The following is a 259915-nucleotide window of genomic DNA, read 5'->3' as shown; positions in this document are numbered from 1 at the left end:
AAGAAGTGGGCAGCAGAGTTGGGAAGAAGTCTCGCTGTATTCAACCCCAGCTCAGCGCTAAGAAAAAGGAGCTTGAAATGATGCAATATGGGAAGATAACCATGTGGGAAGATTCAACTGCTCACATCCTGTCAGGCCTGGCCCATGAGCAGCAGTCAGGGGACTGAGGAGTGACAGTGCAATTCTAGCCATGTCTACTCAGAAGTAATTCCGTTTGAGTTCAGTGGGGTTTCTCCCTAGCTAAGTGGGTTTAGATTTTCAGCCTGCCTCAGAATAAGTGGACAAGCCAGACATCAGCATGGAAGAATAACATACCCTCCAACATTTCTCCAATGAAAATAGGGACATCCTATTTAATAATATTAATAATATTAATTATAATAATATTTATACCCCGTCCATCTGACTGGATTGCCCCAGCTATGAGTGGTTTCAAACATATATAAAAACATAATAAAACATTAACCATTTAAGAACTTCTCTATACAGTGGTACCTCGGGTTACAGATGCTTCAGGTTACATACACTTCAGGTTACAGACTCCGCTAACCCAAAAATAGTACCTCGAGTTAAGAACTTTGCTTCAGGATGAGAACAGAAATCGTGCAGCAGTGGCGCGGCAGCAGCAGCGGGAGGCCCCTTTAGCTAAAGTGGTGCTTCAGGTTAAGAACAGTTTTAGGTTAAGAACGGACCTCCGGAACGAATTAAGTACATAACCAGAGGTAGCACTGTACAGGGCTGCCTTCAGATGTCTTCTAAAGGTTGTACTGTTACTTATCTCCTTGGTTCGAGGGTCACAGAACTCCGTACCCTCCGACATTTCTCTGATGAAAATAGGGACGTCCTAAAGTGGGACATTCCAGGATCAAATCTGAAACTGGGACAGCTTCTGTAAATCCTGGAAAATAAGGACACCTGGAGGGTCTGGAAGAATCACACAAACATGACACAGCTCAGGAGCCCCAAGTCACTCAAGTTCATAGCTCAGCCTTCTTCTACCTCTTCCTGCAGTTTCCAAGGGCCAGCCTAGTTGGGCAGAGTCAGTCCGTAGTCTGAAGGTCCTTCACTTCAGACCTGTCATTCAATGGCTTGCCGTATGCAGAAGCTTCACATAAATACAGCAGCTCTTGGCATTCCGCCTACCCTGCTTTTATGAAAGAATGTGATGGACACATGAGGAATAAATACAGCTGCTCCCATCAAGTCCAGTTTGGCTCTGTGTCTGGTAAATTAGCTGTTCCACCTCCAGGGCAATGACAGTTTGACTCATCTTGAGTTAAACATGGATCTTTCTGTCCAGTTGTATTTCACTCCAGGCTGCGTGAAGTTTAAGCAAATCCTGTTCGGTGTCTTTCTCCTTTTCAGTTAGACCTGAAATTTGGAATTGGGTTAGCTGACATAACAGTCACACCTGTTCCTGGACTGAAATAGTCTGACCTTGGCTATCCATAGAGCATGGATTCCCTGCTGTCTAGACTACTGCAAGGCACTATTGGTGGAGCTACCCTTGAGAATGGCCTAGGTGCTGCAGCTGGTGCAGCTAGCTGTTGTGTGGAGCAATGAGAGAGGATCGTATAACCCTGATCCTTAAAGAACTGCACTGGCTGTCAGTGAGCTGCCTGGCCCAATTCAAGGTGTAAGTACTAGTACACACTCCTGCCAACCTAGCAGTTTGAAAGCATGTCAAAGTGCAAGTAGATAAATAGGTACCACTCCAGCAGGAAGGTAAACGGCGTTTCCATGTGCTGCTCTGGTTCGCCAGAAGCGGCTTAGTCATGCTGGCCACATGACCCGGAAGCTCCCTCGGCCAGTAAAGCAAGATGAACGCTGCAACCCCAGAATCGGTCATGACTGGACCTAATGGTCAGGGGTCCCTTTACCTTTACCTTTACTATTACACAAAGCCTGACATGCCTTGGGACTTTAAGGTGGCCAATGCGATGTTATCCAGAGTTGGGGACTACAGCTCCCATCATCCCTATGGGCTGGGGCTGATGGGAATTGTAGTCCACAACACCTGGAGGCCATCAGTAGGCTACCCCTGGCTTCTTAGCACTTTTTGAAGATTGCAATGTTGATATAAGCATTAGCCTCTACTTGCAACTGCAGATCAAGTGGCTGTTATAACAGGGATAGGAACATGGAGAGAAATGATTTTCTAATGCAGGAGCAAAACCTTGAACCTTGAATCTCCTGCAGGTGGGGACTGATGTAGTTTTCTGAGGGTTCTGCTGGTGGTAATCTTGTCCTGAAACACGTTTTCACCACCAACCGACAAAAAAAGAGGGGGGGGGGACCCTCTGTAACTATAACCATTGTAGGCTTTCTTGTCCTCCTATAATTGCGCAGTATTCCTTACAATCTCAGGATTTCCTCTTTCTGCATTAATTTGCACTTTGTTAGAAGGCGCGAAGGAAAGTGTTACGAGAGAAAAGGCATTTTTTTTCCACCCACTGCAGTGCCTGCTTGTCACTTTGCTGCATGACTGCTGTTCTGAATTTTTTTAAAAAAAAGAAAGTTAAGGAAGCACAGCACACAGAATGTTCTACACCCCCTTGTTTGTAATAATACAGACCTGCTTCTTCTTTTGATGCAAGTCACAATGCTAATGCAGATTTGGTGGAACTGGAACCTCGCAGGACCATCCTAAACATGTTTACTCAGAAGCAGGGATTGGCTAATATGTCCATTTTGGTTTCTTGTTTTCCAGTCCAGTTTTCCAGTCCAGCGTAGCTGTCAACCTTCTCTTTTTTTGCGGGAAATTTCCTTATCCCATCCCACTGCTTCCTGCTGGTATCCCGGATTGTTAGATATCCCGTAGACTGTCCCCGGGACAGGTGAGGCTGCTGATCCCTTATTTCCGAGGCTGCTGATCCCTTATTTTCAAAACTGAAAGTTGACAGCTATGCAGTTCAGCTCTTCACATTTCAACATCAGCTTGTGATTTTTTTAAATTAAAAAAAAACAAAACCTCATGCAAATTAATCAGACCTTAGCATCAAATTCTCCTAATACAGACATCCTTGTCTGCAATTTCCCCTATTATAAAGCATAGATGTATGCTATTTTTTCCTAATAGAAGTATTGATGTGCATGCTTTACCCTAGGATAAAGGGTTTTTTGCAGGATAGCAATGCTTTAGCTCATGTATTGTTTCATCAAGAAAGGAGAGAGAGAGAGAGAGAGAGAGAGAGAGAGAGAGAGAGAGAGAGAAAGAAAGAAAGAAAGAAAGAAAGAAAGAAAGAAAGAAAGACACACAGAGATTCTCTATCATTTCCATTTCAGTGGAAACCATGTTTGCTAAGAAAACACTTTTGGAAATCGTTGAACATTTACAAAGTGGAATTTAGTGTTAAGGAACTGTGTCTTGCTCATTGCTTCATTGCTTCATTGCTTAAGTAATTTTTATGACGATCCCTAAGTCCAGAAAAGACTCACAGGCTGAAGTGGAGTGGGGGGGGGGGAGACTTCTTTTTGCATGCTTGAATGTCATAAACGCACAGTTGTGCCCTAGTAATTGTAGCTCTGTTGGTGGACTCTGCAGCTGCCATATGACCAGTATATGACCTCATACTTCTGTTTTCTCTCTCCAAGTCCCGTGCAGGAAGGAGTGCCGGGAAGAGAGGATTTAAGTGAGCAGAAAGAGGAATGATACAAGTTTGGAAGTTGCTTCAAGTGGAAATGCAAGCTTGGAAGGGGCCATACTCTCCAACATTTCTCTGCTGAAAATAAGGACGTCCCATTCCATAACGATAATATTACTATTTATACCCCACACATCTTATTGGGTTGCCCAAGAACTTTGGGCAGCTTCCAACATATATAGAAACATAATAAAACATCAAACATGAAAAAAACCTTTCCTATACAGGAATGCCTTCAGACAACTCGGGGTTGGATAACTCCATACCCTCCAACATTTCTCCAATGAAAATAGGGGTGTCCTAAGGAAAAGCGGGACATTCCGGGATCAAATCAGAAACCCAGAAGGCTTCTCTAAATCAGGGACGTCCCCGGAAAATAGGGACACTTGGAGGGTCTGAGATGCAAGCCTAGTTCTTAGGGTCAAACTAAACACAATTAGGGGGCAGCTATGTTTGTTCATATATGGGATGCGGGTGGCACTGTTGCGGCACTCATCTCGCTTTACTGGCCAAGGGAGCCAGCGTACAGCTTCCAGGTCATGTGGCCAGCATGACTAAGCCGCTTCTGCCGAACCAGAGCAGCGCACGGAAACGCTGTTTACCTTCCCGCTGGAGCGGTACCTATTTATCTACTTGCACTTTGACGTGTTTTCGAACTGCTAGGTTGGCAGGAGCAGGGACCGAGCAACGGGAGCTCACCCCGTCATGGGGATTCGAACCACCGACCTTCTGATCGGCAAGACCTAGGCTCTGTGGTTTAACCCACAGCACCACCCGCGTCCCTCAGAAACCACAGGCGCTACCAACAAAAGAAGAGTGGCAGATGAAACTGATGGACTTTGCAGAACTGGCGAAACTGACGGGAAGAAACCGGAACCAGCAAGACCAAGCATTCCAAAAGACTGGAACAAATTTATATTATATTTGAAAGACAACTGTAAGCAATTAACATCATTGGCAGGGTTATCTGAAGATTTGTAACATGAAATTGCTACCTATCCAGGTTGAGCAATATAATATTTTAGGTAATGATATAACAAGGATAGGAAATGAAGCGAACTGTAAAGATGTAAAGTTTAATTTTGTAAACCATCAGACGGGAGGGAGGGTTGGTCGAGCCAAAGAGATAAAATAAGAGGGTATGGTGTTATGTAATATGATTATATGTAAAACCAATAAAAATCATTTACCGGTATATATAAAAAATATAAAGCACCACAAAATAATAATAATAATAATAATAATAATAATAATAATAATTTTAAAACCATGTGCGTTGCCAGGAGGCAATGGTCCTTTTAGGATGTGGAGAACTTAGCTAGGAGGAAACGCCACTGATTTCCAATGAGGCTTACTTCTCAGCAGAGATGGTTAGGAGCATGCTGTTAAGGCTTGGAAGGCTAAGATGCCTGCTTGAAGATAAGTTCATCATTTAAAAGAGGGCCATATGCTGCTCCTCCCTTATCCCTCCCGGCTCAGATAATTTCGTGCCACTCGCCAAGAAATGTTAGACAGGTGTGCCAAAACCCGAAGTGTGCTGTTATCTCATAGAAAACAAAACTGAATACCTCAGTCCTAATTATAATTGTCCCTGACCTGCTTAACTTGTGCTCAAGAGCTGCCAAGATAAATGCGTCTTGCAGTGCAGCTGGAAAATGCCCCGACTTGGACTTTGGCAAGTCTCCAGGGTAAGGGTGTTCCACATCAGCGGGGGGCAGCCTTATGCTATTACAATGTGGTGGCTGCATGGATTGTATGGTTAAGAGGATGCCGTAGGCTGATATTAAATATCGCAATCCAGGGGAAGTGGGGAGGCTGCAGTCCTCCTGAAGGAGGCCCAGTATACCTGAAGGAGCGTCTCTACCCCCATCGTTCAGCCCGGACACTGAAGTCCAGCTCCGAGGGCCTTCTGGCGGTTCCCTCACTGCGAGAACTGAGGTTACAGGGAACCTATAGTGGCACCTGCCCTGTGGAACGCCCTCCCTTCAGGTGTCAAGGAAATAAACAACTATCTGACTTTTAGAAGACATCTGAAGGCAGCCCTGTTTAGGGAAGTTTTTAATGTTTGATGTTTTATTGTGTTTTTAATATTCTGTTGGGAGCTGCCCAAAGTGGCTGGGAAAACCCAGCCAGATGGGTGGGGTATAAATATATTATTATTATTATTATTATTATTATTATTATTATTATTTCACACATTTCACAGCTACAAAGGGCTTTTCTATTTCCGGTGCAGGGTGAGGCTCCAGCATTCTAATAGCATTGTCATTTCTGGAAACATAGGCTTATTTCAAAGATCAGTTTCTTAGCTAGGCTTATGTGGGTAGAAAAATATCCTATATGGGTAGAAAAGTGGTGTTTTTGCAGTAACATGTGAAGTGGATCTAAGCAAACAGTGGATCTGTCCTTTTCCTGCGCTCCTTCCACAGCCAAGTGTTCCCATTTGGACTTCAGAGTCTAAGCGAGGTCCCAGAGCAATCACTGTCCCCTAAGATCGCCTTGCGAATCTGAGATGCACAATTGAGGATTATAGGAAAGCGATACTTTGGGGGATGTAGCATCGAGAACTGAATGCATAATCCTAATGGAGAGGCTTAATTTAAGATACAAGGATTTGTTTTTAACGAGTCAGGAGATTAGGAGCAAGATTTGCAAACCACCAAATGGAGAATATTAAAATCATTTGGAGGCGCACCCTGTTACAAAATGCAGCCCATGGCAAGATGGCTCGGAAAAGATTAACGTAAAATGAACACATAAAAGCCAAGGATTTTCCAAGGAGAATGCTCTCACTGAAGCAGGAAACTGGTTCTTTAGAAAGCCGCTTCTTTGTGTACTTTTAGTAAAAAATAAATATTTTGCATCGCATTCTGTAATTCTAAAAGGAGTATAGTATACATCTGTTTGAAACACATCTATTGAGTTATGTGTAAGGACTTCATTCCAGCAGGCATTTAAAATACAGTAGTACCTCAGGTTACAGACGCTTCAGGTTACAGACTCCGCTAACCCAGAAATAGCAACTTTGCTTCAGGATGAGAACAGAAATCACGTGGCGGCGGCAGCGGGAGGCCCCATTAGCTAAAGTGGTACCTCAGGTTAAGAACAGTTTCAGGTTAAGAACGGACCTCCAGAACGAATTAAGTTCTTAAACCGAGGTACCACTGTATAAGCTTCTACCTCAAATCTGGTCGCTACTTTTTGTGTGTGGAGGGATGAAGAAGAATCCTATGCCATTATTATTATTATTATTATTATTATTATTATTATTATTATTATTCCTATGCCATTATTATTATTATTATTAGCATTATCATCATCATTTAGATTTTTTAGCTACCCTTCACCCAGGGCCATCTTAAGCATATCTGGCGCTGTGGTGAAAAGCTCCCTCAGGCACTCCCCCCCCCCTTCCCAGAGTTTTTTTAGGGAGGACGGCGCTGCCAGCGGGTCTGGAGGAGGCGGGCAGCGGCTGGAGGGCGATTCCTCCGGTGGGGAAGAGGCGGAGGCTGGACGCAGCACCTCTCGGCTCAGCTGGCCTCTTCGTGCCGCGGTGGCCATGGAGGTTCCGAACACGGCGCTGCTTCGGTGCGGCATGGTGGAGGCGGGTGAGGACAGCGAGCTGATGCCGGGAGGTACCACGTCCAGCCTCCACCTCTTCCCTGGCACCCCCCAGAACCTGGCGCCCTGGCGCCCCTAGCCTCTATGGGTAAGACGCCCTGACTTCACCCCAGGGCAAGTTAGAGAACACAAGTGGTAAATTGTATCTCTAGGTTAGATTTGTTGTTGTTGTTTAGTCATTTCGTCGTGTCCAACTCTTCGTGACCCCATGGACCAGAGCACACCAGGCACTCCTGTCTTCCATTGCCACCCACAGTTTGGTCAGACTCATCCTGGTAGCTTCGAGAACACTGTCCACCCATCTCGTCCTCTGTCATCCCCTTCTCCTTGCGCCCTCCATCTTTCCCAACATCAGGGTCTTTTCCATCCAGCCAGATGGGCGGGGTATAAATAATAAAATTATTATTATTATTATTATTAAATTTCAGCTAGTGCAGAATTCAGCAGCCAGGTTGCTCACTGGGACAAGATGGTTTGAACATACAACGCCAATCCTCGCTTGACAGATAGCTATTGGTGACCCCCCTCCATCCCTTCCCACAAGGGGGAAGCTGTATCTGTTGAAGCTGCACTTACAGAATTTCATCTAGATGTTAAAGGCACCAGAGCCCTGCCAGGGAAAATGGTGGCAGACTTATTCCTGGCTTTAAATTCTTGTGGCTACGATGGCATACAGACAAGTTTTCTTTTCTACTGCTAATTGTTTAGAACAGTGTCAACAGCTGCAAGAGAAAAGAGACTTTCCTTTACATTTATCACTGCTTAGTTCTTTCACTCCTGTGGAAGGCAAAGCTAAAGCAGAGCCAGAAATCATTAGCCTCAGCTACGGTTTACAACATCACCACCACCTTGACAGCAATTGTTCCTTTTTTCTCCAGAGAGCTTTGGGAATTGTAGTTCTTGTGAGAATCACAACATTTGTCTACTGGGGACCCCTAGTGTCTTCCTTAGAGAAAAGCAGTTTTTACAAAGTTCCTGAATTTAAGCTCATCTAAGTTTGTGGTGTTGTTAAGACTGGAGGTTTGGATAGATTATGCTTATTACAGGATATATTATTGTATATTTGCGCCTATGTTTCTGTTGCACCTATGTATTGTTTACTGTTCTTGTGAGCTGCTTTGTGCATTATCTGGAAAAGCACACATACATATAAGCTTAATGATACTGAGATAGTCAGGATAAATCACTTGGATAGAGTCTTAATCTCAGGGTTGCGGCTTCAAGCCCCACATTCGGCAAAGGATTCCTGCATTTTAGGGGGTTAGACTAGGTGACTCTTGTGGTCCCTTCCAACTCTACAATTCTATAATGTTACATGTATACACGAGAACATTGTCCACTGCACGTGAGCCATAATACACCTTTCTATGAAAGCAATGAAATCTTGTGCATGGAGCATAGCAGCCTTAGTTTTTGTTTTCAAAGCATCTGCCACATACAGCAACGTGGCATTTTTTTAAAAAAATAATTCTCAGGTACCCAAGTGCTCAAATCTACATCAGCATCACGAAGGGTTGCCAACTGGCTAGGACAAACCGCACACCTCAAAGCCATTCCTGTTCCCAATTTGATCCGCAGACCTCAGCAAGCGATGCTTAGCATGGGGGAAAACTGCCAAGTGGGACCCGCTGCCAATTGCTAGAGTAAACCATTATTGAAGGGACATCGACAAGGACATATTCATAATCTGGCAATCCTAGTCATCATTTGCATCGGGGGGGCGGAGCTAAGAGGTGCTGTTGTGCATCGTGGCTTCCACGGCTCAGGAACAAACACCCCAAAAGGCATCTTCACAAATGCACTTATCAAGGAGTCGTCAATGACCCAGAAGCTCAGGAAACCATGTGCTAAGCTATATCACCTCTTACTGCAATAGGGACCCTTTTCCCCCAGACTGAAACTAGACATTATTTGGCCTGATTTCCGTATATATGAGAGCCTTATATAACTGGGCAGCCAATCGCCCATCAGTGTCTCTCACCCATTAATCTGTTTTATGGAGACACAGCCAAGAACCTGCTGGGTCATCTCCCACCGCTGTTTCAGCATCCTGAGCTCTGCAGCATCTCCCTGAGCACATCTCCTTGTTCCACCCGTGAAAACACAGAGGTTTTGCCAACAACAGCAGCACAGTACTTCCTGAATGCTAAGCTGGGTTGCCCAGCATAAATCTCACATGGCAGAGAATCCTGGTATCCCTGCAACCCAAAGCAGCATTATTAAACGAGGGAGACCTGCAACAAAATGTTGCAGCGTGCAGAGTGCTTCCTTCCTTGGGTTTCCACTCCCCGACCCCAACAGACACGCAGCAGTCTATGGCAACTAGCATGTTTAGTCCTTGCTCAGCTGTTTTTATATTGCCATTTTACCTTCTTAGGTTTCCCCCCTAAAGTGCTTTTGTACTGCTGCAAAAGCTAGGTTTCCCACCCCAAGGCTGCTAATAACTCCCTCTTTTTTCCTGTTGTTTTGGCTATATAAGTCCTGGCAGATGGTGGCACTCATCAGCCGAGTCTTTAGTTTGAAGGAGTAAGCCAGTTCCCAGTATTCTGTCACGCTATAGCGTGATCCAGGGGTCAGCAAGGTTTATCTTGCCTCAGCCGGATTGGTTCCGCGGAGATTCCTCCGTGGGCTGGACTGTGTGCACATATAAGCGTACGCCCCCACAATTTTCAGCGTCTGTGTAGATGTGATTTTCTGTGTCTGCCCAGATGCACTTTTCAGCGCCACGGAAGCGAGTCCCCGCACCGCGCCAGTTTAGCACAGTGTGAGAGCGGTCGGCTTGGTTCGGGGGCAGCTCGGGGGCCGGTCAAACGACCTCCACAGGCAGCTTCCAGCCCATGGGCCTTAGGTTGCTGACCCCGGCGTGATCCAAAGACAGAACCTAGGATAGGGAAATGCAGATTGGAGTAGCTTGATTCTCAATAAGACAGCCATCTATTTGGGATGGGGTAGGCCTGGATTTTCTGCAACTCCGATTCTGCAAGTCAGAATGTAGAGATGAGGTCAGCGATTCAGATCTGCTCAATGGGGTGAGCTCCCGTTGCCCTGTCCCAGCTCCTGCCAACCTAGCAGTTTGAAAGCAATCCAGTGTGAGTAGATAAATAGGTACAGCTGCGGTGGGAAGGTAAACGGAGTTTCTGTGCGCTCTGGTTTCCATCACAGAAGCGGTTTAGTCCTGCTGGCCACATGACCCGGAAAGCTGTCTGTGGACAAATGCCGGCTCCCACGGCCTGAAAGCTAGATGAGCACCACAATCCCAGTCACCTTTGACTGGACTTAACCGTCCAGGAGTCCTTTACTTTTAACCTCATAGGCAGAGGAGCAGCAGGTCAGGGGCTTTTGCCTGATCAGTTGGCAACTCTGGAGCACGCACACACAGAGAGCCTGGTAGGCAAGTTTTTCATTTCTCCAGCAGCAGCAGCAGGCACGATTTATGCAGTGTGTGTGTGTGTGTATGAGAGAGAGAGAGAGAGAGCGCAGCAGCAGCAACAGGAGTGGCTGTGCAGAGCCATCTTATTCAGAAGTGGAGTTGAGGGTGGGGTGTATGTGGTCTGACTATACTTCTGTTGATGCTACCTAGAATAGCAGCTTTTTTCCCTTTTTTGCTGCATCACACTGTTGACTCCTCTTAATCTCCTGGTCCACCAAGACCCTTAGATCCTTTTCACATGCACTGCTCTCCAATCTGCATCTTGAATCCCGACTCTTGTCTTCTGCACCCCAGTTTGGTGTCATCTGCAGATCTGATGAGCATTCCTTCATCAATTAACATCTTTATAAATGACTTGAATGAAGGAATTGAGGGGACGCTCATCAAACTGTGGGGCGGGGGCGGCGGTAGCAGTACATGTGAATCACTAGCAGTACATGTGGAAAGTCTCCGCGCCTCGTGTCCGGGGACGCACGGAGCCCGTCCATAATTCATGCGCCTGAGCGGCTGCCTCGCATCACGTACGAGCCGCAGGAGCGACCGAGGCCTCAGGAAGCGGAAGGCCCAGTCTGCACGTACCAAAGGAAGCTCCGCGGCGGCAGCAGCAGCCCGGGCGCCTCACGTGGCACGTCTCGCGTCTCTCGCCTCCCTCTCTCCCGGAGGCGAGGCTTGCGCTGGGAACCCTCAACTTCACAAAAGCGTGTCTCTGCGCCTGCTGGCTGCTATTTTTGTTTTCGGAAGCTTTGTCAAAGGCGGGGGGGGGGGGGGGGCAGATTTTTGCACATTTGCAAAGAGGCTCTTTTCAGCCCAAGACGTGTCTTCTGGCTGAGGTGGAGCAGCAAACAGCAACTTTCCCCCTCAGCCCCAAGTCAAAGCGCGTAATACCGAAAAGTTTCATTCAGCCCTCAATTCTAATGCTATGAGAAAGAGGGAGAAACGCTTCTCTCCCCCCCCCCCCGCCCCTTTCTCCATGCATTATCTTACATACGTACTTCTAAAGCAGGGGTCAGCAAACTTTTTCAGCAGGGGGCCAGTCCACTGTCCCTCAGACCTTGTGGGGGCCCGGACTATATTTTGAAGAAAAAACACATGAACGAATTCCTATGCCCCACAAACAACCCAAAGATGCATTTTAAATAAAAGGGCACATTCTACTCATGTAAAAACACGCTGATTCCCGGACCGTCCGCCAACCCATGCTCTATCACCTCTTGATCTCTCTGCATATTTTTAAGTCCTTGTATTTTTTTTAAAAAATACAATATTTTATATTATGGGATATTTCAGCATCTGAATTGAACTATTGAAGTAGCTGATCAAAATGTTTTCAATGCATAGAATCGGGACCCCAAGGATCATCTAGTCCAACCCCCTGCGATGCAGGAATCTCAGCTAAAGCACCCATGACAGATGACCATCCAACCTCTGCTTAAAAACCTCCAAGGAAGGAGAGTCCATCACCTCTCATGGGAGTCTGTTCCACTGCTGAACAGCTTTTACTGTCAGAAAGTTTTTCCAAATGTTTAGTCGGAATCTCCTTTCTTGCAACTTGAAGGCGTTGGTTTGAGTCCTACCCTCCAGAGCAGGAGAAAACAAGCTTTCTCCGTCTTCCATGTGACAGCCCTTGAGATATTTCAAGATGGCTATCATATCTCCTCTCATTCTCCTCTTTCCCAGGTTAAACATACCCAGCTCCTTCAATCATTCCTCATAAGGCTTGGCCTCTAGACTCTTGATCGTCTTAGTTGCCCTCCTCTGCACACATTCCAGCTTGTCAGCATCCTTCCTAAATTGTGGTACCCAGAATTGGACACAGCATTCCAAGTGTGGTCTGACTATACAGTGGTACCTCAGGTTAAGTACTTAATTTGTTCCGGAGGTCCGTTCTTAAACTGAAACTGTTCTTAACCTGAAGCACCACTTTAGCTAATGGGGCCTCCTGCTGCCGCCGCGCCGCCGGAGCACGATTTCTGTTCTCATCCTGAAGCAAAGTTCTTAACTCGAGGTAATATTTCTGGGTTAGCGGAGTCTGTAACCTGAAGCGTATGGTAACCTGAAGCGTATGTAACCCGAGGTACCACTGTACTTCTGTTGATGCTACCTAGAATAGCATTAGTCTTTCCCCCCCTGCTGCATCACACTGTTGACTCCTGTTAAGCTTGTGGTCCACTAAGACCCCCAGATCATTTCCACATGTACTGCTAGTAATTCACATGTACTGCTACCTGCCCCCGCCCCCTGGCAAGTTTGATGAGCATCCCCTCAATTCCTTCATTCAAGTCATTTATGAAGATGTTAATTGATGGGATGAAGGAATGCTCATCAAATCTGCAGATGACACCAAACTGGGATGGCTAGCAAATGCTGCAGAAGACAGATTCGGGATTCAAGATGCAGATCAGAGAGCTGGGCCCTAACAAAATGAGTTTCAATAGGGGACAAATCTCAGGTTTTACACTTAGGCAGGAGGAACCAGCTGAACAAATATAAAACGGGGAACACCTGGATTGCTAGTAATGTGTGTGAAAAGGATCTAGGGGTCTCGGTAGACCACAAGCTTAACATGAGCCCAGAGTGTGATACAGCGGCAAAAAAGCTAAGGCTATTCTAGGCTGCATCAACAGAAGTCTAGTGTGCAGATCAGGGGTCAGCAAACTTTTTCAGCAGGGGGCCAGTCCACTGTCCCTCAGACCTTGTGGGGGGCCGGACTATATTTTGGGGAAAAAAACAAATTAATATGCCCCACAAATAACCCAGAGATGCATTTTAAATAAAAGCACACATTCTACTCATGTAGAGTAGAATACACTGATTCCCGGATCGTCCGCGGGCCGGATTGAGAAGGCAATTGGGCCAGATCTGGCCTCTGGGCCTTAGTTTGCCTACCCATGGTCCAGATCAAGGGAAATCATAGTACCACCCTATTCTACCTTGGTCAGACCACACCTGGAATACTGTGTTCAGTTCTGGGCACTACAGTTTAAGACGGGTATTGACAAGCTGGACCATGTGCAAAGGAGCACTGCAAACCAACTTAGCACCTGCAGCTTTGTCCAGTCTCTTTGTCTCCCTGTCAGGAATCTGTTTACTTCCTCCATTTACAGACTTTTAGGCTTCAAATGATATAAAAATGGGGTCATTTAAAAAAAAATGAAAACCATATTTGTGGACCCTTTAGGAAGTTAGTGAACTTCTTGGGGAAGAAGAAGGTAGAGGTAAGGATCCCCACTCCATGCGATGCTAAGCAAATTCAGCAACGAGAATTTTTTTTAACTCTGTTATTAAAATAATTTATTAAAACTCAATTAAAAGTACATCAGGGTGCTTAGTCTGCATGCTTTATTGTGTCGCACATGTGTGTAAAGTGGGGGCAGAGAAAAATTGACAGAAGTGGTTTTTTGGGGCGTTTTTTTGCGGTGCATGGGGTAGGCTTACATTTTGTGCATGTGTTGTGGGTATTGGCGACCGGGCTGCAAAGAGGAAGATTGCATTAAATAAAGTCTGTGAAAATGCTGGTTCTGGGTGCATTGCCGGGGCCCTGTATGCCAAAGACTCTTACTTCCAGAATATTTTAATGGCACATATGAGGATGACACCGATGGCGAACATCTCGTGCTTCTTAATGAAGAAGAACACCAGTTCCTTCGCTATGTAGATGACGTGTATGAAGATGAAGCAATACAGGAACAAGGTGAACTGGTCCTGAGGTAAAAGGAAATGATGGCTTCCCCCAGAAGGCTGTGGAGAGAGCAAAGGGAAAAGGTGTGAAGTTCCAATCATGTTGCTGCAGGTCACCAAAAGGCTCGCTGAACAAAGATGCACTCTCTTTTTCCTTTGCAAGCGCCAGTAATTCCCACATTACGCTTCCATAGTGAAACCCTCCTGCGCTGTTTATTGGAGGATGGATGGTGGCTAACAGATTGAGGTTGAATCCTGACGACAGAAGTACTGGTTTGGGGGGACAGGAGGCGGGTGGGTATGGAGGACTCCCTGGTCCTGAATGGGGTAACTATGCCCCTGAAGGACCAGGTGCGCAGCCTGGGAGTCATTTTGGACTCATGGACTCCATGAGTTTTTGGACTCCATGGAGGCGCAGGTCAATTCTGAGTCCAGGGCAGCTGTTTACCAGCTCCATCTGGTACGCAGGCTGAGACCCTACCTGCCTGCGGACTGTCTTGCCAGAGTGGCACATGCTCTGGTTATCTCCTGCTTGGACTACTGCAGTGCACTCTATGTGGGGCTGCCTTTGAAGGTGACCCGGAAACTACAACTAATCCAGAATGCGTCAGCTAGACTGGTGACTGGGAGCGGCTGCCGAGACCACATAACACCGGTCTTGAAAGACCTACATTGGCTTCCAGTACGTTTCCGAGCACAATTCAAAGTTTTGGTGCTGACCTTTAAAGCCCTAAACGGCCTCAGTCCAGTATATCTGAAGGAGCGTCTCCACCCCCATCATTCTACCCAGACACTGAGAGGGCCTTGTGGCGGTTCCCTCACTGCGAGAAGCCAAGTTACGGGGAACCAGGCAGAGGGCCTTCTCGGTAGTGGCGCCCGCCCTGTGGAACGCCCTCCCACCAGATGTCAAAGAGAACAACTACCAGACTTTTAGACAACATCTGAAGGCAGCCCTGTTTAGGGAAGCTTTTAATGTTTGATCCATTACTGTATTTTAATATTGTGTTGGAAGCCGCCCAGAGTGCCTGGGGAAACCCAGCCAGATGGGCAGGGTATAAATAATAAATAAATTATTATTATTATTATTATTATTATTATTATTATGCCTCAGCCAGCCGTCTGACTTGCAGAAATTATCCCAGTAGCAGAACGTGCTCTCTATGGCTGCAGATTTTGGGTTTATGTTCAATGTAGTTTGCATTATATTCTGATTCATAGTTTCCGAGCTGAATCCACTTGCCAAGTCTCCACTGCAACAGATCCTTCTCTTTGCCCTGCATCTAGTTCTTCCCCGATAGCACAATCCTCGTTCTGAATCCTTCACGCTATGCATTAAAGCCTATTCAGTGCACATTGGAAGCACAAGGCTTCCTGCAATGAATCCTGGGGACTGCAGTCCCCTCTCAAAGAACCATCATTTCCAGTGCCCTTATCAAACTACAGTTCCCATGATCCTTTGGGGGAAGTCGTGGTCTTTGAATGGCTGGTGTGGATCTGAGTTCTCCTGTCTTCACATACGGACCTCAAGTCAACACCCAGTCCATGCTGTTGGAAGTGGGTGGGACAAATTGCCTTCACCAGGTGACGCAACTGTTTCCTACTCATTCTGAACCATTTGCCTGTAATTGTCTTAACAAAAGATGAAACTCGCATGCCTGGGTCCTGACCATGAGGAAACCTTTTCCAGTCATTCTGGTTTCCAGCCTCTTTCACAGGAATGGGACACCTATGTCCTCCAGGAACATTGCATAATGATCAATGTCTTCTGCTCTCAGGAAGAAATTAACCATTATCTGCCTTCAGTCCCTGAGCAGTATTACAAATTACTCTTCCTGAGAGCTTACCAAGCCAACGATGCCTTTCCATCTGTTCAAGTTCAGAGCACTTCTCTACTTGATTATTTCAAGGGTGGCCCCTTTCACCAGCTGAGTCATTTGATATTACAGTGGTACCTCGGGTTAAGTACTTAATTCGTTCTGGAGGTCCGTTCTTAACCTGAAACTGTTCTTAACCTGGAGCACCACTTTAGCTAATGGGCCTCCTGCTGCCGCCGCGCCACCGGAACACAATTTCTGTTCTCATCCTGAAGCAAAGTTCTTAACCTGAAGCACTATTTCTGGGTTAGCAGAGTCTGTAACCTGTATGTAACCTGAAGCGTATGTAACCTGAAGTGTATGTAACCTGAAGCATATGTAACCTGAGGTACCACTGTAGTCAGGTTGGCAAAGTTTTAATTATATTAAGCCACTGGCAGTGGCCTTGTGAGCTGACAAAAAGGAAATGCACCAGCCTCTGTGGGGGGTTTTTGGGGTGTGGGGGTGGGCAGTGACTTTATTCTTATTTGCTTGTTTTTGGATTGTGGAGGGCAGTAGCCAAAATCATTCCTGCTCTATCTGCTGGCCAACCAAGTGGCTCCGTTTTCCTGTAGCTTCTCAGTTCTCAAACTGAATTGGGAACTTGTGGTGAGTAACTGGAGTCTTTGAGGAATTCAAACTCTGGAAGCAGCAGCGGGAGAAAGAAGCTACTAAGGGTCAAATTTACATGTTGCATGAGATCCGTCACTGGAATTATCTCTCAAAAACCGAAACTAGCGAGTTGCTAGCAGCAGAGAAGGATGCTGAACACTCTCCCTTTGCTGTTTTCTTGATCAAACTAACCCCCCCCCCCGTTGTTTCCCCGGGAAGGAAAAATGCTACAAATACAGCAAAGAGCAGCCTTGGGAGGGAATTTTGATCAGGAAAAGACCTCAGGGGAGGAGAAAGAAATCCTTCCATGCTGCTGTGAGCAATTTTGCATCCTACCCCTTCTCCCTGGCTGCCTTTCAGGTTTTTGGGGTTGTTGTTTCTTAAAGTGTCGAGAGATTATGGTCCCTTTGCGAAATGCAACTTCTTCAGAACAGCCAGGTGGGCCCTGTTCCTGGCTGTGGAAGTAGGGTAGAGGCTCAAAAGAGGATAGGGCTGTGGCACCTTTGTATAGAAAAGGAAACCCCAACAGGGGCTAGTAAAGGTAAAGGGACCCCTGACCATTAGGTCCAGTTGCGGACGACTCTGGGGTTGCAGCGCTCATCTCCCTTTATTGGCTGAAGCAGCCGGCGTACAGCTTCCGGGTCATGTGGCCAGCATGACTAAGCCGTTTCTGGAGAACCAGAGCAGCACACGGAAACGCCGTTTACCTTCCCACCGGAGTGGTACCTATTTATCTACTTGCACTTTGGTGTGCTTTCGAACTGCTAGGTCGGCAGGAGCAGGGACCGAGCAATGGGAGCTCACCCCATTGCGGGGATTCGAACTGCCAACCTTCTGATCAGCAAGCCCTAGGCTCTGTGTTTTAACCCACAGCGCCACCCTATGCCCTTCATGGAGGACATAGCTATTAAATGCACCGAAAGCTCTGCACTGCTTTGTACCTGCCACAAAAAATACAACACAGAAATGGTAAAAAAAAAAGGATATTTTTTATAAAAAAAGCTACAGTGGTACCTCGGGTTAAGTACTTAATTTGTTCCGGAGGTCCGTACTTAACCTGAAACTGTTCTTAACCTGAAGCACCACTTTAGCTAATGGGGCCTCCTGCTGATCCGCGCCGCCGGAGCACGATTTCTGTTCTTATCCTGCAGCAAAGTTCTTAACCTGAAGCACTATTTCTGGGTTAGCGGACTCTGTAACCTGAAGCGTATGTAACCCGAGGTACCACTGTACAGAAAATGCAAGTTGGATTGTGGCCTATATCTTTTCTTCTGTCTTCTTCCTCTGCTTTTCTCACCTCCACCTGCCAGCCCTTACCTGTGCCGTTGACAGTGCCTGCTGGCGCATGGCTTCCATCTTCTCCTCATGCTGCCGCTGCTTCTCCTTGTCTTCGTAGCGGTACCTGGTCATGGTGAGCTCCATGTCTAGGCGCATCTTCTCCAGCTGAGTCGCCAGGGCGCGGGCCTGCTTGTTGCTTGGCTGCTCCATCTGGACCCAGGTGTCCATCTCCCCCTCCGTGTTGGCCAGGCCGCGGTGCAGGTTCTCCAGCTCCACCTGCGGCTTCATCCTCAGCTGTGCCTCTTCGTCTCGGATGTCCAGAGGGTCCGTCACATCGTTAGGGGTGCAGGGCGGCTCGGTCAGGTCGTCGGGGGCCGACGTTGGCTCAGTCACATTGTCGGCAGCAGACGAGACATTTTCAGGGTTGTCCTCCTGGCACGGAAAGGGTATCTAACCTGCTTTTGATGTCACAAGCCCATCACCTTCCTCCCCCATTTTCCAAGAACAAAATTGCAATTTGTCCTTCGTTTTTGCTTTGAAATAAAAATAAGTGGGTATATAAAATATAAATGAATAAACACACAATATAGCGCTTTAAATGTTTTTTTTAAAAGCAAGCAGCTCTCATGAAGCATCGCGGGAAAGGCAAGACTAATGACTTAACCAGAGTTTGATTTTCTGGTACCTACACCTTTCATGCTAATCTCTAAGCTGGCAGGTAGCCAGGCTCACTGCACGGGTAAAGAACTAACTGTGACTTCTTTTTAAATGCTGCATCTTCACCCTTTGTCAATTTTGTCAATTTTGAAATTGGGGTTTGACCTCACAACTTGCTCAGCTTGGAAATTGTACCTAAGTTGGCTAACAGGCTGCTTACTGAAAAGCAATTTAGGCAGCTGATGCAGAACAACCTATATCCCTGCCCTGCAAGAGAAAATGGGGGAGTATACAACTTCTTGTTGCAAATTCATCATGATGCTCTCGGAATCATGGTTCTAGGCAAGCCCACTTTCAATACCAATTGGGCCTGCAAAAGTTTTGGGGTGGCTGTGACGGACAGGCCCTGGGTCTGCCTCCTGGCATCCCAAGAACCAGTAAGAGCTGGTGGGACCAATAGGCAATCAGCAGGGAGTCAAATCCTAGAAGGGCCTGAGGGGGGTGTTGCTGGTTACAACAATGACAGCCATTCTAGAGTTACCTGAGACTTGGTTTGATAAAGAGTTCTGTTTAAAATTTTATTTATAAATAGTGTGTGTCTTTAAGTTTTGTGCCTCACATGGGAAACCATCAAGCATTAAACAGGCAGACAGTTTTGTTCCCTCCTCATACTTTGAAACTCCAGGTGGGACTTGAGTGGACACTGGGAAGCTTCACAGAACTATAACGCTGTTGGTAAACACAGGCGGTACCATAAAATAGTTAATTATAGACTTCTGTTGTGTGAATATGGGCTGCTGGTGGAGGCTTTATCTATTAACACTCCTATAATATTGGTCACACCACCCAGCACTCATCTTCAGTGAGGGTGTCTGTCACAATGGTGACACAACTTATTTTCCAATCAGTTCATATCCCACAATTTCCTGCTGAAATCCCATAGTTGGTTGTTGTTTTTTTTAACACCCAAAAGAGTTCTGGTTTATTTTTGTCCCATTTTTATTGCATTGTAGAACCTGCAGACAGCAATATTGTGGTAGCACTGGGGAAGCATTGCAGAACAAACTAAAGCAGGATAAATCCATCACTAGTCCACTACTGTTGTGCCCAGAACATGTTGCAGAATCCACCCACAATAAAACACCAGTGTGGGTGGGCTTCTTATTAAAGGTGAGTAGCTCTCATTGTGGTCAGCGCTTGGATAGAAGGCTCCTTCAGAGCCCTGTCCAAACAGCTGTGAGCTTCCTGAAGGAAGAGCAAGACAGGGGATAGTGGAGGAACAACCATTCTTACCATAAGCGACTGAAGCTCAAGGCAGTAGGCGTGTGAATAACAGGGCTGCACACCACACTAGGCAGCCTTTCGTTTCACTAGGCTCTCACTGTCCCATGATGCACTTCTGTAAACCGCCACCCCAGACAATACAAAAAGCAAAGCCAGACTTAACAGAGCCAACTGCCAAACTGATGTCATAGATGCCTCACTGTGACATCACAGCCCACCTGTTGCTGTGACTGGCTCATAGTAGAGAACCTAATTTCCATACTCTGAATGCTGAGCAAATGGCAAAAGGAAGCGGGTTTTAACTTAAAAGCCTCATTTATAGTGCCTATTGTAATGCTGGGCTGCATCTACACAGCTATAAAAAAACGTTCTGAAATTGCTTTTAAAAAACTCTTTTTAAAGCTCACAATGTAAAATTTCATAAAGTTCCAATTTCAGCTCTACAGCGCCATCTGGTGTCACAGTGTTCTAACACATTTATAACTTTGGTTTTCTTTTTCCACTAATGTAGCTGAGACCCAGATTGGTATATAAACATGGCGGCTGTGTCTGTGAAATACCCTAATATTTATATGGTGGAGGTTTTGTGTTCCGTCTTATCCTTCTTTTCTATCATCCCAACCTATCATCCCAGTGATAAAAATGAGCAGGCCTATTGGATTGCCACCATAAACTATAACTTTTCACCATTTCAGAAAAAAAATAGATCTGTTACCTGATTAAAGGAATCTTATTCGATTAACTGCATGAGTTTTAATTGTATATGAATAAAAACAATAGTTCTAGCACAACATGCACATCTCTCCCTGTCTTAGCCCACAAGATGATGCATGGGTTCAGTTGTTTTATATTTATTTAAAGCATTTTAATCTTGCTTGTCGGAAAATAAAAGCTCCCAGAATAGCTATGAGATGTCCACGATAAGGTGGTCCCTGCCCTCAGACTTGCAATCTTTCGTGAGCCCCTCAATCTTATGCTCAGGTAATATATACTGTATGTATAAATAACTCCATATATCCTAAAGACATGTAACCATGGGAAGCTGCCTTTTACTCATACTACTACTGCTGCTAATAATTTATTATTTATACCCCGCCCATCTGGCTGGGTTTCCCTAGCCACTCTGGGTGGCTTCCAGCAAAATATTAAAATACAATAATTAATATTAAAAGCTTCCCTAAACAGGGCTGCCTTCAGGTGTCTTCTAAAAGTCAGATAGTTATTTATCTCTTTGACATCTGGTGGGAGGGCGTTCCACAGGGCAGGCGCCACTACCGAGAAGGCCCTCTTCCTGGTTCCTTGTAACTTCACTTCTCCCAGTGAGAGAACTGCCAGAAGGCCCTTGGAGCTGCACCTCTGTGTCAGGGCTGAACAAAGGGAGTGGAGATGCTCCTTCTGGTATTCTGGGCCGAGGCCGTTTAGGGCTTTAAAGGTCAGCACAATTGGTCCATCCAATTCTGTATAGTCTTCCCAGGCTGCCCGTTGAGGCACTCCAGGCTTCTAGGCAAAGTTCTCTCCCAGTCCTATGTGGAGATGTCAGGGATTGAATGTGGGATCTTTCCCATGGGAAACAGATGCATCACCACTGAGCCCCAGCCCTTCCCCTAGTTTTGCCACACCACTATCTTTAACTCAGGGACACAGGTGGCGCTGTGGGTTAAACCACAGAGCCTAGGACTTGCCGATCAGAAGGTCGGCAGTTCGAATCCCTGCGACGGGGTGAGCTCCCTGTTGCTCGGTCCCTGCTCCTGCCAACCTAGCAGTTCGAAAGCACGTCAAAGTGCAAGTAGATAAATAGGTACCACTCCGGTGGGAAGGTAAACGGCGTTTCGGTGTGCTGCTCTGGTTCGCCAAAAGCGGCTTAGTCATGCTGGCCACATGACCCGGAAGCTGTACGCCGGCTCCCTCGGCCAGTAAAGCGAGATGAGCGCCGCAACCCCAGAGTCGGTCATGACTGGACCTAATGGGCAGGGGTACCTTTACCTTTTCATCTTTAACTCACACATGAGTATGCTTGATAGCACAGGAAGGTGCCTCTGAAAAAAAGAATATCTGATGGTGGTTCCTCAGATTGGGTACGGTTGTGTTCCTGTGGTCTGAAAGCTGAGCGCAACTGGCTGTTGGGTTATGTGTTTCCTCCTCCTCATTGAAAAAGTTTGCCACCAACCCACATATCTTTTGGAACAATGGCCACCGCTTCCTATTTCTGATCCAATTCTCCTCCCCTCGTTGCCTTTGTGATCTGCGGGCACAAAGCAGCCAGCTGTATGTGTAACGGACAGTCTGTGTCTTGAATGGAGTTGTTGCCTTATTCATTCACAACAGACCAGGCGGCCAGGAGGACAACAAGCCCCTTTGTCAGGAGATCTAGCCAAAGGCATGCTGACCGTCTCCACTGACTTCATATTTATCTGGTCTCCTCTCCTCCTCTTCTGCGAGTTAAACAATGTGATGCTTTGTCTCCGAGTTGTGAGCGAGCAACTTTTCCTTCCCTCGCTGGAACTTCGGCGAACTACTTATTTATTTATCCGCCCCAATTAAGCCGTGCACGTCTCGCCAAAGAATGAATGAGAAAATGTTATTGAACGGTGAATGCTGGAAGGGAGAGTCTCTGTCTCTCTGTGTGGCCTGTTTTAAAGGACTGTGAGCGCAGACAGGTGGGGTTCCTCTTCTCCTTTTTAAGTCATTTTTTAAAAAGCCTTGAAAAATACATTTGTAGAATTGCTAGAGACAGTTGTGGAGAGGGAGAAGAGTGTTTACTGAGGAGCTTAGGAATTTGCCTTATACTGAATAAGACCATTGGTCCATCAAGGCCAGTATTTTCAACACTGGCTAGCAGCAGCTCTCCATGGTTTCTAGCCCCACAATCTCTCTCTCTCTCTCTCTCTCTCTCTCTCTCTCTCTCTCTCTCTCCCCCCCCTCTCTCCCCCCCCCTCTCTCTCTCACACACAGAGAGAACGATTTCCCTATGGAAACAGATGCACATATTTAATTCTTACTAACTCCACCCAAGTTTCATCTCCCATTTTCTTAAACCTTTTTATATATACAGTATATAAATGAAGTTTTCTAAATGCAACGACAAACCCCTCTCCAACAGCCTTTATGTGACCCGACTGCGTAAAAGGCAAAAAGAACTCTGTAATCTCAGCAGAAGAACGCAATTAGTCGATCCACAGTTGAACCACAAGCTCTGCCTTGCAGCTTTTTGAAGCCTGAAACTTCAACATCCAGCTGCATCTGGAAATTGCATGCATGCGCTTGCAAAAAAACATGGGCTACTTTTTGCATACAGTATTTACAAGGGACCCAGACTTCGGAGACATCTCCTGCATTTTATTTTCTTGCTCAAGGAGGAGCTGGGCGTCATCTGGAAGTGGTGTATATGACCTTTGGGTTGAGTTCGCCTGAAATCTACTGGGAAAAATTGGAATGGAGGCAGGCACCTTTTTACTTGATCAATATGTTGGGAACAGATTAATCTAACAGAGTGATTAACTAAACTGGAGCCCAAAGTACATATTGTTAACAAAAGAGAAGTGGTAGGATATGAACAGGCTGTGACTGCAATCCCCTATATACTTACCTGGGATGGGAGTAAGCCCTATTGAATATGGTGGGATTTCATTTCCATGAAAGCATGTACTGTTAAATAAACAGCAACCTGATTCTCCATTATGGCAGAGATAGAGAGCCTCAATTCAAAGTGCAGGTTTTGACTGATACAGCCATATGTGGCTCAGGATTGCAGTACTTCAAGGACCACGTCTCCTGACATGAACTGACCCAGCGCCTGTGATAATAATATGATGCCCTTCTTTGTGGGCTCACTCGATGGGAGGTTCAGAAGGTGGCAGCACAGGAACAGGCCTTTTCTGTGGTGGCCCCCCATTTGTGGAATGCAAGGAGGTACACCTGGCACCATATTTATCTAGTTAGGCAAACACCTCTCTCTGTACCCAAGCTTCTGGCCCTTACTTTATAGCTCTATTGCTGTATTCTTAGACTTCTATTTTTGCTCGTGATTGTTTTTTAATGCAAGTTGTTTTGGTTGCTGTGTGAGAAAAACAACTAACAAATAAAATTAAAATAACCATCCTTCAGATGTTGTTGGACCACAGCTCCCATCATCCCATCATCATAAATGGCCTCGGCCCAGTATACCTGAAGGAGCGTCTGCACCCCCATTTTTCTGCCCGGACGCTGAGGTCCAGCGGCGAGGGCCTTCTGGCGGTTCCCTCACTGCGAGAAGCAAAGCTACAGGGAACCAGGCAGAGGGCCTTCTTGGTAGTGGCGCCTGCCCTGTGGAACGCCCTCCCACCACATGTCAAAGAGAAAAACAACTACCTGACATTTAGAAGACATCTGAAGTTAGCCCTGTTTAGGGAAGTTTTTAATGTGTGACATTTTAATGTATTTTTAATCTTTGTTGGAAGCCGCCCAGAGCGGCTGGGGGAACCCAGCCAGATGGGCAAGGTACAATTAATTAATAAATAATAATAATACAGTGGTGCCTCGCAAGACGAAAAGAATCCGTTCCGCGAGTCTCTTCGTCTTGCGGTTTTTTCGTCTTGCAAAGCAAGCCCATTAGCGGATTAGCGGGCTTAGCGGATCAGCTGATAAGCGGTTTAGCGGCTTAGCGGATTAGCTGATAAGCGGCTTAGCGGATCAGCTGTTAAGCGGCTTAGTGGATTAGCTGATAAGCGCCTTAGCGGATCAGCTGTTAAGCGGCTTAGCGGCTTAGGATTAGCTGATAAGCGGCTTAGCGGCTTGGGAAAAAGGGGGGGGGGAGGAAAAAAAACCCGCAGGAACTCGCAAGACATTTTCGTCTTGCGAAGCAAGCCCATAGGAAATTCGTTTTGCGAAGCACCTCCAAAACGGAAAACCCTTTCGTCTAGCGGGTTTTCCGTCTTGCGAGGCATTCGTCTTGCGGGGCACCACTGTAATAATAATAATATCCCTGAACAAGGGTAATGCTGGCTGGGGCTGATGGGAGTTGGAGCCAAACAACATCTGGAGGGCCAAAGGCTCCCCATCACTGGATTATGACACCTCCTGACCCTGACGAGCTCAAATAATATTCATACAGTCCGGCAGAGCCTGTATCACTTCTGCAGCACAGTTGTGGTACTGTGTACATGCCAAAAGCACCTGTAGACTCTCTGTTAAACACCCAGAGCTCAAGCTTGAGCTGGGAGATGAACCAGGACTTGAGACTAATGGTCTAACACATCTCTCTTCTCAGGGCTGGCCCTAGGAGAAATACCACCCTTGGAAGGAAATGCTTTCAGCACCTGTTCCCTGCCTCCCATGGTCAGTTTTACAGTGTTGCCAAGTGGCATGGCTTGCTCAGGACAGCAAAACCTAGTGTCCTGCTGTTCCCAGGTTTCCCTAGAAATGTTCACGAAAAGGACCCCAAACAGGCATGCTGAGTTGGGCCCAACATTGGAGGGTCTGTCGCGCATGTATGATGTCACACGTGCGACACCCTGTGCGGGTGCCTGTGATGGCGATCGCGGTGGGCGGCACAGAGGGCATGACAGCACAAGCCTAGGGGCAGTGGGAGATGGCAGCACTCTCAATATTGGGGGGGGGGGGTGTCAGCCCCCTGCCATGAAATATTGAGGGGGCATAAGCCCTTCCTGGCCCCTATAGCCAGCGCCCCTGACTCAAAGTTAGCTCTTAGTAATTTTGCTCTAGCTCACAGCAGGCAATACACTCAGCAAACATCAAGTCACCAAGCTCAGTCTGGTTCTCTCTTCCGTGTGGCCTTTGGCACAAGCTCCCAACTCGCCTACCCATAAAACGAGACCTGTATTTGCTGAATTGACTCTTTGCGAGTATTGTCAACCCCCGATTTGCACAGGGATTGCGTTCCAGGTCATTGTGCACATCGCTGGAGCAGACATAAGTCTACCTACCCCACTCTGTTCTGCCCCTGCCCCCATTCCGCCCTCTTCTGGGTCCAAAAATGGCAAGCACATGTACGGCTCATGCTTTGAGCCCGTGCAAAATAGTCGTTCCCCGTACGCATCTCATGGTGGAAAACACAAGGCAGAGAGTCTAGCGTGTTTTATCAAAGTATAATATACTACAGGCAATGCAGAGCAGAGGTTCAAAGTTATAAGGGAGAGACATTCTGTGTGTATTCGCTGATAGCCCAGCCTATGGAAGGAAGGAAGCCAATAGACAGGGCACAGGTTCCTCATTCAGACTGTGGAAGAAAGAAAAAGAGTTGCATGAACAGGATTCGGAAGACAGAGAGTCAAACCTAGTCCCTTTCAAATTTCCATTCAAGGGTTAAACCCACCAATGCCCAAGGCCAGTGACCAGCAGTGAAATAGCAATAAGCCTAGAAACATTCAGGAGCCCCAGTGGAATGTCACCCATAAAATGATGACTCCTGTGCTGATAAGATCACAGGTATCTGATGGTGTATTTGATGTTTTGACATAGGCCCTACAGCAGGGGTAGGAACCCCAAGTTCCTCCAAATGTTGCCCAACTACCCCGGAACAGAAAAATGTAAACTTGGAAGGCAGTACCATCAAACTACCTCCAACACTCATTATCTCATCTTCCCATTTTCTCTCATTTCTGTGGTGTGTGTGGGATTATAGTTAATTTTTAAAATCAGTACTATATACTACCATTTGCCAATAAGGTCTGAGGGCAGCGTACATCTATAAAAATATAAAAGCAATGCCATAAAATACAGGTCAAATTATAGTAAAAACCAGAGGAAAAGGCTGCGTTAACCGGAGACCCATCCAGATGTCTTTTTTTTATTGGAAATTCGTGATGATTTGTGCTCATGATGCTACTGGGATGGTCACACAGACCCTGCTTTCAATACTGTTTGTGTCTACAAAAATTTCCAAGCAGTCGCATTGGTTCATTTCAAATTAGTGCCGAACCCTCAGCTTCCTGCTCACGTCCCGTAACTTTTTTATATAGCGCAAGCGTTCTGCTTTATTTCTGTCTGGCTTTTGTCATGCTATAGTCCCTCCAGACTGAAATAAAGTGGCAGCACTGTGGGAACATCAGAAAACAAACTAGAGCAGGATAAAACCCATCACTTGGGAGCTGCCACTGTGTCAATAACTTGTTGTGGAATCCGCCTGCAATAAAGCACCCATCTGGAGGAGCCTGTATTTGTCAAAGGACATTATTTGGATTTTACAGTCCTCCCCACAAGAGCAGGTAAGAGGCAAAAGGGTCTCTGTGTACAAGAGGGCTAGAAAAAGGCTTGCCACCCGGTATGACCACAACCTCCCTTCTTCCCTCCCGGTATCCCCTTTACCTCCTTGGGTGGCGCCTGCTGCTGACGCAGCTGCTCCATCTTCTCCTCATGCTGCCGCTGCCTCTCGTTCTCTTCGTGCTCGTATTTGAGCCTCGTCAGCTCAAACTCCATCCTCCTCTTTTCCAGCTCGGTCTCGATGGCTAAGTCCAATCTGCTGCTTGACCACTCCGACTCTGCTCCACTCACCACAATGCGGGGCACCTGCAGACCCAGGCGCTCAGTCACCTCTTCAGTCTTCTGTTCCGGTGGCACTGACGGCCTTCCTGCCTCCAGGATCTTCTCCAGCGGCTGTTCAGGCTTCGGGCCTTCCTGTTGCCCACTAGGCTCAGAGTGGGGCTTCTTTTCAGTCACATCTGGCAAGTAGACTTCCATGGCCAGCTGCAGCTCTATCCTCATCTTCCCCACCTCACCAAAGGTCTCAGAAAACGACTCGGCTGCGGCTTCTGCCTTGCTCCCCGTCGCCTTCGGGCCCAGCACTCGGATATTTCCTTGCCGCAGGCGCAGCTTCTCCATGGTTTCCTCGTGCTGCCGCTGCTTCTCCTTGTCCTCGTACATTTTCCGCTCGTGCTGCCGCTGCCGCTCGTTCTCCTCGGAGATTTGCTTCAGCTTGGCCAGCTCAAATTCCATGCGCATCTTCTCCAGCTCAATTTCCGTGATGGGGTCCAACTTGCTCCCCAGCTGCTCCTCGTCCCCTTGGCCAGGCGTTCTGCACGGCAAGTGCTGGCGTATGTTCTCCATCTTCTCCTCGTGTTGCCGCTGCTTGTCGTTCTCCTCGTGCTGGCGCTTCAGAAGGGTCAGCTCAAAGTCTAAGCGCATCTTCTCCATTTCGCTATCGGCTCCCTGGGTCTGCTTGGCGTTCTTCTGCTCCTGCTCCTTGGCTCCTTGGCCATCCTTCTCCTCTCTGTGCTCATCCTTCTCCTCTTTGGCAACTGCGTCTAATGGCAGAGGGCTGCTGGCGGCTTCTAGCTGCCTTCTGGTCTCTAACGGTGTTCGTTGGTCTCCATTAGCGAGCGCGTCAGTCACAATAGCAGGGATGGCTGAGGACCCTGAGCTGTTGGCATCCTGAAACAGATTGCAGGTAGGGAAGTCACACATGCATTTCTGAGAAGACGTCATCAACAAATATCACATCAGGGGGCAGGAAAGTTAAGGAAAAAATTCAACTGGTTTTAATGCACGAGTGTCAGGCTTTGGGGAATCAGCATCCTCCCCTGTGGCCATAAATGAGCAGATCAAACAAAAAGGAATTTTTACCAGTTTCTTTAATAAACACAGCAAAGGACAAAAGAAAGTGTCTAACCAGAATGGTGGTGCTCACAATTAAGGCTTACACTCCCGCCATCCCTATTAATCTACGTAACTCCTATGTTTTGTAATCTGAGTTTGTACCCTCTGCATTTTCTGTTCTGAGGCTTTCTGAGCTCTTCTTGACCTTGAGAAGAGTGGATAAATTCTGTCCAATGACTGTGAATCTGTTAACCCTCTCTCTTCCAGTGTTTCTTCTCCTAGCTGTTCCCCATCCAGTATTTCCCAGCTTCTGCCTTCTGAACTGTGCCCCTCTGCAAACCACTGTTCCAAATCTATACTGTCTTCCTGCTCCTGGGAAGATTCAGGAGCAGGAGCAGGAGCAGGTGGAGGGTATGACTTCCACCATTTCTCCTCAGTGCAGCGCTCCTTAGCACGGTCCGTGACAGTGTGGCCAAAATGGCTGTGTTGCACAAAAGGGCCCTACTCCACAGCAACTTGGAGCAGGGCTCTTAGTTTGGGTTGCCCCTGTTCTGTGGAACAGCATCCCCATCCAAATATGAAGGCACCCACTATCTTCACTTTCCCAAATGCTCCAACTTTTTCTGAACAAAATCCGGGACACCCACACCCACCATGCTGCCCCCCCCGCCACCTCTCACAGTTCACACTACTTGTCCTCATCCTCCTGACACATCACTTGCTTGCACCACTCCTATTTTAGTATATGTGCTGCTGATGAATTTATTTGACCCTATCTACATCGAGTCTGACACGACTAAACGACTATACAACAACAACAACATCTACATCAGGCTATGTTCTATCTTTGTTACCAAGTATTAATAGTATTAATTGACATTGTTTTTTGATATATTAGTGGCCATGTGATGATTTTAGCTTATGAATTTTGTTTAATGTCTTGATTTTTATATTGGGGTACTTTTATAGCTCTGTTTAGAGTACGTAATGTTTTGATAATATAAATGTTTTAACTCTTTTGTATGAATCCAGTATATTTTCTTTTAATTGTTGAATGATTCTTGTGTGCATTGTGGCAGCCTTTGGCTATGTGCAATAAAACTGACTGACTGACTGACTGACTGACTGCTTGCGCCACTCACCCTCGCTCTTGATGCTCTTGCCCAGCGCTCTGGCATTCAGCAGAGTCGCGCCAGATCACTGGACAGGAAGGCGCTTTGGCGCGACTCTGCTGACAATCGCAAGAGTGAGTGTCTCTTTGACTGAAAAACAGGACATTCTGAGATTGAAACAGAAGTCAGGATTGGCTTTTGGATACAGGTTGTCCCACTAAAAATGGGACAGTTGGCTTTCCAGAAACAATGGAAGATATTTTTCTCCTAACAAGCTTTCACAGCTGAATAGATGGGACTCTGCCATGAGTGTCTACTTCATACTGAAAGACGTATATTGGCTCCCAGTACGTTTCCAAGCATAAGTCAAAGTGTTGGTGCTGACCTTTAAAGCCCCAAATGGCCTCAGTCCTGTATATCTGAAGGAGCGTCTCCACCCCCATCATTCTGCCCAGACACTGAGGTCCAGTGCCAAGGGCCTTCTGACGGTTCCCTCACTGCAAGAAGTGAGGTAACAGGGAACCAGGCAGAGGGCCTTTTCGGTAGTGGCACCCTCCCATCAGATCTCAAGGAAATAAACTACTATCTGACTTTTAGAAGATATCTGAAGACAGCCCTGTATAGGGAAGTTTTTAAATGTTTCATTATGTTTCTCTATATGTTGGAAGCCACCCAGAGTGGCTGGGGTAGAAATATTTTATTATTATTAATTTTTATCTGCTGTTATTTTTATGTTGTTTTCAGCTGTCCCCCCACCCCAGCCCGGCTGTATTGTATTTTGCACATTACCTTGAGACATGTGCCAAAATTTTGTTGTCTCGAGAGGGATGTGAAAGTGTGTCAGAATAGTGAAATGGCATGGGAAGTTTAGATGGCATGGGAAGATAAGGCAAATTCATGGAGAATAAGCTATTGATGGCTAGATGGCTATGAGTCACGACAGTCTTCCAGGGACAGCTATTGACCTCATATCCTGCTTGAAGCCTTCCAGAGGTTGACCACTGTAGGAAACAGGATGGTAGATTAGCTAGGCCTCTGGTCTGATCCAGCAGAGATTTTATCTTCTTAGCTTAGGTGGGTATATTTTTGGTCCAATGAAGGACAAGATAGGAAGAGGAAGAGGAGGCGGCGCAGAAGAAGATAAGGGGATTGCATATCAACAGAGTAAAAAAATCACCAAATGTCAAGAAGATCAAGGAACAAGAGGAGGCCAATTGACTTCTAATCCAATCCTGCTACAATGCAGGAATCTCGAGCATCCATGACAGATGGCTATCCAACCTCTGCCTAAAAACCTGCAAGGAAGGAGAGTCCACAACCTCCTGAGGGAGTCTGTCCCATATATGCTCTTAACTGTCATAAAGTTCTTTCTGATGTTTAGTCGAATTCTCCTTTCTTGTAAGTTGAAGCCACTAATTTGGATCCTACCCTCTGGAGCAGGAGAAAACAAGCTTGCTCCATCTTCCACGTGACAGTTCTTTCAATATTTGAAGATGGCTGTATAAATTGTTCAAACTAACAAACAAACTGCATCAGCTTTATTGAGTGTGTTTCTAGGGTGCATGGAGATAAAATACTCTGTTTTTCATTTCACATTTATTTCTTTATAATGCTAATATCCCACCTTTCCTCCACAAAGCTTAAGGTGGTATTCATTGTTCCCCATCATATATATATATATATATATATATATATATATATATATATATATATATCTCCTCTCAGCAACTCTGTGGCATAGGTTAAGCTGACAGAAAGTGACTGGCCTGTTAGGCTCACTTTGCGAGCGAGAGACCCAGGTTCAAATCGCCCCTAGTTCTCAGCCTAGCCTACTATACAGGATTGTTGTGAGAATAAAATGCAGGAGGGAGACAAAAATAATTGTATGATGCTTGGGAAGGAAGGTGAGATATAAATGAAAGAAAAAGAAAAGAAAAAGGAATGAGAGTGACGGCTCTTACCATGGCGAAACTGGGTCCAGGGAGACAAGAATCTTAACCACGGCACATGCAGAGATATAATTTCCCCCTCAATCGGACACCAGCTGCCCCACTTTGCAAAACCAGGCCATGCAAATCCACATTCCAGGCCAACTGCCGTGATGATGTCACGAGATTCCGCACTCGGCTTCCTCCTCACCCTCCCAAGCGACTCCGGCAAGAAACACATTCAGCTGCTAACAATTTGGCCCAGGGTTCCTTGAGCTGCTCATTAGTAGAGCATGTGAGCGAATCTGGTCAATTTCAGTTTCAGTTTCTCACTTTTTCCCCAGTCTCAGGGCCTGTTCTCCACATTTCCTTTTTTTTAATTATTACATATTTTTAAATTAATTTTCAATTACAAAAATCCAATATGCACCATATTATATTACCACCAAATAGCAATACCAACTCAAATACAAATCAATTACATAGCCAATTATAAATTTTGGGTGGCTTCCCACGTGCTGTACTTCAAAGACTTATTCCCTTTAATTCTGCCTCCAGACTGTTGTGCAAACCAAATACAACCCATTCTTGATAAATTCCCTTATACCACAGCTACAATAATTAACTTCAATTCGCATTAACACATATAATAATTTGTAAATTCCACATTTCCATGTCAGTTTGCAAATTCTTTAAATAAAAAAAAAGCTCTTGTGAAAATTTGCTGGCATCTGAGGGTGAAATGCACACAATATGCAATTTTGTGTGCATTATAATTATTATGTTTACCTCTCAAAAGTGAAACGGAAAGCAACTTACACACACACACACACACACACACATCCAAGCCTGCTAAAAAATAACCAGAAAATTAAGATCTAAAGATATGGGTCTATATGAGTCTATTTTTGCTCAGCACTTGAAAAGAAATAGTGATGATACCAAGCAGGCTTCCCTGTACACATTTTTTGAAAGCAATTTCCCTTAATATAATATTTTGTTGTATATTTTCCCTAATATGTGCATTTTGATGTACACTTTGTCCTAGCACATATGGTTTTGCGCACATTATTTGACTGTAGAACCAAACTGCAAAACTCAGAGACATGAGCATTTGGAAGGGTTTGTTTTGGTTCAGGTTTTGTTTCAAGAAGTGTGAATTGGGTTGATTCGTCTTTGAATGAGAACTCAATTGATTTTCTCTCCCAGACCCATAAAAGCCCCCAGGCTGAATCCCTAGTGCATCTCTTGCTTAAAAGGCCATGGAGGAAATCCCTTCGTGAGACCCCGGGGAGCTGCTGTCCGTCTCAAGTCTGCTGGGCTAGAGGAGACCAATGGTCTCATTCCACATGAAGCAGCAAACCTAAGTTCTTTAGCGGATCTTGAGACCCTCTGTTGGAAACCTGATGCAAAGCGAGGTGACCTTTTCAACATCTTTGAGAAGATGTAAGCAGCCATGCAAGCTCAGAACACTTTGCCAAGTTAGTCTAGGGTTGCCCTCTTGTCTTCTAGCACTTCAACCTGTACCTTTTTAAGAGCAGTGTGATCAGCAAACGCTCACAAGTTACCATTCTTCTCTGCTTGAGAAGCTTCACTTGCAGCATTTGTAGGTCAGACTTCTCATATTCATACACACACACACACACACACACACACACACACACTGGTACCTTGGGTTACAGATGCTTCATGTTACAGATGCTTCAGGTTACAGACTCCGCTAACCCAGAAATAGTACCTCAAGTTAAGAACTTTGCTTCAGGATGAGAACAAAAATCACACAGCAGCAGCGCGGCGGCAGCAGCAGGACGCCCCATTAACCATGTGCTTCAGGTTAAGAACCACGTCTGAAGATTTTATAGTCTTTATCACTTAATCTGCATTTCATTAGTTTCACTATTACTTTTAATAGTCCAACACTAATAATTCTCTTCAAACTTTTCTCTGCAATATTTCACATAATCCTCCTTACAAAACTTCTTGCAATCCTACTAGCGTAATCTGTTGATTACAATTGCTTTTCAAATAATTCACATATTTACTCCAGTCCTCTGCGAATCTCTGATCCCGCAGGTTTCGAATCCTTCCTGTCATTTTATCTAATTCTGCATAGTCCATTAATTTCGTCTGCCATTCCTCTTTTGTCGGTAGTTCTTCTTGTTTCCATTTCTGTGCCAATAATACTCTTGTTGCCGTTGTTGCATATAAAAGCAGTTTATTATTGTTAATATCCTCCCCTACAATGCCAAGTAGAAATGCTTCTGGTTTTTGTTATAAATGTATATTTCAACATCTTTTTCATCTCATATATCATTTCCCAGGAGCTTTTCCCTTTCATACATTCCCACCACATGTGATAAAAAGATCCTTCTTTTTCTTTACAAGGTCAGCCTTCTCTTTGTCTCTGCACGGGAGAGCCAGTGTGGTGTAGTGGTTAAGAGCGGCAGACTCGTAATCTGGTGAACCGGGTTCGCGTCCCTGCTCCTCCACATGCAGCTGCTGGGTGACCTTGGGCTAGTCACACTTCTCTGAAGTCTCTCAACCTCACACACCTCACAGACTGTTTGTTGTGGGGGAGGAAGGGAAAGGAGAATGTTAGCCACTTTGAGACTCCTTAAAGGGAGTGAAAGGCGGGATATCAAATCCAAACTCTCTGAGTGTATCCCCTGCCCTGCTACTTTTATTTCTGGTCAGCTGGAAAATCTATCTATCTGCAGTGGGCAGCCACCAGATCATGATGCTGGAAAGATCCTCGTTGAAGGAAGCTACTCCTTTTTTTGCTTGCGTCCAGCATCTGTTAATCAGAAGTATAAACTGCCTCTGAACATGGGTGTTCCATTCCTAGCTACTGCAGCAAAGTTTCATTCATAACTGCCATGGTACATCTCTCATGTGGAATAGGCTGAATAGTGACCACAAAGTCAGTGTGGTCAGTCACACACCAGAGAGAGAGAGAGAGGACAAAGGGGTCACATATTTGCATAAAATTTGCATTTTATAGATCTACTGAGGAACTTCCTCTTTCATCAAGTCTCTTGAAGTTGGTATCTTTTCTAGTCTTCAACTGCATTGGAATTGTTTTTATGATTTTTAAAAAATTGTTCTTCTCACTCAATTGTTGCCATCCTGGGGTCCTTTGGAAGGAAGAGTGCGATATACTAAATAAACAAGCAGATACCGATTCAGAAACAATCACTTTAATTTAAATCGAAATACAACCCACTTCAGTATAGTGGTAAAGACCTGTATTCCTGCTCAGTCTGTGTCCAGTGTTGATGGTCAACTCCAAGGTCCTCACTCCCACTTCTCGTAGCTGTTTTCAAACCAGATTAGTGTTGAATTTTGGCAACAGAGGTAATGTAATATGTTACAATTAACGCAGTATATAAATTCAGTGGAATATTTATGGTTGCAGAGCGATATTTAAAAATGTGTTTTCAATTAGGCGTGTATCCACAGAAGCACGAAACCTTTCCATAACTAGGCACCCTGAGTATTATTTTGTGAAGAAGTGCAGTTTTCTACCCGGGGGGAAGGGAAAGGAAGGGAAATAAAACGTCAGCAAATAAGGAAATGAAAGACAGTGTTCTCCTCTCTGTCAGATTCCACGATAGTGGCTTTGGAAGGTGTGCTGCTGCAGCAGCCTGACAGATACTTGCAGATACTGAGAAGATATGTTGGAAAGAAAAACAGTGAGCAAATTGAAGGGGAGGAGTGGCGGAATAAGCAATGCCAACCTTCCCACCCCACCTGCACTCAGGTGATCATCAGAATAAGGTCTAACCCAGGACATTTACCTGGCTGAGGTGGCCTAGAAGATGACGCTGCCAATTCCATGTTCAGAAGCCAACAAGACTGGCAACTGAATCAACACCAGAGCAGTGGCCTTCGCTGCACCTGAGGGTAGCAGGCTCACTTAGGGGGCACAGGGCACTCCAGGTGGCATCTATAACGGGGGCCACTGACCCCTTGCTGACTCTCCCTGCCCCCCAGCAACTTTCACCTATGGCAGCTGCCTCACTCCTCTCCAAGGATGCCAACTTGAATAAAACATTGGGGCTTTCACCCTGTTTTAGTTTTGTGTTAGTTTTAATGTATGTAGGGTTTTTCCTGTAAGTCGCTTTGAGTTACTTTTCATTTTTTAAAAGTGTCCAATAAGATCAATAAACAAATGTTGTGATTACAGTGTGTGCTGTGGGAGGAGGAGCAGAATACACTCTTCTTGGGTCATCTATTGATATGGCCACATATGATGTTACCAGTACTGTTTCCAAATAAAATATATAGCAGGCCTACAGACAATCCACAAAGGCCTCTTAGCAACACTTGTCTTAACTGTTGTGGTAACTGGAAAATTATGACATCATCCCAGTGCGGAAGTTTCTGACATCACTGTGGCAGTTCAGGAAAGAGCTTGTGGCTGGTGTTTGAGCAGTGTGTGTCTGCTTCAAGCTGGGGCAGCCGGTTTCGGTTCTTCTACATGGGGCAGGTGGGGAAATAGAGGCTTCTGCCTTGGCATCCAATGTTGATGTATGTTCCCTGCCCAGTACAAAATCTGCTATGGTAAGAAATCCCAGTAAGTTCTTTCTGTTTCAGGATGGGGAAAGATCGTGTGAGGAACCTTTGGCCCTCCAGATGCTGTTGAACTACAACTCCCATCATCCCTTGGTCATGCTTGGTCGGGGCTGATGGGAGCTGTAGTTCAACAACATCTGGAGGGCCAAAGGTCCCCCACATCTGCCCTAGTGTTTCTAAGGCCATAAGGTCCCCATCACAAAGAATCTTGGGAACTGTAGTTTCCCCCCTCACAGAGCTACATCTCCCAGCACCGTTAAGGAATTACAGTTCTCGGGATTCTTTGGGGGGAAGCATGTATTTAAACATTGTATTTGTGGAGCCTAAATCTTGGAGGTAATGCTAAGGAGGAGGGCTTATTTTCAGTCAGAACTCAGGTGGGTGCCATAGCAAGGGAGGTGTTCACGGTAGGTTCTGGCAACTCTTTTTCTAGAAAAATAGCACTGTTGTATGGAAGTGAGAGCTGGACCATAAAGAAGGCTGATCGCCGAAGAATTGATGCTTTTGAATTATAGTGCTGGAGGAGACTCTTGAGAGTCCCATGGACTGCAAGAAGATCAAACCTCTCCATTCTCAAGGAAATCAGCCCTGAGTGCTCACTGGAAGGACAGATCGCGAAGCTGAGGCTCCAATACTTTGGCCACCTCATGAGAAGAGAAGACTCCCTGGAAAAAACCCTGATGTTGGGAAAGATGGAGGGCACAAGGAGAAGGGAACGACAGAGGACGAGATGGTTGGACAGTGTTCTCGAAGCTACCAGCATGAGTTTGACCAAACTGCAGGAGGCAGTGGAAGACAGGAGTGCCTGGCGTGCTCTGGTCCATGGGGTCATGAAGAGTTGGACACGACTAAACGACTAAATAACAACAACAACAAAGGGGGCGGGGGCAAGATGCAGGCCTCTCCCTGCTTTGCAAGGGATCCATTCACACCTCTGAAAGGAGCAATCTGCTCATCTCCCATCAGCCCTCTGGGCAGAGAGGACAAGACAAGGCTGCATCCATTCTCCTCATATGACTCCTGACAGATTTATCCTTAGGGGATGTGGCCCTTAATGGGGAAAATGCAGCCCACTCCTAATATCATGTTTATCTGCAAACCTGAGATGGGCAAAAGGCAGGTGAGAAGGAACTTAGGGCATGATCTAGTAATACTACTACTACTACTACTACTAAATTTTATTATTTATACCCTGCCCATCTGACTGGGTTGTCCCAGCCACTCTGGGCAGCTTCCAGCATAATAAAAACATAGCAAACCTCAAACATAAAAAAGCTTTCGGTTACAGGGCTGCCTCAAAATGTCTTCTAAAAGTTGTGTATTTCTTTATTTCCTTGACATCTGATGAAAGGGCGTTCCACAGAGAAGGCGCCACTACCGAGAAGGCCCTCTGCCTGGTTCCATGTAACTTCACTTCTCGCAGTTAGAAGGCCCTCAGAGCTGGACCTCAGTGTCTGGGCTGAACGATGGGGGTGGAGACGTTCCCAAGTCAATACCTTTTAAGTGATAGAGAGAGAGAGCTATAGCTATGTCAGTCAATGAGTGAGAGAATTAGGTGCCTCCTTAACTCTCTCACTGAAATCAGGGCCGGATTTAGTTTGATGAGGCCCTCAGGTACAGAAGGTAATGGGGGCCCTTTACATGTCCAGCTGTCCTTTGTCAACAACAAATTGTCACTGGTTTTTTTTGGGCTGGGTTCAAAGCATATTCAGGGGGCTCGCTCCCCGAGTCCCCGCCATCAACAGTAGCAGTCAGGGAGGTTTGGAGGAGGCTGACTGTGAAACACCCATTTGATCCTGACTCACCTGAGAAACTCACTTTATAGTGTAACCCCTGTATCAATCTTGGGGAAAAGATGGTGTTGTGGAAGAGCTGAGTGGCAAGCTCTGAATCAGGCAGGTAGCAATGGGGTGACCTTATGCCTTTTCTCCTCCTGAAATATCAGTTTAACTTGCTGGAACATATCCCCTGTTCTTCCTTCTCCCTTTCTCCCCTTTTTATTTTTGTTGCTGGTTTTGATTGCATCTGCTTGACTTTGTGTGGTTTTGTATTAGAAATGGACATTCATCATCGTTGTTGTTGTTGTTGTTGTTGTTGTTGTTGTTGTTTTGTGCATTGTAATGGGCAAAACAAATAAAAATCAGTTGTCTTTGCGTGCGGGGACACACACACACCTGCTTTAAAAGGTTATTTATGTATGCCACTACTGCAGCTCGTGTTTTGTAAGCCCAAAAATGGGAAACGAGTGATGTCCTAACTAAAGAAGAATGGCCACTTAAACTGATGGAACATGCTCACCTTGCAGGCCTAACATAGAATAAGAGAACAAGAAGAACATATGTTTAAAGAAGATTGGAAAATGTTTATTTAATATATGGAAGGAACTTGTGTTTATTTGAAAATGTGGGCAGCATTAAGATAAATTCAACAGTGTAAATAAGTTTTGATGGATGTAATAATGGAATACTGAATGGTTTGGTTTATATAAAATATGCGTGGATTTATGTTATGCAAAATGAACCATGGAAAGAGAAGAAGGGAAGTCATTGATATTTTAAGGTTGTTTAAATGAATTTTCCAAAATGTAAAACAGAAAATTTAATCAAAATTATGGGGAAAAACAAGCAAACGTAAACTGCCCTAAATCCCCATCTGTTTTATAACAGGAAGTATCCAGAGAACCCCATTCCTCATCAGATTTCTCCAACTTTGAGACGGAGTCTGTGCACCAAACAGACAAGGAGATTCAAGCAGATCTGGATCACACCAGCAATGTGGAAGGGTCTGAATATTCTTACCAAGGAGGCAGTGTAGGGTTCAAGGAGATGCAAACCGAGATTGAATTTGCTGTGCAGATAACCCCAATTAAAGATTTGAAAAAGCATCAGGAGAGGATGGTAAGTGGCAGCGGATGTGGGGCAGGGATTCCTTGGCTCTGGGAATCCAGTTGAACTGGATTACACAGTTGACGATTACACAGATCCAGTGGTCACCTTTTCTCATGACGCTACATCTGCAACCAATGAGGGCAGGAGGTCTGTGAGGCATGTGGGGGGAAACAGCCTTGACCCAGCTACACATTCAGCAAGTGTGAGAAGAGAGCCGTACATGGCTAATGTTTCTCCTTGCAGATGGGATTCCTGGGCCATTCAGGGTCCTTTTCTTTACATAGAGAAGTATCTGTTCATCAGGACTCACGTAAGGTCCCTTCTTATAACATTTGATTACTGGAACACACTCTGTGTGGAGCTGCCCTTATATTTCATTTGGAAGCTGCAACTAGTACAGAATGCAGTGGTCACGATCCTCATGGGAGCAGATTATTGGCAATGTGATATCTGCTGCAGAGAGAGAGCTGCGCTGGTTGCCAATTTGCCGCCAGGAAAGCTTCAAGGTTCCTGTGTTAATTTGCAAAGCCCTAGAGCACCATCAGATGTCAAGGAAATAAACAGCTGTCTGACTTTTGGAAGACATCTGAAGGCAGCCCTGTATAGGGAAGTTTTTAATGTTTGATGTCTCGCTGTGTTTTAATTTGTTGGAAACTGCCTAGAGTGGATAGGGTAACCCAGTCAGATGGGAGGCATCATCATCATCAGATGGGAGGCATCATAATAATAATAATAATAATAATAATAATAATAATAATAGGACCAAGGTACCATCAGATGGGAGGCATAATAATAATAATAATAATAATAATAATAATAATAATAATAGGACCAAGGTACCTTAAGGGCCATCTGATCCCTTATACTCAAGCAGAGATCTGTTTCAAACCACTCGCGAAATCACAACATAAACAGCAGAAGCAGCTGGAAATTGATTTAACCCGGTCCAACCTCACAAACTTCCAAATGGCTGCTGGAATAAGAAAAGCTTCATAAATAACCTTAAAATGCTGATAGAACTAGCCATCCCTGGACAACTCCTTATTCCAGCTTCTAGAAAGGGCTGCTGCTTATAGATTTCATGGAGGCATTTGACTGGCCGCTAAGGGAAATGCCGGTGCTGGAGTAGACAGACCCTCAGCAGGGCTCTTCTTGGGTTCTTTTGCATCCACACATCACATTCAGCCCCACAGCATGTGTCTACCATGGATGTTTCCAAGACAGATATTGATAGAGTACAGTAGATGCCAATGCGAAGGCTGATACCTCTGAAGTGTTTTAAGAAGAGCCCAGCTAAAGAACCAACCACTCTAGCACCAGCTTTTCCCATAACAGCCAATCAAATGCCTCCATCAAATTCTGGAACAAGCCCATGGCCCATCTAGTCCACCATCCTGCTCTCACGATGGCCAAATTGCTTCTCCATTCAACCCTTTCACACGGTCTTGTGGTATTTTATGCACTGCGACTTGCTGTTATATTTGTGGATTGTAGTTTAGTACTGTATTTTTCCGTGTATAATACGCCCCCTATTTTTTGGGACTCCAAATTGAGGAAATGGAGGGAGATTGCCCAGAGCTGTTCAGCTTTTTTCGGGGGGATTGCCCAGACTTGTTGAGCTTTTTTGTTGAGTGCCTGACCGCCGCATCAATGAAGCCAAAAGAGTCTGCCCACACGCCCCCAACAGCCCCCAATCGCCCGCCCAATTGCTGCAGCAGCCAAATGCCCCAGACAATCTCCTGTTCACAGCAGCCACCAATCACCCATCCCAACTCTGCACTATCCGTGTATAAGACGACCCCCATTTTTTTGCATTTTTTAAAAATAAAAAATCCCTTGTCTAATACACGGAAAAATATGGTAATTCTTTATTCTAATAAATAAGTGTAAAGTGTTTAATTATTCTTTGCTGATACTTAATTTTACTGTTTACTATTAGATTCTAATGAATGTTGCTTTATTTGTTATCAGTGGCTTATTTTAAAATTATTGTGCCTTTTTTTGCATTGCATCAGATTCTTATTAGGTGTCAAAATAACATTGTCAAAAGATCAATCCCTTGGCAGGTTTTGATTGAGCTTTGGTGTGTAAATAGGATAATTTTACAAAATAAAATTTATAGTAAGTTAAATAACATGGATAAAGTAAAGTTTAAGCGTGTATTTAAGGAATTTAATTTGGGAATGCAAGGGAAGATCGGAGGGCTTGTCAAATTTAATCACAAACGGATGTACAAAGCAAGTTAAAGAATGAATAATTGTGTATTTTTTATTTCTCATTATGCCTATAACATCTATTGTACATTTTTGTTCTAAAGTTTTCAATCAATAAAGCATTTAAAAATGGGGGCGGGGGCGGGCGGAATGGAGCATAGCTGGCCTGGCTAGTAGCCACTGATACTTCCCCCCGTCCCTCCTTTCCTATTACAGGACGCTGCAAGGGACACGCCAGCCTCTTCGTACGTCCCTGATGACATGACGGAGACCTTAGACAATAAGAGTCAGGGAGACCGGCTGGCCATCAGCACCCAGCGAGGGACCAGTGCTCTGCAGCCAGAAGCCTACTCCAGGATAGGCGAAGCCAGCAGCATGGAGCGGATGGGTCAGCTGCACAGCAGGCAGATCACAGCAGCTGATCTCGACCTGGAGAAGATGAGACTTGATGGTGCAATGACCAGACTGAGGTACCGGCATGAAGACAATGAGAAGAGGCGGCAGCACGAGGAGAAAATGCAACAGCTACATCATCAGACAACCCCTCGATCAGTAAGTGAGGGGGGAAGAAGGGGTAGATGTGAGCTTTCCGTTAAAAATGGAAACCAAATTCTGCATTCGTTAGCCTACAGCATCTTTGGGCATTGTTCTAGGTCAGGGGTCAGCAAGGTTTATCTTGCCTGGGCCGGATTGGTCCCGCAGAGATCCCTCAGTGAGCCGGATCTCGCATGCATGAGCGCACGTGTGATTTTCTTTTCTTTCTTTTTTATTAGTTTTTTAACATATCATTTCCAACAATCACATTATATACCTTCTTATCTTATACATTGTTTTAGACTTCCGTCAACAACTCTGATGATTTTCCGTCTTTTATCACTTATTCTGCATTTCTTAATATATCTATTATTCTTAATTGTCATCAACTAATAACTCTTCTCATAGTCTTTCTTGTATTACTTCATATAATTCTCCTTACAAAACTTCTTGCAATCCTACTAGCGTAATCTGTTCATTACTATTACTTTTCAAATAGTACATATATTTACATATATTTACTCCAGTCTTCTAAGAATCTCTGATCCCGCAGGTTTTGAATCCTTCCAGTTAATTTATCCAATTCTGCATAGTCCATCAGTTTCATCTGCCATGCTTCTATCGCTGGTAATTCCTCTTGCTTCCATTTTTTTGCGTGTGATTTTCGGTGTCTACATCTGCACAGATGCGACTTTCAGCGTCTGCGCATGCGCAGATGTGATTTCCGGCACTGTGGAAGCGCGTCCCTGTGCCGCGCTGCACAGGTTTAGCGCAGCGCATGAGCGGGCAGCTCAGTTTGGGGGTGGCTCGGGGGCCAGTCAAATGACCTCCGCGGGCTGCTTCCAGCCCATGGGCCTTAGGTTGCTGACCCCTGTTCTAGGTGCTGGAATCGATCTGTAAAAACTCTCAGCTGCTTAGTTCCTGCTAGGGATGGAAGGATCTGTTAATTTCTATTCCCACAGTCTCATTTTTCCAACCTTAAAGCCAGTTCTCCACATGCCTGTGGCAATTTGCAATTTTTCATTTTTTTTTTTAAACCCTCATGAAAATTCTCCAGCATTTGAGTGCCCTTTTCTCCCAGTAAACACATTTTTGTATGCAGTTTGGACCACGGCCAACATTTCTGCAAGCAATACAATCCTAATGTAATGCATTTTTGTATGTTATTTTCACAAATAACGTTTGTGGGGTTTTTTTGCACACTTTCCACTAATGTATGCATTTTTTGCAAATGTGGTTTGGTTGGAAAACTGCATTGCAAATTTCGGATAAGAGCGACTTTGGAAGGCTGGCTGTGTTTCAGCTCTCATCTTGCTCCAGAAAGCGAAATTCTCATGGATTCAACCTTAAATACAAGCTAAATTGAATTCTCCCCTGACCCTTTGGCTTTGTCTCCCATTAGCTATCTTCTGCCCCACCAGATCCAGTGGATACCAGTCTCCACTATCAGGTCCTTGAGGATTTCTCCCAGCCATGCCCTCTCCCTGGCTACACCTCTCACTGCCCCTGCTTCATAGCTGAGGCTGATGGGAGATCTGGAGGGCACCAGGTTGGCAAGGACTGAAAGCAACATGCTTCCAAAACACACATTTGGCTTCTGCTGCTGTGTCTAAAGAAGACATTTTTGCTGTCCTCACCCAGAACAGTTGATGCAATAAGAATATAGGAAACCCCAAGGCAAGCACTGCCCATTGTATGCTTCATTCAAATGACATTGGGGCAAAGGGGGCATGGTCCTTTTGCTCCAGGAGGGAAAAATCTCCAGGAAGAAAAAGAAAGAAAACACATTAGATGCCATGTTGTGGGCTTGCCTGACTTCTGCAGTTTGACATTTCTCCGAATCGGTATTTTGAATGCACAATCTAAATATTTCAAACATGCTTAAGTCTATATAAATCAAGGGTGGAGAACCCGTAGCTCTCCAGCAGTTGTGGGACTCCAGGCCCCATCAATCCAATAACATCTGGAGGGCCTTGTTTCCCCCACTCCCAATATAAATCAATGGAATTTAAGTTGAGCACATTTACAATGTCTATGAAGATGTGAAGCCCTCTGGGTTCAATGGGAAGGTGTTTATAGTATGGTAGGCTCTTTGGATAGCTGATCACAGGGAGTGTTTTGTTAACAGACACCTCTTTTTCCTCCCCCCACCCCTGTTTCTCTCCCCCCCCCACAGATTGGGCAAGAGCTCCACGAACTCCTTCAGCCCCAGAACCAGTATGCCCTATTTTTTTTCTGCTTCATCTTTATCCACATTATTTACACAGCCAGGGAGCTGGCTTTCTATTTTATTATGAAACACGACGTATTCTGCTTTGCCATTTTGCTGTATTTCATTTTCAAGAAGATTTTACTGGATTACAGAAGTAGGAGAAACTAATCACGAAACAGCAGCAGACTCTAGGCAGCAGAGAAAGAGTGCAAGCAGCTCCCTGATGTTTATGTATCTCCGTTCTATCGCCTCTCCCTTCCCTCCTCTTTAGAATTTCCCCCTTTTTCAGTCGCATGCGACGAATGCAAGATTTGGCTTGGCTGTCTAAGTGCACTGGCAGTTCTCTCTATCAAATGCTGCTGATGCTGAGTGTTGTTTTTCCCTTTGCTATTCAGTTATAGGCTCATCCATTGCAGCCATCCCACCTGAGCCTGTCACAGTCATCGATGTTAATAAATTGGCCTAGAATTAAACAAAAGAACTGATTCTATTTGCACAGTTTTTTCTTTGAAAAGGGGGGGGTATAGGAAGCAGGGCCCCTGGAAGTGTTTGTAAAGGGCTGGACAGGGGGAGATTCAAGACAGTCCAGTAATATGTCCGGCAGGCAGAATATCAAAAAATTCCTGCATTGCAGGGGGATGGACCCTAGATGACCCTAGATGACTCTACGATTCTATGATAGGTAAAGCATTCCCAAAATTGAATTTTCATACTAGAAAATACTTACTTTGTGCCAGCCACATAGCTGCTAAAGGCATGAGACATCTCTTGCTTTTTCTTGTACATATAGTTCTCATGGCAAGCTGCTCCTGTTGAAAGACAGTTAATCCCTTCAGCAGGGAAAATACAGGAAATGCCTCACATTCCTTCCTTCTAATCGTTTAGCAAAAGCGATTAAGTGACCTTAGCAATGGCGGTGCCTCCATAAGTGCCTAATAAGCCTTAGAATGTTGCCTCCACATTTTGCTTTCTAACTTGATTGATAGATGTCCAATTCACTTCCTTCTTTTAATTGAAGGCTAAGAGTTCAGGCCTCCTGCTGGCTGGCTGGTTGTGTGAGAATGGACATGAAGATGAACTAGCAATTGTTCAAGCTTCTTCCTCAAAGTGAACTTCATTCGCCTTTAGTGTATTCAGCTATTATAGGAACAACTTTCTGGTGTCGTTCAGAGGTTTTTGAACTAGTTCAGCAAATTTTGTTCAACTGAACTAGTTCATTCAAAGCACTGATAAAATGAGGCGCGGTGTAGAGAAGCAGGATAGGGAGAAGGTTTTCTTCCCCATTCAGAATACAAAAACTCAGGGCTATCCAATGAAGCTGAATTTTGGAAGCTTCAGAATGAACAAAATAAAGTACTTATTCACACAGGGCTTCATTAAACTGTGGAATTCACTCCCACGAGGGATAGTGATGGCCATCCATATCAACAGCTTTAAAAGATGATTAAATACATGGATGATTTGGCCAGTATGGCTCCTAGCCAGTATGGTTATGTTCTACCTCCACTCTTGGAAGCAGTGTGAGAATAACAACTGAGGCCTAATATATTCATGTCTTGCTTGTAGGCTTCCCACAGGCATCATCTTGGGCACTGTAAGAACCAGATAATGGGCTTTTGGCTTGTTGATCTTATGTAGCAATTGCCTCACAATGGAGCTGAGCCAATATTTCTCCAAAGGCATTGGAGGGGGGGGAAGAGAAAATTTCTGAGAGATTTCCTTTTCTCAGCAATCCCCCCACTGTCTGCTAAAAGAAGGCTACTTCACAGAATTCCATCTGAATATTCTCCACAATTTATTTGTGGCGGCCATAAACCTCCTTACCTCTCAGCATGTCCTAAAATAACACCAGGTCTCCGGCATTGTAAAGGACTCCAAATTGTGGTGAGTCTGTAAACTCAGTTTTGCTGCTGCTTGGTGTGGGGTAGCCTGGGGGGGGGGGTGTTGAAGGAAGCTGTGCCATTGCCGCTGCTAATTGTGAGACCCATCCTTAAGAAACTGTTGACAATTTTCTCCTCCCCCTGGAGAAATTGGGTAGAATGGTTCCCACAATTTCTCTGTATACAGAAATGGTAAGGACACAGGCAACAATAGGAACATGGGAAGCTGTCTCACACCTTTGTCAGAGCATTGGTTCATCTATCTCAGAATTGTCTACATTGTCCGGTTTCAGACAGACAGACGGAAGGCTGGAGGGATTCAATTCCGATCACAATTTAAAGGCTGTGGGTTAAACCACAGAGCCTAGGACTTGCCGATCAGAAGGTCGGCGGTTCAAATCCTTGCGATGGGGTGAGCTCCTGTTGCTCAGTCCCTGCTCCTGCCAACCTAGCAGTTCAAAAGCACGTCAAAGTGCAAGTAGATAAATAGGTACCATTCCGGCGGGAAGGTAAATGGTGTTTCCGTGCGCTGCTCTGGTTTGCCAGAAGCGGCTTAGTCATGCTGGCCACATGACCCGGAAGCTGTACGCCGGCTCCCTCGGCCAGTAAAGTGAGATGAGCACCACAACCCCAGAGTCGGCCATGACTGGACCTAATGGTCAGGGGTCCCTTTACCTTTATACCTACTTCACACTTTGCGAAACAGTTTGTGACTTGAAACTCGGGAGACATTTGCACTAAAATGCTGATAAATTTTCATAAGGATGCTTTAAGAAAACACACACACAATCACAAATGGATGTGGAAAGATGTAGAACTGAACCTAAGGTCGGGGAAATGAGAAAGTGAGCTGAAATTGACTGCCCAAACCTAGACAGGGGTCTCTCTTAGCCATTTGTGGAGATGTTGGAGATTGTACCAGGGACCTTCTGCATGCAAAGGAAGGGGTATTCCTCTGAGCTACGGCTCTCTGCTAGTAACAAGCACGTACAGACCTTAATATACTGTATTACAGTATTCAGGATATTGAGGTCTAGAGATGTGGTGACAGTGGTTTCAGGCCATGAATAAGACTGTCTTGTAAGGCTAGGGTTTCTCATACACAGATGGGAAAGTATTACAGAAACACATCATTTTAAGACTACTCTTTAAACAGATTCACTTTCTTCTGGGTAATTATAATTACCCTGTTAAACGAAATGGGGGTGAGTGGGTGAGCAGGAAAACCCCACATAGCTGCTCTGTGACCTACATAGCTCCAGTAAAGCAAGATCAGGTTGATAAATAAATTAATCCCCCACTGACTTGAAGGTGATCATCACAGGAAGAAGGCTGCTTGCAAATGCATCTCTGAGCGTCGCATATCTGTCAAGAAACTCCACCCCTTACAAGCCAGAGGCAGCAGCAACTCTTTTAAGAGCAAGGGAAGGGCGGGGGGAGCAGTTGGATGATTTGTGGCGCTGAGGAGCTGAGTTAACGCTCCACTTCCAAGACTGCGGAGGGAAAAGGGAACTGCTGGATTTTAAACGCTGCCTCCAGGGTTAAGTGGACAGGACCAGGATGCAAAGGTAAGTTGCATGGCATTTATTTGCAGGGAAATGCACAGAGGGGAAGAAAGAGCAGCATCCTTGAGTTGGTTCATTGGTTACCTGCTTGTCAGCCTAAGATCTTTAAGAGCCAATATTGTGCATTGGGCTAAGAGCAGAGGAACTGGCATGAAAGGACATGAAAGGCAGACGTCTGGAGTCCCACTCAGCAGGCGGAGTGTCAGGGCTTCCAGTTGCAGCAGATATTTATTTTGTTTTGTTTTGTTTTATTATTATTTTATTTTATTTTATTTTATTTTATTTTATTTTATTTTATTTTATTATTCTATTCTATTTTTTTGTATACTACCCCCCATACACAGATCTCAAGGCAGCTCCCAATATAAAAATTTGGCTTACCACATTTTGCAGAAAGTAATGTAATATACATTACCATTTAAATAGCCCCCCGTGCCCTGCCCCCCCGGTCAGGCCATTAATTCTAGAGTCTAAAATTGCCCAACTGGCTAAGAGAATGAGCTGGAGGGTCTTTTGTTCAAATCTCACCAGCTGGCCCTAGGTGAGACATTGTTCCCTGAGCCTCAGTCTCCCCATCTGTAATATGGGGATAATATAAGAGTGACTTACCGAACAGCGTCAACGTGAGGATTATAAGGCGATGTATAGCAACGATGCAAAGGTGCCAAGTTTTTAAGTTATTGATGACTTGCTTAATGAACTGAGTTGTTATATTGCATCTGTTGTGGACCTGTCATGGTTGGAATACTTGCAGTAAAGGTCCATATGTAAATAAATGTGACTTGAACCATGATTGTTGTCATTGATAGGACTTGTTATTGTTATTCTTAGGAATGCAGGTAAATCCAGATTGTCTGCTCAGGATTTAGCTGATTCCTGACACTTTGTTATTCTATCATCCAGTTGTGGGAAACAGCATTTCTGCCTTTCCCATAAACTCTGTGCCTTTACAGCTGCACAAGAGACAGTGGATTTCCCCTGCCTGCCCGCACCTCCCAACAAGGAGAGGCAATACTGGGGAAAGCTTTACCTGTTGATTTTCTGCCTCTGCAAGGCACAGAACATCTCTCCGTGAAATGTGAGGATCCTGCAGAGGGCATTGCTAGCACCAAAACTGTCAAAGTATGCCCTCTTGTGCCCCTGATGGGGTACTGCATTTGCCCTGTGCTGGGGACCGAACCCACCAATGAGCATGTGAGAGGGCAGCTGAGAAAGTTGGGAGGATCCATGCTGGCCTTGCTTCTGACCTCCATGCTTTGAAGGTCCCCTATGCACACAGCGCCTGAGTATGTAAATGGAAGCATGGATAAGCATCATGTGCATGCCTCATACCTTCCGTATTTGCAGCGTACCAATTGTGTGCATGCATAAGACCGTTTGCAAACTGCAGTAATAATTTTATTTATTTATTTATACATACATACATACATACCCCGCCCCTCTGGCTGGGTTTTCCCAGGCACTCTGGGTGGCTTCCAGCAAAATATTAAAATACAATAATTCACCAAATATTAAAAGCTTCCCTAAACAGGGTTGCCTTCAGATGTCTTCTAAAAGTCAGATACAGTGGTACCTCAGGTTGAGAACTTAATTCGTTCTGGAGGTCCGTTCTTAACCTGAAACTGTTCTTAACCTGAAGCACCACTTTAGCTAATGGGGCTGCTGCGCCGCCGCTGTGCGATTTCTGTTCTCATCCTGAAGCAAAGTTCTTAACCCAAGGTACTATATTCTGGGTTAGCAGAGTCTGTAACCTGAAGTGTCTGTAACCTGAAGTGTCTGTAACCCAAGGTACCACTGTAGTTGCTTATTTCCTTGACATCCGATGGGAAGGTGTTCCACAGGGCGGGCGCCACTACCAAGAAGGCCCTCTGCCTGGTTCCCTGTAACTTGGCTTCTCGCAGTGAGGGAACCGCCAGAAGGCCCTCGGCGCTGGACCTCAATGTCCGGGCTGAACGATGGGGATGGAGACGCTCCTTCAGGTATACTGGGTTGAGAATGTTTAGGGCTTTAAAGGTCACTTTGAATTGTGCTTGGAAACGTACTGGGAGCCAATGTAGGTCTTTCAGGATCGGTGTTATGTGGTCTCGGCGGCCGCTCCCAGTCACCAGTCAATGGGAAGCAGGTCCAATCCCCACATCCCCAGCTCACACTTTCATTTCCTTGCTTGACCATCCTCCTGGGGCTACTGTATGATGCATGGATTGTATCGGGAAGGACCATAGCGGAGCAGTAGAGCACCTGCTTTTCATGCAGAAGTCCTCAGGTTCAATTCTGAGCATCTCCAGGTAGGGCTGCGTGACAGACTGCTGCCTGAAACCCTAAACAGCTTCTGCCGGTCAGTGTAGGCAATACTAAGCTACATGGGACGATGTGTCTGACTCGGTACAAAGTGCATTTATGTTCCTATGTTTATCATCTGTGTCAGAACATTTCTGCCTCTGGGCTGGGGTTCATCTTGTAAAAAGTGGTTCGTTACTTTATTTATTTTAAATAGGGATATTAGGGATGTTAGCTAGTGGGAAAGATTTGAGTGAAATCGCCCACCCTGCTTTTTTTGTAGAATCACAGAATTGTAGAGTTGGAAGGGACCCTGAGAGTCATCTAGTCCAACCCCCTGCAATGCAGGAATCTCAGCTAAAGCTGTTGGAGATTCCATTCCACCTTTTGTTGCAGACATGGGATTGTTGCGTGTGGCATGTCTGTTTACATTCCAGCACAGACTGCTGGGTCCCGTGAGCGGAACTTCCGCTTGGTGTGTGTTGCTTTTGTTTTTGAGTCTACACCAGTGTGGTGTAATAATAATAATAATAATAATAATAATAATAATAATAATAATAAATTTTATTTATATCCCGCCCTCCCCAGCCGAAGCCGGGCTCAGGGCAGCTAACAACAATAAAACAGTACAAAAGTACAGCACAAACAACACTCTAAAATCATTCATTATAAAATTAATTAATTCAAGCCACTGGCAACCATTGGGCCAGAGCTCCGTGAAGATTGCCGAGGGAGGGAGTCAGGCTGTGCCCTGGCCAAAGGCCTGGTGGAACAGCTCTGTCTTGCAGGCCCTGCGGAAAGATGTCAAGTCCCGCAGGGCCCTGGTCTCTTGTGACAGAGTGTTCCACCAGATCGGAGCCACGGCCGAAAAAGCCCTGGCTCTAGTTGAGGCCAGCCTAACTTCTCTGTGGCCTGGGACCTTCAAGATGTTTTTATTTGAAGACTGTAAGTTTCTCTGTGGGGCATGTAGTGGTTAAGAGCAGTAGTCTCCTAATCTGGGGAACCGGGTTCACGTCTCCGCTCCTCCACATGCAGCTGCTGGGTGACCTTGGGCCAGTCACTCTTCTCTGAAGTCTCTCAGCCCCACTCACCTCACAGAGTGCTTGTTGTGGGGGAGGAAGGGAAAGGAGAATGTTAGCCACTTTGAGACTCCTTCGGGTAGTGATAAAGCGGGATATCAAATCCAAACTCCTCCTCTCTCCGAGAAGACGGCAAGGAGAGACGATATGTTTCTTTGTTCTGATTTATGTAAAATAAATCCGTAGTTTTTGTATGTATCCACAGCCTCAAGCCTCTTCTGTTGTGCAGTTTACTCTGCTATGTATAGTGTGCTCAAGTCAGCTAGCTGATTTACGTTGGAGCCAGAGGTCGATGAAGGCTGAGAGGGAGACGATCCAGCATGGCCTTTCGACCCCCGGATGCCGACAAAAGCATCCACGACAGATGGCCATCCAACCTCTGCTTAAAAACCTCCAAGGAAGGAGAGTCCACAACCTCCCAAAAGAGACCAATCCACTGTCAAACAGCTCTTAATGTCTTAACTTAACTTAGCTCTTAACTTCAGGAAGGCACCAGGTTGGCTACGCTTGTGTTAGAAAAGGATTTCCCAAACTTGGGTCTCCAGCTGTGTTTGGGCTACAGTTCCCATCACTCGTGACTACTTGTCCTGCTAGCTAGGGATGAAGGGAATTGTAGTCCAACAATAGCTGGAGACCCAAGTTTGGGAAACCCTGGTGTAGATAATACACAGCTAGAGTGGGTGATGCTCTGGCTCAGTATAAAAGTTTCCTATGTTCCCAGGGGGGAATGAAATCTTACATTCAGTTACCCTACAGCAAATTGCATAAAAATAAATGAATCACCATGAAAATTCACCTGCCTTTCAATATGAATTTCTTCTAATAAAGACATTTCGTATTCAGTTTTGCTAATGCAGTATACACATGTTTACAAGCAATCTCCCCAGATATAATGGATTGGAGGGGGCGTTATTCTCACTAACCTGTTAACTTTCATGCACACCTTCCCCAAATATATGCATTATTTTTTTTGTAAACATGGTTTGTTCGGAGAAGTGCATTGCAAAATTCAGATATGTGCGAATTTCAAAGAAGGGTTGGGTTTCTGTTCTCCTATTGTTGCAGAAAGCGCAGAATTTGAACTGAATTTATCCCCCATCAAGTCAGATATGGCAGCATGGGAAAATAAGGATGCCTGGTCCTTTAAAGTCACTTTTGTGCTAGATCAGTAATGTTTATTTTGACTGGCAGAGGTTATCCAGGTTTCTCTCTCTCCCAGCCCAACCTGGAGTTGCCAGAGATTGAACATGAGATTTTGTTGAATATGGGGCAGATGCTCTGCTAGTGAGCTACAGCTCTTTCCCAATCCTTGCTCAGAATAATATTGCAACATCATTTGATGCACACAAGTAATTTTAACCCTCTACCTTACATGGTGGGAAGCAGGTGGCACTGTGGGTTAAACCACAGAGTGTAGGACTTGCTGGTCAGCGGTTTGAATCCCCGTGACAGGGTGAGCTCCCATTGCTCGGTCCCAGCTCCTGCCAACCTAGCAGTTCGAAAGCACGTCAAAGTGCAAGTAGATAAATAGGTACCGCTCTGGCGGGAAAGTAAACGGCGTTTCCGTGCGCTGCTCTGGTTCACCAGAAGCGGCTTAGCCATGCTGGCCACATGACCCGGAAGCTGTACGCCGGCTCCCTCGGCCAATAAAGCGAGATGAGCGCCGCAACCGCAGAGTCGGCCACGACTGGACCTAATGGTCAGGGGTCCCTTTACCTTTACCTTTTACCTTACATGGTGCCTTCCAGCTGTTTTGACCTGCAACTCCATCAGCACTAGCGATCGTGGCCAATGGTCAGGGATAATGGGAGTTGTAGTTATGCAGCATCTGAAGGGTACCATATTGACTACCTGTGCCTTAGCAACCTGGATAGCTTAGCTGGTTAGAGCATGGTGCTGATAATGCCAAGGTTGCAGGTTCGATCCCCGGAAGGGATAGTTGCATATTCCTGCATTGCAGGGGTTTGGACTGGACAATCCTCAAAGTCCCTTCCAACTCTTTTATTCTATGAGTTGTATGAGAAGCAGACAGGACTTGGGATGACCAGAGACCGATAAGCACCCAGCTCACCACAAGGTGGCAATCTTCCCCAGCAAAAGTTAACCCGCAGTCCCTTCAGTTGCCTGATCCATGTTCATCATAACCTTTATCTTTAATTTAGAACAAGGCCTACCGCCTGTTGGCTTGACAAATATTTACATTAGCACACTTGCAAAAGCAAATCTTCTTTTTCAAAAAAAGGTTATGTAGATGCCCGAAACATCTAGGGAGTCGTGTTATTGATAAATAATACAGAGTCGCCAGTCAGTGTGGCCGGGACTGTCAGGAATTGGCTGAAGGGGGGCTGGAGACTGACTTGGGAGAATGGATCAGCGATCGGAAGGGGGGGCCTGTAAGAACCAGGAGGCAAGAGGAAGAGTCAGGAGAAGCTGCAGGACTGGAAAGTGAAGAAGAGGTGCAGGAGGTGTAGAGTCAAGGGCTTTGACACCTTCTGCTGCCCTCACCTCTCCTGCTCCACTGTCTCCCTGGACCAGGAGAGGGCTGAAGTGGGAGGAGCAGAAACAGGTTCCATGCAGGCATAGTCTTCGTCTGATTGTGCGCAGTTCAGAAGGGGGAGATACATAAGCTGAAGCCTCTGTTGCAGCAACTCCCTTATCAGGTGCACACCTAGGAGTAGGTAAGAGATGTAGGACTGGTGGACATGCCTTCTCCTAACTTGAAAGGGTGCTTCTGGCAATAAAGAGTTAATTCCCCACTCTGGACATTCCTTGCCTGACAGCGCCATGACAGATACTGACCTGGATGAATAAATGGATTGACTTTGTATATGTAATCTGAGAAGTACATTTTGGTTATTTTCTCTCTCTTTTGGATCAATTTTGGATATTTTCTCTTTTGGATATTGGTCACCTCCAGGCTTGATTATTGTAACCCACTCTACGTGGGGCTGCCCTTGAGACTGACCCAGAAACTCCAGCAGGTGCAGAAAGCCGTGGCGAGACTCCTTGCGGGGTCCTTGCCGCGGGATCACATTCACCCAGTGCTATACCAGCTGCACTGGCTCCCGGTGGAGGACAGGATCAGGTTTAAGGTGCTGGTTTTGACCTTAAAAGCCCTATACGGCCTAGGACCCTTGTACCTACGGGACCGCCTCTCCTGGTATGTCCCACGGAGGACTTTACAGTCTTCAAATAAAAACATCTTGGAGCTCCCGGGCCTCAGGGAGGTTAGGCTGGCCTCAACCAGAGCCAGGGCTTTTTCAGCTGTGGCTCCAGTCTGGTGGAACGCTCTGTCACAAGAGACTAGGGCCCTGAGGAACTTGACATCTTTCTGCAGGGCCTGCAAGACAGAGCTGTTCCACCAGGCCTTTGGCCAAGGCACAGTCTGACCCCCTCCTTCTGTAATCCTCATAGAACTCTAGCCCAATGGTTGCCATTAATTTGATTCTGAATTGATTTTAGAATGTATTTCAATTAATTGACGGTGATTTTATGTAAACTGTGCTATTTTTACTGTTGTTAGCCGCTCTGAGCCTGGCTTTGGCTGCAGAAGGCGGGATATAAATAAAATATTATTATTATTATTATTATTATTATTATTATTATTATGGATTAGCACTTTTGCTCACTCCCTCTTGCAGGTACACGCACATTATTATTATTATTATTATTATTATTATTAATACTCTGCTCATCTGGCTGGGTTTCCACAGCCACTCTGGGTGGCTCCCAACAGAATATTAATAATAATAAAAAGCGATAAAACATCAAAAATTAAAAACTTCCCTAAACAGGGCTGCCTTCAGATGTCTTCTGAAAGTCAGATAGTTGTTTATTGCCTTGACATCTGCTGGGAGGGCGTTCCACAGGGCGGGCGCTGCTACTGAGAAGGCCCTCTGTTTGGTTCCCTGTAACCTCACCTCTCACAGTGAGGGATCCACCAGAAGGCCCTTGGAGGTGGACCTCAGTGTCTAAGCTGAACGATGGGGGTGGAGATGCTCCTTCAGGTACACACACACACACACTCCAAAACTAGAGTTCTCTAAGGAGAACTGTGTGGTGTCGATCTAGGTATGCAGCCTAGTTCTAGCTGGGAGCAACCTCTCAATAGTTCAATCTTAATAATATCAAATGCCAGAGTGCATTTCAGGCCAAGATTTTAAACGGAAATACAAATGCCAACAAAGGCATATTTAACAAGCCTGCAAGGCATTCCAGGGCCGACTCACTCCTGAGTTACATTTCAAGCATTAGATGGGTGAAAATGATGAATTGCATTTGAAGCTGAGCATAGACCCTTTCAGAAAATGGGCAAGACGAAAGGTAATTAGGTTGGCTGGCAGGGAGACGATGCTGTTCAGCTCCAAGGCTGCTTTTGGAATGCTTTTCAGTTTCCTCTGTCAAAGATGCTCACTTACTCTGAGTAGGACCATGGGACCAACCAGCTCAGTATTCTGAAGAGCAATGATTCCTTAAAGGGCCTTGTCCATCAGCTGCTTCTTGATCCTTCTTAAAGATACCAGGGGCCTTCTCCATGTGAATATGGGCTCTGCCACTGCGTTATGATATGAACCAACTAACCTGTTAGGTATACATAGGAAGTTGCCTTATACTTAGTCCGATCTGTGATCCATCTAGCTTGGTATTTACTGTCTACACTGGCTGACAGTGGCTCTACAAGGTTCCAGATAGCTAGAGATGCCATGGATTAATTCTGTGAGCTTCTGCAAGCCAGGCAGATGTCCTACCACAGATCTAAGGCCCATTAAAAGATCAGGACATTTTGAAGTCCTTACATCAGTAGGCTGAATACTTTGCAGATTTACTTGAGAGCAGGGGTGTAAGAAGGCATTGTTTTCTGTTTTGCCCCATATCTGTTGCATTGTTTCTGTTCTGCTGCAGTTCTTCTTCCACCAAGAACTACCTGTCTCACCGTCTGCTATGGTGAAATTACAGAAGTTGTGTTGTCACTACCGTATTTTTTGTGTATAAGATGCCCCCATGTATAAGACGACCTCTATTTTTTTAAACCCAAAATCAAGAAATTAAGTTGTTTAGCTTTTTTGGTGGGTGGAGGAGGTCACTTCTGCTAGTCACTCACCCACCTGTCCGCCACTGCCAATCGCTTGCCACAGCCACTGCCGATCACACACCTCGCCGCAGCTGCCAATCGCCTGCCTGCTCACCACCACCACCACCAACAGCCCACTTGCCGCAGCCCACTTGCCGCAGCCACCAGTCACCTTCCCAATTGCCACAGCCACAGCCAATCGCCACAGGCCTCGCCACAGCCACCAATCACCCGCCCAATCGCCATTGCCAATCTTCTGCTTGCTGCTGCCATTAATCACACTATCTGTGTATAAGACAACACCCAATTTTTGCCTAATTTTTTTTAAGCAAAAAGCATCTTATACAGTCATACCTCGGGTTAAAGTTGCTTCAGGTTTTGCCGCTCACGATGCACAGACACTCAAAATGACGTCACACGCATGCACAGAAGCGGCAAATCGTGACCTGCGCACACGCAGATGCGGGTTGTGTTCTCTTCAGGATGCGAACGGGGCTCCGGAACAGATCCCGTTCGCATCCAGAGGTACCATTGTACACAGAAAAATATGGTACATTATTCCATCCCATTCGTTTGCACGGAAAGGAAACACAAGGCAAGTCGGGGTGGGAGGTAGCAAACACCATCAGTTGCAGACTGAAAGCAACACCTGCAAATACCAATCAAATTCACTGGATTGATTTCTGTTCTTGCTTGCATGTAAGCATGCCTGGGAATGGGCTGCACAAGAGCAAGGCTGCGTTTTTGCTTACTCCCACAAGTTCCATGTATATACCGGTAGAGAATAAAAGAAAATGACAAAGATCTGCCTCCTCCTTTTGCAATTTTCCATCAATTGTCTGAATAACTAGCTTTTGTCACAGGTTTCCAGACTTGTTTTGTTGCCTGAGCAGATGAATGAAAAGGGCAGCTTTCTTTCCAGCCCCCACAAAAAATTGCATTCTCAGAAAGAAATCAAAATCCATCTTAAAATGATACCTCTGGGAGAAATGCGTGTGACTTTCTTTCTTTCTTTCTTTCTTTCTTTCTTTCTTTCTTTCTTTCTATTTAATAAGGTTCTTATAACTACAATTTCATAGAATCGCTGAATCATAGAATTGTAGAGCTGGAAGGGACCACTAGGGTCATCTAGTCCAACCCCCTGCAATGCAGGAATCTTTTACCCAAAGTAGGGCTCAAACCCACAACCCTGGGAGTAATAATCAAGAAGGTTGTTATAATTGTTGGCTTGATCTGCAATGTAGATTAGAGCTGCCTCCAAATCAGATTATCATATTGATGTAGTAAGGAAAGGGGTAGGGTTTCAGTTGTTGAGAAATAATGTACGATCTACTGTATTTCAGCTTGTTGTGACATTTTTTTGTATGTGAAATTTATATTTTTCTTCTTTGCACTTGTTGTAAGTCACCTTGAGACCCTTGTGGTACAAGGTGATGTGTAAACACCGACTGAGATCAAGCAGGCATCTTCATTTTACACTTTTTGGCCCTTGCTAAAATCATTCCTGTGTAGACAAGTTAAGGTAACCAGATGCCAAGTTGAAGTAATTTTAATCTGCTTCAGTATTTTAGCTTTTGTTTGCTTCAAAGTAGGGTTGCATTTATTTACTTATTTATTCTGTTATCTTTTGTAAACTGAGGTCTTCTTTTACAATCAAGCAGCGTGCAATTTTTTGAAATAAGAATTCTTAAGAAGTTTGAAGGGAGCTGCTTGCAGACTTTTAATTTTATTTCATTACTTTTGCTTTTTGTAAAAAAAAAAATCGCCTATCGCTATTCATTAACAAAAAAGTATCAAAGCAGTTTACAATTAACATACCCACATGCAATTAAAAACCATGTGTAACGTTTTAAAATCTGAGAACACCTGAAGTTCACAAATTTCATCAGGACCATAAAAAATGAAACATGAAGCCGCCATTGTTTTTCCCATGAGAATCTTTTGTTTTGTGGTTGCTTGGGGAAGTTGCTTCAGCAACTTAAGACGAAGTGGTGGGTTTTCTTTCTTTTTTTATTATTATTATTTGGAAAGAAGACTCAACCACCAGTGACACCGACATCTAGCTTAAGCGAGCTAGAGAGTGTCAACTTCATCTGGTCTTGTGATGACCAACAGGAAACCTACATGAACCATATTATTCAGGTGAAAGATGGGTCACACTGATACCACAACCTTTTGTGGTTTTGCATTCTCATATATGTCTGGCAGCATCTTATACTGGGGTTGGTGGGTGGAGTCTGGTTAAACAACTTCACACTGAACTTTTGAGTTTCAGATCTTCGAAGTTGACATGACAATTGTTTTCCATCTTGCATAACATTTGGGCTAACCTTTGATGTGGGATAATGGGCAAGCTTATATTAAAAAACACATTTTAAGCACCTTGGTCGATTGTGAGTGCCACAGCTCTGAAACCCTCTTTTACTGCAGCTCAGAGGTGGGGCAGGAAATCAGATTCTGTTTGCATTTAAAGGACGAACCTACCAAATTCACACTTTCTGAAGCAAAATGTGTGCCTGGAAGCCAGCTCTCCTTCAGAGTTCAAACTTCATTAAATCTGTGGTGTAGTTGTCCAATCAAGCAACGTTTAGAAAAATGCACTTATTGGGGCAAATTGGCTTGCAAGCACGTGTGCATTAGTCCAAACTGCATAGACAAATGTGTTGGGAGAAATTCACCCTAAAACGCTGATGAATATTCATGAGGGTTTTAAAAACTGAAACCCTCAAATTGCTGCTAAAATGTGGAGAGCCGAATTTGAGATGAGAAAAATAAGAATCTGAGAGAAGTGGAATTGACTGATCCTTTCGTTGCTACTCAGAACACAAGAAAGAAATTCGTTAAGTCTGCATTTCTAAAAGAACTGATACACCAGGCCAACATGAATCAAAATGAAACTGTCCAATGGATTTTGTACTTCTTCAATTTTTGTGATATGGTTCTCATCTATCTATCTATCTATCTATCTATCTATCTATCTATCTATCTATCATCTATCTATCTATCTATCTATCTATCATCTATCTATCTATCTATCTCTAATCTGTCTGTCTGTCTCTATATCTATCTATCTATCTATCTATCTATCTATCTATCTATCATCTATCACACAAATACATTAGAATGTATATTTTAAGGTAAAATATGTTTTGAAACATATAAAAACTATTTAAATATGTATTTTCTGATTAAAATCTGCATTTAAATAATTTTTGAAGGACTTAGTTCAATACAAATTTTCAGATAGACATTTTAAACATTTATCTTACCGATTAATGTGGAAATGGGATGGACTTTGACATTGACCCAGAATAAGCAGATCCTCCCTTCTCTACTCTGGCTAGCACCAGCTCTCCAGAGTCTCGACTGCGGCCCAGGGGCTTCTGGGATTGCTCTCACAATTTGTTCTGAGTAGCTTGTATGGGCCAAGTGATGCTCCAGCAATTTCAAGATGGAGGAAATTCATCCTTGTTTGCAGAGCAAATCTTTCTCCCCCTGTCCCCTATTGCAGATGCAATTATTATTATTGAGACTCATTAGTCACCTAAAGATCTCTAAGCCACTCACATTCGAAAACATAAAGCCCATTATATCATTGAAAAGTCATATAAAACACTAACATTCCCCTACAAACAGCTACAATTAATGTACACATGTATGCATAGTAAAGGTAAAGGGACCCCTGACTATTAGGTCCAGCCGTGACCGACTCTGCTCCGCTCATCTCGCTTTATTGGCCGAGGGAGCCGGCATGCAGCTTCTGGGTCATGTGGCCAGCATGACTAAGTCGCTTCTGGTGAACCAGAGGAGCGCACGGAAAAGCCATTTACCTTCCCGCCGGAGCGGTACCTATTTATCTACTTGCACATTGACGTGCTTTCGAACTGCTAGGTTGGCAGGAGCAGGGACCGAGCAACGGGAGCTCACCCCGTTTTGGGGATTTGAACCACCAACCTTCTGATCAGCAAGTCCTAGGCTCTGTGGTTTAGGCCATAGCGCCACCCGCGTCCCTATGTATGCATACCCGTCCTACAAATGCACAGCTACAGGAAGCTTTAACAGCAATGCATTATGCTGATGGCAATAATGTTATGATTAGAATACATCTCCCTGCGTGAGGAAATGTAGCGTGGCAGGGGAAGACCCGCCGGCCTCTGTGTTTGCACCTGTAATTTTCAATACTGCTATGAACCGACTCTTAACCACAAAGGAGGTGAGTCAGGAGCTTCTCTTCTTAGTAGCAGTTGACAACTCTGGCTTAGCAGAAGCCTTTATGTCAGAGGTTTTCAACCTTTCTGAGTCCATGGCTCCCTTGACCAACTATATTCTTTCTGTGGCACTCCTGTGGGGCTCAGGAGCCCAGGTATGTCACCCCTTGCCTGCAGAGCTGGCAGCCCCTCACCCTTTTTCAGGCACCCTCCCTTGTGGGGTATTCCCTCAGCCTCCTCTCCCCTCTCCTTGGGAGTCCTCCGGGCAGCCGCTGCTGCCACCCCTGGTCTCTGGTAGAAAAATGCAACCTGTGCTTCTGATAGAAGTAGTGCGACTCATGCAACATGTTGGCGATTAATATACACAGAACAATAATTATACATGCTTTATCAACCTTCTGAGAAAATACAAAACATTAAACAAAGCCACAAAGACTTGCAAACTACCCCGCCTAAAATGAACTTGTAATGTCTGGTTTCAATAGATTTTTCAAATGCTTAACTCAGTCTTTTAGATAAGTTGATGAAGATACCAACAAAAGGTAAGTTCGGTGGTATTCACAATACCGAGAGATGCTAGTAGAGTTGTAGATAGAGACAGGATGCCGGCGTTTTGCACCTATTTCTCCCTAGCAGTCCAAGTAATCAAAAGGCCGCTGTTGGCTCCCAATGGGGCCCTTTAACTGGGGCTTGCAGGTGGCACACTCCCAAGGTAGTTTTCCGGGCTTCTTCAGTGGTCTAATCTCAAAGTCTTGATACGTATATAGATATTCAATCTTATAGAGAATACTCTTTCTTGGCTTAAGCTTAAGAGACTGATTTGCTTAGCAAACTATCACCTTTTGTTACCTTACCTTTTGTTAACAAACGTACCTTTTGTTAACAGTCCTATATTACATCGGTAAACGTCATATTACATTACAGGACTTACTATAATATAATTTTCAACATGTATACCTAGAAAGAAAATGAAACAAAAAAGAAAGAACAAAGAGAAAAAACAAAAACAATCCCCATCCCCCCAAATCAAATACAAGCTACAAGAATTAGCTGAAATGGCGCAGCTAACAAATACCCTGAGAGGCAATTCAAAACAAAAATTTATGGAAAAGTGGGATAGATATAAAACATATGTTCAAAAATACAGTAAAGGTTCACTATCTATGCTAGCATTTGATTGACGTTGGAGTGAGACTGAGTTGAGAAATAAGACTAAGAGCACATATTGATATAGGAATGTATTAGATAATATGTAAAGAAATATGCAATAATAAGAGCACATTCATTTGTAAAAAAGGAATATACAACGGGAAAGACAGGAAGTCTAATGTGTTGGTATGTATATAGCCCAGTTTGAGGCCTAGCTAGCAGTTCCAGTCCAGGGGTAGGGAACCTTTTTCAGCAGCCTGCTCCAGGCAAGCATGCAGGGGCCACATAAATGTGGCGGGTGGGGCGAGAAGCAAAAGTGAGACACACACACACACACACACACACACACACACACACACACAAAAACCCCTTGCACCAGAGAGCTGTTGTCATCCAGACTTTACAGCTATCTGAGGAATTCAGCCCGAGGGCTGCTAGCGCTTGCGTAAGATTGCTGTGGCTTCCCTCTTCTGAGCCAAGACTCTGCCACTTGAGCAATTCATTAAAGGCAGTCATAAATCGCTTCTGCCCCCCCACTCTGACCTGGTAAACCTCAAGGAAACATTAATAGTTGGTTTTGTGTCAAGAGGAGGGTCCCTACAAAATCCTGGTGCATAAGAGCTTTCTTCTGAGTTGTAGTTTATTTATTTGATTATTCAGATATTCTTTTTACTGCCTTCAAATTTTGGCATTCATCACTCCGGGCCTATTGCTAAAGGCTTCCCCCAAGCCTCTGGTTGGCCACTGTGAGAACATAGCACTGGACTGGAAGGGCCTTTGGTTTGGTCCAGCAGCCTGGCTCCTCTTACTTTCTCATTTGCAGCGCGGGTATTATAAAATTGCTTTAATGCTCTCTTTAGTACATACTGTCCAAGTGCTCCCAAGCTTGCTAATGGAGACTGTTGTGCCTTTGATCAACTTGTCAGCTCGCCCTTAGGATCATCCCTTGCTAATAGAAAGCTCACCCTGTAGCGGAACTGCTCTCTCAGTACATACTTAAAACAAAAAAAACAGGCATTTGCTGGCAGCTTAATTAGCTGCACATCACACCTGAAGCAAAATGACAACTTTCAGTGTCACTGATGTATTAATTCTGTATGTACACCAGAAGTGACTTGTTGGGCAATTGTGCCAAAAACTTTCTTCTCGTGTTATTCACAGTTCTTTTCTTTCATATGATTTTTTTCACTGAAAACTTTTCATAAAATGCAAATATTTGATTATGGAAGGGGAGGTTTTACGCTTTGCTTCAAGCAGAGTGAGTAAACAATGGACATTAATGCGGCCAGCCAAGGAAATTTTGGGCAGATCTACAAAGAAGTAAAGGACCCCTGGATGGTTAAGTCCAGTCAAAGGCGACTATGAGGTTGCAGCGCTCATCTCACTTTTCAGGCTGAGGGAGCCGGTGTTTGTCCACAGACAGCTTTCTGGGTCCTGAGGCCAGCATGACTAAACTGCTTCTGGCGCAATGGGACACTGTGACAGAAACCAGAGCGCACAGAAATGCCATTTACCTTCCCGCCGTAGCGGTACCTATTTATCTACTTGTGCTGGTGTGCTTTCAAACTGCTAGGTTGCCAGGAGCTGGGACGGAGCAATGGGAGCTCACCCCGTCTCGGGGATTCGAACCGCCGACCTTCTGATCGGCAAGCCCAAGAGGCTCAGTGGTTTAGACCATAGTGCCCCATCTACAGCATACATTGAAAGCACATCTAACACATGTTTAAAGCACATTCCTCGTCAGTGAGGGCCTGCCTTGGCCCTTCTCTTCTCTTGCCACATCAATCCGGCCATCTTTCGCTCCACCTCCCTCGTTTTATCCCACCTAAGAGTGGCTGCAAACCAATCTCCAGTTAGATTCTCGCGAATTATGCTTAGCCTTCCAGGCTGTGGGAGATACGGCGGTGCTGACGCCGGGGCGCTCACTCTGTGTGCGTGTTTTGGATGTACAGTAGCCGCCAACAATCGTCCGCCGGGCTCCCCAATTGCCATCTCTCACTCAGTCCCATGACCTTCTCGCCATCACTGCCTTCCTGCCCATCTGCCCTGCCCATCTGGCCACGTTGCGTTGCAAATAATGGCACGGCAGTGTTCGGTGCCAGCTGTGTGGCTCCACGGTGCCCAATTCCCTCAGCTGCGTGCGGGACGTGGTGCCTACTGAGGTCACCGTCATGTGAGGCTGCTGGCCTTGCAGCTGTACGGAAAGAGGCCGCGCTGCCCTTCGTGACTCCGGGAGATGTGTGTCTGTTGTTGAATCCTCGCCACAATGCAAGAGGGGTTAAGGGCGCTTGCAGCAACACTGGGCCCATTCATGCCATCAAACTGGAGATTGTTGGAGCAGTAGGGGGGAAACGCCCAAGTCAGAAGCAAGCTCTGGACATGCTGCAATGGCAACTGGTCACAAAAACACACACACACACACACCAATGGAGACACATTTGGTCTAGCCCTGATTGAGCCTGGCTTTGAACAGCCTTTAGCAGCTGCGTCTCCAGGAGAAATGTGGGCTGTACTCCTTTTCCCATCGGGATATTTCAGTGATGGGAAAGCCTCTTTCAGTTGACTTTCTCCCTCTAAAACTCCTAGGAAGCTTTTACAGTGGTACCTCGGATTAAGAACTTAATTCGTTCCGGAGGTCCGTACTTAACCTGAAACTGTTCTTAACCTGAAGCACCACTTTAGCTAATGGGGCCTCCCGCTGCCGCCGCACTGCTGCTGCGCGATTTCTGTTCTCATCCTGAAGCAAAGTTCTTAACCCGAGGTAATATTTCTGGGTTAGCGGAGTCTGTAACCTGAAGCGTCTTTAACCTGAAGCGTATGTAACCCGAGGTACCACGGTATTTGGGAGACCATGAAGGGCAAGTTTCTGACTAGCAGCATGATTTTACGTATGTCTACTCAAGCTAACTAGCTCAACCGGGACTTAATTTTTTGTCGTACTGTACCATTTGTATTTAAATGTTTGTCACTTAGAGGCATTTTGCATTAAGCAAGGCGTACATTTTCAGTAGAAGCAGTAGAATCAGTAAAACTAGTAAGAGTCAATCATATTGGTTGCCAGTCATGGGACTGCAAAAACCTGCCCCTTTTAATTTTGTTTTCCTTCCCTCTGGGAGAGCAACCAAATGTGTTCTGGCCATACCGAAGCAGGTTGCAGCCTCCACTGTGAAACTGCAAACAGAACTCCATGCTGCAGCATTCTATTACAGACCCAACTTGTCCTTTTTAAAAAAAACAAACAAACAAACTGGAAATGTTGGAAATTTGTAACTGGAGTTGCTCAGCGTAGCAGTCACTAGAGAAACATGCCTTTTCCTTTTCTTTTGCATGAATTCACTTGGATGGTTGGAGTCTCTGTTCCCATATTGGAAAGATGACGGTTCAGTCGCCTTCTTCGAAAGTTAACTGCTGAAAAGGGAGAGCACCTTTTCACAGCGTGGCTTTGGAGAAGCACACTATGTTATTGTTCTCTCATTAGTCACACATCTTTCTTGCGGTTAGTAATTAGTTAGCTCTTTGCTAAGAGCTGTTTGCTGAGAGCTCTTTGCCGGGAGCTGAAGTCTTTGTTCTGTACCAGGTCTGCTTCTAACATTAAGCCAAATTTATGTGCGGTCTGCTCTTTAATGCACCCATCCATCACATTTATATACCCCGGCCTGGCAAAGTGAAGTTTGTGCAACAGCCACAGAACTGGCAAAGGACCCAAGAAAATTCCCACTTTGCAACCAAGTAATTTGTAGGTAGTGGGAAATAATTGGTTTGCATACTCTACCTATTCTGGGTTTGCATACTCTACCTATTCTGGGTTAGGTAGGTTGTCTGTAGACTCAGCTAGACTGGCAAAGAAAAAGCGGCTAATATGCGTGCAGAGACATCACCTTGCCAACAAAGGTCCGTGTAGTTAAAGCTATGGTTTTCCCAGTAGTGATGTATGCGTGCTCTGGTCCATGGGGTCACGAAGAGTCGGACACGACTAAACGACTAAACAACAACAACAACATGTGTTGTGTATGCGATATAACATTGTGCCACCAGAGGTGGAGCCCCCCTTTTCTCTACCTGCTTTCCTTGTTTAGATTGACAACTCTTTAAACTGAAACACTTCTTTGATGTGTCTAGATCCAGCCCACTTGTTCTACTGTACATAATCAGTCTTACATTTGAGGGACATTGGATGATTCAGGACAGACAAAATCCTTGGGATACCTCAGCTGGTAGAGCATGAGTCCCTTAATCTCAGGGTCGTCGGTTTGAGCCCCACATTGGGCAAAAAATACCCCTGCATTGCAGAGGGTTGGCCTAGATGATTCTTGTGGTGCCTTCCAACTCTATGATTCCACAAAAGCACTTCATCACATGACACATAGATAAATTGTGGAATTTGCTCCTGCAAGATGTAGCAACAGCCACCAACTTGGGTGGTTTTAAAAAGAAGATTAGATGAGTTCTTGCAGGAGAAGGCTGTGTTGTTGTTGTTTAGTTGTTTAGTCGTGTCTGACTCTTCGTGACCACATGGACCAGAGCACACCAGGCACTCCTGTCTTCCACTGCCTCCCGCAGTTTGGTCAAACTCATGCTGGTAGCTTTGAAAACACTGTCCAACCATCTCGTCCTCTGTCGTCCCCTTCTCCTTGTGCCCTCCATCTTTCCCAGCATCAGGGTCTTTTCCAGGGAGTCTTCTCTTCTCATGAGGTGGCCAAAGTATTGGAGCCTCAGCTTCAGGATCTGTCCTTCCAGTGAGCACTCAGGGCTGATTTCCTTAAGGATGGATAGGTTTGACCTTCTTGCAGTCCACGGGACTCTCAAGAGAAGGCTATTGCAGGAGAAGGCTATTGACATCTATTAGCCACAATGCCTGTGTTCTGCCTCAACTGTCAGAGGCAGTAAGTCTCTGAGAACCAGTTGCTGGGAACTGCAGAAGGTGAAAGTGCTGCTCTACAAGTTTTCCATCGCCATCTGGTTGGCTTCTTTTTGTACAGGGTGCTAAACGAGATGAACCTTTGCTGAGATCCAGCAGGGCTCTTAATATGATAGTTCTCTATTTGAAGGAAACCGACTGACTAAGGAGCAAGGATATGGTGAAAATCTTTCTTAGGGGCATTCAAGCGACTCAGATATTGTTTTCATAAAAACAGGAAGTGGCGCCATATTGAGGGTTTTTTTGGGGGGGGGGATTAAGGGAGCAGGAGGCATAGATCTAAGAAATGTGTTAGAGGGGCACAGAGGGGCACACAGATCTGAACTTCCAGTACCACACTGAAACACTGCACTGGAACTGGAAATTCAGGACTCTGTGTGAAAAAGTGAGAAGTCGTAATGGCTTAAGGGTTTTCGTGATATCCTGTCATTTTCAGGGCAGTTGGAGGGTATGGAATCATGTATGTTTCAGTGAATCGAAAGGTCTCAGTTCCTTACAGAGCAAGCCAACAGAAATGGGAGCAGCTTGCTTTAAGCAAAACCAAGAGCTTCTAAATGCCATATATTTCCATGGTGCACACGTAGTTCTCTCTCATTCAGATCTATGGGCCCCTGGAGTACTTAACTCTGGCTCTCGATGGCATCCACATTCCTTTTCATTTGTGGAAATCTTGGCTGAAGGGTTTGAGATGCGCTGCCTGGCGTTAATAATTATCCCATTTGCAAACCTGTCCCCCTTTCCCCCTCCTTCCCCGCTGCCGTATATGATTCCAAATGCCACTTTTAGAAACGTTTGCCGCAATAATGGATTGCTGCGTCAGCTTGCTTGGCACTCTGACCTTAATGCCCCCTCATCGCCTTTGCAAATAAAATCTCGCAGGTGTAATAAATATAGGGTTTCCTGCCCCAGCACCACACTTTAAAGTCTGGGAGGCAGAGCTTGCGATTCTGTTCCCCCTGTAACTAAAATCTAAGTGAAGGCCATTTGAAAATCCGGTATGGGGGAGCAGTTGATCAGGAAACAATGGGGTTTCTTCATAGCAGATCTCATTAGGCTGATTAAATAGTTGGGAAAGCGAAGCGTGAAAAATGAAACATGACTGTTGTGGCGGCTTGGGAGCGCTGAGCTTTTCAGCCACGGATGTTGCCCTAACAGCAATTTCTCGCATTCAGTAGTGGCATTCTCCTTAGTCCTCCGAGATTTGAACCCCACATGCATTCGTGGGTTAGTTAGGCTTTGCGAACTGGGCAACCGAATGTGGCAACAGGGCTGGAGAAGGCGCTGTTGCTGTTGTTTTTCCAAAGAGTTGCAGGTGGTGTGAACACAACTTCGTTTCATCTCATTTCTCCCTTTCCCATTGCTAGTCAATGAAGTTAACATGGGGAGCTTGGCTTTCAACATTGTACAGTGGTACCTCGGGTTACATACACTTCAGGTTACAGACTCCGCTAACCCAGAAATATTACCTCAGGTTAAGAACTTTGCTTCAGCTTGAGAACAGCAGCAGCAGGAGGCCCCATTAGCTAAAGTGGTGCTTCAGGTTAAGAACAGTTTCAGGTTAAGTACAGACCTCCGGAACGAATTAAGTACTTAACCTGAAGTACCACTGTACAGTCATACCTCGGGTTAAATATGCTTCGAGTTGAGTGCATTCGAGTTGCGCTCCTTGGCAACCCGGAAGTAACGGAGCGTGTTACTTCTGGGTTTCGCCGTTTGCGCATGCGCAGACGCTCAAAATGACGTCACGCGCATGCACAGAAGCGGCGAAAAGCAACGCGTGTGTGCGCAGACGTGCCGTCGCTACTTACGTTTACCTCTAGATGCGAACAGGGCTCCAGAACGGATCCCGTTCGTATCTAGAGGTACCACTGTATATTTATTTATGAATTATGCTATAATTCCGCCTGTGGCTTACAGCATGTTATATTACCCGACGGTCACACCCACAGCATACGTTTAAAGCTCATTTAATACACGTTCAAAGCACATGGCTCCCCACTGCCAGAAGTTTGCCCACTCACTGAGCCGCAACTCCCAACCCCCCTAACAAACTACAGTTCCCAGGCTTCTCTGGAGGAAGCCATAGGCTTCAAATGTGTGCTAAACGTGCTTTGAATGTGTGGTGTTTATGCGGCCTGGGTCAAAGAGCTCATTCGTAAAGCTCATCATTGCTCTCTACACTGAAAACCATCTAAAACAATCAAAATCAACCTGAGAGCATTTAAGACTGCTTTAAAATGTTAAAAAGTTTGTTTTCCCCTCTCCTGCTGACTTTGTATCATGCCAAGGCGACCTTCTCCCAAAGTGCATCTGACTGCATTTTTTTTAAATGGAAATGGCTCATCCTAGTGGGGTTTTGTTAAAAATAACAATTGTCTCTGTTAATTTGCATTGTTTTGGTGTCTTTAGGAAGCCACCCGGGAGGATTTTAGTTGAGATATCTTAATAAACAAATAATAATAGGATGAAATAGTTGGAACTGCAACAAAAAGGTGCTGCACGTCTTGTTCTAGTCATTCAGCCATTCCTTCTCGAGGAAACTCCATTCTTCCACTCTCTCCCTTAATTTTGTCCTCCAAAATCAAGTGGTCCATCTGCATTCTGCGGCCATTGAGCACGCTCAGTTATCACTAAGTCATTTTTATTGACTCCCCTTCACCTTTTCACTAACTAAATATTTGGGGGGGGGGGCATACTTCTGCAACCCTTGCGGCTCCCCCAAGCCTGCTGATATATCCCTGCTATTCATTTTTATTCATTTAAAGATATTTACAGTGGGGACGCAGGTGGCGCTGTGGGTTAAACCACAGAGCCTAGGACTTGTCGATCAGAAGTTCGGCAGTTCGAATCCCTTCGACGGGGTGAGCTCCCGTTGTTCGGTCCCTGCTCCTGCCAACCTAGCAGTTCGAAAGTACAAAGTGCAAGTAGATAAATAGGTACCACTCCAGCGGGAAGGTAAACGGCGTTTCCGTGCGCTGCTCTGGTTCGCCAGAAGCGGCTTAGTCATGCTGGCCACATGACCCGGAAGCTGTCTGCGGACAAACGCCGGCTCCCTCGGCCAATAAAGCGAGATGAGCACCGCAACTCCAGAGTCGGTCACGACTGGACCTAATGGTCAGGGGTCCCTTTACCTTTACCTTACAGTGGTACCTCGGGTTAAGTACTTAATTCATTCTGGAGGTCCGTTCTTAACCTGAAACTGTTCTTAACCTGAAGCACCACGTTAGCTAATGGGGCCTCCTGCTGCTGCCGGAGTATGATTTCTGTTTTCATCCTGAAGCAAAGTTCTTAACGTGAGGTATTATTTCTGGGTCAGCGGAGTCTGTAACCTGAAGCGTATGTAACCTGAGGTACCACTGTATATACTTTCCTTCATGCAAAACAAATCCAGGCAGTGTGAAGCAGATTGCCAAGAGCCTGATCCTGCCCAAAGCTTGACTCCTGTATCAGAAAAGACCTTCATGAGCAACAGCACTCGTAACCTGATCATCAGAGAAAGAGGGAAGGATACGACAAGCGTGACACAACATGAAGCATAAATCTGAACACAGCTCACCAGGCGCACATGATGGCACACCAGGAGGGTCTCAAAAACCCTTCTGGGTTTGGGGTGCCAACTTTGGTCAACTTTGGGGCACTGTGATATATTTGGCAGGCCACAAAACATGGCAGGCAGGCGATGTTTGCCGTGGCGTGTCGCAAAATTGTTGAGGTCAGCTAGGACCGGCACCACAGTTACCTGGCGCTCTTGACAAGTTCTGTGTGGAAAATGTCACATTTCAAAATACGCTCAAAGGGCTTTATTCTGTTGCTCGAAGGACTTCCTCAGCTGCAAATGTTGCTTTGTCTTGTCAAAGAAGCGCACGAGTTTGACGTGGGGCCCCCCCATCCCAAAATTGGGCACGTGCCAGTCGGAAGTGTGTATCCCATGGTGCTTTGCAGCAGAAGGTCCCTCACAGCCAGCAGCGTCTCTTGTGAAAGAGAAGGGGGAAAGAATGCATAGAGGAGAGGTGAATGGTGTTCTGTTAGTTTGATCCCCTGCCCCCACCGAGAATCAGAAACTCCTTCTGGCGTGGGCTGATGTCACAATACTCGTATACAAGCACAGAAGGGAGGCAGAAGGCAGCTGTGGGGAGAAGCGGAAGGAAAGCGGGAGAGAAAGATGGTTACTTTCCTGCTTTGGAAATCATTTTCTTTTTTCCAGAAGGAAGTGTGCGATGTGTAGAAAAGGGGGGGGGGAATGTGCAACCAGGAGAATGCAATCTTTTTGGAAGCACAGCTGTCCATGGAGGCGCAGGTTAATTCTGTTTCCAGGGCGGCTGTCTACCAGCTCCATCTAGTACGCCGGCTGAGACCCAACCTGCCTGCGCACTGTCATGCCATAGTGGTATATGCTCTGGTTATCTCCCACTTGGATTACTGCAATGCACTCCAATCCAGAACACGGCAGCTAGGCTGGTGACTGGGAGTGGCTGCCAGGACCATATAACTAACACTGGTCCCAAATTTGGCTCCCAGTACGTTTCCAAGCACAATTCAAAGTGTTGGTGCTGACCTTTAAAACCTCAGCCCAATATACCTGAAGGAGCATCTCCACCCTCATCATTCAATCCGGACACTGAGGTCCAGCTCCGAGAGCCTTCTGATGGTTCCCTCACTGTGAGAAGTGAGGTTACAGGGGACCAGGCAGAGGGCCTTTTCGGTGGTGGCGCCCACCCTGTGGAACACCCTCCCTTCAGATGTCAAGGAAATAAACAACTACATGACTTTTGGAAGACATCTGATGGTAGCCCTTTACAGTGGTACCTCGGGTTAAGAACTTAATTCGTTCTGGAGGAACCTGAGGTTCCACTTTAGCTAATGGGGCTTCCCGCTGCCACCATGCTGGCACCACGCGATTTCTGTTCTCATCCTGAAGCAAAGTTCTTAACCCGAGGTAATATTTCTGGGTTAGCGGACTCTGTAACCTGAAGCGCCTGTAACCAGAGGTACCACTGTACAGGGAAGTTTTTAAATGTTTGAGGTTTCACTGTGTTTTTCTATTTTGCTGGATGTCACCCAGAAAGGCAGGGGCAACCCAGTTAGATGGATGGCATATAAATAATAAAGCCATTATTAGTTGTTGTTGTTATTATTATTATTATTAATGGACTTCAGCACTGCATGGTCTCAGCAAAACAGAAGGTGATGCAAGGGGAGGCAGCCATGTGGGTTCCTTTTCCTCTGGACAGGAGATCACCTGCTTGGCCACCATCTTCGCAGATGCTGCAGAAGTCAGCCAGAGAGTGCTTTTAGAAAAAGACACATGAAAACAAAGCAAGACATCCAAAAGATGCAAATAATTTGATTTTTTTAATTATCCATTTAACAAATGCTTTTCTAGCTTTTTTTCTGCACAAATCCACTAATATGAAGCTCTACGCTGAGTGCGTGTGGCACATTTCGGTCTCTTGCAGATAAAAACATGTTGCAAAACTTGCCAAAAGCCCCCCCCCCCCATTAATAGATGCCTAAACTTGTGGCCCCTGTAAGCTTGGGGGCCTGACCCAAATGACCCTCCTGGATCAGCCCCACTGATTGGTCCCACCCGGACATATGCTTCGCAGATTTGAAAGGTGTTATATCAAAGTTACGGTGATGTTGAGAATCCTTCACGATTTGCAATTAGCTTTCAGGCTTGGGCCATCTCCCTGGTTTCATGCATGCAAAAATTTATTTTCTATCAATAATTTAATAAATTCTTTTGCTTTACAACGATACATTCAAGTGACATTTTTTCTTTTCTTTTGGCCCCCCCCCCCTTTTTTTGGCGGAAGCAAGAGTCACAAGACATTTCAGGATCAGTATACTTTAATATGGTATCAGTGTCAAAATACATTTCCTTATCAAGTTAAAAGTTCCCATACAGTTACAAGATTATAAATAAGAAATTCAACAATAGAGAGAGCATGAAATAATTACGACAATAGTTATGGTTAATATTTTAAGCACAGATTTTCTTTTACCCCCTTCCCCTCCCTCCCTCCCCACCCGCACAGTGTGTTTTTAGTAAATGGTTAGGGTACAACATCTTAATGCTGAAACTACAAACAGAGATTAAAAATATAATAGCAATATTTAAGCATGATTAACCCTTCAAGCACACAAATCATTACCACTTTAAAGACCTGCTTTGCTGTAGCCACAGGCTTCAGACCACTTACTCCAAAACTGCTACTGAACGTGAATGGGATTACTTTAAAGCAAACTGCTCAAGGTTGGCAGCCTGGTGGTGACGCTCTTAATTTATGCTTCTTTCTAGGGCTTAGCTACCATTTTTTTTCTTAAGACAGTTCAGGCCACCAGCCAGCCAGTTAAACACAGCAAAGAGCCAATTCACACATCTCCCAGAAGCAAACTCCGATCTGCTACTGACTGTATTACACTCAACCGGAAGCTGCAGTCTATGAGTGCGATTTGATGATATATGTGTCAGCTATATTCACAGGTGCTTAATACTGGCTGAATCATGTCCTTAAAAAACAAAAAAACAAAAACCTAAAGTCCTTTAAATACCGTGGGCCGTACTATTTTGCTTAAAAAAATGTACTTCAGATAGAAAACTGCTCCCGAGCTTTGTGCAATGTAGCATAGGTGGAATATTAAGCCGGCACAAGGCCTGGCTGATTCATCCAAGGTCCACCGCTAAATTGCATGCGTGAGTAGGGCTTTTTGGCAAGGTTTTCCCTCTGTATCAGTGGGATTTTTCTCACTGATGCCACTCTCCCAGGTGGCAGTGGGACAGAGCACAGGGGAAGAATGCAAGGAGAGTTTCAAAGGAGGAGCTGTTCCACCAGATCCCTTTTTTTTGAGGGGGGGGGGTTTGTAGCCACTGAAGACTACAAAAGCTCCAAGGGCACTAACCACGATCATTCCCTGAAAGCTGTTCTGTAACCCAGCAGAGAGGATCAGGCCAGAAGGGAATCCCAAATGCAATCTTTAAAGAAGTTTGGATTTTCCTTTCCCCCTCCATCACGTAAGTGAAAGCGAGAAATATATATATGTAGGTTTTGCAGGATGGATCCCTGAGCAGTCCAGATTCCTGAGCACATTTGCTCACAAATCTTTCCCTAAATAATGGCTTTCACAGCTACTTTCCCGTGGAGCAGGCATCCCCAACCTTCGGCCCTCCAGATGTTTTGGACTACAATTCCCATCATCCCTGACCACCGATCCTGTTAGCTAGGGATGATGGGAGTTGTAGGCCAAAACATCTGGAGGGCCAAAGGTTGGGGATGCCTGCCTTGGAGGATCCTCAACAAATCAGGCACAATTCATTTAAGAGTCAAGCACTTTCCCCTCCATTTATTTTCAGCAAGAAAGGCTAACACCCTCTCAGTGAAATCATTTTGAATGTGAAGTGCTTCATTTTGACTGGATCATGAACATTATGTCAAAACTGGGCTTTCAGTGGGGTACGGCATCGCCAAAGGAGCGAGCTAAAATTATTGGGCTTGGATGGGCAAAGCCAGTGCCAAAACAATTCCTTATGGGTTCTGTGCACCTCTAGTGACCTCCATGTCCACTTCAGTGGACCCAAGGGATGCGTGTTCAGATCTTCCCTCTTCAGCAAAAATAATGGGGAAGGGCAGCTTTGCAAGGGCTCCATATATGCATTGCAAAACATATGGCACTCCGACACAGCTCTGTAGAAGTCAAGGTTTGCAATCTAGAACAGGAGCTGTTATAACAGCAATAACATTGCTGTTATGGTTGCACTGGACTAAGACTCTGAAGAGCGTCTTTAATGACTGAGGCCGTGTATTCGCCATACATTTAGAGCTCATAGCTTCCACCAAAGATTCACATGAACTGTAGTTTAAGGGTTCTGGGAACGGTAGCTTTGTGAGGGGTAAATGGTGGTTCCCGGGATTCTTTGGGGGGATCCATGTGATTTAAATGTACAGTGGGGCCCACAACCGAACACATGTGCTTATGAAGCCCACCCTAAGAATATTAGATGTGCTCAAGTCCTGCGGAAATTAATGGCACTTGTGGGATGGTTTAGCTGCATTTTGAGTCCTATTGATTTCAGCGGGCCTTAGTTATAAGTAACCTTCTCTGAACTGGAACTGTGTTCAGGAGGAGGCATAAATGGTTCTTGTTTGTAAGGGAATCTACAGGCTCTTATAAATCTATGCTGATTTGCCTCAGGTAGATTTATCTGGGTAAATAAAGCATAACGTCTAATATCACCATTATTTTCTGTCGCCCTGAATTTGCCCCTTAGCCTTTCCAACCTGGCCTTTCTCACTGAAGCTCGAAGGCTTTAATAAATATTTTTAAAATCTGCAGCCCACAATTCCTTGAGCTTCTGTTATTGCTGGATTGAATATATGAGTGTGCCTGTTTGCCCAGCAAAGGCAATGCGTCTTGCAGAGACTCCTTCCATTTTAAATAAATTCCTGAGCACCAACATTGGTTTGTTTTTGTTTAATAGCATTTCTGAAAAGTTCAGATTGCCGTTTCGATGACCTACGGAAAAATCAATTGCACTTGAAAGGCTATCAACAATTAAAAAGTAAACTAAAAAGACAACAAACACCTTCCCACTCAGCCGCTCCAGAGCCTAAAAACATTGATTTCCCCCAGTGTAACAAGTAGGCAAGCAAATATATATTTAGTTTACTTTTTTCAGCAAAAATTCAGTAGTGCAGAGAAAGAATGTGGCTAACTAGATGGAGGTGGGGGGGGGGGGATGAACGCCAACCCCCAACTTAGCTGGGAATTAGCAGTTTTAGTAACAGCCTTTGGACAAATCCTGCAACATCAGCAACAGCGTAAGAAAACTCTACCAGATCTAAGTAAAACGGTTCCCAAGAAGAAAACTCATGGCTCCGCATCAATGTCTAAACAGGTATAACAAAGTACCAATATATGATAAACATTTAACCCAGAGAAAAAGGATCAGTCAGTTACACTTTGTGTAAAAAAAATATATATGGAGAATTAATACACACAAGATGGGTTGAATTCCTTCCCCGCCCCACGTATTTCAAATTGTGCAGCGACACCCTCTCTGCTTTCTCTCAGTTGTCCCCAACTGCCATCCGCTCCCAAATTCCTCACTTTGCCAGGCTGGTTCCTGAGGAGGGCGACACTGACCTAAATGCGATGGCAGTTGGCTGCCTTGGGATTCGTTCGCAGTACCGTGCTCTGAATCTAAGACAGCAGGCACGCCACCCCGCTTGTTTAATTAAGGAAACGTTGAGTTTATCCTGGGAGTTGGGTAAGGTCTTGTAGGAAAGGCACCTCGATGTTGCTAAAAACAAAACAAAACCCATTGGCAGTTATTTGCCTGATAGCTTTGGCTCTTCCATATGCAAAAAAAGAAAAAAGAAAAAAACCCCACCGATCCTCAAATCCAAGGCCAACGCAAGACAGGCGGCTACATTGCATGATCTGAGAGATGCACACTAAGATCACTTTGCAACACCACAGAGGGCACTCAGCCACAAGGCTCAGATTTCCCTCTTGTTTCATTATCCAGTCTACTACTTGGATTGGCCTTGCCTTGGATTAGCCCTGTATGGCTAGGTTAGTTCTGCCTCGGACAAAAACACAGCCCCAAGTTTTAAATATGTGACCTAAACGTAAGGGGAAAGGCTGTAATTTGCAACTTGGCAAGGACCAACCAACACGAAAGCTGCCGTTGGGTGTGTTAGAATTATGGACGTTTCATCGCTAGCTTTTTTTTTAATTGTTAAAAGGCCATAATCTGTGATTATTGTTTTTCCCCCCATGTTAGAAAATGCAGAGGAAAAACTAGGGGTAGGGCAACAAGTGCATTTCATCAGATTTGTTTATTTCACTTATCTTTGGCAATAAAATAAAATAAACCTTTGCAATAAACGGAGCCAAAGTATTACATAGAGGCGCGAGCGAGCACACCGCAGCTTCTTCTTCTTTTATTAGCATGAATAATGAGGAAGTTTCAGAACACATAAATTACACAGCGGTGGGGGATCATATAATATAAATTTTCTAAGGAACGTCTTATCGAAATAGAAGGGGTTTGGAAATACAGTAGATGCATACTTTTTTTTTAATGCAAATAAGGAAAGTGAGTAACTTCACAGAAAGGCCACTATTTGGTGACATGGACAAGTTCAATAGTTAAGTAAAATCTTGTAAAAGTGTAATCAGTATTAGAAATTGTCTACTTGCAAAAATAGATTTAAAAACTGCAGCTGTTTTGTTTTTGTTTGTTTTTGGACGGTATAGGCCAGGGAATGCTGCAAGGCTGCTTCAGGTCGCCTGATCGAGAGCTCGGAGCAAATCGCTGCCTTGCAGGAGCGTCGAACTCCCGAGAACTGGGACGTTAACCTCACAGTCATATCGGGTCAGTTCCGGCAACAAATAAGGTTCCAAGGATGAGCCGAGCAGGCGACTTGTCACTCCTGAAACGAGAAGATTTAGATGTTGAGCGGCCTTCATTTATTTATTTCGGTTCAGGCTTCAGATTTCTGCCTGGAAAGGACAGTGTACAAGAAGAAAACACCATACATCCCCTTTGAGCCCTAAATGGCCTCGGTCCAGTATACCTGAAGGAGAGTCTCCACCTCCATCGTTCTGCCCGGACACTGAGGTCCACTGCCAAGGGCCTTCTGGCGGTTCCCTCGCTGTGAGAATCCAAGTTACAGGGAACCAGGCAGAGGGCCTTCTCGGTAGTGGCGCCCGCCCTGTGGAACGCCCTCCCACCAGATGTCAAAGAGAAAAATAACTACCAAACTTTTAGAAGATATCTGAAGGCAGCCCTGTTTAGGGAAGCTTTTAATGTTTAATAGGTTATTGTATTTTAGTGTTTTGTTGGAAGCCGCCCAGAGTGGCTGGGGGGACCCAGCCAGATGGGCGGGGTATAAATAATAAATTATTATTATTATTATTATTATTTGATGAGAAAAATAGCACACCGCTTCGATGAGAAAATTGCAAGTGTCCAGCAAGAAGAACACATCAGCTTGAGCAGAAACAAAAATAAGGCAACAGAACCAAGCCTTATTAACTTCAGGCTTCAGTGCAGGGATGGGGCTAGGCACTCATACTGAAGGCATTTCAATAGTCTTTGCTGGGTCATGAAAGGCGAACAGGGAAGGAACCAAACACCCACCAGGGAAGGAAAAACACAAGAGAGTTCCACAGTCTCTGAGCACTGCAGCTGAGGGTCCACCTAGATACCATGTCAATTATGCATCTGGAGCAGGCATGCTTGGCTTCATTTATCTATTTACTAAATGGTATTGGGGGGCAGGAGGGACGCGGGTGGCGCTGTGGGTTAAACCACAGAGCCCAGGGCTTGCTGATCAGATGGTCGGTGGTTTGAATCCCCGCAACCGGGTGAGCTCCTGTTGCTCGGTCCCTGCTCCTGCCAACCTGCAGTTCGAAAGCACGTCAAAGTGCAAGTAGATAAATAGGTACCACTCCGGCGGGAAAGTAAACGGCGTTTCCGTGCACTGCTCTGATTCACCAGAAGCAGCTTAGTCATGCTGGCCACATGAACTGGAAGCTGTACGCCGGCTCCCTCAGCCAGTAAAGCGAGATGAGCGCCGCAACCCCAGAGTCGTCCGCGACTGGACCTAACGGTCAGGGGTCCCTTTACCCTGTATTGAGGGGCGGTCCAGGGTCTGATCAAGATCAGGGCCAGGCAAGTGTCATGAACCAAGTCGTAGGTGAGCTCCTGCCTGCAACCACTGGTTTCTTCCCCACCCACTCCCTGCCACCCATTGGAAAACAGTCCCTCCAAGTTCGTGTTATGGTTTGCGACAGAACTCACCTGACATCCTATGACCTTGTGGCACACTGAAGTCCTGATAAGGGGGGCAGTAAAAGTGTGGGGAGAAGGCAGCTTTGGGGATGTTGGCAGAGTTTCTCAAAGAGGCCGGCGGATGCCGTGGCTGCAGTTGCTGCTGCCCCATATTCATAGGGGGCTGGCCTGGTCCTCTTTGCGGGTTGCAAAGGAACTCATCTGCAAATCAAGAGCAGAAAATGGGGCTTCAAAAAGGATGTCCGCTTTTAGAAATGCAATTCCAGACACAATATTTCCCCCCAACGTTTGTCCAGGAGTCAAGAGAGCAGGCTGACACTGGCATGCGCATCTGTCTGCTTAGGCTGTTTCGATATTGTGGAATATTGTATGTCAATATTAGTGTTGTGATTGTTGTAATCCAAATGGTACCTTAGGGGATGTAATGAATTGTAAGAATAATGACAATGATTTATTTATTAAAATGTTCTTACAGTGCTATTCCATAGAAGATTTCAGAGCGGCTTACCAAAAAAATACATATGCCCATACAGTGAAAACATATAAAATAAGTAAAAAACAAAACAAAAACCCCATACATCAATTAACCGTTGTGGACAGATGTGCATAAAGGTAAAGGTAAAGGGACCCCTGACCATTAGGTCCAGTCGTGGCCGACTCTGGGGTTGTGGCGCTCATCTCGCTTTATTGGCCAAGGGAGCCGGCATACAACATCCGGGTCATGTGGCCAGCATGACTAAGCCGCTTCTGGTGAACCAGAGCAGCGCATGGAAACGCCGTTTACCTTCCCGCCAGAGTGGTACCTATTTATCTACTTGCACTTTGACGTGCTTTTGAACTGCTAGGTGGGCAGGAGCAGGGACCGAGCAACAGGAGCTCACTCCGTCGCGGGGATTCGAACCACCGACCTTCTGATCGGCAAGTCCTAGGCTCTGTGGTTTAACCCACAGCACCACCCACGTCCCCAGCTGCCTGCACAGCCTGGCGGAATATAAGAGTTTTCAGCAGCCATTTTCAAGTTAAAACAAAAGGCTCCTGCTAACTCTAGCTCGGTACTGTTGTCCCTGATTGGCTCTCCAGGGTTTCTGGTGGGGGGGTGGGGTGGCATCCTCAGCTCTACCTGGATATACTGGGAGGTGGAGCCCAGGACCAATTGCATTCAAAGCAGGTGCTCTGAAGCTGGGCTGCAGCTCTTCCCCAAAGAATTGCCGTATAATCTCAGGCAGTTGTATCTATGGATGTGTGATGGTGGCTCACATTTAGTCATGCAAGGTGCCACTGGAGGCTGCAAGTCATGCTGTCCTTGTGAGCTTAGCAGAGGTCTGGCTCAGGGTGGATATAAATCAATGACTTAAAAATTTTTTTATAAAAAAGATCAGATTTTTTTAATTTAAATTGGATTTTTAAAATAAAATGTTTTTTTTTGGAGGGGGGGATCTTTCTAAAGATAGTTGTCTATTTAAGTTACATTATAGTCCAAAGGTTATTCACCAGGAAATAAGGATTTGTTTTAAGTTTTTCATGTGTCTTAAGATTTTTTTTAAAAAAACACCCGTTTAACCACATCAGTCAACAAACATGAGTACATATGCTATAATGCTATTGTTTTAGTTGAACAGATTGTTTAAATTGTTATTAAGGAAATGATTATTTTTCTCCTTCCAATAAAGTACAGCAGAAAAGTTGTCCAAATATAAACAGTTAACTTATTAAACCTCATAATAATTTCATAATTATCTCTCCATGTATTTCTAATAGTATAACCAAATCAGTAATTTTTGATATAACTGTAAAAACTACTCTGAAAATTTATTATTCCAAAAATGAAACCTTCCTCTGGTTGTAAATATTAGGTTTATACCAGCAAGATTGAGTCTTTCTGTAAAAAAGTGATTTAAATCAAGTCTTACTGACTAGTGATTTAAATCAGGTCTTACTGACTAGCGATTTAAATCAATTTGATTTAAATCAAATCCACGCTGGTCTGGTCACCCTGGGAAAACAGAACACTGGCAAAGATGGACCATTTGCCCATCTGGTCCCACAATACTCTTCTTAAGGAGATTGAAGTTAGTGCAGAAAAACAGACAGTGAGCATAAGATGTGGCAAAAATGAAATGTAAAGGCAGGGACTTCATCTGCAGGGCAAGTTTTGTGTTCTGTCACCAGCTGCCCAACAGTGACATAGTGGACCCCATGTGACTCCATTTGGTTATATTGAATTACCTTTCATTTCTTTAAAAAAGGGTCTTACCATTAAGGACACTTGTGCTGAGCGACTTCTTCTCTGTAAGTAATGCACAATTTTCACCTCTGAGGATTTTCATCCTTTTCCACATTAAGTGTGTTGGGTTAATGCCAGATGTTTCTCCTTGTATCTATAGATGGGGGGGGAGGGGAAAGAGAAGGTATAAGCCTGACAAGAAAAGAATATTGTTTAAAAAAACAAACTCATTTTTGTTTTGAGGCCATAGAAGGGAACTTAGGAAATTGTCTTACATCAAGTTGTTAGCATGCTGTCAGTGTTTTATATCACCGTTGGGGAGCTATTTTTGTTGTTGTTGATTTTCCCCAGTATGTTGTGTGGAACACTAATGTGTTATATGATACACACACACACACAAATATAAGTCACTTGGAGACCCTTTGGGTGACAAGCAACTAGCTCATTACTGACCACACTGATTAAGCATCTCCAGGGAGCAATCCAGATTCCTGGAAACATTGGGGATTGAACCCAGGACCTTCCCCATGCTAAGCAAATGCTCTACCACTGAGCTATGGCCCTTTCTCAAAAAGGGCAGCCTTTGCAAAGGACAGATTACCCCATTCAGGTGTTGAAAGGCTTGCTCTTCGTAGTCCAGCTGCCTCTTCAGCTTCAAACTGTTGGCAAGAGCAATCCGCGCAGGGTTTATATCCATGCCCCGCTGCCCAAGGCACTCCAGCGACCTATCAAGACAAAGCCATTGTTTCATTAAGCATTTGAAAAACAAAACAAAACAAAACACTGGAGAAGGATCTTTCCTCAAGCCAAGCTTCAAACCAGAACAGTGAGACTTGCTGACCTGCAGAGGCCTCTTGTTCCTAACTTAGGTTGCTGTTGGATTCTTGGGGAAAGACTTGGGATGTGCTCCTTGAGCAAGGATGTGAATGGTGGTTCTCCAGCTGCTGGTGGACTGCCAACATCTCTGGCCACTGTCCCTGCTGACTTTGGAGCCATCCAACAACCTCTGGAGGACCACAAATGCCTGTCCCACTCAGTGACTGTAGAGAACAGCTGTAGCATACACAACCGACGAGTCCAATACCAACCCGCATAGTTTATTCAAGCTGCAATATTCTTTCTGCTTCAATAGCAACCTGCACTCCCCCACAGGAAGCATGCTTTAGGCGTGAGTGAAGGATGCGGGTTGGCGGTGGAGACTTATTTAATCGTTTTTGTGTATCACAGCTGTTTTCCGCAGACAGTATCTGCTGCCAAAGCTCTGCTCGCCCTTTGTGCTGTAGTAGACAATTCACAATGCCTTGCTGGTAGCAGAGGCACGAGGTCAACAGAAGCAGTCTGTTTTTCCTTATGGCCTGTCAAGTCAGGCTAAGGTGGCATGTGGCAGTGTGAGAATGGCATCATCCCACACCACGATGACAACATTTGGAAGGCTGGAACGTCGTAGAAGAGGTCAATGGGCTGGGTATGGTTTGAAGAGACAAGGCCGCTTTGCTGAAGCTAAACACATCTGGCCCAATCAGCGATTGGATGAGAGGCCAACTGGGAACCACGTAGACCCCCCACCCCGAGTTTATTTATTTATTTATGACATTTATATATTTTGATCCCTCCAATAGGATCATCTCCCTCCCTTCCTGGATGAACAGCTATTGGGCGGGACGGCTTTATGTAACTGGCCCCACCCACATGATTCTGTCCTACCAAATGTTGCTGCAGCAGTACTGGATTATGTCAGCAGCTAAAAGGTAAAGGTAAAGGGACCCCTGACCATTAGGTCCAGTTGCGACGAACTCTGGGGTTGCAGTGCTCATCTTGCTTTACTGGCTGAGGGAGCCGGCGTACAGCTTCCGGGTCATGTGGCCAGCATGACTAAGCCGCTTCTGGCGAACCAGAGCAGTGCACGGAAACGCCGTTTACCTTCCCGCCGGAATTTATCTACTTGCACTTTGATGCGCTTTCGACTGCTAGGTTGGCAGGAGCAGGGACCGAGCAATGGGAGCTCACCCCGTCGTGGGGATTCGAACCGCCAACCTTCTGATCAGCAAGTCCTAGGCTCTGTGGTTTAACCCACAGCGCCACCCGCGTCCCTCCATGTCAACAGCTAAACTGCTACAATTAACATGTGAAAGATCCCCAGCTGGCTGAAATCTTTTTTTTTTTAAGTGGCCAATGTGAGTGTGCACTTGCACACAGATCCTTAGGCCAAGGCTGGGACCTGTGGCCCTGCAGACCTGTGAGGGGACTAAAACTCCCATTAACCACTGGCTATGCTGCCTAAGGCTGATGGTAGCTGCAGTCCTGCAGCGTTTGGGGAACCACCAGTTCCCCACCTATCTTAGCCCATGCCTACGGTTTATTATTATTATTATTTATTTAAATCAGCCATACTATAATCACATGGTTTTTAAATTATGAAAATCTCTCCAAGAAGACACGCTGACCTCTTCCCGACCCTTTGAAAAGCAGATCTGCTGGCAGCGTTTTCTTTTCTTTTCTTTTTTCTTCCTGGGACAATTAACTTCCCCTTAAGGTTTCTACTTAAAAGTATATTGCTGTCGGTGTTTCTCCTTTTTGTTTCCACCACTTGGCCTCTGGGCCGAAAATGGAAAGCCCAGTCACTCTTTCACCTTATTCTGAACGTGCTCGTCTATTAAAAGTCGTTAACGATTTAAGGCTCCATTTAGGGAAACCCATTAGGGACACACTTTCAAAAGTTCCAAGTCCAAATGGAACCAAGCGAAGGTTGGTCAGGGCTTTCAGAAATGGCTGGACAAATGTCCCAGTGGCTTGTTTTTGGCTACCGGCTTGTGGGGGGAGGTTCCCCAAGACTGTTCCACCCCCCACTCTAAGTTTTAAGGTTTTGATTTACCGTATTTTTAACTGCCGGGCGCACTTTTTCCCCTCCAAAAATTAAGGGGAAATGTGTGTGCGTCCTATGGAGCCAATGCAGGCTGCTTGGTTTCAGCGATAGCAACGCGAAGCCTCTGAAGTGCAGAGGGAGCGCTCCCTCCGCGTTCCGGAGGCTTCGCGTTGCTTTCACTGAAGCCTGGAGAGCGAGAGGGGTCAGTGCGCACCAACCCCTCTCGCTCTCCAGGCTTCAGGGATAGCCGCCTGAAGCCTCCGGAGGCTTCGGGTTCCTTTTGCTGATGCCAGGAAAGCAAGACTCTCCTGGCTTCAGCAGAGAGAGAGAGCTGCGCAGCGCCCCTTCAGCGAAGCAGGAGGAAAAATGGAAGGGGCTCTGTTTCTCCTGCCGCTTCGCTGAAGGGGCGCTGAGCAGAGAGGGGGAGAATTTTTTTTCTTGTTCTCCCCCTCTAAAACAAGGCGTGTCCTATGGTCGGGTGCGTCCTATAGAGCGAAAAATACCATAATACACACACTCTCTTGGGATTTTCTATGGGGAGCTGGTTTCTGGCAACAAAGGGCCCAGTTCTCCACCTTCTCAACATAACGAATGAATGAGCTCAAACCAGCTACCTAAATTCACACACTCTTTCCTCCGAGTTACCTTTTCTTATATAAGTTCATATCAGGCAGGTGCAGCGGTGGCCCCGATGGAGAGCTAGCTATGGATCCTGAACACTTATTGACGGCCGCTCTCTGTTTCGTAGGGGCATATTGTAAGGGTGGGTCAGGGGGCCACTGTGTGTTGGGTCTCCCACCCATTGAAGACAGAGGAGTGCTGGCTTGGGCATAGTAGGGCAGCAAAGAGGATGGCTGGCTTCCGCCGTTCAAGAAGGGGGGTGGCAGAGTCCCCTGGCCCGTGTTGACGTTTTTGTTAGACATCGGCTGGCAGTATTTCTCCGGGAAGAACTGGTCCTGCGAGGGAGGAACAAGGGGCTGGAAGAGGTTGCTCATGTTGCTCAAGCTCTGCTGAGTGAGCTGGGCGCTTTCGGAGAGGGGCCGCTCCTCTTGACAGATCGGGCTGAGTTGGAAATCTTCTCCGTCCATTGGAATGTAAGGAGCCAAAGTTTCAAGGTCCAGCTCGTTGAAATCAGTCTGCACAGAGAGAAGGGAGCAGGGAAGACACTGTGATTGCAACAGTACGAAAGAATAATTATCCTGGAAGAAACGTTTTTCCTCCTCTTTCCTAGAACAATCTTTAACACTGTTGTGCTGCCTTCCTCTACGTGGGGCTACCTTTGAAGGTGACCCGGAAACTACAACTAATCCAGAATGTGGCAGCTAGACTGGTGACTGGGAGCGGCCACCGAGACCACATAATACTGGTCTTGAAAGACCTACACTGGCTTCCAGTACGTTTCCGAGCACAATTCAAAGTGTTTGTGCTGACCTTTAAAGCCCTAAACGGCCTTGGTCCAGTATATCTGAAGGAGCATCTCCCCCTCCATCATTCTGCCCGGACACTGAGGTCCAGCGGCGAGGGCCTTCTGGTGGTTCCCTTGCTGCAAGAAGCCAAGTTACGGGAAACCAGACAGAGGGCCTTCTCGGTAGTGGCACCCGCCCTGTGGAATGCCCTCCCACCAGATGTCAAAGAGAAAAAGAACTACCAAACTTTTAGAAGACATCTAAAGGCAGCCCTGTTTAGGGAAGCTTTTAATGTTTAATAGGTTATTGTATTTACTGTTTTGTTGAAAGCCACCCAGAGTGGCTGGGGAAACCCAGCCAGATGGGCGGTGTATAGATAATAAATTATTATTATTATTCCTCAACTTGACGCTTTTCAGATGTTGGCTGAATCCAACTCCCATCAGCCTCAGCCAGCATGGTCAGGCATGCTGGGAGTTGTAGTCCAAAACATCGGGAAGGAACCAGGCTGGAGCAGGAAAGTAGGAAGCTGCCATATTACACAGAGTCAGTCCATTGGTTTTCAAGCTCAGTAATGCCTACAAACTGATAGGAAGCAGTTGTCCAGGATTCCAGGCAGGAGTCTCATCTAGTCCTGCCTGGAGATGGTGGGGATTGAGGCTGCTCTGCTTCTGAGCTACAGTCTTTACTCAAATGCAGGCATAGGTAAACTCCGGCGCTCCAGATGTTTGGGACTACAATTCCCATCATCCCTGACCACTGGTCCTTTTAGCTAGGGGTGGTGGGAATTGTAGTCCCAAACATCTGGAGGGCCGGAGTTTGCCTATGCCTGCCCAAATGTGATGTAACAAAAAATAAAAAGATAGCCTTAATTGAGGTTTCCGAGCTTTCCCCCCCTGTTCAAAATGGTGCTGGTTTCCTTCACATCTTGCTTTATCTATCAATACACAGCCCCTGCACTCTGTTCTCTTGCAGTGCTGGTGGCCCAAAGGAGTAAGCATTAGCTGCCAAAGAGATGTGTGTGCTACACACTGATGATGATGTTACATTTTCCTGCTGGCTTCTCTTACCTGTGAGTTGCACTGATTCTTGGCATCCGTGTCCAAAGCAAAAAGTTTCTCAATCATCTCGATCTTCAGGTCTTCGTCTAAGGAAGTGTAATAGTCTCCGGGGCTGCTTGGCTGCAGAGTGAGAAAGACAGAGCAGACTATCAGAGGTCTGCAAATAACCACCTGCCTCGTCATCCAGGGAAGCTTTACCAAAAGCAAATCTTTGATTTCTGGTTGGCCATAAGTACATGTAGGCAGGTAGGCAAGTAGATACTTTTTACAAGGCTTGCTTGTCAAAAAGCAGCACCTGCCTGCTTGCATTAGGGGTGGATGGGTTCCCCTATATTCATCTGGAAAGGGATTTGGGGATTTCAGTGTGTGAAATATGGGCAAAGCCCTCACACATACACATACAAAGCCCTTTGATCCAAGGCACCTGAAGGGAGTTTGAAGCTGTGTGCACCTCTCTCCCCTTCTGGGCCTTCTCCTTGGTGGTACTCAGCGCACAGCATCACTTTCCTGATGGAGATGTTAAGAACCTACAAAGAGTCCAATGGCCTGTCTAGTCCAGCCTCAGTGGCCAACCAGATGCCTGTGGGAAAAACCACAAGCAAGACCTGAGCACAAGAGCCCCCACATTGGCCACCGACTTCGATGGCTTTCAAAGTGAATTGGAGAAATATATGGAGGAGAAGGAGATCACTGACTACTAGCCAGGACGGTTATGCTCTGTCTCCATGGTTAAGAGGCTGTATGTTTCCAAATACCAGTTGCTGGAAGCCACAGGAAGGGAGAGTGCTCTCGCACTCAGATCTGTGATGGCCTGGGACTCGGGCTCGGACTCGGAACCAGAGGAGTCTCAGTCCGCACTGGATCCTCTGCCTCAGGCAGCATCAGAACCAAGTCTGGGGCCTGATTCTGAAGAGTCCCAGTCTGCACAGGTTCCCCTGCAACAAGCACCAGCTGGGCCAAGCCAGGGGCCTGAGTCTGCCCTGGCTCCAGATGCAGGGATTACCTCGTTGCCTTCAGCTGGGCCATCACTTACAGCTGCCCCACTACCGGTTGGGTCAGGAGAGGCTGAGGCGGCCTCTGGGTCTAGTAACCCACCAACGTCTCCCGAGCTGCAGAGACTGAGGTCTGAGAGAAGGAGAGACCTGAGTACTCGCAGGAGGAGTACTCGCCTTCGGGCGAGACAGGGAGGTGAGTCGCCGGGGGATCAGGACCGGCCGTTACCTGACAAAGATAAAAGGCTGTCGGAACCCGCCCCAGGTTGTGGGAGCAACATTGCTGTTTGCCAGAACCTGCCTGAGATCCTGTGCCTGATCTTGCCTGGTTTCCTGCCTTGTGTCCTGCCTTGGCCCTGCCGGACTGACTCCTTGTGGAACCCTTGGATTCGGGACCGGACCTGGACCGCGTTACTCGGGTTACCCCCGGGCCCAGCACAGGATCATGCTTTTGGGTTTGCCACTGGCATCTGGTTGGCCATTGTGAAACAGGATGCTGGACCGGTTGGATCCTGCCAAGTAAATCTCTACTGTCATCATCATTTGCTGTTGGTTTTGGCTACAGGAGAATAATGCAGCTACTCTTCTGGAAATAATCTTCCCTTTTTTAAAAACAAGGAAACAACAAAACTGGTATTGTAGCTGCTGTTGGTGCTCATGAAAGAACCACACATGCCCCTGAGGCACAACATGCCTTCTGGCCGCAGCCCTGCGCGTGAAAACAACAAGGTCATCGCTCAGTGCAAAGGGCTTCCTTACAGTGGAACAGCTGCTGTTGCTGCTGGCGCTGGGAGTGCTGCTGCCAGGTGCAACCTGGGGCAGTGTAAAGGAGGGCACACTCAGCTTCTCAGCTTGCGGAGCCGGAGCCTTCGCTTCCGGAGGCCACTGCTTGTTTGGGGTCATCACAGCTTTGTTGTAGGAAGAGATTTCCTCAAACTTTTGCGTCCCTGAAATTTAAAGATATGCAAGGTCAACTCATCTGCGCAGCCTGCAGTCCCTAAGACATCGTTTTAGGGAAAAGAACAAGCTGCCTGAGCCTGAAATCATCAGACGTGATAGTCCTCCTCACATCATGAAGGACAGTACAGCTAAGTCTTGTACTGTATAAATAGGTGTTAAGCCTGATCTGATCGTCATTCATGAGGTCAACGCTATGCAAACAAAGGACTTTCTCATACTGGTGTCTATAATTCTTCATTAACGGTGGCTGCTCACATTACTTCCCTCCCCTAACCCGCTGATGTGAGATATTTCCTATATCTGATCTCCACACAGTGTTTTATCTAAATCAGGGACGTCCAACTCCCAATAGACTGCAATCTACTCACAGAATAAAAAAACTGACAGTGATCTACCCATTGTTGTTGGATAGACCAAAGAGCTTTTTTGAGAAGCGAAAATTGTTGAGCTTTTATTTAGGAAGGCAAAGTTGTGTGTGTGTGTGTGTGTGTGTGTGTGTGTGTGTTTTGGGGGGAGAAAATCGCTGAGGGGCTACAGATCAACCAGGATCTACCAGGAACACCCCACGATCTCCCAGTAGGTCACAATCTACCTGTTGGACATGCTGATCTAAATGAATTACACACATCATAGGTTTGTGAATTTCAGCTCTTAGGAAATTCAAAGGGTCTGCTTGCTGCAGAGGTGATTCTTTGTGCATGGCAGAAAAGGAAGTGGGTGCTTAAGGCATTAAATTTGAAAGATCACATGTAGTTAACTAGAGACACCTGTGCCCACGCAATAGTATATTCATGCAGTCATATCCACAAATGACTTTGGCTCGTAACATAGCCTCCAATCTGGAGTCTGGTTGTTTGTAGGTTTGCCTTTGAAGAAACCAAATGGCAAAGATGCCAAGGCCAGATTCCTCATGGTTTGATTTTAATTTATTTTCATTAACTCTGGTTAGAACAAACCACAGTTCCTCACGCTCATTTGTAACATGGAACTGCAGTTTGATATAAAATGAAAACACAAAGTCCAAGGCTCCCAACAGCTTGTTTGTTGGATTCCAACAACATTTGCAGGGTACCAAGTTGGGGAATGCTAATATTGACCATAATCTAAATCCATTTTCTTAGGCTACAAAACTACAGCCAAGTGTGCTTCTTTGTATTAGTTAAATAAGTACCATATAGAGCTGACCTGAGCACTTAAAATATTTGCTTACTGTAACGATTTATAAGAGATGTATCAATCTACCACTAACCTACTGGTTAACTATTGTGCAAAACAGAAGAAAAGGTGGTTTACCTCCCCAGAACATTACTAACCAAAGTCAAGAGAAATAATAGCATCGCCAGGTGTTGGTGCCAGCTGTGCAAGTTCTTCAGGTTCTTCTTTCAGCTTGGTGAACAAGAAACCACTCTTTTCTGCCACGGGGACTCCATTATCAAACATAGGATTCATTGCCATCATGTGCGGCTTAAAGAGCGATTCTGTCTGATCCATGGAGAACACGATATCATTGTTCTCTATTTCACTAACAAGAACAAAATCAGACGGTTTGGAATAGTTTGTACTCCGATGAAGAATGTCCACAAGCAAAGAGTTCAATTAATTAAAGCGAAAATTCAATTTTACCAAGCAGGCACCTGGATTTAGATGCTTAACCTCTGACAACACACTTTGTTCTGACTGCCACATAGTTGGCTGTGTGCCTACCTATCGGTGGAAATAGACAGTTTTAGGGGCAAAAGGAACAACCAGATTCCCACAGGGATGCTACCAAGAAGACCATAATGCACATTGTGAGTTGAGAGGGGCCTCCTTTTTCATGGGCAAGCAAAGTTGGGTCTGAGGTCAGGAACTAGCAGTTCAACATCCTGTGTGAGGTCTGACCTATGTTAAACAGCTCAGGACTGCAATACCTCAAGGACCGCCTCTCTCCTTATGAACCAACCTGGACCCTGCTGTCATCTTCTGAGAACCTTCTTCGTGTGCCTCCTCCATGAGAGGTCTGGAGGGTGGCAACAAAAGACAGGGCTTTATCTGCAGTGGGTCCCTGTTTGTAGGATGCTCTCCCTAGGAAGGCTCGTCTGCCACCTTCATTATACACCTTTAGGCGCCAGGCAAAAGCATTCCTCTTCAGTCAGCCCTTTGGTTGATTAATAGTCTACGGCCTTTTAAATGTGTTTCTGGGAGGCAGGGGATTATTGGTTTGTTTTTCTTCTTATTTTCACTATGTGTTTTGTGTTTTTGATATTGTAATTTTATGTTGTGAACTGCCCTGAGATCTACAAATAAAGGGCAGTATACAAATATTATAATACTAATAATCTTAGAACAAGGATGGGGACCTTCCAGGTATTGCTGGATGCCAACTCCCATTGTAAAAAGGTAAAGGACCCTTGGACAGTTAAGTCCAGTCAAAGGCGACTATGGGGTCGCAGCTCTCATCTCGCTTTCAGGCTGAGGGAGCCGGCGTTTGTCCACAGACAGCTTTCTGGGTTATGAGGCCAGCATGACTAAACTGCTTCTGGCGCAACAGGACACCGTGATGGAAACCAGAGCACACGGAAATGCAGTATACCTTCCCGCCGCAGTGGTACCTATTTATGTACTTGCACTGGTGTGCTTTCAAACTGCTAGGTTGGCAGGTGCTGGGGCAGAGCAATGGGAGCTCACCGCTCGTGGGGATTCGAACCGCCAACCTTGGGCAAGCCCAAGAGGCTCAGTGGTTTAGACCACAGCACCACCCACATCCCTAATAATAATAATAATAATAATACTCTTAGAACAAGGATGGGGACCTTCCAGGTGTTGCTGGATGCCAACTCCCATGAGCCCCAGCTAGACCAAGAGCTGGGGACGAGGGGAGTTGTAACCAGCACATCTGGAGGGCCTGTGGTTCCTCAACCCTGCTTTAGGATTCCAGCAGACTTACCTGAGAACGTAGTTGACACAGATGATGCACTGAGGTTGCAGGTTGCGTGTATTGTAGATGACTGTTCCTTGGGTCTCTAGCCACACGTACCCACCATGCTTGGCAAGCATGCGGTACTGCCCAGTGACCACTTGACCTTTTGCACACACTTTGGGGGGGGGGGGGAGAAGGGAGGAAACAAATAGGAGTGACCAAGTCAAAATATTGCCAGGTGCAGCATGCGTTAAACATGGCTTTATAAATAGCCCCTTTCACAGAAAAAAAACTCCCAGCCCTCTCACTTAAAACTACAAAAATATGTGCTGCAATAGGTCTGTTGGTCTTAGAGAGTATCTCGTGGTTTGCTTTTGCTGCAACAGCCCAAGATAGCTGTCCCAATACCATTTCATACTCTTTTTCAAATCTAAGCAGGACTTTCTGCATCCTATGATTTTGTGAGCGTGCCACAAAAATACACACAGGAGTATTGTGTGCAGGTGTGAGATTCCTGATAACCTGTGATTTCTTTGGGTGTTTTTTGTTTTGTTTTGTTTTTAAATTAAAAGCAAGTTTTTCGCCCATATGGCTGACAAGTGCTACTTAGAACATGCCTGCTGAACCAGTGAGGGGTTGGTTCTCAGAATGAGGATGGTGTTCCTGTGGCCTATAGCTTTTACTGTCAGAAAGTTTCTCCTGATGTTTTAAGTCAAAATCTCTTTTCTTGCAACTTGGAAGTCATGAACTCTTTTCAAGGAAAAATCCATACTCCTTGCTCCATCCACTTTGGCCTCTGGTTCTGGCCCCAGTCAGCATGTGACTCTTGGAAAGTTACCCAGAACAGAATATGACCCATGGATTGAAAATGGATTCCCACCCCTGGTTTAGACCGTAGGAGCTGCTAACTTTGGCTGCTCCTATTACCCTTTCCTGTGTGGCTGCTCACAGAAATGCTTTCAAAGTGCTGTGAAGCCACTGGAGGTGATGTCTGAGACGCACGCTTTGCTTGCCTTAACTGCTGAATTAAGGACATTCAAAGGGGACAACACAGCAGCCAGAACGTCTGGAGGGCTGGTGGGGGTTAGAAAAAAAGGCATCATCTCCACCTACCCACCACGGGCTGCCATCTGCCACTGCAACTGATTTATATCATTCTAATTGCCTTAACTATACATTGCTTTAATTGCCGTTCCCTGTAAACCGCCTTGGGAGCTGTTAGGGTTGAAAAAGCCGGGTCTGTGGAAAAAAAAGCCCTTGATGCTTTGTAGGAATATTAAATGTCTGTACTATCTAAATTGCAACGACTCCCTCCCAGCTCCCAGTCTCTCGACAAAGCATCTTTGGTGCTGCAAAGGGGTTGTTTGACTTGAAACACCCAGCCCCAGCTTGTATTTAGACTGCCTTGTAAAGTAAAGGTAAAGGTAAAGGTAAAGGTAAAGGGACCCCTGACCATTAGGTCCAGTCATGGCCGACTCTGGGGTTGCAGCGCTCATCTCGCTTTATTGGCCGAGGGAACCAGCGTGCAGCTTCCGGGTCATGTGGCCAGCATGACTAAGCCACTTCTGGCAAACCAGAGCAGCGCATGGAAACACTGTTTACCTTCCTGCCAGAGCGATTCGAACCGTCGCAGGGATTCGAACCGCCGACCTTCTGATCGGCAAGTCCTAGGCTCTGTGGTTTAACCCACAGCGCCACCCGCGTCCCTTGCCTTGTAAAGTAGGGTTGCCATATTTCAAAAAGTGAAAATGTGGACACAGTTTTTGAGCTATTTTTTTTTTAGGAGATTCGCCAAAAGAAATCAACATTTCCAACATGGATTGCCACACCCCCAGATTTTCCTGCACATTTTAACCAATTTTCGGAAATTCCACCCAAGCACTGTTTCCGACGGGCGAATGCCGGTTATGTCTGGGAAATTTCGGACGTATGGCAGCCCTATCATAAGAATCTTGAACATGAAATCTTTGGCTTCTGGTACCATCGTAGGAAATGGTGGGTTAGGATTCTGGTTGAGGGCTACTCCACATCAGAGCAAAATGTGGCCTGTTGCCCCATTAACACAGAGGCATCCACATGACATTCTCACCATCCCAGTGTTCCCCAGACCTTCTCCCCTTTAAACGCTGGGTTTTTTTATCCTCCAAATGTGCAAAACAGAAAGCATTTTTAAAACCCTGCATTTAAAGGGGAGAAAGCTCCTCATTTTTCTCCGGTGTGGACAAGCCCTGGAAGACAGTGACAGACCCAAACAGGCAGCCTATGATGCAGAAATGACCATTTTTGGTATACAGTATGAGTCATCTACAAAGTGCTTCTATGATGTATTTTACTTCACCTCCCTCTTCCTTGTCAGCAAAGGTTTTGGATTAAAAATCACCCTGCCCTTAATTTACTTTAGAATACTACCTTTTGATTACCAGATTACTTGTGTGGCATGCGTGTGTGAGGAATATCAAAAGGTTTTGTCCGAAGATCGTTTTAGAAAATTGTGTTCTGCAGTGTCTGTGACACATTATTATATACGGGCCTCCTAATAATCAACTTGCAACGAAGAGTCCTAATGAGAGTTGCCTGTTACATTATCAAAAAGCTTGTTACTGCTTTCATCATTAAAAAATAAAAATAAAATCACATTATGTTCTGTTACAACAAAGAGTAGCTTGTGCTCTTCATTTAACGTCACACTTGTGTGTGTGTGTCTCCAGCAGTTATTTGAATCAGCTGTATTATTCTTAGACTTATCAGTCGCTTGTTACCTAAAAGATCTCTAAGCAATTAATAATAATAATAATAATAATAATAATAATAATAATAATATATTTATACCCCACCCATCTAGCTGGGTTTCCCCAGCCACTCTGGGCGGCTTCCAGCAAAAGATTAAAAAATCAAATATTAAAAGCTTCCCTATAGAGGGCTGCCTTCAGATGTCTTCTAAAAGTCAGATAGTTGTTTATTTCTTTGACATCTGGTGGGAGGGCGTTCCACAGGGCGGGTGCCACTACCGAGAAGGCCCTCTGCCTGTACTTACATTTCTGCTGTGGTATACATTATACCACGGGGGGGGGGGGGGGAGAGAACATTTTCACATAGGATGTTAACGTTTTCATGCAACATACAAAAAAGCCACACACACCCGGTAACCATCCTAGGAAGCTTTCACAAAACTGTAGATTTAGAAGGAACACCCCTGCCCCCCCCAGCTCATCTATTCCAACCCCCCACAATGCAGGAATCTCAGCTAAAGCATCCATGACAGATGGCCATCCAACCTCTGCTTAAAAACTCCAAGCCAGGAGAGTCCACAGCCTTCCGAGGGAGACCGTTCCACTGTCAAATGGCTCTTACTGTCAAAAAGTTCTTCCTGACGTTTAGTTGGAATCTCCTTTCTTGTAACTTGAAGTCATTGGTTTGAGTTCTACCCTCCGGAGCAGGAGAAAACAAGCTTGCTCCATCTTCCACGTGACAGCCCTTGAGATATTTGAAGATGGCTATCGTACCTCCTCTCAATCTCCTCTTTTCCAGGCTAAACACACCCATCTCCCTCGACTGTTCCTCATAAGGCTTGGTTTCCAGACCCTTTATATCTTGGTCACCTTCCTCTGCACACCTTCCAGCTTCTCCATTGTGGTGCCCAGACCTGGACACAGGTGTGGTCTCACCAAGGCAGAATAGAGGGGTACTATTACTTCCCTTGATCTGGGCACTATACTGACATACATTACATTGTCAATTCCCTTATTCCATCCTATTCGTTTCAATGAGAAGGAAATGCAGTGCAGATGAGGCACGGAAACGAAATCAATTACGTATCATTTGCAGATTGCATTCACTGGGTTCATCTTTGCTTGGACATGGGACAAATAAGTGAATGTTGGTAATTTCCGCTCCTGATTGCATTTTTGTCTCCAGCATCCCTAGTTGTCCACCAGCATCAGGGGCAACATCATTAGGCACTTGCTGAGGGTCACACTCTTGTTGTTGTTGTTTAGTTGTTTAGTCGTGTCTGACTCTTCGTGACCCCATGGACCAGAGCACACCAGGCACTCCTGTCTTCCACTGCCTCCCGCAGTTTGGTCCAACTCATGCTGGTGGCTTCGAGAACACTGTCCAACCATCTCGTCCTCTGCCGTCCCCTTCTCCTTGTGCCCTCAATCTTTCCCAACATCAGGGTTTTTTCCAGGGAGTCTTCTCTTCTCATGAGGTGGCCAAAGTATTGGAGCCTCAGCTTCAGGATCTGTCCTTCCAGTGAGCACTCAGGGCTGATTTCCTTAAGAATGGAGAGGTTTGATCTTCTTGCAGTCCACGGGACTCTCCAGAGTCTCCTCCAGCACCATAATTCAAAAGCATCAATTCTTCGGCGATCAGCCTTCTTTATGGTCCAGCTCTCACTTCCATACATCACTACTGGGAAAACACGCTACTGGGTCACACGCTAGTAGGGGCCCATTGCCAATCCCTGGAGCCTCTTGCCCCAGCTTCTCCTCCTTGCCTCTTCACCTGTCCTCTCTGGCCAAGAAAGCTGAGCAGCAAGGAAAAGGAACAGAGACTTCCACATGCCTGAAAGTAGGTAAGTCCCCACATTTAATTATTGTTTGGAGGCTTTATTTGTCAATGGATTCCCTTCCTTTCCCCATCACTTACAGAAAAATCAATCTTTTATTGCTGCAGGACCTGAACTTTGGAACTCCCTGCTTATTGACATCAGGCACGCAACTTCACTGTGTCCTTTTCAGTGCCTGTTTAAAGCAGTTTTATTTAGGCAAGCCCATCCAGGCTTTTTAGCAACTGTTGATCTCCACCATGTTTTGAATATTTTAAAGTTTTTAAATGCTTTATTTAAATTGCTTCAATATTATTATTATTTTTAGGAACAAAGCAGCATATATGTTTTCTTAAATGCACAAAATAAATAAAAGATACTGCTATTCTGAACAGTTTAAAAACCATAAAGAAGTCTTTGGTTAAACAGTTTACTAAAGAATTTCAACTGGCTCTCCATTGAGATGAATGGCAAGATTCAGTGGGAACAGGAACAGATCCAAATCATTCTAAAATATTAATGATGGAATATAATTAATCTCTTGCTATAGTTCTACAGCACATCGTCAGGGCACATTATGCAATAAGACAAAGACTTTGTTTCCTTTCCCTCTCTCTCTCTCTTCCCTGCTCCATAGGTTGCAGGGAGTGATCTATGCCAAATCTGCCAAATTAAACCCTATTATCGCCTCTGATGACTACCAATTAAGTCTCTTGGAGTGTATAGAATTTTTTATATTTGAAGCCAAGAACGCAAACAATGCTGTAGCTTATTTCAGAACAATGCCATTACCCCATCGCAAGACAATAATACAGGACTGCAAACTTGAAGCAAGCTCTAACTTGGCAGAGGGTTGTGTAGTTTATGGGCAATGTAGATATTTTCATTAATTTGTACACTTTCCCCCCTCATCCCTGTGAACAATCATTTTATTATTTCCCCATTGATGGAGGATTATAGTCTTTCTATGGGATATAGCAATAATAATATGAATGGCTTGAATTTTATGTTTAGGATTGAATTTCCATTGTATTTAGAGTTTCTGTGCTGGTTACCAGCTTGTGCATGGACATACAAGGTTGGCCTCAAACAAATCTCTCTCTCTCTCTCTCTCTCTCTCTCTCTCTCTCTCTCTGCATTGATTTCCCACCTGTAAAGTAGTTCAAGAGCCACTTTGTAAGGTTGGTGGAGAGAAAACAATTTTTAAACATATTACATAGAAAATGTTCAAAGGTTGCAGACCTTCAGACGTTTACCTGGGACTGAATCCCATTGAACTTGGCAAATTGTACATAATGGTAAACATGTGCTACATAAACAACTCAACAATAGAAACAAAAATCTGCCTGTACAAGGATGTGCCCTTGTACAAATAACTCCACTTCCCTCCATATGGTATCAAAGCGATATACAGTATACGTGTGTGTGTGTGCATGCATGCTTCTTTCCCTCTTGCTGCTAGCTCCTATAGCAGCCTGGAGAACATACCCTGGAGAAGCCCACAAGGACTGGGCAAGGGAAATAGCCTTCTATTCCGCTTGTCTCCTCCCAACAATTAGCATTTAGTGGCCTTTGTAGATTCCATATAGTCATAATGGTTAATAGCAACTGATGGACCTTTCATTCTTGAACTTCTCTAATCCCTCTTCAAATCCATCTAAACTACTTTGGATTATTTTATTGGATGCATAGTTTCACACGAGGCAAGAGACCTTCCCCATTGTCCTTCCCCCGTCCCCATGACAACTATTTCCAGACTTCTGTACCTGCCACCCACAAACCTCAGTCTCTACCCTCTTCCCTCTTCCCCGCTCCTTGCAAACATAGCCAAATTATTAGAAAACCCTGGACCCTAATAGCAAAATTGCAAAGGGAAAAAAAGAGCAAGGCACATTTGGAAAGCAATCTATTCATTTATTCTGGATCATAATTAGCAGTAGCTCAAAGAATTTACATCCCCTTTGAAGGGAAAAAGTTTATTCAGAATTTGCTTATAGAAATTGCTCCTTCCTTGGAGTTGTGCTGTCTTAGCTAGATGGCACTGCTTTACCGTAATGGGGAACATGAGCCTGTGGACATTCCTTTAAATCCATTGCCCTTTGGAGTCGGAACTGTATATTGTGTTTACAGGGTGAGAAGCCTCCATTCATATGCAAGAGCACATTCAAGCCTCTTCGCCATCAGCAGATGATCCCACAGCAGTTACCAGGACCATGTGTGACAGGAACAGCGGCCAGCTCAAAAATTGCATGTCTGATTTCCCATAAAGGAAGTTCTAGATTGAAGAGATTTATGCATGTTCCTGGGAATACTGGTAGACAATGCCCACAAGAAATGTTCCCCAGGCTTTTCACAGGAACTATGTGCCAGTCCTGAGACTTAAAGGAACGCAACCTTGCAAACATGGGGTCTTCTCCTTTGCTCATATAAAAACAAAAGGACCAGGCTATTAGGGAAATGAAAACTTGGGTAACTTGGGAAGCAGAACTGGAGTAGATATCCTATTGTTTGAGGCTAAAGTACAAAACTCTTAAGGTGAGAGGTGTTGGACATTACTTGTATGAAGGAAAATCTGCAACAGAAATACAATCTCAAAGAACTGCAGGCTAAGGCTCACAAATAGTTAGGCTAACTCTGCACTCCTTCCCCCAATGCTGTACAAGTTGTGATAAAGAGAATTCATGTTCCAGGAATACCCAGAACAGTCTGGCTTTCTTCATGTGAACACTTCGAGAGTTACACATTTCGTTTCTTGCTGGAGATGAGTGAAAAAAGCGGACTTAGAATTCCTTTTCCAAGAGATGTCAGGTAGCCAACATACTAGATCTTTTGTAGAAAACAGCTAAGTCCTGACTATTTTCTGCCAAGCTTACCAAAACTGGCTTGTTCTTTAGTGTTAAGTTGTTACAGAAGAAAATGACTGCATGGAATCAGAACATGGGCTCCCTGGCATGAGGCCATTCTGCAGGGTGACAATACATAGCTACAAAGCGATTACATCTATTTTTAGGCATTGTGCAGCATGTTACAGTGACAAACAATAGAAAAGGAACTAAGGGGGCAAACAGGAGTGAAAATAGACCAGCGCTTGCTGTAAAATTCTCTCCTACAACTTTGTCTCAGTTTGTGAGATTTGTAAGTGAATGTGTGTATACATTCAATTTACTTGTTGCTCTGAATATGGAAGTGTAATGGCAGGAAGGGAATAAGATGATCTAGCTGATTTGGTGTGTTACACCAAGTATTTTAATGTGGCCACATGAAATGTTGGCAATCCTGACCTCACTGAGAACTGGGGCTGCCAGTGCTTTATGGGGCCTCATGCAAATCCCTGAATCCTCCCAGATAGCCATCCCTTGCAGGGGTCTCCATCACTATCCTCCACACCTGTCAATAAAAGGTGGCTTCAAGATCCGACAGGCTGCCTGCCACTCACAGCTGAATTCATAGGAACACAGGAAGCTGCCTTATACTGAGCCCATGAATTCATTTAATTCAGTATTGACTACACTGAGTGGCTGCTGCTCTCCTGGCTTCAGGGAAGAGCTTCTGCTGGTGGGACACCAGGGACCAAACTCATATACTTTTGCATTGAAACATGTACTCTGTCACTGAGCTACAGCCCTTTTCCAGTTCCTCACCTGCCCTCCTCTCTCACCTGTTTCCTGACCCTTTCTTGCTTCTTTGGCTGGGAAGGAGCTCCAAATTCTAAAGGAACCCCAGGAAGGGAAAGTACCTTTCAGCTGTTATTTGCTAGCATTGATTATTGATTACACCTCATTCTTTCTCTAAAGAGCTTAGGGTAGCACACACAAGGTATTTCCTGACCCAGCAAAACTGAGTTCCCAAAGTATGAAGGAAACAAACAGCAAAAACAACAAGAAGAAGAACCTTTGTGGACGATCAATTGCAGCATACTTTTGTGTGTGAACCACGACCTACTTCATCAGATGCACAAATTGCTATCCTCGGTTATCGGTTGAGTGCATGCATGTGAGAATACTTATATGACCAAATGAATTAACATATCCTTAGTAATAAAATTGCTGTTCAAGTGTAGCATCTTGCCCTGTGGATTGGCTCCCCACACAAATTTCTCCCAGTGCAACAACATGTCGCCACCAAAGGAATCTTTTGCAGTGGTGAGGAGACTGTCAGTTTGCATTTCATAGTACAGAAAGTATTGATCTGATGTGTAGAGATCTTTCCTATTCTAATTAATCCAAGAGGGTTCTGGAAGCTTGTCTGTGTGAAAGAAACAAGCAGAAGGTTCATGATGTTTGGGTTATTCCTTCAGAGAAACTGAGTACAGCTGGTTCTGTTATCTTTTTCCGACAAGGTCATGCTGACTATAATAGTAAGGCCAGAAGTACCTAGGTTTCACTCTCTGTCTCTCTTTCCGTCCGGTGTAGTGTTCTGTATCTTAACACCTTAGTGTTAAGGTTTTAGTCTTATTATAAGTTATTGCAAGTTTAAGTTAAGTCTGCTGCAACTGGATTTCTTACGGACAGTGCCAATCCTGAATGTATTGGATTTGTGACCGTTATGCTCATTTGTCTTCAGTAGCAGTAAACTCTGCTTTATGAAATATAATTGCCTCTGGTCTTCCTTTTTTGGGGGGGGGGGGGCGGAATTCTGTTTAAGTTTTTACTCTGCTAACTATACATTGGAATCTGCTCTGCATCAATATGAGTAGAGCTCATGACACAGACTAGAGTGACGATGTGTCCTACTTAACAGAGGACAGTCCTCTGTTTGAACAGCTGTCTGGTTTAAAGGTAAAGTACTGTAAGGAGGGAGAGTTGTGGAGGGAAAATGGTGGCTTGACGTTTCCCATCAATTTAGCAGCAACCTCAACAGAAGACTCAGCAGGCCCACAGATCACCTCATCACCTCACTCTTCCCCATTATGGCGAGATGCACCGTACTTCCATTTAAATGATGATTTAAAATTATTTCCAATTCTGCATCTACACAGATAAATTCAGCATATGCAGATTTTATGCAAACCACTGCCCTCTTTTGCATTCTTTTTCGTTGAAGCATAAGCGCCCATCCTTGAGGAGAGAAACCCTTGGACTGTGGCTAAGGTCTCTGCCCCTTAACCATGATCTGCAGCCCAAGTTTGTCCTATGTTTACAGATCATGCTTAAGGGGAAGAGATTTGAACGATGATCCCAGCTTTGAACAACATGCTGAGCCAAACCTTTGGCACACTGTGCTAAAAGGACCAGGGAGGAGCAGAACTTCTGCGAACTCCTCTCTGGGAGTGAGCAAGTTTGCACGGTCCCAATAAGCCATAGCTTGACTTATCACGAGGTGCTTACCAGGCCAGTGTTTGTATGAAAGTGGGCTGAAGCGGCTCATGAGCCTTAGCACCAATTATTTGTGTTGCCCACTGAATGAATGAATGAATAAATAAATAAATAAATAAATAAATAAATATACAATGAAATTCAAAGACTATTTAGCTAAATATGCTAAGAGAACTTAAATAGAAATACTTGCAAGTACGAGATTGGCTTAGGATTTAAATATGTGATTTTATAGAATAATATGTTTAAAGTTAATATGAAAAGAAAGAAAGATGTTATTCGACTAAGTAAATTTTATGAGAAATTAGTTTTGGAAATCCGTTACAATGATATACATTGAAACTCAGCCAGGGGGATTTGAGGAAGTCACTTAACAATGTTAATAATAGCGGAATAATTAGAGTTAGGATTTATGTGTGTTTGTTTGTTTATAAATTTGGAAAATTAATTTTAAAATTTGAAGGAATAAACAAACAAACAAACAAACATACAAATCATGCTCCTGCCAAATAAATGCAACCTCACACCTTCGCAATGTGCTCAATAACACACATTCCTAAGAGAAAATGCAGGTTTAGAATGAGACTCACAATTCTGATGACTTTTGGTCATATTCTCAGAGTCCAGTGCATGGTAGAATTCATAGGCAGAACGGCCCAGAAGCTCCTCAGGATGGTATCCAACTAATTCAGTGATTCTTCATGAAACAAGCAAACAAACATTTTCATTAGATATTTGGTTCTGAACATTTTTCATTTAGTAGCGTGCCTTCCCAAATTAAAGAAAATCTGAGCCTGTAAGTTTTTATTGGTATTGCCCTGAAGAAGTGTACTTCAGCTTCACTGGGGCAAATAAACCTTCTTTCACACACCTTTGTGATTTCATCTTTCTCTCCCTTTTACGCCCTGATTTAGCACAGGATAGCTTCTTACATTCCTACTGAGTGGTGCATTTGGCTGCGACAAAATAGCTCTAAAAGTAGTCATTTTGGCAACTGCTGCTCTAAAACATATCTTTAAGAACATATCAGAGCAGCATCTTCTGCTATAGAGTTTTATCTCACTGCATCAGAGGCAAATCCACAAATGGGGACATTTCTACCTGGGCTAAGCATCTCTTTAAATACCTGCTCCACCCCCACCCCCGACTTTCTGTTTTGCTGGATTTGCAGGTGCTTCTACATTTGTCTAAGCATATTTGTCCAAGGTTTTAATGTAACTACCTCTACTAGAGTACACAGTTTCAGTTAAGTCCCTGTTAACTATTGCACTAAAATAAACAAACATTCCTGATCACACATGCATACTGATTGCCAGACGACTGCAGCATCAAGTGCTGACCTGTGTGTGTGTGAATGAGCCATCACCATACACCACAAGACATAACTTTTATGCCTTCTCCATAGATCCAGATATCAGGTTTTGAATAATACAAACACATGCAGGCATAAAATGGCCAAAATTCTACCATACGTTTTGTATAAGATTAGATGATTCTCTGTAGAGTTTAAGAATCATTTGTCAATATTTACAAGCTGAGCATAGCAGCAAGAACACAAAATGCCCGAAGCCCCAGAGTAGTGCCACACAATGACGACATCAGTGTGTACCTTTGTATTTGATCAGCAAATGATATTTCCAATTCCAAGCAGTTCCTTGCTAGCAAATCAGGCCTTAAGATCCAGAGTGAAAGAGAGGCTGGTCTCCAGTCACAGGTAAGGAACCAGGAATCCTTGTTTAGAGAGCTAACCTGCTGAGGTTAGCCCTGGTACCATTTGACACCTGCATCATTCTAAACCATGGTTAGCTTTAACCAGAGTTTGCAAACTTTGGCAAGCCTGCTATGCTAGCATTTTGAGCACACAGAATGAAACAGCAGAGTGAGCTTGAAAAAGATAAGGAAGAGAGGAATTTGCAAACAAGGATGGAAGGAACACATAGTTCACAGAATACTTGTAAATTTTTAACCATGGTTAAGGCACCAGGAAATATTGTGTCTCTACTGTGCTATCTGCAAACCATGATTCTGACTGATTTCTGTTGATAGAGCAGATTGGAATGGAGCAGGGAGGGAACCAATTAACTTTTGACTCTTGCTCCTCTTTGGACTTCCATCATTTCTCTAGTTTTGACTCTAAATTGGAATTTATAGTTAGGGGTTAGCTCATTGCTTTTGGTATTTCCTCTACTAAAGCGGATATTAAACAAACAAATGCTAGGCAATACGTTAAATGATGGCTTTTCCCCAGCTGCTGTACTTATGCAATAACGTTTCGTAGCATAAATTCAGCAAAGATTTTCACACAGTGACTCCATTCCTTGCGTCACCAATGTACAAACAAGTACCAGGTTACAAATAAATGCCACTGTGAGGATTTGGCTTCGAAAACTTCACTTGTGTACAGAGGTAATTAGGGAAAAGATCCTATTGTAGCATGTATACTGTATCAGAATGATGGATGTACATTGCTATTAAAATTCAAAGCCCCCCCCCTTGCTCCTCCTCTTCCACTTTTCAGGATGTCCTTGCTATATTTTGTGCAGTTTTTGTTGTTGTTTCATTTTCACATTTTGTATAGTTTTGATCCTATCTAAGTCAAGAGTCCGTATCCTAGCTATCTGTAGAACGAAACTGGAGGACCTATTTAAGAACAACTGCAGAATGAAAAGGCTACACCATGCCCCCACCTTTTGAACGACTTTGCTCCCAGTTGACGTTAACCTTACAAAGCCAGGAAATACAACCTCAGAACAAGCACACAGCCTCGTCTGCCTGCAAGCACGTAATTGCCATTATCACTAATGATGGTAACACTGTATTCTCACAAGGATCCTGACTTCTACGAAGGCTCTTCTACCCCACACACATTTTACGTTGTTGTTTTTTTTTAAATGACACGGAGCACGCTGGAACTTGCGTCAGCAAAAAGAAAAAGAAATCAGACTCCCATCTGTCAGAAGAGCCCCCAAATGCGTTGTAATGCATTACATTATCTGAGAGCACATCTCGGGGGTTAACATCTGTGATGATGGAAGACTGAAACAGAACAGAGATCTCCTTCCCCAGCTTAAACTAGGAGGGCAGAACCATAGCTCAGTGGTGGAGAATAAGCTTTACATGTAGAAGTTCCCAGGTCCAATCCTTGGTCTCTCCATGCAAGGCTGAGAGAGTCTCCTGTTTGAAACCGCAGAGTGTGTGTAAGCCAACATTCCCAAGCCAGGTGTTCTCAAGATATTTAGGACCTCGACTCCCATCATCCCTGAGCCTTGGCCATGTTGGCTGGGGCTGATGGGAGCTGCAGTCCAGAACTTCTGGAGGGTACCAGGTTCAGGTAAGGTGGTGGAGGCAGCATTGAGCTAGATGGATCCAGCTCAGCACAAACCTGTTCCCCATGAGTGGGAGACAAGAGGAAGTTCCAAACCCTGTCTTCATTAACTGCTTTTGTCCCCACAATATAGGGGAGGGATAGTAGCTCTGGTGGGGGACCCGTTGTGCTCCTACTGGGCCTCGTTCAGCTCTCACCTGTGGCTCCTAGAAGCTGTCAGCATGCGACAGTGGCCACACCTTGGAGAATGGCCTCAACTGGCTGGCTAAACCAGGGGAAGGTGACTGATGGGTCTTGAGGAACTTCCCTCATCCGAAGCAACGGGAGAAAACCCCCACATTGGCAGGAACGAAAAGATTTTATTCTATTTATTTAAACGATTTAATTAAGCAGCTTATAGGCGCAGACTTTTTCTTTGGATAAATACAACGGTATTTGGAATGAGTTTACACATAATATATTTGGTTACTGACAATTATATCGGAATTAGGATAATAACAAAATACTGTACATTAATAAATGGTGATGTAACAGTATTTTTTTCTTTTCTTTTTCCATTCTCACTTTCTTTCCCCCCCTCTATCTTTTTATAAATGAAATTCTCTTAATAAAATAATAAATGATTTCTATAACACTTAGCTACAATCGTCTCTAAGTAAAACGTGGTTAGAGCTATAAAATCAGTCTGCATCAGGGGTGTACTATATTGGTAAACCCAGTCTAGAATGACTAGAATAGTCGTTGCTGATGATGTACTAACCACGCAGTAGGTGGCTAGGATAACTGCATCCTAAATACTGGAATAACTGCACCGATTTTGAGCTTTTGACCAGGAAAGTGTCAAGACGGAATGCTCAACTTCCTTCATTTTTCTCTGCAATTTAAATACAACATTAAGCACTTACTACTGACTGCCCCTGCCATGCCGAACCAGTGCGTTTGTAATCCATTACTTTTCTTTCAATCTGTGCTTTACTTCCTCAATGCAACATCAACCTCGAAAAGTCCACACCCCAGAATTACCTCTTGCGGTACATGTGTCCTGCGAAAATGTCATGTTCAGCTGGATCAGATGTAATCTTGGATTACAAAGTCTCATGCATTAGGGGAAGAGGTGTTCTGTTGCCTTTTCACTGGGGCCTACTAAGAGGTAGGCACGCAGCCTTGCAAACAGCTATTTAGATGCTAAATGTCAAGGGAACAGTGTTTATTCTCTTAAAACAGCCGGTAATGAGGAAAGCAGGGAAATTCTAAACCTGACCTATACGAGATTGAAATATTATCCAGGGATTAAGGTTTTTAAAACAGCTACTTTTGAAAACTGGATAAACCATCCATATGCCGATAAGCTTTTAGCAGAACTGCCTTAATAACACACATGACCCTGCCAATTTTTGCAAAGCGAAATATGCATTTGGTTCTTTTTCCTTCACTCCCGAAACCTGTATTCATGAAATGAGTTTTATTTTCGGCATTCTGAGCTGTCGGCAACAGTTTGCAGAAAGCGCCTCGTGGGTAGCTATCCTGCTTGTTTCCGAACCTGTAGTACGTTCAGAATCAGGGTTTTTCAAAAAAACAACAGCAACCCTAATGCACGCAGACTGCCGGCATGGAAATTGCATTAGCCAATTGCAGATGGCACCATGCACCAGATGCGATGCTAAATGGCCAGCCAGTATCATGTCACTCCCTTTGCCCAAGTCCCTTTCAAGTCGCACACGTGTCAGGCATAGATAAGACCAGAAATTATGTATTGAGGTCCATATGTTCTTAGCATTGCAGCACGTTAGACAGTTTGTCCAGAAGTCTCTCTGGGAGAAAGGTTGTTTTCTGCTGCTCCAGAGAAGCGGACACGGAGCAATGGATCCAAACTACAAGAAAGAAGATTCCACCTAAACATTAGGAAGAACTTCCTGACAGTAAGAGCTGTTCGACAGTGGAATTTGCTGCCAAGGAGTGTGGTGGAGTCTCCTTCTTTGGAGGTCTTTAAGCAAAGGCTTGACAACCATATGTCAGGAGTGCTCTGATGGTGTTTCCTGCTTGGCAGGGGGTTGGACTCGATGGCCCTTGTGGTCTCTTCCAACTCTATAATTCTATGATTCTATATTTGGCATTGCAATGGAACTATACATTGCAGTAAACACAGGACTGCCATCCAAAATGGCAGCTCATCATCAAGTTTAACCCCTCTTTCAGTATACCTTTAAAATGTACATGTGTGCAGGCATCACCTAACTCTGCCTAACTGTATCCTAAATATGGGCTGCCTAGTCTAGGAACAAGCGAGTCTGTCAAATCTGGAGAACAGCATTGCAAAATTCAGAGATGTGTGAATTTCAAAGGATGACTATACTTCTGTTTGTGTATTGTTCCAGAAAGTGAACATTAAGTAGGTTCACCTTTAAATGTGGACAGAATCAAATTTACTTATTTATTTTATGTTTTTCATAAAATTTATACCACTGCTTGGTTGTAAAGAAAACCTCAAAGTGGAAGGATAAAACAAGAAAAATCAAAGAAAAATTCACAACCCTGCTTTAAGACATGCAAAAGTTAAGATGCGAAAGTAGATTAAAATTACCTCTAAGTGCCTGGGTAGGCTTATTTCATCAAGAATGTTTTTAGCAGGTGCCGAAAAGAATGCAGTGATGACACCTGCTCGGTTTCAATCGGCAGGGAGTTCCAAAGTGCCACACTAAATGATCAGATTTTTACAATTGTAGAATGGGTACTATGTGGCACCTGTAGCTGTGCCAATTCCACTGATGCAAATGGTCAAGTGGGAATTTCTCTGCCACCCCAATGTAGTCTAATAGCCCACCTCTTGCAGAAGTTGAAAGATTTGGTGCAGCAGAGGAAGGGGAATATTTATCCCTGAGACTGAGGATAGTGGATGCCACACTTTATGCAATATAGTTGTACCCTGAATGCCTTGTGAGTCAAACGTTTTGGCTCCCGAATGCTGCAAACCCAGAAGTGAGTGTTCCGGTTTGCGAACATTCTGTGGAACCCGAATGTCCGACACGGCTTCCGATTGGCTGCAGGAGCTTTCTGCAGCCAATTGGAAGCTGTGCCTTGGTTTCTGAACATTTTGGAAGTCAAATGGACTTCTGGAACAGATTCCATTCGACCTCCGAGGTTCTACTGTACTGGGCTATATGGCTTAGCTAAGGATAAAGCCACTGATATGTCCCTATGAAAGAAACCTTCTCCACAACCAAAACACTGGTTTAAAGCTCTCTCACACACAATACCTGACATATCCAGTTCCAGGGCCTGCATAAGACATTTTGTCGCATGAAGCCAAAGCCAGTTCTCCAACCTTCCCCATACCACATAAAGAAACAAATTGGACCTACAGTTCAAGCAGACAGCATCTTCTGCTGCGTCTGATGTAGGGATGTCTGAAAACTTCAGTGGAAATGGAAAAGGAAGTGGAAATTGCTGCAGTTTGTGTGTTCACCTGTGGCCAGGAATGGAATTACCAGAAATTAGCAGCTGCTGGAAACCACAGGGAGGAAGAGCGCTCTTGTCCTCAGGTCCCACTTCTGGGTTTCCCACAGGTATCCAGTTGGCCACTGTGAGAACAGCATATTGGACTAGACGGGCCTGATCCAGCAGGGGGTCTTCTTATGTTCTTATGGAAATCGATCATGCGAATATGATTGGTATTTGTTCACATCACTGTTGTGGTGGTGTTTTTTTTAAAGTTCACAAGTGATGTGCAATTAATGACCTTTTTTACATTGTTTTGCATAGATAGTTGCGTAACATATGTGCAAGTTCAGCTTGCATTCAGTAGCAGGCTGCGAGATGAATAATGTAGTATTTGGTGGAAACGGAACTGCAGTGGAAGGGGAACAGTGCTGATTGTGACAAACGTAGGCCAGAATGGAAATCACTGCTTTCTTACATCCCTGAGGACAGCAAGCTAGTTTATGACATGCAGGTCAGGCCCCCAAGGCACACACAATTCTCCCAACATCTTGCTGATGCCCCATACCATCTGTTGCTGGAGATGACTTCCTCACTCTCCTTAATGGTACCCTTGTTCTGTTAACTCATAAAAAAGTAACAGAACTGAACCCACACGTAAGCTTATTTCCATCTCACAAACACACAGGAACATGAACTTAGTTCTGAAGATGGCCACAGTTCAAACAAATAGTGGAATCAAACAGTTTTTTTACAAATAGTGGAATGAAATAACCAGTTGTTGTTTTAAATGTGGTTTTAGCCACCATTCCTGCAGAAACTTGTTGCATTTTTCTAATAACATCTATATTTCAAAAAGGCGCGTAGCTGCGAATTAGAGAGAGAAAGTTGTGTTAGATGTGTTAGGCAACCTGCTATCCTTCAAGCAATGGACTAATATGTAGGTAAGCAACAAACAAGCATAACATGGCCTGTAAGCTGAAATCTTATATAGATTTCCCTTGGGAAAGCTTTCCCCCTTGAATGACTCCAACTCATGGGTGAGTTGCCACATGGTCAGGGGAGCATCACAGCAGCTAATCTGTTGCATGCTGCCTATTCTGTATATACCAGCGGTCAAGAACCTAATTAAGTCTGCCAGGGCCACCCATTTAGTTTGCAAGGCCATGTGGGCCAAGTCATGCCCTCCTGCCCTGTGTCTGATGCCCTATATACAAAGCCCTCTGCACAGCGCTTTGCAAGCCCCTGCAATCGGTTGATCACCAGGGACACGGGTGACGCTGTGGGTTAAACCACAGAGCCTAGGGCTTGCCGATCAGAAGGTCGGCAGTTCGAATCCCCACGACGGGGTGAGCTCCCATTGCTCGGTCCCTGCTCCTGCCAACCTAGCAGTTCAAAAGCACATCAAAGTGCAAGTAGATAAATAGGTACCGCTGAAGTGGGAAGGTAAATGGCATTTCTGTGCACTGCTCTGGTTCGCCAGAAGCGACTTAGTCATGCTGGCCACATGACCCAGAAGATGTATGCTGGCTCCCTTGGCCAATAAAGCAAGATGAGCGCCGCAACCCCAGAGTCGGCCACAACTGGACCTAATGGTCAGGGGTCCCTTTACCCTTTACCTTTATGCACATGCTTTGCAAGCTCAGACTGTTCGCTGTTTGTCTGGCACTCATAGTCAACAGTGTATACTAATAGCAAGCTCATTCTCAGAATGCAAATCCCTATCTGGGCAAAACATGGGCAGCACCTATGCGGAAGAGGGAACCCTCCACGGCTTGTGGGAACCCCACGGTTTGCAGAAGTACAAGAAATCAGGGGTCTTAAAAGTTGCCAGCAGGAGCACCTGCTGGGGAAGGACCATAGCTCAGTGCTTTATATGCAGAAGGTCCCAGGTTAAATCTTTGGCATCTCTAGGTATGGCTGGAAAAGTCTGAAACCCTAGAGGGATGGAGCCGGTCAGTATGACAAATGCTGTGCTTCGAGGGACAAACGGTCTGATTCTGATTCCTGTGATGATCTGCCTTAGTTTGGCTCTCACTAAACCAAAATCAGAAAAACAACATTGTGGACCTGGTCTAGTATTTGCTTTTAAAGTTGGATTCAACATTAACTTCAGTTTAAAGCCTGACGAAAGAGACTTACTAACTGTTGCGTTCCAAATGCTTCCAGCAGTTCTCACTTCCATGGTGAGAAATGTCTGGGTTTTTGCCAACAGAACCAGGAAGTGTGTGTTTTGAGTATCGCTCTTTGCCTTTTTTGGGTGAAATCCCCCTAAAAAAAGCCCAACAACTTCTTGAAATACGGCAACCCTACATCGCAGGTTAAGGGGAAGGATTATTTCTGCTTTGAGGAGGAAGCGCTGGTCAGCTGCAGAGTTCATTAATCTAGAAGGATTTATTAATTGTATTTGCAGCAGAAGCAGTTTTAGCGCTGTGTTTGAAAATGGGGCATTCTAGCTTATGGGAAAGCAAGTGGAAAAACCTGAGCGTTGCACAATGGCAACAAAAGGATATTTCCCAGCACTGCCTGACAAACCACGAGGCTTTGGGGACAAATATCCATTGCTGACGTTGTTTAATAAAGGGACTTTGAGGATTTTGCATCACTCCCTGTTCTTCGTCACCTCTTCCTGATCTGGGAGTGCCTGCCAGGGCATTTCCGCAGGAGGAAAACACTTATCTGGCTGGCCCATATCCTTTCCCCTCTTGGTGCCCATTCAGATTGAGCGGGCTGCTCTTTTCACCTCTTGCTGCCAGGCTGCAACCCTAAGAAGCTTACCAGAACTGCCCTGCTGGATTTAGGGGGTTCTGCTTCAGTTTAGGATGAAGGCTTGTTTGCCCCCTCGCGTTTCCTCCAAAGAGCCTGCGGCAGTGCAAACAGGGACATCACATTTTATCCTTGACAGCCTTGGTCAAGTATATCTGAAGGAGCATCTCCAACCCCATCGTTCTACCCGGACACTGAGGTCCAGCGCCGAGGGCCTTCTGGTGGTTCCCTCACTGCAAGAAGCCAAGTTACAGGGAACCAGGCAGAGGGCCTTCTCAGTAGTGGCACCCGCCCTGTGGAACATCCTCCCACCAGATGTCAAAGAGAAGAACAACTACCAGACTTTTAGACGATATCTGAAGGCAGCCCTGTTTAGGGAAGCTTTTAATGTTTGATGCATTACTGTATTTTAATATTCTGTTGGAAGCTGCCCAGAGTTTCTGGGGAAACCCAACCAGATGGGTGGGGTATAAATAATAAATTTATTATTATGATTATTATGATTATTATGATTATTATGATTATTATGATTATTATTATATCCTCATCAACCACCCTCCCTGTCAGTGGCTGGAAAAGGTTCAGAAAAAGGGGGACCCCCAAAACAATCAAGTGTATGGAGCGACTCCCCTGAGGAGGAAAGGCTGCAGCGTTTGGGAATTTGGGGTTTAGAGGAAAGGCAAGTTAGAGATGCCATGACAGATGTTCATAAAATTAGTAAAACGATGAAACTTATTCCCACAAGAGGCAATGATGTCCCCTAACGTGGATGGCTTTAAAAGGAGATTAGACAAATCCCATGCACAAGAGAGCTATTGATGGCTACTAGCCCAAATGGCTATGTTCTGCTTCTGCAGTCAGAGGCAGAAAAGCTTCTGAATACCAGTTGCTGGAAGCCACAGCAGGGGAGTGGGCTCCTGTGTTCGAATCCTGCTGTTGGTTTCCCACAGGCATCTGGGTGGCCACTGCGGGAACAGGATGCTGGACAAGATGGGCCCCTGGCCCAACGCAGCAGCCTCTTCTTATCATAGAATTGTATAATTCAAGAAGACCACAAAGGTCCCCTAGCCCCCTGCAATGCAGGAATCTTTTGTGCAACATGGGGCCTGAAACCCACAACCCTGTGATGAAGTCTCACGCTCTACCAACTGAGCTTCTTATGCTAACTAAGGTTGAGATATACCCAAAGGACCGCCTCTTTCCCTATGAACCTACCCGGACCCTGAGATCATCTTCTGAGGCCCTTCTTCTCCTTGAGAGGTTTGGAGGGCGGCACCATGAGAACAGGTCTTCTCTGCAGTGGCTCCTCATCTGTGGAATGCTCTCCCCAGGGAGGTTTGTCAGGCCTTTGGTTGATCTGATTTATATCCTATGCCCTTTTAAAATGTGTTTTTTTGGGGGGGGGCTATTGGGTTGTTTTTATTTTTATTAGGTATTTTGTGGTTTTATATCTTGATTTTATTCTGTGAACCGCCCTGAGACCTCCAGGTATAGGGCGGTATATAAATTCTAATAATCATAATCGTACTCATAATAATACACTCATACCTCGGGTTAAATATGCTTCAGGTTGAGCGTTTTCAGGTTACGCTCCGCAGCGACCCGGAAGTAACGGAATGTGTTAATTCCGGCTTTACCGCTTGCGCATGCGCAGACGCTCAAAATGACGTCACGCGCATGAACAGAAGCGGTGAATCGCAACCCGCAAACGCGCAGACGTGCGTTCTACTCAGGATGTGAACGGGGCTCCGGAACGGATCCTGTTCGCATCCAGAGGTACCACTGTAGAGAGATGACGATGTCCAACATCACCCAGGCTACATTCAGATGACCCTTACCTGATAATTTTCCAGATTAATTTAGAATGAGTGCCATTCTGTGACATGCTCATAAGATTAGGACTGCAGCTTCCTTTTACCATACTGTAAGCATCCTCAGGGCCGGCTAGGGCATTTTGCTAGTTGGCTGAAACAAAGCAGTGAATGATTCCCCCCACAGACCCCTCTCACTCAAAAGTACACAGCACACAAAGCTAGTTGATTTATTTTGGGACCTGGGGCAGAAAGTCCCACCAGAGAGTCTGTTTCCCTCTGAGGCAGTAAAAAGACAATATGAAATTAAATAACTCTTTGCTGCCCTTTCATGATGTCCCAGATTCGCTGCCTGAACTGGTCACTTCATTCTGTCTAACGGGAGGACAGGCCCTGGCCATTCTATTTCTATGAAAAACACTGTGTGTGTGTGTGTGTGTGTGTGTGTGTGTGTTGTGCAGACTTGCATTGCTTTATTCCCACATCCAACACAGATTCAGGGCATATTTTTTAAGCAACGGGATATTTACTATGCCAAATCCTAAAGCATATTCTGATCCCCATCACAAGTTGCCTTTGTTTGCCTTAAGAGCATTAGTTTAAATCTTTCTTACAACCGCTCAACTTTCTTTTTTCCTCTCATGGTGGGTTCAGGGCAGTGCTGAATGTTGCCCTCTTTATTTCCAGGCCTCGTGAAATATTCTCACGGAAGCTGAACTCCTGCAAATGTTTAGCTCAGACAGCACATGAACAGTTCCATTGTCTTTTCTAGGTTGATCTCAAAAAGAATGCTCAAGGGCCCGTGTTGGTTTTTTAGGCCCTGTGTTAAATTATATAAATAAATCCCATGATGCAACAGGAAAGCCTGACCTGGCATTGCTGGGAGTACTGGAATGGCAAGAGAAACAAAAGGATTGCAAGGAAAGGATTAGCGCCAAGACGGATGCTTTAGATCAGGCCTGCTGCAACTTGTGAGCAGGGCTTGCTGAATTTTATGCAGTAGCCTACAAAAGCTTTCGACATATTGAATTGGTTAGTCTTTCAGATGCCACAAGAGACTTCCTTTTGTTTAAAAAAGACTAGAAGTCATTGCCAAGGCAAGTTACAGAATACATGAATTGGCCAGATGCATTTGACTTGGGTATCTCACAACTTGCACAGTCTTGCTTCAGTTCAGCCTTTGCCAATCGGAATCCTTCCACATATTTTGGACCACAATTCCCATCAGCCGCAGGCAGCGCAACCATATTGGGAGTAGGTAATAAGTCTGTGCTGGCTGTGGGTGATGGGAGTTGTAGTCCTAAACGTCTGGAGGGTGCTCAGTTGGCAACAGCTGTTTATTCTCACGGAAACATTGCATAAAACACAGGCTGGACAGAGGAATCGCCTCTACCTTTTAGACTTTTTACCATATCAACTGGTTCAGGTGTATGATCAGGATTCCTAGTTGAGCAGAAGTTGCCCACTTCAGATCTTTCTGCTCAATGCAGGAAGGTCAGGGCAAAGCATTTAGGATGGGGATATTGGGGTGAAGTGTACCCCCTGTGCCCCCTACCCACATGCCCAAATGAGGCTAATGTTATATTGTTATACAGGGCAAGCACAAACTCTCCAAAATTCTCTGAAAGGAAAGAACAGTGTTGTACTAATGTCATAGCACCAAGACCAGACAAAAATACTTTGAATTCCCAGCAGCCAGCTTAAAATGTTTAGCAGCTATATCTATACAGAAGTGAGGATATGTTTAAATTCTTTTGCATCGGCCTCCTTTTTTTTTTAACTTGCCACGGGTTTTTCTAGTCATGGTGGTACTGTTCTCCCTATCGAGCCATATGTCTTCTTTGGGGTTTGCCTAAATAACTGCGTTTTGCTCTGGTGTCTAAGAATATTCTTTAAAGAAGGGTGCCTGTGGTGATCACACAGGGTCCCCGGACATTTGACGGTCTATTGATCCCTGTGCCACCACTGTGATTGCTTTCTTCGTTGCCACCAACCCGTTTCTCTTGGGTACCCACGGAGTCCAGACAATTGTTAACATTAACAAATAATCAAGTTTATTTTTATAAGCATGAACAAGTTTATGGTTTCAGTTAATTTTTCTTGTCAGTTTCTTAATCTTAGATTCTTTACTGTCTTATACATTCCTCACAACTTCAAACTGATTATCCCAACTATCTATCTGACTCCACCTAACAGTTCCTCACACTCTCTCTCAACACAACTCAACCAACCCACAGACTTATCCTCCCTCTTCCTTCTCCAACTCCCAACTCTCACTCTAACTACTCCCCTTGGGTTCCCACTGGCCAATCACTTCACACTTATTTAACCCTTTCCTTATGACCCACCTAGGAGGCAAACCCCACAGTGCCTCTCAATTTATCACACTGGAGAGGCATTATAAGCAAATAGCTGGTCTTTTTACCTGTCATCACAGTAGGTGAATTTCATGTCCATGCTGTGACGGCTCAAGAACGTCTTGCTGTCCAGGGGGATGTCAGTATTGGAAGGGTGTTGAATGGGTTCACACATTAATATCAGGCAAGACAAGAGAGGCTCTTTGTAGCCACAGAGAGCATGAGGAGGGCACGTATTGTAGACCTTCAGTTGTCCAGTGCAGTGCAAAACCTGAAACATAAAGAAACTATTTGTACAAATACAAGGGTTTTGATTATTTTTTTAAAAAACAAAGCAACTTGAGTAGATCAAATCTTTCAGAAAACATACGTAAAAAACAAAGTACCTTCCATGTGGCCGATTTTAGATTCACAGTTCTGCCTCTGTTGGTAACAGTGCATTTCATTCTCATGAAGAAGTCCCGCTCCATGGTCACCTCTTTATTCTTTTTCCCAAAGCCTGGACCTGAGAAAAATGTGGACAAGATTCTTTTTTAAGGCTTGTTTTGCAGTTTCTGTTGCATGCTCTAGTAACCAGCCAGCAAAGTTATTTCGGAAGGACCAGAGTAGGAACATTCCCCAAACCACTGTGATCAACTAACTACACACTTTGAGGATAAAGTTAATTGATTTTGGGGAGACCTTGGCAGTTCCAGATGAAGTCCCTAATGCCAAATCACTGATGTGGTGTGAGATCAGTTTCAGCTTATGCAGTCTGCTGATGTGAAGAAGGTGCTGGCAGCTCTATGTCCAACCGCATGCCCTCTGACTCTCTTGGGTTAGACAATCTAGCAGAGGGGTTGACTGGTTGGGCATAGAGCATGGCTAATGCTTCACTGCATGGGAAGCTGGTTCCTGGTGCCTTGAAAGAGACAGTGGTGCTGTCACTCCTAAAGAAACAGTCCCTTGAACTGGAATAACTACCAACCAATTAAGAATATCTCCGCTTGGGGGAAGGTGATGGGAGACAGCTGCAAGCAATCTTTGATGACATTGATTTAGATCTGTTCCAATCTGGGTTCAGGCTAAGTTGCCCTTGGTTGCTTTGATGGATGACTTTGACCAGGGCATGAGGAGTGTGACCTTGATTATTGATCTCTTCGCAGCTTTTGTTACCGTTGACCATGGTACTCTTCTGAACCAGCCCCGTGGAATGAAAATTGGGAGCACTGTGTAGGTTCTGGTCATATCTACAAGACCAAGTCCAGAGAGTAGCCTGCCTAAAATATTTACGTTTAGGCAAGCACATCCAAACACATGTGGGACGCGGGTGGTGCTGTGGTCTAAACCACTGAGCCTCTTGGGCTTGCCAATCAGGAGGTCGGCGGTTCAGATCCCCATGATGGGGTGAGCTCCCATTGCTCGGTCTCACCTCCTGCCAACCTAGCAGTTCGAAAGCACCCCAAAAAGTGCAAGTAGATAAATAGGTACTGCTCTGGCAGGAAGGTAAACGGCGTTTCCGTGCGCTGCTCTGGTTTCGGTGTTCCGTTGTGCCAGAAGCGGCTTAGTCATGCTGGCCACATGAACCGGGAAAAACTGTCTGCGGAGCAGACAAATGCTGGCTCCCTCGGCCTGTAAAGCGAGATGAGCGCCGCAACCCCAGAGTCATTCGCGACTGGACTTAACTGTCAGGGGTCCTTTACCTTTACCTTTTTATCCAAACACATAGATGTTGGCATCTTTTATTCCTTCTTACTGTTACCTTTAAATGTTTTTAATTCCCTTTAACTGTTTTCTTTGCCAATTTTAACAATCCCTGCAAACAACTTACAGGTATATAAATTTTGCTAAATAAATATGCTAATCCCTGTGTAAAAACTGCCCCTCTTTCTTCTGGGCATGTTGACCATCCAGTCTGGTGAAGCCATCTTCATCTGCACCTTTCACTTAATCTGAGAACAGTTTGGGTGGGTTCAGAGAACAATGCAATTCCCATGAGGATTGCAATTTATCACATGATAAGATGCTCATTTCATCACATGATGCAGTGAGGGGGAAGAAAGCTCAGAAGCGCAAGAGAGATAAACACTTTGTCCACAGGTTAGCAGATTATTTGATCCACCCTGTTATCTGTTGTTTCGATTACTCTACAAAGTTTCTGTGCAGCTGATTGAGAAACCAGGTGATTATTATCTCCCTAGAACAGTTCTCTGCTTGGCATTGCTGCACTGAAGGTTAACTGGTGACATTCTAAAACAGCGATGGGAAAATATATGGACTCCTATCTACCCCAGCCAACATGGCCAATAGTCATGGATTATCAGAACTGCAACCAAGCAGTAGATGGAGTGCCACTAACTTCCCATCCCTGTTTTAAGGCAGCCTTTAGCACCTCTGGCCATGCTGGCTGGGGCGGAGGTGAGTTGTAGTCCAAAACATCTGCAGGGCAGTAGGTGGGGGGAAGCTGTTCAAAGCAATTATTGCTCCATGTACTGTATCCTAAAACACTTCAGCCGTTGCTTAGGCCTCAGGATGCGTCTTGGGTGATATCTGGAACAGACGGTGGATTCAAATGCTCCGACCATCAGCTCTGCTCACTGCAGGCAGAAGCCAACACCTTAGTAAGATAATCCCTGTGGTTTGTCCAAATACAGAATCTCCAAGGCCCTATAAAGGAGATCCTGTTGGAAGAGTGAAATGTGTTTCCTGGCACAGTAGCTACCATCTCCTTGTGCTAGGGGGAATTAGGGAGTGACCATATGAACTCAAATCCCCCTCCTAGTTTCTCCTAGAGATAATGCCCTAGTGCCAAATAACAGTTGGCATTAGCTCACACTTTCTAAAAAGAAAATACTTCCCTGGTTGCAATAAATCCCCCAGGAGAAGCAGCCGTTGCATTTGGTCTTGAGTCTGGAGGTTCAGACAGGCGAAGTGCTTGGGGAGACACACAAATCTTTCTATTATTCATTAATACTTTTAGTTAATTACCTTAAAGCCCTCAAAACTTCTCAAGACGGCTTATAGCAGAAGAGAGGTGAACTGCTCATATTTAAAACGACTTTAAAAACATGAAACACTAAAAATTATAGAAGAAGATCTACCTCCCAAAATCAACCCCCCCCCCCAACAACATTAACATGATCACCACAATCAGCTGGCTGAAATATGACAAAACAGCAAAAAAGAAAATTAACAATAAAATGCCCAGGAGAAGAGGCGTCCTTGCCTGGCACCAAAATATATTATTAAAGGCAAGTCTTCTGGGGGAGACTGCTCCATAAATGATGCACAAAGTACACTGCAATACTGTTGTTGCATTATTATTATTATTTAAAAAAACATTATTTACCATTTTTCAAACTCAGGTTTTCTCGAATTTCCTCATGATCACATGGGTGAGTGAAGTCAAAAATGCTGTGTCCGGTCAGCTCCACCTGTTTGACCATCAAGACAAACAGATTAAATAATGGGGTGGCGAAAATGAATTTACGCTGGGAACGTATTCTGGATCCCCTTGTTCCCAAAATGCACCACAGGACAAGAAACTTTGAGAAGTGTTTTACAGAGATGTTTTAGATAGCAGCTGAGTGTTCATTGAAAATTCACACTCTAGCAGTTTTTGTACATGTGTTATGTATTAAGTATTTATATTTCCTTCCCATTCTGTTCTATGGCCTGATGGTAGTGACAGCAATAATCTTTTATCATTTTATTAGCAATGTTTATTTAAAGCACCTGCAAGTCATTATTATTATTATTATTATCCATAGATAACAAAAAGTTATAAATATTTGTTATACTTTGTCACAATCTTCTTAAGGTTCCGACGACTTCCCACCAACTCCTTATGTCTTCATATGTTCTTTTTCTTAGTGCACTATTTGTCTCAGATTTTATGGTTAATTATCAGAAATATTGTACTTTCTTATACAAATCCAATATATCATAGAAGTTAATCGAAGGCTGCCACAGACATCATGCTATTACAATAGTCTTTAAGGTACTTTTTATATATACCCCATTTCTTAATAAACGTTTGGTCTGTATGGTCTCTCATTTTTTCTGTTAATTTAGCCAGCTCTGCATATTCCATTAATTTATGTTGCCATTCCATCGTTGATGGTATTTTCCCACCCTTCCAGTTTGAAGCTATTAAGATTCTCACAGCCACTGTGGCATAGAAGAATACTTCCCTTGCATTCTTGGGTATTAAAAGCAACCATGGAGCTGCAACCTGCTGGGGAAGCGAATAGGCCTATCTGCATATTCCATGTTTCACTTGTGCACATTTAAATCTCCTCTTGGGTCCCTCTGAGCTTAACCCTGGCCTCTTCAGGGCTAAACACCCTTGCAGCCACTCTAATCCCAGAATAGCAAAGGCACCATCATTCTCTTCCTTAGAGTACTTGCAGGAAGCTTTTGCTAAGCCACATTTAACAAACTAGATCTACCAAGTAGAGGAAGCAGCAGAAGTTATATTATACCATAAACCACCCTGTGATCCTCGGCCGAAGGGCAATATACAAGCTTAATAAATAAGCATCACAGTATCATCCAACTTGCTACATGAGATGCATAGAAAACAGCTCACCTGTGTCAAGCCCATATACTTGCTGATGTTCTCCGACAAAAAGATCATGTCTCCATCCTGTGTGATGACAGTGATAAATCCTTCCAAAGCTTTCAGGTACAAGTTGTCCATCTGCTGATCAGGCTCTATTTTACTCTCATTGTCACCACAGACTGCGCAAAGGAGTGGGGAGCGGAGGGGGAGGACCAAAATGAAGAGACAAAAAAATAAAAAATAAATCAGAAATGATGCTTTGCAGTATGCTAACAAATCCCAACCAAAATCATATCTGATATAAAGTTCATGGCTTTGCTTTTATCAGATATCTATACAGTTTAACAGCATTAGAAAAAAGTTACAATAATTATAATATTGTGGCAGTTCAGGCAACACGGCTACAATCTTATTTGACATTGGGAACCCATAAAGTGGCCTTAAATTGAGTCCTACTATTAGCCCATGTAGTGCTGCATAGTCTACACACTGGCAGACAACAATTTCACAGAATTGTAGAGTTGGAAGGGACTGCCAGGGTCATCTATCCCAACCCCCTGCAATTCAGGGATCTCAGCTAAAGCATCCATGGCAGATGGCCACCCAACCTCTGCTTAAGAGCCTACCTACTGTTAAATGCCAATCTGTCTCCTGACTCTTAACACTCAATGAGAGCTATTCGCCAGGGATGGGAAGAGATTCCTTGCACTAGGTAATGTTGGAATGAATTGAGGTTGTGATTTAGAGAGCCACATGATTATTTAGCAAGCACCCAGCAGGTCTTTCGATTTGTGTTTAGGGAACAGCCGCCTTTGTGTGCAATGCAGCCATCTGGTTTTGAAGTGGGGTGGGAGGGGGTGGGGAGACAAAAAGGTTATGTTGGGTGTGTCCAGGACTTTGAAGAACCAAAAGTACCTCTCTCTGGTTTGTGGTCAATCTGTCTATGCCTACCAGCCTTTTCTGATGCAACCAAAGCGCTGAGAAAGTAATTGGATTGTCAGCGTACTCTGGGGGCTGGTAAAGGTAGAACAGTGTCCGCCAACCTGGTGCCTTCCATGAAGGCAGAGGCTCATGGGAGCTGTGGTCCAAAACATCTGGAGGATACTCAGTTGGCGAAGGCGGATGTAAAATATAAGAACAGCTCTTCCCATTGATAGTGCAACATAATCACTCTCACAATATGTTCTACAGAGGCAGTATGCCTCTCTGAATACCATTTGGTGGGAATCACAAATGGAGGAAAGTGTTCTTAGTGTTGGCCATTGTGAGAACAGATTGCTAGATCACATGGATATTTCAACCTGCTCTAGTTGGGCCTGTTTTGTTTTCCTAACTAGCAAACTATATTTTGTAGTTAACTGGGGCTCTGAACCAGAATTTCAATACATGGCTGGCAGTCCTGGTTTGTACAGAAGGTACAAACCAAGGTTTGTTGGAATGATATGTAACAGTAAACTGTGTTTTGCAACTATCATCACTCGGTGGTGGGGATTGGGGAGTTCCTTTCAGTTTTAATGACGAATTTGCATTTAAAAAAACCTTCCAAATTTGTACTTCTTGCAACAACACACAAATACTGCTATCCTTTTGGAATTCACACATCTCCGAATTTTGAAATGCAGTTCTCAAACCAAAGGATATGTGAACAAACATGCATATATTAGTGGAAAGTCTACATAGAACCGTTTGTATTGGTGAAAATAATGTACAAAAATGCATTATGTTCTGGGAAATGGTTTGCCAAAATGTGTATATTAAGGAAAATAGCATGTTGCATATAAAAATGTCTATATTAGGAAAAATACACACCAAATACTGACAAATGTTCATGAGGACTTTTTAAAATAATTGCAAACTGTTGGAGAAATAAACTGAAAAAGAAGAAACTTACAAAAGCCACATTTTCCAGATTCAGCCATCAGTATCTGGTCATATAAACAGTAGCAGAAAAGGAGTTTACACTGGTGCATGGGCCAAAACTGATGACTGCTATAGAGTAAGTATCAGCTGCTAAAGTCAATAGGAAAGATACCAATATATGTATTGCTCTGCTACTTTTAAGGCAGTCAGTGTTTAGCCAAAACAAACTCTTTATAGAGCTAAGGTCACATAACACAGCAAGTTGCATGATAAGTATAACCTTTCCACTACTCTAGATCCCAACCCTGTTTAGACTTGTAGTCTAAAAGCAACGCTGGTCAAATGCAAGAAGTCTATTCAAGTCCTTTTGTTCTGTTTACTTTTGCATATAGATTTGCTCAGAAAAGCTCTTCAGCCAGGGACTCAAGTAAAGATTGCTGGGGTGATGGGCCTCAGTTGCATCAGACATGTGCTGAAGCAACTGCCCTGTACCATAGCTTGGTACTGCTCCTAAACACTGCTAGCTGAAAAATAATAACATGGATGTTGGTGATCTGACACTAAGTAGCATTGCAGTAGTCCAAGCGGGAGATAACCAGAGCATGCACCACTCTGGTGAGACAGTCTGCAGGCAGGTAGGGTCTCAGCCTGCGTACCAGATGGAGCTGGTAAACAGCTGCCCTGGACACAGAATTGACCTGAGGCTCCATGGACAGCTCTGAGTCCAAAATGACTCCCAGGCTGCACACCTGGTCCTTCAGGGGCACAGTTACCCCATTCAGGACCAGGGAGTCCTCCACACCAGCTCGCCCCCTGTCCCCCAAGAACAGTACTTTTGTCTTGTCAGGATTCAACCTCAATACGTTAGCCGCCATCCATCTTCCAACCGCCTCCAGACATTCACACAGGACCTTCACTGCCCTCACTGGTTCCGATTTAAGAGAGAGGTAGAGCTGGGTATCATCCGTTTTACTGTATAATGGAGTGTTGGCCTGGAACCTTTGTGGAAAGACTATAGCTCTGTGGTGGAGCATGCAGAAGGTCCCATGTTCAATCCCCAACATGTCCAGGTAGGACTAAGAAAGGCTGCTCTCTGAAACCCTAAAAAGCTGCTTGTTCTCTGTCACTGTGGACCAGGGTGGGGAGACTGTGGGCCTCCAGATATTGTTGGACTGAGACTCCCATCTGTCCCAGACAGCATGATCAATTGTTTAGGGTGATGGAAGTCCAGCAACATCTGGAAGGCCACAAGATCCTTACCTATGGTGCTCCTAAAATTGAGCTACATAGATAGACCAATGGTGTCAGACAGGTGTCAAACATGCACACCTGGGTGTGGTGTCCTTGGATAACTTAAAGCTAGCTTTCCATACTTCTGAGCATATAGTCCTTGCGTCACTGAATGGAAAAAGCGAATGAACAACTTCAATTATGAAAATGCCTTGTTTGTCCTTTTGCTCTCTCAAACAGCGTATATGTGAAAATTTGCTACAAAATGTAATTAGCAAATTATCTGGGCACAGTGTAAGTCAATCGTAATTGCTTTAAGAGGCTGACTGTAGCAAAGCTGGATGGGTGGTTGAGCTGTTTCATTTTCTGCTGGGGTTTACTAAAGTTCATTACAATGTCTCCAACAGCCACTCTGAAATTCACTATGTGCTTCTTGACACTCTCAAAGAACTCTACTAGGTTAAGTGAGACTGGGCCTGCTCTTGCAGAAGCTATGCTGGTTCTGCTTCAGCGAGGCTTGTTCTTCTACATGCTTGGCTATGTTATCTTTAACAATGCTTTCCATCAGTTTTCCAGAGACAGCTAACTAGTCTGCCATTTCCAGCATCCATCCCTGGATCCCTTTTTCAAAATGGATGTTACATTGGCCATTCCACAGTCTTCAGTAGCTGGAATCACGGGAGGGGAGAGCACTCTTGTTCTTCGCTTGAGGGTTTCCCTTAGGCATCTGAAAGGCCACTGCAAGAACAGGATGCTGGATTAGATGGGTCATTGGCCTGATCCAGCAAGCTATTCTTATGTTCACCCACCGCTTCCAGTTTATGGGGCTGAACCACCGTGAAATCTGCTTTGTCTCCTCAATTCCAACAGCAATAAGCCAAAGGCTTTAATTTGATCGAAGCTTTTCTCTCGGAGAAAATTTAAGCAACCTTGTGTACTCTTGTCTGCCTTAAAGGGCTATAGTTGGTTTTTTCTGTTTTATATATAATCCTTTATTTATATAATCATTATAATTATTTGTTAGTTAACTTGGACTTTGGGAAGGAGGCGTGAGGCTCTGGCAGGCTCCTAGAGCCCTCCCACCTCCTTTCCAAGCTGGGAAAGTGCTAGCTAGGCTTTGGGAAGGATACGGGAGCTCTCTAGGACCATGTCAGAGCCCTTACAACCCTTCCCCTAGTGCCTTGCTTAGGGAAGGCAGTGTGAGGGCTGGGTGTCAAATGTTGTAGAGGGCTGCCAAACATTGCCTGGAGGGCTGCATGCAGCCCACAGGCTGCATGTCGGACCATCCTGTTCTAGACTTTACCTCGAACCTTGGTTTAGTTGCCTTCTAAAACTATAGTTTTGCTAACAGAAAACAATTAAGAGGAAGGGCCACAGCTGACTGCATTACAGGGGGCTGGACCAGATGACACTTGGGTTCCTTGCAACTCTACAATTCTATGATTCTATGACTGGTGGAGCACGTGGAGGTCCCAAGTGCAATCTCCAACATCGCCAGGTAAGGCTGGGAGAGATTCTTGCTTGAAACCCTGGAGAGACGCTGACAGTCAGCACCAACAATACTAAGCCAGATGGGCCTTTGACTGGGCTCAGTATAGCAGCTTCCGATGTCTTGTACCTTATCAGTTATGTAGAGTAAGTGAAAAGTGCAAAAAAATAAAAAATAACCCCAAACACGAATCAATGCCCGATTTGACATTGTCCCTTTACAGCAAATGCCTAGCATAATTTTCAAAGAAAATATGCCTTTTGTGCTAAAAATATCTTTTGTAAACAAGCTTTGATTGATTCCCACTGTCAGGATGTGCATAGCTCCAGAGGGCCAGAACACATTTCCGCAGATGCTTGCTCACTTCCTTCCATCCAGCTTCTTGGAATGTAGCAGAGAGCTAAAAAAACCAGGCGCTCTTTTTGCAAGAATGAACGGCTCAGGTATGATCCAGACCCAAAACTCCACAATCCAATGTGCAGAAGCACCAACATGCTTTTGTATACATGTCATTTTGTTCAAAAAGTGACACTTAAGAAATATAAAGATTCCTGCTTACATAGCAGCAGGACTTACAACTGGTATTTATTATAATATTTATAGACTCACAAAAACGTCGATAATATACGATTGTCTTTGTGCTACAACAGCCCTGGTTAATTCCAGATTCCATTGCTCATGCCCCAAAGTAAATGGATTGTAGATTTCATCTTAAGAGCACAAACCACTGACAGTAGTAGTATAAATGTAATTGAAGCGGGGATGACTAACCGGATGATACTGGGCTGCAACTTTCATCATTGCTCCCTATTGACCATGTTGACTTGGGACTCTGACAACATCTGAAGGGCCACAGAACAGCCACACCTGAATTAAAGCAACAATCCTTGACATGTTTACCTGCAATAAATCCCAATGAGCAGGGAGACTTATTTCCACACACATAGTAAGTCACTGCACACTGACTTAACACCTTGTTTTGACCACACTGAAGTTCTCAATTGCATAAGGACCTGAGAAGCTGCCTCAGTCCATCAAGCTCAGGAATGTCTTCTCTGATTGGCAGGAGATTTCCAGGGTTTCAGGCAGTTGTATTTCCCAGTCCGACCTGGAGGCACCAAGGACTGAGCCCGGATACTCTGCCACTGAGCTACGGTCCACCCCCAAATTGCAAGTGCAACAGAGTTTGGTCCAAGTTTTTATCAAAGCTGGTAAATGTACTATATCTAATCTGATTACCAACTCTCCCATGGGGCGGGGGTAACACATGAGGGGGCAGGACACCTAATCACTCCTCACATTTATATTTTGATTGATGTATTGATGTGTATCTTCATTCTGTATGTTTACTAGAAATTAAGTCCTCCTGCATTTGCAAGATTGCTTCCAGGTGTATATGCATAAGCTTGCTGTCTTAGACTGCATGCCAGTCCCCGTCCCCCCCACAAACAGAACATTCACTGAGCCAAAAACAGCCAATAAAGTCCAAGAAGGCAACAAGTGTTATGCCTTGGGCTATCCTTGAAATATTCAGGTTGATCCTTATATCAGGCGCAATCTTGTAGAGTGCATATTATAAATTACAAACAGGTCCGTTTTGCCAAAAAAAACCCACCCCCCAACACTTATGATGTTTCTTAAACCACACAGAAAAACTGTTTTTCACACACATCTCCCTTGTTCCTTACCCACTTTCTGGCTCTGGTAAGGATCATTTCTCGAAACAAGCTCAGGCCATCTCCCTGACTGCCTTCCCTTTTCTGAAAGAGCTTCCTGTCTGTTTCCTAGTCTTTCCTATTACTTTTACTGTCTGTAGCCACAGAAATAACCCACCAGTTTCCTCCACCTGTTCAAGAAAATATGAAAGAAAAGAAGTAGGTGGGGGGAGGAGGGGGAAAGAGACTAAACGAGACTAAAAAAAGAATGGTCTACTAAGAATGGTCTCCAGGAAAAACTGTCTCAGCATAGCCTTTGTTTGTCTAGTCCAAGCTGAAAAGGGTGACATCCCGTGGGCCTTACTCTATACTTTCTAAAGTTAACTGCCTGACTCAGACTAAACATTGGCCATGTTCACACGTAACAGTAACCCACAGTCACAGGTTATCCCAAAACCATGGTTTGCTGCTGGGTAGCTGATCCTGACTTGCCAAGTGAGTAACAAACCACAATACCTGGTTGAGACGCAATGTGAAGCCGAGGTTGTCAGAGGAGAAGCAAAATAGGAGCATCTGGGGAGCCTGCACTGACACACTGCCCATTCACTTTGAACCCCGAAAAGCCAAGAAGTGTTGCTTAGCATTAGTTGTGGACTGCCTCTCTGGTTCCCCTTACAAACCACAGTTTCCAATCAGGAGTGAGCCTTGGGGAACATATCGTTCCTCTCTGGTGAAGATTTTGCTCCTCTTGCCTTTATTAAGAACATAAGAGGATCCTCCTGGATCTTCTGTTGTCCAAGCCTCTCTGTCTGGCCTTCAGACAGAACTCTTTCCATGCCACAAAGGTAAAAAGGTAACATTCACATTAGTTGCTCGGCATGTGTGGTTGCCACATCTGGAGGGCAAACCATTCTCCATTCTAACCAAACCTAAGAAGAGACAAGATGGCTCACTCATGCTTCCTTTCACCCTGCTAGTTCAGAACATCAAATGTCACTCTGACTTCAACATGTGTTGGATCTTTTATTCTGTCGGTCAACTGCTAGGCTGTCATCATTCCCCACCCAACCAAGCACAGTACCTATGCCAGAAGAGGCTAGCCTTTAGGCCCCAGATGTTGTTGGACTGCAACTCCCATCATTCCTAACCACTGGCCATGCTGGCTGGAGCTGATGGGCGCTGGAGTCCAACAGCACCTATTTTTATTCAAGTGGTTTACAAAAGGCAAGCTAAAATATTCACTAAAAGCATCGGTGAAAGCAAAAATTGAAAACAAGTTACATAAAAATAATAAAATAAAACCAGTAATTTTGAAACAAATATGCTTACTAAAATCACGTTACAATCACAGTCTAATGTTGCATACCTGGGTTGGTTTGCCGAAATGAGTAAGTAGCAGGTGCCGAAAACAATACAGCAAAAATGCCTTCTTAATACAGTGGTACCTCGGGTTAAGTACCAGAGGTTCTGGAGGTCCGTTCTTAACCTGAAACTGTTCTTAACCTGAAGCACCACTTTGGCTAATGGGGCCTCCTGCTGCTGCCACGTCGCCGGAGCACGATTTCTGTTCTTATTCTGAAGCAAAGTTCTTAACCTGAAGCACTATTTCTGGGTTAGCGGAGTCTGTAACCTGAAGCGTATGTAACCTGAGGTACCACTGTATTAGAATCATAGATCTGGAAGGGACCACAAGGGTCATCTAGTCCAAGCAATGCAGGAATCTTTTTGCCCAATATGGGGTTTGAACCCATGACACTAAGATTTAGAGTCTCGTGCTCTACCAACTGAGCGATCTGTTAAGATGTGTATGGGGTTCCAAATTTGGGTGTTGCCACACTAAGGGATCGAATGCTTGCAATCTAGAGGGCCCCTGGCCTATGCCTTCATTCACATGGCAGGGAGAAATTTTGAGCCATTCCCCAGAACTGCACAACAACACGCTGGGTAAATTTCTGTGTGTTGAATTTCTGTTGATTTCTGAGCGTCATTCTACCATTCAAGGTGATTAAAAAAACGGAAAGACTCCCCCCCAAGTACACCATGAAGAAAATAGGAACAATATTCTACAGCTATTGTTCCCGTTCGCTTCCTGAAATACTAATCTCAGCCGAGCCGGCAGACTACCAGGCCTAATGCTTCCTTCCCAGCATTCTTGCACAGAGCTGCCTACTGTGAAAAATCAAAAGGAAACATGTTACTAACTAAAGAAGGAACCAGAATAAAAGAACGCTTGGTATGTTGCACTCTTTTGAACTCCAAGGCATGGGACCAGCATTTCCTATTATGAAATGATTAAAAAAAGAACAGTTTCAGACCTTCAGGTGGCTTCAGTGGAATACACATAGGATACAAAACTCATTCTAAAAGTAGCACAGGTTCATTCTAAATACTCATTTCCCCTCTTCTCTTCGGCAAGCTGAAATACAGGTGGGGAGTGGCAGGGGTGCCAACCTGAATAAAATATTGTGGGGGCCCAAATAAGCCCCACCCCATATAATCAATCACATGATGCAGTGCACACACACCATTTGAATGGGAATGCCCATCAACTTGGTGGGGGCCCAGCCCCCTCAAATATTTTATTGTGGGGGCCAAAGCCCCCACAGCCCCCAGGAGTTGGTTCCTATGATGGGTGGGGCTTCAGGAGACTCAGCTACCAACATTTCTCAAATGAAGACATGATGTGACATAACTTGTTTTGAAAATGTTTCAGCTGAATTGATAATTGAACTCCTATACCAAATTTGCCAAGGGTTGCTTTTTGTTGGTAAAATAATATAACCCTGCGCCCCCGCCCCACCCCACCCAAGCAAATATGTGTGTAAATCTGGCATGATCGTACTTTTAAGAGTCCAAATGTTTGCTTCAAAAAACAAAACAAAACTATAAACTTGAAGTCTTTGTCTGTTTGTTTTAAAGAAAAAATGTTAACTTAAATCAGCAAGGTGGGTGTAGGAAGTAATGAGACTAAACAGGAAGGGGAGAGCTTGATACAAGATAAAGCTGGACATAACATTTTGACTATTTGTATATTTGCTGCTTTGGAAGGGTGGGATACTTCTCAGGCTGATGAGTAGGGATGATCAAACCTATCTATTTCAGTTTCTCCCCTATTTTTCATTTTTCCACTTTTAACGTCACTTCACCACATCAGTTTACAATTTAAAAAAAAATCCTCATGAAAACTGAGCAGCAAAATTCTCATTTTCACACAGGTGTGTGCAATCTTGTCTAATGTACACTTTTTATGATTTTTGTGTTATTATTATTATTTCTTAAATTTCCATACCACCCTTTATCTGAGGATCACAAGACACTTTGCAACATAAAACACAAAAATACACAACGTAGTAACAAACAAAAAACAATACCCCATGCACACAGTTTAAAAGCAAAGCTATTTTCCCCAATATAATGCCTTTTTGTATGGGGTTTTCACTAACATGCAATTTCATGTACACCTTACCATAGTTATATGCATTTTTGCACACATTATATGGCTAAAGAACTGCACTGCAACATTCAGAGAAATGTGAATCGGCTGTGTTTCAATTTTTATATTGTTTCAGAAAGTATGAACTAGGGAGGCTTACTTTTAAAAGAAAACTCTGTTGAGAATTCCTACCCATCTCTGTTGGTCAGATATCATTTGGAAGATTTTATCTGCTTAGGTCAGTGTTTCTCAAACCTTTTGAACTCAAGAGCTATGGAGACATTTCCTATCTTTGTAGAATGTGATGCTCAAGATCATGCCAGGCACTTTGACCTCCCATTGGTTCTGTTGCAACCCTCCCACAGTGTGTTCTACAACAGTAGCTTGGGTGACAAATTTTCATAAGTAGGACCTGCAAAAATGTTGCAGTGTGGCATATCTAGGATTCCAGCCAGCCCTGACTTTTTCTAAAATACTGCATTTCACACACACAAACAGAGAGATAGAGAGAGAGAGGAGGAGGAGGGAGAAAGGATTTTGCAGTATGTACTGACAGGGACGCGGGTGGTGTTGTGGGTTAAACCACAGAGCCTAGGACTTGCCAATCATAAGGTTGGCGGTTCGAATCCCCGCAACGGGGTGAGCTCCTGTTGCTTGGTTCCTGTTCCTGCCAACCTAGCAGTTCGAAAGCACGTCAAAGTGCAAGTAGATAAATAGGTACCGCTCCGGCGGGAAGGTAAACGGCATTTCCGTGTGCTGCTCTGGTTCGCCAGAAGTGGCTTAGTCATGCTAGCCGCATGACCCAGAAGCTGTACACCGGCTCCCTCGGCCAATAAAGCGAGATGAGCGCCGCAAACCCAGAGTTAGCCACGACTGGACCTAATGGTCAGGGCTCCCTTTACCTTTACTGATCCACACTCTGAGAATGCATTTGTGATTAATATATAGGCCTATAGACATAAAGGCCAATGCACAATGCTGCGTCCTGATCTACACATCTGTTACCCATACATGTGGTTTTGAAGAATAAGGATCACATCTAGGCACACCATGGCCATAGGAACCTATTCAAAACATGACATCCAACTTTTGGGTGTCAGGTTTGCTAGGAGAGAATGCTAGGGTGTTAGGGAAAGGTTGCTGCACTGCTGATTCCCCACGTCCCATAGATAGGGAATTAAATAGGGGGCTTCAGTTCAAAAACAGAGAAACACACATCACACTTGATTGTACACCACATAAACCAATAGATATAGTAATGTTTTTCTGCGTCTCTGGGTTCGGTTCGGTTCTGTTCTCTGGGGGCCTCGAACTTTTAACAAGACTTGCAACTACAGCTCAAGAAAACCAATAACAACGAAGGAACTAGTAAGCAATAGTCAAATACTGGCTTTGAGAGAAATGCATATTACAGAAGTGAGTGGAATCCAGTTAGCACCCTTGCTCTCACACAGCAGGAGCATCTACTATCACCAGCGGTGTAGCGTGGGTTGTCAGCACCCAGGGCAAGGCAAGTAATTTGCGCCCCCTAACCCGGGGCAAGGCAAGTAATTTGCACCCCCTAACCCCTAACCTGCCGCCGCTGCCAGCTTCTTCTTGCTGCTGCCTGGGCTGGTCTGGTGTGGTTCTCTCCCGCGCTCAGCGCTGCGCTGGGCGGCTGCTGCACTGTCCCTCCCCCAGATAGTCCCTCGCTCTCTCTCCGCACCGCACGCCTGGCACCCACCCCCTCCACAGTGGGCGGCGACCCAGCGGCTCGGATCGGATTCGCACAGCCAGCAGTGCAGTGAGAGAGAGTGAGCGAGCCAGATAGGGGCAGAGAGCTGCGAGTGCGAGCGCGCCCTCCCAGATGTTGTGCCCGGTGTGGCCGGCCCCCCCTGCACCCCCCCACGCTACGCCACTGACTATCACAGCTCCCTGGGCACCCCCAAAATCTGTTTGGGGGAGGTGAGTTGCAGGAAGGAAGGGGAACTGGCAAAAATTGCTTCCCTCCCGTGGGCAGAAGCCTCTGCTGGATCAAAAGGTCTTCCATCAGCAGGAAGGGGGAAATCCAAAAGGTTGTGCACACCTGCCTTAAGAAGTAAAACAGCTACAGCCCTGGGATAATAATCTCTACTGACTTAATGCACAATACACAGTCACTGCCAGGGAAGCTTTCCTGAATCTCTGAATGTTCTTACTGATAGAATTACGAATTACAGACTGGAGCTATCCAACTAGCTATGTAACTTTGGGAGAGGAAATCAACAGGCAGACCAAACTTAGCAAAGGACGAACTTTGAAAGGGGATGCACACTCCAGAACAGGAAATAATGATTTGTTATTGTTTTAATCCAAACTGTCTTAATTTCCTCCCTGCTCAATGCATTAAACCACTTAGCCTAAGGGGTGACGCAATCCTCCGATTCGAAATAACATCTGCCTACGATCTTATTTTTAACTAAATGAAAGGGGCATTAATTCCCAAGATTGGAGGCTAACTTTTTAAAAAAAAAAATTTAAAAAGCTAATTCACATCACTCATTATTTCTGGAAATATTTGGGGGGGAGCGGTAAATGGAACATTCAGAAGTATACCATGCTTGACGTGGGACTGGCAATCTGGCAAAAGTGTCATAGATTTTTAACCCAACCAGTGTTGGATGATGCAATGAATATGTATTTTCCCCTCTGGCAGCTGTCTATAGTGTTGGTGACTCCTGCCATGCAGAGGCGGAAGGGAACACAAGGGTCAGCAAGACCAAATCCCTGCGACGCAGAAATTTTCTGCCCAAGATGGGGCTTGAACTCACAATCCCAAGATGTAATGTAATGTAAGGCTCACCAAAGCCTTACTTTAGGGGTGACAGTCCCGATTTCTATGCTGGATGTGGACTGCCAGGTGGCCATGAGGGCAGAAGAACCTGCTTAATCAATCTAGGTAGTCCATCTAGCTACAGTGACCAGCAGCCACTCTCCAGGCAGGCCTTCAGACAGGATTTCGCCCCCAGTCCTACCAGGATACACAATAGCTAGAACCTGGGATCTTCTGCATGCAGAATATGTGCTGTGCCAATGGACTATGGATCCTTACCCGGGATCCACTGCATGGTGCCTGACAAGTGGTTCTGTTGACAGCATGTTACTTGCCCACAGAAACACCATCATGGAAACCTCTAATTAAACACGCTGAATAATGAGATCCACATGCATAAGCAAACAAACACTCTCTCTGACCAAGTTCCATTTTGCATGGCTCCCCTGTGCTGAGCAACGTGGGTGGTTTTCCGCCTGATGCATTAAGGCAGCCAGACTAGATTTTATTGGGCAGGGAATCTAGGCCATATCACAAATCTACTCTCTGTTGCAAGCAGCGCTAATCAAGTCATTAGGGTGGACCATTCAGTCTGTTTCCGGTCTGTGCATATTCATAAATCTGTTCCCTCTTGTTTTAGTCTGTGCAGCATTAGTCTGTGCTGGATTTTTTTTTTTAAGAAACATTTAAAAAACATTTAAATATGTATTTTTCTTTCAAAATACGCAGAAGTTTCAATCCCTAGCATCTCCAGGGAGAACTGGGAGAGAATTGTGCCTGAAACTCTAGAGAGCTGCTGCCAGGCTAGTGTAGAAAATACTGAGCAAAATGGACCAATAGTTTGATTCTGCATATGGCAGTGCCCAGTGTTTAAATGCACATTTCTAAACTTATTATTGTTATATCTCAGAATACACATTTAATGTTAAATTTCAAAATGCACATTTCAAAATGCACCTCAATACAAGTTTTGGACCAGGAGATGCATTGCAAAATTTGAAGGAGTGAGAAATCAGAAAGTTGACCATGTTTCAATCTGGATACTAGCCAAAAGAGGTGTAGATGAGGTCCTTTCGTATCACATTTCTCCAAAATCCCATTCATCAGACACCTCTGTTAGCATTCTCTTTTGCTGGGCAGACTTCTGCTGGTATAGAAGCATGCAAGCTTTTGAATTATACAAGGGCTCTTTGACAGAATGGAAATATAAGATCATTTTCAGCTGTACAGATAGCAAAGATAACAAGACATGAAACACTTCTGGCACGTCAAGGAGATGGCCGACCAATCTCCAAAGGTGTTTTTCCTGCCTTCACACAAACAGAGACTTGCACACACAGCAGAGGGTTGCAGACTACGGAAATGACCAGCAATGAGCTATAGATACTTAGAGAGACAGAATGGCCTTTATATGCTATCCTGTTTAAGCGAAGACCTTCTAAAGGCAGTTATGCAACCGTCTTTTCCACACAAGATTGAGATATGCTTGTCCCAGCATGGAAATCTTTTGTGATTTACCATCTCTGGCATTTTAATTAGATTAAAAATTCCTCAAGCTTGAAAATCTTTTAATTGGTTTTAATTAACATTGGTCCGGGTTTATTTTTAGGTGTATGTCTTGCCTTTGTGAAGCAATGCTGATTTTGTGCATGTGCGTGTGTCTTATTTGTCTTTTATTTGTTACTTGGGCAATGCATTCATTTTATGTATGTAATACCAGTATAGACCTTTCCTTCCTCCACAGCCAACTTGGCAGGAGTGAGGAACAAATTGGGTATAAATTTAAACAAATTCCTAGGCTTGGAATTGTCATGTTTAAAAACAAACACAAACCAAACAGCAACCACCACCAAAAAGTAGTTGCAGGTGGATAAAATGTGTGGAGGAATGGATCCTTCCACCCAATGTTTTCCTTCTGAAAAATCTCCCAAAGTAATTTGCCCTTGAACAGGGCCAGCCCAAGACATTCTGCTGCTTGACCGCTACACCACTGAACAATACTGAAAGGTCCTGGGAACTGGGGCTCATGCTCCCCAAATGGGAAGTTTGATGGACCTGAGACAAGGCGCTGGGTTGCCAGTTGTCACTGGACAACACACCACCTGTTAAGTTGTGGGTGAACATATCAGACGACATACGATTCTTCAAACAGCTCTTGTTTATTCACAGGCCAGAACAGAACTGAAGGGTTCAGTCAGCCTGCTTATATAGAGCTCCAGTACAACGTAACTGTAACAATTTTCTAAAACTATCCAATCACTGAATGTCACTTTCGATCCATTATTTGCATAACTATCTACAGTATCCCCCTGTTGGCCCAGTGTGAGAACTTCAGTACATAACACCACCATTCATAGACATCTCTGCTTTTACAAAGCTTACCTGAAGACAATAGTTTGTGTGTCCGCAAGAAACTGATTGCGAGGCGCATTATCGATGCTTTGTCCAGGTGTGAGCTGATGTTGTGAGGCAAAGGGAGTTCATGGGCCAGCTCATAGAAGACCTCTGTCTCCTTGCTCCTCCTGCACCTTGCAGCATCCCTCGACTTCTCCTTCCTCCTTTCAGAACTGCTCCTGTGATGACAAAGACAAAAGGAGAAAGAGAAAATAATTGTACCGACTGTAAAAGCTATTGAGAAGTAATAATTTATAGTCCGACAGTACAAATACAAGGGATTCTGGAATGAGGACAATGTTCTCAATCTCACTGAGTTCAAAATGGTTTGTTCTAAATTAGCTGTTGTATTTGCCTTATCCCTCATAATCTCACATCCTCTGGGCAATGCACCATTACTCAGTTCAAAACCATTTAATCTTAAGAAAATCAATCAACTGTGGTAATTAAAACCCACAAAATGAAGAAAACTGAACAAAGAACATATTGCCAGTCACAACTAACCCCACCAAGTGCTATAAACGATACTGCATCGCATAGAAGCAGACAACTGACATCAGTATTGATGTTCATTAAAAAGGTGAGCTCTGTGTTGACAAAAGTGACGGGAGACTAAATGATCACTATTTTCTGATGACACCATGATCTGAAGTAGGAATTAAATACAGTGGTACCTCGGGTAACAAACTTAATTCATTCCGGAGGTCCGTTCTTAACCTGAAACCATTCTTAACCTGAGACGCGCTTTCACTAATAGGGCCTCCAGCCACCGCAACACAGCTGCACAATTTCTGTTCTCATCCTGGGGCAAAGTTCGCAACCCAAGGTACTATTTCTGGGTTAGCGGAGTTTGTAACCCAAAGCGTTTGTAACCCGAGGTACCACTGTACAAGGAATGGGACCAACAACAAAATGTGTCCTCGCCTCCAAGCAGGTTGTATCCTTGCCTGCTTACCAGTCAGCCATACCTTCCTCCAGTGTATTGTAACGGAGTTCAGACAGGGCATTCTGATCCCCACCAAAGCCCAGTTGTCCAGTTTTACTTTCTTTTCAGCATCCTATGGCTTCTGAACAAGCTCAATCAACTTTGTTGTTGTTTTTCTCCCCCTGCCCTTTTATTTATATAGATAGCATTTCTAAAAACATGGGTTTTCCCCCAAGCATGCCAATATCTCATTTCTCAATGGCCCCATCTGGGCCTAATTCAAGTTGCTGCTCACCGACCTGTGCCCACTATTTAAGGGAGTGGCACTTAATTCATAATTTCAGCCTGTTGTCTCCTTAGGCCGTGCCTCTGTTTTCCTGTTAAGAAACAAGGAGAGGCAATCACTTTATACACCACAGGCCCAGCAGCACAGGTGTGCTGACCTGAGGGCACAACAGTGAAGGAGGCAAACTATTCTGTTTTAGGCTGCAATCCTGTGCATGCTTACTTGGGATCAAGTCCCAGAGAACTCAGTGAAACACATCTTTTTTTGGTACTGAAAAACTTCACTGGCTCCCAGTTCATCCCTGAGCATTCAACTCAGGTTGTTGGTGCTTCCCTATAAAGCCCTATAAAACTTTGCAGAGCCGACCCAAGAAACTTTAATACCTGAGGCAAGGACAAGATACACACAGAAAGAGAGAATGTATGGAAGCCAACTGGACTTGTAGCTGAATTTTACTACAACACTGGATTATAATGATGGGTCATCATCCTCTACCACACCTGAGGGCAGCAGACTAACTCAGAAAGTTGAGGGCACCAACCTCTCACTGCTGCTGCCCACGCTCTAGCATATACAGGCGAACTAATATCAGTGTACTGGAAGAAGCAAAGATCACCAGTGTTGAAGCAATGATTCTTCAACATCAACTTCACTGGACTGGTCATGTTGTGCGGATGGCTGATGATCGTCTTCCAAAGCAACTACTCTAGTCCAAACTTAAAAATGGAAAGCGTAATGCTGGTGGTCAACAAAAGAGGTTTAAAGACTGTCTCAAGGCAAAGCTAAAAAAATGTAATATAAACACTGACAACTGGGAAACACTGGCCTGCGAGCGCTCCAGTGGGAGAACAGCCTTTACCAAAGGTGTCATGGGCTTTGAAGACACTCGAACTCAGGACGAAAGGGAGAAACATGCTAGGAGGAAGGCACGCTTGGCAAATCCACACCGTGATCAACTCCCGCCCGGAAACCAATGTCCCCACTGTGGAAGGACATGTGGATCCAGAATTGGCCTCCACAGTCACTTACGGACTCATTGTTAAAACCGTGTTTATGGAAGACAATCTTACTCAGCTACGAGTGATCCCCAAAGAAGAAGCATTTCCCAGATGAGTTGACTGCCCCACTCTGCCTAATACTAGGGCCAGCACTGCTGGCAGTCATTTTTCTCTCCCGCCTTTCTCCCAAGTTGGGGTTGAAGGCAGCTCGTATTCAAGAAATGGAAAACTATATTTAACTGAAGACTTTGATTGCTTTCCCTGGAAAAGGAGGAAGAGCAAAGGTTGGTTCTTGCTGACGTATGATTGCCCAAAATCTCCCATTAGTTTCTAGAGTCCTCTTGGTTTTTGATACAGGAACACTCGGGTTCACCCCACCCCACCCCATGACACTGGGGGAAATATTCCTATGCACATGCAAGCAGTCCACATCCCATTGTATCTGTGCTGCACAGCATTTTTTTTTAATCAAAAACATTTTGCAAGATTTGTTCTTTTTCAAAGGTAAATGTGCAGGAGACATCTAAGCCCAACTAAGTCTCTACTTGAGCCTTTGGGAATACCGCAGGTTAAAGAGATAAGTTTTCTGCAGAAGCAGCCAACTGAATCGCAAAAGCTTCATCATAAAGAAATACACTCGTGGCGTATAATCACATGCAAGGCTCCTCCCAAACTAATTTCTCCAACAAAGGTACTTGTTCGGCAACCTCAGCAATGCCTTAAATAGCCTTAGATGCTTAAGATTACAGACACAATAGCCCCACTAAGTAGCGTTTAGAAGGTTCCCCACCCCACCCCAACATCTACAGCAAAAGGGGACACTTCTATGATACCGATTGCTGGTCGCCCACTATTATTATCAGCTATTTTGAATTAAAATGCTCCAGGGAAGGAATACAAGAGAGAAGTGTGTGCTGCTGGATGATGGAAATTAAGCTATTACTTGATTGAAGCACATGAGGAGTCAGTAATGGAGAGCCATCAGGAGAAGCTCATGTTGTGAACTAAGTTCTCAATCTCCTTTATACTAACTCAGACCATTGGTCCTTTTAGCTTAGCAGTGCCTGGTAGTGTATCTTCAGGGTTCCTGACATAGTTTTCTCCCAGCCCCACCTGCAGATATTCAGGATACTGCTCTGCCACTAAGCTACAAGCCTTCCCCCCACCACAAGGACTATATTTCAGAGTTTCTGTGCCCTTTGGCACTCGTCATAGTGCCCCATTGTACCAGAAGCAGTTTAGTCGTGCTGGCCACATGACCTGGGAAAGCTGTCTGAAGACAAATGCCGGCTCCCTCAGCCTGAAAGCGGAGATGAGCGTCGCACCCCATAGTCAAATTTGCTTGGACTTGAGCATCCAAGGGTCCTGTACCTTTACCTTTATACCAGCTGCAATCAAATTCTCTGCAAAAACTAGCTGCTTCTTTCCCAACTTTTAAAATCCACAAAGCTGTCAATCAGGGTTGTGGTCTTTAGCTGGTTACTTGGCTAGATTAATCAAGGAAAAGCATTATGACTAAAAATGGTGCCTCTTATTTACCAGGCAACACATTTACTGCCAACCCCCCACCCCACCCCATAAATGTTAATACTGTATAAAATACAATGTAAGCGGCTGCCACAATCTCAGAAGAGGCATTCTCCCTTCTCTCTGAAACTGGTATGTCTTACAGTACATATGTGCACCTCATCTCTAAACAAAGAAAGCATGCTTTCTTCCCCCTTTTATTTAGTTTTATTCATACGCAGATTTTAATTAAAGTCTAGATAGTCTGTGAAAGGTTTTGGATCACACAGTTTCTGGGCTCTTTTGCTTCTCTGTCCATCTCATTTCCATATCCAGGAGCTCACGGTCCCCGTCATGGGTTTTACCCCCCCCCCCCCCGTTTGATTTTTACAACTCTGCCATTTTGGTTATACAGTGGTACCTCGGGTTACATACGCTTCAGGTTACATACGCTTCAGGTTACAGACTCTGCTAACCCAGAAATAGTACCTCGGGTTAAGAACTTTACCTCAGGATGAGAACAGAAATTGTGCTCCGGCGGCACGGCAGCAGCAGGTGGCCCCATTAGCTAAAGTGGTGCTTCAGGTTAAGAACAGTTTCAGGTTAAGAACGGACCTCCGGAACGAATTAAGTACTTAACCCGAGGTACCACTGTACTGAGAGATTTGGGGACAGTTCACATGGCAGTTTCTTGTGCACTTGGTCAGGTTCTTTGCAGTGCCCACACAATATCGCATTTGTCAAAATGGCATCCTCCATCCACCTCTCCCCTTAAATCCAGAATCATCATTTGTTTGGGCGGTTTTTGCTTATTGGATTTGGTAATGGATTTGGAAATGGTAAATCTGGATCAAATTTAGCTGAAGGTAACCACAGTCATGTGGACACTACCAAAACATGCATGCACTGAGCAGCACTGAGTCCACAATAAGAGAAATTCTACTTGCCTTGTGAGCTTCACAGCTGAATAGGGAGGAGTGCATTTCAGTTTGATTTGCCCCAAGTATTTTTTATGAACTATGGTATGTGCAAATATCATTTCTTATATTGAATTTATATCCTGCCTTTCCATGAGAACACACCCAAGAGTTATAACCAGGGGTCAGCAATTTTTTTTAGCCGCAAGCCGGTCCGCTGTCCCTCAGACCTTGTGGCGGGCTGGAGAAGTAGCGCCGGGGGGCGGAGCTGGAAGAAGAGGCAAGAGCGGCAAGTAGTCTTCCTCCCCACCCCCCAGCCCCAGCCCCAACTGCTGTGCTTACCTTCCCTGGGGCTCCTGCCACCACCACAACCACCACCGCTGCTGCTGCTGCTTCTTGTGAGTAGGCAGAACGAGTTTGTCCACTCCGCTCTCTGGCCCACAGGAGTACCAAGGTGGCGGTGGCTGAGGGAAGATGAGCAGTACGAAAGGGCTGGCTCCAGAGAGGGGCTATTTAAAATGGTGCTCAGCCAACTCAGCGGAGCCCCATTCCTCCTCTAGGCAGGGTAGGAAAAAGCCAGGAGGAGGGAGGGAGGAGGTGCCGCCGCAGTGTGTGTGAGAGAGGGGGGAATGGAATGGCGCAGGGGGGGAAATGGCACAGCCCGAACGAACAGAATCCCCACGCCGATCCACGGACAGTCCCTAGGCCGGATCCTGAAAGCAATTGGGCCTGATCCGGCCCATGGGCCTTAGTTTGCCAACCCCTGATTTTATCTCTGCCTTAGTGCTGGCCCTACCATTAGGCAGAGTGAGGTAGCCACCTCACATAACTGATCGGCAGCCGAGGACCTCCATGTACACTGCCCAGGTTGCGCCCTGGGGAGGTCACTTTGGTGCTACTAATGCAACAGTTTGACTTCACCCCCACAAGCGCACTCCATTGTCTCTCGAGACAGACGGATGCCAGCAACAATTAACGATAAAATGTGACGAAATCATTTGTCATTTAATTTATGATCATTGCATTCTTACTGTCAGATGACATGGGGATGAGATCCGTTTGTGAGGTGCTTTTTTCCTGCCTCGTAGTACAAAGCTTAACAGCCAAAAACAGGGTTAAGGCTTAACTCTGGTTTTGAGTGTCAGGTGCCGAAATAACTTTCCTAGCTTTGAGCACTGCTATGAACCTTGACTTGAGGCAGACAGTACACTTGCTGCTCTGATCAGTCAGGGAAAATGCCTTGGGCTGTGTCCTGTTAGCTCTTGAGGAACCGACCAGCTCAGCTCTTACAGAAAGCTCAGTGAAAGGAGAGTGTCCTGTCATACCACGGTTGTGCTGTGTGTGTGTGTGCGTGCAGTCATTAGTCCCCGCAACTCAAAGGTTAGGAACCCATGGGTAATTAAGCTGTCAGAAATAAATGCTGCTGTCAAAAGGCTTGCTATCACAGCTTCAAATGCCAACTTGCAGAACAAGAACAGTACTTTTAAATGTTACCAGGAGATGAAAGAACATATACCCGGCTTTCTGGACGGGACGCATGGAAACTTCAAACTGCTGACCAAACTGACCGGATAACTTTAGGGTATTTAAAAGGGGCAATTAAATAATGATTCTACGTTTCCTTCTCCTTGCTGAGCATGATGCAATGTTTACTACCGCTTTACATAAATGGCATGCCCACAGCATCAAAAACAACCTTCATATAACACGGAATCCAAAGAGCTGCAAAAGTAATCCACTCACTGGCTGCATCCAGAGTTACTTCCTTTTAGCAGTAGAAGCCACACCACTGACTTCCATGGATAATGTCTGGAGTGAGCTAACTGCATAGCCCGGCACCTTTAGAAACCGCTCAATGGGAGGAGCTTCATGTTCTGGCACCGGGGGGCAGGGCTGGCGCTCGTCCTGGGGCCGTGGCGCCCGTCCTGGGGGCATGGCGCGCCGCCTGCAGGGGCTTGGAGCCCAGCACGTGTGGGGGTGCAGCCACGATGGCACCCCACTGGGATGGCGCTGCTGGGGGCGGTGCGCTCCCACCGCACTCCTCTTCCCCCGCCAGTGGGTCAATCCAGTCTTTAAAAGAAGACCAGTGGGGCTGGCCCTACCATTAGGCACAGAGGGAGGTAGCAGCCTCAGGTGGAAAATACTGGAGGAAACGGGGGCAGCCCTATAGCTGTACTTCCTAAGCAAACACACCCCTCCACCACAATGCACAGCATGTCCTGCTCCCTAACCTAGTTCATTGTTTCAGGTGCAGCAGAGGATGCTACCCCATCACCTGTGTTGTTAAGTAAGATTCAGCCCAGCTGGCTTCTTTGCATGGAATGGGAAGAGGATGCCATCTTGCCCTTCATTTCAGATAGCAACATCTCTCAGGCAGGTGCTGAAGGCCAAACCATACCAAAGGCGTTGCAGGTACAGCTCCTGAGATCCTCAGTTTTATGCTTTGGTCCACTTTGTAAATGACTTTTCTATCTTAGAGGACTGTCCAGTAGCAGACAGTATAGTGGTGCTGCAGTGCTTACCTGACCTCCCGCTGACTGTGTCACTGTAGCACACAGAGGGGGAAACTTTTGTGTGCACCTTTTAAATGTACTAAGTGAAGAGACCTTTAGAGGTGAGACAGTTGGGTTCTTCCTATGCTGGACAACTGGGTTCTTCCCCCATGGACACCCTCCCCATTTTTCAAACAAAACGATTGATGCAATTCAACCATTTTCTTCCAGTAGCCACTTTTAAGGCTGGTTTGCAATGCCTAAACAGTTTCGCTACAAGTTGTTGTCGGAAGCATGAATCTGCTCAACCACATCGAAAGCATGCTTGCCAAAACTCACTCTCAGCTTTTTATATTATTGCTTTATTTCACATCATGTGCATTTATGATAGCTCTAATAAAATGCGGGCCAAGATCACACTAGAGTGATGATAATAATACCCAACGCTGGAGCCCCAATTATTCGTTTTGTGTTTGGTGAGTCTCGAGATCCTAATCTCAGAGAGAGAGAGAGGAGTCTTTCCTTGTGGCAATCAGTCATTTATTCTCAACAGCTTATCTGCAGATTTGCAAAAGCATCATCGGCCAGAAGCTAAAGAAGCACTGCTGAGATCTGCCTGCAGATAAGTCAACTATTTACATAATCTTTTTTTTAAAAAGTGCATACCAAAAGCTGAGCTTTATCTCTTTGGCAAAGGGTAAAGTCATGGTGGTCAAAGTGCAGGGCAAGGATTTTCTGAGTTGCAAAGTTTTAAAGTGCAGCTCTCAGCTACTATTAGGGGGCAAGGCATTTTACAGCCTTTGTACGCTTACCCAAAAGCAGAAGTGGGTCAGCGGGTGGGACAGAGCCACTCTGCTGGCTTCCCCAAGATGGGCTGCTCCCACTTAACAGGAGGAAAAGGGGCATGACAGCAGGGAGGTTGGTGTGCTGCAAATGCAGAAGAAGCAGATTGGCATTCCCTCCAAGATCAAAAGCGCCATGCCTCTGAGAGCACTTGATGCAAAATAGCAGGAGAGGGCTATGACCTGGCTTGCATGTTTTCCATAGGCATCTGGCTGGCCACTGTGAGAATAGGGTGGGCCTTGGATCAGGGCCAACAGGGGCTTTCTTGTTATGTTCATTTGAGACAAGCAACACCTCCCGTTTCAAAAAGCCCTCCCCAAGGTGTGTTGATCAAGATCATACAAAAGCAATGTTATGTACTGAAGTTCTCACCCTGGGCCAGCAGGGGGATACTGTAGATAGTTCAGGTCCACATATGCAAATAAAGGATCGAAAGTGACGTTCAGTGATTGGATAGTTACAGGAAATGGTTACTGTTGCGTTCTAGTGGAGCTCTATATAAGCAGGCAGGCTGAACCCTTCAGTTCTGTTCTGTGAATAAACAAGAGCTGTTTGAAGAATCGCTGTGTCGTCTGATATGTTCACCCACAACTTAACAAGCAACATTGACAAGATAGACATTCCATCCAGCACAAGGAACAAGTACAATTGTCACTCTGGGCTCCTTGGGGAGGAAGGGGAGGATATATTATTATTCTTATCATAGCTGTCAACTTTCGGATTTGAAAATAAGGGATCAGCAGCCTCACCTGTCCTGGGGACAGTCTACGGGATACCTAACAATCCAGGATAGCAGTGGGAAACGGCGCTGGAATAAGGGAATTTCCCGCAAAAAAAGGGAAGGTTGACAGCTATGATGATGATTATTATTAGGAATAATTGCAACTACTACTACTACTTTCTGCAGCAGCAGCAATCATGAGCACCAACCACAACTTGCTCACATACCAAAAAAAGTATCCAATGCACTGAAACCGGTTCAGATTAAACCCTAGGAAAACCACGACAACATCACTGCCTATGGCAGTGGCAAATTTCAGCCAGCCCCTTCAGCTCTGCAATGGAACATTTGCTGTTCCTGCTTTTTGCTTGGAAATGATGGATTGTTCTTGTTACTGGGCAAACTACCCTGGAGCAATGGCCTATGGCTCTTTGGGTCTACCGAGGAATGCCTTCAATCCCGCGGAAACAATTCCCAAGCAGAGCCTTAGCTATGGCGGGGTGTGTGGTGGGAGTGGGACTAGCCAGGTTTTTTGCCTCAGGTGAAGCTTCTAGAGGGGTGTCACTGAGGCTCCCAATCTGTGTGTGTGTGTACACAAATGCACGTGAGAGGGAACCAAACTGGGTTTTTGACCCAGGTGAAATGAAGCCTAGTTTTGCCCCTGTCTCAAGTATTGGGAATTTATGTATTGAGTATACAACTTGATCTTTTAAAAAGGGCAATACGAAAAGGCAACTATACCCTTCACAAAAACACAAGCATTGCCTGAAGCTATGGAAAATACCATAAACCAAGCGATGATTAATAGGTCTCATATTTTGAATCAAGTTGTACTACGCACGTGGCCAATATTGATCTCAGCTGAGTAATGATTGGGAAATTTATTTGTCTTAGTCCAAAACAGGAAGTGGTTAAGCAATTTAATGCCCCTTTAACTGATGGTGATGCATTTATTTTCAAACGTTTAAAGTGCTATATTTCAATTGCAGTTTGTTTTTAGCCATTAGAGAATGTTACACCCTGTTTTACTTTTTTATGCATTCTGGAGAGTACTCTGCACATGAAAAAGCAAAGGAGATGGATTTTTCTGTTTATTTTGAAAATACAGTGACACACACAAAATGGACATTCTGAATGAATATGTTTGCTTTACTGCAGAATGAGTGGAAAGTAGAGCATTTGTTTGGAACAACTTTCCCCCTGTTAACCCAGTTTTTCCTTCTTTGGGGGATGCCTGAGGAAGCACGAGGCCCATGCAAAAGTGTATTGCAGCCCACCAAACCTGTTCCCATTCATGCAGAGCCAGTTTGACTTCCCATGGCAAATCTCATGCAAATCTCAAAACAAAATTCACAAGGGGACACAACAACTCACATAGCAGAAAGAGCTTTCTATAAGCATGGATGTAAGAAGAAGGCCGAGACATGACCACACTTGGGAAACTGTGCACAATTCTGGCTGCAGCATCACAGAAAGGATATCATATTACTGGAAAAGATGCAGAAAAGGGCAACCAAAATGACTAAGTAGCTGAAGCAGTTCCCCCGTGAGAAAATGTTACAACATTTGGGAATTCTAAGATTAGAGCAGTGTTTCCCAAACTTGGGTCTCCAGCTGTTTTTGAACTACAGTTCCCATCATCCCTGACCACTGGCCCTAGGGATGATGGGAGTTGTAGTCCAGAAACAGTTGGAGACCCAAGTTTGAGAAACACTGGATTAGAGGGGAAAGGGGGAGATGTGATAGACCAGGGGTCAGCAAACTTTTTCAGTAGGGGGCCGGTCCATTGTCCCTCAGACCTTGTGGGGGGCTGGACTATATTTTGAAGGGGGGGGAATGAACGAATTCCTATGCCCCACAAATAACCCACAGATGCATTTTAAATAAAAGGACACATTCTACTCATGTAAAAACACGCTGATTCCTCTACCATCCGTGGGCCGCATTTAGAAGGCGACTGGGCCGGATCCGGCCCCCGGGCCTTAGTTTGCCTACCCATGTGATAGACCTTCACAAAATGGAGAAAACGGATTGAGGAAAATCTTTCTCCCGTTCTCATTATGCTAGAAGGTGGAGTCATCCAAAGAAGTTGAATGGTGGGGGATTTAGGACAGAGAAAAAAAAAGTACTTCTTACAATGCATAGTAAAAACTGTAGAGTTTTCCATCACAAGATGTAGTGATGGCCACCCACCCGGATGGCTTTAAAAGGGGATTAGACAAATTCATTGAGGATAAGGCTATCAATGGCTACTAAGCATGAAGGATCCAGGATCAGGGGCTCAACTGGTGGTTATACTGCTGGTGGACTTCCCATAGGTATCTGATTAGCCACTGTGCTAAACTGAAAATGAAAGAGCTGTGGAGTGAGAACACAGACAGCAGGATAAATCAAGTAAGGGAAAACATCAGGGTACCTACGCATCTGATTCAGTATGCAGTATGTGGAAGTTTGTATCACAAAACTTATTCATGCCAGCAAGATTAGCGTACCCATCGTGGGGGTTTGAACCGCCAACCTACTGATCGGCAAGCCCAAGAGGCTCAGTGGTTTAGACCACAGCGCCACCTGCATACCATGGTCCAGAACAGTGACTTGGAAAGCTGGAGGACTTATTAAGAACAGGAAATGCCAACCAGGCCTTCAGCTCCTGGACTGATAAAAAGCATCATGGGGTGGCTGGGTGGATAGCTAAAACCAGGGATTTCTTGAGCAGGAACTCAGCGGAACGGAGTTCCTTTTCCTTTTAAAAATTAAATAAGCAATTTTTTCATCTGGGGATGCTGGAATGGACATACACCCAATGCCAGAGCCAAAAATCCACCTATACCTGTAATCAATAAAGTTGTGGCCATTTCTAATCCAGATCATTGTCTTCTTGAGTTTATTAATCACTTCTTACATTTAGCCGTGGCCCGGGGAGCGTGTGGGACTGCGACTGGGCCCACAAAGAACCAACAAACTTCGTGGTAAGTTCCCCTACCTTTTTTCCAGAAAAAAAAAGCACAGACTAAAGCTTTCGTTCCCAAAAGGGTCCTCCATATTCTTGGTGTGAGATTCACCTTTCCTCTCTAGATCTGACCTGGCATATCAACCAGCGCTGTCTCCCCATTCTCTCGTTTCCTCCACACAGCCAACAGCAGAATCCCAATATGCCCAGTGATGGAAGAAGGAGTGGGGGGCATTTGTACAAGGACTGGGAGCCCCAAAATGCTGGCTCCTACAGAGCTCAGATTTCCATTTCAGTGGGCCTGCCCAGCTTCAGTTACCATCAATGGCTTTCAAGGACTTGGCAATGCCAACAATGTCATTTGTTACTTTCAAGGGCTCATCAGTATCTTTGAAATACTTTGGTGTCCATTCTTTAGAAAACTGGATTTTCCCTTTCCAGACCTTGATATTGCAATATTTACACTCCAAGTAAAAGAGACATAGTAATGTCTCTTCAACCAACGGGATCCCTATTCCCGTATTAATGCAAAAGTTAGCTTAAGTACTTCAGGTTCAGTGCAATTTCCTCAAAACTGCACCTGAGAGGAAGCTTTGTGTGGCCTTAATACTTCCAATATATTCTCCAACTCCAGTGTGGTGTAGTGGTTAAGAGTGGTAGTCTCGTAATCTGGGGAACCGGGTTCGCATCTCCGCTCCTCCACATGCAGCTGCTGGGTGACCTTGGGCCAGTCACACTTCTCTGAAGTCTCTCAGCCTCACTCACCTCACAGAGTGTTTGTTGTGGGGGAGGAAGGGAAAGGAGAATGTTAGCCGCTTTGAGACTCCTGAAGGGGAGTGAAAGGTGGGATATCAAATCCAGACTCTTCCTCTTTTTCTTCTTACTGATTCAACAGTGAAAAAATAGGTTGGTTATTGATACCCACCACTGGAATTATTATTATTATTATTATTATTATTATTATTATTTATTTATACCCCACCCATCTGGCTGGGCTTCCCCAGCCACTCTGGGCGGCTTCCAACAAAATATTAAAATACAGTAATCCATCAAACATTAAAAGCTTCCCTAAACAGGGCTGCCTTCAGATGTCTTCTACAAGTCTAGTAGTTGTTCTCTTTGACGTCTGGTGGGAGGGCGTTCCACAGGGTGGGTGTCACTACCGAGAAGGCCCTCTGCCTGGTTCCCCATAACTTGGCTTCTCGCAGTGAGGGAACCACCAGAAGGCCCTCGGCGCTGGACCTCGATGTCCGGGTAGAACAGTGGGGGTTTACACTAAGTATGTAATTAAGGATGTTAGCCTCCCTGAGCCCAATCCTGGCTGGGGAGGGTGGGGTATAAATAAATATTTTTATTATTCTTATATTATTAAGCATATCCTCCAAATGATAGCTCAGTTGGTTAGAGCATGGTGCTGATAATGCCAGGGTTGCAGGTTCGATCCCCATATGGGACAGCTGCATATTCCTGCAAGGAAATAAGCAGCTATCTTATCTTTAAAAGACATCTGAAGGCAGCCCTGTTTAGGGAAGTTTTTAATATTTAATGCTGTATTGTTTTTAACACTCGATTGGGAGCCGCCCAGAGTGGCTGGGGAAACTCAGCCAGTTGGGCAGGGTATAAATAAATTATTATTAGTAGTAGTATTAGTATTATTAGTATTACAGTATTATTATTATTATTATTATTATTATTATTATTATTATTATTATTGCTGCAGGGGTTTGGGCTAGAGGGTCCCTTCCAAGATTACAATTCTATGCTTCTGAATGGCTGTCAGAATATCAGATGGGTTTTTCTGTCCATCTAAAAACCTCCTAGCTGATATGCATACCTGATCCATAACCCAGCAGCAGAACACTTGCTTTGCATCCTGTCTGCTCCAATTAAAAAGCATCGGGTAGCAGACAATGGGATAGCTCTCTTGTCTAAGACCAGGCAGAGATGGGCAAACAACTTGACCTGGTGCAAAGCAGGTGTGTAGTACCAGCCTAAGCACATCTGTGGCCATCCTTATAGCTGTGCGAGGAAGCACGTGCTGATGTTGCTTATGAGATATTAACTCTGGTTCATAATTAGATTTCATCCCTCCATGCATCCACATAATATACATTTGCAATAGTCACCCAGTTCCATGAAGCACCATCCCTACACTAACTATTCCCTTGTTGATGTTTCAATCATGAAACAGAAGACTTAACATAGATACTATCAGAGGAGTCTCCTCCCCCATGATCTCATTTGAATGCCATCTACTGGCACTTGCCCAACAGCAGAACTTGTGTTCTGATTAGTATAACATGCAAATGTAGGTGCCCAGTTTTGTCTGGAGACTGCCATGCACTGGGGAAAAGACAGGGCAATTTACCTCTCACTGCTTATTTACTGAATTTAAGTTACTTTATTCATATGTTCCGTAAAATACCTGCCCAAAGACAATTTATATTAAAGGGCTTCTGTATTAAAGGACATTTGTCCCATATTTCAAACAGTTGACTTCACAAGAAAACAAGAAAAGTAACCAACTGTTAAGCACAAGGTAGCTTCAAGACTCTAGAAACTCAAAACTCTGCAAAGTGTGCTGTGTCCATGCACGCAGCTGAACAGTTCTCAACAGGCTAAGCAGAAAAGTTACACTTTTTGTACCAACTTAATTGTTTTCGTTTTGAGATAACAGTAGGTTAAATACAAAGTTTATAACTTAACAAATAGAAACACAGCCTCTAAGAAGGCTTTTCTCATGGAACTGATAACCCTAGAAAGGGACTTTTCTGCAGTGGCTCCCCGTTTGAGGGATTGCTCTCCACTAGGAGGCTCGCCTGGCGCTTTCATTATACAGCAGACGCTCGGGTTGCGAACGCGATCCGTGCAGGATGCACGTTCGCAACCCGCAGCAGCGCATCTGCGCACGCGCAGCTTGTGATTCGGCACTTCTGCACATGCGCAAAGCGCGATTTAGCACTTCTGCGCATGCGCAACTGCCGAAACCCGGAAGTGACCCGTTCCAATACTTCCAGGTTTTGGGTGTCCGCAACCCGTAAAAACACAACCTGAAGCGTCTGTAACCCAAGGTATGACTGTACATCTTTAGGCACCAGGCGAAAATGTTTCTCTAGAACCACTGGCTCATTAACATTTTATGGCCTTTTAAACGTCTTTGTGGGGGAGTGTTATCGGTTTGTTTTTGTTTTGTTATGTATTCTGTGTTATCCTTTCGTATTTTTATGTTGTGAACTGCCCTGTTATCTTTGGATGATGGGCAGTACTGTATTCAAATGCAATTAATAATAGGAACAGGAATAGCTTGATATTTGAATGTGGAACCTTCCCCCTGACTCCCAACCCAATTTCATCCTCAATGTCGCATGCCATTTTGGGACTAGGCTATTCTTCCTGCTTTAAAGAATCAATTAAGATTTTCTTCTCAGTTTATTAGTATCCATCCCACTCCTACATACAGGACTTGGAATATTCTCCCATCTGTAGTTAGACACACACACACGCTTGTCTTTACTTGCATTTTCCTAGCATTTAAATATTATAACCCCCCTGCCCCCTTTCAGTCTGTATTCTGGTTCTACCTGCAAAACCCTCTGTCCGTGTCTTTATAGTCTCAGCTGGGGCCTGAAACCGTTATTCTCGTGTAAGAGGGCAAGTTTAAATTTGTCCTTTAATAATCAGCTTACAAATAACTTCTGCCTGTTTATTATTAGAAGCTAGAGTACAGTTGCTACGGTATGTTGACAACTGGATAGCTGTCACCCTCTTCTCAGGTTGTTTTGACAGGCACTTTTTATCTCTAGGAAGACATTTGGGTTTCTTAAAATTTTTTTAAAAAGAAAGCAACACATATCAGCACTCTGCTTTTATGTTAGTTGGAAAAAGAAAAAAGTGGGGTGGAAACCACAGACACACATACACACAAATGGGCAGAAGAAGAAGAAATATATAAGAGACTGCGAACTTCCGATATTACTGAATTTCTGACTGAGGGTGGTTTAATACAGTGACAGTGTTCACATCTTACTGCAAACTAGACTTCGGCAAGATCAGAATTGTAGTTGAAAACACAGCTAAAACCCACAAACCAATTAAAAACAAACATTCATAAAAACCATCTCTATTTAAAAAAACAAAGACCATGACATTGACCGTGTTTTTTGGTATTGCTTGTGGTCCTCACACTCTTAAGGGAGCCCCTTACAAGCCAAATTGTGTGGGAAGAGAAGGGCCGCTTTTGCCGCTCCTGCAACATCAGTTATTTATTTTATTTCGATGTCCTTACGTGCCACTTTTCTATACATATTATATACAAAGCTACTAACAGCTTGGTTGAAAGGGCACCATGAAACATAAGCAATCAAAAATGCCTCAATTAAGATACTGCACACGTAATGCTAATCTGTATCATAAAATCGATGAAACAGCCCAGCAACCATAAATAAATCAAAAGCCGCGTTGAGGCAAACAAGTCTTAAGTGCTAAGTGCAAGGAGAGGAGTTTAATCCCCGGGACCGCCAGATAGAATCAGGGTAGGTCCAGGACATTTTGCTACCTGAAGCACAGGAAGGTGCCTGCCCACCCCACCCCACCCCTCAAATTCTGCATACAAAAGCTGACCGGACTTGATATCCTCAGTGCACTTGAGGTCACCAGACTAGCTTAGGGAATGCAAAGCAGGCCACATGCCACTCACAAGCTCTGCCCTCTTGCCAACACATCTCCACCGCTGCCTGATCCCCCAGGCATCTGAAGTAGCCACCTCACTTGGACGGCCCTACGTGGGGCAAGGAAAGGCTTCTGAAGATACATGGTCAATATATTGTGTGGACGATATTGAGCTGGACAGATGGGCTCATGGTTTGGCTGCATATGGCAGATTTCTATGTTCCTGGAGGATCTTCTTGGGGGAATGTTGCTGAATAATTTGGATGCCACCATAGAAAAGCGGTGCCTACTTTATCTCTGACACAGAGGGTGGGCCTCTGAACCCAGACTTAAGGTCCAGGCAAGAAGGAGCCTGCGCTTTATTTATTTTATCCATAGGAGTGGGAGGAAGCAGCCAGGTTCACGCAGGGACGCTGCTGGGAGAGGTGCCAAGCATTCCTTGCAGATAGCATCCACTGGATTCCTCTGCAGCAATATTGCTTCTGCAATATCCTAATATCCTAAGTGATATACCTCGGGGTATCTAAGTGCATCACGGAGTAATGCATGGGATGAGGGGGGGCGACAGTTGCTGGGAAAGCAGTGAGAGGCAGCTATTCTCCAACTTCTTCCTCAGCTGACCACAACAAAATGCAACATTAACTGGCCTTGACATTTGGGGGTCTGGCATTTGCAGGAGTGGAGCTGCCAGGCTAAGCAAGCTCAAAACAACCCCTGGGAGGACAAATGGGATTTTCATAGTTCACACACATACAGCTGCTATTAAATAGAGGGTTCCCCCCTTTTAATGCCCCCCCATTTTAATAAAGGAGTTAAGTTCTTTTTTCTTTTAACTATGTTTTCCTATGTTTCTATATATGCTGTAAGCCAGGCACAGGCAAACTTGGCCCTCCAGATGTTCTGGGACTACAATTCCCATCATCCCTGACCACTGGTCCTGTTAGCTAGTGATGATGGGAGCTGTAGTCCCAAAACATCTGGAGGGCCGAGTTTGCCTATGCCTGCTGTAAGCTGCCTAGAGCAGCAGGGGAAACCCAGCTAGATAAGTGGGTATAAATAATAAAATTACTATTACAGTCATACCTTGGGTTACAGACACTTCAGGTTGTGTTTTTTCGGGTTACGGACCCTCCGAAACCCGGAAGTACCGGAATGGGTTACTTCCGGGTTTCGGCAGTCACGCATGCGCAGAAGTGCTAAATTCGCAACCCAAGCGTCCACTGTACTATTATAACAGATGAGTGTATTGATAAAACTGGAGCGGGGTGGGAGAGGGCAGAAAACCCCACAGAGTAAGGCGTCATCCACAACTTATATTTAATGCACATGGTTCCCCCCAAAGCATCCTGAGAACCACAGTCTTCGCCCTCACAGAGCTATAATTCCCAGCGCGCTTGATAAACTATAACTCCCAGGATTCTTTGGGGGAAGCCACATACAGTGGTACCTCTGGTTACGTACTTAATTCGTTCCAGAGGTCCGTTCTTAACCTGAAACTGTTCTTAACCTGAAGCACCACTTTAGCTAATGGAGTCTCCCCCTGCCGCTGTGCCACCACCGCACGATTTCTGTTCTCATCCTGAAGCTAAGTTCTTAACCCGAGGTACTATTTCTGGGTTAGTGGAGTCTGTAACCTGAAGCGTATGTAACCTGAAGCTATGTAACCCGAGGTACCACTGTACTTTAAATGTGTGCTAAATGTGCTTTAAATATACAGTGTGGATGTGACCTAAATTCTTTTTGAAGTAAAACATCCCCCCCACACACACACTGTCACAACAGAAAAACAAAACAAGCAAACCTGCTCTCTGCATGCCCCAAGTTGGCCTTCATGATGCTTTAATTATGACTTCGTCATTTCAGACCAGCCACACCGAGAATGCACAATCTCGGTGGAAAATATATGATAACAAAAGGCTAAGAATAGACCAGAAACACAGGAAGTTTGCTCTGAGATTTTAAAACAAACACAAGGCAACGTTTTATGGTACCAAACTCATACTGGAAAAAATGGCTTTGAATTAGTGGGGGAAAGGTTACCCAAAGAGAGAGGGCAAGGGGAAGAAGAGTGAGCTATGAGCACTCAGAGAAGATTATCCGTTTCAACTGCTAAATGGCAACCTCTGTTGTGTATTTATACTACTCATAGTCTGCAAATCACTTTTAATTGGAGATAATTTGTCTTTTTATTTCATTATCGAGCACAGCAGACAAAAGGAACAACAAATTCACTTTACAGCTGCTCCAGCACTTGCTGTCCATTAACACGGACAAATGAAGCCCAATTAAAGCTTTCAGGTCACATTTTCAGAATATATTGTTCCAAATGTTCTCTGCTTGAACGACACATGGTCACACAACTGGATGCATGCAGCTTTCAGGAAATCTGTGTATTTTAAATAACACTGTATAGACTGCGTGCGTGCATGAACACATGTGTGTTCATCCAACAGCACGGTCCATTTATGTGACGGGACTGTTCAAAAGCTTGTTTTCTAAAACAATCACACCTCTTTCGGAAAAACAGTGACTCCTCTGGGACACAGATACCCTGGCCCCCACTCCCCATACCCTGCTAAACATCTAGGTTTGACTACTGCAATATAGCTGGGGATGCCCTTGGAGACTAGTTTGGAAACTGCAGCTAGCCCAAAACATTGTGACTAGGCTACATAATATGAACTGGGGCTCATGCCCAAACCCTGAGCCAGGCATTCAGTGGTTCACGGAATCAAGGAGAGTTTGGGTCATGCTCACAGATTCTTGTCTTGCCTGTGACATTTCCAACACCTGACCCCACAGTTTTCCTTGTTTTGGAGGGGGAAAGAAGGAGAAGCTTGGACCTCGTTCTACCTGCACAATCAGGGCACTAAATCACACAGGGAGCCTGCTTTCGACCTTCCCAATCTATGTGTGCAAGGCTGCCAGAAGCAGACTGAACTGGGAAGTACTGGGAAGTACTGGCAACTGAGAGCAACAAGCAAGTTATGGGGATGCAGGATGTTAAGTTGTGGGTGAACATATCAGACGACACAGGCAATTCTTCAAACAGCTCTTGTTCATTCACAGACCCAGAACAGAACTGAACTGAAGGGTTCAGCCAGCCTGCTTATATAGAGCTCCACTACAACGCAACAGTAACAACTTTCTGTAACTATCCAATCACTGAACGTCACTTTCAATTCCTTATTTGCATGTGTGGACCTGAGTGAAAACTATCTACAGTATCTCCCTGCTGGCCCAGGGTGAGAACTTCAGTACATACCACAGGGGATGTGCCATACAAAGTTTTGGGCAACATAAACAACTGGGGAAACTACTGTCCCTGCTGTCCCCTTCTACCTTTGCCGCCTGAGGCAGTCGCCCTGAACTTTATAAAAGTTGACTGTATTATTTTCAGGTCACGACTGACTTACACAGACATACTATAAGTACACGGCCTTGCAGTCTTTTCTTGCAACAGAGCTAACCAACTCTCTTGGAAAAGCTCACTTGGAACGAATGTTATTCCTCAATGCAAGAAAAACCTTTTATGGCTTCTGGTAGGAAAATGGAATCTAATTTATCACAGTCATGCAGATACAAATTAAAAGCTATTCGGTGGAACTAATACACTTCCACTCATTTTTCTCTCTGTGTGTGTACACTTCGCAAGTCAAGTTGTATTTTAGATGAGTAATTAAAAACACACCCCTTGAAGCAGAAGCCCAGGAGAAAATATTGCATCTTTAATTAATGGCTGAAAGAAATTTAATTCTGGGAATAGCACTACATGGCAGCTGGGCTCAAGTGGATTGCCTTCCTCAGCTGGAGGAAGTACAGGATATTGGCAATTTTTTAGAAACCGCGGGCTTTCCTCTGTATGCATTTGTGTATTGAATACACAAAGTTATTCTAGTGAAAAGATTGTTATTATAATGCATAGTAAAGCTACAAATCACAAGATTATAGAACCAATGTCAAGGAAAAAAACATTAGTAAATATTGCCAGTCTTTCAGCAGAATTTAAATAATTCAGCAGCTTCATGAGTCTTCTTCAGGAAACTATTCTAAAATTTGGGTGGGTGCCATCAGCAAAAGGACCCTGTTCCAGCGCATTTCCTGAGACTGAAGCATTGAAAAGGAACATTCCACACTTTTTTGTGTGTTGCATGTCCAGCACGTACGTTTTAAAATCAAAATTCTGTGATATTTCGATAGAACTCGGTGTTACAAAGCAAAGTTATCCTCAGAGCAGACTCACCGAAGTCAATGGATATTTAAGATTATCCAACTATGAAAGTTAGTCTTGTCCATTAATTTCGATGGGTCTACTCCCGCGTATTTACTCAGGGTAGACTAACTGAAATTAATGGACAAGAATAGCTTTCTTAGTTGGATAACCAATGTTCTGAATTTCCTCTTTGAAGCTGTCCTTGTTAACCATACATACTGAAAGCAGTACATTATCTGGCATGCACTGCTACAGAGAACTGAAATATAATTTCAACTCTACTCTAAAATGGTCCTGTTTATTAGAAATCCATGAATAAATATTTCAACCTGGCACCTGAAGCATTGCTCCTGACCGTTGTTCCTTAAAAAAATAATCAAAGTTTAAAAATCACAATTCAGCCAAAATTAAGCAAAACTAAGTCCCACTGGATCTCATGGAAATCAATAGGGCTTCAAAGTGTTTAGGCACATGGAAATAGCTGAGAGACTTGGCACATCGCTTGATGGGTTTTTTTGCCTGGTGTAGCAATTTTATTGAAGTGTGTTAGATGCTGCATGATTTTCCACTGTCTTTCTATTGCTTCTTTTATTTCTTATATTGTATCTTACAGTATTACAATTTGAATACCATGGAATCCTATAGAATTCAAATTGTAAGTGTTCTACACACACACACACACACACACACACACACACCACAAGCCATCTGAATAAAGTTCATGGACCATTATTGTCATAAAAGATTATCATTTTTTTAAAAAGTTTTTGTGACAACTCTCCTTAAAGAGAAAAGAGTGTTCTCCTTCATGGAGAGCACGTGTTGCGGTGGGGGCCGCCAGGACACTCCAAAGTTGGGGGCGGGCTAATTGATCGTTGGCCACTGATGCGATTGGGGCTTCCCTTGTTGTTGGGAAGAAGTTAATGTTGCCATTTGTTGATTGACAGCCAGAAATGCTAAAACTCCTTGCATGAGGCTAGGGCTTCCTCTTTTTGCCCGTGCATCGGATTGCCCGTCCCCCCCCCCCCTAGAATTAGGGTTGTTCGCTTTGACCTTGCTATGCCTGTCATGGGGTCATCTGCTCTTGGGGCAGGGGCCCGGTAGGAATTTTGTCCATCTGGCTGATTGGCTGGGGCCATTTGGTTTTTGCCTACTGCGTAGCAAATCGTCACAACTTGTAAGGTTGCGGTTAGGCATTGGTTTATGGTTTGGTTGGTTGAGAGGCATGGATTGGCTGTGCCGGCCCCTCTAATGCTGCTGCTGCAAGGGATTCCGTTAAAGGAATTGGGGGCTAACTATTGCTTGTCCACTCTGTCAAGGGGGCTCGGGCCATGGCAATGAGCTCCTGGTTGCATTTGGGGTGAGGGCAGGTTCCCTGCTCCGTCGCTACCCCCAAGTGTATTCCCCTATTCTGACTTTCGCATTGTGCGGAATGTCAGTCTGTCCCCCATGGTGGGGGCAGATAGTCACAACCAATGCCTAAGCAACCACTCACAAATTTGTATTTTAATAAAGTTGTGGCCAAAATTATGCCAAAAATCTTAAACAGAAAATTCTGTGTGATGTGTGAGTTATTGGGGTGGCCCTGGGGACCTCAACACGCAACAGACCTGTTCTTTAAGTAATATTATCTTAAGCTTTTGCACCAAACTAAAATGGTTTAATTTTAAATCCTCTTCTGCAAAATTCATTACAAGGCCTACTTACACTGAATTTTTGAAGCTGGGATGAGACTATCAATGGATACTAGTCATGATGACAATACGCTGTTTCTAGAGTTAGAGACAGCATAACAGCAGGAGCAACAGCAGGAGGAGGCTATTGCCTTATGTCCTCTCCTTGTGGGCTTCTTATAAGCAAGTGGTCAACCACCATGAGAAACGGGTTAATTATGATCCATCAAGCCACTTCCTATGCTCTTAGTGATAAAAAGAAAACCAGGACAGCATCTGCATGGAGGGATTCTTCCATCGCATCCAGATCCCCTCCAGCATGTTGGATAGGGGGGGGGGGGCAGATTGCTCAGTAAGTCTGGATCCAACCCTGCTATCTTTCAGATTAAAAAACCCGAGCCTAAACAAAAAGGAAAGGAAATATTTTAGCCAGCCTTGCAGCAGTAGTGTCTAAATCGGTCTTCTAAGAGAGATCTCTCCCCTTCCTGCCCTTTTTGTTATCCATCAAGTAGTTCAAATGTCAAAGCTTTCCCAAAGACTCATGATGCACATGTTGTCCATTTAGAGCTCCCAGAGTTTAGTTGCCTAGAACAGAATGAACCTTCTTCCAATCTGGCAGAGCCCATGGGAGCTGTCTGAGTTCACGATAACCGCAGAGGGGATAGAAAAGCAGGGTAGGATAACCTCAGAAGAAGCATATGAACACTAACATGTTTACATGAGCTTCCACGGTCACAAAAGAGAGATATTTCCACCGGATCCAGTTGAACACAGTCAGGGCCGGCCCAAGCCATTTTGGCAACTGGCGCGAACCAAAATATGGTATCCCTCCCGGCCAGGGAAGATGGGGTAAGTGAAGATCTACATCAGTAACAAGGGTGGAAGAAGACCACCAGCACTTCCTATTCAACGTAAGTCAAGTGCCCATATACAGCCCGGTTTGTATGTCACCACATATTTGTTTGATTTATACCCCTCCCTTCTCCAGCCCTGCCCCAATAAGCGGCAGACACAGCAATGATAAAAAAATTTTTTTTAAAAAAACAACCTAACCTAAAACAGTTTAAAAACAGATCTCAAGGTTGCCATGAACAGTGCCTTTCAGACACCAAATGCCTGAGTAAACAAGAGAGTGGTGTGTTTTTTAACTTCTGAAATTCAACAATGAGGGAGACAGACACATATTAGTAGGGAGGGCATTCCACAAATGGGGAGCCACCAGTGAAAAGCCCTGTTGTGGGTCAGTGCTACCCAGGTAGCCCCTAATGATGGCACCAACAACAATGCCTCATCTTCCTATCATAGGATCCAAGATGCCCAATACTAGTTGATTTTGCACTTCCACAGAAGCACGAGAAAGGCCGTCTAATGTGGTACTGCTGTGTCATCATAATTCAGCTTCTTGAAGGACCCTGAGTGAGAAGCAGGGAAGGTAAGAACTCCCAGGGTGAGAAAGACTGGGAGAAGAAAGCAAAACTCCCAGGTGAGAGAGCTGGGGGGGGGGGTCCACCACTTTCTGCAGGTTAAAAGCTACCTTTAAGAAGAGTTTGGATTTGATATCCCGCTTTATCACTACCCGAAGGAGTCTCAAAGCGGCTAACGTTCTCCTTTCCCTTCCTCCCCCACAACAAACACTCTGTGAGGTGAGTGGGGCTGAGAGACTTCAAAGAAGTGTGACTAGCCCAAGGTCACCCAGCAGCTGCATGTGGAGGAGCGGGGAAGCAAACCCGGTTCCCCAGATTACGAGACTACCGCTCTTAACCACCACACCACACTGGCTCTCTTTTCTCTTTCTCTCTCTGTTTTTGTTTAGATTAGTTTCTTTTATCTTGTTGTATTATGAAAAAGCTTCAATAAAATCTTAGGGAGTGGGAAATAATTCAGCTTCCTGAGAAACTCAAATTTTAGTTTTAAAATGCAAGTGCAGGATCCTTCTCCCATGAGAGAGTAACATCCAGCCATTCCCTCCCTTCCTTAGGCCCCAGAGATGAGTTACGCCAAAAAGAAACACAGGGTGCCTCTAGACTGTCACTGTTTTGTGGGAGGAATTCAGACACATACTGGATGTTTTGCTTTGTGCAATTAAAGAAGATTTAAGCACCCTGCCTGCCTCATGCAACCAATCCACTTAAGAAAAGCCACAGTCCCTTTTCAATTAGGAAAGTGACAGGGAAAGGCATTGAAAGGTGTGGGGTGAACAAATGATTAATGGAAAGATGTACCACAAGCAAATCAGAATGAATCCTCATTGTCCTGTAACTATGCCATAAACAAATCAGAGCTTTTCTATAGCTATGTAAGTAGCAAGTCCCAGTGATCTCAGTGGAACTATCTTTTGTGTAAAGATACATTACCACCAAGCTGTAGGTGTGTGCAGGATTGCTTGCCAATCAGTATAATCCAGTCAAATTTAAGCTCACAAACTCTACTGGTCTCAATAGGAGAAAAAGGTAAACACACATCTCGTTCCAGACAGAAATTCCAGACAGATCTCTAATCCTGCTCTCCAGATTGCTCCATTTAATCATTCTTACACTTGATGCTGGCTGCGTAGTTGTGGAAGAATTAATTAAGCCGAGTTTGCTTAGCATTTTGTAGATCGAGAACAAGATCAATTAGCGCTATATTGTTAAGCATGAAAAGCATTACCTGCCCAGTTTTCCAGTTTGTCAAGATGTGATTTGCCATTGGCAATACTTAAATCACGCCAAAAGGGCCAAAGAATGTACGGCGTTTAGACACAGGAGGAAGCAACAGTGTTGGCCTCGGTTTCTTGAGGGGGGGGTGATGGAGCTCAGCCTTATAAATCCTTTTGAAGAGCGGTTCTGTTGGAATGCATCAGCAAGTGCAATTTTTTGAGAAAGTGATTACTGCTTGCTCAACTTCAGACAGGGGCCCATTTCATAACGCTAAGCCAAATTACGGCTTAGCAGGGACAAGCAACTGTGCCAGGTACCCAGAGCAAAAATTGTGGCTGCCTCATTCCTCCCCTGCTCCTGCTACCTGGTTATAAACCATGATTTCACTTAATGTTGAGTGTAAACCCAAGCTTATGGTTTGCCTCAGTCCTAACAAACATGAGCTGATTGTTTTGAGAACTATAACTCTAAGAACTTCCTTTTTCTCTCCATCTTTCTGCCTTGAGTGTCATGACTTTTAGGTTGCAAGACTGAGGGGTGGGACTCTGATTCTACTGATATGTGTAAACTGGTCTGAGAGTTTTTTTAGCTAAAGAGAAGGGCAAAAATGCTTTGAATAAATATTCCAGGCTTTACCAGTTCTGTGCCATCAACACAGCTGATAAGAATACAGTCCTCTATCTAATGAAGATGGTAAAATACATAAATTGCAGTTTGAGTCCTGAAGCCCTCTGGGAAGCATGTTGAGAGATTTCTTCAGACTCCCAGACTGCCTTACATACAATCAATTACAACAAGACTGTCCCTGCTCATGAGCGTACAGTCTAAAAATACAGGCCACACCAAAAAAAGGGATGAGAAGAGAGGAGGATGAGAAAACTAAACACAAGCTCCAATTCTTACATTTAAATAGTATTTCTTAAAAAAGTCAGGCAGTTGTCCTATGTATGTCCCTAGCTCCTCCCTCCTCAAATATGTTATATATCTCACTCATTTAGCCACACACCAACTAATACACTCCTGCTTGGCTCATAAAAATCTAAAACAAGCCAGCTGCAACTTACGCCTTGCAGCTGTGGATCTCAAAAGTACCCAGGAAGACAACAGATCTTCAACATGGTACACTTGCAACAGGCCTGTTACTCTCCCAAACCTGAGTCTCCAGCTGTTTTGGGACTACATCTCCCATTGTCCATGACCACTAGTCCTACAAGCAAGGGATGATGGGAGTCGGTAATCCCGACGACAGCTGGAGACCCAAGTTTGGGAAACTCTACTCTAGAACATGTGTCTCTGCCTCTCCGCTGGAAGATACTTCTGTTAAGATTTGTAAGGAACACAAAATGGAGTGGCAAGCAATAAAATGTGTTGAGGAAGGGAGATTACTGGGTTGTTTTTGTTTCTGTTTTTATTGTGTATTTTCTGTTTTTTTAAAAAATTGTGATTTTGTGTTGTGAACTGCCCTGAGATCTACGGGCATGGGGTGGTATGCAAATTTAAAAATAAATAAATAGTCACGTGGTTACACGAAAAAACCTCAGAGATGGCAGCATCGTAGGATGTCGGGCACATAGCAGGCTTCAGCGGGAAATGAAGCTGGCCGTGGCTGGGCTTGGGGAGGAAGAGGCCTTCTGCATTTGGTCTGTAGGACAAAGGGCACATAAAAGTGGCCTGCCCTTTCACACTTGTAAGGATGCCAAGAAGAGGCCTGCTAGGTCAAGACCAAGGGCCTACCTAGTCCAGCCGCATCCCATTCTCTCTTTTTTTTTTTTAAATGATATTTATTAAAGTTTCACAAAGAAAGAATCACATCAACAAAAAAGAAAAATTCAAGAATAAAAAGAAAAATACACAATGCAAAATACAAAAAGAAAAAAGAAAAAACAGTTAAAAACAATTCCATCTTTTCATCACTACTTTTACATTTACTTGTTTCCCGGACCTCCTCATACCTCCCTCTTTTGTATTCCAATTCAGTTTGTTAGTCCAGCAGTTCCTTTAATCCCAATCCTTAATCTTAATATAATATAACATTAAATTTTTACCTATTAAAAACCAATTTTTCCATTCTTTTAACCTTTTTAATCCTAATCCTTAATCTTGATATATTTGTAACTTTAAAGCCTGTACAGCTAGAAGCCACTTAATTTCAATCCAACATCACTCTAACATTCATTAATTTTGCAATATTTCTGTAAATAATCTTTGAATTTCCAGCCGCATCCCATTCTCACAGTAGCCAACCAGATGCCAGCAGGAAGCTCACAGGCCGGGCCTGAACTCAACAGAATTTTCCTCAGAAGTTTTTATATGGAGGCATATGACTCAGCACTCCTGATAGTGCTGCATGATTGATTGATTGATTGATTGATGGGAGGGGAGGGCACTCTTGTGCCCGGGTCCTGCTTTACAGATTCCCTGCATGTTGGTGTATTGCCAAAATAAACTTGAAATGAGTCTTTAAGCATGGCACTGAGGCACATCCTTGAAGCATCTGCTTGGCAATGAGAATTCTCCCAAGCCACAGGTGTGTCTTTATCAGGGGAGAGATGCGCTGGTGGGTGAGGCACTCAGTGTTGGTCAGTGTGGCTGCCAGAATGTGTGAAAGCCTGCCACTCTGGCCAGATGGCTGAAGGGAGCAGAGATCTGTACAGTGGTACCTCGGGTTACAGACGCTTCAGGTTACAGACTCCGCTAACCCAGAAATAGTACCACTGGTTAAGAACTTTGCTTCAGGATGAGAACAGAAATCATGCGGCAGCGGCGGGAGGCCCCATTAGCTAAAGTGGTACCTCAGGTTAAGAACAGTTTCAGGTTAAGAACGGACCTCCAGAATGAATTAAGTTCTTAACCTGAGGTACCACTGTATATAGTTCTGCTTCTTATTCTATATGTAGACCAGCAGTGTTATGCAACTTGTAAATTAATAAAGACTTTAAGAGAAGAACTGTTTATGGGTGGGGTGAGCTAGTGTTGCAATTGTCGTGGGCCAAAATATTGGGCCCAGAACTTTTCACTGCTCTCAGAAGTGCAACAAAAAACACACAAAAAACACAAAAAACAGCCCAAAGAATGGGTTTGGGATTCCTATCTTTCAATGTAAGATGGCATAAGATTTCTGTTACTTATTTTTCTTTTTAAAGAACGCCTCCCTCATCCCCAGACAAAAAGAATGATCATAATTTCAAGTGGCATCAATGGCTGCATTCCTAGATCAGAATGATGCCACACCCAGAATGCATCTGGGTTGCTGAGTGCCGCCAAGCCACCTTTTGAAATGACCACAAGTTTTGGTTATTGTTGAAAGACAGAAAGTGGGGAAGAAATCCTTGGTCACCTTGTACAGGTAAGACCTGCCCCTTGCCCCCAAAACTTAATCGTATTTGCCTGCAACCTCTGAAAGTCACAACATTCCTCACACACACATTTTATGGGGAACAAAATGGTCCCACCAAAGGTAGGGCAGATATTCAGCCCAGCTTTAGTACATACACAAAAGCTAGAATCTTCTTGCTTCTATTTTCAACCCATGTTAGGTACAGCCTCTTGCTTCTGCACCTATTTGAGCCTGAGAATTTTTTAGCAGATTGTTTGTTCACTGGAGAGGGATGCTTATAGAGACACAAGAGCTTCAGAGTCTTGATTTACATGTAAGCAGAAACAGACACTGTTAAGTTGTGGGTGAACATATCAGACGACACAGCGATTCTTCAAACAGCTCTTGTTTATTCACAGGCCAGGACAGAACTGAACTGAACGGTTCAGTCAGCCTACTTATCTAGAACTCCAGTACAATGTAACTGTAACAATTTTCTAAAACTATCCAATCACTGAATGTCACTTTCGATCCTTTATTTGCATAACTATCTACAGTATCCCCCTGTGTTGGGTTGAAATCACGACAGACGAGTGGTAGGTGTCATATGAGAGGCGTCTCCCCGGGGCGAGCCCCGGGAACTCTCTTTTATTGAATATTACAAACATTGCCACAGGTGTGCTTGTGGCTGATTGGTTGATACAAACACAAAGCATCTTGTTGCTGATTGGTTAACATAGGTACAAGGCGGGAATAACATGTGTCCATTTATCATTGATAGATCAAAGGATGAGGAATGGAGCTAGAACTAGACAGGCATGAAACCTCCTAATTAAATTATAACTAAAGATTGATATTGAAGGAACATAACACCCCTGCTGGCCCAGGGTGAGAACTTCAGTACATAACAGACACAAAGTAGACTTGAAGCTGTTTGTACATAATTTGACGGCAGAGCACAATTATTTTTCCTTCTTGGAAAGAGAGCTGAAGCTTTCTTTGCTCTTTGAGCTGATTAGTATATTGTGCGATAAAACCCTACACTCTCTTGCAAGAAGCTCCCAAAAAACTTTGGTGGAAACAAAAAACAACAAAGAAAGGAGGCACACCATTTCACACATGCAAAAAGAACCAGTGGCCTTGTTTCTCTGTCGCTTCTATAAATGCGGGATCTTTAGACTCTATCTTTGCTGAAATGTTTTGCAACAACCAGTAAAGTTGTTTGGTGTTGGCTCAAAAAAACAAGCACCTCTCTGTATTGCAATATAACCTTCTATGTTCTGCCAACCTCACTGCCCTTCGAGGACGATTAGAACAGGAATGTCCCGACTGACTATTGCACAGCTGAGGTAGTCAAAAGTCACACTCCTCTGAAAGTCCTTAATTCCCATTTAAGTCATTTTAATGAGTAATTCTTTGCATAGCAGTTACAGCAACTCAGAGCATTTAGAGCCTCTTGTCTCATTCATTTGTAAGGCCTTGTGGAGTAGGCTGCTATTATAAGGTAAGATTTCGACAGGAATTGGAGTTCCGACTTTAATCCTAAGGGTCTGGTTGCTCTGAAATACCTCCAATCTCTCCTCTATGCTTCCCTGTTCCCCTTTTCAGGGCTGTTTCAGATGTTAGTTTTCCCCCCAACTCTGGTGACGAAACGCAGAGTAGTTGCTGCAGCACAGATCATATCATCAGGCAATCTGATACAAAGACGGGGAGAATACTATGATCCTGGTCACAGAGGCTTCCAGGCTTCCCCAAACTTCCAAGTTCATTCATTTATAAGCTGAGTGAGCTTATAAAGTCATCATCAACACCAACCCATCAGCAACGCATGAAGGGGCAAATCTGTATGTCGTGTATCACGGGGGGAGCCCAGGGGTGTGGAGGCTCTCAAAGCCTACGTAAGTGGACAGAGGGGTATATGCAGTGCTTTTTTCTGGGGGTACGCACGGGTATGCATACCCCTAAACATTTTGTAAATCTTTGTACTTTTGTCCATTTACTGCACAGTCATACCTCGGGTTAAATATGCTTCAGGTTGAGTGTTTTCAGGTTGCATTCCACAGCGACCGGGAAGTAATGGAACAGGTTACTTCTGGGTTTCGCCGCTTGCGCATGCGCAGATGCTCAAAATGACGTCACATGCATGCTCAGAAGTGGTGAATCACAACCCGCGAATGCGCAGACGCGAGTTGCTTTCTGCTCAGGATGCGAACGGGGCTCCAGAACGGATCCCGTTCACATCCGGAGGTACCACTGTATTTATTTTCCCCGATTTGAACTATAAAATGGTGGTTTTCTTGAGTCAAAATGAGAGTACCCCTAGACATTTTTTTTTTTTGGAAAAAAAAGCACTGGGTATATGTGTCACTAATGTAACATACTATGTGATGGTAGCAGTACACTCCAAAAGTGCTCAGGTGATAGATTTGCCTACACCTTTTTCTCCTGCTTGCAAATCTGACTCCAGAGTCTCTCAAAGCTGTGTCTGAGGGTCAAAGGAGCTGAGAGTTAATTGTGCAAATGCCGTTAATCATGCACATTTTTTGCAATGCAAGTAACAACCAAGTTGGTGCCGCTGCTGAAAAGGCACCTGGAACAAGGTTTAAAGTACAGAACAAAGCATGCAGGGTGGTACATTTTTGGCTTATGATGATGACGACACAAGCAATCCTCAGTAAGCTGTTGGGCAACAAGAACCGAACCAGCATGGTCATCACTGCTGCGCATGACAGACAACTCTCCCATGACCAAGTGCCGTTATCAGTCTGGGATGTGCATGTCACAGGCTCAGACAGGACATTCAGTTTCTTAGCCATCATGCACATTGATGGCGAAAGTGTGACTTATGTACATTAACCTGAGCTGGACAAGTAGCCTGGGTACCTGCAGTAGTGGAGAATGGGATGCCCAGATTTCAGAAGTCATGTCTCAAGTCAGACCTGACCCCTTTTTGTATATAGAACAGGGGTCAGCAAACTTTTTCAGCAGGGGCCGGTCCACTGTCCTTCAGACCTTGTCGGGGGCCAGACTATTTTTTGGGGGGGGGGGGAATGAACGATTCCTATGCCCCACAAATAACCCAGAGATGCATTTTAAATAAAAGCACACATTCTACTTGTGTAAAAACATGCTGATTTCCAGACCATCCATGGGCCGGATTTAGAAGGTGATTGGGCCGGATCCGGCCCCTGGGCCTTAGTGTGCCTACCCATGATATAGAATATCAGCCCTTAATTTAATCTGTTTTATTCATATGCCATGCTCCCGTTTTAAAGATCATATTTTTAAAAAAGTGCAAAGAAAATTAATCCCAGTCCTAAATGAAATAAAAAAAGGAAGCTGCAGATGTTAAGTAGTGCTATTCATGCACTGGATCGAACAAACAAACAGAAAAGACTCTTATGGCACCACACATCTTACATTTAGAGCACACCCTAGGCTTCTCCTGGAAAAATCCTGGGAACTGTAGTTTTGGGAATTGTAGCTCTGTGGGGGGTAAACTGCAATTCCCAGGAATCTTTGGGGGAAGTAATGAGTTTAAATGTATGGTGTGTAAGCAGCCATACCAATTTATTCTGGCATAATCTTTCATGGATTACAGTCTACTTCGTCAGATGTACACCAAAGCTTGGGATCAAGGTGAATGTGTGTTTTCTGTGCAGGGTTAAGTTAGCTTTATGGATGAATAGCAAGGCATCACCTGCTAACCTTTATTCTGCTCCCTTTCTGTGTACTTTGACCTTTCAATGCCTTTTTTTGCATACCAGGCTTGATTAGGTCACCCTATATGAAAGTAAGCAAACACAAATCTCAGCCCTACCCCTGCCTGTACAGTTATATCCCCATCCATCCGGTCCTTTCCAACTTTCCAATTCTATGATTCTATGATCCCCATTTCCTATCCTGAGATGATGATGTTTTTAGGTGGCATCTCTTATCTTTGTAATCCTTCCTGTATGAGAGAGATTGAATCAAAGTTGTGGTAAGCAAATGTCTTGCTGCAATTAGGGGGGCGGGGGAGAACAATTATGCTTACTTGTAGGAAAGAGTGTGTTTTCCTTTGAAACAATGACATAAAGATGAAGCATCTCAATCTAATAAGGTTTCAGAGCCTCAGTTAATCACTAGCCTGAGTGCTGTTTCGCTTGGAATGCATAGCTGTCAAGCGTCCCTTATTTGAAGGGACAGTCCCTTATCCCAGCGCCATGTCCCGCTGCTGTCCCTTATTGATGATGTCCCTTAAATTTTCTGGGTTTCAAAGGAAGCAGCTCCTCTCCCTCCCTCCCTGCCAGTTAGGGAGGAGGGAGGCTCCAACTGTGTTGCTTGGCGGTGTTGCTCACCCAATAAGGAGTCTAAGAACGACTGGGGGGTGGAGCTTGCATGCCTTGTGCCGATTCAAAGTGGCTGCGTTGCCTGGAGACTCGCCTTTGCTCAGCACTTCCCAGCGGAGAGGTGACGGTGGTTTTCCTTGCTGCATCCCCTTTGCTGGGTTGCTGCGCTATGGGAACCACCACTTGAGGCTTCGTTTGGCTGCTGGTTGACTAAAATCCCTTATTTTGGCTGCTGATCCCTTATTTTCGAGGCTGCTGGTCCCTTATTTTCAAATCTGAAAGTTGACAGCTATGTTGGAATGGTGGAGAAATCTGATTCAATTCCTATCAATAATAGGTGATTCCTGGTGCCTCTGCTGCAAACATTGCTACAGCCCACGGGCTCTGCTCCAGAAGTTCCACTTCAGCAGCTGGGTAGGATTGATCTGATTTCCTCACTTTGTTCCCAATATAGATCTTCACTCCCCACACTTGTTCCCGATCTCCATTTCCCCCTTCTTCCCTGGAAGGGAGGCACCATTTGGGGTTCACCTATGGTGCCCAAATGTCTAGCCCTGACCTCTGAAGCACATTTGCATCAATGCTGTTTCACACTCTCCAGTGCTCAAGACTCCCTACAGATCATGGGTCTGAACCTTAATGAATCCAGGTTTAAAATTTAGTGCATGGGCCGGACAGGGAACCTGCTAGGATTTTCACACATTTTGCCTTTGAAAGTTACGCTGAAGAACTTCAGCAGTGAGCATAGAAGCCAACTCTTCGGTCTTCGGCCTCCTCAATAAAATATTTGAGGGGACTGAGCCTCCCCCAAGTTGATGGGCATTGCCATTCAAACGGTGTGCACACATTACATCATGTGATCGAATATGTGGGGCAAGGCTTATCTGGCACACACACACACCCAATTTTATTCAAGTTGGCACCCCTGGCAGTGAGAGGATACCAGCATACAGAGCAGAAAGCTTCCAGCATTCAGCCATCGACTCTCTTTTATCTCTGAGCACAGGCACCTTTAGATATAGACTTATCTGCCCCAAGCATGCTTCTGGCAGGCAGAAGTATCTCTGCACCAAAAGAACAGCTAAGTGACATAAACAAGGAGCTCCCACCAAGATGTTGCTCCAGCTCTTCTTTCTCTGCTGAGATCAGACGGCTTCACTAGCTGGAACGGGCGTAAAGTGCAGCACTGCAGTTACATAAGTCAGGAGAAGGGTGTTTCCCCATGTTGGAAAGCAGATTACTTTGTGTGGCCACGTGCTAATCTAAATACAGATCACATGTGAGTCAGAAACAAAACGAAACAAAACCCAAACACTCACAAACCCTGTGTCAGATTGCAAGCCTGAATATTCTATCCAAGCTTAAAAAACATATGTGTACTGTACAGAAAGGGGGGGAGAAGAAGAGGTTTATACATATCTATACATATATATCTATGTATATATACATACAGTGGTACCTTGGGTTAAGAACTTAATTTGTTCTGGAGGTCCGTTCTTAACTTGAAACTGTTCTTAACCTGAAGCACCACTTTAGCTAATGGGGCTCCTGCTGCCGCCGCGCCGCCGGAGCACGATTTCTGTTCTCATTCTGAAGCAAAGTTCTTAACCTGAAGCACTATTTCTGGGTTAGCGGAGTCTGAAGCGTCTGTAACCTGAAGCGTCTGTAACCTGAGGTACCACTGTATCTATATATGTATAGATGCAAATCTAGAATTTATTATTATCATTTATTCATTTACACTCCACCCTTTTCCCTGAAGGGACTCAATACAGCATGCATGAGAGAGAACCGCTAAAAACAAAAAACAAAAATCATTAAAAAACAAATATTGTTAGAAGTAAAACTATGCACATATATAAAACCTACTAAACCCATGCAAATAATTACAATACAAACAGTGTGGCACCACCAGCCCTTTCATTAAAACCGGTCAGTTCTCAAAAACCTGTTGGAACAACTAAATCTTCACCTACCAGCGGGGGGGACAAGAAGGGAGCTAGTTTAACTTTTCTAGGGAGGGAGTTCCAAAGTCTGGGAGCAGCCATTGGGAAGGCCCTCTCCAACATCTCCACCAATTGGGCCTAGGGCCTCCCCTAAAGATCTCACAACCCAGGCAAATTTCTATGAAGGAGTACAGTCTTTTATAATAATTTATTATAATGATCATAATCATTAAAATAGTAACACAACGCATTGCACCATAATGAGGAAAACTGTGACCTGCTTAATCTGCTGTCCTGGTGCCAGCAGTTGATGGGCAACTTCAAGGCCTCTTTTCTCCTTCTTATGCTTGGTTACCTTTAAAGCAGACTTGGATTGGGCAGTCCTTTGAACAAAGCAAGGGCGGAGAACATGCAGACCTCCGGGTATAACTCGCATCATCCCCAGCCAACAACATATGGACGGCCACAGCTTTTCCACCGCTGTCTCCTGAGAGTAGGCCACACGGCCACCCTATATCTTCTTTGGGAATCCTTCCTAAACCTGGCACTGGATGACCCACCATAACCAAACTTCAACACACAAGCAAATATTCTCCAGTATGAACATACTGTTGCACAATACGCCAATCTCAGAGCTGTGCAAGATTCTAAGGGTTCCAGCCAGGGCTCGGGTTTCCTTTTGGAATGCGGCACAGTGGTTTATTCGCACATATATTCAACCTGAAACTATGATTGCGGGGTTCACAGCATTAACACCCCCCAAGGGGGCTTTGCTTCCCCCATAGCTACAGCCTTGGATCAAACATTGCTCTCTCTGGGTTTCCAGTTTGCTGCTCTCAAACTCTCTGCTCTCAACTCTGCCTCAGTCCTTCTAACTAACCAAGAGTTTGGGAATGGGCCCCACCCCTTTGCTGTCTTGCACAGATCCACTTCCTTTGTTCCCCATAATGGCTGCAGCCAATCAGAAGCCGCAGAAGCTGTGCCGGACGTCCAGCTTCCGAAAATCGTTTGAAAACCAGAACACTCACTTCCGGGTTTTGATCATTTGGGAGCCGATTTGCTCAGGAGCCAAGGCGTTCAGCTTCCAAGGTACAACTGTACAGTATTTGTTTAGAGAACTTATGAGCCACTCTTCAGCATAGGTTCCCAGTTTAAAACAAACAAACAAACAAACAAACAAACAAACAAACAACAGCAATACACTCCATTATATGTTTTGGGAAAATGCTTGCTCATGCTGTATTTGCACACCTCTTAAGATATTGTCACCAAATTTTGCGTGATTGTTCCTGAGATCAATCTGGTCTAAACCACAAAGCCTAGGGCTTGCCAATCAGAAGGTCGGTGGTTCGAATCCCCGCAACGGAGTGAGCTCCCGTTGTTCAGTCCCAGATCCTGCCCACCTAGCAGTTCGAAAGCACGTCAAAGTGCAAGTAGATAAATAGGTCCTGCTCCAGCAGGAAGGTAAATGGCGTTTCTGCATGCTGCTCTGGTTTCGCCACATGTCATGCTGGCCACATGACCCAGAAAAACTGTCCGCGGACAAACGCCGGCTCCTTGGCCTATAGAGCGAGATGAGCGCCACAACCCCAGAGTCGTCCGCGACTGGACCTAACGGTCAGGGGTACCTTTACCTTTACCTAAGATATTGTCACCAAATTTTGCATGATTGTTCCTGAGATCAAGGAGGAGGTATCCGTCTATGTTTGGATACAACAGGCTGCGACTTCAGGAGCTGACCTTCGGAACAGAGCCTCTAGTTCCTACCTATCCAGCTTAGGTGGCCAAAGCCAATTGTTTACATTTGAGTAGTGCTATATTAGGTGCTCTGTAGATTTCATAACCATCCAAGCCCTTATTTGCACCACAGCCTCTTCATCCATAGTTCTTCCAAGCTGGCTCTTTCTCAGGTCGGGAACCAGGAACTTTGTGATTTAATGAGCCTAAGAGGTGTGTTTGTGTGGGGAAGAGAGAAAATAATGCTTTGTTGGTATTTTTTAAAACATACAGGCCATCTTTTTATTCGACGGTGGCGTCAAAGCAGGTTTACAGAAACCATAAAAACCAAGCCACCATCGTTAAATCAATAGAAACACAGCAAAAACAAAACTTAATTCCGTGCATATTTACTTGGCAACAAACCACACTGAACTTGCTTACTTTTGAGGAAGCAGGCAGATGATGCTATAAATCTAAGTTACCCTTTAAATATAAGAAAAACTAAATCAATCCTGATTTCAGTTAACTCGAAATATAAATCAAAAATAAATCTAATGAATAAAACAAAAGTCGGAAGATTCAGGACAGATAATAGAAAGTACCTCTTTGCGAAGCACTTAGTTAAACTATGGCATTTGTTCCCATGGGAGGTAGTGATGGTCACTAACTTGGATGGCTTTAAGAGGATTAGACAAATTCACATTGGGGAGTGCTATCAATGGCTATTAACCATGATGGCTATGCTCCTCCTCCACAGCTGGAAGCAGCCAGAGTTAGAAATTCAGATATATACAAGTTAGGCACCAAATGGCTCCCTAAACCAGGTTTACAGTTGCCAAATCGGACTGCCTAGTTGATATTTGGGGACCTGGCAGCTCAAAAGTCATATTCTTCAATATGACTTTTTGGTTCCTGAAATTGATTCTGATTGCGCAGATAAAATATAATGGATAGAATTCTACAGGATGTGTTGCTAGTGTTTGAAAACAGTCAAGATCCAGTGATGCCCAGGCATGCACCTCCAGATGGTGGAGACCTCAGGCAACATCCTGGCACCTGGGCATCTTCACTTGGTCGCAAGTGGCCAATAGCCAGGGGCAAAATGCGCCTGGTGAATTTTGAACGCTGGAGGCAACAATACTTCTGAAGACCAGTTGCTGGAAACCACAGGCAAGAAGAGTGCTCTTGTGTTCGAATCCCGATTGCAGGCTTCCCACAGGCCACTGGTTGGCCACTGTGAGAACAGGATGCTGGGCTAATGGACCATTGGCTTGATTCAGCAGGCTCTTCTTATACTCTTATGGTGGAATCCTTCACTTGGGAGAGAATAATGGGCTAGTCTGTTTTGCTGCTTGTCTAAAAGCATTGTTGGATTTCCACACATGAGAGCAAAATACAGTGGTACCTCAGTTGTCGAACGTAATCCGTTCCAGAAGACTGTTCGACTTCCAAAACATTTGACAACCGAGGCGCAATGGGCGGTCGGCAAATTCAATTGAGAAAACTGAGAAATGCACCTTGGAAGCTGTTCGACTTCGGAGGCGTGTTCGAAAACAGAAGCATTCACTTCAGCAGAGCTTTGGTGTTCAAAAACCGAAACATTTGGCATCCAAGACGCTCGAAAACCGAGGTACCACTGTATTTGCTTAGCTATGTGTATATGTATGTGTCAAGGACATAACGACAGCAAAACAAAATTAAAGCCACTAAGTCTTGTCTAAAGGTAAAGGGACCCCTGACCATTAGGTCCAGTTGTGGCCGGCTCTGGGGTTGCGGTGCTCATCTCACTTTATTGGCTGAGGGAGCCGGCATACAGCTTCCGGGTCATGTGGCCAGCATGACTAAGCCGCTTCTGGCGAACCAGAGCAGCGCACGGAAACGCTGTTTACCTTCCCGCCAGAGCGGTACCTATTTATCTACTTACACTTTGACTTGCTTTCGAACTGCTAGGTTGGCAGGAGCAGGGACCAAGCAATGGGAGCTCACCCTGTCGCTGGGATTTGAACCGCCGACCTTCTGGTCAGCAAGTCCTAGGCTCTGTGGTTTAACCCACAGCACCACCCGCATCCCAAGTCTTGCCTACCAAATACCTTTTTCTGGTTGATTCAGCCTGGTTGCTTCAACTTTGCCTTGGGCTTGAATGCGCACTTCTACGGCCCAAAGCACATCCTACACATTTCCCAACTTCTGACTCAGAGCTTCAAACTGCAACCATCAGCACGAGCCATGTCACTGGCAAAGCAGTCTCCCCAGGTGACCCTCAGGTAAGCACCTCAGGTAAGGACACGCGCTTGGGCCAAAGTTTGCAACACCACCACGCCTCTGAAATGTATGACGTTGGAGAGCGGAGCAGCTGGACCTAACGCACACAGCTATAACCAGTAGCGAGGAAACATTATGCAAGACCACAGGAAGTCTGAGGAGACAGTATTCTGCGCAGGCCTGGCAAGCAGCCTGTGTGAACTCCAGCTAACAAGCAGACCTCGATTGCTGGCGCCAAACCAACCAGAAAACATTCCTGGTGCTACACATGTTTTTGCCAGTGGGCTGTACTCCAGAACGTTGCGTACCTGACGGAAATCAGATTAAACTCAGGTCTCCCTCCCTCTCTTTGCCAACAGCTCTCTCTTTTTTTTTTTTTTTTTTGCGTGGGTGGGTGGGAGGGACAGGAGAGAGGGTGGGTGCTCATTCAGTATTTGTTAGAAATGACAACAACAACCGCTCCAGCAACCGCTTTGCTAATTGTTTCTTCTCCAGCCCTCAGCTATCATAAGTGCCAGAGCAAAAACATTCTTCCTTTCTTTTCTTTTCTTTTTTTGTAGTGAATTCCTACTTTCCCTGTGACTTTGCCTCTCGCTGTCCCAAAACTTCACCCAGAGTGAACCCAGCTAGTGTATTAGCTTCCTCGACACCACCTTGCAAAAATAACACCATTTGGGACGGTGTTGAAGACATGTCCCCTTGCGCAAATACATAATCTTTCAGAGGTTTACCGGTCAGCAACAAGCTTTTCTGGGATGACCGCATCCAGAAGGGAGGAAGGCGGTATCCCACTTCCCAAGTTGGAACGCTTCCACACCCCATTTTCACGGAGACAGTATAATTACACCACTTCTTTTTATTCTTTCAGGCCAGCGGTTTGGAGTCCAAAAGATATTGAACCTGGTCTAGACTTGGCTCTGTTGATCCACACAGGATATTAGTAATGGCAGTGGTTGTAACCTTATTAGTCACGTGTTACCTAAATGGTCTCCAAGCAACTTCCATTTAAAAACATACACCTAAATGCATTATACCAGGGGTGCCCAAACTTTTTCCAAAGAGGGCCAGATTTGATGGAGTGAACATGTGTGAGGGCCGACCAAAGTTTTTTAGGATTGAAGTTGTTGAGCTCCCCCCCCCCCCAATTTTCCCCCAGTGTTGTTGAGCTTTTTTTAAGGATTTTACCCCAGGACAAAATGGCCCCCGGAACGGACTTTGGACATGCCTGCATTATACCATGGCAGAGGGTGGGGTGGGGAGGGGAACAGTGATTGATAGATTTTGATTTTATTTTTTTTAAGTCCCATTTCCAAATACCTCAAAATATTTACAGGTGATTGACTAGATAGGCCTTGGTCTTACACAGAAGGGCTTTTCTTATATTCTTAATTCCATTTAAGGTATGACTGTACTTTTAAAAAAAGAGCAACAGAGACTTTGGGCTAGAGCTGAGACACAAGAAAGAGTGCGGTTTCCTCTGAGGCAAACATGGGACTTCTAGTACCAACATTTTAACTCTGCATGCGTGGATATAGCATGGTCAGTCTGCCTTGAGGTTCTTGCAAATGGTAGTTAGATGTTGTTGCCTGTTGTAAATCTCCCTCTTCTCCCACTTAATATGAACCGCTGCTTAATACGCTTACAGTGTTAGTGTTAACTGTAGTGACATTATTAATTGGTCTACTTTATGCTTTTTGTGTTTTATGCTTATTTAAACTTTCGATGTGCTTTAAAATTAAATGTTAAGGGATAGTTCAACAATGCTATACAGTATTGCAATGCATTGCTGTTGCTATGCTTTATGGCTCTTTTTTATTATTAACATGTGTTGTTACATTACTTTATTTTTCTGAGAGCCACTCTGAGAACAATGTATTTATGGAAAATGTGGTGACGACGATTATAACTGGGCAATCAGTTCATGGTTGAACTGAGAATTAAACTTGTTTCTCTCCAGTGACCATACTGACTCCCATTTCTTACAAAAGAGACAATTACTGGTGTGGTGTTTAGAATTATAATCTTCCACATACTCACAGTGCACTTCCAATTACTTTTTTTTTTAAATCCAGTATGTGTAACTGATGGAATGGAAGACGAGGTTGTTCAAAGCATGCTGTTATCATAGTAGTACTGGACTCACCAAATCTACATTGAGCAGATTTAAAATACTAACTAATGTTGGGTCATGGAAGCATATTCTGACATGCTACTTTCTCCATGGAATGCATGTTTACAACCATTTTTGGGGGGGGGGGTGGAATTAAGCTAACAATGTAGACTCAAGGAAAAGCAAAGGTGCAACAGACTCCTGTTAATGCTGATCTAAGGATAATCTGCAGTCAACATATCAATAAAACCTCAAACATCTCCAAATTCAAAATGCCGTACCTAAAAACTGTTGCCATAATTTTACTCTGAAACATCCCATTACCAGTTATTTCCTTGTTATTGACAACTTGGTAAAAGATGCTGTAGGATTCATTGGCCTTGGGAAACCATCTAAGAATGGCCAGTAGCATTATAAATCAGTTACTGACAGTAAATTTGTATTTCCATCAATAAAAGGTTATTATCACAAGCAACATGGAGGGTCACTTGAAAGGCTGGTATATAATAGAGAGTTTTCTTGTTATTAGAACAAGATGTTTCAGTTCCTCTTAAAATATATTTTATGACATGGTAATAAAAAGAGAGGTGTGTGTTATTAGACAAGAAGTGTTATTATTATTCAATAATTTTCTATTCTATTCTATTCGGATTAAGTTCAGGAGTCAATGACCTACTTTGGGGCATATGAACACATAATGTTTAAAGTCTAAAGGCACATGAAGTGTCAACCTTCCTGAACTTTTGGGTTTGGTCTGTGCTTAGGTCAGAAACGTTCTGAAAAACCCATATACCCATGGAAATCAGTTGGGATATATAACTCTTCACTACCACCCTAAATTAAACTGCTGAATTAAGCATAGTTTGGGATAACCAGAAATGGATTTTTGTGCAATCTCCATTCAGTTCTGCTACACAAAACAAATTCCTGGGCTCAGAATCCTTTAAATCTACGTTTATGCCTTCTGTACGAGCATCCAGCTGGTGGATCTCAGAATTCTAGTAAAGAAAACTAAGATGGCTCTCTCAAGCCTAATATCTGTCTATTTCTCCAATATAGAGCTAGGCTGGGAACAGGGTACATCCATTGTCTGTGCCCAACAGCCTGAACATGTGTACATATGCTCATGCACAGACCTAGGTTTTAAAGAAGACTTTTCAAATGCCATGTAGATCTTCTCACTTTTCATTGTGCTTCCCAGTGGCATGAAACACGGACTTGGGTTATCAACAAGGAACTTACAGCATGGAATTCCATACATGGTATCCGATGAGCAGCAATTGTGTTTGCAAAAAAATCTAGCAAAGCCCTTATAAACAGAAGGTGTTGCAATGTGGGTCTAGCTCTGGTTTCAAATTCCTACTCAACCATGAAGTTCACTGAGCAACTTTTGGCCAGTCGCTCACTCTTTCTCTCTCTCCTCTCTAACCTACCTCACAAGATTGCTTTAAGTATAAAAGTGGGGAGAGAAGTCATTCTAACTGCTCTGAGCTCCTTGGCAAAAATATATATATATTAAAATGCAGTAATTGATTTAAAACAAACAAACAAAACTCAAGATGAATATGAACGGGGCAGGGTGCTGCAAATTATAGCCTGCCTTCTAGGTGTTACTTTAAAAAAATTAAAAGTATCTTCATGAAGTCCTTGTATAAATGTTAGGATTTTCTTTGATCTAAGCTGAAGCAAAGAAGAACAAAGACATTCCAGGTTTGGTATTAGTCCAGCAAGATGGCCCATCCTCCCACCCAAAAATCCCAGTAATTTGCATCAACATAAAGAACTTTGAAGAATACAAGGTAATACTGTATTGGCTCGAATATAAGCCGCACTTTTTTTTCCATATTCCGTCCATGCAGAATACAAGTGTGGCTTATATTCGTGGCCTTACGCAGCGTGACGCCCGCCCACCGCTCCTGAGCCTCCCCCGAGCTGGCAGGGGAAGGGGGGGAGGCCGCCAGCAAAGTGGCGTGGCTCCCCCCCCGCCTCAAGAGCAGTCCGGAGTGCAGGGCAAATGCGCACAGGCCGCCCGCTGCTCCCACCACTCCTGAGCCACCTAAGGAAGGGGGAAGGCCACCAGCAAAGCGGTGCAGCTCCTCCCCCAGGAAGTAGCCCTTTTTTGTTTTGTTTTTCTTTCTCCCCCCCCTCCAATTTTAAAGGTGCGGCTTATTTGCGGTGCGTCTTATATTCGGGCCAATACGGTACTTAAGGTATGCCTAAAAATCTGTTTGGTTATAATCACGACATCAGCTGTAAAATATCTATTGGGGAAAGTTTTCATGAATTTTCCACTATTCGTCTCTCTGTCATTGCCCTCCCTCCACCCAAATCTCTGGTTAAGTGAAAGTCAATCCAAGATGGAACCGCATATGTTAGAAGAGTCTTGTGGTTCCATTTAAAGCCAGATAATCAACTCATACTTATTCAATCCAGTTTTGTTAAGTCTTTAGAAGGTGTGTCAATCCACTCAGCAACCAATGCAACTATGTCACAGCACTATGTTGGATTCCTCCCACAGATTTCTGCCTGACTTGCATACATTTCAATAGCAAAATTTGAATTTTTTAATCACTAACCATTTAATTTTCTTTGCACAATAGCCCTCCAGATGTTGTTGGACCCCAGATCTCATAAACCCCATCCAGCATAGCCAATGGTCAGGGATGATGGATGCTGTAATCCAAAAACATCTGAGAGGGTCACGGGTTCCCCATCCTTTATATACAGTGGTGCCTCGCAAGACGAAATTAATCCGTTCCACGAGTCTCTTCGTCTTGCGGTTTTTTCGTCTTGCGAAGCACGGCTATTAACGGCTTAGCGGCTTTAAGAAAAAGGAAACAAACTCGCAAGAACTCGCAAGACGTTTCGTCTTGCGAAGCAAGCCCATAGGGAAATTCGTCTTGCGGAACGACTCAAAAAACGGAAAACTCTTTCGTCTAGCGAGTTTTTTGTCTTGCGAGGCATTCGTCTTGCAGGGCACCACTGTAGATGGATAGGACACAAATATATTTCAGTGCACGTGAGCAATGGGTGTTCTTTCTCTTTGGACTGGTTGCTTGGGTAAGCCAAGTATTTTTTGCTCTATAAGACTCACTTTTTCCCTCCTAAAAAGTAAGGGGAAATGTGTGTGCGTCTTATGGAGCGAATGCAGGCTGCGCAGCTATCCCAGAAGCCAGAACAGCAAGAGGGATTGCTGTTTTCACTGCGCAGCGATCCCTCTTGCTGTTCTGGCTTCTGAGATTCAGAATATTTTTTTTCTTGTTTTCCTCCTCCAAAAACTAGGTGCGTCTTGTGGTCTGGTGCGTCTTATAGAGCGAAAAATACGGTAATTGGATCAGTGCTTGTTTTGGAAACAATGCCATTCCAAACCCCACTCTCCAATAAAAGGGCTGTTGAAACTCACCTTAGTGCACAAGTGCCAAGATGCATTTAGAATGTCAATGTGATTAAATCAGCAAGAGTTGCCACTCACAGAAGCAACTTCTGCTGTTAAGTACAACTCTTATCAACTGAATCAAGATATCATTTTACCTACATTGTCCGCCACATTTGGCCGATCCAGCACGACAACAAGAAACTATGTCCATTATCTACCACAACTATATATCTGTAAACCACAAGATGCATTAATTGCACATTAATCCCTCGAAGCTTACCTAGCCAATTGTTTCCAATGGTATTCAATTTCTATATAGATGCTATAGCATAAAGGTCACATTCAGATCTGACGTAAAACCCATTGACAATTGCATGCTACTCAGTAGGTGCAGCTTACCTATGGAGACACAATGGGGTGGGGTGGCAGGAAAAATTAACACAGAAGATTGCCAGATAATGTACGCCTCACACTTTTACCACACCTTCCCAGTAATTATAAGCCATTGCCATTACTAATAATTGGTAGTAATCGGCCCAAAATGGGGATTTGGGTTATATAACTTTATCCAGGACAAGAGAAGTCTATCCAAAGAAGGCTGTCAAATCTAAACCAAGGCAAAGTTGTAGGACTGGAAACTAAAACCCAATACAGTGGTACCTCAGATTAAGTACTTAATTCATTCCGGAGGTCCGTTCTTAACCTGAAACTGTTAACCTGAAGCACCACCTTAGCTAATGGGGCCTTCTGCTGCCGCCGTGCCGTCGGAGCACGATTTCTGTTCTCATCCTGAAGCAAAGTTCTTAACCCGAGGTACTATTTCTGGGTTAGCAGAGTCTGTAACCTGAAGCGTATGTAACCTGAAGCGTATGCAACCTGAGGTACCACGGTACAGTTTTCATTTCTCCTACATTAAAGAAGATGGAGGCTTTCAATAATGATTCATCCATTTTAGAGGGACTATTTTATACCAAAGATGAAGCGATGGGTTTGCTATTACCTCACAAAATGGCCTGATTTAGATGTAAGTATCATAGTTTTATATTGTGGTTTGTTGGAGGCCTGTAAACCACAGCTTCCCAATATTGATGTCATGGGAAACAAGTATTTAAGAAACCCAGATTACCTTAACCAAAACGATGCGTGAGGGAAAGAGAGACAGAGAAGAGTGAGGAAGGAGCATGTGGGGGCACGGGGCTCATTTTCAGCCTAAAACTGGTTTTAAAAATGGAAAGCCTGAACCAGGCAATGTACCACCGAGGTTTTACAAGTACAAGGAATGAGAGGGTGAAGAGTCACTTGACGAGTCAAAGGTTTTCTTGATCTCCCAGAGAAAATGGCTGGCGCAGAGTCATCTCTCACAAAAGTGACAACCAGAGCATTCACTGAAGGAGGATGTAGCCATGTGGGCTGAACACTACTCTTCTGTTACGTGAAGGCATTACTGTCAACAAATAAATAAATTTACACACACACATAGGAACAGCTTCGTCAGCACAGCAGGATTTTGTGCTGCCATTTTGGTTATTTAGAGAAGGCTCTGAGAAGGGTCTCTTTGTGGTTAGCAACTGCATGGGAAACGAAAGTTTACAACGCACCAGTATTAAATTTCCACCTAGTCTTCTGCTTATTTCTCTCCCCCCCCCCCCTTTCAGGTTTGTACATGCCCACATAAAGAGGAAAGCTGCTGTTGTGCTTATTTCTAGCACACTTAATGCTTCCCATTATGCAACAGCTCAGGGCAACACTGAGGCACAATAGAAAGGATTATTTGAATTCAAACATCACTGTTTATTACTGACAGCAAAAACACTCTTGCAAACACTTTAGATAGCTAATAATAACAAATGAAGATAAAAGCTCCTGTAGCATAACAATTAAAATGCTGAAATATGAACTGGAACCTATTAATACTGCCAAACCAAGAAAGCCCATCCTAACATTCTTTCTTTCTTTCTTTCTTTCTTTCTTTCTTTCTTTTACTAATTAAAACACACAAACTTGCATAAAGTATTTAGCGCTACATTTGTAAGCAGCCACTTGCTTACTCACCCATGGTAGGTAAGAGTCACTTCCAATTTGCAAGGTAAGGCATGTTTTTTTGTCCCTAAATGCAGAGTTAGTTGGCTCACTTGTTTGTTAGTTTCTTTGAGGTATTTCTCTGGCCATCTTTTGCATACAAACACATGAAGGGACGTTACAGTAAAATAATTAATAAATTAAATGTGATAGGCGTGTAGCAAAGCTTATTTTGGAAAATAGTTGTCCAAACAATATACCTCTTATTAGCATCAATGAACCTATGGATTCTCTTGTTTGTCTTCCCAATTTTATGCCACATTCGGTACCTAGAAAGAAACATGTCCACCCCCTTGATTCCACTTTCAGGCATCAATGTTGACAAATGACCAACAAGGTATGTAAAGGTAAAGGGAACCCTGACCATTAGGTCCAGTCATGACCGACTCTGGGGTTGCGGCGCTCATCTCGCTTTACTGGCCAAGGGAGCCGGCGTACAGATTCCGGGTCATGTGGCCAGCATGACTAAGCCGCTTCTGGCGAACCAGAGCAGCGCATGGAAACGCCGTTTACCTTCCCGCAAGAGCGGTACCTATTTATCTACTTGCACTTCAATGTGCTTTTGAACTGCTAGGTTGGCAGGTTAAACAACAGAGCCTAGGACTTGCCGATCAGAAGGTCGGTGGTTCGAATCCCCGCGACAGGGTGAGCTCCCATTCCTCGGTCCCTGCTCCTGCCAACCTAGCAGTTCGAAAGCACGTCAAAGTGCAAGTAGATAAATAGGTACCGCTCCGGCGGGAAGGTAAACGGCGCTTCCGTGCGCTGCTCTGGTTCGCCAGAAGCGGCTTAGTCATGCTGGCCACATGACCCGGAAGCTGTACACCGGCTCCCTCGGCCAATAAAGCAAGATGAGCGCCGCAACCCCAGATTTGGCCACGACTGGACCTAATGGTCAGGGGTCCCTTTACCTTTACCTTACCTTGATAATGCTATTATATATATATATATATATATATATATATATATATTGTGGGTGGGTGGGTGTGTAATATAATGGAAAAAGAGACATTGCACCATCTTTTGTAATTCATGAAAATCTTTAATAAAAATTACTTAAAAAAAAAAAATCTAATCCACCGCCATTTTGTTTCCACCAGCAGCCAGATATTTATTTATTTTTAAACTACATCCCCTACGAGAAACAAAATTAATAGGTAGCATAGTTCCCATAAGCCTATACTTGTTCACACAACCAGCTTTGTCCAGAAGTATTTAAAACATATTTGCCGATGGGACGGGACGACAATGGCTGCCAAGCAAATTTCCTGCACATGCCTGTGTCACCAGGTGGCTGGCACAGCTCAGAAAACCAACTGAACTGAAGAGAGAGAGACTATATGCGCACAAGTTGAGTGAGCAAGCCATTTAACCACAATGCTGAATGAAGGCATGTACTTACCTGGTACTTTCGCGCTCCCAGCCTCCAGCATACTGTGATCTATATTAAGCACTAAGTGTGTTTCAAAACAGTGGAGGAGGTTGGACTAGAAAATATTACAGGTCTTCCTAGTCTCTCAAGCTTACAAGTGCATTTAGAAGACAGTAAAATCTTAATTGCAGCGGTAGGAGATCATATAAGGTACAGGCAGTGGAAGGCACCCAAGTGTGTTCAAATGGCTTGCGTTAAAATACCAGTGTTGTTAATTAATTGTTCTTCCAGCCCAACCTTCAGCAAATGGTCCCAGGGGAGTTACAAAAGGACCACAATTAAAGATCTTAAAATCACCTGGGAAGTTTACCTAAAAATGTCAGTAAGAACCTCAGGATAAATACATTCGGAACACACACTGATTAATGTGACAAACTCTGATCTAGAATCCCCAAAAAAGAAAAGTTTCAGGAAGAATAAAAAGGGTTTTGTTCAATGCCTAAAAGCGTAACAGAATAAGTGCCAGCAGAGATGTAAGAACACAACAGTTTCCATTCCCACCAGTATTGGTCTCAATCAGTACTTTTCTGTTGCGCTTTGGTTTCTGCCAAATACTACGTGATTTGACTTACTATCTGCTATTCAACATAAGTTACGTAAGTATTTGTGTACTATGTTAGTTTCGGTGTAAAGGAAATGTAAAAACAATGCTACAAAGTCATTTATTATGAATTGTTTGCCATTTTTAAACAACAACTACATGAATGAATACCGATTGTATTATCTTGGCTGATTACCATTTCTGACCGCAGATGAACATGCAAACTTGCAACTACTTCCATTTCCTTTTCTGTTTTCTTCAGAATTCTCTGACATCCCAAAGTGCCAGGCAGGCAACTCTGGAGGAAAAGCTCCACAAACTACGGCCAAAACCATTATCTCCCTGACCATAACCTGCCTCACCTCCAGTGGCAGAGGCACCTAAAGAGAATCAGCAGAGGACCTTAGCATCTGGGCAGACAGATATGGAGATGTTTGTTCTGTTAGGTGCCTGGACCCCAAGCTGTTTAGGGTCTTAAAGATCAGCATGTGGGAACTGGGCTTGGAAATGAACTGGTGGCTACACAAGTTCTCGTAATACTTAAAGGCAACCAGTGCAGCATACAACCCAAAATAAGGTTGCCAGACGTCCCCGTTTCCTGGGGACAGTCCCCCGATTTACAAATCAGTCCCCATACAAAATCCATTGAAGTTGAAAAGTGTCCCCGGATTCATTGAAAAAAATCTGGTAACCTTAACCCAAAGCACAACAATGAACAACATTACACAATTTGAAAATCTCTCAATTAAAAGTGCATGTGCTAAAACAACTTGAAACCACAATATAATTGCATCAGAAAATTGTACTCTAAAAGTTTTCTTTTTTAAAAAAACACCCCACTGGAAAAATGAGTCCATAATTGAAGATGAAAGACTTTCCAATACAGTCTCCTAAAAATTAGCATAGTTTCAGTAGTGCTTCACATAGATAATATGTTGATGTGTTTTCATTTTATACGGATCTCCCATGAGTAAGCAGTATCCAAAGCATGGACCAACCTACCATGTGGCAGGGCCAGCCCTATCATTAGGCAGAGTGAAGCAACCACCTCAGGTGACAGATTTGGGGGGGGGGGGTAGGGAAGCAGCCCTCCTGGCCATTTCCTGTGAGCCTCTTAGTCATTTCCCTCTGTTGGAGATGAGAGTTGCATATGCCACACAGACTGCACCCCCTAAACCACAGGGACTCCTCAGTTCCAGTAAGGTGCAATGGAGGATGCTACCCATTGCCAGAGTTGAAGGAAGGCTCAGCGGCCAGTCCATTCAGCTAAAGTGCATAGAACTGCGGCAGCACCATTTTGTCCTTTGCCCCATGCATCAAAATGGCTTGGGCCTGCCATTGGCATTTTGAGAAGTGGGCATACAGATATTATGCTCTCCCTGCAGACTCATAATACCTCGGCACTATGGGATCATTGAACTTTTCAACCACGCTTTTAATTAATGTATATTAAATGTGTTGGTAGACGTTTATATAGCCAAGCTGAGTTTTGTAATATTCCATACTGACAATGGTAAATCAGATTACGTAGATAGATACACTGTTTATGGCATCAATTGACATATTTCTTATGCTCTCTTTAGTTTTTCGTAATCCCCTCCCTGCCCTGCCTTTTTGCTGCTGTTTGTCTACTGTTACGGTCACTATGTCCACCAACTGTATTTTAGCATCTTCCATGCCACCGAAGTGAGAGAGAAAATTATAATGCTGTGCAAATCAAAGCATATTAATAATTAGCTGCAACATGGTAAATAGAAAGTACTTTATTCGTATTTTCCAAAGTTAAAGAAAGCTATATTTTGAGTTTGTCTTGAGGGCTTTGCATCTTTTTAAGCCAACATATACAAAACAAAATAGTATTTTCAGTGCACCTCCAGGATCTTAAAAATACTGTGAAAAAGAATGGGATTGATAGCATCAAGGTTTTTTGGTTTTTTTACATGGAAGGTAATCTAATTGTGAATACACATGGTTAGGAGATTTGTTGATAATGTTATCTGGAGGTAGGATAGTTCAAGGATCAGCCTGTGATTTTCCATACAAAACAAGAGTGAAAATAAGCAGCATGTTATTTAAAATTAAAAGCCCAGTGAACATGTGCCACTTACTGCGACCATTATGTACGTCTAACCTAATCAGCGGCACAATCACATTCAAGCCATCTTGCTTAACTGTGACAAAATTGCATTTACGGAAACTACTTCAGAACCTCTTAAAAATATGACCTTCAGACTTCCTTTTATCTCAGGCAACAAATGTTTGTCGAGACGCCAAGTGCACAAATTGTACATTCTAGAACACTTAAAAATGAAGTACTATTGGGTCCTTCTATGTGACAATCCTCATGTTCATTCGACTGGATGGCCTTTTGCTTTTGCAAAAACTGAACTGGCTGACTTGGAGCTTGAGTGTAGGCAAAGACTTTGTGCTCTTAATGAGAACAGGTGTAACCCTGGGCTGGATTAATCACGACGTGAGGTAAGCTCCTCCACAGCAACGTTTCCGTTCCGAACTGGGGCTCTGGCTGCAGCACAAACAAGCGAGACTTTCCCAAGAGGTGCCCATACTTATCTTTACATGGGTCGCTTTTGAAATACCCTGCAGCTCAGAACACTGCAGCTGCTCTCACCTCTCCAGAGGACCAGTGGGCCAGTTCCCAACACCATGCATCTCCACCTGCTCATCTTATAAACCTCAGCTGGAACCATTCCAGATTCTGTTATACTAGAATTACTAGAAATCGAATCCCCGCGACGGGGTGAGCTCCTGTTGCTCAGTCCCTGCTCCTGCCAACCTAGCAGTTCAAAAGCACGTCAAAGTGCAAGTAGATAAACAGGTACCGCTCCGGCAGGAAGGTAAACGGCGTTTCCGTGTGCTGCTCTGGTTCGCCAGAAGCGGCTTAGTCATGCTCCCACATGATCCGGAAGCTGTACGCCGGCTCCGTCGGCAATAAAGCGAGATGAGCGCCACAACCCCAGAGTCGGCCACGACTGGACCTAATGGTCAGGGGGCCCTTTACCTTTATACCACTTACTGTTCAAAGAACCTGAAGAACTGTAGCTTGGTAAGAGCGATGACCTCACAGCATTACAGACCTACAGTTCCCAGCACCCTTACCAAGCTACAGTTCCCAGGATTCTCCATGACAGTTAACAAGTGCGGAAGAGTACTTTAAATGTGTGGTGTGGCGGATGTGACCCAAGTTACAAGCTAACCGTTACAACACCTCTCAACAATTGCCAACCGCCAGAGGAGGGGTGCCAGTCCTCCTGCTCCTTCTTCTTACCTGTCGCTGCACTTCCCAAACTCCCCTGGGCTCGATTCCAGGAACCTGTTCTGCTCCCTGTAACATGCAAGGAGAAGCCCATTTAGTCCTGCCCTGTGCATCCCCCCCGCCAATATCTCAATTTGCTTAAGCACTCTTTCTATAAAGTACCAACACCTTTACCAAAGGTGTCATGGGCTTTGAAGACACTCGAACTCAGGACGAAAGGGAGAAACGAGCTAAGAGGAAGGCAAGCTTGGCAAATCCACACCGTGATCAACTCCCACCCGGAAACCAATGTCCCCACTATGGAAGGACGTGTGGATCCAGAATTGTCCTCCACAGTCACTTACGTGCTCACTGTTAAAACTGTGTTTATGGAAGACAATCTTACTTGGCTACGAAGAAGAAGATAACGTACCAGTCTTTAAAGGCAGGGTGCATACCCTCCAACATTTCTCTGATGGAAATAGGGATGCCCCATTCCATAATGATAATTTTACTATTTATACCCCACACATCTTACTGAGTTACCCAGCCTCTTTGGGAAGCTTCTAACATATATAAAAACATAATGAAAAATTAAACATTAAAAAAAACCTAGGATTGCCTTCAGATGGCTCGGGTAACTTCATACCCTCCAACATTTCTCCAAGGAAAATAGGGACATCCTAAGGAAAAGTGGGACATTCCAGGATCAAATCAGAAACCAGGACTTCTCTAAATCAGGGACATCCCTGGAAAATAGGGTCACTTGGAGGGTGTGAGGGTGACGGCTGTGGGAAAGAAGAGCATTCAAGCAAGTTCCATCGCCCTGCACTGGTTTCATACTGGCAATATGTCTGTACGTTTTAAGCAATGGCTTCTTCCAATCTACTAGCAAGCACAAGCCATGCCCAGTTCTGAAATCTGTCTCACCCTATCGCCACGTGGGTGGAACTTGGCAGAAGAAGTGGGTGGGATTAATACGGACACTGGGGTGGTGGAAATAAAGTAACACCCAGCTCCGTCAAAGTTACCAATTATACCTGACAAGTTTCTGGAGCAGACTTGGTGGAACACTCTGTCACAAGAGACTAGGGCCCTGCGGGACTTGACATCTTTCCGTAGGGCCTGCAAGACAGAGCTGTTCCGCCTGGCCTTTGGTTTGGACTCAGTCTGACCCTTATGTTTCCCTCCCCTTATGCTTTTGATCTATGGGCTACTTTTAAAATGAGGCTGCATTTTAAATTGCATTTTAACCTGTATTTTAAATTGGTGGTTATTTTCCCTATTATGTTTTTACTGTAATTTTACTGGTGTAATTTTACTGGTGTAATTTTTATTTTATTTTTTAAGATAATCTTTATTGATTTTATGATTACATACTATACATATACACATTACTTTACATTTGTAATTTTACTGGTGTTAGCCACCCTGATCCAGGGACGGTGGGGTATAAATAAATAAAATTTATTATTATTACTATTATTATTATTATTAAGCCATGCTTCTTTTTCCTGCTCACAGGCAGTAGCAACAATAGATCATTTGCTCATGTAGGCTAGGTACAAGCAGCAGTAACAAAGAGATATTCTGCCTACAAGTGACTACTTGCAAGAGATGCTTTGCAGATAATAAGCCACCAGTGAACTCAGATCATGCACCCTGTTTGTGTCTGTGATGCAAGCAGCACATTTCAAGCTCGTTGCTTTGAAACCTGAAAACCGGGTGCCAGGAACTGTAGCTCTGTGAGGGGTAACCTACAGTTCCCAGGGTTCTTTGGGGGGAAAGCTGTGACTATTAAAGAGGTATACGTAAATGTGGGGAGGAAGTATTTTTTTTTAATCAATGGTTTGCTACAGTTAACATGAAAACTGAATGCAGGGATGTGGGATCTGTGCCCGTCCCCACATGCTGCTAAGCTACACCCTCCCACCACTGGCTCTGCTGGCTGTGGGGGATGAAGGTTGGAATCCAACAACATCCAGAGGACCAGAGATTTCCCTCCCCAGTTTACTTGCTAGGAAGGAATTTCTAAGCGACTTTTACTAGTTGCGTCGACAGGCGCAAGAGCATGCCTGCTCTAGAATACCTTAAGCTACACCCACATGATTCATTTGTCAGCTCAGTTACTCAATTTTGGGACGAAAAGATAACCTCCTGGAATCCAAGCTTCCCACTGAAACAATGCAAAACTCCCTGTCGCTAGTCTAACTGCCACATTCTGGATTAGCTGGATTAGTTTCCGAGTCACCATTAAAGGTAGCCCCACGTAGAGCGCATTGCCGTTGTCCATTGCAAGAGAGCCTCTACAGCCACATCCCCAGGTAGAAGCCACAGCTGTGTTGATCCATTATTGTACTGGCTGCTCTCCTACTTACTGAGCCAGGTTCAAGGTATTGGTATTAATTTCCAAAGCCCTGGAGAACTTGGGTCCAGGGTACCTTAGGGAAGCCAAAACCCTTATATCCCAGCTCCGTCACAGAGATCATCTGCTGGGATGTCATTGGTTGCCCTCTGCGTTGAAAGTCTCACGATAACAGCAAGAAATAGAGCTTTAGTGGTATCACTCCACCTTCTGTTTTGACTTTCAAATGCTGGTTGAAAACCTTTCTATGCCAGCAGGCTTACACCAGCAATTAAGAACACATTTTTCCATAATAGTTAGTTGATGGGCACTGAATTTAAATTTGCATGTGTTTTTATTACATATACAATGGAACCTCGGGTTAAGAACTTAATCGATTCTGGAGGTCTGTTCTTAACCTGAAACTGTTCTTAACCTGAAGCACCACTTTAGCTAATGGGGCCTCCCGCTGCTGCTGCACCACCACTGCGCAATTTCTGTTCTCATCCTGAAGCAAAGTTCTTAACCCGAGGTACTATTTCTGGGTTAGCGGAGTCTGTAACCTGAAGCATCTGTAACCTGAAGTGTCTGTAACCTGAGGTACCACTGTAGATATTATTGTAAACCTCTGTGATTTTTTAAAAAAAGATTTAGAGGAACATAAGTGTATGTATACGCGCGCGCACACACATACAAGCACACACAACAAAGAGTGGCAGTTTCCAACCTAATACTCAATTATTAGGTTCAATATGACCACAACACTATGCATGGTTTCCAAGGAGTAAGCTCAAACTCTGCTGAACTCACTGCATAAATCAACTGTAAAACATACTGAGCTTTAAACAAAATATCTCTTGGAATTGGGGGGGGGGGGGACGACTCTTTGTAATTGTGTCTATACATTGAAAATTCATAAAACTTCTTTGTAAAAAGTAAAAAAAAGATTGCCACCCGGCTGAAATGCAACCTTTAGCTTTTAACAAGAAACGAAAACAATCTTGCAAAGAAGTGTTAGAATTTTAAATTGCTATCCTGAAGAAGGAACCCTATCAAAGAAAAGAAAGTACTTAGCCTCTGAATATTTCCCTCATTCTCTTTCCTCTATGCTACTATGTCACAGACAAATTTGAAAACATGAGCTCTGCTACTGAGCTACGGCCCTTCCTCAAATTATTGGCTCCTCTTGTCAAAATAAAGATATAAGAAACAGAGTGGAGGCATCTGCATATGCTGCATATGCAAATGAACTCAATCCCAGAATAATCAGAACTTCGGGGGCGGAATGCACTGCATGGACCAGCCCCAAAAGCAGCCTACTGTTTCTAAAGTCATCATCAATTCCACCCATGGGGGGAAAGGGAACTAGGAGGGACTGAAAGATGTCAAGGTGCATGTCCCATAAAGATGGAGGCAACTCTCTGAGCATTCTCCTCTTCCTTTTTATAGGCTGACCACGACGAGGACAGTATGCCAAATGAGAGCGGCCACTGACCTGATGCAGCACCTCTAGTCTCATGTTCTTCTGATGAGGTTGGATTCTGTAGTGCTGACCTGTCCCTGCCCCAAGGAGCTTCACATGTAAATGCTGGCCAAAAACAATGGGAGAAAGTTCAAGCTACATGTTCTTAGGCAGAAGTTCTGCTGGACTCCAGGTCCCACCAGCCCCAGCAGACATTGCCAATGCTCAGGGGTGATTTCCTTCTTACTTACAACAGTATTTCTGTACCATTACTTCACACCATACAAAACCAGGGCCATTTGCAACGCTGAAACACAAATCACCATTTAAATACAGTGGTACCTCGGATTACATACGCTTCAGGTTACATACGCTTCAGGTTACAGACTCTGCTAACCCAGAAATAGTACCCCAGGTTAAGAACTTTGCTTCAGGATAAGAACAGAAATCGCGCTCCTGCGGCGCGGCGGCAGCAGGAGGCCCCATTAGCTAAAGTGGTGCTTCAGGTTAAGAACAGTTTCAGGTTAAGAACGGACCTCCGGAACGAATTAAGTACTTAACCCGAGGTACCACTGTAGTCAGTGCAAATAAAAATGCAGATATTTAGATTTGGACGCCTATGGCGTGTATGCTGCAGTTTTAATTGTTGTTATTTTTTTCCTGGATTTTTTTCAATAATGAAACACAGAACAAAATGAAGAGCAGAAGCCAGGTTGATCGATACGATTTGTCCACATAAAATAAAAGCATCATGGCCAGTCAGTAAAATGCAAAATATCAAATGGTGAAATCAAATATCAAATGGGCCATGGTTTTGATAGCATTCCCTTGCTCTTAAGGCATGAAAAGCTCCTCCCATTTTGAATGGCAGTCACAGGATGCTACTGTCTGGTATAAAAACAATAGTGTTTGCTTTAGAGGCACAGTTATAGCAGGAAACACACTTAAAACAGAACCATGCTTAAACAGAAGCGTATCATATAAGCGCTCTCTCTCTCTCTCTCTCGTTTCTCTCTCTCCAGCACCTATCAGGTGGGCGCCATTGCCATTATAAGAGAAAAAGGGAAACGTTCATGGTGAGTTCCGGCACCTCTTTTACTAGAAAAATAGCAGTTTTGTGTGTGTGTGTGTGTTGCTGAAACTGCAGATACCAAAAACACCTGTACAAAACTATACTTAGATTTGTAAATACAAATTTAGTTACCCATGTGTGGCAAGTTTTACAAGGAGGCAAGAAATATATATAAAGGCAAATTCAAAAAAAAAAGATATAAAGCCATGCATGCAAACAAACAAACATAGGTGGTGGTTTTGTTTAGTTTATAAACAAAGAGGCTATTTCTACTTCCAGGTTATTGATGTGGCAAAAGTGCCTGACATTCTACATGTGCAGGAAGGAAGTGGAAAAAAGTGAGTTAGTGCCCTTTTTCGTATTTACTGGCTTGGCCTGGTTTTTTGTTTTGAACTCAATAACTGTATTTCTGTTCAGATTAAATATTATTCTCTCACCATGAACTGAAAAAAGCATCCCCAAACTTTCTAACCCAACTGAACTTTTACAGAGGCCAATCAAAACTAGGGTGTGCAGAATCAGTCATGTCCTCCAAATAAAATAAAATAAAAACCTGACAAATCCCACATTTTTGTGATCACAAGAAGAGTCCAAGAGCAGAGCGCCTTTCCCAAAGATCAGGCATAAAAAATTCAATAAAAGCAAACATTGTTACCATCGGCCTTTACAACGGAACACAATCGTCAATGTTTGTTGTGTCAAGTGAGGAAACACAGAGGAGGATAAAGGCTACTTTCATGCCATCCTAATTTCTACAAACTTAAAACAAACTAATCTCAGTGCTTTAAACCAATTTTATTGTATGCTTTTCAGGGCCCTGCCCTGCCATGCCAAGTGGGAAAAACCCTGAAAGGCAGAGAGAGCAGGTCTTCCAGGACTCAGAGCCAAGATGGTCTCTTTGTATAAACAAAAATGCAGATAATCTTTAAGCTTGAGTGGCTAATCAATATAAAAATTAACCAGCTACAAAGCTGTTACTGCTGAATTAGATTGCTTTAGGGCAAATCATCCTGCTTCATTTCCAATCAATGCCTGGCCTGTATCTTCCTGCTGAAATTTGATAACTTTTCATACCACCAATGACCCAGAGGTGGGTGGGTGGGTTTAGTCCCACTTCTGTTGCATCATGTTCTTCTTGTTGTTTTATACACTGCTTTTGAGCCAAAATGACTTCTAAGTGGTTTACAACTATAAAATCAATATCTTATTAAAATACACAATAACAAGACCATTAGAGCATTGAAACATCCTTAATTAAAATATACCATTAAACAGTTACAGTGGTACCTTGGGTTAAGAACTTAATTTGTTCCGTAGGTCCGTTCTTAACCTGAAACTGATCTTAACCTGAGGTACCACTTTAGCTAATGGGGCCTCCCGCTGCCGCAGCACCGCCAGAACACGATTTCTGTTCTCATCGTGAAGCAAAGTTCTTAACCCGAGGTACTATTTCTGGGTTAGTGGAGTCTGTAACCTGAAGCGTCTGTAACCTGAAGCGTCTGTAACCTGAAGCGTCTGTAACCTGAGGTACCACTGTAATTAAAAAGCATAACCATCAAAACAGTTTTTTTAAAAAACAACAACAGTTAAAACAACAAAATCAGAAGTTCAGTGTGCTTTCCCAAGCAGGTGTGTCTTCAGGAGCTGGCGGAATGCCAATACTAATGGGGGCATCTCCTATTTCAGAAGGCTATAGCACAGAAGTGCCCTTCTACACAGCAGTAATGCAAAAACATTAGGGCAGCATTGCAGAACACCTAATAAAGTGTAACAATTTGTGGGCGGTACAGTACAGTATAAATCCTCTAGTAATGCTCTATTATTGTTTCATTGATAATATTGCTGACTTCACCGGAGCACCATTCTCATTCTGGGTAGAATGAGCATCTGAGCAGGCCCACAATGGGACTTCTTTGGGCTAAGACTAATCCTAGCAACGTTATATTTTGTCAGAGTGAAAACTACAGCAGAGAGCAATCAACACCCTTATGAACTTTCTCTATCAATAAATATCCTCCGTCCTCAGCTGAACAGCTTCCAGCCCCTTACTTTAATTATTTGTTCAGATTATATAGCGCTCTTTATACAGAAATCCCAGACTGGTTAACGTAAAAAAATTAACCATAAATCTGTTCCAACAGGTACATTTAAAATTCTAGAGCAGCCTTTACCAACCTAGTGCCCTGCAAATGCTTTGGAATACAACTCCCATCAGGACCATTGGAGATGTAGTCCAACTCTAACTCTAACATCAAGAGGACACCAGGCTAGTGAAGATTGCTATACAGGATATCCAGTATATAGAAGGACAACTCTACAACACAATCTAATTCAGCAGTAGCAGCTTTGTAGCTGTTTAATTTTTATATTGATTAGCCACTCACCATAAAGATTATCTGCATTCTTATTTGTACTTTTTAAATAGCATTTTATGTTTTTTTTATTATAAACAGCCCTGACAGTTTATGACATGGTGCTATAGTAATACCTGTATTATAGATAAACATAAAATAATAATAATAATAATAATAATAATAATAATAATAATAATTTATTATTTATACCCCGCCCATCTGGCTGGGCTTCCCCGGCCACTCTGGGCGGCTTCCAAAATAATATTAAAATACTATAATATATCAAACATTAAAAGCTTCCCGAAACAGGGCTGCCTTCAGATGTCTTCTAAAAGCCTGGTAGTTGTTGTTCTCTTTGACATCTGGTGAGAGGGTGTTCCACAGGGAAGGCGCCACTACCGAGAAGGCCCTCTGCCTGGTTCCCTGTAACTTGGCTTCTCGCAGTGAGGGAACCGCCAGAAGGCCCTCGGAGCTGGACCTCAGTGTCCGGGTAGAACGATGGAGGTGGAGACGCTCCTTCAGATATACTGGACCAAGGCCGTTTAGGGCTTTAAAGGTCAGCACCAACACTTTGAATTGTGTAACACAAGTAATCACTGAGGCCTTGTGATGCACACTAGGGCTGATTGTAGTTTGGAGTCTGACAACATCTGGTTATCCACCCCTGTGTTTAAATCAGGGTTGGCGTATGTCCTGAATCTCCCTGACATAACCAGTAATTGACCGTCAGAAATAGTGTCCGGGCAGAAATCGCTGAGACGTCCAGGAAAATCCAGACGTATGGCAACACATGTCAGCTGTGTCTCTTATTTTGTCAACTCCTCTTAAAAACAGCTTTAAAAAAAACAATTTTTCTGTTCCGATTTTCACTTTTGGAAATACGGCAACCCTAGTTAAAGGCATGTAACTCAGTGGGTATACATTCTGCCCCTTGCCTCCTCCTTCTTCCTTCCCCACCCCTTGTTGTTGTAAGCTCCTTTGCCCAAATCTGGATGGGAAGATCCTAAGGGCATGGATAAGTTTGTGCCACAGAAATCACCCTCATCGCTAGAACATAAATGGAGCCCTGCTGGATGGTTCATATTGTCCAGGATCCTTTGATCTCCCCTCCTGTGATTTACAACAACTGGTGTTTTTGAAGGCATGCTTTTTCCAACAGTGGAAGCAGAACAGAGCCGTTTCGGCTAGTAGCCTCTGACCATCCTTATCCTCGATGAATTTGTCTAATCCTCTTTTAAAACCATCCAAGTTTGTGGCCATGGTCGCCACTACCTCTTGCAGGAGCAGAATCCATAGTTTTAACCGGGTAGTGATAAAGCGGGATATCAAATCCAAACTCTTCTTCTTCTTCTTACCGTCTAAATATTCTATTATTATCATTATTATTATTTTGGCCTGCAGGGGCTGGAACGGATATACACCCAATGCCTGAGCCAAAAATCCACCCATATCTATACTGTAATCAATAAAGATGTGGCCATTTCTAATCCAGATCATTGTCTGTTTGAGTTTATTAATCACAACTTACATTTAGCCGCTGCCCAGGGTTGGGTGGGTGGCACTGCAACTGGGCCTGCAGCAAACAAACTTTGTGGTGAGTTCCTCCACTTTCTTGTTCAGAAAAAAGCACTGGTTTTAACTATGTAGAGAGCCAGTGTGGTGTAGTGGTTAAGAGCGGTAGACTCATAATCTGGTGAACCGGGTTCGTGTCTCCGCTCCTCCACATGCAGCTGCTGGGTGACCTTGGGCTAGTCACACTTCTTTGAAGTCTCTCAGCCCCACTCACCTCACAAAGTGTTTGTTGTGGGGGAGGAAGGGAAAGGAGAATGTTAGCCGCTTTGAGACTCCTTCAGGTAGTGATAAAGCGGAATATCAAATCCAAACTCTTCTTCTTCTATGTACTGCATGAATACTTTCTTTTCTCTGCCCTGAATCTTCCAACACTCCACTTTTCTGGGTATCCATGATTTCTAGTGTTATGAGAGTGGAAGAAAAGCTTTTCTCTCATTACTTACTCCATGGCAGGCATAATTTTTAAAAACTTCTATCACGTCACATTTTACACATCTTCTCTCTGAACTAAAAAGCCCCAAGAGCTGCAACTTTTCTCCATAGGGGAGTTGCTTCAGCCCTGCCACACATCTCCCAAGTACACACAATACTATTTTCTGTAACAGTTTATGGCATATACAGTGCTTTTTTTTTTCCTTTAAAATTTTTTAGGGGTACTCTCATTTTCCTTATATTGAAATGCTGCCCCTCAATGAGGCCAAACTTAGATTCACAAAATGTGTGGGGGTATGCGTACCCCCACGTACACCCCCCAAAAAGCACTGCACATATATATCAATAAATTCAAAACAAATACAGCTGAAGCTGCAATCCTATGCATATGTACTTAGCAGCAAGTCCCACTGAACTCAGTTAGGGCTTCTGCTCAGAGATGCACAGGATTTCAGTGCAAGCTTTAGGATCGCCAAAAGAAGCAGATGTCATTGCTGTGACAGCAGAATCTGACTCACTGCTGCAGAACCTTATATTCCATTTAACTAACACAAACACTCATCCCTGACAGCTTGTTTTCCAAATGAACGTTTTCATGGCGCACAGAAAAGAGTGCTGTTTACATTCTTTGGGGAAGAAAAGGCAAAAACACTCCAGCCAAAATCTGCAGCGCTACGTGTTGCAAATTAAATGTTTGCTCCGAGTAGACGAACCAGAAGAGCTACTTGGCCTTGCAAACTCCACCAGCAACAGAAACGACAAAACGGTTAATTCCTTCTGGAGTGCACGAGAACCCTAACTGAGCGAAAAAACAAGACCTTTCGAGAATTTTGAGCTAAAAATGTTCTCAGAACACTGTGCCTCAAAAGAAAACAGGAAGCCTGTCCCAACAAGATCTGGACATCTGGACATATTAGTCTGGGACATTACAACTGGCAGCACCGAGAATTGTACGCTGGTGCTGTGGAACTCCTTCACAAGGGAAATCAAGTAGAGCCACCCTTCTCCCTTGCATTCAGGAAACTTGTGAGGCATTTATTTATTTATTTATTTATCCAGACATTCGGCTGATGGTTTTACAAAGGTTGGGGTTTTTTTGGTTTGTTTGTTTTTTGTTTGTTCTACCGTGTTTAATTACTACCTGCAGCACATTCTAATGTTGCTCTGAATATTGCAATTCATGTAACCTTGTAGTTGTGAACCACCACAGGTTCGCTTGGGAGAGGGAGGGTGGCTTATAAATCTGGAACAAAAAAAATAATGTTTGTGCTCTGTGGGATTCCCAGTTTGCTGTATCAGCAGCACAGATGACGGTGAGAAGGGTGAGATTACTGGTGAGCAGAATTTTAAACATCCACTCCCGGCACTGCCGTCCCCCTCGCTCCCCGTGCCTCCATTGCTCCCATGACACAACTGAGCACCAGCAAAGAGGAGGGCGAGCACCGTTTGTGTATGGAGGTTTGTGTTTTGAATGCAGTTCAGGGATGTGTGGTGTGTGTCGCCATCTTGGTCATTCCCGCATTTGAGTTGGCCACCTTTGGCATGAGGCCCTCAAAGGGTTGGCTGTTAGTGAATGTGACCTTTGATGGCGGGGGGAGTCCCATACCCAATATAAAGGATTGCAGACACAGGCTATGTGCACACTACCCATGCAAAACACATTTAGAGCACATTGTTTTCTGCCCAAGAATTTTTGGAACTGTAGTTTACTCCCTCAGAGATAATTCCCAGCACCCTTAAACTACAGTTCCCAGAATACTTTGTGGGGAAAGCCATGCATTTAAAAGGTGCTTTAAATATATGATGATTACGCAGTCAGCCTTAAATTTTCATTTGCCTTTCAGTGCTAAACAGTCTACACAGTAGAATACTTTATTACACAACACCAAAGCAAAGAACATGCTTTCTAGCTTCCAAATAAGCCCCAGAACAGATAGAGCAGCCCCACACCGCCTGCAAGACATCTACTAACTTTTTTTGCTATTGCACAAGTTAGCCTTTAACTTTTCAGAATTTTGATCTGGCAGCCTAAAGCTACAGAGTGGGCCTTTCCTTCTGTGTTTATTATGACATCCTAAAATTCTAAAAGAAGAAGAAGAACTTTGCTAACCTGATACAGGAGTCCTATAGACCCCAGTTAAGTCATAGTTTAAAAGAACAGGATATGACACACTCAAATTTAATGCAAGCATATTAAATTGTTCTAAGAACAGTTGTTCATATTCCAGCTACAACTATTGGAGTGGGTGTGTTATCCAGAGTCTGAAGTGATCCCTGTTTTTGAGTCATATTCCACAGATTATTTCCCCACACAGAGCTGTAGCTAGGTGATCTTACACCCCTGGCAGAACCGTCCAGATAGCACCCCCTAGGCATGGACAAATTAGCTCTTCTTTCTGCCTCTCCTCCAACCCCGCCCCCTTCCACCCATTCAATTCACCCTCCATCTGAAACCATTTCTTACGAGGCAATAATCAATTTTTATATTTATGGACATACTATTAGCTGATTTTGTGTGGGGGGAGATCGCCTGCACCCCTGGCAGGGGCCCACCTCGCCACCCCCTAGCTACAGCCCTGTCCCCACAAACATTATTCATACACCTTTTCTTCAATAACCACTGCAAAAATCCTTCTGGGAATATTATTTATTCCTTTTCTTGCTCTTTTTGAAGAGAAAGTACTGGTTAACACACCCTTGCCTTAACTATATCAGCTTAGCTGTTAGGTTGTTAAATGAGAGCTTTTCACCATGCTGGTCATCAGTGATTCGTTTTTCTTCCCCGGCATACTTTTAATGAATGCAGCAAACAAATGTAATATGTAAGCACACCACAAGAGCGGACGGCTGAATGCCGTGGACATTCAAGAACTTTATTGTTCATGAAATCTGAGTTGGCACAGATCAGGGGAGAAAAGTTTTACATGTATCCTACCATGCACCCAAAGGCAACAGGGGTTAAATATTCAATCAATAGGAAATATTTCAAAGGAGAACCCAAAGGAATATGACCTTTACATTATGTATCCTTGCTCATGTGAAGCTATCTGCTCTGCCCTTCCAAAACAAGAGAAAGAGCTACACCAACAATGCCAAGATCTTATACATATACCTTATACAGGCCAAAAGGGGACTGATTGCAGGTTTGCTCTGGGAATCTTCCCACATACCTATATTTCCTTCCCACATACACATACCATCCATGAAAAGCTACCAGGTTTCTAAAAGGTGCCAATGGGCACACAAGAAAACGCAAAGCATTAGTGTGTACCCAGACCTCCACACAAACTGTGGCCCCTTCTCTACCATGCACACATTTCTTGACTATAATAAAAGGGAATGGAATGACGACTGTTCAGTTATAATCATAGAACTGTAGACTTGGAAGGGACCACAAGGATCAAGCCCCTGCAATGCAGGAATCTTTGGCCCAATATGGGGCTCGAACTCACAACCTTGAGATTAAGAGTCTCATGCTCTACCGACTGTGCTGGTTCCGAGCCACTATGAATCTCACAAGCTCTCATTATGGCAAATTGGAAGTTTCTACCAACAGAAGTCTGCCCAATTAAAAAGAAGAAGATGCAAACTTAATCCTCTTTGAATGTCTTAGATAACAGACCAGACAAGAGAAGCACACATAAGATGTGAAGTTCTAGGTTGCAAATATAGAAACATATATTTTTTAAGACAACAAACTACCCGTGCTCCAAGTTTAATCCTTTCAGCAAAACCTGGACATCATCCACCCAGTGTTAAACACTTTTAAATCCAGTTGAAGGCAGTGAAACATACTAAATTTGAGTTGATTTTTGCTGTACCCCAAATTTATATTTTCAGGGATTGGAACCTAGGAGTAACTTAAACACATAATGTAGCACTTCATGTGCATAGATAACTTCCCCAATAAAACCATCAGTTCAAATCTGCCTCTGCCATGAATACACTAGGTGATTCTGCATTCTCAACCATGGGCGTAGCGAGGGGGGCAGGGAATCAATAAAAATTAAAATTAAAAGCTAACAGAGGTTCTGCCCCCCCTCCAACAAAAATCCTGGCTACGTTCTATGTTCTCAACTGAAATATGTGTATTGAAACAGGTGTATTGTAATGATCACTGAAGATGTATGAGAAACATTTTGCACAATCAGAAAAGTGTGGTACAAATCTGAAGGATTAAAATTGCCAATTCCTGAAGCGTTGAAAGGTGAAGGGGGAGGAAACGACCCCTTTCAACTTCGCCTCCGATGGTGGCTAAAAGTGTCTTGAAAGGGAAACCACATAGAGAATGCGGCTGAAGCGTGGACAGGAAGACAGGGTCGTCCAGCAGTAAAAGCGAGAAGCATCTTCGTCGACACAGGCTGGCTGCGTTGAAGAGGGTGAACTAAAAAAATTCCGCCTTTGCACAATCGGCAAAGCTAGTAATGGGGGAAGATGGCGTAAAAGCAGCCGCGGAGCTGATCTGATGAGGCATGGACGGAGCAGGGGGGCGGGAGGGGCAGAGGTGGCGGTTGTGCAATCCGAATTCACCCTTTAACCTCCTGGGAAGCTGCCGGACCTTCCCAGCTCCAGCCTCCAAAAGGGGATCCACTCGACTTAAACTGCCTTGCACTGGTGCGTCTCTGGGCGGCTGCCTTCAGCCTATCCCAGACTCTGGGTCTTCAAAACTTCGGGGAGGGGAGAGAAAGAGTTGCTCTCCACCAAACCGATCGCCCCCTGAAATTTCCTTTCGCCACTGACGACGAACGCTCAGTTCAATCCGGTGTCACTCCACACATGATCTCCAGCTTTTGGAGAGACGGTGCTGGAAAGCCAGCGCTCTGCAAACTGGCGCAGTTCAAAAGTTTATGTGAACGCAATCTCTCTCCCCTCCCCGCCCCACAGAAAAAAAAACCAACACTTCTTTGAATCCTACTCCGCTATTGACGAAATGCAACCGAAGCTGCCAGCGAGCTGGAATACGCGCAAAGGCGCGCGTGGTGGCGATCCGTTGTGGCACCAGGGAAGGACTTGGGGGCGCAGAGGTCCAGGGCAGGACGCAGCCCCAAACTCAACAAGGATGGCTTACCGCCGGGGAAGCCAACGCGGTGCCCCTGACCCAGATTTTGTGGACCCCCAACTTCATTCAGTGAGCATGGCCAAGAATTAAGGGAGGTGAGGGGTTGTCCAAAACATCTGGAGGGCGCCATGTTGGCTACCCTTGGTGAAGTAATGCTGATGACCCCCTAAAGAGGGCTCACCCGCGTAAGACCATTAAGTCCAGGGGCTTAAATTTCTTAACTGTACTCCTGCAGTTTTCTGACCGCGCATTTCTACCTAGCCTACGTTGGCTGAAAATCAGCTGTGCATTTACGGTAATATTTTCGGGGAAAGGAGTCCGGAGTGTGAAGTGTTGCATCTGGAGTGGCGGCGCCTTAGTGCAAGCTGTCGTTATTCCTGCCTCTAGAAATATAAATATGCCACGGGACGAAGAATGGGAGTCACTCCTTTTACTTTTTAGAGGATTCGACTCGTTTCTTTTCTTTTCTCGCGTAATAGCTCCCAGACGCGCGACAAGAGTGGACACCGACAAAGAACATGCTAAAGTCCCATTTTTGTCATTATGCAGACAGGCGCACCCCAGGTTACATTTTAACTGGCTGTCTAAAGGCCCACGGGCATGGGGATAAGGGGGAGCGATCTCCAGTGCTCCCTTCTCAGTTCCGGAGGTTCTAGAGTTACAGTAGTTCAACAGGTAAAGAGCGGAGCAGGATGCCAAAGCCGTTGGATTTTAGTAGCGTGAGAAGAGATCGTTTCTGGACCTCTCTGTTTAAGGTTGATAATCGCTTTCCGCCTCCTAAGCGTAGTTCTGTCTCCAAAAGACACTGGCACACACAGACACGCACAAGGTGCAGATCTGCGACTGTTCCTTTGGCGAACAGCTTTCTTGGGTAAGTTTGGGAGCATCCTATAAGCGTCAATTCCAAGGAAGAAGAGGAGGGAAGGAAGGGGGGAAGCTAGCCAAAGAGCTGGAAGTTGACCCTTCAAAAGTACACAGATCTGGGAACGACAGAACCGTCACAGATCCCGGAGCAAAGCCAAGAAGAAGTAACATTATTTCTTTCGCGCCGCAATTCCAGTGAATAGCTTCAGTCATTCCCAAGGCATCGGGGCGAGATCCTGCCAAAATTCAGCGCGTCCATGTCCCGCGGATTTCAAGGGCAGAGTTAAGAAGAAAGGCGAAAAGCGCCCTTTGAAATCGACGGGAACCTAACCAAACGTGTTTTAAAATATATTATTACAGTATGAGTATTACAATCCAGCGTAAGCAAAGCTCTCGGAGGTCCCGTAGATTTCAGGGCAGATGAACATGTGTTTAATGAACTCATGAGAAACATGGGTTTTTAAAAAAAAAAAAAAGGAACGTAAAACTGCTCAGCTTTGTCTGGATTGTACCCAACATTAAAAAATAAGACAAAAGTGTACAAACGTCAACAAGCGAATCGTACAAGTGTGTATGTATCATAGGAGCCAGCTCCTAGGGGGCGAGGTCCCTTCGACCCTCCAATAAAATATTTGGGGGGCCGCCCCCCCAAAATTGATAGGCATTTCTATTCAAATAGTGTGCATACGATGCGTCAAGTGATCGATTATGCAGGGCGGGGCTTGCCCAATATTTTATTCAAGTTGGCACCCCTATTGTGTATTTACACAACACACACTATATATATATACTATATATATATACACACAATACACACACACAGCTGTTTTGTTTTTGTGTGTGTGTGTGTGGAGCAGTGCCAACTTGAATAAAATATTGGGGGGCCCAGGTAAGCCCCACCCCGTATAATCGCTTAGAAGTCGCAACACCCACCCACAATTTAAATGGCAATGCCCATCAACGTGGGACCCCACCATGCAACCCCAAAAATAAATTCAGGGGCCACCCTTCGTGAGCTATATGCCCATTATATCAAGATCAACGCTGAGGCCTTCCCATCCAACAGGCAGAACGACGATGATACAATATTGACAAGTTGTTGCTGTTGTTGTTATGACCTGATACGGCAGGAGAGACCTCAGCCGGAGAAGGGCCACTCTGGAACTGAGAGAAGAAAAGGACTTTTTCCTAAAAAGGGAAACCCCCACCCCCGATCGGCGCCGGATCGGGGAGGTGAGGGCGCCCTGCTGCTCAGATGCGCCCTGGGCGCCTTTCCTCTTACCTCTTCTTCTCCTTCTCCGCTGTCATCGTGGAAGCGGCGCCTCCGCTGCTCTGCGCGGCGTCTGGATACACGGGCTCCCTCGTGGGCGCGCCCGACCCAGGCAGGCAGGCAGGGGGCCTGGCTTGGGTGGGTGGGCAGGTCCCCGGTGGCCTTTGGAGAGGTGCAAGGGGCGTGCTGGGCTGCGCCGGCGGGCTCCCTCTTTCGGCCGCGCAGGTTCCCTGGTGGCGCTCCTCGTGGCGAGCGGGTCCGGTGGTGGCGGCGGCGGCGCTGCTTTCGAGGCTGCGATCCCGGGGCCGAGCCGCCCCTGAGCTGACCATACAGTCTCAGGACACTGCCGAGGATTGTACAGTCCGCTCAGGGGAGAGACGAGGCGGGGCGGGCGCTGTGCTCCCCTTCTTGCCGGGGGAATCGATGTGAAGAGGCAGCTGCGCGCGCGGGGCTCCCTTTAAGACGCGCAACCTTGGCCGGCGCTCCGAGAGGGGCAGGCGCGAGACGCTCCTCAGCCAGCCGACGGCTCCCGGCTCCAGCTGGAGCGGCCGACGGAGCGCCGGCCAATGGGCGGGCGAGGCGCACGCCGAGGGGCCCGCCTCCTCCTCCTCCTCCCCCGCCTCCCTCCCCGCCCGTCGAGCAAGTTTCTCCCGACTTGTGGAGAGGAAGGAGGGCGGCGGGCGAGACGGAGGGGCGCGCGGTCACTCAGAGAGCGCCAGAAAGGGGCATCGCCACAGGCGGCCTCGCGGGCACCCGAGGGCGAGGCGAGGCCCCGGGACCTGTTTGCCCAGGGAGCTGAGAGGGTTCCGTGACGCACGGGGAGGAGGAGGCAGGACACGGAACAGCTCCCCGGAGCCGTCTGGAAGCTGCCACGGCGAGTCTCGTGCGCCAGGGCCGGTTTCAGGCCCTTGCCATTAACTCCCAAGGGCAGGGGTGCCGACTAGAATAAACTATCGAGGGCGGGGAAGGGAGCAGGTATGCCCCGCCCCGTATCGCCGATCACATGACATGGCACGCGCACACAAAATTTGGGAATTATCCTCAATTTTGAGGGGGGGGGAGAGCCTCCTGAAATATTTGATGGAGGCAGGTCAACCCCCTAGGAGTTGGCTTCTATGCCTAGGGGCCAAGGTCCCTTCAGCCCCCTCCAATTGATGGGCATTGCCATTCAAATTGAATGGATACAGTGGTACCTCAGGTTACATACGCTTCAGGTTACAGACTGCGCTAACCCAGAAATAGCACCTCAGGTTAAGAACTTTGCTTCAGGATGAGAACAGAAATCATGCTCCGGCGGCGCAGTGGCAGCGGGAGACCCCATTAGCTAAAGTGGTGCTTCAGGTTAAGAACTGTTTCAGGTTAAGAACAGACCTCTGGAACGAATTAAGTACTTAACCCGAGGTACCACTGTATTGACATTCAAATGATGTGTGTGCGCCACATCACGTGATCACTTATACTGGGTGAGGTTTACCTGGTTTCCCCCCCACCCCAATATTTTCTTCAAGTTGGCACCCCTGACATTTTTCAATTATTTAATAATTTGTTTAATAATTTGTTTTATTTATTACTCGCCCTTCACCCCAAGGTCCCAGGCAGGGTGTCAGTGAGTGGGAGCCAGTGTGGTGTAGTGGTTAAGAGCGGTGGACCCGTAATCTGGTGAACCGGGTTCGTGTCTCCGCTCCTCCACATGCAGCTGCTGGGTGACCTTGGGCCAGTCACACTCCTCTGAAGTCTCTCAGCCTCACTCACCTCACAGAGTGTTTGTTGTGGGGGAGGAAGGGAAAGGAGATTGTTAGCTGCTTTGAGACTCCTTAGGGTAGTGATAAAGTAGGATATCAAATCCAAACTCTTCTACTTGTGCTGGGAATCACAAGTGCGACCGTGCTGAGGTCCTGCTGGACAGCAGGTTGGCTACTGGCAGAACAGGACGCAGGGCTAGATTAGTTATTGGTCTGGTGAAGCAAGGATCTTAATGAACAAGAGCCCAGCCGACCCAAACTTATTGAGGGTGGGGGAAGCCTCCTCTGCTGGAGGGAAGGCTGCCGAACCTCAGTGATGGCTGGTCAAGAGTCAGTGGCTATAGGCACCCCAGAGACCCTGGAGCTTCAACAGCTGTTTGGTGGTACCAATTTTGGACACACCCTGTGAATAGTGGTTCTCCATTGAGAGCCAGTGCCATCGTGGATTGACCCTAGACTAGGACAGTGGTTCTCAAAGGGTGTGGCATGCCAAACTGGCCTTGCAGAAAAGGGTGGCAAGAAGATTCAAAGACAATATTATATTTTGGGAATGACTCATGTTCTTCTGTAGGTGCATTGTTTTATACTTTCTAGATGCCCCGTGATCATATTATAAAGTAGTTGTGTTTTCCATTATAAATCAAGCACAGCTAGGAGTTGTTTCTTTTTTCCCCTCCTATTGGTGTTTCTTGTCAATTAAAATTTTGGTGTGGCTCCATCAAATTTATATCCTGCCCTCCAAACGGAGCCCAGGGCAGCAAACAACAAGTAAGTATAAAACAATTCCAGCACAGATGCAGACCAGGAAATATATCGGCTGAAAAGGTTTGTTGCAAGGGGAAGAAGTTCAATGGGCACCGAAAAGAAAACAGGGGTGAAATTCCAAGGGGCAGGTGCTGCAACACTAAAGGCCCAATTCCTACATTGTACAGACTGGACCTGCTGATAAGAGGTTATCTACCCTGGAAAACCAGAGCCTGGGAGGTCTCCACAACGTAGTGCAGCCACATAGAAGGCCCTCTTACACTTTAATTGTGTGTGTTGTTTTTTATAAAGTGCCATGAGACTATGATTGAAGGGTGGTATAAGATAAATAAAGTTAGTATTTTCCTCCGTTGGCTGTGCTTTTAAGTCGTCGCTAGGTGCCTCACAGGCTTTCAGATGCATGCTTTAATAAGCAGATAACATTCCACCTCCGGCACAAAACTCACTGGGTGACCTTGGTCCAGTCGCTTTTTCTGGAACGAACCTACCTCGCAAGGTGTAGTATTTATTTACTTAAATCCTTCCTACCCTACTCTGCAGCCAAAAAGGTTCCCGGCTTACTGATCAGTTTAAATCAACAACAACAACAAGGATTGCAGTCTAAGGGATAGGGAAGGAAAAGCAAACTCAGGGACTGCTTCTTAAAGTTACAGAGTGATCTTGAAGATAAAAGGAGGTGGCCCTGCGTGCTGCCCTGAGCTCCTTGGAGCAGGGTAGGATAACATACTGGTAATCCCTGCCCTGCAAATGGCAGGCTGGAGTTGAGAGCCAGCCTGCGCATCGTGCAATGTCCAGCAACAGAACTCTGAACGGTGCCTCTCTGAGCAACACTGAACACTGTGAAAAAAGCTTGCTGCATGCAGCAAACTGGCAGGCCATGCATGCACATGCATGGAAACAATGCACAATGTGCAAAAATAGCTGAGAGTCCCTACCAAATGGCATCCTGACTGATTGGCCAGCCAAATAATTTTGGTTGGACGGCCTTTGTGCAAATAGCGTTCAGTATTCCACGAAGCCAGGGAAGCTGTGTCGATGGCCACTTGCACTTTGTTTCCTTGTGCTGTCATTCGTCATTGCCAAGAGCAGGAGTGAGGACTGCTTGGCCCTTTGCCCTGCAGCAATCGAGGGTGCGGACAAACCTGGCAACATAGCACAGCTCCTCCTCCTGGTCACCTGCTGGAACAGCAGACGATCTAGACAGGGACATGAAACAGCTGGCAGGGCTAAAGGTCACTGCCTACTCTCCATGATTCCATCATACTTGCTGCAGGGACCAGGCAGGAGCATTGGAAACACTGAGTCAGACCACTGCTCCATTCAGCTCAGTAATGCCTACACGGATTGGCAGAAGCTCCCCATGATTAAAGCCTGGGGTCTCTTCCAGCCCTACCGATATATGCCTGGGATTGAACCTGCAACCTTCTGCATGCATTGCAGTTCGTAACACTGAGCTGTGCCCCCAAAATCTATAATATTACATAATAGCGCTTATGCTGTGAACCGCCTGGGATCTTCGGATGAAGAGGGGTATACAATTAATGATGATGATGGTGTCACTGGCTGTAATAGGGCTGCTATTCATTTATTGGTTGCATCTGTTGAAGTGCATTATAGTCAATGAAAGATTATGGCGTAATAATTATATTAGCTTGCAATCCCACTAATCCTACCTACGCAGGGGAAGCCCCATTGAATTCATTTGGACTTCTGAATAGGCATGGTTAGGATCGTGCTGCAAATTAGTCCGTGCCTCCATTGGTTCTGCTGTCACAAACCAACATGGCTCCATCTCCAGCAGTAGTTAGTTAATAACCAGTAGTAAATGTGTAGTAAATAATTTACTACTAGTAGTAGCAGCAAATGAAAGTGGAAAATATCAGTAAGCAGGCTTTGCGATATCCTGAGGGGAACTAGTTTTCCATCTCCCCCTTGCTTATGACTCTCCGCCGTCCTTCCCTGCCTTATTTATTACTTTATTACTTATTCTTCAGTTATCTCCCTTGTCCCAGCTTCACATCTCTTCCAGCTCCTCATACTACCATCTTATTGTCCCATTGCTAGGAAAAGAAAGAGTCTCAGGCGTCTTGAAAAGGTACCTGTTCCTTGCTCTTTCACTAAAAGACAAATACGACAGAGACTGCTGTCTGATATACACATACCTGGGAGCATCCGTCAATAGAACTGCACACTAAGTCTCTATTTTGAATGCCTGAAGAGGCAATTGCACCTGCGCAAAACATTATAAACTGTGATGCATTCCCTGTTGAGTGGTGCCTGTTGAATTTTTTTATCACTTCTATCCTACACCCTTCCACCATCATTCTTACTATGTGTGTGTGTGTGTATTTTTAAAGTTTATCTTAGTAGAGCTGCCTAACCTAAATATGCCACCCAGGGCAGCTTAAAAAGATGCAAAAATCTTAGGAGCTCTCCCTTTCATCAGACTACAGTGCCGCATAGGAGAGCCTTCAGTAATAAAGGACCATGATTTATGAATGTGGGTGAGGCGGGTGTGGGAAAGAAGGGGAACATCTCCCCCCCCCCCCAACCAGTCTGGAAAGAATGGCTCCCTATTCACTGGCCTTTACCAGCATGACAGTTTCCTGAGCGGTGGAATTTGCTAACCACCCATGGTTTTGCTAATCAAGGTGTGTCTCCTCCTTCAACTCAGTCGTTCTCCCCCCCCCCCCCCATCTTGGGATTTCCACATTTTTAGTTGAAATTTCAGTGCCTTTGGCAAGGCATTGCTCTTCAAGTAGCTGAAGGCTACAGCAGGCACCTGCTAGTCCTGTTTGGTTGGAAAGAAACGAGTGTTAAAACACCAGCTTGCTGCTCTATCTCCAACACATAGCTCTGTTATTTGTGTGTGTAAGTGCTTCCCCTTTCCTCCCCCTGCTGAGCGTCTGATGTCTGTGTCCATTTATTGACATGCAAAACTTCACACAAACACACACAAACACTCCCTGCCATACCTAGTGCCATCTTACTTCTGGCTAGGGCGTCAAAGATCTCAGGGTTTCTCTGTCATAGCTGTGGGAGGTTTCAGGAGGACCATGCATAATGCACCCCTTTTGCAAAGCACATTCTACCCACAGAATAAAAATGGTTCCTAAAATATGTAGGGCCCATTTGGCAGCGATTTAAGACAGGGCCTTTTTGGTGGTAGTGCCCCGATTATGGAATTCCTTTCCTGTAGAGTTCTTATTGCCTCCTCCATTGACATTATTCCACAAACAGCCGTATGGGCTTATTTGGGCCTTTGAGGAAAGGTTATTAGCACTGGTGACCTGTTGTTTATTAACTTATTTGTTTGTTTTTGACAAAGTCTATATTCTGCTTCATTGTAAATAAAACCTCTAAGCAGCTTACAAAACAACAACATAAAATACATGTTGGCATTGTCAATTAATATAAAAGTTTGTAACAAGTTTTTAAAAACCAAAACATGAATAAGCTCATAAGTCAGAGAACTCCAATGAAAACAGAAATGGGAGCAGAAATTGGTTATGATCACTTACTTATTCCCTGAACAGAATGAAAATAAATCCAGCCAATAATATCCGTAGCTGCTGTTTTCAGTCCACAAACGATACACAATTGTCGCCATTGTGTTTCTTTTGCATTGAAACGAACTGGGTGGAATAATGTAATGCCAACGCAATGGACATCAGCTTCATAATTATGTAAGTGATAAAAATAAAAGTTTCATTGATTTGCCGTTGCAGCGAAAATCTGGACTCTCCCTGTTAAATAGAGACAGTCGGAGCAGACGTTTACCGGTTGTATACTCTGCTTTTCTGTCCGTAGAGAGTCAAACATGCCTGCAAGGCAACAATCTAATTGCATAGTAATAGAATCTAAACAAAGGTAATCTGCAAATATTAACCAGGCTCTGTGTGTGTTAGGGCCTCCAAATTTAGCCAGCAGATGATAGAAGAACATGGCAAGATCAAAGAACCAGGTCACTCATTCCCTAGATTAACTGAACTTTAGGTTCTTCACTGATCTGGGCTTTTTCTATATCTGATTCCAGGATAAACACTTGACTTCACAAATCAGGCAAGTAAAAGATTTCAGACAGGCTAAATGAAAGGCTTACAGTTAAAATCCAGACAGGCCAGACCTATCTGCCTATATGCTGAGCCCAAGAGGTCTTTCTCGGCATTTGAGGGCTTTCATGCCCCTTCCTTTCCAAACTTTAGACAGCAAGATCACTTGTACTCTGTCAAATGCAATAGCACTGCGGCAAATTGATTTCGGACTCTGGACAATGGTTTTAGCAGAAGGGTCCCACTTTCAAATACACTACATTGAAGGGGGTCCCTTCCAACTCTGCAATTCTAGGATTCTATTCTTATTTCCCCTCAAAATGTGGTACACCAGCCCTGCCATGTTTGGCTCATTCCCCTGAGTGTGGCTCTGGACTTTAGCCCCAAAGTCCTGGCCTGGTACCATGACACCTCCAAGTTAGAGTCAAAAATCCATATGGTATCGGCACATAAGTATGGCAGATATTGACCCAGAAAACTCCCAGATTTCTAGCCTGTTCCTGTAAGCAGCAGGAACATCCATTGAACAGGACAGAGGGCCAAGTTTTGCCTCTGGAACATGTTTCAGCTGGTCTGGTCTGGCTTGGAGAGTGCAAGATTTGCAGGTGGCGAGTAAGCAGATAAGATGACAAAGGAAATGAAAGAGACAAGGCGTTAGGCATCACATGAGAGTGTCTCATTCCTGTGGTTTATAAAGTGTTGGGAGTCTAACTTGACAAAGGCTAGGTTTATTAAATTTGTACCTTGCTTCCCATGGGAAAAAGCCCCTTGTTGTTGTTGGCATCTCGATAGACAATGGAGTGCACCTCCAGGGGTGAAGCCAAACTGCTGTGTGAGCAGCAACAAAGTGACCTTCCTGGGGCACAACCCTGGGCAGTGTGTATGGAGGTCCTGGGCTTCTAAGACAACAAGTCATCCCCCCAAATCTCTGCCTTGCTGAAAGCAGAGCAATACGTTTGGCACCAGCTTGGCTGCAGGAGTTGCTGGAAGGAGGCGTACGAGGCATCACCCAACTGCCTTAGGAACGCCGCTCCAGATTTTAGTGTTTACTCCTTAGCCTTTTCTTCTCCTGAAGATGTCCCACAAGGCAGCGGAGGTTTAGGATCAGAGTTTTCCTTCTCCTGGATGGGCTACCTTCCCAGGTTGGTATGTGGCAAGGCCACCTTTGGAAGGTACACAGGTATACCATTCTTATGCTTTATGATGCTGAAATGTATTTTTAAAGTGCCTCAAGTCTAAGAATCAAATGCTGTGTCTCTCTATGCCCCGTTGCTGTGCTTGCACAAAACAGAAATATATTTTGCAACAGTCAAAATAAAAAAATCCTTCCAGTAGCACCTTTAAGACCAACTAAGTTAGTTCTTGGTATGAGCTTTCGTGTGCAAGCACACTTCTTCAGATACACTGAAACAGAAGTTGCCAGATCCTTCTATATAGTGAGAAGGTGGGGAGGGGTATTACTCAGAAGGGTGGTGGGAATTGGAGATTGGCAGATAGCTGAGATGAGCCTGCTGACGACTCTTAACGACTGTAATAGGTCTTACAGGAAAAGGCAAGGGGTGAGAAGGTGAGAAATGGCTTAGTCGTGTATAATGGGATAAGAATCCAATGTCTTTGTTCAAACCAGGTTTCTCCATGGTTTTAAGTTTGGTAATGAGTTGCAATTCAGCAGCTTCTCTTTCCAGTCTATTTCTGAAATTCCTTTGTAGTAAAATAGACTGGAAAGAGAAGCTGCTGAATTGCAACTCATTACCAAACTTAAAACCATGGAGAAACCTGGTTTGAACAAAGACATTGGATTCTTATCCCATTATACACGACTAAGCCATTTCTCACCTTCTCACCCCTTGCCTTTTCCTGTAAGACCCATTACAGTCGTTAAGAGTCGTCAGCAGGCTCATCCCAGCTATCTGCCAATCTCCCATTCCCACCACCCTTCTGAGTAATACCCCTCCCCACCTTCTCACTATATAGAAGGATCTGGCAACTTCTGTTTCAGTGTATCTGAAGAAGTGTGCTTGCACACGAAAGCTCATACCAAGAACTAACTTAGTTGGTCTTAAAGGTGCTACTGGAAGGATTTTTTTATTTTGACTATGGCAGACCAACACGGCTACCTATCTATATTTTGCAACAGGTAAGCCTCATCTTTTCCTCTCTTCCCTCTATACCACGTACAGAAAATGTCTTATTGACCATTGGACTTGGTCTTGTCTGCTCAATCCGCCAGAGCCTGTTTTTGCATGCAGAGGAAGTCCCTAACTCCCCGAGGGTTTGAGACCCATTGGCTACTCTCACCTGGTTTAGCCAGGCAATTGAAGCCATTCCCAAGGTGTGGTCACTGTCACAAGGAGCCACAGATGTGTGTTGACTGAGAGCCCCTGCACAATACAACCAGGGGAAAACATTACAACAATAAAATCATATTAGTATTATTTAAAACAAATGTAATGTTACTATAACATACTGCTAGTGCTGCCGAAATACCTGGCAGGGCGGAACAAAAACGTCTTTGCCTGGCAGCAAAAAGGATGACAAGGTTGGATCTTCTTGGGGACAGCGTCCCCTAAATGGGGAGCTGCTGCAGAAAAGACCCTGCTCTTTCATTGCAGCCCTCCAGACTTTCCTCAGGCATGGCAGTCAGAAAAGGGCCTCAGATGATGATCTCAGGATCTGGGCAGGTTCATTTGCAGAAAGGTGGTTTTTTAGGTATAGGAGTTCGAAACACCATGAGGCTTTTAAGGGCAAAATAATGGTGCTTGATGGTTATATTCTGTGGAGGGAAAGCAATGAGCTGGCAGTGCTTCCTAGTGCTTCCAGACTGAGACCTCCTACCTCAGATTGGCACCATGTTTCATAGCACAGCCAGCTCACCACTTTCCATTTCCAGTTAGGACTTTGGAGCAGAAGTCTGGGGCTCAACTCAGCAGAATGAACAAGGCAGCCCCTAAGCGCAGCTGGGCTGGCTTACTGCAATCTGAAGTAAGTGAAGTAACACGCATTGTAGGTGCCCTTCAGGCTGTTAAGTCCAGGGTCTAAGGTTGCCTCACTGTACAACTCCTGAGGCCCGCAGAGACCTGTGTTCACACAGCGCCTGAGGCAACTCGTTCCCTTCTAAGCCAGCAGAAGCTCGGGGTGGTTCTTCTTCTTTCTTAAAAAATCAGGTTTAGCAAACAGGTTTTTGTTTGTTTGTTTTGCTCTAGTGTAGCAGGAATGTAGGAACAGTTGTAAAAAACAATAATGAAATGGCGAAGTCAAGGAAGCAGAGAAACATTAACCATGTGCTTCACAACAGAGGTAATACACATGGCCCTCTAAACTCAGGGTCTAAAAATACTTCACTGTGTCACTGCACTCTGGTGCAGGGTTGGGAAACCCTTTTTCATCCTGAGGGCCGCATTCCTTTCTGAGCAACCACCTGAGGGCCACAGTAGTGGGCGGGGCCTGGAGTCAAAGTGGGTAGAGCAATGGATGGAAATGTTAACTTTGTGTAGTAGGCTAGCTTCCACAACCCGCTCTATTCTCCATACTCACAAGCCAGAAATGCTTGAGCAGAGCCACACCAGACGTTTGAAGCACACCCAAATGCGTAGTCAAAGCCCATGGCTTCCCCCAAAGAACCCTGGGAACTGGTGCTTGCATCTTTGTTAGGAGGAAATGACAGCTCCCATGATTCTTTGGGGAAAGTCACGTGCTTTCAATGGGCATCAGTTGTCTTTTCAATGTCTGGCGTGGATTTGCCCCTCTAACAGAGTTCAAGCACACAGTCCAGCCAGGCAAAAGCGCTTGGAGGGTGAAGCAATGCGAGTGAGGAGTGTGGCTTGGGGAGTGGTCCAAAGGCCAGGCAGAAAGACCTGGCATTTGCCCCCCAGCTCTGAACGTCACCACTCTTCCTCTAGTGTACAAACCCTGTCAGGCTTTGGGGAATCGGATGCCTCTCCCGGTGGCAGTAAATAAGCAGATCAAACAAAAGAAGTGTTGTTGCCAGATAAGTTCTTTAATAATCACAGCCAGAGACAAAGGAATGCACATCTCTCTTTAAAAAATGGCGTTGCTCCCAGTAAAGGTTTACCCCCTCTGTCCCCATTAATTTACATCACTCCTACGTCGTGTAATCTGAGCTTGTTACTGTCTTAGACAAAAGGGGTGTGTGTCAGAAGTGCTGTCCAAGGACACTGAATCTGCCAGCTGTTTCTCTTTTGACATTTCATCTTCTAGCTATTCCTCACCCAGTATTTCCCAGCTTTCCCTCTCTGGACTATGCCCTTCTGCAAAACACTGTTGTAAATCAATACTGTCCTCCTGCCCTAGGAAAGGTTCGGAAAAGGGGGGGGGCTTCCACCATTCCTCCTCAGTCCAGTCCCTGAATTTCCCGGACATAGCCAGAATACGGCAGTCGGAAATCGCTAAAATGTCCAGGCAAATCAGGTCATATGGCAGAAGTCTTTTATTTTTTATTTTATTTTTGCACTCCTTTCCCCATTTTAATCCCCTTTGTGTCCACTCAGACCTACATCTGCAGGACGTTCTTTTATCAAACTGACCCCCAAAAGTAACACTCTCTCCCCAGCAGCAAATATAGCTGTACCCCGTTGTTACATGAGGAGCAGCAATAAATTGTCACACGGTGTAGCAAGCGCTAAAATAGTGGCAGTCGCTGCCAACTGGGAAGAGACCCATGTTGAAACAATGCAAATATTACTAAAATGTGGTCTGTTCTCTCTCCTTGACAACAGTGTGCGAGAAAACATGTTGTGTTCTGGGCTGCAATTCCTAACCTGTTTTTACTGGAGTAGGCAGGCTTGAATTTAGCCCTATTTGTTGACTGCTATCTGAAAAAGTATGAGTGCCCAGGATTCTTGTGGCTAGTTACAAAAGGAGGGATATCTGAGCTCAAAGGGGAGTATATATGAGAATATCCTTGCTCATGGCAACATAGCAAATTGACTTGTGGCGAGTTTGACTACCGTATTTTTCGCTCTATAAGACGCACCAGACCACAAGACGCACCTAGTTTTTGGAGGAGGAAATTCTGAATCTCAGAAGCCAGAACAGCAAGAGGGATTGCTGCGCAGTGAAAGCAGCAATCCCTCTTGCTGTTCTGGCTTCTGTGATAGATGCGCAGCCTGCATTCGCTCCATAAGATGCACACAAATTTCCCCTTACTTTTCAGGAGGGGAAAAGTGAGTCTTATAGAGCAAAAAATACAGTAATTTGCCCATCTTGCTCAGAATCGTCTGTACCAGTAGTTCTCAAACATTTTCCTCTGGGCCACACCTTCAGAATCAAAATTTGCTTGTGCCGCACCAGATTTTTTTATGATAAGAAATAGGTTGGAAAACAAAAAGAAGTAACGCTTAGCAGTGCGTGATTTATAACATACAGCACAACTGCTTTACAATATATAATAATAATAATAATAATAATAATAATAATAATAATAATTTATTATTTATACCCCGCCCATCTGGCTGGGTTTCCCCAGCCACTCTGGGCGGCTTCCAAAAGAATATTAAAATACTATGATACATCAAACATTAAAAGCTTCCCTAAACAGGGCTGCCTTCAGATGTCTTCTAAAAGTCTGGTAGTTGTTGTTCTCTTTGACATCTGGTGGGAGGGCGTTCCACAGGGAGGGCGCCACTACCGAGAAGGCCCTCTGCCTGGTTCCCTGTAACTTGGCTTCTCGCAATGAGGGAACCGCCAGATCATGGAACATCCAGAAACGGCTACATAAGAACATGAATTATTCCCAAAATATAATTCTAAACGAGCCTCTGACATATGTACTTGACGTATACGTATGTATACAAACTCAGTGAGAAGTGTGAGTTTGCTTTTGCCGAGTAATCTAATTTACATTGGGCTCTCATCTCACCAAAACAAAGAAGCCTTTCTCTTTTCTGATCTTTCCTCTTTGTCAGAGTTGAAAGTTCCTGTTCACAACAATATGTCACGGAGAACTGTAGAATAGCCAGTGGTCTTGAACAGAAGCATGGAGACTGTTTCTGGTTGTATATCCAATTTTTAAGAAGAAGAGTTTGGATTTGATATCCCGCTTTATCACTACCCTAAGGAGTCTCAAAGCTGCTAACATTCTCCTTTCCCTTCCTCCCCCACAACAAACACCCTGTGAGGTGAGTGGGGCTGAGAGACTTCAGAGAAGTGTGACTAGCCCAAGGTCACCCAGCAGCTGCGTGTGGAGGAGCGGGGAATCGAACCCGGTTCCCCAGATTACGAGACTACCGCTCTTAACCACTACACCACACTGGCTCTATACTATAGATACTATACTAGTATTGATACTATACTATATTATACAATACTACAGTGGTACCTCAGGTTAAGTACTTAATTCATTCTGGAGGTCCGTTCTTAACCTGAAACTGTTCTTAACCTGAGGTACCACTTTAGCTAATGGGGCCTCCTGCGGCCGCCGCGTGATTTCTGTTCTCATCCTGAAGCAAAGTTCTTAACCTGAGGTACGATTTCTGGGTTAGCGGAGTCTGTAACCTGAAGCGTATGTAACCTGAGGTACCACTGTATAATGAAATGTTTCAATGTTTCTTTGATTGCCCTTGAGTCTTCCTGCTACACTCGCAGTCCTCTCCTGCCACACCAGGAGAAAACCACTGATCTGGACTGGCTGACAGTGGCTCTCCAGGTTTCCAGGCAGGAGGCATTTTTAGTTCCACCTGCAGATTCCAGGGATTGAACCTGGGACCTTCTGCAGGCAGGGCAGGTGTTCTGGTTTTTTTTTTTTTTAAATGATATTTATTAGAAGTTTAAAAATTACAGAAAAAAGAAGAAAAGAAAACAACAAAAAATTTAACAGGACATACATTACAATATATAAAAAGAAAAAAACATAAAAAACAATACAACAATACAGCAAAAAACATTAAAACACACATCCAATATTCCATATAATTATCTTTCATTTACTTGTTTCATCGACCTCCTCACACCTCCCTTTTTGTATTCTAGTTTAATTAATTGTTTCAGCAAATTCTTTCCATCTTTCTCAATTTTTGTTGTATAACGGTCTAACCTATTAGTTAACTCAGCAAATCCTTTCCATCTTTCACTATATTCTGTCATTAAATTTACCTTAATTTATTTTAACCTTATCTTACCATAAAAAGCCTTAAAACTTAAAACTTAATACTTATTTGTACATAACTCCTTATAGCATTTCTACTAAAGCCAAATAGTTTCATTCCAACATTTTTCCTAACACTCATTAATTTTACACTAATTCTCAAAATAAATTTTTAAAAACTTTCTTCCAATCTTCATCCAACGTCTCTTCTTCCTGGTCTCGGGTTATGTCAGTCCTTTCTATCCATTCCATCTAGTCCATCAACCTGGTGATCTTGTGTCCGAGGCTCTTAAGTCTTTTCCATGTCCCTTCTGCAGATCTTCTTCTTGTTTATACCTGCACTTTACTTTGTCTTTTGTTGATCTTTTTCTTAATTTCTTTCCTTTCTCATTGAGGAGTAGGTCTCGGGAAGACTCCAATCCAACAATATCTCCGTCCCCCCCTCGACAGGTCAGCCCATTCTCCACAGTCAGCACTGTAATCCAGAAAGTATTTAAAAGCATGTTTCAAAGTCCCTCCAAAGTTAAGAGCCCCCACAACTGCAGACCCCCCCTGGCCCAAAACCAAATCCCAAAAGCCAAAACGTCCCTGCCTAGGGGGATCCAACCAACTTCCCATCTCCAAGCCAAACAATACTCCCTCTCTCCAAATCTTTCTCCAGGTTCAGTCTTCAAAAACAGCAGCTTATGCTCCTGGAGGGCCTTGGGTCTCTCCATTTGTGTTACTTGATGTTCAACAACAATCTCCTCCATTATCTTCTGCACTTGCACTTGCCCTGTCAAAACAGATTCCTGGGTTGGTTCCTGAATGGTTTCTATGTGAGTATTCACTGTTTGTCCAAAATTATTGACTGCAACAGTCATCAAATCCATCTTCTCATGCAGCTGCTCCAACAAAGCGCTTGTCTTGCAAAGAGCAAGCACCAAAACTTCTTCTAAACACATTCTTATCCAAGGTCAGAGCAGTGGCGTAGCGTGGGGGGTGCCAGGGGGGCCGGCCGCACCGGGCGCAACATCTGGGGGGGCGCGCTCGCTGCCTCCGGAGTCGCCGAAGAGCCTCGGGCGCAGGCTGTAGCAGAGCCCCATGTCTCGTGGAACCGACGAGCTGTGCGCGCGCCCGGGCTGAAGGCGTCCGGCAGGCAGCGGCTCTCAGCCCCGCGCGTCAGGGCCGCGGAGGACGTGCCAGGCAGCCCCTCCTCACAGCCCCGCCTCCGCTGCTGCTGCAGCTGCTGGGCCATGTTGCATTTTCCTCGCCTCTCTGCCCCCCTCCTCCTCCGGGCAAGCGGCGTGGTTTGGGCGGCAGCGCCAGCAGCAACTCGACTCAGATCGGCAGGTTAGGGGTTGGGGGGGCGCAAATTACTTGCCTTGCCCCGGGTTAGGGGGCGCAAATTACTTGCCTTGCCCCGGGTGCTGACAACTCACGCTACGCCGCTGGGTCAGAGTCTGGTCTCACGATCCTTAATCTCCACAGCTGTGAAATTCCCCAGATCGACTCCAGCAACAGTTTAACAAGCTCCCTCTAGAGGAGACAATTTCAATTTGTATCCATCTTTTGAAAGCAGGTCCAACAAAAGAAAATTACTTTCATTTTTCAAATATTTTGTTTCTTTTGGATGTAAAAGGCAACATTGGGATCAATATGTTTCTCTTTTTTAACTATCTGTCAAAAGACGTTCCATTCACAGTCAATGAACTTCCCCAAAAATTTCTGTCTCTGACACCCCGTTCCCAGGTTTGAGACGGTGGAAATTTATCTTTCTTTACTCTCTCTCCTGCAGGCTTAAACAATCTAAGATTCCCCCCCTCTTCCCCTGCTTCCAAGAGGGGTTTTAACTGAAGGAAATTTAGTCCTTTATATACGACTTTCCAGACTTTAGCTTGCAAAATTTTTGCTTCAATCTATTTACAAAAGTAGAAGGCGGACTTCCTGTTTAGAACCTTCCTGCTTCGGTGCCAAATTAAAATGTTTCGTAGTCCAATTTTCCGTTCTACTCACGGGTACTTGTTTAGAGTCCAATTGTCCACAAGAAAAAGTCAGCGCTCTCCAGCAACGGCTGTGCAGCTTCACTCCGTAAAAGTAGCGGTCGATTCAAAACACCGCGCCACTCACCCCACTTTGCTTCGGATCCCCGAAAAAGGGTTTCCCTGCGAGTAGGGGAGGCGCTCTTGGTGTCAGCTGAATCCCACATTCCCAGGCTTCCTCCGCCTGGGATTTTTGAGGGGTCTCCGCCTTCACCGCAGCGGCAAGACCCGATTTTCGCGGAGCGGGTTCCTCTCGGTCAGAGGAACTCCGCCATTGCCGATGGCGCTAACCCAGGCAGGGCAGGTGTTCTGTCGCTGAGCAGCAGCCCGAGACCTACTGAAGCATCCTGAGAAACCAGTTATTGAAAACCCTTAACCAGGCCCCCACCATTCCTCCTCTGCACGGTCCCTGTCAAAAACGTGCACCTCTTTTACACACTTGGCCTTTTTGTGGCCTTAACTGCATACTCTTGAACGGGGCAGGGGGAATGCCTGCAAAAAAATTGCCAGTGTGCAGGGGGCTTGATCCAGGTGGGGATGTGAAAGGATGGATTTTAACCCTTGAAACAAACCAGACCTCTTTTATGCAATGCAAATGAAAGGTGTTGCAGATGCGTGTGGCCACATTGATCAGGACCGCATCGAGGTGCAAAGGGTTAAAAGCCCCCTTACCTGCCACACTAGGGTCCCACCTGGTGAGCCTGTGAGGACTTTGTGTCTGCCTGTGTGTGAACTGCTGCTCTCAAAGGCAAACCTGTGCAGCTGAAATCAGGAAATCAGAAGGGGGGAGGGGGAATGAAAGGCAAGCCACAGAAAGGATGGGGTATGAAATGCACCTCCTTCTTGCACAACTATCAGTACAGTGGTACCTTAGGTTAAGTACTTAATTCGTTCCAGAGGTCCGTACTTAACCTGAAACTGTTCTTAACCTGAAGCACCACTTTAGCTAATGGGGCCTCCTGCTGCCGCTGCGCCACCGGAGCACAATTTCTGTTCTCATCCTGAAGCAAAGTTCTTAACCTGAAGCACTATTTCTGGTTTAGTGGAGTTTGTAACCTGAAGCGTATGTAACCTGAGGTACTACTGTAGCAGATTACACAGCGGCCATAAACTCTGCATCAGCATGCACCTTAAAAAAAGAAGGGGAAAAAACCCAGACCACTCATTCGGATTATTGTTTTTAAAAACAGCCAGAGAACTGCAAATAAACAAGAGTTTTCAGGTTTCACGCATTGCAATCTGTTACACATCTACTCAGAAGCAGAGGATTGCAGCCACTCTTCACAGCCCCTGAGAGCTTTGTTTTTCAAAGTTTCCCCGCACACCCTTGAGGATGCAATCTCGGGTTCTTACATAATCACAGGACTCAAGAAATTCTGACAAGAAATATCGGAGACCGTGTGACTTATGACCTTGTGGCTGCAGATGACAAGATGAAGAATAATGTGATTTTTATGTTTCTTGGTCAGAGTTTTGCAGAAGTAGTTTGGATGTGCGTGTCATTAAAACAAATGTATATATGTGGAGGCAACTGACAAAAATTTTTGCTGTCGTGTCATTTTTACAGCTGCCTTTTTTTTTTTTTTTTACAGAGGGTTGACTGGTGAAATCTACTGTAGTTACACTGAACCGAGTTATTAGAATATTAGTAGTAGTAGTAGTAGTACCCCTCCAATCTGTTAGGGTTGCCCCAGCCACCCTGGGTGGCTTCCAACATATATTAAAACATTAAAAAATTACACGTTAAAAGGCTTCCCTATAGAGGCTGCCTTCAGATGTCTTCTAAAGATTATATAGTTACCGGTACTCATCTCCTTGACATCTGATGGGAGGGCGTTCCACAGGGTAGGTGCCACTACCAAGAAGGCCCTCTGCTTGGTTCCCTGTAGCTTCACTTGCAGCGAGGGAATGGTCAGAATTGCTCTGTTAATTATCATCTATTTCTAGAGCACTATCTATATTATAGAGCATTATATCTATTTATAGAACACTATCATGTGGCAGTGTACAGCAAGAGGAAGGTCTCTGCCCGAAGGAACAATGCACAACCTACATTTAGACAATTGAACCCACTGGTGCAAAGTCCAGTCTCCATATTGACCCTTCCAAAAACTTTTTTCAGCCAGCGCAGCTTTCCCTTAGGTAAAGGTAAAGGGACCCCTGACCATTAGGTCCAGTTGTGGCCGACTCTGGGGTTGCGGCGCTCATCTCGCTTTATTGGCCGAGGGAGCCGGCGTACAGCTTCCAGGTCATGTGGCCAGCATGACTAAGCCGCTTCTGGCGAACCAGAGCAGTGCACGGAAACGTCGTTTACCTTCCTGCCGGAGTGGTACCTATTTATCTACTTGCACTTTGATGTGCTTTTGAACTGCTAGGTTGTCAGGAGCTGGGACACAGTAACGGGAGCTCACCCTGTCGCGGGGATTCGAACCGCCGACCTGATCAGCAAGCCCTAGGCTCTGTGGTTTACACCACAGTGCCACCCACGTCCCAGCTTTCCCTTACCCCCTTCCAAAAAAAATGAAAAAAATGTTTCATGTACTCACACTAAATGTTTCTTTGTCCCTTAAAGTGCTCCCTAAACACTGACAACTAGGTATAGCACATTATTCTCACCTTGAGGAAACAGTTTAGCTCAGTGGCAGAGTTCCACAAAAGCGCCAGGGTTCAGCCCCTAGCATCTCCAGGTATGGCCAGGAATGATCCTGGTCTGAACTCCTGACGAGCTGCTGCCTGCCAATCACTGTAGACAATGCTGCACCAGATGAATCAATGGCCTGACTCAGAATAAGTCATCTCCTGGTATTTCAGGTTCATTCCAAATCCTTAGAGCAATTGCCAAAAAAAGGCCCATGCTAATCTCTCTCGATAAAAGGACTTTGACAGGGTTGGCCCAAGTCATTTTGCACCTCCAAGTCAAGGTGGGTAACACCCAAGGCCAGTCAAGTTATGTTGGCGTTTGAGCCAGAAAGAGCTATAAACGCTGCCCCAGGGGTGGACTTTGGTAATATGGTGCCCTGAGCGAGGACAAATTTTGGCACCACTCTATTATTTCCACAATAATTATTTTTGGTACAGTTGCTTTTCTTCGGATCTTCTCAGTAGGTACCCTTATAAACATAGGGATATATACCGGTATATATAAAGAGAGATGATAGCTGATAGATAGATAGATAGATAGATAGATAGATAGATAGATAGATGATAGATAGAAAGATGATAGATAGATGATAGATAGATAGATAGATAGATAGATAGATAGATAGATATAGACAGATAGATGATAGATAGATGATAGATGATAGATAGACAGATAGATGATAGATGATAGATAGATAGATAGATAGATAGATAGATAGATGATAGATAGATAGATAGATAGATAGATAGATAGATAGATAGATGATAGATGATAGATAGATAGATAGATGATAGATAGATGATAGATAGATAGATAGATAGATAGATAGATAGATAGATAGATGATAGATGATTGATAGATGATAGATGATAGATAGATAGATAGATAGATGATAGATGATAGATAGATGATAGATGATAGATAGACGATAGATGATAGATGATAGATAGATACATAGATAGATGATAGATAGATAGATAGATAGATAGATAGATAGATAGATGGGATAGCTCAGTCAGTAGAGCAGCAGACCCTTAATTTCAGAGTTATGGGTTCAAAACCCACAGTGGGGAGAACAATTCTCTGAGCAACTGTGAATACGTACAGCGTTTATGCCCCATAATTTGCCAAAGAGGGTTCTCAGAACAACTTCTAACAATCAGTTCCAAAGATGGTCCCTGCCTTCAGGCTCACTGTCTAAAAAGGGTGCTTGAGAAACACACATGCACACCCAAGCACGGAAGCCTTGTTCCACCTTAAAGGATAAGATGTCGCAGACTAGAACTCGCTTTCTCTGACGAAGTGGACTTGAGTTCACAATAGTTTAAATCTGCCCATCCTTTAAGGTGCCACCAGACTCTTGCCTTTGCTGTACCAGGTTAAAAGCAGCCCTGCCTCCGGTGTTTGAGGACTACATTTCCAGAAGGTAACAAAGAATATAGGCTAGGTTTGGAATAGAGGCAAAAAAATTCCTCACAGCTACTGGAGGCTAAGCCGCAAGCTGCCTTATAGCTGGTTTGCACCAAACTGAAACTGGAAGCAGGAATCAAAGTCCAAAGGTGAAGATGAACTCCAGCTTCCAAGTAGCAAATCGTTTCAGGAATGCTTTTGTAGAAGGAACACAGGAAACTGCCTTGCACCAGTTCGGGCTGTTTGTCCCTCTAACCTAGTATTGTCTGCTCTCCACCAGACATGTTTATGTCATTCTTGGGAGAAGCTCTGCTGGGTCTCAAGGCCAAACTAGGCATAAGCATGGGAGTGCAAAGGTTTGGTTTTGTCTTGCTTGCTTGGTTTAAAAAGCAGGAAGGGGGAGGGGTGCCCTTGTGTTGGCAATGTTCACTTCTTCCTAGGGATGGGAAAATATGTCCATTTTGCTTTCTCTCATTTTTCCAAATCTTAAGATCGGTTTTCCACATTTGCACATCAGTTTGTGATTCTTTTAGAAAAGGCCTCCTGAAACTGAATCAGAATTTTAATATGCACATTTTTGCACATCAATTTCCCCTAGCTTCTGTATGTTATTTTCACTGATACAATCGTACTTTGGTTTTCAAACAGTACTTTAGTTCTCAAATGTTTTGGCTCCTGAACGGCACAAACCTGCAAGTGAGTGTTCCGGTTTGTGAACTATTTTTGGAAGACAAACGTCCGACCGGGCTTCTGATTGGCTGCAGGAGCTTCCTGCAGCCAATCAGAAGTCGTGATTTGGTTTTTGAACGTTTTGGAAGTCGAACGGACTTCTGGAACAGATTCCGTTCAACTTCCAAGGTACGATTGTATATGCATTTTGAGGCAGACTTTGCTCTAAACTTCCCTATGGTATACACATATTGTACACAGTGGCAAAGCTGCATGCTCTGCTACCGGGGGGCGGAGAGCAGGCAGGGGCATGGCTGGCGCCCCCTGGGGGCGTGATACGCCACCCACGAGGGTGTGGCGCGCCGCATGCAGGGGCATAGCGCATGTCCGGGGGGGCGCCGCAATGGCACCCAACCAGAATAGTGGTGCTGGGGCGGTCCGCTGCCTCTGCACTCCCGTTCCTCTGCCAGTGATTGTACACATTTTTAAAGAAATTGGTGAACAGCATCACAAAATTCAGAAAAGCATGAGCCTCAAAGGATAGCTGAATTTTGTCTTGTGTGTTGTTTTAGGGTACGAGAACGGGAAAGTTTGTGTTAAAAACCAGCCCAAATTTCTCTCCCATCTCTAGCTGTGGGTCTCACTTGATACCTCTAATCCTTATTTAACAGCTACATCTACTTTCAGCAAGCAATGGTTTGCACATGAGAAGCCACAAGAACGCTGGTGCATAAGCAGAGCTCTGCCAATGGTTCATCTATTCCAGCATTCTGTTCTCACAGTGGCCAACCAGATGTCATCAGGAAGCTCACAAGCCATACCTGAGTGCATCAGCAAACCTCCCCCCTGGCGCTCGGATTATGGAGAAACTGGCCATGGTGGGTAGGTATCCCTGCAAATCCCTTTCTTTTTGCTGTGCGCCAGGGCTCCTTTAGCGGCCTTCATGGAAAACGCTGACAGAGTGCCGCAAAATCGCTGAGAGATACAGAACGATCCACTTAGGTTACCAAACCAAGGGGAAAAGGTGTTAAGAAACTGGCAAGGGTGAGAGTTTATCATCTGGACACAAATAAAAAGCTTTCAGGAGGTGTCCTATCAGCAAGTGATATCAGCAAACAATTACAGAGGGTAAACATTTCCATGAGCAGGCAGTGACTGTGCTCTGTTCTGATGTAAGGCTTGTTTTCTCTCGTCAAGTTTGGTTTTATAGGTTTGTATAAGAATGCAGAATGCAACAGAACCCAGTTAACAAGGCCTTTGGGTGTTGGGATGCAGATTGTAGGTATCTGTGATGGTGAGGTTGTGGCTACTTTTAAAAACGTTTTGTTTTCCAATATTTGCTGTTTTTAGTTCTGGCACCTCTCAAGTGAGTGATATTGCCATTAGAAGAGATTCAAATATGAACTGAATCCTCCACCATCGCTACATTAGAACAGAGGAACCCGAGTTCAACTGCTAAGAGAAAAGGAGAGAGGAAAAACTTGCCCTGTCTCTAGTCTAATATCATCTACTCTGCAGAGATTCTTCAGGCAGAGCTATTTTCTAGTTCTGATAATTGGACTGAATCTCCATCTCTCTACATGCAACTGAGATTCTCAGAGATTCTTCAGGATGATTCCCCGCCCCCACCCCGCCCCCTCCAGCTCTGCTTCCCAGAGATGCCAAGACTGAACCGGGGATATTCTACTAGTAAGACATAGGCTCTCTGATTGAGATACAGCTGTTGTTAGTGTTGCTGCATTCATGGCACTGGGGTTTGCCTAATGCCCTAGTGACTTGGCATCCCCACTATTTATATGGAGGCAAGAATCCAGGTCTCCCTTCTCTAGATGCTATTTGGTTTGTGCCTGGCAAAAACAACAGCAACTATGTCTGCAGCGTTCAAAGCTCTTCTACACATCAGACAGCCTAGACATTGCTTTGTTTAATTGCCCTCATTCCCATCCTTTGCAGGTCCAAAGTCTAGACCACCTACGTCACAGCTGGCAGATAGAGCCTCTGAATGTACTAACTGGCATAAAAGGATTAGGAAAAAGATACCGAAAGTTAATACATCTCTATCTTCAGGTATCTTCTTCCGAGGGGCAATCAAAAGCCATTGAGCAAAGACCAATGTGCTGATGCAATATATAAGCTCATTGCACTTAACGTGGGACTGAGGCAAGCCCCAGTGAAGTTATGTACTGTATGCTGCCTTATATATGAGATTAACCCTACAAAGGGGTACCAGAAGTAAGCTCGAGTGGACTGGTGTAGATGATTGATGGGTGCAGATCACGAACAGGGCTTGCACCCAGCACCCTCAGGGTCTCAAGGTAACAGCAGCACCCTCTGGTGTTGACACCTACACATTGAGTAGGGCTGCCCATTCATCCCAGTTCCTTGTTCTGTTGCACTTAGTTGCAGTCTGCTGCAAACTGCCCACCAAGTTATGCTTCCCCATGTCCCAAAGCAACTCTACACCAGGGCCTTGTGGGGGATTTTAAATGGCGGATGGCTCACAGCTACCCAGGTCAGATCATTGCACTGCTGCCACTGTCAGAGGAAGCGTCCCATAGGGGTGTTGATGCTGGGGGGGGGGGGCATCAGTCACCACTGTTCCAGAACATGGAGCTGTTCTCAATCACAAAAGGGTGACATCATCACCATTTGGCAGGAACTGGGGTCTCTGACGTCGTCCAGACAACCTGCTTTTATTCAGCATTCATCCTGATTTGCTTGCAGAAAGTTTATGCAGTGGTTAGACTACATCCAGCCTTTACTGAGCATTCATTCTATAGTAACAACAACAACAATTTATTATTTATACCCCGCCCTTCTGGCTGGGTTTCCCCAGCTACTCTGGGCAGCTTCCAACTGAATATTAAAAACAATACAGCATCAAACATTAAAAACTTCCCTAAACAGGGCTGCTTTCAGTTGTCTTTTAAAAGTAAAATAGTTGCTTATTGCCTTGACATCTGCTGGGAGGGCGTTCCACAGGGTGGGTGCCACTACCAAGAAGACCCTCTGCCTGGTTCCCTGTAACCTTACTTCTCGCAGAAAGGGAACGGCCAGAAGGCCTTTGGTGCTGGACCTCACTGTCCGGGCTGGACGATGGGGGTGGAGACGCTCCTTCAGGTATACAGGACCGAGGCCGTTTAGGGCTTTAAAGGTCAGCACCAACACTTTGAATTGTGCTCGGAAACGTACTGGGAGCCAATGTAGATCTTTTAAGACCGGTGTTATGTGGTCTCAGCAGCCACTCCCAGTCACCAGTCTAGCTGCCGCATTCTAGATTAGTTGTAGTTTCCAAGTCACCTTCAAAGGTAGCCCCACATAGAGCGCATTGCAGTAGTCCAAGCAGGAGATAACAGGAGCATGCACCACCCTGGCGAGACAGTCTGTGGACAGGTAGGGTCTCAGCCTGCGTACCAGATGGACCTGGTAGACAGCTGCCCTGGACACAGAAGTGACCTAGGTCTCCATGCACAGCTGTGAGTCCAAAATGACTCCCAGGTGCGCACCTGGTTTGTTTACAAGACGGTAACTGAGCAAAGGGCAGTCATTCTGAGCCACTTGAGCCGTTTGCACGTCTTCTCATTAAAGATGAATTAACCCCACTCTTTTTGATGTATTTCCCCATCATTTGTTGTACTAGGGCAACATAGCACTATAATCTGGCATGCACTTGAATCCCTCCTGCAACATACGGACAAGCCTTGAGGCACACTCAGGACACAATGCTGAAGGCTTTTCCTGGGCCCCTTTCATTATTTTTAAATTTTTTATTTTTGATGCTCCAATAAGTACGTACCTAAGGGCATCTGGGTCTGAACAGTGCTCAGCTTCTATTTTCACACAGTGCCCCTAGTGGCTGCTCACAGACCCTACCACCCAGTGCTCATGGGAGTGCACAGAGCTGGCCCAAGACATTTTGCAGCCTGAGCAGCTAACAGCGGCTGTGTCCCCCTTAGTCTAGGCATGTAGTACCCAAGGCCAGCCAAGTTATTTTGCTGCCTGAGGCAGAAAATCCCACAAGTGCCCTCCCTGGCAATAAAAGTTAAATAACTGGCACCCCAAAATGGTTGCCTGAGGTGGCTGCTTCATTCTACCTAATGATAGCGCTGGGTGCTGGTGCTGCTACCCAGTAAGCCCACCAGGGGCCCCCATTGACATAGGAGGGGGCCACCAGCACTCAGCCTGGCCCTGGCCCTAAGGCCTGGTCAACACATGCAGCAGCATGTTAGAGTGGACTGTACCACCACAGACTGCAAGTAGGGGGGTGCCACTTTTGAATGCTCCCATCCCTGCCGCATAAACACCCTCTTCAAGTGAAAAACAAACTAAAACCCTAGCATATCAGCATATAAACCTGCTCCGTACCTTAATTCATATGCAGGGAGATCCCACTCCCCCTCCCCCCACGATAAGGAAGCACTCAAAGTGTGATTTCCCCACCTGAAATTAGAACCTACTGCCTTGGGTTTCAGGATCGCCTCCTTCCAGGGCATGTCCGTAGACATAAATGCATGCACTGGTACCTCGGGTTACAGATGCTTCAGGTTACAGCCGCTTCAGGTTACAGACTCCACTAACCCTGAAATAGTACCTTGGGTTAAGAACTTTGCTTCAGGATGAGAACAGAAATCGCGTGGCAGCAGCGCGACAGCGGCGGCAGGAGGCCCCATTAGCTAAAGTGGTGCTTCAGGTTAAGAACAGTTTCAGGTTAAGAACAGACCTCCGGAACGAATTAAGTTCTTAACCCGAGGTACCACTGTAATCTGGAGGTGCACTGTGAGAGCCAGTGCTCCATTCTCCCCGGCGCTTGACACATTCTTGGCACGGAATAAACATTAAACGCAGATCCTAGTAAAGTTAAACCTTTTATTGGATGAACTTCTGCCAGTGACATGCTCGCGTTCCTCAAGATGGAACAATAAAAGATCTCGCTTTCACAAGGCGCAATCTATTCCCCTGCCTGCGCATGGGGGGGGGGGCAAGGGGTGGAGGTGTTCAACCTGCAAACTGATTTCCCCTTTCCCTTGCCAGCACTGCAGTGCAATCAGCAGCTCATGACAAGCCAGAGAAATGCTGTACATGAAAGCCAGGGAAGAGGTGGGACACTGAAAGCTTAGAGGTAAGGCGCAGGACCTCCATTTTAAGGCATAAAAGAAGAAGGTAAAGGACCCCTGGATGGTTAAGTCCAGTCAAGGGTGACTATGGGGTTGCGGAGCTCATCTCGCTTTCAGGCCGAGGGAGCCGGTGTTTATCCACAAACAGCTTTCTGGGTCATGTGGCCAGCAGGACTAAACCGCTTCTGGCGCAACGGGACACCATGACGGAAGCCAGAGAGCACGGAAATGCTGTTTACCTTCCTGCCGCAGTGGTACCTATTTATCTACTTGCGCTGGTGTGCTTTTGAACTGCTAGGTTGGCAGGAACTGGGACAGAGCAACAGGAGCTCACCCCATCACGGGGATTTGAACCGCCGACCTTCTGATCGGCAAGCCCAAGAGGCTCAGTGGTTTAGACCACAGCACCACCTGCATCCTTTAAGGCATACTGTGCCTCTGGATACCAGTTGCTGGGAATCCCAAGTTGGGAGAGGGCTGTTAGTGCTCAGGTCCTGTTTGTTGATGTCCCAGAGGCATCTGGTTGACCTCTGTGCAAAAAGGATGCTGGACTAGGTGGGCCTTGAGTCCGATGCAACAGTGCTTTTCTTAGGTTCCTAGGACAAAGCAACATACTGTTGCACAACAGCCCAATCTCAGAGCTGCGCAAGATGCCGGAGGTTTCAGCTGCTTACCCAGGGTTCTTGTTTCCTTTTGGAATAAGCCACAGTGGAGGCTACGGTGTCTTTATGATAGATGGTTTCTTTACACACATATACAACCCGAGCCTATGATGGAAAGGTTCACAGCATTAGCACCCAAAAGGCGCTTGTTCCTCCATAGCCACAGCCTTGGATTCAAGCAGAAATCAAACATCGCTCTGACTCTCTCACTCCTACTTCTCGCTTGCAACTCATGACATAGCAATGAAACAGCCTGGCTCAATTTCCATGCAGAGTTTTCATTCCGACGTCTTGATTTCATCTGCACCAGCTTTGTTGATGTTGACAGATCCATCTTTTCCTATACTGTTGTAGTGGCCTTCTTTGCAAGTTGTTTGGTGTACAACTTTGCAGAGGCCTGGGACGATGTTGCTGCCTTTGCCTCAGGCTCAGCGGAACAGTTAAGGCTGGGAGGAGAGGGGGGCAGAGGAACCTGCTGAGCCTGCCTAGCTTGCAAAAGTTGTTGTGGGCCGTGCAGGCCCAACCACTTGAGAACTATTTGAAAAATGTAACTGGAGGCTCCCCATGGGTTCCCGGAGCCTCCTTGCCTACAGAAATATCTGCTCTCTTTTTCTTCCTCCCTTCTCGTTCCCACTTCCCTTATTATTGACATATATGGCCTAGATTATGCCTACCACCAAATAAAGTGGCAGGACCAATTTCAGCTTTTCAGACGGCAGGTTTTCAATTCCTTGCTCGTATAAAAATCTCCCTGCAAGTACATGTGACATCACAGACTGTCAACCAATCAGAATGATTCCTGGGCTTCTATTTCAAAGTCCCACAACTATTCCACACACACCCTACCCTGGAAAAGGAGAGGATACATTTGGGTTTGATGCTTCAAGGGCACTCCCAAAGAAGTTTCCCTGCTTTTAAAAATGTTGGGTGACCTTAAGTCAGTGGTTCTCAAAGGTTGTGGCGCACCGCACTGGTGTGGCAGGAAAAGAGGATAGAAGAAGAAGAGTTTGGATTTGATATCCCGCCTTTCACTCCCTTTAAGGAGTCTCAAAGCGGCTAACATTCTCCTTTCCCTTCCTCCCCCACAACAAACACTCTGTGAGGTGAGTGGGGCTGAGAGACTTCAGAGAAGTGTGACTAGCCCAAGGTCACCCAGCAGCTGCATGTGGAGGAGCGGAGACGCGAACCCGGTTTCCCAGATTAGGAGACTACCGCTCTTAACCACTACACCACACTGGATAGCAAATGTGGCAGGAAGATTCAAGGACATTTTTTTTAAAAAAAATGTAAACATTTCAGTGCAGTATAGTATAGCATCAATATATGTTGTTGTTCAGTCGTTTAGTCGTGTCTGACTCTTCGTGACCTTATGGACCAGAGCGCGCCAGGCACTCCTGTCTTCCACTGCCTCCCGCTGTTTGGTCAAACTCATGCTGGTAGCTTCGAGAACACTGTCCAACCATCTCGTCCTCTGTCGTCCCCTTCTCCTTGTGCCCTCAATCTTTCCCAACATCAGGGTCTTTTCCAGGGAGTCTTCTCTTCTCATGAGGTGGCCAAAGTATTGGAGCCTCAGCTTCAGGATCTGTCCTTCCAGGGAGCACTCAGGGCTGATTTTCTTAAGAATGGATAGGTTTGATCTTCTTGCAGTCCATGGGACTCTCAAGAGTCTCCTCCAGCACCAGAATTCAAAAGCATCAATTCTTTGGCAGTCAGCCTTCTTTTTTTGGACACCAAAAACTGTATCCACGAGGGCATAGAGATACAAGGTCACCAGAGGTATAAATGACTATCAGACTGTGAAAAGCTGGTATCACCAGATCAATTTCATCAATTCTGTTGAATTAAATAATTTCAACTGAATTTTGAATAAAGCTGCATTTCATTGTAACTTTTTTGAATTTCGCTGTGTTGTATTCCTTAGTGGGTCATGCAGACTGCTGTTCTGAATAACGCTTTTTAAAAGGCGAGGGGGCACTGGGGATGTTTATGGACCCAAAGGGGCCAAAAAAGTTTCAGAATCAGTGTTGTAATGTGACAGATAAATAGATCTCTTCATCGCCTTTTAATGCAACCATTATCCTTACTTCAAAATTTGGCACTAGCCTGGACACACACACACACACACACACACACACACAGACAACTGCCTATGCACACATACAATATTACTTGATAGATTAAGAAATAACTTGTTCATCTTTCGAAACAACAACCCCACTTTATATTTTCTGATATTTTGCAACTTTAGCTTACTACCTTCACGCCATGTCAAACCATAACGTCGCTCTCTGTTGATGCAGGAATGATCACAGCAGGTTTTGGCAAAGCTGGAACTGAGGACATCCCTTTCACCCATAACTTTGAAAGAATACCGAATTACGCTTAGCATGAAAGGAGCTGTATAAAATGAAAACATATCATTATCGTTATGTCATTACTATCATTATGGAGACTATCAAATGCACTTTGGGGAATATAATTAGCGTGGTATGTTATGGAGGACTGCCGCCAGCAATGATTTTGCTGCAGTTACGCTAGCGCTTCAGATATAAACTTCTCTTTCAAGAGCTAATAATACTCAGTAAGCAAAGTTATTAGCTTGGGGCGGGGAGGAAACGGGTGGAAAGATTCTCAGCATCATTAACATGGCCTGAGAGCGAGGCGGTGGGGGTGGCGCAGAGTCCCCCTGACAAATTACTTGGCCCAGCACCCCAAGCTTCAGGGCTGAATGAGGCATTCTGGGGCAAATGCAGAGCTGGAAACCCAACGTCACTCACTGCTTCTCATTTGAAAAGGCTGTGGAGGGGAAGGGGAATAAATTCACAGAGCTTGTTGTTGTTGTTGTTTAGTTGTGTCCGACTCTTTGTGACCCCATGGACCAGAGCACGCCAGGCACTCCTGTCTTCCACTGCCTCCCGCAGTTTGGTCACACTCATGTTGGTAGCTTCGAGAACACTGTCCAACCATCTCGTCCTCTGTCGTCCCCTTCTCCTTGTGCCCTCCATGGTTGTTGTTGTTTTTTTACCTATTTTTAAAGAAAAATCACCAAAAACCAACATTTCTAATATGCCATATGCCGGGATTTTCCCAGATGTTTTCCCCATTTTTTGAAAATTCCGCCCTGACGCCATTTTCAACGGACGGATCCCATCTATGTCCGGGAAATTCCATACGTACGGCAGCCCTGGCAAGACTAAAACTCTTGCAAGTGGTCATTCATGGTAATGACTCATTTATCTCGCTGGGAGAGCCTGTTAGGGCTATGAGTTTTGTTGTTAAGATTGTGCACACAGTTGCTGACACAGACATCACCTTAGAAGGATTCCTTTCTGAGACAGAATGCTTCTTTTAAGGTAGTGATTTCTAACAATAGTACTTGTAAGCATTACATTATAAATATTACCATGTCTCGCCCTCTCCCTTGAGAAGAGGCAACGACAATCCTGCTGCCCAATTAAATGTCTGCCTTTATATTTATATATTTACCAAAATGATTTTTGCATCACCTGACCTTTGCAGTTAGGTCAAAGTTGTTCACATCACAATAATATCCAGCAAAATCCAATAAGGATTGGTAAAGTAACATCGCAGGAGCTAAGCCGCTACTAATGGTCAGGGGTTGTCTAATTTCAGCCAATTAACAGTTTCTGAATTGATTAAACTAGTCGTAAGTATTCCATTATCTTCAGCATTTTGCCCTTTACTTGGTGATGTAGTGGATTAATAATTTCAGGTAGGGCTGACGCCTGTGGAAAGAAGGCCCATCTCTTTGGCAAATTAACATTTCGTGCAATGCTTTGAAGCTGCGAAGGACTATATTTGTGTTATATATAGAAACGATGCCAATTACGAACATGAAAAGAAGACTCAAAACCGTAGGAAGTAGAAGCCAAACTTTCTTCTCCTTGTTTGATGTGTTACCAAAAGAACCCTCAAGGTTGTACCAGCAAGAAGGCACTAAAAAAAACCCCCATTTTATTAGCATGTAGCCTGAAGACACGGATAGGTGGAGTCAGGGAATAGTGAAATCAGCATATATCACTGAGGGAAAGACATGGCTTTTCATCTCTATACTATCCTGCACAACAGATATTCATGCATCCAGTAACTGAGAATCAACTAGATTGGTAAAGAAAAAGTGATTTATATGTCAAAATAAAAAAAATCCTTCCAGTAGCACCTTTAAGACCAACTAGGTTAGTTCTTGGTATGAGCTTTCGTGTGCAAGCTCATACCAAGAACTAACTTAGTTGGTCTTAAAGGTGCTACTGGAAGGATTTTTTTTATTTTGACTATGGCAGACCAACACGGCTACCTATCTGTAACTGATTTATATGTGTTGCATATGCAATATATCATTGTGCCACCAGATGGTGTTGTGGAGCCCCATTTTTCTCTACCCATTTTCCCTGTTCAAATTTACAACGCATTTAACTGAAACGCTTCTTTGATGTGTCTAGATCCAGCCTAGGCATTGCTGAGAGCCTCCTTAGGAAACCAGAAGCTTTGTAGCTTGCAGGTGCCCCTGCATCAGTTTCCAGAGGAAACTACAGTCATACCTTGGGTTACAGACGCTTCAGGTTGCGCGTTTTCGGGTTACGGATGCGCCGAAACCCGGAAGTACCAGAACGGGTTACTTCCAGGTTTTGGTGCTCGCGCATGAGCAGAAGTGCCGAATCCCAACCCGTGCGTGCGCAGACGCGGCTCTGTGGGTTGCAAATGCTGCAGGTTGTGAACGTGCCTCCCACCACGGATCACGTTCGCAACCTGAGCATCCACTGTAGTGCCATGCACCTAGTACTGCCAGCAAAAAATTGCTTGGCGGATGAACGGACGACAGAGCAGGCATCAACAGTGGGCCCTGCCAAGGTGCCCTGGTCACAACCCAAGAACACCCAAGTGTTGGCCCTGGCCCTTTTGCTCTCTCATGCCTTCGGCAACAGCAAGAAGGAGACGTTTCAGGAGCCTTCAGGGATTGGCAACAGGCTGCCAGCTGGGATGTGGGTCTTGACCAACAATCCTGACCCCTGGCTTGGGGTGTCACAAAGGACTGAATTTCTGCAAGCAAAACCAAGCTGAGAAGAAGAAGAAGAAGAGTTTGGATTTGATATCCCACTTTATCACTACCCGAAGGAGTCTCAAAGCGGCTAACAATCTCCTTTCCCTTCCTCCCCCACAACAAACACTCTGTGAGGTGAGTGGGGCTGAGAGACTTCAGAGAAGTGTGACTAGCCCAAGGTCACCCAGCAGCTGCATGTGGAGGAGCGGAGACGCAACCTGGTTCACCAGATTACAAGAGTACCGCTCTTAACCACTGCACCACACTGGCTCTCCATGCAATCCATGCAGAGTGGGGAGGGTTGCCAACCATTTCCCCAGTCCCTGGCCCTGCGCCTCTAACATTTCATCTGCATTCTGCAGACATAGAATTATAGAATTGGAAGGAACCATGAGTGTCATCGAGTCCAACCCTTTGCGTTGCAGGAATCTTTTGCCCAACGTGGGGTTTGAACCCATGATCCTGAGATTAAGAGTCTTGTGGTCTACCAGTTGCACTATCCTGGGGGGTTTCATGAAAAGCTTCCCATAACGATGTCTGCAAATCCAACTGCTGTGAAAGGAGCAAGGGCATGCTAACAGAGTTGGACGACCCATTTTTCCCCCTGCTGCTGATACTTCCCTTAATCACACATTTACTCTCTGGAAAGCAGAGCATTCCAAAGAGAGGCGTATTCTGTCCACAAAGCCTCTTTTACGAGGGGGTTCATGGGTTCATGCAGAAATCCAAGGCCCCTGCCTCTTCTTTTTTCCCAGGAATGTGGGCGCAATCGTTCCCTGAGCTCACACACAGTGCTCACCCACAGAAGGCACCCCAAGGTGTTCAGCATGGCCCTTGTTCTTCTCCCCCTTCCTCCTAGGCACACCTGCACGTTGTGCAGAATAGAAGGAGTGAGTGGGATCTGCAACAAAATGTCGCAGTGCACCCTCCTCTTTAGAGTAGCAGCCAGCCAGCCAGCCATGCCTTCCCCCAAGGTATTCCATTCCATTGTCCCAATGACCCCACCCAGTTCTGTGATTTCCTTTTGCGTGTTCAGAGCCAGAAACCTCCTCCTCTAAATAAATTCACACTAGGCTCAAATTTTGGTTTTGGTTTTTGGCAGAATTTAGGGCACAACTTTATTGATTACAGAAAGTGACTGGTTGCATAGGCTCTGGTTCGACTAGTTCCCTGCCATGCAGGTAGCGCTGACCCAGGGTTCCAGCATAGGTCAGCCAAGGGTGAACACCTGGATAAGCAGAAAGCCGGGAACAGGCTATCTCCACCACCCAAATGTCCCCCTGGACTCAGGCATGGGCACAACCCCCTCTCAGGGGTTGACCAAACCATCGAGTCCCTGGATTCCTTTAACGGAATACCTTTCACATAGGGATGGCGAGACCTTTCTCCCATCCCTATCACCTGAACCAGAGCCTATCCGCAACCTTACAAGTTGTGATGATTTGCTACGTGGCAGGCGAAACCCAAATGGCAACAGCCAATCAGCCAAATGGGGAAAATTCCTGCCATGCCCCTGTCGCAATGACAGATGGCACACGACGGCACAGCAAGGTCAAGGGCAAAGCCCTAAAAGTAGGGAGAGGTGTGCGGGTGTTCCGATGCATGCACCGAAAGAGGAAGCTCTGGGTCACGTGCATGGGCATAAATAGGTCCCTCAAACCGTTTGGACTGCGTTCCATTGGCCAGATTACACACAGCTACAAGGGACCTACCAATCAGGTGTTGTGGCTGACCAATTGTACCCACCCACAACACAGGGTGTCGGTTTCCAGGTCTCACCACAATACGTGCCCTCTTTAAAGGAGGACCCGATTTCCAGCTGACACTCAGCGTTCCATGGCTACTGAGCATGCTCGGTCATCGTTAGAACGTTGGCTCTCCAATTGGGTGCTTGTCCTTCTGTACTCCATGATGTTTCCTCGACCTTGAGCATGCTGCTAACTCCCTTTGGTTTCCCAGTGGACTTTGCTTCCTCTCCACTCCTGTTGACGTCAAGTCGCCATCTGTGCTGGCTATTAAGAGATGTGCTGTGGACACTTCCCATATCGCCAGCCAACCACCCTCCATGTGCATTGTCAGTGACTTGAGATCTATATTCTCATTAGAGCTCCCTGCAATGGTCCATTGAGCTTTAGGAATCACACCCAGGGTAGTGTGTTTTGCTCTGAACCCTTAAACGACAGGAGAGTTCCTTATTTGTGAGTTCATTATTTGGGCACAGAGTGGAGCTTCTTCTTCTTCTTCTTCTTCTTCTTCTTCTTCTTCTTCTTCTTCTTCGGCGATCACTCTTAGCCGAGTAAGATTGTCTTCCATAAACACGGTTTTAACAATGAGTCCGTAAGTGACTGTGGAGGCCAATTCTGGATCCACACGTCCTTCCACAGTGGGGACATTGGTTTCCGGGCAGGAGTTGATCACGGTGTGGATTTGCCAAGTGTGCCTTCTTCCTAGCACTTTCCCCCCCTTGTGTCCTGAATTCAAGTGTCTTCAAAGCCCATGACACCTTTGGTAAAGGTCAGGCAATTGCATGAGTAGGAATACACTTCAGGGTGTGTGTCAGTGGTAGCTGTGTCTATGATGGGCCAGCGCCATAGGAGGAAAAAAATTTAATCAGGTAGCAGAGTTTCCAAAAAATAGACTAGAGGCAACTGTACTTCATCCAGCAGAGCTTTCCTTTCTACTGAAGGCAAATGAGCATAAATGGTCACAAATGCAATACATTCAGGATTGGCACAGTCCATTAAAAAAATTCAGTTGCAGCACTTACAATAAAACTTACAAAAGTTATAATAAGACTAAACCTTAACACTAAGCATACAGAACCAAAACACCAGAACAAAGAGAGTGAGTGAGACCCAGGCTCCTCCTGGGCTTATTATTGTAGTCAGTATGACCTTGACAAAAAGAACAACAAAACCAGTTTAAAACAGCTGTACTCAGCTTCCCAGAGAAATAATCCAAACATCAAAAACCTTCTTCCTGTTTCTCTCACATAGAAATAAACCTTCTTTCACACAGAGAAGCTTCTTGAACCTTCTTGTATTAATCAGAATAGTAAAAATCTCTACCCATCAGATCAATACTTTCTGTACTAAGAAATGCAAACTGACAGTCTTAATGTGATGGAATCTGCCTGATATAAATGAGAGGCATGGCAGCTCCTGCTCTCCAGGGCTTCATAGGATCATAGAGTTGGAATGGATCACGAGGGTCATCTAGTCCAACCCCCGGCAAGACAGGAATATTTTTGCCCAACGCGGGACTCAAACCCACGACCCCGAGATTAAAAGTTTTGTGCTCTACTAACTGAGCTATCCCAGATGTCTCGTTACCTATCAGTGAAGAATATAGCATTACCCAAACGCTATCAATTCATTAATCTAAGAAGCCTCATTTTGCGGAGACTGCGGAAGACGTCAGACTGTTGCGTAAGCTGTCTGCTGGCAGCTGTCAAAGAGTTGAGCTTAACCTAGCTGAGAGAGAGTAAGAGATAGAGAGAGAGATTCGCAGCGCTGATTCGGAGTGCAAAAAGTTGCCCCATTACCTGCAACGTACAGAAATTCCTATGGACCTATCGCCCCACCCTGAGCCTGCTTGTTTGGAAAAAAATCTGAGAAATTACTCTGGATCTGCCCTTGAGGCGACAGGTGAGGAGTTCCAAAAGCTGTCTGATGGTGAAAGATGGGCATAATTATAATGATTACTTTAATACATGCTGTACTTAACAGTGTCAGCATGAGCAGAGAAGGCAGGCTGATTTGTAGATAAATGGACAAGGGAGGTCTGGGAGATCACAAGATAGACATGCCTGTGGACCAGCGCTGGAACTTCCCAAGACGAGGCTCAGCACTAACAATGTTTGCTATTCATATGTGTTGCAAATGGGGGAAATCCCAGAAAAGTAACTGTGATCACCTGTGATAATTTAACGCACAAATAACAGGGTTGTGGGTTCAAGTCCCACATTGGGAGATAGAATCTTGCATTGCAGGGGTTGGATTACGTGACCCAGATGGTCCTTCCAAGTCTATAATTTTGGGATCAGTTGCAAGTGCTCAAATGAAACTTCCTTCAATGAAACATTTTTCTTTCTTATTTCATTGCCTGCAAATGTGACTGCCCTCCTCCATACACACACTGCATCAATGTTGAGGCTGATTTGGGGTTGCGTATCTATCTTCTTCTTCTTCTTTGGCAATCACTTGTAGCCGAGTGAGATTGACTTCCTTGAACACGGTCTTAACAGTGAGTCTGTAAGTGACTGTGGAGGCCAATTCTGGATCCACACGTCATTCCACAGTTTGTGGGTGGGTTTCTGGGTGGGAGTTGATCACGGTGTGGATTTGCCAAGCATGCCTTCCTCTTAGCACGTTTCTCCCTTGCGTTCTGAGTTCGAGTGTCTACAAAGCCCATGACACCTTTGGTAAAGGCTGTGGAGCGCTCGCAGGTCAGTGTTTCCCAGTTGTTGGTGTTTATACTACATTTTTTTAGATTTGCCTTGAGACAGTCTTTAGACCTCTTTTGTTGACCACCAACATTACGCTTTCCATTTTAAAGTTTGGAATAGAGTAGTTGCTTTGGAAGACGATCATCAGGCATCCGCACAACATGACCAGTCCAACGAAGTTGATGTTGAAGAATCCTTGCTTCGACACTGGTCATCTTTGCTTCTTCCATATCTATATGCATATCTATATTTCTATATCTTATACTTCTGCCCTTAAAAGGCTTCAGGTTTGTAATGCAGATGTAAGACCTGCACTGGACAGAAGGTTCATTAGCATTACAAATGCCCCTTTTCTTAATGCCCTCTGGTATTTAGGATGCCCAGATGTTGACAAGAACAGCTGAGAGAGATCCAAAGGCAGTTTAGAAACCTCATGTGTGGAAAATGCTTTAAGTTGCCAGTCCAGAGCTACACACACACATAACTGCATGCAAGCATCCACTCTGCCTCAGTGTTACTGGAGCAAACCTAAACTCCTAACAACATGGATGGTATGATTGTGAGGAGAGAAAGAGACACCAGAACAGCTGTAGATATTTTTGCATGACATTTTAATTTCTGATACAGGTAGAACACTTCTTAATAGTGCAACAGAAATATAAATTAATATGGGGGAGGGGGCAAATCTTAAAGAGAAAAATGAAAAGCAGAATTCAACTCACTGCATAAAAAATTCTCTGGGGCCAAATGTGAAAAACGATAAAAGGGCAGGACGGTCGAGCAAATCTAGAAGTGTATGATATGGTACTGCAAGAAGCCAAGTTACAGGGAACCAGGCAGAGGGCCTTCTCGGTAGTGGCACCCGCCCTGTGGAATGCCCTCCCATCAGATGTCAAGGAGAAAAACAACTACCAGACTTTAAGAAGACATCTGAAGGCAGACCTGTTTAGGGAAGCTTTTAATGTTTAATAGACTATTGTATTTTAATATTCTGTTGGAAGCCACCCAGAGTGGCTGGGGAAACCCAGCTAGATGGGCGGGGTATGAATAAATTATTATTACTATTACTGTATATGCATTGCATTTCATAGGAACACAGTCAGGAATGTGAAAGGCATCTTTACAAGCAATAATGGTTGCGTCTGGATGTCATGACAAACCATGGTTTTGTTGGAATTCTGCCTGGGTCAGAGGAATGTGCCACAGCGTAGGCACCGGCAGATATTCCTGTCGACCTCCCCGCGTCTCCACTCTGCTGATAAGCAGGCGAGGTCCGGCGATTCTTCTCAGATGTATGAGAGGAACACACCGTTCTTCCTCTCTCCCCTTTGGTGTCCCCAGGGAGGGGAAAGAAGCAGACAGAAAACTATTTACATCATTTATTTCTGCCTCTTACATCAGTACAGAGAATCATGTCTGCACTCAACAACAGCAAGAAGAAACTCCTCCCAAGTACATCCAGTACGGGTCATATGACACACACACACTGAGCTAACATCCGGTGCTCAGTACAGAATGGACTGCCCCTTTGTTCCCATGGCAACAGTCACAAACATCCTGTCTGGCTTTCCAGCCACAAGCAGCTGGCTGAGCTGCTAGAGCCTTTGCTTGCTGCAGCATTGGTGCTTTATGGTAACAGGTTTATGGTGCACCAAAAGAGTGGCTTGCACTCTTCTAAGGAGGAACTCAGAAGTTTTCACTTCTGTTTTGGACTAGCCAGAGCTTGCTATATTGCCTGAACCTGACAAATCTTAACGGTGATTTGTTTGAAACAAGCCACCTTCAAATCATGGGCTAGGAAACCTCAGATTAACCACATTTTAGGTTTGGGCCATAATGTTAAATGGTGGCAGGGGTGGAGGAAGGGGGGTGCGGAGTGTGTGGTCCACCCCGGGTGTCATCCCTGACGGGGTGACAGAATGGCACACCGCGGGGGCGGCACTTACTGCAGGGTGCCCGAGCCACGCGTCTCTCCTGGGAGTGACCCGGTGGCTCAGGGCCTTGCGCTGCCCAAAAAGCAGTGTAGGGCTTGCGTCCGCCAGGCGGACTCTGTGGGTGGCTCGCCGCACTGCCCCCCTGGGTGGATCGCTGCAGCGCCCCTATGCACGGATCCCTGCCCTGCCCCGTGGGGGCTCACCTTGCCCCCGCCGCTCCAGGTGCCAGAGCAGCTAGCTATGCCCCTGAATGGTGGTCAGTCAAAACTAGAAGGGGCAACTTCTGGTCCCCTCCTGCAGCTGCACAGGAGGAACATGGTGGAGGAGGAGGGAGCATGCAAGTCTTGGGGGGGGGTAGGCTTGTACGCGTCACCATAAACCATCGTTTATTGCATGCCAAGGAGAAACCACAGGGCCACAACCTCATTTTTTAAGGCTGCGATTCCTTGGCAAGTTGCCTCTGTTGAGTCAGTCTGTTTAGTCATAGTTCCCCATATTTATTCAATCTACTGCTGTTTAGAGGGTTGCTGTAATAATTTCCAGTGACATGATTTGCTGCTCTATATATTATAATTACTCAGGGAGGTCTTCCATCCAGAGCTACTGAGTTCACAACGATGGGGTAGCGTGGCTTTAGCGTTTCACAGCGATCTGGTATGGGGGAAATTCCTGGCCATTATCAGCAACCATTTCCCAGAACGTTTAAGTATGTGTATACCCATTTGCCTCTTCTGCAAAGAAGTTCAGCACTGCCAGGGGCCGAATAGTTCTGATAATCCAGTAGTGCTGCTGGAATTGAAGCAGTCAGGTTTCAGTCTAATCTACTTCACAGGGTTGTTGTGGGGATTAAATGAGATCGGGGGGGGGCATGTGGGAGACCTTGAGCATCTTGGAGAAAAAGGGGGATATAAATACAATAAATAACATAATTTTGTCCTTTATCCTGTATCTGGCCTCCTTATTTACTTCTTATAAACTGTTTCCTTTATGAATAATTATTAAGATTTTTCTAATTATTACTTAAACATCCACAAAGTCTCCTGCAGATATTAATCGATAAAGGAAGTCTTTTATTTGGTTGTTTGTATTGTTGTATCTTTGCTGGAGGAGACTCTTGAGAGTCCCATGGACTGAAAGAAGATCAAACCTCTCCATTCTGAGGGAAATCAGCCCTGAGTGTTCACTGGAAGGACAGATCCTGAAGCTGAGGCTCCAATACTTTGGCCACCTCATGAGAAGAGAAGACTCCCTGGAAAAGACCCTGATGTTGGGAAAGATGGAGGGCACGACAGAGGACGAGATGGGGTTGGACAGTGTTCTCGAAGCTACCAGCATGAGTTTGACCAAACTGCGGGAGGCAGTGGAAGACAGGAGTGCCTGGCATGCTCTGGTCCATGGGGTCACGAAGAGTCGGACACGACTAAACGACTAAACAACAACAAATGTTGTATCTTATGCTCACTGTATGTTATGTTCACGTTTAATGAGGGTGGATTTGTGTATTGGGGGTGGGGGTTTATGTTATGCTGTAAATAAAATTCCAATAAAAATAAATTTAATAACATAATTTTGTTTTAATTTATTTTTTATTATTTTTTTGTGATACAAAACAAACAAATAAACAAGGAAAAGTACATATAGCGTCTCCACTTTCAGTTCATGGAGTCTTTTTCACAGTTTGTTTACATTCAGTGTGAGACACTATTGACCTAGACAAAAGAGAGGGGAGAGAGAGTTGGGGCATGAAGCTCTTTCCATTCTATCACATAGTATTTGTGCTCGGGTCTCGTGTCAGCGGCTTGTGGGCAGGTCCTTTATTTATATAGTTATTTGTTTTTATTAGTGTTGTGAGAGATTTGACGGTCTAGGGTTTGGTTGGTTTCAGTACGGTTTGTTTGTCTGTATGCATGAGGGCTGGGAGGCGCGGTTCTTGTGTAGGGTTAGCCATTTTGATTCGCATGCTGTTTGGGGGGGGGGGAATAGGTCAATGTCCTGTTGTGCTGTGTATGTGATAAGCCTCTACCTAAGGTGTCATGGACTTGGAAGAAGCATGAACTCAGGACGCAAGGGAGAAATGTGCGAAGAGGAAGGCACGTTTGGCAAACCCTCACTGTGTTTAACTCTTGCCCAGAAACCTATGTCCTCACTGTGGAAGGATGTCCAGATCCAGAATTGGCCTCCACAGTCACTTACAGACTCAAGACCATATTCATGGAAGACAATCTTACTCGGCTATGGAGGACTTCCGGGTTGGCGCCATCGCCGAATGGCGGACTCCCTCCGAGCTCCGGAGGGAGTCTGCTCGGCAGGGGCTGGGTCCTACCGCGCCAGCGACGCGGGGACCCTCAAAAACCACGGGCATGGAGCCCGTGGACATGGGGACTCGGCTGGCACCGCTAGCGCCCTCCCGACTCGTGAAGGAGCCTTTTTAAAGGCTTCGGATCGGGTGCCGGGGAGTGGCGTGGTGCTTTGAGTCCATTGCTTCCCCTGCCGAGCGCAGCCGCATGCCATTCGACGGAGAGCGCTGACTTCTTCCATTGGAAATTCGGACTATCAACAACAACCCGTGAGTAATTGGGAAACCGGGTACAAAAGGAGAAAAAAAGAAATTTTTTTCGGATTCGGCACGAGCGGGGGGGATCTAAAAAGGAAGTCAGTCCCCCCCCTGATTGTAAACATTCTAAAACAAGGACTGGGTAACCAAGATCGAAAGAGAAGTTTATTGCTGACAAAAATCATTATTTCCACGAAGGGAAATTACAAGAATTGTGCTGGAGGAGAAGAGTGGAGGGTGAGAGGGAAAATGCAACCCCCCCTGGGAACCGGGGCGATTCGTAGAACCTGGCGAAGAGAGACGGAGACTTTGACAGCTGTCAAAGTAGCTGTCAAAGCTGGAGAATATAAAGAGGACTTTGTTACAAGGACTTTGCTGGCTAATTCTGTTACAATTTGACACAATATGGATATAAACTGTCGGAAAATAAGGAACAACAATTTGACTTTTGGATTAGAGGATATAAAGTTACTACAATCCCCCTAGAGGGGTTTCGGGACATTACAAGTGGTCGTATGTGGAAAATCACTCTGGGATTCGCACAGGACTTATCTTCTGGGAAAGCTGCAAAACTGACATAGTATTTTGTCTACAGAGGTGTTTACATTAAAAGGAGACAATAGAATTTTCTATTGAAGAAAGGAAGGGACTGGACGTAAGTTTTTGTTCCTGAACAACAAACCTCTGTAGAGATACCAGATTTCGGAATAAGAACGTTTTAGCAGCTGAACAAGACAAGAAACCTGAGAAAGTAAGGAATAAAAAGAACAAAGGACTAACTACGACACGGAAAGAACAATGGGAGGAGCAGCAAAGACCAAGGAAATTAAAGGCATCTATTAGACTGGATTTTTGAAGTTAAACATTATTAAAATAAACAAATTAAAAGAAAACCGGCAAGGTGGAATGGGAAAAATTTGGCCATGGACTTGAGATCTCCAGGCTGACAACATATAGACTGATGGACATGTGGAATTCAAACCGGGGAAGGGAAGGGGGAGTTTTGGAATCCAAAGGCTAATGTAACCATCTTTTTGAAACTTCTTATGTTTAAAAAAAAAGGGAATTCGTGGAAGGAAATTGGGGTTGATCTTGGGGAAAAATCTTTTTTCTTTTTCTGTTAATGATGAGGGATGATGATAAAATTGTATAATTTAAATTGGTTAATGGGTTAAACATATTAAGTTTTAAAATGGGAGTGAGAGCTTGTGGAACCAAATTAATGAAAGGGGAATACAGTCGGGGGGGGGGAGGAGGGAGTCCTAGAAAGAAGATAACGAAAGTAAGGCTCTAAATGTATTTTATCTTTTCTTTTCTGTTATTTTTCTATATTATTGGAAATTCTAATAAATATGATTTAAAAAAAAAAAAATCTTACTCGGCTATGAGTGATCACCGAAGAAGAAGAAGAAGAAGAAGAAGAAGAAGAAGAAGAAGAAGGAACCACATTGGGGTGAAGGCATCCTCCTTTGCTTGTCCCCATGCTAGTTTAAGTTTGTTGGTTAATTTTTCTAGTAGCACAGTTTCCCACACACTTTGATACCAGTGGTCTATGCTCAGTCTTGATAGGTCCTTCCATTCTCTAGTTACAATATGTATGTCTAGATGCTGAGAGTAAGTGACTTATGAGTTTCTTGTCATGTGCATGTCCTGTAAGATGTTTTGTAGGCCAAAACACCTGCTTTGGGGCAGAGTGTTGAAGGACATTGTTGTGTGGAGCAGCTAGCGAGGTCATTTCCACACACAAACCCCAAGTGGAAATATTTGTACGTGCTAATGAAAGCTGTATGGGTCCACCTGCACGTTTAGCACATCTCACCATCATGTGGAAGACTGGGTGACCAGTGTTCCCGCTCAGTCCACTCTCCAGGAACTGTTGGCAGTTGATGGGCAACTTCAAGGTCTCTCCTGCTCTCCCTTAGGGTCTGTTATCTTTAGACTGGACTTGGACCAGATAGCCCTTCAAACAGAGGACTCCTTCAAATAGAGAGCCATAGTCTGCCAGCACTTCAGATACCAGCTGTCATCTGTAAAGCTGGACACGAAGAAGAAGAAGAAGAAGAAGAAGAAGAAGAAGAAGAAGAAGAAGAAGAAGAGGAGGAGGAGTTTGGTTTTGATATCTCGCTTTATCACTACCCTAAGGAGTCTCAAAGCAGCTAACATTCTCCTTTCCCTTCTTCCCTCACAACAAACACTCTGTGAGGTGAGTGGGGCTGAGAAACCTCAGAGAAGTGTGACTAGCCCAAAGTCACCCAGCAGCTGCATGTGGAGGAGCGGAGACTCGAACCTGGTTCGCCAGATTATGAGACTACCACTCTTAACCGCTACAGCACACTGGCTCTCATTGTCACTCTAGGGCATGTATCTCTGGTGGGCTTGCTAGGGTAAGGGTGCCCCAGCAGTTGCCTGAGGGTGCTTGATGCCAGGCCCGATAACCTGTGATCTCCTGCAACAGAAAGTTGCCTGGAATGAGGAACATTTGCAGATCTGAGAGCTTTCAGGCAGCAACACAGGACCAGGGAGGTTCTAGTTTCTGATTTTCTGGAAAAGTTTCTCAGTCAGACTTGTCAGGGATAGATTTCCACCCTCACTACAGTGTCCAAAATACCCCTTTTCTCAATGTGCCCCCAAAAGACCCCTTTTAACATTTTCACCTCAGTCGTCTTCTTCTTCAAACCACTGCAAACTATAATCTGAGCCATTTCTTACAGTGAAGAGGGAAACCTCGACATGACAACGAGGAACAAGCAGGACCTAGCAGCAAAGAAAGTCTCTTTGTCCAGGTTCATTATCTGCTAAGAAATAAAGGTAATCTTCCCATCAAAGAATGTTAATCTTTTTAAACGTTAACATTTCCACCACCGCCCCTTAGTCCAAATATGTCTTCTCTCTCTGTTTTAAGAGTTCAGAGATAACCGGCCCGCCTTAGAATCTGTCTTTCTTCTTGAACAAATGGCAGATTGTCTCAGGAATGGAAGGAGAGAAGACGCAGGCGTTTTCTTCTTCTGGAGACGCAGCCAGTTATTGATGCTCGATCTGCCAGCCAATCTGGCTTTCCAGCCCAGTCAGGCAGCCTCAGAGACGCCTTCTCCTCAAAGCATTCCATCCTGCATTCCTTGCGGAGCGAAGAGACTCTCTCCAAGGTTCAAAAGCCTTGAGGGGAATGGAAGGCAGCGGGCTGTGCTGGGTGCTTCGCTGTCTTCTAACCACCATTTTATCGCCCTCCCCTCTCAGAAACTGGAAGGGATGTGAGGAAGCGGCTCCCTTAGGTTTCAGATATGGTTCTCTACCAGGCAAGCCTGCTGGGGTCCGAACCTGAGAACTTCTGCAGGCGAAGCAGGTGCTCCACCAATGATCTACAGCCCTTCCTCAATTAATTCATTCCAAAAGTGGGTGCTAAGGGTGGGCTGCAACTGTAACTAGACATTAGAAAATGGTTGCAAATTACTGCATTGGTGCAAATGATATTATTATTATTATTATTATTAATTTATTTATTGAATTTATATACCGCCCTATACCCAGGGGTCTCAGGGTGGTTCACAGAATAAAATCAAGATATAAAACCACAAAATACATAATAAAAATAAAAACAACAACCTAATAGCCCCTAGCCACAAAAAACACCACATTTTAAAAGGGCATAGGATGTAAATCAGATCAAAGGCCTGGTTAAAAAGGAACATTTTTGCCTGGCACCTAAAAGTGTATAATGAAGGCACCAGGCGAACTTCCCTGGGGAGAACATTCCACAGACAGGGAGCCACTGCAGAGAAGGCCCTGTTCTCACGTTGCCACCATCCAGACCTCTTGAGGAGGAGGCACACGAAGGAGGGCCTCAGAAGATGATCTCAGGGTCTGGGTAGGTTCATATGGAAAGAGGCGGTCCTTGAGGTATTGCGGTCCTGAGCAGTTTAAGGCTTTATAGGTCAAAACCAGCACTTTGAATTGGTCCCAGAAACTAATTGGTAGCCAGAGCAGTAGGGGAGATTGATCTTGCAAGTCCCATCAGCAGAAGCCCTGGGCAAAGACTTAGTGCAATGGTGCTTTCCTCCTACCACCCCTGTGTGCCCCCCAAATTCATACCATCCAACATTTCTCCAATGAAAATAGGAATGTCCTATTCCATCATCATCATCATCATCATACCCCACCCATCTGACTGGGTTCCCACAGCCACTCTGGGCAGCTTCCAATATACAGTGGTACCTCAGTTTATCAACTTAATCCGTTTCGGAAGTCCGTTCTTAAACCAAAACCATTCTTAAACCAAGGCGCGCTTTCCCTAACGAGGCCTCCTGCCGCAGGTGCCCTTCCACTGTTCGGATTCCGTTCTTAGATCAAGGTAAAGTTTTCAAACCGGGACACTATTTCCGGTTTTGCGGAGTTTGTAAACCGAATTGTTCTTATACCGGACTGTTCTTAAACCGAGGTACCACTGTATATAAAATCATAATAAAACATTGAACATTAAAAAAACAACTTCCCTATACAGAACTGCCTTCAGATGTATTCTAAAGGTTGGGTAGTTACTTGTCTCCTTGGCTAGGGGGTTGCATAACTCCATACACTTCAACATTTTTACAATGAAAATAGAGATGTCCTAAGGAAAAGCGGGACATTCTGGGATCAAATCAGAAACCGGGATGGCTTCTGTAAATTAGGGACTGTCCATGGGAAATAGGGACACTGCAAATTGACACTGAAGAGAGGGTGATTGGCAGGGAAAAGAGAGGAGGGATTGTTCCATTTTGCAAACTGAAATGCTTGCACTACAATCATAAGAACATGACATTGAATCCCTCCCAAAATTATTGAAAAATACCTGAATACCTGTGCACCTTGCATTTTTTATAATCCATTTTAAGGGTACAGTGGTACCTCAGGTTAAGATCTTAATTCGTTCCGGAGGTCTGTTCTTAACCTGAAGCACCACTTTAGCTAATGGGGCCTCCTGCTGCCGCTGCGCTGCTGGAGCACGATTTCTGTTCTCATCCTGAAGCAAAGTTCTTAACCTGAAGCACTATTTCTGGGTTAGCGGAGTCTGTAACCTGAAGCGTATGTAACCTGAGGTACCACTGTACAGACACTGGTCTTCTAGTTGACTGAGAGCATTCATCCTATCCTACTCTAAGTAGTGCCATAGGCCTCATCCAGCCAGCAGTGGACTTTGAAGCTACTATTCTACGGCACGTCATGCTGCAGCGGAGAGTTTGCCAAACCACTAATTAAGTTATTAACTTTGAGCCTAGACAAATTCCACCAAATTTAGTCATTTTGAGGCTGGCTGAACAAATGACAGTCTCAGCTCGAGAGTGTTCCCACAAATCACCAAGCAATCAATTCATCATCAATCACAGAGTGAGGAAGTGGTTTGGGAAGTTCTCTGTGACGTTGAGATTAGCTAGGGAGGTGATTAAATGCAAATCTGCAGATCAATATCGTGCACATTGATATCAGATCTTTCGCATAAGCAGCACCGAGTAAATATTAGGTGCAAATAAACAACATAATTAAATCCAAAATCCACAGTCGGGAAATGCCTATATTTGGAGCAACCAAAATGTCCTAAGCTACAGAGTGAGGTTTTGAATTCTCCATAGCCCTTCATCAATGCAGGGGAGAGGAAAATAAAGAACAAAAACGTTGGCTGGTTCATGTTGCCATTGCCATAGGCTCTGTGTTTAATGAGAATGGTTGAACCCGAGCAAGGCTGATGGATGACTTAGCATCCGGCTTGATGCAACCTCCAAGAATGCTACTTCTTCTGAAGCACTGCTACTTTGCCCAAAGCTGCTCGGCACATGCTCAGAGACATTGCTGCCAGAGCTAAGGTTTGGTAATCAAACTTAGCATTGCTGAGTGCAGCCTCTAATACAGGCTTCCTCAAACTTGGCCTTCCAGATGTTTTCAGCCTACAACTCCCATGATCCCTAGCTAGCAGGACCAGTGGTCAGGGATGATGGGAATTGTAGTCTCAAAACATCTGGAGGGCCGAGTTTGAGGAAGCCTGTTTTAATAAATTCTTGGAGGTTGCAGCTTTGCAGGTGTGTGCTGGGAAAATAGAAAATGGCGGCAGGAGAAGTCAGAGGAACTGATTTATATTATCGCTATCAGCCTCATACCTGGGCCTTGCTGGGGAATTCCAAGAAACCAAAACAAAAATTCCGCAGTTTTGAAATTAGTGGTTGAGATCGGCGCAGCTTTGAAAGGTCCGGCCTGCCATTTTTATTCAAAATTGTCTGATTGTTTCCAAACAAAGAAGAAAACCTGCTCCTGGATCTCAGGAGTGATACTGTAAAAATTTGGCTAACATATCTTAAGAGGTTTCCAAATGCGTGCCTGCTGGCTTGCAGGCTCTTTACAGCTTTCGGAGCACGCGCTGGAAACGGAAACCCCGGCTCTCTGAGACCTTCTCATTAGCTATCGTCGATGTCTGGGTCTGCAGTCATGTGTGGAAGAGCCCTCCTTTCATTTCAGGACGCCAATATATTCAGCATCCAGGGAAGAGGACTGATCAACAGTCACGACAGCTACGGGCAAAGTCCCAAGTATTTGATGTCGGGGCCTCTTTCTTCCTTTTTCCCTTTTCTCCTGCTTGGAAAGATCCCCTTTGAAACAATTTCAAAGATTCAGTTGGTGTTTCGTCACTGGGCATCTGTGACAGAACATGACGGGCTGAATCAGTAGCTTCTTTCAGTAACTGCAGGCCCCTCTGTAGCGGCGGCACAAAAGTCGATGGATTCCTATATTGTGCTTGGAAGCTGGCTTTCAAAGCCAACGGAGGGAGCCAAAGCGACAGCTTCGTCCACCCCTATTAGCATCCCAATCAAGGCTCCCTTTTTAATCTCCAAAGTGGTACGTTCCGAGGGTACATACTCTGAAATGAGGCTCTGTATTAACTTGCTAGGTCACATGGCTTGGGGAATCTGCTTTCCTTAATTCCAACACTCCTTTGCGGGGAGGCCGAACTGTTTCTGTGTGCCGAAAATGCTTTGCGAAATTAATCATGAATGACTTTGCTGTCCCAAGAGACCCGTGTATTCATCTTCTCTTTCTCCCCCCACTTGAGGCACTCAGTGGCTGGGATTTACACACAGGTCACGATAACTCAGGATATTGTATCTGCGCTCCTCAAATTGGGACGGTTGGCGGGTGGGCTGACTGGAGTCACGAACCCTTTTGAATCTTGTAGCAGAAGTTCACAGTTTCATCCGGATCTGCCATGAGAGATGTTAAGGTATTTTCGTCATCTCTCTTTGAATGAAACGTCAAGACAAGGGCTGGACTTCTCTCTAGGCAACACTGCTCCTCGTGCAGCTGAGAGGGACTTTCCCTTTACTGCACAGAACAGGCTGGAAAAAGGAAAGAGGCTTGAGCGTGCTGTGTCAAACCAACAGCCCATTTAGTCATAGTAAAGCTGGATGGTACCCCGAGGGTCATCTAGTCCAACCCCCTGTGATGCAGGTATCTCAGCTAAAGCATCCATGACAGACGGCCATCCAACCTCCGCTTAAAAACCTCCAATGAAGGAAAGTCCACAACCTCCCGTGGGAATCTGTTCCACTGTCAAACAGCTCTTACCATCAGAAAGTTCTTCCTGATGTTTCGTCGGAATCGCCTTTCTTGTAACTTGAAGCCTTTGGTCTGGGTCCTACCTTCCAGAGCAGGAGAAAACAAGCTTGCTCCATCTTCCATGTGACACAGCCCTCAAGATATTTGAAGATGGCTATCATATCTCCTCACAATCTCCTCTTTTCCAGGCTAAACATACCCACAGTGTGACACACTTAAAGTATGATATCCTTCACTGGCCAGCCAGAGACCTCTGTGAGGTGATTTTGCCAGCTGGACAGGAAAACAAACCAAATCTCCAATACAGTGGTACCTCGGGTTACAGATGCTTCAGGTTACAGACTCCGCTAACCCAGAAATAGTACCTCGGGTTAAGAACTTTACTTCAGGATGAGAACAGAAATCGTGCTCCGGTGGCGTGGCGTCAGCAGGAGGCCCCATTAGCTAAAGTGGTACCTCAGGTTAAGAACAGTTTCAGGTTAAGAACGGACCTCCAGAACGAATTAAGTTCTTAACCCGAGGAACCACTGTACTTCAAGGACTGCCTCTCTCCATATGAAGCGACCTGAGGCCCTTCTTCATGTGCCTCCTCCACGAGAGGTCTAGAGGGCGACAACACGAGAAGGGGCCTTTTCTGTGATGGATCCCTGTTTGTGGATTGCTCTCCCCATAGGGAGGCTCACCAGGCACCTTCATTATATATCTATTTTTGTGTTTTTATATTGTAAATCACCCTGTGATCCTCAAATGAAGGGTGACATAGACTAATAATAATAATAATAATAAATACTGTTGCAAATGATTAAGTGGGGCCTATGTGACAGGTGGGGACGCGGGTGGCGCTGTGGGTTAAACCACAGAGCCTAGGACTTGCCGATCAGAAGGTCAGCGGTTCGAATCCCCGTGACGGGGTGAGCTCCCGTTGCTCGGTCCCTGCTCCTGCCAACCTAGCAGTTCGAAAGCACAAAGTGCAAGTAGATAAATAGGGACCACTTCGGCGGGAAGGTAAACGGCGTTTCTGTGTGCTGCTCTGGTTCGCCAGAAGCGGCTTAGTCATGCTGGCCACATGACCTGGAAGCTGTACGCCAGCTCCCACGGCCAATAAAACAAGATGAGTGCCCCAACCCCAGAGTCGTTCGTGACTGGACCTAATGTGACAGGTGTGCATGCTAAATACACAATGCCTTACAAATAAAATAGGGTAACTGTTTGATGTAAAAGTTTAATAGATGTAAGGCTGGGTTGCCTTGGGAAAGATAAAGCGACTAACAAATTTAACAGCAGCAGCAGCAGCAAGTCCATAAGATGGGCTAATTGTGTACTCATCTCAGACCTAATGCCTCCAGCAACCACCAGATCACAAGCCTGAGGATTTTTGTCAAGACAGTGATTGCTGTTTTGGAAATGATGGGCAATTTTGTGGCTGCCTGAACTCATTCACGATGGCCAAAAATTAAGTATTGGGAAATCAGCGATTGCAGAGCACAATGCGTCTCTTGAAAGAGCTGTCATTTTGATGGCCTCAGCTAGATGAAACCCTGCAGGCGCTTTCTGTTAATAAGTAGTTCCTGGGGCTGCAATAGATCATCTCTTACCATCAGTTATGTGGGGTTGGCTAAGAGGATCTAATGCCCATTTGTGTTCCACTGCAGCACCGCAGCTCCCGCCTCCCTTTTAAAAAAGTGATGAAGTGCATGACTCACTGCTATCACAATAAATATGGGGTTACAGAGTGGCCTCTCTCGCATGCTGTGGCTGGCAAGTGAGTAATGCTGGGGAAATCCCTTCCAAAGTAAGTTCCAGGCATGGAGCTTTGCCTCCTTCATCCAAATGCCAGATTTGAGCTGAACTGAAATTTCCCAAGGACGTTTCCTGAGGAAAATTCTGCCCCCTGCCCCAGCATACAAGAAGGCCACTTCAAAGAATTCTCTCCAGATGTTCCCCATCATTTTTTGTTGGGGTGGGGTGCCATTCCCTTTCCCACCTACAATGCCCTGGAACAAAGTTAGGGCGCATCCGTACCATCAATTTAAAGCCCAATGATACCACTTTAAACAGTCATGGCGTCCCTGCAAAGCATCCTGGGAACTGTCATTTGCTGAGGGTACTGAGAGTTATTCGTAGGCCCCTATTACCCTCACCAGAGTTCCCTGGGAAGAGGGTTTGGTAGTTAAACCACTCTGGGATAAAAATGGTATAAGAATGCTTTAAATGTATACAGGAAGGGGGGGCAGGTCGCCCCAGGTGCCATCATGGAGGGGGGTGACAAATTATCAAGGAACAATTACTGCCCTACTAGGCCGGTTCATAAAAAAAACATTTTTTTAAAAAAATGCCTGCTCCAAAGGTCTTATCTTACCACACTAGGGATTATATAGCTATGTATGAAATTTCATGCATATCAGTTAATATCTTCACCCTCCTCCACGAAAATAGCTGTTTACTTGGCTGTTTTCCTATGTCGTGAATCCTGAAATTTCAATTCAGTGGAGCAGGGTCAAGATATACACATAATATCTGTACTGCATTGTTTCCTGTGACAGCACCTGCACTTTGGAACTCCCCGCCTATTGCAACAAAGCACGTGCCTTTGCCAGACTCTTTTCGGGCACCTGCTAAAAGCATTCTTCTTTAGGCAAGCATTCCTAGATGCTTAGGAAGCTGAAGTAATTTTAATCTTAATATTTTAGCTTTTGTATGTTTTAAAGTAGGATTGTTAATTTTTCTTGATTTTACTGCTATGGTTTTTTTGTTTTTGTTTTGGTAAACCACTTTGCAGGTTTTTAAAAATAAATTTTATTAAATAAATAAACAATAAATATAAATAAAATAACACAAGCCAAAACACAATCCATCCTGTAGATTTAAGTATCTGTCCACAGTCGCCTACTTGTTACCAGAGGCCCAGAATCCACATTCCTTTGTAAGAAAATATGAAATAACGTAAAACCATTTTTGCGGGGGGGGGGGGGGGATCATGGGGGGGGTGACAAGAAATTTTCCGCACCGGGTACCACCTGACCTTCCTAGGCCTCTGAATGTATAACATAGATGGGGACTTGGTCCCAGCAGATTGTGGAGGATGCAAAGCGGTTGGCTGAGCTGTGCCAACACAGTTGCTGCAATGGCATCCGACCCCTCTCACCTCCACCAAAAAAAAGGAGAAAAAGAAGAAGATCTGCTGATAATATTGCTAAAGACTTTCTACTCCACCTGGAGAGATTTGATGAAATGGTCCCCCGCTGCCCCAAATTGACCTGCCCAATAACAGCATGCAGAATTTTGAGAGACTATTTGTCCACAAAGCTCTGGATTCAGCCTAATGTGGATTGCTTCAGAGCTTGTTCCATCAGGGCCAGGCCTGTCCTTAGGCAGGGTGAGAGAGTATAATATCGCCTGAGTATTTGCTTTGGGAAGGCAAGGAAGAGGTCAGTTGTATCTTTCTGAAGGACATGAGTGCCTTGTTTTTGGATCAGATCAAGGCTTGTACAGTGCTCAGTGCTGGTGAGACTTACACCCCTTAATTTGCCCAGAAGCGCCAGTGCATATAAATTAGCAAAATGCAATCCCCACGCCCCCCCAAATTTGTGCCATGGGCTTGTGCCCCAAGTCCTTTAAGTACCTAGCAATGCCTCTGACCATGGAGACGTTTTCTGCCTTGGCACATTCAAGCATGTAAACCAAGATGTCTCAAGGTGATTAATATTAACCCGTGGGGTTGATGGGATTCTGCAGGGCATGAATAAAGAGCTGGGCCAGGGTTGGACAAAAAACGCTGATTGATAAATGTTGATAATGTGTTGGTATTTCTTGACTTTATTTCATTTACATTCCTAAGAATTTGGTTCAGGGTTGATGACAACTCATCAAGGGGTCAAACGTTCAGGGAAATCTGACGTAAATCATCTCCATCACTCACCAGTTTGAAGTGGTAATATCTGGAACAAGCGTTGCCGCTTCATTTAGAACATTGAACCACTATTGCTGCCACCTGCTTGCTTGCCAGAAAGACCCAATGGGCAGTGGCAGCCCCTCCTTGCCCCACTGACTCTTGTTTGCTTGCTCATCCCCTCTGGACCAGAGTGCGAACAAGCTGTTTTCAATCCATGGTGAAATCAAGAGGGTTCTCACTTGCTCAGGACTGGGCCAAGTCATGCTGACCCTTGATGCTGGTCTTGCTGAAAAATATGGCCAGGTGGTTCACCAGAACAAGACAGTTTGAGCATATTAACACCAAGCCTGACCCGACTGCACGGGCTGCCAATTAGTTTCTGGGTCCAGTTCAAAGAGCTGGTGCCTACTGAGAAAGCCTTATATGGCTCAGGACTGCAATACCTTAGGACTGCCCCACTCCATACAAACCAACCCAGACCTTATGCTTGTTTCTAAGGTCCATCTCTGTGCCCTCTCTCCCCAACAGGCTCAGAGGGTGACAACACGAGGAAGGGCCTTTTCTGTGGTGGCTCCCTGACTGTAGAATGCTTTCCCCAGAGAGGTTTCCCTGGTGCCATCATTAGGCACCAGGGAAAAACATCCATTTTTACCCAGGCCTTTGGCCTTTAAATAATCTATGGCCTGTTAAAGCTGTGGAGGGAGGGGCTGCTATTATTTTACTTTTATGACCTTTTTATTAATGCATTTTTATCACTGATGCACCATGAAATGTGTTACAGTGGTACCTTGGGTTAAGTACTTAATTCGTTCTGGAGGTCTGTTCTTAACCTGAAACTGTTCTTAACCTGAAGCACCACTTTAGCTAATGGGGCCTCCTGCTGCCGCCGTGCCGCTGGAGCATGATTTCTGTTCTCATCCTGAAGCAAAGTTCTTAACCCGAAGTACTATTTCTGGGTTATCAGAGTCTGTAACCTGAAGCGTATGTAACCTGAGGTACCACTGTATTATTGTTGTACACCACCCTGGGATTTTATTTTATTTTATAAAGGGAGGTATATAAGCTGAATAAATAAAAATAATAAATAATGATCATGTCCATGGATGGTGTGGGATGTAGCCATATGGAATTTTCTGTCTTTAAAAGAGGTGCTGGGGGAGCTTGTGACCTTTGAGATGTTGCCGGACTCCCAATTCCTGTCATCCCTGGCCTTGCCACCTGGGACTGATGGGAGTCCAGCAAAATCTCAAGAATCGCAGTTTCTCCAGCCTGCCTTTGAAAGATCTCATCATAGCAGCGTGCTTCCTCAGATTCTGAAGAGGCAACGGCCAGAGGAATTTGTGGTGCAATAACGTCACACTCCAAGGTCTCTCATTCTTCCACTTCCAGCTTCTAGTTGCTTAAGGAAGAACTTTTATGGCTGGGCTTAATTTTTGCCTTGAAATTGTATGGTTCCAAGGAGAATGCCTGGAATCTCTTGTTTACAGGCAAGGAGCAGAAGGTCAGGGTATTATTCACTGGATGAATAATACTATTGCTGCTCTCTGTATGCTCCAGAATTATCACTTACCCAGCTGTTAATCCTCTCTGCTTCCAAAATCAGTTTCTTGTTTGTGTGCACAGAGCAAACGTTAGCTAGCTTACAGGTTTTAGCATTAAGTAAATTACCCCCCCCACACACACACATGGATGCTGTAATTTCGCATAAAGACAAAAAAAAACAAACCCCAACGAATCCTCTTTCAAATGATAAGATGCTTTTGGCCTTAAAACTCAGCACTTAAGAATCTAATTGCTGCAATGTCTTCCAGGTCACTTCCTTCAACTGGTGGGTTGGAAACTCACTGGTGGTTCACAGCCTGATCCAAGGTCGCTTGCCACAATCGCACCACTATCAAATATATGATAAAAGATTAAAAAATGGGTCACCGAAAGCATGTTTGGGTTAAAAAGTGCAACCTGGGTCTGGAAAGTTTGAGACTTCTTTTCTAGGCAAATGGAGATAGTTTGGACAACACCCCTTTTCAGGGTATGCAGAATTTAGATTGATTTGCTCTTTTGAATACCAACCGGAAATGCACAAAAATATGTAAGGATTTCAGTGGCTGCTGGGACTATGTGCTTTGGGGTCCATTTTAACACATTCAGGTGAGCTCTGTGCATTTCAAAACTGCGTATTATGAAATGCAAAAACATGCAGCTCTAACCCATGACTCTTCTTCCAGTTATGCTGCTTTAAATATGCATTTTATTTTTGACTTTCTTTAGAAATGTTTTCTTTTGAAATATATTAGGGCTGCCATATGTCCAGAATTTCCCAGACATAGCCGGGATTCGTCCACCGAAAATGGCATCTGGGTGGAATTTTCAAAAAGTGGCAAAATGTCCAGGCAGCCCATATGTGAAATGTTGATCTGTTGGCGATTTCCCCCAAAAATAGGTAAAAATTTTGGGTTTTGTTTTGTTTTTTTGAGATTTTGCCAAAAGAAGCTCAACCATTTTTGTGTCCGGATTTTCACTTTTTGAAATATGGCAACCCTAAACACACACACACACACACACACACACACACACGTGTGTTAAATGTGCATTCTGTAATTGAAATCTTTTAAAAAATACTTTAGTTTCTTGTTAACTATGTTGCTTTTTAAATTATTTTTTGACTTTTTAAATTGTTTTTTAATTAATTACGTTGCTCAGAATGTATACTTTATACTTTACTTTCTTCTCTAATGTTTTATTCTGGAGTGTTTTTACTATAAACCACTTTGAGATTTTTCTCCCCCTCCTTAAAAATATAAAGCAGTATAGTTCAGGCAACTTCTACAGCCAAGTTTGTGCCAAATGTATTGCTCTGCTTTCCTTTGGACCACATCAGCGAGACCAAGAGAGGGAAAATCTTGTCGTCTGGGCAGCCCAGGACCTTCAGACACACAGCCCAGGCTTGGAGTCAAGAAAGGTCACTTTGGTACTGCTAACACAGCGGTTGGACTTCACCCCTGGAGGTGCACTCCATTGTCTCTCAAGACAGACGGATGCCAACAAAATATAAATGAATAATAATAATAATAATAATAATAATGCTGACATGTAATGTATATACTATCCTCTGTCTCTATAATAACCTCTTCGTTCATTTGAAAAGAGTTGTGAAAGATGCGAAATAAGATTTTAACATCCTTGATTTATTAGGTTCCGAAACAATACACATTCACATCCTTTAGAATACAGTACATTTGGCACAGCAACAATGACTACAATGAAATAACCCTAACAAATGGCAAGAGATTCAAATTACAACCGTAAGAAAAAAATTCTGTACAGAGAAAGCCTCACAATAAAAAAATACCTCCCTGCTCCTCTAAAACAGAATACATTTCATATTCCCCCCCCCCAGAACTATTCTGCACATAATTTCAAAAGAAGTCTTTGTTTTTCCGTTTTTAATTTTTAAAAAAGCCTTTTTTTGGAGAGATAGCATTATTTTAACAATATGGAATTCCCTCCCGCCCACATGCACGCTAAACGGTGTCTCTAAAAATAGAGATAGAGAAAAATATCCTGATTTATTTATTTATTTTTCAAATTTTTGCTTGCCTTGGCATTTTGCACACCTTTGAACAAAACAAAACAAAACAAAAAAAAGAGGGGTGGTGGAAAAGAAGCTTGACAGAAGAGGAAGAAATGTAACAGTGTGTTCATTTTAAATAAGTTCAAAGTTAACAGACAAAAACCCGCTAGTGTAAACCAAACTACTTGAATTGAATTCCTGCGTGGCAGGGGGTTGGACTAGATGACTGTTGGGGTCCCTTCCAACTCTACAATTCTATGTATTCACTTGAAACTGACTTGAAGGCAGCATTCCCTGCACACGGGCCAGGTTGCTTAAACCCCACAAGCCTTCAATGCAGTTGTAGCCTTTGCAAAACTAACCTGGCGGCTTTAGAGGCTGACACACCCCCCCCCATCAGAAGGTGCATCGGGGCAGCCCAACCCCGTTCAAGTGAGTATTGCCACGCAGATGGGGGCCTGCATCATCCCAAACGCATTGGCAAACACTCAATGAATGAAGGGCATTTAATACCTGCATGGACCTCTCTTGCTGGAACGAGGCAGGCAGAGGACGCCCAAGATTGTAGCTGCAGTTTCTGCCTGTGGGAAGCTATTTGCTTTTCTGTTCCGCATCCTGTAGAAAAAGGAATGCAGGTGATGGGGCTTCTTCCCACCCGCTTCAAAAAGGACGAATGACGGTTTGTGATTTTTCACACCAGGAACAAGGGAATCGCACACTCCACAATTTTGCTTTGCGCAATGCCTCCCTTTAAAAAGGCTTTGCTAATCCCGTTTTGTGTAAAGGCCTCTCGTTCCATACAAGCAGGACAGTGCACTGTACGATAGTTTCCTCATTCTAGCCAGTCTTATGGGCAGCCCCTGGAGGCCACTTGGCTATCTCCAAAGCCTCTGTTTGGTTTGTTTAAGGAAAAGACCACTTTAGCATTGTCAAGTTCATGCTTCAGATAGCCAAAGCTTAGCATGTGGCAGAAATACACAGGGCAGAAATATCACCACGCATAAAATGAACGGGCAGTTCTACATTATCCCCACCCCGCCCCAAACAAACATAAAATTAATGAGATGATGTGACCTTTGTGATGTCTCTGTGCTTCCACTCCGTGAGCTGGAGGGGTGGGGGTCCTTTTATTCCTGCCCCCTCCCCGTCCTGCTCCAGCCCTTAAGTTTTTAGTGAAGATAAATTAAATTATTCTAAAAGCTTTGTTCCATTACTACACCGGTAAGCTAGACAACACATGACCACGTAACTTGATATAGCATATTTAATATTTTGAAATCATCAATATTTATGTGTGTGTGTATATATATATATATACACACGCACACATAACATATATATAAAACACTACACCTGAGTTTAAATACGAAAACAAACAAAAAAGAAAAACCACAATGGAACGGAATATAGTAATCGCTATGAACAGCCAGACGCAAAGCTGACGCTAATCTATCCTGCCTGTTTGAGAAGATCCCCGGGACCAACTTTCTCAGGCTATGTGTGCAGCGGGGGGAATCCTTTTGTGCGGCTCCAGCCCATGATGCACCAGGGATGCCTGCCACTGCAGGCCATGTGGCAGAAGCCCATGTCGAGACTCCTCTTCAGGCCCCTGGCCCAAACTTGGGGCGTGTGTGCTGCTTTCACTGGCTCTCCGGTGGGCCCCCTCCTCCGTCGATGGACTTATTTGGTGGCGGGAGGCAACAGTGCTCTGAGCAGGGGGCTGAATGTGGCCACCATTTTCATTTCCCACAATGCCCTGGAGCGAAGCCCCATTATCAGGCGTATTGTGGGAAGTGAACGTGGCAGCCAGACCAGCTGTCCAGCACAGCTCAAGACACTGAGCCATACTTTTTTTAAAAAAAGAGAAAGTAATAATGTAGGGGCCACTGCAGGTGTCAGCAGCGGGCCCTGTCAGTTGCACAAATATGACTGGTGCAAACATTACCGCTTTCCACAGGCGTCAGGTTCTTCTCAGGTGGTCCAGAGCTCCTCGGGTTATTTGAGCAGGAGAGGGAAGGAGTCTCCAAGCTCCACGCCACAGAGACAGTACGAGAAAGCAGCCTGCGGCTAGCCTGTGCTTCTGTCAGTCATGGCCCTTCCCTTCCTCCCCACCCCCCACCCCAATCTCTATCATTCCATATAGAGTTTAACTATACAGGAGATTTAGTACAGCTTAATATAGGTATACATCTTTCTTTCTTTTAATAATAATAGAAAACAAACAAATAAAGTGTGGGAAAATCATCTCGGACAGTAACTTGAACCAATACACATACAGAGTATTGCACATGGACATATTCATAATTATTCTTTCATAGGCTAACTTTGTTTTTTTGTGGTTTTTTTTTAATAATATGCCTGAACATGCAGCAGTTGATACCTCTATATTCATTGAATTCCACAGGCCTTGCAGTAAACACCTATATACAAAATCCTCGTCTGTACAAAAGGCAAGAGAGAGAGAGAGAGAGACAGAAAAGGAGAAACGATAAAGGAAAAAAGCTTCTTTGAGTGCCACTCTGCCAGTCACAAGTATATATAAATTCTGCAATTGGAAAATCCAAGTGCAACAAGTAAAATGGATTCCCTTAACTGCTCACTCAGCGTGTGTGTATATACATAATATATATATATATATAGTATACACACCACTCAACAATACACGTACACACATGCACACGCACAACACAGGGTACTCCCAGAAATATAAGTACATAACACTGTCAGCAAATCTACAGGCGGTAACTTCACATTTGTTAATGTACTGTCCACATGAGTTACCTTATTTATTTTTTCAATGACTACACAAGAAAATCCATTTACAACTCTTAGCAATGTCAGTTTTTGAATCTTGATCTTCAGTCTCTGGATACACATTTCACATAATGAATGGCTTTGCCTGGCTTTGTATTCTTCCTGTATAGCACAGTTTTATACCAGATTATTTTCTTCTTCTTCTAAATATCAAAAACACACACAAAAGAACAGTAGTACTATTGGTCATGACCCAGCTGGACCCATAGTACAGTAGTACAGTATCATGTTATCCTTAATCCTTCCTCCTTCCTGTTTCTTCCCAGCCCTTAGCCAGGACCAGAAGCCCCACAATGCCTTGGGGCCAAACAAAATGCTCTGTCAAATGTGTCTTTGCATGCAGCACACCTTCTTATTTTTAAATGCAACCAGCAGCTGTTGGAGGCGTCAATAATTACTGAGATCACAGAAGGAGCTTAACCCTTTCTCTCCCTACTGGAGTCCTGATGAAAACAGCTCCTCTGAAGCTGCTGTTTGCATTGGGAGGAAATGCAGCTGCTGGGTGCATTTATTTTTCAAGTGCATGCGAGATGCAAAGACGTTTAGCTAGTTTGACCCTCAGCCACTACCTGCTATGTATGTATCGGCGATGCTAGCTGAAAGCAGCCCTCTCTTTCCCAGTGCATTTGCACAGATAGCTCTAGCAACCTCTGCACACAGCCCTGAGAAGGGCAAGGGATTCTGCATCGACACACGGGCTTGTGGTGGGCTGCTCCTGGCTCAAGGCCAGCAGAGAAGGGACGGAGAGGGGAAAGGCTATGCACAAAGAACCATGCCCATTTTTCTCCTTTGTAAAAGCCTGCAAAAGTAACACACTGCTGTTAAAAGTAAAAGTAGAGTGGGACATCACCCAGATTCAATACAATGATTCCTTTAAAAAGCATCTTTCTTAAAAATCCCCTTCACACCTGTCATT

General features: G+C 44.8%; 4 protein-coding genes across 5 annotated transcripts in view; 1 reads left to right on the top strand and 3 right to left on the bottom strand.

Annotated features, from left to right (window-relative positions):
• Window positions 1–14017: 14017 nt before the first annotated feature.
• LOC308473043 (uncharacterized protein) lies at window positions 14018–31816 on the bottom strand. Its single transcript, XM_080998291.1, has 4 exons — window positions 31660–31816; window positions 27360–28421; window positions 18156–18548; window positions 14018–14433 (listed from the first exon to the last, which is right to left on the bottom strand). Exons 1-4 carry the CDS (start codon window positions 31660–31662, stop codon window positions 14251–14253), a joined length of 1641 nt encoding a protein of 546 aa, XP_080854417.1. The 5' UTR covers window positions 31663–31816; the 3' UTR covers window positions 14018–14250.
• Window positions 31817–36032: 4216 nt separating this feature from the next.
• TMEM247 (transmembrane protein 247) lies at window positions 36033–44533 on the top strand. Its single transcript, XM_080998889.1, has 4 exons — window positions 36033–36189; window positions 38868–39098; window positions 41519–41854; window positions 44013–44533. The coding sequence occupies exons 1-4, from the start codon at window positions 36187–36189 to the stop codon at window positions 44214–44216; spliced, it is 774 nt and encodes a 257-aa protein (XP_080855015.1). The 5' UTR covers window positions 36033–36186; the 3' UTR covers window positions 44217–44533.
• A 31485-nt stretch (window positions 44534–76018) lies between these two features.
• EPAS1 (endothelial PAS domain protein 1) lies at window positions 76019–201437 on the bottom strand. Of its 2 annotated transcripts, XM_080998128.1 has the most exons (17): window positions 200988–201437; window positions 184580–184636; window positions 133342–133532; window positions 118529–118680; window positions 117287–117371; window positions 114345–114463; window positions 114027–114229; window positions 100855–100961; window positions 90431–90578; window positions 88818–89026; window positions 87304–87491; window positions 85562–85672; window positions 83731–84221; window positions 80824–80947; window positions 80253–80376; window positions 78008–78199; window positions 76019–76634 (listed from the first exon to the last, which is right to left on the bottom strand). In XM_080998128.1, exons 1-17 carry the CDS (start codon window positions 201302–201304, stop codon window positions 76483–76485), a joined length of 2970 nt encoding a protein of 989 aa, XP_080854254.1. In that variant the 5' UTR covers window positions 201305–201437; the 3' UTR covers window positions 76019–76482. The 2 variants fall into 2 exon arrangements, with proteins under 2 accessions (XP_080854254.1, XP_080854255.1); XM_080998129.1 differs by lacking the exon at window positions 184580–184636 and having other exon boundaries at window positions 200988–201435.
• A 54341-nt stretch (window positions 201438–255778) lies between these two features.
• PRKCE (protein kinase C epsilon) overlaps window positions 255779–259915 on the bottom strand; it is a 315710-nt gene continuing 311573 nt past the window's right edge. The window contains exon 15 of the mRNA XM_080998138.1: window positions 255779–259915. This exon is cut by the window's right edge and continues 2556 nt beyond it. The gene's annotated coding sequence lies outside the window, so the exon portion shown is untranslated.

Source organism: Podarcis pityusensis (genome assembly GCF_964106645.2).
Source record: "Podarcis pityusensis genome assembly, chromosome: 3".
Taxonomy (NCBI): Eukaryota; Metazoa; Chordata; class Lepidosauria; order Squamata; family Lacertidae; genus Podarcis; species Podarcis pityusensis.
Note: the sequence above shows the minus strand (reverse complement) of the source record. Positions and strands in the feature narration are given on the sequence as shown.

What these genes read in the sequence shown, in the direction of transcription:
- LOC308473043 (XM_080998291.1), bottom strand. An exon ending in AGCAGGCGCCACCCAAGGAG is followed by an intron (nt 18,549 to 27,359) that starts GTAAAGGGGATA and finishes TTTCCGTGCCAG; the next exon opens with GAGGACAACCCTGAAAATGT. An exon ending in AGGCACTGTCAACGGCACAG is followed by an intron (nt 14,434 to 18,155) that starts GTAAGGGCTGGC and finishes CTCTCTCCACAG; the next exon opens with CCTTCTGGGGGAAGCCATCA.
- TMEM247 (XM_080998889.1), top strand. An exon ending in AAAAGCATCAGGAGAGGATG is followed by an intron (nt 39,099 to 41,518) that starts GTAAGTGGCAGC and finishes TTCCTATTACAG; the next exon opens with GACGCTGCAAGGGACACGCC. An exon ending in ATCAGACAACCCCTCGATCA is followed by an intron (nt 41,855 to 44,012) that starts GTAAGTGAGGGG and finishes CCCCCCCCACAG; the next exon opens with ATTGGGCAAGAGCTCCACGA.
- EPAS1 (XM_080998128.1), bottom strand. Translation starts at nt 201,304, where the DNA reads ATGGTCAGCTCAGGGGCGGCTCGGCCCCGGGATCGCAGCCTCGAAAGC. An exon ending in GACCAAAAGTCATCAGAATT is followed by an intron (nt 90,579 to 100,854) that starts GTGAGTCTCATT and finishes CCCCCCCCAAAG; the next exon opens with TGTGTGCAAAAGGTCAAGTG. An exon ending in GCAACAGCAGCTGTTCCACT is followed by an intron (nt 85,673 to 87,303) that starts GTAAGGAAGCCC and finishes CTCACTCTGCAG; the next exon opens with CCAAGCAGCCCCGGAGACTA.